Source organism: Schistocerca gregaria, chromosome 3, assembly GCF_023897955.1.
Source record: "Schistocerca gregaria isolate iqSchGreg1 chromosome 3, iqSchGreg1.2, whole genome shotgun sequence".
Taxonomy (NCBI): domain Eukaryota; kingdom Metazoa; phylum Arthropoda; class Insecta; order Orthoptera; family Acrididae; genus Schistocerca; species Schistocerca gregaria.
In genome coordinates this window covers 145,791,507-146,079,864 of record NC_064922.1, presented here as the reverse complement: position 1 = coordinate 146,079,864, position 288,358 = coordinate 145,791,507, and the positions used below count along the sequence as shown (strand labels likewise).

Here is a 288,358-nt window from a genome sequence, read left to right as displayed (position 1 = left end):
CACTGCACGACGTTTTCAACAAACAGATAGCGCCATAGAGTAGCTCAAGTGGAAAGGAACATTTCCTATTTAAATTTCTGCATCCTACGCTGTTGGCAGTTCTGTGTTGCTGGCAGTTACGTGATTTTATTTTGGTGATTACAAAATAGAGTCGAATATATGCACTGGGTAGCAGAGGCAGCAATTCATGGCGTTCGGTCAACCAAGTAAATGGATTTACTGAACATGCTGCAAATTGATAAAGGGAGCCTGTGTGTCAGATTTCTCAGCCAGTGGTTCATAAATCTATGTTCTGGGTTCGATTCCAACTTCGGTAAGCGATTTTAGATAGGGAGAGACAGATTCCGTTCTCTTCTGGGTACACCAAGTGAAGAAGATATAATGGCATTGTGGTCTGAAACTCACATTAAAAATGATATACCTTCTCTGCCAAGTAGACATTAGGTTGAGCCACAATAAAGTCTGGAGTTAATTATTTCTAGTGACGAAACAAACGTATGTAGGCTCACAGGACATTTATTCCATCTTTTATCTGAGCTTCTGTATGTCAATAAAACTGGTTCTGAACTGGAAATGCAACTCAGACAGCCCTTAAATGGGGAATTTGTTCCCTTCGTCACAATACAAACAGCTCGACTACAAAACTGCAGATTCCTCAACATCTCCACATATTGCGCGTGAATGGGTTCGAATCCTGGCGCGGCACTATAGATTTCATTATGTATTATCAAGCTCTAGCATGAGAACATCTATCTGCTGGTGGATAATAATTTCGATTTTTAATGTATTTTCATTCGTTGTCAACACTAACGATATTTGACGTTTTTGACTCCCAGTGAGACACAGAACTATTTGCGAGATCACTGTAAGTTCAAGATGTTATTCCAGTGGAGAAAAATGCGGTAGCTAACGTCTCTTTGCGTGTCGACAACAACGATATCCGTGGGGCTCTTTTCCAAGTCAGCACTGAACTCTTCGTCATATTATTTCTAGTTAAAACATACTCACATATCATTGCTGGTGGAAGGAACCCATATTTAACGTTCGTTTTCTCTAGAATATAACAGCGATAGGTCCAGGGCTGGAGTCCTGGGAAGGAAAAAATTAATGTTTCGTCCCGTCATTTCAGTTAAAACATCTAGCTACTGCCGAGAATATGCGATATGTCACAGTTGATTGTGCTTCGGTATCTATCTTATTAGGTTCTGGGTTCGAATCCCTGTCCAACACAAAGCCTTACTTCACGGCCTTTTTTAGTAAGTAACTTGTTAAGAAGCAATATTTAACATCTCTCGTAGTTCGTTAACAAGGACAATAGGTGCTGGGTAGGAATTCGCGTCCGTTAAAATTGTTTGCGCTATGTAATTTAAAGTTGGTATTTGGTAATTGATACTGTCTAAAATTAAGGTATATCACTGTCTGTATACCTAATCAGAATTGACTGTTAGTTTCCGTCGCTCACGAAATCTTTGCTTAGTCTGCATGACCTGGGTTTGAATCCATATGCAGAACGAGACGGTTCGTCGTGTCATTTGAAGTTCATACATATTCTCAACTAGCCGCTCGTGAATAACTCATTTTGTGTTAAATAATAAGTACGGTATGTTACTTTGAAGAGGAAATCATGAATACGACGAACTTACTACGTGCATTACCTATCTGACGTAATAATGAGAGTGGTAACATTTCAGGTGCGTTATTTATTGTAATAAATGTGAGCTTACAAGCCTTAAGGACTGTCTTACCTGTGATAAGGTGTTCCCTGATATTTGTAGTATCGTAGTATTACTTTGCATCTAAAGTTATTGCGATACAGAGTAGTGTTTTCTAGTGGTGACTTGTTGGATCCATTTTCAAGAGTCAAACGACTACCAAGGAGCGATTAGAGGACCTGCTAGACATCTGCGTTATGTGGGTTTCATGCGAATCAGGCGAAATGCAATTCAGGTCGTTCGGATACTTTTGAGTAGGACTGTACCTCCGGTTTCTGTAGCTAATTATCTTTTTGCGACCATTATTTTTATGTCGTATTACATGGCTACAAATACTACACTATTCTTTGTAGACTTTTTGAACAATAGTAGTAGCAGTTTTATTCATCCGTATGTCATATTTACAGTTTGGTATTACAATCTCAGAGGAACAAAAACGACATAATTCGTGTACAGAGGCATCTACATTCTTGCAAAACTAGTTTTGCAAGAATGAAATAGGTATTTGGCGTGACCTTATAATAGAAAGCATTCAGCCATTTTGCTGAAGTAATTCAGAGGAACTCTGGAAAACCTAAATCAGCAAGGCCGGATGAAGACTGAAGCCTGCACCCTCCCGAATACAAGGCCAGTCTTTCCAAAGCTTCATTGAGTTTGTCTAGTTCCACAATGCAGTTACTTAATAATGTAAGCGCCTAGTGCTACACTCTTCTTTCATTTCTCACTCACAGTGATTTGCTCACTCCTCAAATACTACACACTCATTGTTACAGAGAAACGCTATTATCTGACATCAGCGCCATTTTGTGTACGGCAGCTTCCCATTTGCTAGTCTGAAAAACTGAGTTAGCATCCATTAATGAGTGCGATGAGTTTAGAAAGAGGAGACGGTGTTACTGTTACTAGTTGCATAGCTTTGGTGGTAGATTTTTCCAGAGAAGGACAAAAGGAAAAAAATACATAGTGTGAAAGGATTATGTGAAATCGTAATTGTTTTATTACCGTTATTATTATTGGTATTCTATATTTTACGCAATTCCACTCTTTGTTATCTAAGTAACCCTTCACTGTATAGAATGTGCTTAAGAGATACTTTTAGCTGGGTTTTTAAATAAGTTATTAAGTTAGTTAGTAATCTCCTTCATCTCTCTAATCTCCTTAATTTATGATTCAGTTTTTTCCTTGGCAGAAAATGTTGTTCTGACTTTTATGTTCATTCTTTGTTAGTACATTCAGTCTAGATCTTTTTTCATGGTCACGGATGGTTTGTCGCGTAACTGCAAATATTATTTTTGACGTGTAAACCTTACAACCGATTGGTAAATGTACCGACATGGCGTAATCAAAATACCAATTTTTTTAAACGCATCTTTACAATGGTTTCCTTTTCGCATTTAGTGCATTTTTCCCCTGAAAAGAATTCCGTAGCTAACACACGGTCCAGTCACATTAATGTGACCACCGCTTATGTTCGCATCAACTTGAAATAACGACTCACAGACGGCAGACAGCAGCACAAGCAATGGAGAATGGGGGCTGTATAGAGGGTATCGGGGCAAGCAGAAAACAGCGTAGTCTTTGTCGTAATGTGGAAGCGGAGCGATTCGTCTGACGTCCAAAGGGGCATGATGGTTGGTTTTTTGGCCAAGGGTGGAAGCAATTCCGAAACAGGTACGTTTGTAAACTGTTCACGTGCCGCCGTGGTTAAAGTGTGCCGTGCCTGGCAAAATGGTGCTACGCAGAACTGACGCTGAGGCGGTGTGGCGCACCGCGAGCTATAAATGGCAGGGGGGAACGACGGCTGCGAAGATATATGGGCGGGCAGACGCGCAACTGTTGAGCAGCTGACCGCCCAGATGAGCCAAGGATCTCCTCAACAACTGTTCGGCGAACGTTGCTACTTACGGGCCTTAGCAGCAGGCACCTGGTTCGTGGAACTGTACTCACTGCTGCTAGTCGGCGACGAGGGCTGAAATCTGCGCGCCAGTACCGCCACTGAACGTGCACCGAGTCGCGGCTGGTGGTCTTTTCAGATGACTCGCATTTTATGCCCAGTCGGACAGATGGCCGTTGGTGTGCACGGCGTGACACGTCTGGAAGCGAAAGCCCTGCAACAATCGACAAAAGGGGCCAGGCCAGAGGAGGGAGTGCTATCTGTGATGTTTTCGTGGCATTTCCTGGATAATCTCGTCATTCTGAAAGGTACAATGGATCAACACAAGATGCATCTATCCTTGGGACCATGTCCACCCCTACGTAATTTTCCTCGGTGCGATGGCGTATAGCAGGGCGACCACACAACGAGTCACTCAGCTCGGAATATACGTGCACAGCTCAAAGAGCACGAGTATGATTTTACGACACCCCTCCCCCCTCTCTCTCCCCTCTAACCCCCCCCCCCCCCCCTCCCCTGCACACCAAACTTCCCAGATGTTAACCCAATCGAGAATCTGTGGGACTACCTCGATCACAGTCATGGACTGGTCCCGGCGGATGTTCCAGTCCTCCCTCGGGCATGGGAGTGTCTGTTTGTCCTTAGGATAATTTAGGATAAGTAGTGTGTGAGCTTAGGGGCTGATGACCTTAGCAGTTAAGTCCCATAAGATTTCACACACACACTACCTTGATCGAGCTGCTTGTGACATGAATCCTCAACCGAGAAAGCTACTGCAAGTGGCCACAGCAATGGAGTCGGAATGGCTCCACATCCCTGTCGGTACAGCGCAGAACCTGACTGATCTGCAAATGCTGCTAAAGATGGTTATTCAGACCTTTGACATCCATGTGACTCGACGGTGTATCTGAGCGTCCATATGAATAGTATGCCACGAATACCCTGCACTGATACTCGACAAAGATGGTAGCTTGCTGCACAGTATGATCGCTGGCACGTCAAAACACGGTAGCTCCTTTGTGCCACTCGTTCACTTCTCTACGTCGACACGTGTTACGTCTAATTCCTCACAGCCGACTGACACATAGACGACGAGCCACTACTGTGAGTTACGTTAGCGGTCAAGAGTCAGGTGATTGCCTGGTACCAGTTTGCGGGCTTTCAGGTATAAATGAATGGATGGAATGATGTGGCCGTCAACTAAGTACCCTCTGACTCAGTTGAAATATTAAAAGTTTTGGTTGGTTTCGTTGTCTAGGGGCTGGGATACGTAGTTGCCGCATTACAAGCCAAATATTGGTGAGTCTACAGTATACAATATGAATAGACACTTGAATCGAGTGGTCGAAGGTTCATATCACTCGGCAATTGCGAATTTTGAACGTAATATAGACATTTATAAATGAAAGATTGGAATTAAATAAAACTGCAGGTTCTATCTTTACGACTTTAAATGATGACTACAATAGTAGAAGTACGTTTGTGAATGCGGTATATTTCTGCCGAACACTTATTGGTGTCGATGGTCCATCAATTAAATACAGTCCTGGAAATGGAAAAAAGAACACATTGACACCAGTGTGTCAGACCCACCGTACTTGCTCCGGACACTGCGGGAGGGCTGTACAAGCAATGATCACACGCACGGCACAGCGGACACACCAGGAACCGCGGTGTTGGCCGTCGAATGGCGCTAGCTGCGCAGCATTTGTGCACCGCCGCCGTCAGTGTCAGCCAGTTTGCCGTGGCATACGGAGCTCCATCGCAGTCTTTAACACTTTTAGCATGCCGCGGCAGCGTGGGCGTGAACCGTATGTGCAGTTGACGGACTTTGAGCGACGGCGTATAGTGGGCATGCGGGAGGCGGGGTGGACGTACCGCCGAATTGCTCAACACTTGGGGCGTGAGGTCTCCACAGTACATCGATGTTGTCGCCAGTGTTCGGCGGAAGGTGCACGTGCCCGTCGACCTGGGACCGGACCGCAGCGACGCACGGATGCACGCCAAGACCGTAGGATCCTACGCAGTGCCGTAGGGGACCGCACCGCCACTTCCCAGCAAATTAGGGACACTGTTGCTCCTGGGGTATCGGCGAGCACCATTCGCAACCGTCTCCATGAAGCTGGGCTACAGTCCCGCACACCGTTAGGCCGTCTTCCGCTCACGCCCCAACATCGTGCAGCCCGCCTCCAGTGGTGTCGCGACAGGCGTGAATGGAGGGACGAATGGAGACGTGTCGTCTTCAGCGATGAGAGTCGCTTCTGCCTTGGTGCCAATGATGGTCGTATGCGTGTTTGGCGCCGTGCAGGTGAGCGCCGCAATCAGGACTGCATACGACCGAGGCACACAGGGCCAACACCCGGCATCATGGTGTGGGGAGCGATCTCCTACACTGGCCGTACACCTCTGGTGATCGTCGAGGGGACACTGAATAGTGCACGGTACATCCAAACCGTCATCGAACCCATCGTTCCACCATTCCTAGACCGGCAAGGGAAATTGCTGTTCCAACAGGACAATGCACGTCCGCATGTATCCCGTGCCACCCAACGTGCTCTAGAAGGTGTAAGTCAACTACCCTGGCCAGCAAGATCTCCGGATCTGTCCCCCATTGAGCATGTTTGGGACTGGATGGAGCGTCGTCTCACGCGGTCTGAACGTCCAGCACGAACGCTGGTCCAACTGAGGCGCCAGGTGGAAATGGCATGGCAAGCCGTTCCACAGGACTACATCCAGCATCTCTACCATCGTCTCCATGGGAGAATAGCAGCCTGCATTGCTGCGAAAGGTGGATATACACTGTACTAGTGCCGACATTGTGCATGCTCTGTTGCCTGTGTCTATGTGCCTGTGGTTCTGTCAGTGTGATCATGTGATGTATCTGACCCCAGGAATGTGTCAATAAAGTTTCCCCTTCCTAGGACAATGAATTCACGGTGTTCTTATTTCAATTTCCAGGAGTGTAAAATATAAATTAAATAACAAGGAAACAAGAGATACCTACTGCACGTAATTAGTTATGAACGACAACATAGCTCGCGAGATATTCACTTCTAAATGCACACTACGTCTCCACTGTAGAAGCCAGTGAAATCTCACAAGTGCAGAAGTCGGCACTCGGAAGTATTTCTATCCTCCGTGACCACGCGCAAACTGCTCCACTGTCCAAGTCTTTCCGCCGACTGCGCGCCATGTCGTGTGCCGTACTCCTCATGTCTTCTCTCGGAACGATGCTCTTCTCCCACTTCCATCCAGTCTCCCCATTCACGAACACAATGATTGTCTAGAGCGCTCCCTCCCCGTCTTCAAGCCAACGCACCCATACGAACATAATGAAACACAGTCTAAATGCTGGATTTACATTTAAATAACTTGAAATTAAACAAATATTCCTACGGCTGGACCATAAACACTCTTTAACACACATTATTAGATACATAAACAAATTAAATAAACATATATCAAAGGAATAGCAACGAAAGCTAGGCCGGTAGCCTAATGTCTCTGTGATTTCTAAAACACAGTAAATATTTAACCAATTTCTTCATGAATAGTATATATTGGATATAAACAAAGACACAGATGAATAAATATATTTATAAGCACGCTGCTACCGTTTTTTCGTGAAACTGTGGAGTACTAATGGCCTGACGCGATCGATAGTAATCGGCCCCTTTGACGTCCAATAACTCATGTACTATTCAAGTTGGATGCCTGTAATTTATACTAATTTAGGTTTACACTAATAGCTTTCTAAAGACACGTCGGTCGACGAAATCGGATGAAGCATTTAAATTTTGGAAATTCGTTGCTGGGTGTTACTTGTATAATTTACCGTCAGATACTAAACTTTAAACTAATAGAGATATTGAAAATCTGATTACACCATCAGAATCGTAGAGCAAATATAGTAAGGTACATGTTTCTTTTTGAGGTATCATGATTGATCTGGCTACTATTAATTTCCATACGAACTGTGAAATGTCTGCCATTATTAGAGGTCTGCGCAGATGCGGATATCCGCGGATATATCCGCGGATATCCGCGGTATTTGTTACTTGGCGGATAAAATCGCGACCGGCGCGGATATCCGCGGGTCATCTGCGGATAATGAGCAAGGCATCTGCCCAGTATGTATGTTGCAATGTTAGTTCAAAACTTCAAGTCTCTTGACATTCTTGGAATCTTGCAAGGCCAGGATGGAGCGGATATCTGTTGTCCTTAGCCCCTGGCTACGACCGACGTTGCTGTACCCAAGAGACCTACGCCTAATCCGTTTCCGCGACCGTGTCTTTTGTGTGGCCTGTGAAGCGCTCTCTGGGTGCAAACCTGCCCATTGTCTACCAGACAGGTGCGTGTTGCAATTTTCCGCTGACTTCAGTTAGCGCTTTGTAGTGACCGAGTGACAACGTGCATCGTAGCAAATATCAGTGAGAGTTCTTTCTTCAAATGAACACCATATCGATGGATACAATTTCGTGTAAGGTGAAAAAGATGATTTTACATTAGTGAAGGAAAACAAACCGAAATCGCCAATTTGGAAAAAATTCGCATACGTATTTGATGGCAACTAAAAGGTAAAAGATATAGTGGCTCGTTTTGCATGCAAAACAGTATATTCCTACACTGGACACAAAAGTGTTACTTCAAATTTGCTAAAACATTTGTGTGAGGCTCGACAATGTAGCATAATTACTTATTTAAATACCAAGAGAGACGTGAAAGTTCCTAAAGTTCCGCCAAATTTGAAGACAGCCGCTACAGAAAAACTTATCAATCTTGTCAGCAAAGAAATTTTACCATTCGAAGTTGCGTGTGGATCTGAGTTTCTCGAGACGACACAGTTTCTTATTCATGTGGGGGCCAAGTACGGTGCAGTGAGTGCTAAGGAACCGCTACCTCATCCAACCACTCCTAATTTCTATAACCACTGATTTTGTTGTCACTCTTCGGAAGACGAGTTATTTCTTCCAGACAACGTCAATTATTGCTGGCAGTTTAACTTTTTCACAGGTGCGCCAGCGTTTTGCGGTGAAGGCCTAATACTGTAAATATTTTCACCTGGAAATGACGAGGACTGAACTGGTAAGCTATAATATAATCATCAGCTGACATGAATGGCTTCAAAATTTGATACATCCAAGCAGTGAGTACAAAAAAAAAAAACTGTCGGTAAATGATGCAATGTGCTAGTACCAGTTTAAAACCATCGTCATTTTCAGCTGCCTTGGCACAAGAGCAGCGAAAAATAATTGTTTCTATACACGTATTTTCATCACTTAATACTAATACATTGTATTTTTTTTTAAATAGCGTTTCCAATTACACGAGATCCGAGCCGCTAATGTGTGTGCTCCGGAGCGCCAATGCTTTCCTGTTTGGAATGGTCTGCTTTAGAGCAGGTATAGAGCATTTCCTGTGATTTAAGAAGTCAAAAGTAGTTAAGTTGTCGCAGAAATGGCACCCTAAAAGTAACTATGTCATTACATACCATAACTCTAAGTACTGCTGTCTGTTACTATTAATTACTCCTTCAAAACTTAAATATATGCGGATGCGGATTAGGAACTTGCGGTTGCGGTGCGGCTTGCACTTTTCTTATCCGCGCAGACCTCTAGCCATTATGGTTTCACAAAGTCCGCCATAGACATCTCCTTCATCGACACAAAGCGCCGTCCTCGTCACAGCGGAATTCCCAGCCACACGGCTGGACCCTGCGCTGCCCCCCCCCCCCCCCCCCCCCCCACTCGTCCCGCTAACTTTCGGCACCACGTGTTTGCTGCCGGGCCACGGCTTTGACGAGCGTCCTGTGCGGCCGCCCCAACTCAGAACATATAACATTTCCAGGACGCCACAACTTGCCCGTTACCGTCACTAGTTCCACAACATTTAGAGTGCCCCAAAGTGACCATTGTGCTGTTTCGAGCGGGTGGCCAATATTTTGTTCAGTAGGCTTAGCTTATTACTTTAATAACTGGCGTAAGAGCTTTCCTGGTTAGTGACTTCTGCTCGTGGCAAGATGTGCGTGGTCAGATCGTTAATGCACAAAAGGTCAGAGACAGGTTGATCTTTTCTTTTAAATCTACTCAACACTGTCTCTACTTTACAATATTATGTGTATATCTTTTACGAAAAGCTCGGCGTAAATGACATATTTTTTTATGGATATGAGCGCTTTCCGCCGAAAGATGTGAGCAGCAACACCACTAGTGCCGATCGTTAAAATTGTGTACCTACTACACCCAACATCCCAATGGTTTGTTTTACATATTCTGGTCTCTACCTGAGTCTACACATTTTCACTTAGCTCATTCCTGACTAAGCTGTTCTTTCTAAGGGTGAGGATAGTCCAAAGACTTCTTTCTCTTTTTACACTGGTCGGTCAGAGCATTACGACTATCGAACTACATCGACAGCAGCGCCACCTGGCGAGGAATGACGGCTCGTCCGGCATAGGCACGGTGCACACGGTATCAGTGAGCGCGCTGTCCTTGTTAGACTGGGAGGCGCGCGATCTATCTGAGGCTGACCGACGGCAGATCGTGATGGCCCAGAGGCTCGGCACGAGTGTTTCGGAAACTGCACGGCTTGTCGGGTGTTCGAGGAGTGCTGTGGTGAGTGTCTCGAACGCGTGGCGAAATCAAGGTGAAACCACGCCAAGTCGTGGTGTGGTTGGACCGTCACGCCTCATTACAGATGTCGGCACTGGTAAAACAGAACAGGCGGCGAACTGTGGCGGAACTAACACCAGACTGTAATGCTGTGCAGAGTGCAAGTGTGTCTGAACACCCCTAACGATGGACCTCCACAGCCGACGTGCCATGCATGTGCCAGTGTTAACACCACGACATCGGGACTACGACTGAGATGGGCACGTGACCATCGGTTCTGGAGCGTCGTATGGTCTGATGAACCCCCATACCTTCTTCATCATGCTCTTGGGGTTGTTGGGCAAGGGGAGGGAGGGGGGGCACGAATCCGTGGTCTTCCAATGGAACAGCTTCTTGACACCTGCACTGTGGGATGGAGACAAGCTGGTGGCGGCTCCATTACGCTCTGGGGAACATTCAGGTGGGCATCCATGCGTAGAATGGAGCTCTTACAAGGCACCATGACGCCCAAAGTGTATCGTATACTGGTTGTAGACCACGTATGCCCCTTCGTGACTATCTTTTTTCCCGACAGCAGTGGCATTTTTCAGCAAGATAATGCGCCAGAGCACAAGGTCAGTAGTGTGATGGAGTGGTTTGAGGAGCGCAATGGCGAGTTCCAATTGATGTGCTGCCCCCCTTCTCAACTCTCTAGACCTGAACCCAATCGAACACATGTAGGATGTGGTGGAACGTGGCGTCAGAGCTTATCGCCCCTCGCCGGTATTACCGGGAATCATGTGACTTGCGTGTGCAGATGTGGTGCCAACTCCCTTCAGCAACCTGCCAAGGCCTCACTGCTTAAATGTTACGACGCGTCGCCACTGCTATCCGTGCCAAAGGCTGACGTACTGACTATTATGTAGGTGGTCATAGTATTATGGCTGATCAGTGTATTCTGTCTCTTAATTTCACATATTTCACTACCACATAATACCTAACATCCTCCTACAGCACCACATTTGGAAGCGCTCAGTTTCTTCTTCTCTAGTTCTCTATGTTCAACTCTTAGTAGTTATGTGAGAAAAATCGATGTACATGTAAATGCAGCAATGAGGACAATAACAGTTTGCATCTGACGTACTTCTCTTACCACCTCTAAGCCACAATGCACCATCAGATCTTCGAAGACAGAATGCCTTCTCAATAAATACAAAATATTAATTAAAATTCCCCGGCTCCCAGTCCACTCTGCTTGTCTGCACTAAGAATGAACCAACTAAAAACAGTCACCAGTCATATTGCCGACCCGCTGCAAGCTGTGGATTTCAACATCAGCAGGAAGTGGTCAGAAATGGGGAGTAGCATTGCCCGTGAGGAATATGAGACCCTTGTAAGACCCGGTACAAGACAGGCGGCGTGGAAATACCACGAAATCTTTGGAACACAATTAATAGGATTCCTACAGGCCATGGCATATGTGCAGAAAGTCTCCTGCGATGGGGAAGGCTTCTTTTTCTCAATGCAGCTGCGCCAATGAACGTTAGACCGTCAAACACCTTGCAACAAGCTGTAGCAGACGAGCTTACCCCGGAAATCTAGCCGTACTCTTTGACGTGACAAAGACAGCCCTTGGACGGATTGAAAACCTAGATGTTAATTACTAGATTTAGTGTTGCAGCTCTTTTAGTTTTGTAAAACTACACACTTAATGAGCGTTAACTGCACTTCAGTTTATATTGGCACATGCTAAATAAATAAATAACTCTTCTCCACCAATAACTGCTGTGTTCCAGATGCACAATTTTAGGAACTGATTGAACATTTGATACCAGTAAATGCTAGTTAAACAACAAAATTTGCCACTTCCTGAAAAAGTGTACCCTGTACTAGGCGGGGCAAATGCTAGGAAAAGGAAAGAGAGAATGGAAGGGAAATAAAGTCAAACTACTGAAGAAAACTCCTTTTGCCTGCAGTACCTGCCTCTGTTTTTTCTGTTCTGTTTAGTAATTTTATCACACACCAGAATTCGCTCATTTTTAATCTTCTCCCGATTTAAAATGTAATGAGCCAGATTTTTTCCTGTACTCTTCGTTCTTTTCGTATTCTGTCCTAGGTAGAAAGTCCATTTAATTCATAATGTCTTCTAGTTCAACGCTTCTTTCTATCAGATGGGCTGCGTAGTCTTCAAAATATCTATGTCCCTTTATCTTTCACTTATTTTCTGAAATTAGTTGTTGTTCCTTTATTACGTCTTCAATATTCAGCTCAAATAACAGCGGCACAAGTCGCTCTCCTACTTTACTTCCTTCACAGCGAAAGTGTTTTCTATCTTGTGAAACCTCCTGGCATTAAAACTGTGTGCTGGGCCAGAATTAGAATTTGGAACCTTGCTTCTCGCGAGCAAATGCTCTTAACCAACCGAGATAACTAGGCACGGCTCGCGATACACCCTCATAGCTGCATTTTTACCGTCTGAGTTGTGCCTGGAAGAGTTCAGGCAAGATCCACTGTTCGAGCCCCTATCTGATACATAGATTCAATCTATCTGCTCATTTCAGAACAGTGTATCCCCTTTTGTAGATTCATTCTTAACTGTCTTCATTTCCTAAGTGTGCTATTGCCTTTCTTTTTGTAACTGTCGTAGGTTACCATTGAGCCTCTGTTGACTGCCCCATTTTTTCTGAAGTTTTTGGACATCACATATGCATGCTTTTCTAGATTCATAGATGCAACTGAGGAACCCGGTTTTATTAATTTCGTTTTCTATTCTTCTCTCTGCTACTAAACATAAGGATGGATTAGGTGAAACTGATTTACATTCATTACCTACACAGTTTTTCTTCATATGCTTCTTATGTAATTTCAGTCAGTAATTCACGTACGTGAGATACCATTCTGATTGTCCAAATCAAATGTATCATATTTGTTTTTTTCTTTTCTGCGTCAGTACAGGAATGATACGCGTTTTTTTTTTTTTTTTTTTTTTTTTTTTGTGACACTGTAGCTCCTGTTTCATAGATTTGGCCCAACAGATAAAATAAATATCTGGTGTCTATAACTGCCACTGATTTTACCTCTGCAATGGTATACAAGTCTGCAGCTCGAGAGGACTTGGTGTTGTCTTGTTGTCTTCATCAGCATCATTCATCCCCATTACGGTCGGAGGAAGGCAATGGCAAACCACCTCCGCTACGACCTTGCCTAGTCGGTGGTGCGGGTCTCCTGCATCGTTCCCTATGCTCCCCGGAGTATGGGACCTCATCATCAATGGTATACCATCAGCTCTTGTGAGCTGAGAGCATGAGGTGCTTTGCCCACCTTCAAGTTAAATTATGCTTGTCAGCTTTGTCCGTTACAACGTATCACCTGTCCCTTTCAGACAAACCTCTTCCTCTTTATCACTGTGTGACCCCTCGCCCCTCCCACCCTATTTGTGATACGGACTTTTATACCAGGTGGTTATAATTAAACTTACCCTATTTAACACGTTATAACTCGGAAACTAATTACCATACGAGTACCAAAGTTGGTAGCATTAGTGCCCAGAGAATGGTATGCAAGATTTCCACGCGTCAGAGCGCCACCGTCCAGTTGCAACTATGGCCATCGGGTGCCGAGATTCATAGTCTCACACACCTGACCAGTCACAGTGCACTTGTTGACGTGCCAACATGAGTTTGGACAAAAGGAGAAGGGCACTGTTGGTGATGCTCTTTTATTAGAACAACAGTAACGCTGCAGGTGCACTTCGAGAATGTCGCCGTCTGAAAGGATTACGGAAGGTCTTCTTTCTCCATCTGCTGTGCAGAGTATGATGAAGAAGTTGGAATCAACTGGAGAACAGGGCGTCGCTGTGGGAAGAGGCCGACGACGCCCCTTTGCACCACAGGTGGCTGATGAAATCGCTGTTGCTATGGCAGACAACGCTGCCCGCAATTCCCAATCGTCAGGCAGTGCGTGGGCTTAGTCATGACAGTTGAACATTCTGTGATTCATTGTACAGAAGGTGCTTCGAACCATTCTCAAGTGGTATCTGTACAAGATCCATATCGTACAGCAGCTTGCACCACAGGACGCACATCTACGAGTTGACTTCGCTTTCCACTTTCTCGCAAGGATTGAAGTTGACGATGAAGTTGACGAGAGCTGGCCGTAGACCATCCTATGGACAGACGAAGCTCACATTTCTCTGACGGGTAAGGTGAACACACAGAATTGCCGATTGGAGAGGGGTGGGAGTGGTCTTCATCTCCAGTCACTGTGCATTAAGCTCCTCTGTATGGTGAAGATGTCACTGTATGGTGTGGCTTCACGGCTACGTTCATAATTGGCCCATTCGTTTTGGAAGAGATTAAAAACGTGCAGTGTGACTGCCCAGCGTTACTGCGATATGTTTCATCAGCACGTCATATCCGGCCTACAGAAGAGAGACGCATTAAACTCAACAGTTTTCGTGGAAGATGGCGCCCCACCGCACATCGCTCATGAAGTTGGCCTGCTTCTGTGAAACACAATTGGGAACGATCTAATTACCAGCCGATCTTTCAGAATGCTTGGCCGACACGATCACGGGATCTCACTCCCTATGACTGCTGGCCGTGGGGCTTCCTTCAGGTCAGGGCTTACCAGAGCAACATTCACACAAGTGCTGATCTGAAGCGCAGCATATCTTGGGTGGTACCCAGCATACCTACGGACATGGTTATCCATATAAAATTAATTGTCGGTAAAGCAGATGCCAGACAGAGATTCGTTGGAAGAATCCTAAGGAAATGCAGTCCGTAAACGAAGTAGGTTACAGTACACTTGTTCGCCCACTGCTTGAATACTGCTCACTGGTGTGGGATCCGTACCAGATAGGACTGATAGAAGAGATAGAGAAAATCCAACGGAGAGCAGCGCATTTCGTTACAGGATCATTTAGTACTCGCGAAAGCGTTACGGAAATGATAGATAAACTCCAGTGGAAGACTGTGCAAGAGAGACGCTGAGTCGCTCGGTACGGGCTTTTGTTGAAGTTTCGAGAACATACCTTCACCGAGGAGTCAAGGAGTAAATTGCTCCGTCCTACGTATATCTCGCGAAGAGACCATGAGGATGAAATCAGAGATTAGTGCCCACTCAAGAGTCCTACCGACAATCTTTCTTTCTACGAACAATACGAGACTGAAATAGAAGGGAGAAATGATAGAGGTACTCAAGGTATCCTCCGCCACACACCGTCAGGTGGATTGCGGAGTATGAATGTAGATGTAGATGCTTTGTTCTGCTGTGCAGAATGCAATCGTGCGCTTTCGGACTTTCCTGGATACTGATGGGCGCCGTATTCAGCCCGTTTTGTAGCAGTAATGGAACCGGTATGTAATTGTATTGTGTACTGTCGCAGCATATTAACCCTTTCGGTCATGACGTCCTCATATAAGGACAAACTAAATAAATGCTTATTATATTACAATTCGATGAATTTTACCATTTGTGATTGTTATTGTCACAAGCAGAGAGTTTATTTGAGAGTAGTGTTGACACCTCTTGTTAATCTGTGGTACCACAAAACAAAACTGAATGTGCACAGTCACATGGGTGCTTCCCAGTAATCTTTGTACCTCTCCTCAGCCCGTTAATATCTGCTGAGTTTAGGTAAAAAAAAAAATATTTATGTCTAGAAAGATGCATTCTTGAAGGTGAAAACTCAAGGTGTCTTTCAGAAAGAAAGGTAAATGACATAACTTTATACATGTCTCCAAATGAGGACATGTGATTGAAAGGTTGTAATGGCATAGAAATTTAGGACGTTATTTCGCTAATTTTTTAGTCATCTAATGGTGATTTCACAGTGGCCGGAGTCCAAGATAGACGAAGGTCACTTACAGGAAAAGAAGTTATAGAGCTTCTTAATTCAGCTGAAATTGACGATCTGTCCGATGATCCTGGCAATAATTTCGAACAAGAGGACAACGATGGAGGTAATGTTAGACTTTCATACTATACGGTATACTGTAAGCTGAGTAGCCTAGACGGAAAGCCCGCTAACTGCCTGATAAGTAACACTGAGATAGTCACGAAACACTCGTTTCATCGAAACGACAATGCATTGGCAGCGAGAATGTTATAGTTGCGTACGATTTTGTTACAGCGCTGCCAACCTAAAGCTGAATAAGAAAAATATCCATTCTAAACTTGACAGACTGAAAAGTAGCTTCGAATGTCCAGATTGGTAAGTCTGATGTCTGTTTGGGTCCGGACATGGCAGGGCGACAGCCACGCCTATTGGGCATATAGCAGACTTAGCGATTTTCCACAGCCATTTAGTAATAAAATGAATTTAGCGGCTTTTTCATCTGTGCTACCCAGATGTACGTTTTTTATGAGTTTTATTTTCGTAATAGCATTTTTTATTATAGGTTCTGGAGAAATATGTTGAAATCGACCAGCCAGAAGTTATTCAAGTTTACAATCAACATATGGGAGGGGGTCGACAAGATGGATTTTCTGATCACAATTTATCGCACATTCATCATATCGCGAAAGTGGACGCTTCGCATGTTTGCTCATGTTTCAGCTAAATTGATTCTGCATTATTTCTATTCCCCACGTCATTGACAGTAATGCTACCAAGTTTGGTACTCAAACGATAATTATTTTCCGTGTTATAATGCATTAAATAGGGAAATTTTAATTATAGCCACCCGGTATATTCCTGTTGTATATCAACTCTTTCCTCTCAACACAGTTTTATCATCTGCGTCTCCTAAGCTAACGTGTTTACACTCTGCTTTCCTGAAATTACGTTTAATCTTTGTCAATGTACATTTTTTTCCCATGAGCATTTCTAACTTCTTTCTTAACTTTTCTCTTTTATCCATTCTGTTTCCGAATTTTGCTATCTTGAATTTCCTGTTTCCATCAATTATCTGTTCATGAGTTACATATGTTTTCTTCATCTCTCCTTTGTTGAACCTGTGCTCTATATGGCATTCTTTCATTCTTTGCTACATTTAACCCTTTTCTACTTCTCCAACAACCAGCCTTTCACAGAGTCCTTTATCCACTGCATCGGCACAACTTCCATCTCCTTCCATCGTACATCAAACACTCTAGTTTCTAATTATTTCAAATTTCAGCCTACAGCTTATAATGGGACATCCTCCTCCAGCATCACTTTTCCTCAACAATAGTTGTCGATACCAGTATAATTTTGGACAAGTCAGTTAATTTTCTGAAAACTTTCATATAATTTTACACACAGTATAATATATTTAAAGCTTAAGTTTGTGAAAAGGAATTACTTTATAAAATATTTTAGTTTCGATGTTACAATCGATAAGTACTAGTTCTCAATGAACAGTTCAAATTACAATTCTTAGAAACATTTGAAATTACGAATAATTTGCACACTTCAAACTTCTATTATCGATTATGCAAACCTGTACTGTTTACTATGTTTATTTCTGGATTCATTTATGAAATAATAATCGAAATTAATAATTTAATGAAAATTAGTAGGAATAAATTTGTTAAGAAACACTGTAAACCCTTTGGAATACAGTTATTTCCATAGAGTTTGGGATTAGTAAGCTTGCCTCTGATGTGATCGGATGAATTTTTGTATAATAGGTGCAAACAATGTAATTTCGGCTATGTTAATTTGAAAAATCAAAATACTGTGTGATATGCAAAGAATGTGAGAAAATCAGCGGAAAAATATTTACATAAGAAGTTCTGCAACAACAGTCTTCCAGTTTAATTAGTTCAAACTAACCATGAGGACCTGATGTTAGATTTTCAGCTTCAAGAATCCGACCTCTAGACAAGAAGAATTGGGGTCATCTCGACACAATAAGCTAAGTAAACTTGAAAGTTTATTGTAATCTTCGCTCCTCCCAAATCTTCATAAATGACTTTGCTTGGACTGAGCACTGTTTAATGTGGAAAACATATGGAAGAAGGAAGGTCAAAAAATGGTCAAATGGATCTAAGCACTATGGGACTTAACATCTGAGGTCATCAGTCCTCGAGACTTACAATTACTTAAACCTAACTAACGGAAGGACATCACACACATCCATGCCCAAGGCAGGATTCGAACCTGCGACCGTAGCAGCAGCGCGGTTTTAGGACCGAAGCGCCTAGAACCGTATGGCCACCGCGGTCGGCGAAGGAGGAAGGAGGAGGGAGATTACAAGCTCATCATTTCTGCGCTACACTCGAAATTAATATCTGAACTTGAGTAACTTTGGCAATGTAGTACCTTCCTCCTAAAAGTTTGCATAGGTGTGTTGCAGTCAAGTTGATACCTGGTAGCTTTTTTCAGCCTTTCTAAGTACCCCTACTGCAGAAGGCTATAAACTTTTCTATTTCTAGGCCAATATTCTTTCAGTAGTCTGTAGTTGGGTATCTTGTGCAGTTCAGCATTTTCTTTACCGAATCTTTGAGTAATTTCGTTGGATTTGAGCTGTCACTCTTAATGTCTCTCAGTGTTCCAGATGTACTTTCCTCGCAGCGCTATGAGATACAGAGAGAGCTACGTTCTCCATACGCATTGGTGGCCACATTCATGTTGGATGCTAGCATCATTGTGACTTAATGTTTCAGTGGGTTCTTCACAGAGTTAAGAATATGTTAGGTATTCTGTGGTGGTGAGAAGACGGTTTTTACGAGGTGCATTCAAGTTCTAAGGCCTCCGATTTTTTTCTCCGGACTGGAAAGAGATAGAAACATGCGCATTGTTTTAAAATGAGGCCGCGTTCATTGTCAATACGTCCCAGAGATGGCAGCACCATACGGCAGATGAAATTTTAACGCCAGCGGCGAGAATGAGAACTGTTTTAAATACTTAAAATGGCGACGTTTTCCTTACTTGAACAGCGTGCAATCATTCGTTATCTGATTCTGTGTGGTGTGAAACCAATTGAAATTCATCGACAGTTAGAGACATGTGGTGATGGAGTTATGGATGGGTCGAAAGTGCGTTCGTGGGTGCGACAGTTTAATGAAGGCAGAACATCATGTGACAACAAACAGAAACAACCTCGGGCTCGCACAAGCCGGTCTGACGACATGATCGAGAAAGTGGAGATAATTGTTTTGGGGGATGGCCGAATGACTGTTGAACAGATCGCCTCCAGAGTTGGCATTTCTGTGGGTTCTGTGCACATCCAGGTGGGTGCCACGAATGCTGACGGACGACCACATGGCTGCCTGTGTGGCATGTTGCCAAGCAATGTTGAAGCGCAACAACAGCATGAATGGGACTTTCTTTTCGTCGGTTGTGACAATGGATGAGACGTGGATGCCATTTTTCAATCCAGAACCAAAGTGCCAGGCAGCTCAATGGAAACACACAGATTCACCACCACCAAAAAAATTTCGGGTAACCGCCAGTGCTGAAAAAATGGTGTCCATGTTCTGGGACAGCGAGGGCGTAATCCTTACTCATTGCGTTCCAAAGGGCACTATGGTAACAGGTGTATCCTAGGAAAATGTTTTGAAGAACAAATTCCTTCCTGCACTGCAACAAAAACGTCCGGGAAGGGCTGTGCATGTGCTGTTCCACGAAGACAACGCACCCGCAGATCGAGCTAACGTTACGCAACAGTTTCTTCGTGATAACAACTTTGAAGTGATTCCTCATGCTCCCTACTCACCTGACCTGGCTCCTAGTGACTTTCGGCTTTTTCCAACAATGAAAGACACTCTCCGTGAGCGCACATTCACCAGCCGTGCTGCTATTGCCTCAGCAATTTTCCAGTGGTCAAAACAGACTCCTAAAGAAGCCTTCGCCGCTGCCATGGAATCATGGCGTCAGCGTTGTGAAAAATGTGTACGGCTGCAGGGCGATTACATCGAGAAGTAACGCCAGTTTCATCGATTTCGGGTGAATAGTTAATTAGAAAAAAAATCGGAGGCCTTAGAACTTGAATGCACCTCGTATGTTGCATTCTCCTAGCAGCTCATCGATATTGCGTGAGAGTGGCCAAACATAATCCACTCTCTTGTTGTGGATCCATTTTGGGCAGTATCTCCTTCAGGTGTTGTAGCTCGGCTGGAAAGCTCTCCCCCTCACAGATAACGCACTCGTCCATCCTATAAGCAGAATGACATACCATACCATCATCGGTCTTCCTTATTACGATACCCATGAAATGAAGATATCCATTCTCTTCTAGTTTCATCATGGATGTTATGTTTTGTTGTGTGCCATTTAAGTGATCCAGAAACTGATTCAGAGCCTTTCTGCCGTGTTCCCACACCACCAATGTCTCTTCGACGAAGCGGAAGAAGTGGTTGAGTTTGAAGTGGAGAATCTGAAGCACCACCTGCTCACAGTGTTCCAGAGATTTGCTGTCCCAGCGGGCCATGGATACGGCATCTACTTGTTCATGAAACTCTCGATTGTAGTTGAAGTAGGTGGTTGACGAGTGCTTGTTCAAAGAGTTTTACTGTTTACGATTCGATGTGATGCTCCAGAAATTCTTCTAGAAACCCCTTGTGGGACTCTGGAGTCACCGCATCAAGAACTCGGCCGATTTCGTGACGATAGATAAGAGCATCACAACTACAGAAGGACAGCCTGCTTGTAAACTTCGTGGCAACATTTTGCTTCCCGAAAGTGTCTCTACAGAAATCCCTATCAGTCCTGGCGGTAGTTTATACTGATCCACTAGCACTATTTTAGTGCCAGTGGGTAATAACAAAGAAATAAGAAATAAATCAAAGAAGTGGTGCTTGCTTTGTCACATCAACGCATTTAACGAAGAATGTTACGCACTACCGGCACTTACTTAACACAGATTCTGAAAAAATGGAGTTGTTCTCGAAAGGAGATTGCTTACAAATGACTTGGTCTCACTTCAGCCTATAGGTCAAGTGTGAGGGACTCGCACCAAGCAGGAAGGACATGGGTACTGACTTGTCTGCATGTAGCACCATTATCCTCTTTTGGCTTACAATTTTATCCACTAGCTCATATATATAAATACGGTAAAGACTAAATGCCGCACCTGGGGATTAGCATGTGATTCCTCATCCCAAAGTACGACAAAAGTGCATGTAGCAAAACTTAGTCTCACCAATAGGTCTAAAAAAATTCATTTAAAAAAAACCCTGTAATTGTGTGCAGCGTGGCCATGATCATGTAGCACGATCTCTGCTCTCTGCTGGAGATGTTTCATTAGCTCGGTGAAAGGAAGCAATGCCGTGGGGAACAGATATGCAGACTCGCTGATATTTGAGTCACGTTTGCGCCAAACTCTTTTTTTTTTTTAGTCAAAACGTCGCATTTTATCCAATTTACACTCCCATAATGTGTATTTACGAGGGTTGGAACTTAAATAGTGGAAACTATTTATTCACAACCAATACAAAAGATTTACATGTTTACACCTGATACTGTCCTTCAGAGTAGTCACCAGCGTTGTGTAGAACCCGTTGCCAGCGATGTGGAAGGCGTAGTATACCGTTAGCAGAGCTGTTGATGGTGCGAATGGAGCGGTCCAAAGTTGTGGTGATTCTCGTGTACGACTGTGATGGTGTTATCCTAACGCATTATGTTCCTCCATGGCAGACCGTCAATGCACAGTATTACTGTTAGTTTTTGGAGCATCACCCGAGATCAGGTTTGCGAAAGAAGCGGCGACACTCTCTGCTCAACCCACCCATCATTTTGCACGACAATGCGAGTGCGCATCCAGCGCAAGCTGTGGCTGCTCTGTTTGGTCGGTGGGACTGGAAAACACTGCACCATCCACCACACTCCCCAGATTTAAATCCTTGTGACTTTGATTTGATTCTGAGGGAACCACTTCGTGGCATTCGCTTCAGAACTGTTCCAGAGATTCGACAGGCAGTAAACCGCTCCATTCGCACCATCAACAGAACAGGGTCTGCTAACGGTATACGAGGGCTATTCAGAAAGTAGTGAACGTTTTGGCATTAAAAAAACTAATTACAAGACATACATTTTATTATATACATCTGAAAGAGCGACTGACATCTACTTTTCCACATAATCACCAAACACATTGAGGCACTTACATAGCGGTGGACAAGCTTTGAAAGAAATGGCTCTGAGCACTATGGGACTTAACATCTATGGTCATCAGTCCCCTAGAACTTAGAACTACTTAAACCTAACTAACCTAAGGACATCACACAACACCCAGCCATCACGAGGCAGAGAAAATCACTGACCCCGCCGGGAATCGAACCCGGGAACCCGGGCGTGGGAAGCGAGAACGCTACCGCACGACCACGAGATGCGGGCCTTTGAAAGACCTTCGTCGTAAAATTCTGCCGCCTGAGACTTCAGCCAGTGAGTCACGCCCGCCTGGAGTTCCGCGTCGTTATCAAATCACTGCGATGCACGCCAGTTCTTCGTCTTGGGAAACAAGTGCAAGTCACTTGGTGCAAGATCGGGGCTGTAGGGCGCATGAGGGAAAATTTCGCATTTCAATGAATTAAGGAGTGCTTTAGTGAGGTTTGCCGTGTAATGTCGGGCACTGTCGTGCAAAATCAAAATTCGTAGTAATCTAGCCTTTGAGTGACAATTTCAAACAACAAAGTCCGTGAAACTTGTGGAAAAGAAAGCGAAAGCTCCGTTATCGTGAAGCGACGGTTTTTACGAATCGTTTCATCAACTTTAGCGGCAAGACCGTCAGTCACAATGCTCGGGCGTCCACTCTTCATCATCAACGTTGGTTCGGCCATTTTTAAACCGAATGGACCATTTCTGGACGGAATATTCACTCATTACGTTTTTTCCGTACTCTTCGCAGAGTTCACGATAGATTTCTGTAGGTTCTAGGTTTCTTGCCAACAAAGCCGTATCACAGACCGCACCTCACAACTGGTGGGATTTTCGATTGCAGCACACATTTCAAATTCGAATATCGAAAAAACCAGACGCGCAGAGACGTTACCACAGTTACGGATGCATTGCTGATGGAGCTGCCGAGCACGCAAATACCAGAATACACGCAGTTGCCGCGAGCCTAGCGGCGACAGACGGAAACGTTCCCTACTTTCTGAATAACCCTCGTACTACGCCTTCCACATCGCTGGCAACGGGTTCTACACAACGCTGGTGACTACTTTGAAGGACAGTAACAGGTGCAATCATGTAACTCTTTTGTGTCGGTTGTGAATAAATAGTTCCGACCCTCGTATTTCTGTTACTATTGCTTTTGTTTAAACATTAAAACATAACATGAACTTCTTACAGACGTTTACGGCCACTTTGTTTCGTCCTTGACCCAAATAAAGTCTAGAGAGGGTAATAGTAGATGCAGTGACATCACCTGTATTCAGTGAGGTACAAAAAACATATTAGGTAGGCTAGACTTGATTGCACATTATGCTAATCACAGTAATTCCGTTCTGTACATTTGACATCTTAACTTTTCTTCATAGAGACAGTACATACAAACACTTACGAGCAATGTTCGCTTTAGAGATGTTCAAAGCGACCTCCTATCATTTGCAAATATTTCGCTGTTCACTGGATTATACTTTGTTGGACCCTACGCAATACACGTACATCCATCATTGCCGAAGTGACATGTAGACGAGATATTATGCTGAGTACATCCATGGGTGGAATACTATAGACTTGTTCCGTTAAATGACAAGTAAAAGTCTTGTCGGATAAGGTCGGGAAACTTGGAGGCCAGAACATTAGACCTCTATGACCAATCATTTCCCTGGAAATGATTCATTGAAATAGTTACTCATACTCATTCCAAAGTATGGTGCTGCACCATCATGCTGAGACAATAGCTGTCACAGCAACTGGAATGTTTTTGATGCGTCAGGCAAAGTATACGAAAGAGGGACGCATTCAATTTGTCTGGCAATAGGTAAGGGCGCAAAAGCACTCCTCTTACGATTACAGTCCACAGGTTTATGCCAAAGCCTGCTTGAAACCCACGTTCATGGTTGACATATGGGTTATGTTCCCACCAGTAATGGCTGTTGTGGAGGCTGAAAATACCATCATCAGAAAAGCTACATTCGTCAGTCCACATCACGTTATTTCCCAAGTGTTCGTTATCTTCCACTTTATGCAAAAGCCATTAACAAAACTGAACTCGTCTAATGTGGTCGTCTGGATGCTGGTGCTGAATTAACGCGTAATGGTACTGATGCAGTTCTTCATCGCGTAACACTTCAAAAAACCAGTCTTTGAGATATCTGGATCTGCCTTGCAATATCACAGGTACTTCGTCGAGGTGACTGGTAATGATTTCAAGAATAGCGTCCTCTGTTTGTGGAGTACGTCTAGTCCTTGGACGACCTCTGTTCATTACTTGCGGATGAAGAATACGGTTTCCCGAAGACGTTTCTCCAGGCGACGAAAAACATTCTAATCGGGATGGCACCTTTGAGGGTACTGTGCAGCATACCCAGCAGCAGATTGGCAATGATGCAATTGTATCCCATTTACACCTCCATAATGTGTATATTGATCGTCTGTGTACTCCCTGAGGAAGCTGCGCTACAAGAACTTGACAAGGACCAGTTATGGTTGTGTACTGTGTGGTTAGTAGACACATGCACCAAGTTTACTGGACCCTGCTGTCATGTGATAGGCTATTGTCATGTGACGAAATCACGTCCTGCTTGTAAACGACGAGAATGAGGGAACGGACGTCTAAAAAATAAAAAAGGAACCTGACGAGAATTCGAACTATGACTCCATGGAGGAAGTGAGTTTGATGTCCCAGAGTCTACTCATTAAGCTACAATGGCTGGTACGGTAATGCACGGTGATACACGTTCCTCTGTACATTTTGATGTCATGCACGGCGTGGTGACGTTGGCAACTACTCGTTTTCTTACAGGTGTTTTCTAAATTCATTCGATATCATTTTGCTACATAAGCTTTTGTCTTGAATCTGGATGAGGACTCGCATGCGCCGACGTCCGAGTGCGGCATATATACTATTCTCCAGGATGGCCAAAGTTTCTTTTCCGTCTAAAAAGTTATCCATTATGAATCACGTATTGTGTATACTATTTGCTAGAAACTCTCCAGTCTTTTCACGACGATGGTCTGATATTCTGTACACTTGTATTTTGTTCACTAGGTGACTGTGTGGAACTGTGACGAAAGCCTTCCGGATGTCAGGAGCACAGCACCAATTAGACTGTCGGTATCCATTGCACTCTTGGTTCACGTACCGCTTGTATCTGTAAAGTACAATGACTCCAGATTTCTGTAGAAGGCCACAGATAATAATTTTACTCCTTCAGTCCTTGCTTTAGTTCCCTTTCCGAGTTGATATTTGAAAAAAGAAAACAGCAACCAGCCACTGCTATTTATTTACAAAAACAACGCCGTTACCGGTTTGGAATCGACAGATCCATCTTCTGGTGGTTATTCATGTTTGGATTGCATATGTTATTGTATATATTGTTTGTCGGCTGCTTTATCCCCCTTGTGGTGAAAGTTCCTTAGGGTGCTGGTGACCTACAGCACAAAAGGATGTGAGAAACGACTTATTGAACTCTGACTGTACCTAACAACGAATGAAAGTAATTTAAACTAATCCCTAAGGCTGAATTTTTTTAGTGTTAGTTCCCGCCTCACTGTGTTACACCGTTGACTGCTTGTGTTGACGAAACAATGTAAAATAGACTGCTGGAAAAAAATTAGTACTCCCTTTTAAAGGTTCCATTTCACTCAAGATTTTTTTGTTGCATCAGTGTATATGGAATACATGAAATGATTACGTTTACAGATCAGTACCACAAGGTACCAGGTGTTGACCCATGGTGAAACACCCTTATTAGTACGTGGTTTAGTCCCCATGGGCGTTAATGCAGGCGTTGACTCTCAGTCGATGGTACAGACGGGGAATACTGCCCTGGCACATGCTGCGCCACGCCTGATCGACCTATTCCAATATTCCTCAAGAGTTGTCGGTTGACAAGTCAGACGAGTCACTTTTCGTCTTATCATATACAACACATGTCCGATTGGAGACAACTCCAGGGATGGTGCTGCCCAGGGAATTTGCTGCGCGTCTTGCAGAGTACGTTGACGCTCACGGGCAGTGTGTGGGCGAGCATTATCCTACTGAGACAACACACCACTTCCCTGTTGCAAGAACGGCAAAAGAACAGGTCTAACAACATTACACATGTAGCAAGCGCTGGTTAGCGTCCCGTCCAGAAACACCAAAGGTCTACGAGAGTTATAACTCATCGTACCACAGACAATCATATCTGGAGGGGGTGGGGGGACAATAAGTCTTGGACGAGTACACTCGACATAACAGAGCTGAGCAGGTCTACGTTCTATGCGCAAACGATCGTGACTTGCGTGCAGGCAGAATCTGCTTTCATCGCTGAAGACCACGGCCATCATTCCATCTCCCACTTGATTCCCTGTCGGCGCCACTTGAACCGCGCATGTACAATCGTGCTCAAAAGTATCCGAACGACCTGAATTACATTTCGCCTGATTCACATACAACCCTCACAACGCAGCTGTCTAGCAGGTCCTCTAATCGCTCCTCGGTACAGTCGTTTGACTATTGAAAATGGTTCCAACAAATCACCACTAGAAAACACTGCTCTTTATCGCAATAACACAAAATATAAGTACTACCACGATACTACAAATATCAGGGAAAACCTTACCACAGATAAGACTGTCCTTAAGGCTTGTAAACTCACATTTATTACAATACATGACATACCTGAAATGTTACCACTCTCATTATTACGTCAGATAGGTAATGAACGTAGTAATTTCGTCGTATTCATGATTTCCTCTTCAAAGTAAAATACCATACTTATTATTTAACAAAGAATAACATTAAAAATTTAAGTTTTTCGTGAGCTGCTAGTTGATAATATGTATGAACTTCAAATGACACGACGAACCGTCTCGTTCTGCATATGGATTCAAATCCAGGTCATGCAGACCAAGCAAAGATTTCGTGACTGACGGAAACTAACAGTCATTCCTGACTAGGCATGCAGAGAGTGATATACCTCGATTTTAGACAGTATCACTTAGGAAACATCAACTTTAAATTACATAACGTAAACATTTTTAACGGACGCGAATTCCTACCCAGCACCTATTGTCCCTGTTAACGAACTACGAGAGTTGTTAAATATTGCTTCTTCACAAGTAACTTACTTGAAATGTCGTAAGGTAAATCTTTGTGTTGGGCAGGGATTCGATCCCAGAACCTAATCGGATTGTTATCAACTGTAACATATCGGATTTTCTCGGCAGTAGCAAGATGTTTTAACTGAAATGACGAGACGAAACATTATTTTTTCCTTTCCAGGACTACAACCCGGCACCTATCGCTGTTACGTTCTAGAGAAAACAAACGTTAATAATTGCTTTGTTACACCAGAAGCGACATGTGAGCATGTTTGAACTAGAAATAATATGACGAAAAGTTCAGTGCTGACTGGTAATCGAACCCCACACATATCGTTCTTGACTACACCCAAAGAGACGTCAGCTATCGAATTTTTCTCCACCAGCAGCTAGGAATAACATCCTTGAACTTACAGTGATATCGCAAATAGTTCTGTGTCTCACTGGGAGTCAAAAACGTCAGATATCGTTAATGTTGACAACGAATGAAAATACATTAAAAATCAAAATTATTATCCACCAGCAGATAGGTGTTCACATGCTACAGCTTGATAATACATATAGAAAACTTAAGTGCCGAGCCAGATTTCGAACCCATTCCAACGCAATATGTGGAGATGTTGAGGAATCTGCAGTTTTGAACAAACAACAAATTGTAGTCGAGCTGTATTGTCACGAAGGGATCAAATTCTGCGTTAAGGGCGGTCTGAGTTGCATTCCCAGTTCAGAACCAATTTTATCGACATACAGAAGCTCAAATAAAAGATGGCATAAGTGTCCTGTGGCCCTACATAGCGTTTGTTTCGTCACTAGTAATAAATAACTAGTATAAGGAAGATTACTGGTGATAGAGTTTCTAAATGTCGCCACTCCTGACCTTATTGTGGTTCAACCTAATGTCTACTTGGTAAAGAAGGAATATCATGTTTAATGTGAATTTCAGACCACAATGCCATTATACCTTCTTCACTTGGCGTAACGAGAATAGAATAGGATCTGCCTCTCCCTATCAAAAATCATCAGCAGAAGTTGGAATCGTTCCCAGACCATGAGTATACACATCTATCAGCACTGCAACGGACCACCAGATCGTCTCATTTTTCTATTGCAACGCCGTTGCGCCACACTGTATGAGAATTCTGACACACAGGCTCCGTGTAGTGGTTTGCAGCATGTTCAGTACATTCATTTACTTGGTAGTCCCCCGCGGTAGCTGAGTGGTCAGCGCGACAGATTGTCAATTAAAAGGGCCTGGGTTCGATTCCCGGCTGGGTCGGAGATTTTCTCCACTCAGGGACTGCGTGTTGTGTTGTCCTAATCATCATCATATCATCCCCATCGACGCGCAAGTCGCCGAAGTGGCATCAAATCGAAAGACTTGCACCAGGCGAACGGTCTACCCGACGAGAGGCCCTCGTCACACGACATTTCATTTACTTGGTTGACCGAACCGCCATGAATTGCTGCCCCGGCTACCCAGTGCATACATTCGACTCTATTTTGTAATCATTAAAAAAAATCACGTAACTGTCACCTACACAGAACTGCCAACAGTGTAGGATGTAGAAATTTAAATAGGAAGTGTTCCTTTCCACTTGAGCTATCCTATTGTGCTATCTGTTTGTTGAAAACGTCGTGCAGTTCAAAAGAAAAGCTGTAACTGTCTGTCGCTCAGAAGTCTACATCCGGCCATATTCATTATCTCACAACAATGTGGAATGCGGAAGCTCTAGAGGACTTGTCGTTGACTTCTGTAGGTGCTGTAGCTAGAGTAGTGTAATGGTAAGTGTAATTCACCATAGGCAAAACACCGCGAGTTCAAATAGATTCACCGCTACATTTTTTAAAACGCAATTCTGCTGTCTGCTTAAGTTATCAACTAATGGAACTTTGAACATAATTCCCTTCACTTCTCAACCCAAGATAGTCGCATGTGGAAAAATGGCCAACTACTGCGAAATTTTGTTCTTTTCAAGTTTAATATACTGCCAGGCAGCAGACGCAGCTCGCAACTTTTGCATTATGTATGGGGAGAGCGCATCGTCCCAAAATACGCCAGATAAATATTTTCTGCATTAGCTGTCTTGTGTTAGTGGAATCTTTTTCCTTCTTCAAACCTTGTTTGAAAGCTTTATCTCAGAACAAGTTTTCTACAGGCATATAACCAATTAACTGCATGTCCATTGTCAGGCTGTTATAGGTACCATCAGAGAATTTGCATATATCGTTGGTGATTGATTTCTGTCTCATGTTTGCTATTGTTTAAACAACACTGTATTACAAGAAATGAAATAAAACTATCCACGAAAACCTTACGAGGAAAGTCTGTTTTAATAAAGCTGAGTGTCTGTACCGAAGCGTGCCTCTATCGAACCGAATTAGGAAAATACTACTCACTTAGATATGGATTGGGTCTGTGTTTAATTGATAAGCTGTGTCATACTCAAGAGGTATGCAAATGTAGCATTTCATAAATAAAGTTATGTATTCATAGAAACCCAAAATTTGCTTGTCAGCCACTGAAAGAGTCATTACCTGTTGTGCAGCATAGTTTTTCACCATTACACTATGAGCCGAAAGTAGTTTTTGCGTGTTCCTTACCGATGTTTGATCTGACTGCTTGTAGCTCTTTCACAGAAGGGATAAAAACGTCACAGTCAGCTAGGCTGGAACCGCGAACCAGATCAGACGCTTTTCTACAGGTCAGCATGTTCCCACATAGCTAACGAAGAGACATGTGTCTAGCGTTCCTATTACGAGGCCAACAGTAGCTAGAACTCGTAAATGGCTACTTAAAAGACAAGATTAGTTGCGATTGCCATGTGCAACGTCTTTCCTGGACTGAAAACCGTGAATTTACAATCTTTTGTTATACCTCAAGCGATCATAGCTCAGATTATTCGATGGAAATGACAGGAAAAGTCAAGTGAACTTTAGATCCCGGCATATTGTATACAGTTGTGGAAGAGAGAGCACCTCTAAATTCTACAATCCGTATGCATTGCATACACACAGAAATTACTGTTACAGTGTACTTATGGAGCCCAATGGGTTAATTGCGTATTTGCCAGTGAGAAAGAGCATTGTCAAAGTCTTCCCTAGATTGGGTTACTTAAACTGGTATCACTCTGACCTAGAATTTATTGTCAGCGACTAAATGTAAGGTCAATGGGTCGAATGAGGGTTTTGCAACTTTATCACATTACAGAAGCGAATATTAAATTTGAACTGATATTGCGAAGATTTTGAACTTGGATAGCTTAGAATGCAAAGTTTTCTGTTTATTGAAAAGGAAAGCAATTGATTTTCTAAAGCATTCTCTGTCATGCAAAACTTGAAACAGGTCACGTCGACGAAATCATATGGAGGAACTGACAGCGACGTATATCGGAAGGCAATAAAATCCCTTGGCTTTTGGTTTGGCAGTATTCGACAGCCATTTCTCGGCGCAAGTAAATGAAGAAAGACAGCGCGTTTTTGTTATCAAGTGACGTCTTCATCAATTACTTTAGTTTTAATGTAATCTACGAGTAATTGCTGATATTTGATATTAACTACTTCTATAATGGCCAAAAGGCATTAAATGATGTTCAAGCACATGTGTTCCAGGAGCGGTATGAAGAAAATGATAGTAATAATGACGGTAATAATCGAATTATCCGGTAACTTCACACTTCACAGTGGACTTTCACGAACTAAGAAATTTGCTGAATTAGTGAAAATTTCAAAATGGCTTCACATCGAGGCTATTATGCCTAGAAGACTCTTTACATCCTGCTGACATGAGAATAGCATAATCTCCGCGTCAGAAGCTTGCTTCTACTTAATCATTTAATAGACTCGCATGTTTTTCACTGTGATTAATTTTGTAAGCTAAGCATATGATCCGTTACAGCACACTCCTGGGGCTGGGAAATGTGGCCACAATAGTCTGGTGCATGGAACTATCAAAGGTGCAATGCGTAGGTTCAGGCATTTACTTTTAAGAGGCACAAACAGATTTATTTTACCTCTGGTAACCTCAAGAGAAAGACGTTATAATTCAGAATCCGCATTAAACATCACGTTCCTTCATTACCAACTGTGCAGAGTCGGTTTACGTCGGAAATTGACATAGGCGAAAGGTATGGTAAACAGAAATAATGTCGCCAATAAACTTACTTACATTAGAAAATTTTATTTTATTTGATGAACCGATAGTCATTTAAAGGAACAGGGCTCTTATTTTACTTGTACTTAATTGAACTACAGACGTTGAAAAATTTGGTGCTGGCCTGTGGTTTGAATTCGTATCTCCTCCCTTGAGGATCTGAATCTGTCGGAACAGTATAGTTCAGTCATTACGTTCCTTTTCCCAAGACTGCAAACTTCTCTAGGTCTCCTCCAAACGTAAGTATGTGGGTCTGAATACTGATCCAGTACAGATATATTCATAATTTCATTTAATGCCCTATCACGTGCACATCGGTCTGGTAGTGAAAAGTAACATGCATTATTAATGTCTGTTCACGTGTTGCCAACATTCGCAATAGGTGGCGTTATTTCTGGTCAAACACGCACGCACCTTATTGTTGGTGAGTAACCAACTGATACTTCAGCTATATTCGTGGATGATAAAGAAGGACGGTAGGTGTGCGGTTCGATTGTCGCTCACGCACAAAAATATCTATCCTTATTTTAGATTCAAACACCTAGCAGCTGGTAAGAAAAACCGATACATAACATTCGATTTTACTTAGTTAACAATCCGATTACGTGTTGGGTCCGTATATCCGCCACAGAACTTCGCAACACGCGCTTCATCTTTACATGCATGCACACTTTGTTACTTCTGAATTGAGGTATATCAGACATCTTTCGTGGTTAGTCAAAAAGAGACGTAAGGGTCTTGATAGAAGTCCCGGTTTATTACAAAAAAATGCGGTCTTCTATTTTCAAGTTCAGATTTGGATACTGATAATGACGAACATTTCGGAAATCATGACTCTTCATAGCTAGTCAGCAATATGATTAGATTACATTGATTAGATTCGAATAAAATTTGTTCCATTGATCAACAATACGACATTTCGTAATGATGTGGAATGTGTCATTTTAATGAAAGATTTCTTTACATACCATGATGCAGTTCCTTTACAACAATTATTTCCTCTCTCTCTCATTCCTTTTTATATTTCTCTCTCTCTCTCTCTCTCTCTCTCTCTCTCTCTCTCTCTCTCTCACACACACACACACACACACACACACAAACAAACATTGATTTTTATTTTTATTTGTTTGTTTGTCGGACAGGCACCAAAACGTCCTGGAATGAGTTTCTTAGTTTTGAGTACACTTACGAAAGAAATATAAAAACAACTATGAGAGATGCTTAGTTTACAGTCAGTTCGAAGTATAATTAGTAACTACGCTCCAGTCCCTAAATCTAGTAACAGAAGTGCGAATCAGTCGCATTACGTATTCCAGGCCGTAGCAGCTGTGACTTGGAGGCACCAGCTATGGTCACTTCCCAGCCCACTGTAGGGTCACATCGGTTCGCCTTCTTCCTCCTGGTACTGTAGCTGAGATTTGGCAACAGGGCAAGGTATGTTGGCAACTCTGTGATCGACGAGTTACTTCCTGGTGTGCACGAAATTAAGCCTGAAAGTTCACTTGACTTTTCCTGTCATTTCCATTGAATAATCTGAGTTATGATCGCTTGAGGTATAACAAAAGATCGTAAATTTACGGTTTTCAGTCCAGGAAAGACGCTGCACATGGCAATCGCAACTAATCTTGTCCTTTAAATAGCTATTTACGAGTTCTAGTCACTGTTGGCCTCGTAATATGAACGCTAGACACATGTCTCTCCGCTAGCTATGTGGGAACATGCTGACCTGTAGAAAAGCGTCTGATCTGGTTCGCGGTTCCAGCCTAGCTGACTGTGACGTTTTTATCCCTTCTGTGAAAGAGCTACAAGCAGTCAGATCAAACATCGGTAAGGAACACGCAAAAACTACTTTCGGCTCATAGTGTAATGGTGAAAAACTATGCTGCACAACAGGTAATGACTCTTTCAGTGGCTGACAAGCAAATTTTGGGTTTCTATGAATACATAACTTTATTTATGAAATGCTACATTTGCATACCTCTTGAGTATGACACAGCTTATCAATTAAACACAGACCCAATCCATATCTAAGTGAGTAGTATTTTCCTAATTCGGTTCGATAGAGGCACGCTTCGGTACAGACACTCAGATTTATTAAAACAGACTTTCATCGTAAGGTTATCGTGGGTAGTTTTATTTCATTTCTTGTAATACAGTGTACAATTATCGTAGGATTTCTTTTAATGTTGTTTAAACAATAGTAAACATGAGAGAAAAATTAATCACCAACGATATATGCAAATTTTCTGATGGTAGCTCTAACAGTCTAACAATGGACATGCAGTTAATTGATTACATGCCTGTAGAAAACTTGTTCTGAGATAAAGGTTTCAACAAGGTTTGAAGAAGGAAAAAGATGCCACTACCACAAGACAGCTAATGCAGAAAATATTTATCTGGCGTATTTTGGGACGATGCGCTCTCTCCATACATAATACAAAAGTTGCGAGCTGCATCTGCTGCCTGGCAGTATATTAAACTTGAAAAGAACAAAATGTCGCAGTAGGTGGCCATTTTTCCACAAGCGACTATTTTGGGTTGAGAAGTGAAGGGAATTATGTTCAAAGTTCCATTAGTTGATAACTTAAGCAGACACCAGAATTGCGTTTTAAAAAATGTAACAGTGAATCTATTTGAACTCGCGGTGTTTTGCCTATGGTGAATTACACTTACCATTACACTACTCTAGCTACAGCACCTACAGAAGTCAACGACAAGTCCTCTAGAGCTTCCTCATTCCACAGTGTTGTGAGATAATGAATATGGCCGGATGTAGACTTCTGAGAGACAGACAGTTACAGCTTTTCTTTTGAACTGCATGACGTTTTCAACAAACAGATAGCACAATAGTTTGCTCCAGTGGAAAGGAACACTTCCTATTTAAATTTCTACATCCTACACTGTTGGCAGTTCTGTGTAGGTGACATTTACGTGATTTTATTTTAATGATTACAAAACAGAGTCGAATGTATGCACTGGGTAGCCGGGGCAGCAATTCATGGCGGTTCGGTCAACCAAGTAAATGAATGTACTGAACATGCTGCAAACCACTACACGGAGCCTGTGTGTCAGAATTCTCATACAGTGTGGCGCAACGGCGTTGCAATAGAAAAATGAGACGATCTGGTGGTCCGTTGCAGTGCTGATAGATGTGTATACTCATGGTCTGGGATCGATTCCAACTTGTGCTGATGACTTTTGATAGGGAGAGACAGATCCTATTCTCTTCTCGTTACGCCAAGTGAAGAAGGTATAATGGCATTGTGGTCTGAAATTCACATTAAACATGATATTCCTTCTTTACCAAGTAGACATTAGTTTGAACCACAATAAGGTCAGGAGTGGCGACATTTAGAAACTCTATCACCAGTAATCTTCCTTATACTAGTTGTTTATTACTAGTGCGAAACAAACGCTATGTAGGGCCACAGGACACTTATGCCATCTTTTATTTGAGCTTCTGTATGTCGATAAAATTGGTTCTGAACTGGGAATGCAACTCAGACCGCCCTTAACGCAGAATTTGATCCCTTCGTGACAATACAGCTCTACTACAATTTGTTGTTTGTTCAAAACTGCAGATTCCTCAACATCTCCACATATTGCGTTGGAATGGGTTCGAAATCTGGCTCGGCACTTAAGTTTTCCATATGTATTATCAAGCTGTAGCATGTGAACACCTATCTGCTGGTGGATAATAATTTTGATTTTTAATGCATTTTCATTCGTTGTCAACATTAGCGATATCTGACGTTTTTGACTCCCAGTGAGACACAGAACTATTTGCGAGATCACTGTAAGTTCAAAGATGTTATTCCTAGCTGCTGGTGGAGAAAAATTCGGTAGCTGACGTCTCTTTGCGTGTAGTCAGCAACGATATGTGTGGGGTTCGATTACCAGTTAGCACTGAGCTCTTCGTCATATTGTTTCTAGTTCAAACATGCTCACATGTCGCTCCTGGTGTAACAAACCTACATTTAATGTTCGTTTTCTCTAGAATGTAACAGCGATAGGTGCCGGGTTGTAGTCCTGGAAAGGAAAAAATTAATGTTTCGTCTCGTCATTTCAGTTAAAACATCTGTCGAGAAAATCCGATATGTCACAGTTGATTGTGCTTCGATAACAATCATATTAGGTTCTGGGTTCAAATCCCTGTCCCACACAAAGCTTTACCTCTCTACATTTCAAGTAAGTTACTTGTGAAGAAGCCATATTTAACAACTCTCGTGGTTTGTTAACAGGGACAATAGATGCTGGGTAGGAATTCGCGTCCGTTAAAAATGTTTACGTTATGTAATTTAAAGTTGATGTTTCCTAAGTGATAGTGTCTAAAATCGAGGTATATCACTCTCTGCATGCCTAGTCAGGAATGACTGTTAGTTTCCGTCAGTCACGAAATCTTTGCTTGGTCTGCATGACCTGGATTTGAATCCATATGCAGAACGAGACGGTTCGTCGTATCATTTGAAGTTCATACATATTCTCAACTAGCAGCTCATGAAAAACTTAAATTTTTAATGTTATTCTTTGTTAAATAATAAGTACAGTATGTTACTTTGAAGAGGAAATCATGAATAGGACGAACTTACTACGTGCATTACCTATCTGACGTAATAATGAGAGTGGTAATATTTCAGGTACGTCATTTATTGTAATAAATGTGAGGTTACAAGCCTTAAGGACTGTCTTACCTGTGATAAGGTGTTCCCTGGTATTTGTAGTATCGTGGTATTATTTATATTTTGAGTTATTGCGATACAAAGCAGTGTTTTCTAGTGGTGATTTGTTGGAACCATTTTCAATAGTCAAACGGCTGTACCGAGGAGCGATTAGAGGACCTGCTAGACAGCTGCGTTATGAGGGTTGTATGCGAATCAGCGAAATGCAATTCAGGTCGTTCGGATACTTTTGAGCACGACTGTACATCCTCTGGTTTGAGTGGAAGGTGAGCGTGACCGTACTCCCACTGCTAATGACCGGTTCGCAACAGTTCGTGTTGACACTTTCGGGCTCACAAGTCCTACTATCTGTGCAGTGGTGGCTGTACGATGTGCTGCTGCTGCCCTTACAATACGACTACCTTGGCGGGCGTCTCTGCTGCGTGGACGTCCAGAACCTCATCTACGGCTGCGAGAATGTTCACGTGATCATCGTTGCATGACTGACGGAGCACGTCTAGCTTGTGTGGCAGTTCCCCGAGAAGACCATCCCACCACTCGGAAGGCCACTATTTGACCCCTTTCAGACTCGCTCAGTTGGCTGTAGGAAGCACAAGTGCGATTCCAGGGCATGATTGCCTGATCGCTTACACGTCTGCACCACACTGAGAATTCCGGCTGTGAGCATTCCCAACTAAAGGGTAGACACAACTGGCGCTTTGGTTGCTACAGCGTTACGTTATCTGTTGGCAGAAGACGTTGAAACCATTATGAGCACATCGACTATCTCCCAGGTGGCCTATGCCGTCATCAGATCAAAATCGACGTAGCACTGATAACATTATTTCACCCATGAGCTAAAGCCATGTATAGTCTAGAGCACCGAATAGTTTTAGGCATACGTAAGACTGTGTACAAAGATGGCAGTACTACATTGCTGGCCATTAAAATTGCTACACCAAGAAGAATTGCAGATAAACAGGTATTCATTGGACAAATATATTATTGTAGAACTGACATGTGATTACATTTTCACGCAATTTGGGTGCATAGATCCTGAGAAATCAGTACCCAGAACAACCACTTCTGGCCGTAATAACGGCCTTGATAGGCCTAGGGCATTGAGTCAAACAGAGCTTGGATGGCGTGTACGATGCCCACACACCTTCAACACGATACCACAGTTCATCAAGAGTGGTGACTGGCGTCTTGTGACGAGCCGGTTGCTCGGCCACCATTGATCAGACGTTTTCAATTGGTGAGAGATCTGGAGAATGTGCTGGCCAGGGCAGCAGTCGAATATTTTCTGTATCCAGAAAGGACCGCAAAGGACCTGCAACATGCGGTCGTGCATAATCCTGCTGAAATGTAGGGTTCGCACGGATCGAATGAAGGGTAGAGCCAAGGGTCGTAACACGTCTGAAATGTAACGTCCACTGTTCAAAGTGGCGTCGATGCGAACAAGAAGTGACCGAGACGTGTAACCAACGGCACCCCATACCATCACGCCGGGTGATACGCCACTATGGCGATGACGAATTACACGCTCCCAATGTGCGTTCACCGCGATGTCGCCAAACACGGATGCGATCATCACGATTCTGTAAACAGAACCTGGATTCATCCGAAAAAATGACGTTTTGGCATTCGTGCACCCAGGTTCGTCGTTGAGTACACCATCACAGGCGCTCCTGTCTGTGATGCAGCGTCAAGGGTAACCGAGCTGATAGTCCATGCTGCTACGAACGTCGTCGAACTGTTCGTGCAGATGGTTGTTGTCTTGCAAACGCCCCAATCTGTTGCCTCAGGGATCGAGTCGTGGCTGCACGATCCGTTACAGCTTTGCAGATAAGATGCCTGCTAGTGATACGAGGCCGTTGGGATCCAGAACGGCGTTCCGTATTACCCTCCTGAACCCACCAATTCCATATTCTACTAACAGTCATTGGATCTCGACTAACGCGAGCAGTAATGTCGCGATATGATAAACCGCAGTCGCGATAGGCTACACTCCTACCTTTTATGAAAGTCGGAACGTGATGATATGCATTTCTCCTCGTTACACGAGGCATCATAACAACGTTTCACCAGGCAACGCCGGTCAACTGCTGCTTGTGTATGAGAAATCGGTTGGAAGCTTTCCTCATGTCAGCACCTCGTAGGTGGCGCCACCGGCGACAACCTTGTGTGAATGCTCTGAAAAGCTAAACATTTGGGTATCACAACATCTTCTTCCTGTCTGTTAAATTTCGCGTCTGTAGCACGTCATCTTCGTGGTGTAGCAATTTTAATGGCCAGTAGTGTACAAACAAGACAGTTCTAACCTAGAGATTTGTTTACATTGTTTTCGTTCGTTCTTAGGTGTAATTGCGGTAAAATAGGCCGTTTCTCACGCCTTTTTTTGCTGTATGGCACCGCCATCATAAGGAATGTTCTACACAAGCGGGAAAACAGTCGATGACTAATGTAAACAACATAAATTGTAATCTAAATGTGAACCACCGTCTGGAAATGAACCTGTCTGTTCGTAGCCTGTAGTGACGCTCTTCGTATAAACAATTATTGTAAATACCGTTATTAATACTGGCCTGTTGCTGTTTTCTTTCCAAGTACCAACTCGTATTTTATATACAGCCACGGTGTTAAAACGTAAGTTTCCGACAAAACAGCATTACTTCCCGTTTCTCGTGAGTGCCCGTCTGATGTAGATGATGAACACGCTAAGTCTCCTCTGGCTTCCTTTACTTCCTGGAGCGACCGGCCTGGCTCCGGCAAGTGTTGCCTATGGCCGAGATCAAGATTTTGAGGGTCCGTGACGACTCAGCGGTTGCTTATGTAACACCCCCCACACCCTGACCAGTTACGTCACAACGGCCGTGTGATACTAGACGTGCCAGTTCAGAAAATGGCAATCGGTTCCGTTACAGTCGAAGCGGGATGCGGATATGTGTATCTAGCCGAGAATGACAGTCTCTTCTCCTATTCAGCTTCGGGTAAGACAGTGCGTGTTAATTTCGATTAAATGTAGTGCAAATCGCTATGAGTCTGACGTGGCAGATTGGCTCTCTGTTTTGCCAGAGACGCAAAGAACAACAATATTTACTACGAAACAAAACGGTCTCTGGACCACTGTGGATAATTCCACCTTACAGCTAGTCACCCAAAATGTGTGTGTGTATGGCTTTGTGTGTGTGTGTGTGTGTGTGGTGTTTAATTTAGAAGTACACTTTTACTTATTATTACTTGAATATGTCACGTGTACTAGGCATAAATTCTCCCGCCTGGTTAAAAAATAAGCAACTGTGTCCTAAAGAAAGACCCCGCAAATTTTGGACAGAAAAGTTACTACTATAATCCACAGCCAGTTGTCGCCACGTCAAACTGCTGTCCGCGAGCCGCTTGCAGCCCGAATCAAACACTTGGACGGTCCGCAACTCTCACCCGTATTATATAATTATATTCCGCTAACAACTAAGAGCTGAATCCAAAAACGTCATCTAACGTTAACAGCTCCATAGGGGTGTAACTTTCTGGCTCAGGAACAAACAAAAATATTTGCAGAGACAGTGGTACTTTAAGATACGTTTAATTTTGATCGACATTTATTAATTGGGCCTTGAACTAACTAAAGTTGGCCGCTTACATCCGGGTCAGAGAGGTAAGTAGCGCGACTGCTGTGGCATTAAAGAATGTGAGAGGAGGGATATTTTATCGTTCGTCTTCCAGCACAGACAACTCACGAGCATGCGCGACTCGTACCAATCGGATGCAATGGTATAAATTTTGGCACGGAAGTAACACGAATTCTTGAATTGCATTACACAGATGGCCCTCTTCAAACGCGTTACAAAATTTTACCTATAAGTATGAAATTAAATTTACGCTGTTGTAATAAAGCGTGATGAGTAGAAGAAAAATGACATTCAAAACATTAAATAAACATTAGTGACCGCATAATGTATTTAAACATTGTGGTCAAAGTAAATGTTGCATATTGCTTTATTGTCAATATTAGGTATAACAAAGAACAAAGCTGATTTTGTTCTCTCAGTCAAAATCACAAGAAAACAAAAATAAAGAAAAGAAACACATTTCTACTTATAAACAAGAAAAAAAACTTACAAAAGATTCCAATGTAAACACTACAGTTTCCTATCATCGTTACTTTGCGTAACACATTATTATTGACCATGATTGAAACTTACAACCGCTGGAGGGTTGCACGAGATGTGCAGCACAATGACGTCATTGTGATACTGTCATCGTAAGATGTAAAACCATTACCCCGCCACCAAGACAGTTGGACCGCTCTAAACCAGCGACCCTGTACCGCAACCCATCACGAAATATCAGAATGAGATTTTCACTCTGCAGCGGAGTGTGCATTGATATGATACTTCCTGGCAGGTTAAAATTGTGTGCCGGGCCGAGACGAGCACTTGCCCGCGAAAGGCAAAGGTCCTGAGTTCGAGTCTCGGTCCGGCACACAGTTTTAATCTACCAGGAAGTTTCACCACAAAATATCTTGATTGAAGACATTTTTGAATAGCTAAACTGTCTTGGTAACCCTGTCCCATTCTTCCACAGCAGTCTTTTCGGTGCTCTGATAGATGTCTGGTGGGACAGGACGGTTCCATACCACTCATTTTAACATGGCCCAAAGATTCTCAATACAGCTGAGATCTAGAGAATATGAAGACCATTCCATCCGACTGATTCTATGCACCTTCAGGGAGGTGTTCACGAGACTCTGATGAGGGGGCCTTACACTGTAGTCCATCAGCTTGAACCCACTCCATTAGGTTCACTAAATGGAGCGACAGTGCATACAAGGATATTGTCTCAATACTTGAGACCAGTCCCCGTCGCTTGTGTTGGCACAAGCGGTGTACTGCAGCCATAGATGATTTAACCCCAAAAATGGGATTGATTTTGTTATGTCACTTAATGTGATGCAATTGAATTTACAAGCGTTGTGGGCTGTTTCATCTCCAATGACTCGTTTCCTAGTATTTGCAACAATGTGGTTTTGATTTATATTTGGACTGATGACCTTAAAGATCAGTGTTCTCTAGTGACATGGCCTCTTGCGTTAAGGTAAGGTGGGGCAAGTGCACCTTAGGGGCAAGTTCGTCTCCTACCCAAACAAGATTTTGATGTGGCGATGTTGACAGTTTTCGTGAATCAAGCTGTGGCAACTCTGCAAACTTATGCACACGCAAACAATTAAATTCTGAGTCGCACGGTAACAATCGGCAGTAGACAGTTCTCATCATACTGTGGCTACGAGTGCATCACTTTTTTTTTTCGTTGATCATTACAGCTGTACTTTTGTGGATACTTACTGTGGACACATGTGCTAGGTAAATATAAAGCATTATTACATCATAAATATACGTCATTTTAAGATACGTACGTATGATTTTTGTTTACTAATGGGGTCGGTCTTGCCGCTCAGATATACATTAAGGTGCAAGAGCGCCTACAATGAGTGGCGCATGAGCATGGGAATAATACACTTGCCCCACTATTGCTCAGTGTTTAATATTTGTGCTTAAAACTTTATTAATTAATGTATTTCTGCCTGAAGAACCTTATAATTTAAGGTGCCTCAATATTGTCTGCAATTACTTCAGAAAAAACGATCGAGCTAAATCTTACACTCAAGAAACATTACAATAAGGTGTCGTTCAGATAAAAGCTGGAACTCTGACAATAAAAACAGCAAGTAGAAAGTACAACATTCCTTTGAGACTCTCAAAGTACATTTGAAAATGAGAACACCAGACATATCTTCCGAATTTTAAACAAGTACTGCCAATACACTTTGTACACTGGAGAAAGTTTATTATTTATTAATACACATTTTTTACCCTGAACTCCAAAACAGTTACCAAAAACTACTTTAAACAACACCAAATTTTACCAATTTGTCAGTAGAGGACACCAACTCTCCTTTTGTGAAGTCATAGTCCATTCCCCCAACCCCCCCCCCCCCCCAACAACCACCACCCCCATTAGCCTCCTCATTTGACCGACTTCTAGAATCTCCCCTGAAAGAAGGTACTGGATCCTTTCATAATTTATGATTATTTCACCCTTCTCGAATCTACTCATACCAACTTAGAACTTCTTGATAAACCAGACAAGGTATTCAATTTAGATAAATCTAGCTTTTGCTCAGACCCTTCAAAAACAAAAGTAGTAGGAAGAATTGGCAAACCATTTACAAGGACAGTAAGTGGACCAGGTCGAGAAAAACCACCGTATTAATGGCTTGTAGTGCTTCTGGGAAAGAGCTTCCCCCTTTAATTGTCTTCAAGGGTAAGAGTATATGGAATGAATGGATAGCACCGGAGGGAACTGGTTATCCAAGTACAGCATATGCTGCCACCAGAAATGGGTGGATGGAAACTGATGTTTTCACCAAGCATAAAAAAAACTTTCATACCAAATATAGAGGGTAAAAGACCACTTCTTCTAATTTATGATGGGCATTAAACCGACATTACCATAGAGGTCGCTTAGCAAATGAAGAGCAGATGACAAGTTTAAAGCTACCTCCACACAAATCTCATGTGCTACAACCGCTTGACTAATCTGTATTTCGGTCTCTTAAAAGTGCTTGAGACACCAAATTAGTCAAATGGCAGAGGGAGCATGCAGGAATGAAAATTCCTAAAAATATGTTTTCCGGTTTAATCGGACAGGTGCGGTAAGAAACCAGTGCAGACATATTCAAAAGTGGCTACATGAAAGCTAGCATAATGCCTTTCAACATTAAAGTAATTTCCGAGGAACATTACACCCAGCTGCCTTGCAAAGATGGAAAAATATATCAGAGGTTGAATTCATAGATCACCCAATCAAGAAGAATGTAAGTTTGGAGTCGGTGGGCTTGAAATATTCTGAACAACTATCCATTGGCCCCCATAAGGCACCTGTAGATGCAGAAGCTGAAATCTGCAATCCGAATCCACCTTCAAGTAGGTCAAAAGCAGTGGAACAAATTTCATTTGAATCCATTATTTTGAAAAATATTAAGAAAAAATCAATTGTACGTCAGACCATTAAAAAGTTCGACGACAAACTATGTGTTGGGGCAGAAATTATTACCAGCAAAGCAATGATCCAGCATCTGAAAGAAAAGTTTGAAAAAAGAGCAGTAAAAAAGAAAAAATGTCAAGTTGAATTAGATTCAACATCTGATGAAGATGAAGATGATGTCAACTACGAAGATGGAGAAGACGTTATCTGCAATGTTTTAGAGGAATTTGAAAATGAAGAAGATATTATTGATCATCTTACCAAACAAGTGAAAGATGTGGATGTCAATGGTTGGGTGTAAATGAAATTCTGCACAAAAGAAAGCCTAGGTCAAGTTTGTGGTATTTCTAATGAGGAAATTTCCGTGAGGTTCACCAGAAAGAGCTCATTCCTGAAAAAGAAATTAATTATATTGCCACCTGTTGAAGATCTGTCTGTTGTTCTCCAAAGTAAAATTGTATCTGCTTTACCTATCCCAAACATCGTAGAGGTGAAATAAGTTTCAATGTGTCTTTCCGATAATTACAATATCCAATAAGAAATAAGTCTATGTATTTATTTGTACGTTTGTATTAACTTATTTTGTCATTTTGAAACATTGCTTGAGTTAAATAACATGCATTGGTCGTTTGTTAACAAAAATGTACACCTGATCTGCATTATCCATATTTCTGTCAAATCAAAACCAAAGACCAAAGAAAGGTTGTAGTAAGACGGCCTTGCCCTTTCCTGTCTCACATGGATGTTATACATCAACTACCACACACAATAAGTTACTAAAAGAGATTAAGGAAATTGCATAAATACACTTATTTAAAAAGGCAGCTAAAAAGTACCTGTTATGCAATACATTTTATACATTGAAGGACTACTTAGATAAAACAGAGTAGGAGTTTGATAAAAAAAATGTTATAAAAAGAAATAATAATAAGGATTATAAAACATCCAACATTCCACATAACACTTTCAGCTTATGTTTTTCCCCTTCTTTTTTTTCCTTTTGAGAAATACTTACTCCCAAGCTATGCATAGCACAATATTAACACCTCTTCCTATTTCTGAGCTAAACAGCTCACTCATTATGGACGGATGCTGACTCAGTTTTTTAGGATAGCAAATGGGAAGTTGTGGTACAGAAAATGGCCCAGAGATCACTAGTGTATCTGTATGTGTGTATGTGTGTGTGTAGTGAGTGAAGTGTTATGAAACAATGTCTGTATTGTGTGTGCAGTGACTGATAGTGAGATGTGAGCGAACAGTGTGGCATTATAATATTTAATAAGCTATTTGAAACAAATTATTGTAAACCAGGAGTAAATCTAATGATTGTGTCTAATTAGAAGTCTGGAAATATATGTGCATACAAATTAGCTTATTTTAGAGTGATGTAAATTTGTAAATACTTTGACATGTCCTGTATCATTGTAAAAATAGATCTATGGATGAATAAAGCTACTACTACTACTACTAGATCTACTTTCCCCTCTATGGGGGGCAAGTGTGTTTTGAGTGGCGACCATCTTTTAAAAAATACAGAAAATTTTATCATCAGTTACTTCACCTATATCCACAAAATCTAATTCAACATGTTTCAAAGGGTGTGAAAAAATTATTACATTCTTTGAAATTTCTAAATTAAACACTTATAAATGTGCTTATACTCTACTTATTCATTTTGGGGGTGCACTTGCTCCACCTATTTTATACAGCCAAATGAATGCTCAGCAAGGAGATTAGAGGAGCTGCGAGACAGATATGTTATGTGCACTGCATGAAAATCAGGCAAAACACAATTCAGGTCGTTCAGATACTTTTGGGTATGATAGCACAAATTGGACGTTTGCATGCACGGAATTATTGTGAGTCTGCTGAGATTAGGCATTTGGAGGTATGGTAACCTGTGGCTGATGAATGTGCTGATGGGGTGACTATCTTCTGCCCATGTCCAATGCACAAAATTGCATTGTGGCCAATTATAGGTTCATAAATTTAGCCAATAATAAAAGTAAAGCTACATGAGCTCTAGTGAAACAAGAAACAGGAACTGCGGAGCAGGGAGGTACAAACACACAAATCAGAAACAAGGAAAACTTAGAAAGAAACTCGAAAGAATTAGCAAAGTATGTGAATACCTACTTTAGCAGCATTGCAACGAACTTACAGAAAAAAAGTACTAATCAACCAATACAGAAGTATACAGCAAACTCATTGGTAATTGCTTCCAACTACTGATGAGGAAGTACACAATGTTGTAAGACTATTAAAGAACAAAAACTGGGTAGGTTTAGATGAAATTCCAATGTGTGTGTTGAAAAAATGCATAAACGGTATTAAAGCTCCACTAATAGAAATCATAAATGAATCCTTCAAAACTGGTTGCTTCCCTGACTATCTAAAGCATGCAAAAATTTTACCAGTTCACAGGAAAGGTGGCGTAGAAAACATTGAGAACTACAGACCAATAGCCCTATTGTCATGTTTTCCCAAAGTGATAGAAATAATAATGAAAAACAAGTTTTTGAGCTATCTAAGTAAATTCAACATCCTCTACAATGACCAGCATGGTTTCAGGAGTGGTAGAGGTACAGAATCTGCAATAGCACAGTTTACAAAAACAGTTTTAGAAGCACTAGATGAGAACAGCTGTGTAGCTCGCCTTTTCCTAGACCCATATAAGGCATTTGATATAGTTTACCAACAGAAGCTGTGGCGTAAATTAGAGCCATTAGGAGTAAGGGGAGTGGTTCTCAAATGGTTTCGTTCATATCTAGAAAACAGAGTACAGTCAGTAGAGATCACACATGTCTAAAGTGGATCAAAGTACGTTGAGAAACATACATCTGATCCACAATATACCAATATTTGGGTCCCTCAAGGAAGTGTACTAGGCCCTGTATTGTTTCTGGTGTATATAAATGATTTCCCTCAACATATCAGCCATGGAGAGAAGATGTTGTTTGCGGATGACAGCAACATAGTAATCACCAACAAGACACGAACACAAATGTTGGAAAATTCTACGGACGTGCTGAGGGATGTTCACAAATGGTCTCAGGAAAACAAAGTAACTCTCAACGTAAAGAAAACAAATACAATATGCTTTAGAATGAACAGAAAACAGAGTCTCTTAAATTTAAAACTAGAGAACATCTCCATAGATGATGTACCTACAACAAAATTCTTAGGGTTGCACATTGACAGCCAAATGAAGTGGAATGAACATTCTATGAAACTCTCGAAAAAGATAACATGTTATGCACTTAGTCCTTGTATCCGCATGCAGTAATGAATGTTTGAGAACTGTATCAGTTATGGTATTATTTTCTGGGGACGCAGTGCTCGGGATTTACAAACAGTATTTAAAATGCAAAAGAGAGCAGTAAGAATCATAACTAAAAGCAGAAAGAGGGCCCACTGCAGAGAACTTTTCAAAATGTTAGAAATTATAACTGTTCCTTGTGAATTTATATTCCAAACCATAGTGTACATCAAGAAAAATAGAGAAAATTATAGCACAAATAGCAGATTTCATAACTACAGGGTGTTAGAGAAAGGTACGGCCAAACTTTCAGGAAACATTCCTCACACACAAATAAAGAAAAGATGTTATGTGGACATGTATCCGCAAACGCTTAATTTCCATGTCAAAGCTCAATTTAGTTTCGTTCTTCCACCTACGCTCAATGGAGCACATTATCATGATTTCATACAGGATACTCTACCTATGCTGCTAGAACATGTGCCTTTACAAGTACGACACAACATGTGGTTCATGCACGATGGAGCTCCTGCACATTTCAGTGGAAATGTAGGCTTCTCAACAACAGATTCGGTGAGCGATGGATTGGTAGAGGTGGACCAATTCCATGGCCTCCACGCTCTCCTAACCTCAACCCTCTTGACTTTCATTTATGGGGGCATTTGTAAGCTCTTGTCTACGCAACCCCGGTACCAAATGTAGAGACTCTTTGTGCTCGTATTGTGGACGGCTGTGACACAATACGCCATTCTCTAGGGCTGCATCAGTGCATCAGGGATTCCATGCGACGGAGGGTGGATGCATGTATCCTCGCTAACGGAGGACATTTTGAACATTTCCTGTAACAAAGGGTTTGAAGTCACGCTGGTACGTTATGTTGCTGTGTGTTTCCATTCCATGATAAATGTGATTTGAAGAGAAGTAATAAAATGAGCTCTAACATGGAAAGTAAGCGTTTTCGGACACATGTCCACATAACACATTTTCTTTCTTTGTGTGTGACGAATGTTTCCTGAAAGTTTGGCCGTGCCGTTTTGTAACACCCTGTATAGTACAAGAAGAAGTCATTGTCTTCACCTAGACAGGAAGAATAAACATAAGACTCAAAATAGCCTCTTGTATGAAGGTGTAAAACTGTATAATAAACTGCCACAGAAAATAAAAGTAGCAAATAATATGTAACGCTTTAGGAAAAATCTTAAATAGTTTTTGCAGGGACGCTGCTTTTACACTATAAGTGAATTTCTTAGTACAAAATGATTGTAAATAGCTTTTGTTTCACAATATTTTGATAAGGAGCAAAAATGATTGTAAATAACTTATATGTCACAATGTTTAACTACATGTAACAACAAATTGTATAAATATATGAATGTACGCAACTGACAACATCCATACATTTTTAAAAGTCCACAGATGGCTAAATAAATTCAGTAAATAAAAATAAAAGTATCCACATATCTGTGGCAAGAATCCTTCAGCTGGAACAGGTACTGAAATCTTATAGATACGATACTGCAATACCGTGTGGAATAATGGATTCTATTAACTGGTGCCTCACAATATTTTAAATGTGTTGTATAATATTATTTAATGGCGCTGAGTGTAAATTGTGGTTGTGTTAACTACCGGAATAAACTCAACATAAACGTTAAAACGTGCTTAACATGTAAAAAATTTGATGTATATCGTGATGATGTGTGTATCGCGTGTTTTGTTGTTAAAAGGCCCAAAATTGCGAAACTGAAATCGCACATGGAGCTAGTACCTCGTCTGACGAATCGCGAGAGCAATACTGCAAATTGCTCGCCGTGAAGGGCCTAACGTGCATAAGCTGTAAAACTTTATACCACTTCGCATGTGTAAAGGCAGATCCAAGACGAAAACTATGGTGTTGCAGAAGGTGTAATGAATATAGCCTAGACAAAGTACTACAGAAGAGCGACTGCAAAGTCGAAATTATTGCTATGCTGTTAAAAGAGGAACACGCCCTGAAATGCAAATATACCAATAACAATCTATGTGAGTATAAAACAGACAGTGATCTTGAAATTGATAATGATATTAGAACCAGCGGTAACAACTGTAAAAAAATGCGGGAAAACCGTTAAAAGTGGTATAGTATGAGTAAAATGTGAAACAAAATTCCACTTTCGATGCGCAAAGGTGGACAGCTCATTGAAAGTAAACGAGAAGTTTACAAAAACGTGGAAGTGTAATACATGTAGCCTACCGATATATTAAGCAAGGCCGCAAATATCCCGCTAACATACAGATTTGAAGTGCTCTATGTAGACAGTAACGATGATGCTCTTGAAGTTCATACAGAACATTCTCAATCATCGGATGCCGCAGTAACTCTTCCTGGAAGCACTACCGTTTCTGAACTTCAACCAGGAGATCTCCAAGTTCCGTGTGATGCTGCTGTTCCTCTCCCGAAAACCACCTGTCAACATAAATCGCATTATAGTATTCCTAGGAAGTTTGTGATTCTTTCCGATAGTCACGGTCGAGAGATTGCTTCTCGTATAAATGAAACTGCTGAAACTGTGAAGGCAACAGGATTCGTCAAGCCTGGAGCATCTCTCTCTCAAACATGTGCGTATATACATTCAGAAGAAATCGGTAAGTTGTCATCCAAGGATTTCATTGTACTACTCGGCGGCTCTAATGACGTGTACCGCAATGAAACATCAGTAGCCTGCCAAGAACTAAAGAAGTGCTTGTGTTATCAAGGACACACAAATGTAATATATGTTAACATTCCACATACGTACGACTTACATCAGTCGTCTTGTGTGAACAGAGAGATCAAACTTGCAAATGAACAGCTCTCAAACGTATGTAAACAGTTTAAAAATGTAGATTTTCTAGATGTAAGTGGTGTTGGTCGAGGATTCCATACATCACATGGGCTTCATTTGAACAGTCTTGAAATAAGCACAGGCAACAGTTTTACTACAAATTCAACAGTAATGACAAAATTTGTTTCATCGCTAACCACAGAAAAGAATAATAGTGATTTTTTTTCACAGAAACACATTCCAGTAATAGTCAACACTCAAATAAGATCATTTTTAGGCTAAAAAACAGAAGAGAACACAGTGTAAACGTTGTACCGTTTGATAATTTAACTTGTGTAAGAACTAACATTATGGAGACAGTTAAAAATACAATTGATAAACTCTATTTTGTTAAAAATATTTCATCAGAATATAAGAAGTCTTTTGAATAAAAAAGAAGAGCTGATGTTTTCACTGCAAGAAACAGCTGACACAGACGAAATTATTCCTGATGTGCTCTGCCTAACTAAACATCACTTGGAAGCCACAGAAATTAATCAGCCACATTTAAATAGTTATAAAATTGATTGTTCCCACTGTCAGAGCAATTTAAGACAAGGCGGTGTGGCAATTTACACACACAATACTATTAATTCACAAGTTATAGATGTATCTAAATATTGTATTGAACAGCACTTTGAATGTTGTGCAGTCAAATTAGAGCTTGAAACACAGTTCCTGACCATAGTAACAGTTTACAGGTCACATACGGGAGACATTCAAAAATTTCTCTTTCAGCTAGAAACAGTTCTTACTAAACTTTACAGAAACAATAGTAATGTGATCGTATGTGGTGACTTTAACATAAACTTACTCACAAAAAATAACAACCAGAAACTATTAGAATCACTACTGTTAACCTTCAATCTGCTCCCAATGATCTCATTCCCAACAAGAGTATATGGGCACAGCAAGACCCTGATTGGTAATCTGTTCCTAGATCCCACAAGTTACAATGAAGTGACGACACGGGCAGTAACAAATGGTCTGTCTAACCACAACGGTCAAGTGACAACCCTAAAACTTGCAAGCAGAAAAACAACACATGGGCATTGTAACCAAGTTAAACATGTTAGATCAATAAATGCTGAATCTACTTGCTTGTTCAGAAATAGTTTATGCCATGAACAATGGGAGGAAGTATACCAGGCTGACACAGTGAATGAGAAGTTCAACTCATTCCTGAACTTATTCCTTAAACATTTGGAAGCTTCTTTCCCCAAAAGACAGATTAAAATCAATCCAATGTGTAGTAAAAGGAAAGAGTGGCTAACTACAGGCATAAAAATATCATGTAACAAAAAGAGAGATCTGTATGTACAACAGAGGACTAGTACAGACCCAGCAGTAAAGTTACATTACAAGAAATACCATAAAATTCTAACAAGTGTAATCAAGAAGACCAAACAGTTGCACTATGCACAAAAATTAGCAATTCAAACAATAAAATAAAAACCATATGGCACATCATAAAAAGTGAGACAAATAGGAACATAAAACCTGACAATAATCAACACAAAGCTGCAGCCTCAGATTTCAACAATTTTTCTCTCTCTGTAGCTGAAAAAACAGTGAACCATAATATGCAGGCTCCCACAGAAGCTATTGAACTACTTAACCACATGCAAATAACATCTAAAGTAGCACTTCATTTCAGAAGTACAAACCCTAAAGAAATTGAAAAAACCATAAAATTACTCAAAAACTCAGGTTCCTGTGGATACGATAGCATATCAAGTAGGATTCTAAAATCATGCGCAGACTTGATCAGTTATATATTGTGCTATTTGTGTAACCAATCTATGGAAACTGGTGTGTTCCCAGATAGATTAAAACATGCAGTAGTGATGCCAATCCACAAAAGTGGAGCAAGGGATGAAATATTCAACTATCGGCATCTCCCTGTTGCCAGTATTCTCAAAGGTATTTGAAAGAATAGTGTATGATAGGATTTATAGTCACACTATACAAAATGGCTTACTAGCTCCTACACAGTTCGGCTTTCGTAAGGGCTCCTCCACAGACAGAGCTATATTTAACCTAACACATGAAATTTTGGGTGAACTAAATTACAAAAGGTATCCAGTGAGGATATTTTTGCCAAGGTATCTGATTGTGTAGATCACAACACACTCTTAAAAAAGCTTCCACATTATGGCATTAAAGAGAAATCTTTGACTTGGGTTAGAATCATACTTACAGAACAGGAAGCAAAGGGTTGTCTTAAGGGGGACAGGAGCAGCATTAACATCAGACTGGGGAAATTTAAAGTATGGAATCCCACAGGGCTCAATTCTTGGGTCATTAATTTTCCTGATCTACATTAATGATCTACCAATCACAATTAACAACTGATCAAAAATAGTAATGTTTGCCAACAATACAAGTATCCTCATAAAAGGACCCAACTCAACAATGCAGGATACAGCCATGACAGTCTTTACTCAAGTACATAAATGGTTCACTGCGAATAGCCTAACCTTAAATATTTCAAAAACCAATATGATATAGTTTCTGACAAAAAATAAAAAAATTAAAGCTCCTGAAATACATGTTAACAATTACAAAATTAATGAAACCACACATACAAAATTCCTAGGTATCCAGATAGACAGTCACCTAAGATGGGAGGAACAAATTGATCAGCTGGTCAAGAAACTTAGTTCATCGTGCTTTGCACTAAGAGCTCTCCATCAGACAGAGAAGTAATGTTGTTGTCATACTTTGAATATTTCCATTCTGTTCTCTCCTATGGCATAATCTACTGGGGAGATGCTGTGGGTGTTGAAAAAGTCTTCAGAATACAAAACCGAGCAGTGAGGCTAATATATGGGTCCCTAAAGGGACATCTTGCAGAGGTCTCTTCAAATATCTCAGGATACTTACCATCACAGGTCCGTATATATACTCACTGATGTTATTTGTAGCCAACAACAGGGAACTGTTTCAAAAAAATTGTGACATCCACAACCATGACACAAGACAGGTGAAAAATTTCATGAAGTCTCTGCATCTCTTACTAAAGTACATAGGGGAGTTACTGAGTCAGGTATAAAGGTCTTCAATGCTCCCCAGCAGTATAAAAAGGGAAATAAATAATCTACAGGTTTTCAAAAGGAAACTAAAATTATTTCTCATCGAACAAACTTTGTATAAAATGAATGAATACTTAGAGTTATGATGTACAAGAGTGGGGGAAACTGCCTAAGAAAAGCACTCCCTTAAAGATAAATTGTGGTGCTGTTACTTGTAGTTTAACTGAAATTGTGGTGATAAAATGTAAATTTATCTGTTTCATTATGAGAAAATGTGAACTCCCATCTATCCCACTCTCTTGAGCATTCACTTAAACCTCTTCTTAAGGAATGCAGTTAAAACTTGTATTCATTCAAACCATAACCATGAAGAAAATTTACTTCCTTATATATGTCTGTAGCATAAAAATGTGCACTGTCACTTATTCTACTATTTTAAACAATCACGTAAACTGTTTTTGGCATAATGCAGGCTTTACTACTGCATGCAAGTAATTGTTCTTGTAAAATAAACCAATGTTTGTGCAATGTGATATATAAATGTTAATGTACTACTGTAATTGCATCAATTGACTTGTCCTGTATTACTTTTACACTAGCTGTATAATATGTAATCAACATGACCAAGTAAATAAAATAAAAAAATATGTACTTTCAATATAATAGAATAATTTTATTGTCATTATGACATTATGGCAATAGACAGTCAGACATATAATGCAATATAACTCATGTTGCAACAGAACAGTAGATTTGTTATTAAAGTGTAATAATACAATTGATGAAATCCTACAAAGTCTTACTTTTAACACAAGATAATTCCTGTTGCAAAAGAGTGATAGATTTGTTATTACAATGTAATATTACAATACATATAATACAATATAATTCATGTTGTAAAAGGCCAATAGGTTTGTTATTACAGTGTAGTATTACGGTTGGTGAAATCCCTCAAAGTCACACTTATGTTGTTGTTGTTGTGGTCTTAAGTCTTGAGACCGGTTTGATGCAGCTCTCCATGCTACTCTATCATACAGTTAAGCTGCATGCCCTCGGGAAAAATTATGGCTGTAGTTTCCCCTTGCTTTCAGCCGTTCGCAGTACCAGAACAACAAGACTATTTTGGTTAGTGTTACAAGGCCAGATCAGTCAATCATCCAGACTGCAACTACTGAAAAGGCTGCTGCCCCTCTTCAGGAACCACATTTTTGTCTGGCCTCTCAACAGATACCCCTCTGTTGTGGTTGCACCTACGGTATGGCTATCTGTATAGTTGAGGCACACAAGCCTCCCCACCAACGGCAATAATATATAGTGATATATAATATATATAATATACATTATAATTATAATTTATATAATATATAATTCCTGTTGCAAAAGAGAAATCAGTTTGTTATTACAGTATAATATTACAATTGATGAAATCTTTTATGTCATAGAGTGTGTGGGCAACTAACGAGTCATATAGTGCTTGTTTGAATGTTTGCTCTGGTATGAGTGTATGTTCTAAATGGACAGCTGTCTTGCTGGAGATTATTTGCCATGAATATCTTGAGAGGCTGTATTAGTAATTAGTTACATAAAGAAAGCTTTAAAAAAATTTGACATTTATTTTCCAACATGAGTATGTCAATAAATTGTGTTGATCATTGATTATGTTCATATGTATTTACAACATTTTGATGTTTGCTCTGTGTCATGAGGCTGTCAATAAGCTGTTTTAGTAATTGGTTATGGTTATGATAAATCACAATATATGATGGTCATGTGGCGCCGATGAGATCGACACCAGTATAGATCTGAGCATCATCTTTGAACTAAGCAAATCATTATCTTTGTGTAGTTCCACCATTCAGTTCTTTGTAAGCCTTACCTGTGTAAAGAGGTGAATAAATGAACTCCTGATTATAAGGTGTTGTTTGGTGTATCTCACCCAAGCATCCACCTCACTGGTGACCCCGAGTTGTAACGTCTTCCATTTTCGATGTTTTATTGTGCCCGCAGCCTCCGTGTCGGTTATTTTGGCGTGTATTACATCAACACAACATTCGAACAATGGCTTCGGTCCAATGCCTAACGCCGGATTCTGTGAGCGACATGCATCGTGTTGTGGGCGATTTACACCCACCAGGACTGCAACACGATGCCTCTCACTCCTCGATTACGCCGATTTCTCTGGACGTTTTGGTGCATGCAACAATAAGTGAAGTTAGGAGTGTGCATGACTCCGGCTATCAGATGCCTTTGTTCCCGCCACATTTGCCCTCCCTCATCGACGGTGCAGTTACCTCTTACGGAACTCTGTGCAGTGTGGGATCATTGCCGATTTCTGCAAATGCTTTCTTGAATAACCTACAACCGCCAGGACAACTGTTTGCCACCCTGCAATCTGTGCAATATCACGCGAATTCCTGCCATGTGGCCGGAACTGCTTTGTTCACAGGTCAACCTCCTCAGCATCCGACCATGCCCACCCCTGCCTCGGCTCATGCCTTCCCGCTTCGATACCTCGGCCTGCTACAGAAACAATGGCTTGTTATCTGTGCCTGACCTCCATCTCTGTCCTACTGCTATGGTCAGTGAACATTCACACATTCCGCCCAATGTTTGACATCATTTTCCTCACTGTGCTTCTAGACAGCCTGCACCTCCGCAGCCTCCCTGCAACACAGGTGGCTCCAACTCTGATCGGACATCGAGTTTTCTACTGACCGGCACACGTTTTCAAACTGTGAACTTTTTCTCAACTGTCGGCCCCACCCCAGCTCCAGTCGAGCTTCCACTCCCGTTCTCGGCACATCTCGGTGCCTCATCCGCGTCGGTCTTCCGCAACACGTCAATCCGAACACAGCCACAACGTGTCGAACTTCTGCAACCGCAATTGACACAATACAGTGTCTCACTTGCGTCAGCCTTCCGCGTCGCGACGGATCGTGCTCAACCACAATGCGTCACTTTCACTCTGCCACCCAACCAGCCGTCGTCACCACATATCCTGGAGACACACTCTCCTGGAATACTGCTGCAACAGCAGCTTGTTTCAGGCAGTGCCCCGATGAATTCAACTCACCCTGTTCTTCCGAACATTCTACAACACTTACCGACGCTGCCGCCGTTCAATCCCGACAGGGCGACAACCTGGTTCAAAATTGTGGACGAAGTGTTCGACCATTTCAAACTCGATGAATCGACCAGATTTAGGTGCCTCATCACCCACCTTCACGACCAGGACGACTTGATTGCTGACCTGATCGACACCCCGGACTCAGCTACCCAGTACACTCTAGCCAAAAAGACAGTTCTACGTCGGCTTGCGCGCTCAACTGAGACAGCAATACGGCAAGTGCTCCATGTCGAGCAACTAGGCAACGACAAACATCACAACTTTGGAGATGGCTACGGGCCCTGGTCAGCGACGATCTATTCTCTGACACAGCTCTCCTCGCCATGTGGACGGAAACTACCTCCCCACATCCACTTTGCTCTGGCACAGAGGTCTCCCGAACCTGTCAAGCAACGAATGACAATTGCTGACAAACTACATGATGCTTCACTGTTCTATTTAGCCAGCCACTGCCTACCTGGCAAGTCTCAAGTTCAGGCTCCTCGTCCCGCAGCCAAACGCGGCTGGGGCCGCACTGCACCGACCTTTCCGCTCACCCCGGGACGCAGTATATTAACAGCTGCGATGTCACCGGCTCCACCCTCGGTCACGCCCCCTCCTGCAACCGAACTGGCTGTGGCCACCAAACCTCTGCCACTGCTTCTGCCAACGAACTTCCCGCAGGAAATGCAGCCGCACTACCCATAGTGATACTTCCACGCACGGTTTGGTGAGGCGGCACGGAACTGCAGACCACCCTGATGCTTCCCAAACGTAAATCGCAGGTAGGCCCAGGTGTCGCCTCCTGAGCACAACATGACAAGCAGCCCCCCAGTGCTCCATTCTGTCCGGGAATAATCGAATAATTATGGACGACTTTATATTAAAAACATTTCATCGGGATACTTTTTCCTAGTGGACACAGGCGCCGATGTTTCGCTGCTGCCTACATCCTTAGTGTCGTCGAACATCTGCCCTCATCATACTTCACTGCAAGCTGTCAATTCTACTAAACTACAATGCTGGGGTTCAACCTCCCACGTCGTCTCACTCTCCGCAAACTGCAAACTCGAGTGGACTTTTTTAGTGAGCAATAGTGAGGAACCTATACTAGGCATTGACTTCTTGCGACACCACAAACTTTCACCGGACCTAATGCGAAATACCACGTTTCATCATCCATCCAAGACTCACTTCCCCTGTGCTCTGTCAAGCAAACACCCCCCCCCCCCCCCCCCCGTGACATGTCGATCTGGTCTCATCTCATCCGTGCATGCTCGGCTCTGTCGACGATGTTACAAGAAACAACGCACAAGTGGCTTGTTGAGCTTGAAAACGTTGCTCGCCTAGGCAAGGAAAATTTCGAGCTCTCCCTCTGGCTCCACGAAACTCAGCTACAGCTATCCGACGCAGCAAAGGAATTACAGACCCTGCAGAAAGGACAAAGCAAGGTCAGTAAGTGTGCCGAATCTGCTTGTAGTCCCACCAATCGAGCCTCCGTGTGCTCACCTCCCGCTAACCCTCGCAACTGTGCTATCAAGTCTACTGACAGTTCCACAGCATTTGACACAAGTGCGCATGCGCGACGAGCATCACGTGTTCCCATACTGACAGCTCCTACCCCTCCCCTTGCAGACAGCACCTCAACGATGCAACTTCGGCTCCTGCGCACCGCCATGCAACCGCCACTGAGAACACAAACAGTGCACTCGTACCTAGCGCTTCGCCTGCGACCGTGCTGCCACAGGCCGTGCCCTCTAACAATGGACTCACTAATGCTTCACGAGCTCTACCGAGCTCACCCGACCACGGTGCCACTGCTTTGAGCCAGCGGCCATTTTGTCACATTGATTCCTGGGACACTTCCAGGCTGCTTGTCTTGTTCCAGAGGTTGGCCCTCAGTTTGCAAGATCTGGGCAATTGCACAGGGTGGGGTTACTGGTAGTTGGGAGCTCCAACGTCAGGTGTGTAGTGGGGCCCCTTAGGGATATGGCAGCAAGAGAGGGGAAGAAAACCAATGTGCACTCCGTGTGCATACCGGGGGGAGTCATTCCAGATGTGGAAAGGGTCCTTCTGGATGCCATGAAGGGTACAGGTTGCACCCATCTGAAGGTGGTCGCTCATGTTGGCACCAATGATGTGTGTCGCTATGGATCGGAGGAAATCCTCTCTGGCTTCCGGCGGCTATCTGATTTGGTGAAGACTGCCAGTCTCGCTAGCGGGATGAAAGCAGAGCTCACCATCTGCAGCATCGTCGACAGGACTGACTATGGACCTTTGGTACAGAGCCGAGTGGAGGGTCTGAATCAAAGGCTGAGACGGTTCTGCGACCGTATGGGCTGCAGATTCCTCGACTTGCGCCATAGGGTGGTGGGGTTTCGGGTTCCGCTGGATAGGTCAGGAGTCCACTACACGCAGCAAGCGGCTACACGGGTAGCAGGGGCTGTGTGGCGTAGACTGGGCGGTTTTTTAGGTTAGATGGCCTCGGGCAAGTACAGAAAGGGCAGCAGCCTCAAAGAGTACAGGGCAAAGTCAGGGCATGCGGGGACCAAGCAGCAATCGGTATTGTAATTGTGAACTGTCGAAGCTGCATCGGTAAAGTACCGGAACTTCAAGTACTGATAGAAAGCACAGAAGCTGAAATCGTTACAGGTACAGAAAGATGGCTGAAGCCAGAGATAAATTCTGCCGAAATTTTTACAAAGGCACAGACGGTGTTTAGAAAGGATAGACTGCATGCAACTGGTGGTGGCATGTTTGTCGCTGTTGGTAGTAGATTATCCTGTAGTGAAGTAGAAGTGGATACTTCCTGTGAAATATTATAGGTGGGGGTTACACTCAACAACCGAGCTAGGTTAATAATTGGCTCCTTTTACCGACCTCCCGACTCAGCAGCATTAGTGGCAGAACAGCTGCGAGAAAATTTGGAATACATTTCACATAAATTTTCTCAACATATTATAGTCTTAGGTGGAGATTTAAATTTACCAGATATAGACTGGGACACTCAGATGTTTAGGAAGGGTGGTAGGGACAGAGTATTGAGTGACATTATACTGAGTGTACTATCCGAAAATTACCTCGAGCAATTAAATAGAGAACCGACTCGTGAAGATAAAATCTTGGACCTACTGATAACAAACAGACCTGAACTTTTCGACTCTGTAAGGGCAGAACAGGGAATCAGTGATCATAAGGCCATTGCAGCATCCCTGAATATGGAAGTTAATAGGAATATAAAAAAAGGGAGGAAGGGTTACTGTTTAGCAAGAGTAATAGAAAGCAGATTTCAGAGTACCTAACAGATCAAAACGAAAATTTCTGTTCCGGCACTGACAATGTTGAGTGTTTATGGAAAAAGTTTAAGGCAATTGTAAAATGCGTTTTAGACAGGTACGTGCCGAGTAAAACTGTGAGGGACGGGAAAAACCCACCGTGGTTCAACAACAAAGTTAGGAGACTACAGCGGAAGCAAAGAGAGCTTCACTCCAAGTTTAAAAGCAGCCACAACCTCTCAAACAGAACCTAAACGATGTCAAAGAAAGCGTAAGGAGGGCTATGCGTGAAGCGTTCAGTAAATTCGAAAGTACAATTCTATGTACCGACTTGACAGAAAATCCTAGGAATTTCTGGTCTTATGTTAAATCAGTAAGTGGCTCGAAACAGCATATCCAGACACTCCGGGATGATGATGGCATTGAAACAGAGGATGACACACGTAAAGCTGAAATACTAAACACCTTTTTCCAAAGCTGTTTCACAGAGGAAAACCGCACTGCAATTCCTTCTCTAAATCCTCGCACAAACGAAAAAATGGCTGACATCGAAATAAGTGTTCAAGGAATAGAAAAGCAACTGAAATCACTCAACAGAAGAAAGTCCACTGGACCTGACGGAATACCAATTCGATTCTATACAGAGTACGCGAAAGAACTTGCCACCCTTCTAACAGCCGTGTACCGCAAGTCTCTAGAGGAACGGAAGGTTCCAAATGATTGGAAAAGAGCACAGGTAGTCCCAGTCTTCAAGAAGGGTCGTCGAGTAGATGCGCAAAACTATAGACCTATATCTCTGACGTCGATCTGTTGTAGAATTTTAGAACATGTTTTTTGCTCGAGTATCATGTCGTTTTTGGAAACCCAGAATCTACTCTGTAGGAATCAACATGGATTACGGAAACAGCGATCGTGTGAAACCCAACTCGCTTTATTTGTTCATGAGACCCAGAAAATATTAGATACAGGCTCCCAGGTAGATGCTAGTTTCCTTGACTTCCGGAAGGCGTTCGATACAGTTCCGCACTGTCGACTGATAAACAAAGTAGGAGCCTACGGAATATCAGACCAGCTGTGTGGATGGATTGAAGAGTTTTTAGCAAACAGAACATAGCATGTTGTTATCAATGGTGAGACGTCTACAGACGTTAAAGTAACCTCTGGCGTGCCACAGGGGAGTGTTATGGGACCATTGCTTTTCACAATATATACAAATGACCTAGTAGATAGTGTCGGAAGTTCCATGCGGCTTTTCGCGGATGATGCTGTAGTATACAGAGAAGTTGCAGCATTAGAAAATTGTAGCGAAATGCAGGAAGATCTGCAGCGGATAGGCATTTGGTGCAGGGAGTGGCAACTGACCCTTAACATAGACAAATGTAATGTATTGCGAATACATAGAAAGAAGGAGCCTTTATTGTATGATTATATGATAACGGAACAAACACTGGTAGCAGTTTCTTCTGTAAAATACCTGGGAGTATGCGTGTGGAACGATTTGAAGTGGAATGATCATATAAAATTAATTGTTGGTAAGGCGGGTACCAGGTTGAGATTCATTGGGAGAGTCCTTAGGAAATGTAGACCATCAACAAAGGAGGTGGCTTACAAAACACTCGTTCGACCTATACTTGAGTATTGTTCATCAGTGTGGGATCCGTACCAGATCGGGTTGATGGAGGAGATAGAAAAGATCCAAAGAAGAGCGGCGCGCTTCGTCACAGGGTAATTTGGTAACCGTGATAGCGTTACGGAGATGTTTAGCAAACTCAAGTGGCAGACTCTGCAAGAGAGGCGCTCTGCATCGCGGTGTAGCTTGCTCGCCAGGTTTCGAGAGGGTGCATTTCTGGATGAGGTATCGAATATACTGCTTCCCCCTACTTATACCTCCCGAGGAGACCACGATTGTAAAATTAGAGAGATTAGAGCGTGCACGGAGGCTTTCCGGCAGTTCGGCAGTCGTTCTTCCTGTGAACCATACGCGACTGGAACAGAAAAGGGAGGTAATGACAGTGGCACGTAAAGTGCCCTCCGCCACACACCGTTGGGTGGCTTGCGGAGTATAAATGTAGATGTAGATGACAGCGAGTTACTCGCGGCCTACGAAGCGATCAAGCATTTTAAGACCGATGCTGAGGGACGCCCTTTCTATGTTTTAACAGACCACAAGCCCCTGGCTGAGGCCATTTCAAACCCGCCAGCTGGTGTGACAACAGTTCGTCGCGTGCCAACACTGCAAAGTACTGAAACACACTTAACCCCCCTCCCCCTCCCCACGGCGCCTTTTCGATCGCTCCTGGGCGTTTCCAGCATTTTCACATTGATATTGTCGGCCCTATCCCCACCCCCTCCTCTAACGGCTTTCGTTACGTTCTCTCGTCTATCAACTGAGCAACTCGCTGGGTCAAGTGTGTATCCCTCCCCAATATCACGGCAGACACTGTTGCTCGAGCTTTTGTCGAGTCACGGGTATTGTGTTTCGGATGTCCATCTATCATCACGACTGACCAGGGTAGACAATTTGAGTCAGCCCTGTTCAACGAGATTTGTAACTTTTGCGGCATCCGGCACATCCTTACCACGGCATATCACCCGCAAAGTAACGGGCTAGTTGAGTGCTGACACCGCACTTTCAAGGCAGCTCTTCGATGCCACGACTCTCTTTGGATGGAGGCCCTTTCCATTATGCTACTCGGCATTTGTGCGATCTATAAGGAAGACCTCAAAGGTACAATAGCCAAGTTCGTATACGGCCAGAACATTGTTCTCCCTGGCGAACGTGTGAGCCCTTCAGCTTCTCTCCCTCAGTCTGACTTATCTTTCTTCATGGACGGCGTCAGACGCCACTTCGTCAAACTCCGCACCCCTCTGCCCGCCAGCCATTCCCGCCCTAAGGTTCATGTCCCGAAATCTCTGAACAATTGCGAGTACATCATGCTCCAAGTTGACACTGTTTGTGCTCCTCTCCAACCCCCATATACCGGCCCGTACCGAGTCTCCGGCGCTCAGCCAACACCTATGACATCCACATAAAAGATTCAGCTGTTACAGTCTCTCTCAACATACTTAAGCCTGCTCATGTCGAATCCGCTTCTACCCCACTTCAGGCCACGACCACGCCACTCACTGTCACGATGCTCCGGCCACTCCCTCCACATCGGACTTACTCACTCAGTCGAGCGACTTCCAGCTCCGTCGAGCTCTTCTCCGACGCCGCCCTCTACTCCGGTCTCAAGCACTCCGTCAAGTGATCACACGCTTCCCACGTCGAGCTTACCTACGGTAATGCCCTCGCCCCTGTGCCCTTCTCCAGTCCCTCCCACACAGCTGTCGAGCTGTCTGTGGTCCGGCTCCCGCGGACAACCCCTGCCGACACCATATTCACCCCCCCCCCCTCCCTTGCCTCTCAGGAATACTCCGTACTGCAGGGGGGCGGGGGGGGGGTGTCTATGGGGCGCCGATCAGATCGACACCAGTATCGAACTCAGCATCGTCTTTGAACTAAGCAAAACATTATCTTTGGGTAGTTCTACAATCCAGTTCTTTGTAAGCCTTACCTGTGTAAAGAGGTGAATAAATGAACTCCAGATTATAAGGTGTTGTTTGGTGTATCTCATCCGAGCATCCACCTCACTCATATGTAAGCTTATGGAGCTCGCATTGGGATAATGTTTTCAGCTACAGTAATCTCGTTACATTTTCCTTGTTATGAGTAATGCGACCATTTATGTGGTGGCTGCACCAGCGGTAGCTTTTATTACTTAGAGAAGCCACAGTTCTGTCCATTGTTAAGAATAAGCTGTTCCATGTTAGCTGTTGTGGATTTCTTGTGCCTTCTACTTAATGGTGGACTGAGGTTTCCTTGTGGGGATCTATGTGACAGCAATGTTGTGATTGGAAATGTCCAAGTTCCTGGCAATGGAAGATTCATTTCTAATTATTGTCTTTACTATAATTGTTACTTTACTGTTTGTAATTGGTTGATAGCACACAAAGCGAATGTTGATGCTTTTCACTCTGTCATGTCCATGCTTGCTGCACCAGTTTTTGTCCTATGTTATCTAACTGAAATGGTGCTAAAGTTTAAGTAAACATTTTCTTAAGTGTGTATTATCTTTGATTTTGTAACATGAACTAACTACTCGCTGCATTGTTAGTTGTTGTATCTTATGCTACTAGACATGTGGGTAAATATTAAATTAAATATTTTCTTATGGTTGTTGTTATCATGTTTGGGGCTAATGTATTCATGAAATTAAGGAGTGTAACTTAGTGATGTGATCAAATTATCATAGTAGTGTATCATTAAATATACAGGGTGGTCCACTGATCGTAACCGGGCCAAATATCTCACGAAATAAGTGTCAAACGAAAAAACTACAAAGAACAAAACTTCCTTAGCTTGAAGGGAGAAACCAGATGGAGCTATGGTTGGCCCGCTAGATGCCGCTGCCGTAGGTCAAACGGATATAAACGGCTTTTTTTAAAAATAGGAACCCCCCTTTTTTGTTACATATTTGTGTAGTATGTAAAGAAATATGGATGTTTTTGTTGGGCCACTTTTTTCGCTTTGTGATAGATGGCGCTGTAATAGTAACAAACATATGGCTCACAATTTTAAATGAACAGTTGGTTCAAATGGTTCAAATGGCTTTGAGCACTATGCGACTTAAATTCTGAGGTCATCAGTTGCCTAGAACTTAGAACTAATTAAACCTAACTAACCTAAGGACATCACACACATCCATGCCCGAGGCAGGATTCGAACCTGCGACCGTAGCGGTCACGCGGTTCCAGACTGAAGCGCCTAGAACTGCACGGCCACACCAGCCGGCGAACAGTTGGCAACAGGTAGGTTTTTTAAATTAAAATACAGAACTATGTTTGAACATTTTATTTTGGTTGTTCCAATATGATACATGTGCCTTTGTGAACTTATCATTACTGAGAACGTATGCTGTTACAGCGTGATTACCTGTAAATACCACATTAATGTAATAAATACTCAAAATTATGTCCGTCAACCACAACGTATTTGGCAATACATGTAACGACATTCCTCTCAACAGTGAGTAGTTCGCCTTCCGTAATGTTCGCACATGCATTGACAATGTGCTGATGCATGTTGTCAGGCGTAGTCGATGAATCATGATAGCAAATATCCTTCAACTTTGCCAATAGAAAGAAATCCGGGGACGTCAGATCCGGTGAACGTGTGGGACATGGTATGATGCTTCGACTACCAGTCCACCTGTCATGAAAATGCTATTCAATACCGCTTAAACTGCATGCAAGATGTGTGCCAGACGCCCATCATGTTGGAAGTACATCGCCATTCTGTTACGCAGTGAAACATCTTGTAGGAACATTACATAAGAAATCAGCATACATTTCACTATTTAGATTGCCCTTGATAAAATGGCGGCCAATTATCCTCCCTCCCATCATGCCACACCATACGTTAATCCAGCAAGGTCGCTGATGTTCCACTTGTTGCAGCCATAGTGGATTTTCCGTTGCAAAATAGTGCATATTATGCCAGTATACGTTACTGCTATTGGTGAATGATATTTTGTTTCTAAATAGAACGTGCAAAAAATCTGTCATCATCCTGTAGTTTCTCTTGTGCCCAGTCACAGAACTGTACATGATGTTCAAAGTTGTCATCATGCAATTCCTGGTGCATAGAAATATGATTGATGTAGCATTCTCAACACCTACATTTTTGTGATTCCAGATTCTCGTGCAGTTTGTCTGTTACTGATGTGCGGATTAGCTCTGACAGCAGCTAAAACACCTACTTGGGCATCATCATTTGTTGCAGGTCGTGGTTGATGTTCCACATGTGGCTGAACACTCCCTGTTTCCTTAAATAATGTAACTATCCGGCAAACGGTCCGGACACTTGGATGATGTCCTCCAGGATACCAAGCAGCATACATAGCACATGTCCGTTGGGCATTTTGAACACAATAGCCATACATCAACACAATATTGACCTTTTTCACAATTGGTAAACGATCCATTTTTACACGGGTAATGTATCACGAAGCAAATACCGTCCGCACTGGCGGAATGTTACGTGATACCACGTGCTTATACGTTTGTGACTATTACAGTGCCATCTATCACAAAGCAAAGAAAGTGGTCCAACTAAAACATTCATATTTCTTTACATACTACATGACTATGTAATTTATTTATTCGTGTCAGAAGCATTTACAATATATAAAATAATGTACAATATTTACATGTTGTTTGTAGATACATTTACAAGATAATTATTTACACTTTTGCCGCCCAGAAGTAAGGCATTTGGCGTTGCATGTAGCAGGTCTTCTGTTGTGCATGTTGCTGGACATTGGGTACACTGGAGCAGGTGGAAGGTCGTCTGCGACTATGTAATAAAAAATGGGGGTTTCTATTTGGAAAAACGCAGTTGATATCTGTTTGACCTATGGCAGCCATCTAGCGGGCCAACCATAGCGCCATCTGGTTTTCCCCTTCAAGCTAGACGAGTTTCGTTCTTTGTAGTTTTTTCATTTGATGCTTATTTCCTGAGATATTTGGCCTGGTCATTATCAATAGACCAACCTGTATAATTATTGTATTGTTAATGCAACCAATTGATTTCACCCTCTTTTTCCTGGTAAGGGTCTTCCCACTTGCTACAATCTAAGTCCAAAAAAGTGCTTCTTTGCTGCCCAAGAAATAAAAATCTTGGAGCACCTAGTGAATGGTGATGAATTCTGTCCCAATTCAAGGAAAACAGTAACACTCACAGATTTTCCAATTCCTGACCACATTCATGGCAGGGGAGGCTTTTTGGAATGTGCTCATACTACTGATAATTCATAAAGGATATCTATGCTAAGGCACATCTCTTGTGAGAACTACTGTTGGGAGATGCAAAATTTTCCTGGAACAAAGCACAAAGATCTTTTCTTGTCCTTAAGGATAGTCTAACATCTTCTCCAGTCCCATCATTGTATAATGAGAATGCTGAGACAGAACTATACACCCATACTAGAGATTAAAAGTTAGATACTGCTCTAGAGCAAATACGGGAAGATCCTGAAAAGGTGATAACTTATGCTTTCAGAATACTCTCCAAGAGGAACTACTCTACAGATGAGAAAGTGTGCCATGCAGGTGTTTGGGCCAGCAATGAATTACAACCATATTTACTTGGTAAACCTTTCACCATAGGTACAGTCCACCATTTCCAATGCTGGCTGACTAACCTGAAGGATCCGTTGGACTGACTGGTGAGGTGTGCACTGAAGCTTCAGGAATACAGTGTCTCAGTGGTATACAAAAACAGATGCAAAAGCAAGGATGCCAACTGTCTTTCAAGGAATCCTGTGGTGGGACACAGCAGTGTGGATGACGATGTTGCCAAGCAGATGGAAGATCAAACATTACTGAAAACCATGGAAGCATCAAAGAATGAGAACTGAGCAAAGGAGAATTCCAATTAATAAACAGAATACTGAATAACAGAAACTATGATCTGATATGGAGGAAATGGTTTCTTTTCATCCCATCTCACTTACGGCCAGCTATTCTGAAGTTTTTCCACAACGCTCCAACATCTGTTCACCTGGTGTTTGTGAGATAGAATAAGACAACAGTATATTGGCCAACTGGCCAGGTGTCTGGCAATACATTAGGCACTATGTGAGCCACTATAAAAATGCCAATGACAGAAGTGCATGCCACAATTACCTGCAGGGCATCTGGTACTTTTTCCACCTGCAGCAGCACCATTCTGTTGAACTGGAATCAAACTCTAGAGAAGGCCCCTGAAAGAGAAATGGTATATGACACATAACAGGATGTAATGACAACTGCAACTTCTATGCTGTCATCAGAACTGTGTTGACTGCTGAAGCTCTGGAAGTTGCAAGGTTCCTTGTAGGGGGCTTAACTTTAAAGCATGGAGCACCCGGTGTAATAAATCTCTAATCATGTAAATGTTTTTCACTTGAGATTATTATTATTAGAGGTGATTTCATGTTGTGACATCATCCACAAGATGACAAATGTCTGCCACCCACAGATGAACGGACTCACAGAAAGCTTTAATAAGACACTGGCAGTCGATCAATTGGGATGCAATACTGCCTGTCATGACATTCATATAGAATGCAATGGCGCAACAAACTACAGGCTTCTTCCTTACACTGTCAAGAGGCTGAAGCAATGATAAATATACTGTTCTTATTTCAACCAGATGATACTAAGGATCACTATGTGAAATATCTCACCACCAGGACTGAAGAAGCAAGACATATGGACCCAGGCCAGCCAGGTGAGTGAGATATGGCTCAGGAGGCTTAGTGTGGATTTTTATGTCTGTGAGGAAAGTGGGCTTTCAAAAAATTTACTAAAGCACCATTTTCATCAGATGTCACATATGAAGTCAAGGATTATAACCCTTCACCAAGATGACAAAAGCCCTAGCATAGCGCTGAGATGCAGTTTCACATGGCAGCTTCTTATTCAGGGAAACTGGAGACAATCAGGAAGCTTTGATTGGGTGTGTGGGGGGGGGGATATCTTTGATGCCAGTCATACTGAAGAGGATGTGATGACACAGCCAGAACAAGAGGCACTGCCTGTGGTGTCATACAGAGGACCATTGACAAGGACTACGTCCAAGGTTCTGTAGTTGGTCCCATAGTGAACTTCTGAAACACCCACTGTTTCTCCAGGATAGCCAGCAATGCCATGAGCTGTGATGCAGGGGTTAGTGTCACTGGCTGGCATGCTGTGGGTCACCAATCCAAATCAGACCACTTTAGAGTTTTGTGATTTTGTATTTATCAATTCTAGAAGATTTTCAAAATTTCTCATATTTGTATATTCTAGAATCTTCAGCATTTGAATTGCTCTCATCCAGGAGTTCAGTTCTTTTCTGACTGTATAATGGTGTTCAAACTAAATGTGCTTTCATTACTATCTGTTGTACTTTACTGATGATTTTGCTTTTAGATTTGGACTTGACTTTTGTTACAATGTAACTGTGGTGTCACCGCCAGACACCACACTTGCTAGGTGGTAGCCTTTAAATCGGCCGTGGTCCGGTAGTATACGTCGGACCCGTGTGTCACCACTATCAGTGATTGCCGACCGAGCGCCTCCACACGGCAGGTCTAGAGAGACTTCCTAGCACTCGCCCAGTTGTACAATCGACTTTGCTAGCGATGGTTCACTGACAAAATACACTCTCATTTGCCAAGACGATAGTTTAGCATAGCCTTCCGCTACGTCAGTTGCTACGACCTAGCAAGGCGCCATATTCAGTTACTATTGATCTTGTGAATCATATACCGTCCAGACCGACGTTCGTCATTAATGGATTAAAGTTAAGCATTCCACCAGCTACGTCCGTTGTTTCTAAATTCTAATTTCCTTGTCTTGTTCCAGACCTCACGCCAGCCTACGTGAGCTAAAACTTGTGCCTTTCGGCCTCCTCTAGTAACACGGCATTGGCTCTCCTGACAACCACAACATTGGCGACGAGGCAAAACCGCGTTCTTTTCTAAATTGCCCTGATTTACTTGTACAATGGCTTCGCCACAATCTCCAGATGTACTGTCCGAATTTTATCGCTTACAGAATCAGCAGACGTAGGCCTTACTGGATGCCCGTGGACAGCTCGTCCAGGGTCAACGTGCAATGCAAAACGATGCAGCAGCCGCCGCTCCGCTGCTAACGCAACCACAACACGCTGTTGCACCAACTTTTCGACCTTTTGATGCTGCACTGGAAAGCTGGACGGAGTGGTCACGCCAATTTGGATTCCATCTCGCCGCCTACAGAATTCAAGGTAGCGAGCGGCAACCTTTTTTGTTGTCTTCGGTCGGAATGAATACGTACCGTGTGATAGTCAAATCATTTCCCCGATGCGACGTAGAAAATCTGTACAACGAAGAAATTTTGTCTGCATTAGATGCATATTTCAAAGAATCAGTCAATGTAGTTGCGAATAGGTATACCTTCTTTCGTACAAAACGTACGGCAGTGTGTTGCAACCTTGCAAGGCCTTACTAGGGATTGTGCTGTTGAGTGTCAATGTGGACTCCCTTATTCAGATACTATGGTAAGTGATGCAATTGCACAGAACGTTTCTGATGTTCGTATAAGGGAACAGATTTTGATACTAGTAAACCCTTCTCTTTAACAAGTGATGGACACATTGGATCGCCAGGATACACTTGACTTTGCTCAGGAATCATTTGAAACTTCGCCAGCAGTGTGTCAGGTTAACCGGCCTTTACTACTTTAGGTGTCTCATTTCCTAATCTAATTCCCTCAGCATCACCCGATTTAATTTGACTGCATTCCATTATCCTCGTTTTGCTTTTGTTGATGTTTATCTTATATCCTCCTTTCAAGACACTGTCCATTCCGTTCAACTGCTCTTCCAAATCCTTTGCCGTCTCTGACAGAATTACAATGTCATCGGCGAACCTCAAAGTTTTTACTTCTTCTCCATGAATTTTAATACCTACTCCAAATTTTTCTTTTGTTTCCTTTACTGCTTGCTCAATATACAGATTGAATAACATCGGGGAGAGGCTATAACCCTGTCTCACTTCTTTCCCAACCACTGCTTCCCTTTCATGCCCTTCGACTCTTATGACTGCCATCTGGTTTCTGTACAAATTGTAAATAGCCTTTCGCTCCCTGTATTTTACCCCTGCCACCTTCAGAATTTGAAAGAGAGTATTTCAGTCAACATTGTCAAAAGCTTTCTCTAAGTCTAGAAATGCTAGAAACGTAGGTTTGCCTTTTCTTAATCTTTCTTCTAAGATAAGTCGTAAGGTCAGTATCGCCTCACGTGTTCCAACATTTCTACAGAATCCAAACTGATCCTCTCCGAGGTCCGCATCTACCAGTTTTTCCATTCGTCTGTAAAGAATTCGCGTTAGTATTTTGCACCTGTGACTTTTTAAACTGATTGTTCGGTAATTTTCATATCTGTCAGCACCTGCTTTCTTTGGGATTGGAGTTATTATATTCTTCTTGAAGTCTGAGGGTATTTCGCCTATCTCATACATTTTGCTCACCAGCTGGTTGAGTTTTGTCATGACTGGCTCTCCCGAGGCCGTCAGTAGTTCTAATGGAATGTTGTCTACTCCGGGGGCCTTGTTTCGACTCAGGTCTTTCAGTGTTCTGTCAAACTCTTCACGCAGTATCTTATCTCCCATTTTGTCTTCATCTACATCCTCTTCCAGTTCCGTAATATTGTCCTCAAGTACATCGCCCTTGTATAAACCTTCTATATACTCTTTCCACCTTTCTGCCTTCCCTTCTTTGCTTAGAACTGGGTTGCCATCTGAGCTCTTGATATTCATACAAGTGTTTCTCTTCTCTCCAAAGGTCTCTTTAATTTTACTGTAGGCAGTATCTATGTTACCCCTAGTGAGATAAGCTTCTACATCCTTACATTTGTCCTCTAGCCATCCCTGCTTAGCCATTTTGCACTTCCTGTCGATCTCATTTTTGAGACGTTTGTATTCCTTTTTGCCTGCTTCATTTACTGCATTTTTATATTTTCTCCTTTCATCGATTAAATTCAATATTTCTTCTGTTACCCAAGGATTTCTAGCAGCCCTCGTCTTTTTACCTACTTTATCCTCTGCTGCCTTCACGACTTCATCCCTTAGAGCTACCCATTCTTCTTCTACTGTGTTTCTTTCCCCCATTCCTGTCAATTGTTCCCTTATGCTCTCCTTTAAACTCTGTACAACCTCTGGTTCTTTCAGCTTATCCAGATCCCATGTCCTTAAATTCCCACCTTTTTGAAGTTTCTTCAGTTTTAACCTACAGTTCATAAACAATAGATTGTGGTCAGAGTCCACATCTGCCCCTGGAAATGTCTTACAATTTAAAACCTGATTCCTAAGTCTCTGCCTTACCATTATATAATCTATTTGATACCTTTTCGTATCTCCAGGATTCTTCCATGTATACAACCTTCTTTTATGATTCTTGAACCAAGTGTTAGCTATGATTAAGTTATGCTCTGTGCAAAATTCTACCAGACGGCTTCCTCTTTCATTTCTTAGCCCCAATCCATAATCACCTACTATGTTTCCTTCTCTCCCTTTTCCTACTCTCGAATTCCAGTCACCCATGACTATTAAATTTTCGTCTCCCTTCACTGCCTGAATAATTTCTTTTATCTCATCATACATTTCATCAATTTCTTCATCATATGCAGAGCTAGTTGGCATATAAACTTGTACTACTGTAGTAGGCATGGGCTTTGTGTCTATCTTGGCCACAATAATGCGTTCACTATGCTGTTTGTAGTAGCTTACCTGCACTCCTATTTTTTTATTCATTATTAAACCTACTCCTGCATTACACTTATTTGATTTTGTATTTATAACCCTGTATTCACCTGACCAAAAGTCTTGTTCCTCCTGCCACCGAACTTCACTAATTCTCACTATATCTAACTTTAACCTATCCACTTCCCTTTTTAAATTTTCTAACCTACCTGCTCGATTAAGGGATCTGACATTCCACGCTCCGATCCGTAGAACGCCAGTTTTCTTTCTACTGATAACGACGTCCTCCTGAGTAGTCCCCGCCCGGAGATCCGAATGGAGGACTATTTTACCTCCGGAATATTTTACCCAAGAGGACGCCATCATCATTTAATCATACAGTAAAGCTGCATGTCCTCGGGAAAAATTACGGCTGTAGTTTCCCCTTGCTTTCAGCCGTTCGCAGTACCAGCACAGCAAGCCCGTTTTGGTTAATGTTGCAAGGCCATATCAGTCAATCATCCAGACTGTTGCTCCTGCAACTACTGAAAAGGCTGCTGCCCCTCTTCAGGAACCACATGTTTGTCTGGCCTCTCAACAGATACCCCTCTGTTGTGGTTGCACCTACAGTACGGCCATCTGTATCGCTGAGGCACACAAGCCTCCCCACCAACGGCAAGGTCCATGGTTCATGGGGGGAAGGTTGCTGAAGATAGGGCATTCGATTCCTCCGAACTTGCTTGCATGTTCATTGGTGCGGAAACCGATGACGTGGTCGAATCGTTTCCGATTGATTTTCGTCGCATAGCTACAGCCACAGCTGCCGACCCTGTCCTTGCTATCGTTCTGCGTTTTGTTGCTACGTAATGGCCCTTGTCAAAGTCACTAATCGGGGACCCGTTGGTTCGCCGATTTTTTGCTCACAAGGGGAGACTTTTTGTACGACGTGGTGTTTTGCTGTTGCGTTCTGATAATGATCAGTACAGGGTCGTGGTACCACGTTCGTTACAGTCCTCTGTCTTACAGCTTCTCCACCAAGGACATTGGGGTATAGTGAGAACGAAACAACTTGCTCATCAGCCCTGTACTTGGTTCGGAATCGATGCCGCGATTACGAATATGTGCTCTTCTTGCATGGTGTATGCTGAACAACAATCAGCACCACGCGGAAATTCTTTGCATGGCCAAAAGCCACTTCCCCTTGGCAACGCTTACACATCGATTTTGCTGGTCCATTCTGGAATGCTCGATGGTTGGTTGTGGCAGATTCATTCAGTAATTTTCCTTTTGTTGTCCGGATGTCTTCCACGACGTCGTCTGCCACCATCCAAGCGTTATCCGCTATCTTTTGCATTGAAGGTCTTCGACAGACTATTGTTTCCGACAATGGCCCAAATCCGCAGAATTTCAGTCATTCTGCAAGCCCATGGTATTCAACATCTGACGTCCGCGTCGTTTTCACCACAGTTAAACGGTGCCGCTGAACGATTGGTCAGAACTTTCAAGTCACAGACGTTGAAGTTGAAAGAGTCTCATTTTCGGGATGACGCGTTATTGCTCTTTTTGTCCTCGTATCGCTCTCAGCCCCGAGATGGTCGCTCGCCGGCTGAGTTGCTCCACGGTCGTCATCATTGAACCTTGATGTCTTTGCTACATCCGCCGCATCAGGTTCCTGTGCAGTGGCACACACATGCTTTTGCTCCAGGCGACGTTGTCTACTATCGCCACTTTCGAGGTTCACGGCGTTGGCTCTAAGGGCGCATTCTTCGCTGCCTCGGCAGCGCTATGTATCTGGTTTTGGGGGCCTCTGGTGAGGTGTGTCGGCATCTCAATCAGCTGCACCTCTGTCGTTGCACGGGATCTGCCGCTCGCCGTCTGCTTTCAGTGATGGTGCCGTCAGGTCAGCGCCCAGGGGACCCATCTACTGGCTCGCCTCAGCCCCAGGTGTTACCGACGCTGCCTTCCATTTTGCCCCATGGCGACGCGCCGCTGCCACCGCCGCCGCCTGCTGTTCTCCCGCCGGCGACGCCCGCAGTGGATGCGTCACTGCAACCGCCGGGCGCCTCCCTGAGTCACGCACCGCCGATCGCTTCCCGTGACCAGTTGTCTTCTGACATGGAACTCTTGCCCACTCCGGACCATATGTCGTCTTCGCCCGTCGGGTGCCCCGGCCTGATGGAGGTCGACCCTTCGGCCCCTCCTGTCTCTCTACGGGCGCATACACCGCATGTTGGCGTGCACCCTGGAGCAAGTTTTCAGGCGTTTCCTAGCTCCCCGCGGTCCGAATGCCAGGGTGCGGGTGGCACAGCCTCGCCTGTTGTTAGGCTCCCCACCTCGTCGCATACGTCAACATGAGGTCCTCCTCACAGCGGGCGGAAGCCTTATGCCACAACCGTATGCCGATTTGTGGGGGAGGAATGTGGTGTCACCGCCAGACTCGTTCTCACTATACCCCAATGTGACTTTAAATCGGCCGCGGTCCGGTAGTATACGTCGCACCCGCATGTCGCCACTATCAGTGATTGCAGACCGAGCGCCTCCACACGGCAGGTCTAGAGAGACTTCCTAGCACTCGCCCAGTTGTACAATCGACTTTGCTAGCGATGGTTCACTGACAAAATACACTCTCATTTGCCAAGACGATAGTTTAGCATAGCCTTCCGCCACGTCAGTTGCTACAGCCTAGCAAGGTGCCATATTCAGTTACTACTGATCTTGTGAATCATGTACCGTCCAGACCGACGTTCGTCATTAATGGATTAAAGTTAAGTTTTCCACCAGCTACGTCCGTTGTTTCTAAATTCTAACTTCCTTGTCCTGTTCCAGACCTCACGCCAGCCTGCGTGAGCTAAAACTCGTGCCTTTCGGCCTCCTCTAGTAACACGGTGTTGGCTCTCCTGCCAACCACAACAGTAACAATATGTAGTGATCAGTCTCGTTTGGTACGATAACTGTATACAGATTAGGAGTTATGTAGTGTTGTCATAATCAAAGTTACTGAAATGGTTTTGTTCAGTACAAACAGTTTTATCTTGTTATGAGATACAGTTTTAGCTGTTAAGGTGTATGGTGTATGTAGACGTTATGTACTAAATAAGAGGTACATAACAAATACCACTAAAGGTCACCACCATATGGGCACAACCACTCGCCGTGTGCCTCTCAGATCCAAGCACCAGCCTCCATATGGTGCTCACAAACTTGGATAACTTTCTGCCTCCAAGCCACGTGCTTCTGTGTGTTGTATACATCTATCAATGGTGGAGAGAACCGCCAAATACAGCACTGTGAACTGTGGACTACATTGGTTCTTCCTTGTACCAGCACATAAATCATTTCGCTGACAGTCAGAAACGATGAGGCACCGCAGAGGCACACACAGTTCCAAACCAGCAGGTAGTTCAGTTTAGCACTTGCAGCCAGCTCAGTAAAGTTCTCTGAAGACTACATTCTGAGTTATCAGTCACTATTTGTGCAGTAACAGGATAATCAAGAATGTCTCCATGATTACATTTTTATAGTGACAATATTATAGACCACCGAGAGATAGCAATGTTAAATGCTGTATTATGCATCAAAGGCTATTGCATAAACATGTTGATCAGTCTAAGCAATATCAAAAACATGCTTCATTACTTGTGATTGCGCAACTGTTGAGGGAGATATGTAGTGTCACTAAATTCCAAACACTAGCAGTCATACTCCTGCTATTGGTACAGTCACAGGTAATGTATACTGTAGTGACACTTTGTTTTATTGGACTATTGTTTAATATATTTAATTTTTTCTTTCTCAGGGATGTGGTCCTGTTTGTTGTCATTTTTTCCTTAATGTGAGGGGAGTGGACACCATGAATGAGAGGGGTCCATCCACTGCATATTGTAGACTGGCTGTTGTTGCATCTGGCACACTGGCCAAAGATGGTGAGAGAATGAGGTCCACTACACTATATCAATGGTCAATGCTGCTATTTTTTAATAATAATCATCATTAATTGTTTTTCTGAATTGATTGCAGGAAGTTGTCAAGGAAAAGAATAAGGCATGTTATTTAGCTCCTTTGAGCAAAATGTAACATCAATTTTATTAAAATATATTATACATTAGCATAAATAAATTAACTACTTTTACACAGTAGTAATGAAGAAGAAATCTCAATTAAATCTTGTTCTGAGTTATCTCCATTACTCAGAAAAGATTAAACATGCTAATGAGAAAAAGTTAGAGAAAGAGAACTGCTATAAACCAGCCTTCAACAGTCATATTCAATGCTTTATCCACACATTAAAAACCCATATCTGCAAGGAAATAATGTCAAACACAGAATCTAACATTCTCTGTAGCTATCTAGCAACCTACAGGGCCACACCAATTGGCCGGGTCTATAATCAAGAGGTCAGTTGTTTATCTCTACTTTTATAAATAAGTGTTACTACAACATAATTCAATCTTTCAAAGATAACTGAAGGGGGATACTATCAAGCTAGCAAAAAATTTATTACTTTGGTAAATACTATCATAACCAGAAGAGATGCTGGATTTTCAAGTGCCCTAATGATTTTTATTTCCTCTTTCCCAGCTGGTTTGGCAAAATGTGTGTGGTGCTTGAGTACGGTCTACTTGTCTGAGTAAATCTAATGTATTTGCATCAATGGTCCAATTTTCTCTTTTAGCACCCAATGATATTAATTTCACACCATCTGATTCACTCTATTGTTATCGGAGAATTTAGGAAGAGATGGCTGGAACTGCAGATTATCAGCAAAAAACAATAAAGCCTTTGGTGTAATAAGCATGAAGGCTCACATGCCAAGTAAAGAAAGTAGTTTCACAGTAATTGTTACCAATTTATTTCCATTAATCATTTTGCTCCAGTAACAAGAAGCAGAAGGTTCTCTGTAAATGGCCAACATATGGCAATAGCTTATTATTAAGCTATAACATCATCTCTTCATAATATATTTTGTGTGATATTAATAGACCTTTATTGTATTATATGTCATGAAAATGTTGATCCCACCCAAAAAAGTAACAAGAAGACAATATTTGATGCTCAACTCTTTGAATCATAAGATGTACTACTGCCCCTTTTCCATTTGAGAATCTGAAAAATAAAGCAGCTTTAGTTTGACTGGAAAGACTACTTGAATTTGGCATTGTTCTTACTTATCTCTGTCACAACAAAATTTGATTGCATTACAGTTCACAGTTTCACCATCCCACAATCAACCATGATTTCATATTTATAGGGTTTGATGTTGGCTCTCAAACTCCATTTATATCCTGTAAAGACACAATCATTATCATCATGAGAGAAATGAGAATTACTTGTTCCATAAGGTATAATTTTGAAATTAGTTGATTTGTCATATAGGAAACATGAAATATAATTTAAAAATGAGAGACAAATCCTCTACATGTATTTTTGCAATATCAATTAAATCCATGACATTAAGTTACAAGAAGAAATCAAATACAAAATTAATCACTGTCTTGTATGTTATACAGCAATATAATTTAATTTACAGATAAATGTCCATTTCGTTGCTCAAACTGTACAACTGCCCTTTCTGAACTCTTTGTTTAATTGATGTATATCTAGTTATTTCATTAATCGAAGATCTGTGTTACATATTCCCTTAGCTTTTAGTTTGCTGTAAACTTTTAACACCATGTTGCCCAATCATAAAAGTTTAAATTGTATGGTGGAATTTAGGATTTTTCTCTGTGATGAATAATGAATTGTGTTTGAAATGAAAATTTTCAGTTGTATTTATTGTATAACAAACAATAGTTTCAAAAATGTACACATAAGTAACAGACATGTTTTTTCTTAAATTATGGTCAGGATGAATCTCTTTACTTGCAACCATACAAGTTTTTGAAGATATTTTTCTACAGTATTAGAAGCCTTGTAGTTGGATGAACTTCTCTAAAAAATTATGCTACACCAAAAACCGCAATTGTCATGTACTACCTTTCTAAAGTCGGTATGATTATCAATTGATAAAATACACATTACAAAAATTAGGCTGTTTAAACTCTTTCATAAACAATCCCTTGCCATTCCATTTTTGTCAAGATTTCTATTTAAAAACTTCCCATTACTTATATATGTATGGTTTCCGTTCTTTTGGACATGTCTGAATGAACAGACATCATGGTGGATCGTGACAGCCATGAAGACTGAAATTTCAATGAATTACAAACATTAGCTGTGTATGGGACATTGATAGAGTCAACGGGGAAAGCTGAAAATGTGTGCCTAACCAGGATTCGAATCGGGGATCTCCTACTTACTAGGCAGGTGCTCTAACCCCTAAGCCACCGAGGACACAGGAATTAGTGCAGCTGCATGGACTTATACCACGCATGTTGCCCAGCAGACTCACATTCTCAACTTAACTCCATACCCTACGAAAAAGCAACAGACTTGTGCCGCTCATCTGTGGATCATTGCAGCCTTGTCTACTAGATGAGTAGCAGATGTAATCTACAAAACTACCATCTGATATCTTTGACATTCATTACATGACATTAGTACATATTCTGAGGTCAAATATAATGTAGTATCTAGAACAATGACATCCTCCATGCCATCTGTATGGATTCTGAAAACATCTCTATCTTAAACCCACCTGTACCTCTGTCATGTTACTTCTTGAAGGCCACAGATCAAGAGAATAATACTACAAAAAGGAAAGTTGCCACTCACCATACAGCAAAGATCTGAGTTACAGGTATGCACAAAAAGACTGTCCCAAATAAAGCTTTTGGCCAGTAAGGCCTTTGTAAAAATAGATGATGGAGAGACACACACACTCTCATGAAAATGCAACTCACACACAAAGGACTGCATTCTCAGGCAACTGAAGCCACACTCTCTGCTGTATAGTGAGTGGCAACTTTCTTTTTCATAATATTGTTACATTCCATCCTGGATTTTCTATTGTTTGATCAAGAGAATAAGGTAGATGCACTATCTACTGAGTTCTGAAAAGGATTTGCATTAGTACCACACATGCACATATGATCAAAAGTAGATTTTAGGAGGTATCAGGTGGAATCCATGACAATATTGAGGATTTCTTGGGAGGCAGGACAAAGCATGTTATCTCGAATGGAGAGTCATTGATAAATATAGAGGTAACTTCTGGTGTGTCCAAGGGTAGTATATTGGGACCCTTGCTGTTCATTTTGTATGTTAATGAACTTGCAAGCAGTATTAATAGTAACCTCGCGATTTTCACAGATTATACACTTCTCTGCAGTGAAGTATTGTCTGAAAAAAATCTGCACATATATTCAGTCAATCTGAAGATCTCAGACTGGTGCAAAGATTGGTAACTTGGTTTCTGTGTTAAGAAATGTAAAACTGTGCAAGTTAGAAAACAAAATAATTTACAACACAGTTTGAACCAGTCAGCTTATAAAAATTTGTGGGTGTAACAATTTGTAGAAATGAAAGTATCACATACACTGATCCGCCACAACATGATGACCACCTACCTAATAGCTGGTATATCCACCTTTCACATGAATAACAGCTGTGTCATGTCATAACATGAAAGCAATGAGGCCTCGATAGGTCGTCGCAGGGAATTGCCACCACATCTGTACATACAAGTCACTTAATTCCCATAAATTCTGAGAAGAAGGTGTTGAGCTTTGATACCATGTTCAGTCACATCCCAAATCCATTCAATTGGGTTCAGATCTGGCAAGTCGGGGGAGGGGTGGGGTGGGGGGGCAACACATTAAATGTAATTCACCACCACTTTCTTCCTCAAATCGCTCCATCTCACTTCTGGCCTTGTGACATGACGCATTATCTTATTAAGAATATGCAATACTCCTTGGCTGCCATGATGCCTCGTGTGAGCTCCACTGAACTCATGGATGTCCACGTGAATGCTCCCAAAGCATAATGGAGCTGCCACCAGCTTGTCTCCAGCCCTGTGTGTGTGTCAAGGAGCTGTTTCCCTGGAAGATGGAAGATGATGAATTAGCGTCCCCCCCCCCCCCCCCCCCCCATTAGCACGATGAAGAAGGTATTTGGATTCATCAAAACATGCAACACTCTGCCACCATGCCGGCATCCAGTGCTGACTGTGATGTGCTCATTTCAGTCAAATTTGCTGATGTGATGTTAACATTTCGATGTCGTGGTGTTAACAATGGCACATGCATGGGTCGTCGGATGTAGAGGCTCATCATTCAGAGGGTTTGGTTCACTGTATGTTCAAACACACTTGTTCTCTGCCCAGCCTTAAAGTTTAATGTTAGTTCCACCACTGTTGACCACCTGTCCTGTTTTACCAGTCTGTCCAGCCTATGATGTCTAATATCAGTGATGAGGGTACCCATCCAACTCTACGATGTCTTGACATGGTTTCACCATGTTTTGAAGAAACTCACCACATCACTCTTCAAACACTCAACAAATCGTGCAGTTTTCCAAATGCTCGTTCTGAGGCTCTGGGCAATCATAATCTGTCTCAGTGAAACTCACATAGATCACGCGCCTCCCACATTCTACACACAGCAGGCTTCCTGATACTACCATGTGCCATGCATGCATCTGGCTAGCAGTCATTCCTCACCAAATGATGCTACTATCATCTGGATGGGTTTATATCAATAGTAGTTCAGTGGTCATAATGTTCTGGATGATCAGTGTATACTCAGTTATACATAAAGCAGGTGGCAGGCTTTGGGTCTCTGGTTGAATACAAAGGAAATGTTTCTGAAGTGTGTGGAACCCATACCAAATAGGAATAACCCAAAATTGAATGTATACAAAGAAGGGTAGCAGAAATGATCATATTATTGTTTGACCAATGGGAAAGCATCATGTTGATGCTGAACAAGTTGAGATGATAAATGCTTAAAGATAGATGCAAATTATCCTATGGGAGCCTATTAAGTAAGTTTCGAAAACCAACTTTAAGTGATGAATTTGGGAACATACTACAAATTGCTCCCTTAGGAACTACAAAGACAAGATTAGACTAATTACAGCATGCTCAAAGTCATTCAAGTAATTGTTATTTCCATGTGCCATATGTGAATGGAATGTCAGAAAGCTCTAATGACTGGTTCAATGGGAAGTACTCACTGGTTTGCAAAGTACAGATGCAGATGCAGAGAGAAAGTCAGCACCTGGATGAGACAGCACTTGATGGCCTACTAAAACATCCTCCTTAATAATTTAGGAAGTTGGGCAAACATTCCCAACAATTTGAAAAGTCTTATAACATTCGTCACACCATTTGATAAAAAGGAGGGCTTATTATCTTGTAAACTAGCCTTTGCCCTCTTGTCTAAATATATATGAACAGTGTAGGAAAATATAGATTGCTACTTACTATAAAGATGACACATTAAGTAGCAGACAGCACAATTAAAAGACATTTACACATAAGCATTCGAGCACAGCCTGTTGGGACAACAGGTGTGGCATCAGGAGGTTGTGGGGCAGGGAGATGGGAAGAATGGGGTGAAACCGGAGAGGAGCAGGGACAGATGAGTGGGTGCACTCACTGAGAGTGGCAAACAAAGAGGGTAGGAGACAAGAATGGGGAGGAGGTGGTAGGACAAAGGGGGCTTAATTGTCAGAGGGTATGGAGACAGTATATTACCTGAGGTTGCGGCCGGGATAATTATAAGAGTGGAGAAGGTGTTGTAACAATAACTCCCTTCTGTGCAGTTCAGAAAATCTGGTGGTGGAGGGGAGGATCCAGATGGCTCAGGTAGTGAAGCATCCATTGAAATCAAGTGTGTTATGTTTGGCTGCATGTTGTGCCACAGAGTGGTGTACTTTGCTCTTGGGTACAGTTTGGCAATGGCTGTTCATCCTGATTGACAGCTTGTTGGTAGTCATACTAACATAAAAAGCTGTGCATTGATTGCAGCAGAGCTGGTAAATTGTATGGTTGCTTTCGCAGGTGGCCTGGCCCCTAACGGACAGGATAAACCTGTGATAGGACTGGTATAGGAAGTGCTGGGTGGATGGATTGTGTAGGACTTGCATCTGTGTCTTTCACAGGGATATGAACTTGTGGCAAGGAGTTGGGATTGGGAGTGGCATAGGGATGGACCAGGATGCTGTGCATGTTGAGTGGCTGACAGACCAGAACTTTAGGCTAAGATAACATGCTCGGTTACAATAGCTGCTTCACTACCCCACCCATCTCGACCTTTCCCCTCCACCACCAGATTTTCTGAACTGTGCAGATGGGGATTGATAGATGCCCACACTACATTATGTGCACTGATTCGCCCACAAAAGGGGAACAGCCAGGTGAGCTGTATATAAGGTCTCTGAGAGCCTCTTGAACTAAATATTTATTGGAGTGTAGGTAGAGGGGCCACAGCTTCACCCTACATGGCATATACACTGTTTCTGTGCTGCTTGCAAGTTAATGTTGAGTAGGAGATGCAAGTAGTGTTATTCATCACTGAACAACATAGCCACACCATCTCCATAGCCCTCTCCCCTATGATTATGTCTTTATGGTAGAGGCTGTATTGTCTTGACACATGGGTATCAGTATCAGACCTTCTCTGTGCTATTAGTTTCAGCTCCTCATGATGTCTTGAATGCATTCAGGTATACTGTAGTATTTGAGTAATTTTATTTGTTATTTTTTTCTAGTCTGCTTTTGTATCTTGCTGCCATGACTGTAGGACTGGATGGTTCCTTCCATCAGACTTCATATTCCATTACTTCCACAGACAGGTCATCTTTGGGCTTAAATGTTTGAACAAGTGTGGAATAATCTGATTATTTCTGACTTACTCTCTTCCATTTCTATTTATTCATATGGCATTTCCCATTCAATGGAAGTGTGTTTCATTTTGGGAAAGGATACCATAAATGGCTGGCTACATCAATTTGGATAATTTTTGCCATCAGTGTGAGGCACTCTTTCCTGCACCTTCTTTTCCTCCTGAAATATCTAACATTCCAATTCCATGCAGTGTGATCATTGAAGCTATTAGTGGAGAATTCAGGAAGTGAGCATATTCCTCTCACTCTATGAACTCTATTGGCCTGAGTTGCCTGTGCATTACATGCAAGTGTGGTGTGACTATATTGCTGTCACTGAAAACACTTTCAAATTGAGGAAGTATGTATCAATGTTGCGTGATGTACAGGGTGCCTAACCAGTTTGAGATGTCAGGTGTAATTTATTGAGACCTTAAATTTTTCTTTCATTCATTTTGCTGCAACTGAGCTATAGGCTTGGAACATAGCAAGAGTTCTTGTGGTGTCTACTGCCCACCAATCAGCCTGTCCCTTTAGAAAAGAAGTGGTTCTTTCTGGTAAAAGATGCTAACAGAGTAGATTTTCAGCCATCTGCTAATACAGTAAAGGTGCCCACACCACCACTCATCCAATGGGAGGCACAAGAAAGGGGTCACATGTATGCTACTAGTCACATCATTGGGAGCAGAAAGCAGTCACTTTGCTCTCTAGCGATTCAGCTCCCATACAGCACAGACACTCCTGATTGTCTTTCTTGCTTGGAGGCAGATCAGGTGGCCTCACACCACCTGCCTCCATCCCTGCTTGGTATTGCAGCTGGAATGTTGAAATTTCATGATGATATAGTCTTTAATTTGTGCTACAGAGAGTTATTTTGTTTCCACATGCAGCTCTAGTGAAAGAAGCCTGAACTATGAAACAAACATTGTGCACGTTACCATCATCAACTTATGAAGACCAGTGACGTGTTTCAATATTTGTGGGCCAAAGGGCAGAAACTGAGTGAACTTCACAGGGACCTGTGTGGCTTGTATGGAGATGACTGTACGGACTGTAGCAATGTCTCCAGGTGGTATGCATTCTTCAAAGAGCGTCATGTGAATCTTAGTGACTTGCCACACTCCAGGCAGCCAGTAATAGCTGAAAACCTGCAGAATGTCAGAGCAATCGCAGCAATTTGGAACAACCGGCATGTGCAACTGTAAACCTTGTTGCAGCTTCAACATTTGCTATAATTCAGTGTATGATATAGTTCGTGAAATGTTGAAATTCCATTTAAGTTAGTGCTCCCTGAATGCCTAAGAACCTGACAGACCTGACAGAGGGTCAGTGAATGATGACAAGCTTGGATCATTTAAAACACTATGCTGCAGAAGGGCATGACTTTCTAAAGGAATCATCACTGGTGATGAGTTGTGGGGTACAATTAGATGCCTGAAACCAAGCAGATCTCTATGGAGTGGAAACATGCTGAATCTCAGTGTGAAAATACATTCAAAGTGACTCACTCTGCTAGGAAAGTGTTTGTGATAGTTCTCTGGGATATGTGTGGCGTGTTATTGGTGAACTTTGATGGACAGGGGACCAGTGTGAATGCTGTCTACATTAAGAAAGTGGCTAAGTTATATCATGCCCTTTGTGATGTACACCACAACATTAATGCTGATGGTGTCAAACTTCATGCCCACATGTGACTGCTCCTGTTCATAAGAAACCTGTCACATTTGGGTGGGAGTTGCTCGAGCATCCAACATACAGTCCAGAACCTGTGCCATCAGACTTTCATCTGTTTGTTCCCATGAAGAAATTCCAGGCCAGCCAGCACTTTGCAACGGATGTGATAGTGAATTCAGCAGTCTGCAGATAGCCATACTCCAACCAAACGGATTTCTACGAACAGGACACACTGAAACTGATACCATGGCGGAAGGAATGTGTTGAGAATGTTGCCGACTAAATAGAAAAGTAGGTAACATAAGTTAATTTGTGTTTTGTTTTGTTTTGTTACCTATTGAACTTTTTGGTAATATAATTATTGTGCATTGTTTTCCAATCACTAATATAATTATTGTCTGTTATTTTTCTGTCTTCCCTCATAGAAGCACTCAGATTGGTAGACGCCCTACAGTCCAGCCCCGATGAATCCACAAGAACTCTAAGTTTCACAGTATTCCATTACTTTCCTTTAATCCTCTGTTTTTGTTTCAAAGCAGCCTCCCTTGTGGCAGTCACAATCGATCCCTCTCTAATCCTTGACAAATGCCGCTCCCCCATAATGTGCGGTCTGTACATATTGGTATCTGATTCGTGATTAAGCTGACAATTAGGACCAAAGGGTGAGAGTATCTTTTGGTTCAAATTTGTTATTGTGCAGCTGATGGGAGAGAGCTGTTTTTGAACACTACTGTGAGCCTGGTTGCCACACCACAACAGCCTCACCAACAGTGAAGTGCTGCGTCCACACATACCACAGCATGGTGCAAAGTCTACTGTGTCATTTGCTGTCTTGTCACTTCACTGTCTGCCACAGCCAGGGCCAAGTCTCAACAAGTGCGCCAAGCCATGCCGTGCAAAGTACCTGTGTGCTGCATGTTCGGCAGACCCATTTGACAGTCACATCCTGTGCTGCTTTCCAGTCACCAAATGCTAACCTTGAACTGGGCAGTGGGACTTGAAAAACATGTGACAAGTCTGTGCTATTTGTGTGGCATTGTCACCTCTTGCTTGGGATGAGCCAAGCACATGGGCGCTGTGTACGATTGGCGTGACTCCCCTGCTGCTGACACCATCCAAAGATGGGCCACCGACCTGTTGCTTGCCAACCACTTGCATCACCCACTGTCACCGCACATCTGTCGAGTGCAGCCTTGCTGACTGAACTGCCTTGCTGCCTGCCAGAGTGTCTACATCGTGCCATATCCTGGCAAGGCAGTGAATGATGCAGTACACTTTGCCCCTTGCACTGGTACGTGTGGACGCAGTACGTCATTTGTGGTGAGGCTGGTGTGACATGGCAGGCAGGTTCAAAGCAAGAGTACAGCAACAGCCCTCTCTCGTAGTGAGCACTGTCTCCAAGCCGCAAGCAGAATGCCCACCTGCCACTGCACTGCCCAGAGGTGATGCCCTGTGTTCGCTGTTTGGGTTCTGTTGTCAACACCAGGGCACCTACCTTTGTCATTGAGCAACCAGCCGCCCATGTTGCTGCCACACGGGCATTATGTGTGTACGGCCTTTGGCTGCTTGGACCTGCAAACACCTCACAGATCACCTCACAGATCACCTCACAGATCACCCAACCGTCGCCACTGCCACATTCCACGTGTTGTTAAGTGACGAATGTATTGTTCATGTTTCTTTGTACTACGGTACTGCAGCCATTTGTTCAGTGGAGAAGGTCAAGAGCAAATGGGGACTCTGAGATCAGGAAATTATATTTTAAATGGACAAGTCCTGTGTTGATGATCACATACCATTATATTGACCCTTATTGCCTGTAATATAAAAAATGTCATGAGTTAAAAACTATTTTTCTAGAAGGTCATCGCATAGCTCATGACAGACTCAGATTTGTTTAGAGAGAGAGATTTATCCTGAATGTTGTGGTATGAGGCTGTGGTTTTATGCCTTATCAGTGTTATTGGTTGTATGGCTCTCCCCTTCCGAATATTCAGACGACATTGTATATTGTATAAAAGTTAAATTTTGTATGTTCTCTAGTTATTGCCTTTTGACTGGGGATGTCATTGCTGAGTAGGGAAATTTGAATTTTTGTGTGTATAATTAAAACCCGTATAATTTAGATGAATGCCTTCACTGGAACTGAGTACTGCAGAGGATTCCTTATCCTGATTTTAAGCTACACTGTCATTGAAGTATTCCATGCTTGATTGTTAGGTGATGACGAGAAGTTTTGGTAGGTATATTTTTGAATGTTGTGCATTAAGATGGCCCCAGGATAGTGTTTTTAGTTAATCTCCAGGGATTTGCAGCTTGCAGCATACACAGAGTGCCCGAGTGATTTGTGACATTTTCTCAGTTTCAGATGCAGTGTCACCATCCTTCCAGAGCTCTTTCATTTCTCCTATCAGCACATTTCTGGCCCCCAGATAAAAGCAGATTACTGCTCCAACAGATGTGAGGAACAAGTTTAGCACTGTTACAGCAAACTATTAAGAGAAATTGTTTCGCTTCATCAAAATTCATTCCATTATTTTACTGCAGTCATTATTATACAGTTCTGACTAGAATGATTTCAATTGCTTTCATCAATCTGATTTACTAACAATACTTCCTTCTTGCAAAAAATATGAACATCTAATATTTTACTATTTACTTGTGTGGTGAAACCTGACACACTTTACATGAAAGTCTCCTTCCACTTACAATAAATAAAAACAATTGGAATAGATCACACCATAGCATTAAGCCCCCATAAGGGTCTCTCCCCCACTACCGTAGGCCCTACAGAAGGGGGGAGGACTATACAGGGTGCCTAGCCAGTTAGAGTTATCACATGTAATTTACTGACAATTCATCGAGATTTTACGTTTTTCTTCCATACATGTAGCTGCAACTGAGCTACAGGCTTGGAACATAGCATGAGTTCGTGCAGTGTCCACATGACCAACTGACCTGTCCCTTCAGAACAAAAGTGGTTCTTTCTGGTAAAAGCTACTGACAGTATACGCTTTTAGCCCTGCACTGAATACACTAAAAGTGCTGATACCACAACTCAGCCAATGGGAAACACATGAGAAAGGAGTCACTTTGTTGGTAATGGCTGTGTCCTTGGGAGCAGAAATTGGTCGCTTTGCTCTCCTGTGATCCAGCTTTGAGACAGAGCAGATACTCTTGATTTTGCTTTCACTTGCAAGCAAAGCAGACAGTCTCACATCCAGACTAGTGGATTAGCCCAGATGGGCCATCAAGTACTCTGTAAGTTTCTGAATACACAATTAGTTTCTTTTAATGCCCTGTTTTCATTTCAAACTGGCCATCCCTCTAGTGCTCACATGTTCCTCTCCCATCCTTGACATAGGCTGCCTGCCCACCAACTGCAATCTGCACATTGGTAAATTTGGAGAGTTGAAAGTTATGATAATTGCAGCTGCCACTTGGAGATCTCCATTGAGCTACTTTATAGCATTTAGGGTGTTTGTTATACCTTATTACACCATTTCTTGAACAACTCTTTTGTATCAATGTTCATAATATCATAGCAGAAGATGGATGACACACTTGCTTTAGCTATAGATAATTCTTTTCTATTACAGCAAAATATTCCTCTATCCTTTTACATTTAAACAGTCAGCTTGTTTAGCTGTTTGGTCATTTCAATAAGAAGTGCACTAATAATAAGATGTTTTACAAATTTTAGGGTTCCAGATATGTCTTCTAATGCTTTCTGGCTACTGAATGTTGCTGCTATATCAAATGTCCATTTTGACCTCTTAATAATCATATATTCAGTTGTTGGGTTCAAATTAATGATGATGTAAAAAAAATAGAAAGAAACTTCCACATGGGAAAAATATATTAAAAACAAAGATTCCAAGACTTACCAAGTGGGAAAGCGCCGGCAGACAGGCACAATGAACAAAACACACAAACACACACACAGAATTACTAGCTTTCGCAACCGCGCACTCGCGCACACACCCACACCCATCTGCACATACACAAACACAATCAGATGTCTGCTTGTGTTTGTGTATGTGTGTGTGTGTGTGTGTGTGTGTGTGTGTGTGTGTGTGTGTGCGTGCGAGCGCACACCTGTCCTTTTTTTCCCCCTAAGGGAAGTCTTTCCGCTCCCGGGATTGGAATGACTCCTTACCCTCTCCCTTAAAACCCACATCCTTTCGTCTTTCCCTCTCCTTCCTGAAGAAGCAACCACCAGTTGCGAAAGCTAGTAATTCTGTGTGTGTGTTTGTGTGTTTTGTTCATTGTGCCTGTCTGCCGGCGCTTTCCCGCTTGGTAAGTCTTGGAATCTTTGTTTTTAATCATAAATACATTTTGATATAGATGTACACATTTAATATCTAAATTTTTGCTGTGAAATGATAATTGCTCTACAGCCTGTCAAGCTCTCCTACTTGCCTGCTGTTGGCCAACCAGTGTTCCACTTCACTCACTGTTTAGCATTCGTCAACCACTGGAGGATTTTAGATTTGGACAGTCATGAAAAATTTGGTCCCATGGGCAGTTACAGAACAGACGATACAACCTTGCAGAACCCCACTTGGATGGGTAAGCATCTCAGGAATGGTAGGTCCCACAGACTTTGCCTGCCATCAACCCATCTGCTCTCAGTACACCTAGTGACACACTAAGTTTCACCTTTACACTGCACAGTTTCACTGAAGCATGTACACAGCTTATGGTTATTGAGGACTGGAGACACTCATCAGTCCTCAGTTATGGATCTCTTAGTTCATTGAACCCATACTGAGCCAACAAAGATTGAACTTCCTGGGTTGCTTACTATTTGGCATGTCTTATAGAGGCACTCACATTAAGCTTTCAGCTACAGTGTTCATCAGCAAAAGAGAAACAAACACCATTCACACACATAAGCAAGCACACATCTTGAGCGTTCTGACCCAAGTTGTTTGAGCTGGCAGTCATTTGTGCATGAGGTGTGCTTGCTTGTGTGTACGAATAATGTGCGTTTCTATTTTGCTGATGAAGGCTGTGACTGAAAGCTTTATGTAACTGTCTTAATAGAGCCTGTCTGCAACTTAACATGTCTTCTGCAGTAAGTAGCAATCTGTCTTTTCCTACATAGTTGATATTCCTACCTGAAGTTTCCATTGTTTAATTGTCTTTTATAGAATTGTTATTGAATGTGACAAAGGATGCAAGTAATAAACTTCCCCCATTCTTCAACACTCTCTACATTAATAAAGAAAGCACTGAAACCAGTCAACATTTTTGCAGATGAGAAACTACTGCTAAATTAGGTCTGTCAGAAAATATTCCATGAGTCTGACTGACAACAAAGCTTTTCAAATGTGTGGTCCTACCAAGACACCAAAAGTTTTATTACTCTGCAAGAAACACATCGAAGGAGTTACTGCTTTGAAATTTCAAAATGATTTTTGTCATTTCTTTAGAGGTTCTCTTCTTCGAACTCATGCCTGTGGAGATATAAACACATCTGAAGTTGGTTGCTTATCAGAAGGGTAACACCTGAGTAAATATGGTATTTTGGGACATGATTTGATGTGTCATCATTTCAGCCAGAGCTATTATTTTCAGAGTCAACTGCGTTCATCTCCAGGACTATCATTTTGTTTGGACCCTTAAAGAACACACAATGCAAAGACTAAAGATAACTACTGTTTGTATCTTCCCAAAATTTCATCCTCCCACTATACATTTGTCATCTCCCCAGTGTCCATAAGATTTCAAGTTTCAGACTCCTTTCTGTCAGTTGTTTGTATGTAAACTTACGAGAATCACTCTTCTGTCTGTATATTATTATCGGTGGGTCGACAATGATGTCTTTGAGATACTCCTGGACTTCAGCGAGCCATTGTACATTTGTTCTTCCGGTCTTGTTTACCGTGTGAAAGATTTCTTAGTTTTAGTTGCAGCTGGGTCCACAACTGAAACAAATTTTTTGAATGACTATAATCTGCGATGGAATATGGTACACACATTATGTAACAGTTAACAATTGGGGGAGGGACAAGGGGTGTTAAAAGAATAAGAGAAAGGCTACATAGTCACAACTGCGCAATAGGGATAAAGACAAATTATATTGTAATCCAAATTACAGTAGCTGCTGCAACAGTTTATTGTTATTCGAAAACAGTTTTCGTTATTCGCGAGTTGTTCATTTTAGTGGTATGTCAATGAATTTTTCATCTATCCCTCAACCCTGCAATTATTTAATTTTACCTTTGTTTCCTTTAGTGGGAAACAGGACCCAAAAGTCCTGTACGAATATTTTTAAGAAAGCATTGAATATTTTATCTGCACTGGCTGCTTTTTGAATCAGTTCTCAGTGCTCCTGAAAGTTCTGTCTACACACTGGACTGACTGTTGCTTCAGTTATAAAGTATTTCTCTTTTATGATCTGAATCGAGTTGGTCAACATGTTGTACTTTCAACAATGGCCATCATGATCCAAATAACCATTCATTATCACTGTTATTTCTAAATCTTTGAATGCATTCAGGGCTAAAAACAAGTTGTGATTGCATGTTGGAATATGAATGGCAGTCACTGTTGTGAACCCCACTACTGTGAGAACTAGTCAATAGGTGTCAGTCAGTTATTCTATGGACCCTGTCACTACAGACAAAGAGAAAATTAGTGCTCAAATCTTCACAAATAATAAGACCTACTTAGGTCTGCATACCCATATTATAATTTTGATGAAATTTGCTATGTTCCCTGGTGATTGCCTGAAAACAATCAGAAGAACCAACTTGTGTGTTTCCATATTCACTGTTGTGTCATAAAATTCAAAGAGCTGTTTAACAATGTTCAGTAACCTGTAGGCCTATGTCTTAAACAGTGTTTCAGGCTGTAAAGCCACTTCAGTGGAAAGAGGAATAAAGGTGGCAGAGCCATCACAACTTGTCTGTCTCCTGCAAAATCAAATTGCAGGTAAGTTGTGTGATCCAAGATTTGAACTTCAGTGACTAGTTCCTATAAGGATTGACCTTGCAATATGAAAACTGTGTGAAAGTATAATACTGAAATGGAAATCAGTAAATTTACTGGACACTGTGCTGCTGACTGCCTATAATTTAACATGTTGAGAGTGAGCAAAAAGTGTAAAATAACATTACAAGTGACCTACTGTGTCACTGATGCACCCATTCCAGATCTCTCACAAAGACTGGTTGTCCCCCTAAATGACCGAGTGCCACACAGTCGACAACTGTCGTGCAACTCTGTGGTGGGTCGAATGAAAACTAACTGCAGAGCAGCTCAGCAACCTGGGTGTGTAAGGGCTAGGGGCAAGAGTGAACTGCTGATGAGCTATTATGTAAGAGCACATTCATTTGTTTTGTTGACCATTCTGCCCTTGTCTTAACGAACTGATTTTGTGACTTTAAAACATAGCAAAGTGAATTTAATCCATCTGCCAACTATTCTATTCCTTTTAAACACCTACATTTTCTTTATTTTTCCATCTGATTCTATTAAAAGCAGATGTATATACGGTGTGCACTCTAAATTCTTATTTAGGTAACTTTTTTATGTAACTTTACTACTTACATCACAATATTCAATCTGCTGATAGAAATATCGTTGTTAAGATCCCATAAAACATTTTTTCTTTGAGTTGAATTAGTGAGTAAAGTTTTCTCATTAGCAGTGTCAATGCCCATATGAAAGCCCTGATTTCATTCTTTCTAGTATCTAGTTTCATTTTTCTAAAAAATGAATAAACTTATATGATATTCATAATTAAAGTTTGGCCACATTCAAAATTACTTTTTACATTTGAGCTGTTATGCTTGAATGATTCCAGGATTTAACATTATATTTTTGTTGCCCTCATCATTCTAAAATCAATAGAGCCTTTGGTTATCAAATTAAGCAACAAATTCAGAATTTAACTCAATTTGAAAAATTATGAAATGGAAACTTTACACAAAAGTCAGTAGTTCACTGTGTGGCTATAAATGTATTATTCAAATAGTACAATATAATTAAGAATCATGAAACAAGGATGTATACTTGGAAGAGACCTGGAGACATGAATATGTAATGGTAAGGCAGAGGTTTAGGAACCGGGTTTTAAATTGTAAGACATTTCCAGGGGCAGATGTGGACTCTGACAACTTATTCATTATGAACCGTAGACTAAAAGTGAAGAAACTACATAAAGGTAGGAATTTAAGATGGGAACTGGATAAACTGAAAGAACTTGAGGTTGTAGAGAGTATCAGAGGGACCATTAGGGAACAATTGACAAGAATAGGGGAAAGGAATACAGTAGAAGAAGAATGGGTCGCTTTGAGAGACGAAATAGTGAAGGAAGTAAAGAATCAAGTAGATAAAAAGATGAGGGCTAGTAGATATCCCTGGGTAACACAAGACATATTGAATTTAATTGACGAAAGGAGAAAATATAAAAATGCAGCAAATGAAGCAGCCAAAAAGGAATACAAATGTCTCAAAAATGAGATCGACAGGAAGTGCAAAATGGGTAGAAGACAAATGTAAGGATGTAGAAGCATGTGTCACTATGGGTAAAATAGATGCCACCTTCAGAAAAATTAAAGACAACTTTGGAGGAAAGAGAACCACCAGTATGTATATTAAGAGCTCAGATGGAAAACCAGTGCTAAGCGAACAAGGGAAAGCCAACAGGTGTGAAGTGTAAGGAGTATATAGAGGGTCTATACAAGGGTGATGTACTTGAGAGCAATACTATAGAAATGGAAGAGGGCGTTATGAAGATGAGATGTGAGACATTATATTGCGTGAAGAATTTGACAGAGCACTGAAAGATCTAAGTAGAAACAAGGCCCCAGGAGTAGACAACATTCCGTTAAAATTACTGATATCTTTGGGAGACCCAGCGTGACCAAATTCTTGTACCCTCAGACTTCTAAAAGAATATAATACTACTAATTCCAAAGAAAGCATGTGCCATTAGGTGTGAAAATTACCAAACTATCAGTTTTATAAGTCACAGTTGCAAAATAGTAGCACAAATTCTTTACAGACAAATGAAAAAACGTGTAGAAGCCAACGTTGGGGAAGATCAGTTTGGATTCCATAGAAATGTTGGAACATGAGGCAATACTCACCCAACGACTTATCTTAAAAGATAGATTAAAGAAAGGCAAACCGACATTTCTAGAATTAGAGAAAGCTTTTGACAATGTTAACTGGGATAATCTCTTTCAAATTCTGAAAGGGGCAGGGGTCAAATGCAGGGAGCAATAAGCTTTTTACAATTTGTACAGAAACCAGATGGCAGTTATAAGAGGCAAGGGACACAAGAGAATCAGTAGTTGAGAAAGGAGTGAGACGGGGTTGTAGCGTATCCCCGAAGTTGTATATTGAGTAAGCAGTAAAGGAAACAAAAGAAAAAAATTGGAGTAGGAATTAAAATCCATGGAGAGGATTAAAAGCTTTGAGGTTTGCTGATGACATTGTAATCCTGTCAGAGACAGCAAAGGACCTGTAAGAGCAGTTGAATGGAATGGACAGTGTCTTGAAAGGAGGATATAAGATGAACATCAACAAAAGCAAAATAAGGATAATGGGATGTAGTCAAATTAAATCAGGTGATACTGAGGGAATTAGATTAGGAAATGAGACACTTAAAGTAGTAAAGAAGTTTTGGTATTTGGGGAGCAAAATAACTGATGATGGTCCAAGTAGAGAGGATATAAAATGTAGACTGGCAATGGCAAGGAAAGCATTTCTGAAGAAGAGAAATTTGTTAACATTGAGTATAGATTTATTTGTCAGGAAGTCATTTCTGAAAGTTTTTGTATGAAGTGTAGCCATATATGGAAGTGAAACATGGACAATAAATAGTTTAAACAAGAAGAGAATAGAAGCTTTCGAAATGTGGTGCTACGGAAGAATGCTGTCGATTAACGGTTAGATCGTGTAACTAATGAGGAGGTACTGAATACAATTTGGGAGAAGATAAATTTGTGACACAGCTTGGCTATAAGAAGCGATTGGTTGGTAGGACACATCCTGATGCATCAAGGGATCACCAATTTGGTACTGGAGGGAAGAGTGAAGGGTAAAAATTGTAGAGGGAGATGAACTCACTAAGCAGCTTCAGAAGGATGTAGGTTGCAGTAAGTACTGGGAGATGAAGTAGCTTGCTGTGAGCTCCTGACAGACCTCAAAAACATCTTGACTCTTTTGGTCACTGGGCAAGGGGCTTGTCTGGTACACTCTTTATGGAACTTTGGGTTGTTTGTGATGAGCATTTGATAGTTCCCATAATTTATGCGGACCTTTTCTGTAATTTCAGATACACTTAACAGGTGATTGTCCTCATGAGTGCCTCAAATTGCATGAATGTTTTCATTCATAACAATGGTCCAAGGACGGTGACTGTATTTCTGATTTTCCGCTCTTTTCATCCTTTCTTGAACCATTTACGGCACACAAACACCCAAGTTTTCGACAATGTTTGGATCCAGAACTGTGCAGGTAATCACCAAAAAATTTACATGGCTCTAACCCGTTCACGAACAAGACATTTTATAACTAAGTGTTGCAAAATGGAGAGGTCTTACCTGTTGCTCAGACATCATGAGTGGTACTGATGAATTGGTTGGGAGTGTAGATTGCTCCTTCCAAGCATACTAGAAGCACAGACCCATTCCTACCAACCATAGATCTTCAGGAACAAAAATTCCATTTATATTTTATTTACCCTCTTGCATTCATTATTCATTACTTTCAGCTTATCACAATTGATTATCACATCTACATACAAACTTACAGTCTTGTTAGTCTCTTTTTTTTCCCAAAGTATGGTAATTTGCTTTGGTACTAGAGGTTTGAAATGCAATTATATATACTCTGCAGCTATATTTAACTCGGACCAGATAATGCTGGCAATTAGCAGTACAGGGAGTTCCCTACCATAACCATTCAGGTGCAGGAATTACTATGAGTGATGTCACCACCAAGCAAGAGATGGATTAATCACACTTTTGTGTGAAGGCACAGACATCCTGAATAACTTCCAAACACTGCATTAACATGGTGCACAGAATGTGCAATTCAAAACCTCCCAAATTTCACACCAGTTTGAGAATTTTTCTTAGCATTTTGCATGTATATCTTTCTAAATCGCATAATTGATGTTGCAGTTCAAATTGTTGCCAGCAACCCACCTGTAATTACACAACTGAATTTCCAGGATCTATCACCACAAATCCTAAATTACAGGTGAAATGACAATGTACAAAAATACATTTAAATGATATATTTATTCATTTCTAGGTGGACCCATGTTGCATCACAGGTGACATTCTGGGGGGGGGGGGGGGGGGGGGGGTAAGCTTCACCTTTTGGAAACCCTGCTATACACCTCTGATATACCACCCTTCCTTCTCTATGTACCTTGTCTTTAATCTTTCCTTTGTCAACATAGCTTGCAGTTTATGTCCTTTACTGTCAAACAGCTTTTCAGTTTATCGATTTGAACTAATCCTTTTGTACATGGTCACCAAAGCAGTATGAACTAGCACGTTTGTACCATCTCATTCTTTTTGTTAATTGATTTGCCAGGCTAAATCAGTATTCAGCCTTCTCTGTGATGATTTCATATGGTGTTGTAAACTGCAGCACATAATTATACTAACTCTTCCTGGTCAATCAGCTTTAAATTGAACAATTACTTCACCTCTACTCCAGTAGACTGTGTATTGATACTGGAGAAAGTTACTAGAACCAATCTATAAGAAGTTTTTGGCACAAGAAGCTAGAATATATTGCCATTTTGACACAAACTGAATAATGTAATTTAAATTCTGGCTTAATTAATTTATGGAATCATTTAATTGTTTGGAATATAATAAAATCATCTAGAAAAATAATTGAAAAGATATATAAGGGTCGTTTGTTTATATTAAATTACTCAATTTTGGAAGGTTATTCAACAAATGGTAGTGTTTACTGCTACCTAGAGAGAGACTTTGTTAGTTCACAACCACCACACACTCTCAAAATCTAGTTATTAATTTTATTTAGATTATTCAATTAATTATTTTGTTGGAAGCTGAAGTGACACTGAATTTGACATTTCAGAAACACACTATTATGTAGAGCTACAATGCTGTGGTGGACTTTCTTAGTAAAGCTGCAGTGTGGCAACAATAGTTATAATATTAACATTGTTTTCTTTCAAATACTTAGAAGCCTTTTATCAAAGCACTCAGTATGACAAAAGAATGCACAGCACTTCAATAAAGAAGTCATTTCTTTGAGGTGTGTGTGTGTGTGTGTGTGTGTGTGTGTGAGAGAGAGAGAGAGAGAGAGAGAGAGAGAGAGAGAGAGAGAGAGAGAGAGAGAGGGGGGGGGGGGGGTGTAACCAGTAGTCCAACTCTCTAATGCTTCAAAAAGCTACTTTTGCAATTTTTTATGGAAGAAAGAGCAAGAAACATATCCTCTTCCTGTAAAAATATATTTACTTGAATTCAAACCCATATGAAAGAGTGAACTTGGAAATTTCAATTGCTAACCTTTGCTGAAATGCTAAAAACAAAAGAAGGGAATTCAGAATATTTTAGTATTAAAACTGACACCATTTATGCAATGAAAATGATATTTACAGCTTTCATTCCTGTGCAATGTTGACATAAAAAGACAGTTTTTTTACACATCTGTTTGCACATTTGTTACATGGAGAACATACAAATTTATGATCAGAACACATATACCTCTCAACAGCAATACATACAATACACTTAGTGGATCACATTATATGAAGACTAACTATTTTCGATGGTCTTCTTCATCAGTAACAAACATCATGACATAAAAATAGATAATACAGAATATCTTAATACTATTTAACAACAGTTCTCTAAACATACACATTTACTTAAGCATTTGTTTTGAATATGTAGTTTTAGTGATATACAATCTGGTATTAGCCCAGAGAAAATACGAGAGTGATTGCACTTATTAACAAGTACTATATTGGTCATTTGAGTATTGTTTGCATGAGGTTATTAATACAATGCAACAATGGAAGCAAAGATTCACGGTTTTATTCCCACATGAATACCACGTACTTTTTTATATTACAAAACGAAACAATTAGATTTCCAGGAAAGAGACAGCTATGTCTTCCCTCTCAGTATTAATGTCAACTAAAGGATGCAAGCAATTGGAGGCTCTGATCTTCAGTTCACTACTTACTGAGTGTGCACTTTATCTTTGTGGCTGGATTCCTTAGCTCTAAATCATTAGAATTTTGAAGACTTCAGGGTGGAAGCATTTTGTGTCCAGTTCCTACCATTGTTGTGTGTCATACAATACTGTATTCTGTAACAATATAGCAGCAATTACTGATGCTGTTTCATTTCAATGGTAATAATCTAGGGCAATACATGTTGCTTAATCGTGTTTTTCCTTGATGTCCAGTTTGAAAAACAAAGTGAAGATATGGTGCCTTCTCTGGAAGAGAGGGAGGACACATTTCCTACTCTCTACTCCCCCCCCCCCCCCCAAAAAAAATCCTCCTAAATTAGCAAAGTTAAAGTGCACACATAGTACCTAACATTTATATGAGAGTATAAAATGTATTTTTGAAAAAGTAAAGAAAAAATACAATCAATGTTGACAGGACGTCACAGTCTTTCTACATTTTGAGAACACCTTCAGGAGATTATTATTTATGGGTGTCTATATACTGTTATTAATTAAAGAACAAAACTGAGTCCCTGCTCCATGAATCATCTCCCACAATACACGCATGAGGGGGGATAGAAGGAGGGAGGGAGGGAGGGAGGGGAGAGGTTAAAATATTATAGTAGAAAAACTGAGTAAGACATACAGAATATTAATTTCCATAGTGTGAGACAAACGGATTATTTTTAAAAAAGTATAAGTTAATTTTTTCATTGTCACAGATGGCTATTTTTTGAGGTCATGTACTTAATAAAACATTATAAGATATAAGCAGTTGCAGTTAGGCACTAGATCAACCAGGTATATTTGGGTTATAATGAATATTTCAATAATTTACAGGCATTTACATTCTGACTACATTTTACTGGGCAAGCAACACTGTAGGAACTCCAAATTTATATATACACGTATATGGATAGATAATGCATGGGTACAGTGTTGTTCAAAATGGAATATAAACCTACTTCCTAATTATTGCAAAACCCAGTTTAGGCTTTTCACACTTTATTTCTTTGAAGTGTCTCCACTTTATAGTGATACTACTTCAGTATACATGACATCATCACCAAATTACTTAATGTTAATTATGTGACTTGTTTTACAATTGTTACTTTACCGACTCGCAAAACATACTTCACTTGTTGTCACTGCACAATCAACATTTCGTACACCAAAGACAAGAATGAGTGAAACGAGTTAATAAGTGTACTATACTGTCAAGAGAGTAAATTCTATGTCTCAAGTTATATCTGCTGTGTCATATGTAATTCAAAATTTTAAATATTCATGAAATTTTGGGCGGAGTATCAAAACTTTTTTCATTTGTATTCTTAGCATCACACACTTTGGAAAGGTAACACCAATTCTTTATGTCCAAAAGTAGAAATGAAAATAGTACGAAGTGCATAAGAAACAATGATTTTCATGAGAGTTCTCTGATCTTTTCACTATGTAGCTGCAGAGAATTTTATATTCAAGATTTAACAATGTATTTCAAACAATATGTTTTGTTATGTTACATACTTTGTATCAGATTCATAAACTTAACTGAAATATTGCGCTTTTTATGGTAACCAGTGGTTGAGCTTTTGGAAATTAGCATAATTTACTAAAATTCTGAAGTAATATTACATCACCATTACTATACTATACATAGTATGTGAAGATTTAATTATGTGCATTATTTACACCAAATGTGGTTGAATCTACTTGCTAATGGCTGCAAGAATCCTCTGAGACCTACTCAGAACATTAATAATGCCTACATGTGATACTTTCCACACAACAAATGAATTTACTTTACAGACTGCTGTAGTCTGGAAACATATTGATATAAACTTTTTTTTTTTTTTTGTAATCTGGATCTCACGTAACACATGGCAGAGACTTTTTAATCGGAACAGAGAAACATACAACATAAGATTTACAAGAAACACTGCATTCCACTGAATATGAATTACTTTACTCATTATACTTTACTGATTATACAAGTAGAACCAACTTCCAGACTTTTTTAACAGAGAGTATGATCAAACACATTGTCTCTTCTACAAAAAAAAACTTGCAATTTCAAATACCACAGTTACTTCTCCCCAACCTTCCAACACTTAACTTTCTCAACAAATTCCACAAAATTTAAGAAACTTCATTCTCACAGGAAACCAGTACCCCCCCCCCCCCCCCACACACATACGCACGCGTCCACCCACACACACACACACACACACACACACACACACACACACACACACACAAGTTCCAGGCCAGTGATCACACCATATTACTACAGACCCAAGAACAAACCTCACTTTTACTTTCCATGAATATTGTGGTAAATAAATTTTGTTATTCATTATATTGCAACAATATTTGGCAAGGGATCAACATACTTATAAACTTTAGTTGCTGCTTCTGAAACCACAAAAATTGAAGAACTGGCAACCTCATGAAAACAGCACATACTATAAACACATGAAGCACTCCAGTTAATGTAATTGATGGCATCAGAGACAACTTAATGAGATAGACATGAATGCACAAATTTGAGTGTTCATTAGTGTGGACCATCTCATTCAGAAATATAAATAACTGTCACTGTGTCATTTAAGTCTCAGAAAAACCAAGCATACTGCAAATTTTACTTTCATCTTACTCAGATGAGGTTTATAAAAACAGAGCATTGCATCACCAAAGTGAGATTACAACAGGATTAGTTAAGGTTACCGAACAAGAACCAACTAATTTACTTATTGGGACATTTATGCTCTAAATCATCTGGCATCAGTGTCTGACAAACTAAATTGACACTGCCTGTGTTCAGTTTTAAAAATGAGACATGCAGATGTTGAATCAGAAAACTGTAGTTCCAAAACAAACAAAAATACACTCATCTCCTGGTAAATTCTAGATAATTTAAATATATAGAAAAACTACAATAGTGCAGCACAAACCATGGCTAAAGGTTAAAAAAGGGCTACTATTGCAATATTTGATTTTACTCCTTTCCTTTGTGCATATGTTATATTTAAACAAAGCAAGATCTCGTCTCCAACTAAATGAATTTCTTAATGTACAGGGGACGAAATCTTTTAGCACATACTAATAAAAGCAAAGCTGAGTTAAACACCATTTTAGCAGAAAATAAAATTTTATATAAATCTGTATCAATCCCAACACATACCTCATCAGGATGGAAATTATGTTCCTTGCACATTTTCATTGCGCTTCTGATACTGTGGAAATGTGGGTATAGCATTATTACCTCAGTAGTACTGTGATTACACAGTTTTGTTTGTATATTATAAGAGAAAAAAATGGCTCCTGGAAGACATTAAATTATAGTACCCTTTCCATTTCACCAGAAATTCTCTCACACAAACAAACTTCATACACAATGCAGTAAAGCCACAGAGTCTTAAGTACATATAGAACTGGCCCTCTCATATGTAGCATGCCGCAGGGCTGTTTATCAAGCAGTATATAGAAATATGACGACTGAATAAATCTGGTAAGAAACAAGAACAATCCACTGAGTGAGTACTAGTACCAATAACAGAAACAGGTAGTTGTTCACTATAAAGATGTCAAACAATTTGGAATTACTTTGTGGTATTCTGGTAACCAATGGACATTACAACAATTATTCTTACCATAAATTTAAATGTAATCTTATAATTTGCAAGAGTGGTTCATCCACATGTGTATTCCTGAGGGGGAGGGCGGGGGCAGTAGGGGGAGGGGAAAGAGAATTTCGTGTACTAGTGATTGGATTTAACTTATCATGTTCTCTCTCTTGAGAACACCTCACTATAAAAGATTTAGTTAAAACTGAATGAAATAAAAGACATGGAAGGAAGGAAGGAAGGAAGACACAAAGGGTTAACAACTGTCAAGCAGACATCTGCATTCAAGGCTGGATGTCAAAATGCAACCCATTTCATATGTATTTGGCTTTGTGTAAACGATGGGTGAAAAGAAGGAGATGGTGAATTACACACTTCCTCAGTTCAGCAAAAACATTTATGCTAGAAAAATATCTCTGCAAATGACTTTTTTCCTTAAAAGAAAACTGTGTTTACAATTAAACAGCACTGCTGTAAGACAAGCACTGCAGCAATGACATGCAAGTTGCTGTATAAACTAGTATTTATTTTGTGTGTACTTAACATTTGTGAATTACCAATGACACAATAACTGCTTGTCTGTTGTGGTATCTTTCTCAAGACCAATCTACAGTGGCATTCAGCAGGCAGGGACGGGAAGCAGGTCAAATACAATTCATGAATTGTATTCAAAATTTGTATATATACTAACAATTTTATTTATGCTTTTTAAAGAACACTTACCTCTGTGTGTGTGTGTGTGTGTGTGTGTGTGTGTGTGTGTGTGGGTGGGTGGGTGTGTGTTTGCGAGAGACAGACAGAGAGAGAGAGAGAGAGAGAGAGAGAGAGAGAGAGAGAGAGAGAGAGAGAGAGAGAATGCACCATGTAGTATTAACTAACGTTTGTGAATTCAAGGTAAAGCAAATAATTATTTTAATAATTAAATTCTGTACTTTCGTAAAGTAACTTAAATAAGCAGTATTTGTACTTACAAGTATATTTTACAATTCAGTAACAAGTTTAGTTATATGGAGGCTCCTCATAGCTGTATTTAGGTGAGACATTTTACTGTTGCCCACAATATTTTACAAGCTTGAACAACATAATTAACAAGGAAGTAGGTTTGCATTGTACACAAAATGACATGTACAGCATTTCACACTCAAATGCAGCCTACTTCCCAATTCTCAAACTAAAAACAAGTAACAAATCAACTTTCTACCTGGTTGCTTTGCAGTAACAATGAAATATGTTTAATATGTCTTACAATCTATGCATAATATCACATATTACACTGCAGCTAAATAATACTATTTTTTGCTGCAGCTACCATTCATTCTTTACAAACATATGTTACTACATCCAAATGTAGTTGTGTTTTCATTAACAAACAATCAACCAACAATTTATGTTACATTTTACTTTCAAACCATGTTTGTACAAATTCTTTAACATAACTTTGAATTTTAAGAAAGCAACTAATTTTAATGAAAAACGTATCACAGAGAGAAAACAATATTCATGCACCTCCTCATGGTTTCATCATTCTTGCTATTGGGATAAAAAAAATCACCTCAGTCAGCTCAACACCACTCACAGACTAAGTCATAATATAGGTATGCACAATCTAATACAGACTCAACCTGTTATAATATTTATATACATGACTTGAATTAAGTGTACAGTTTCAATATATACAGGATTAACACTTACCTACTTTTTCTTTTTAAAGAAGACCTATTCATTAAGTGCATCTCAAATAACACCAGAACTTTTTAAATACTGCACATCTCACGTAACCAAGTACCTAATGCTCATAAATGAAGCACCCAATACAACATTGAGGGTACAAAAAGATATATGATAACGACAGTCTAACAGAACAACATAAAGTGTTTCCCTCAATGGCACTTCACATTATTTATATATACACAGCTAAAGTCTTACAACAATACACAGTACTCAGACAGTGCTTCATTAAACAATATGTTATGGTATGCAACTTCAAATAAAAAAATATAGTGCACATCCTTTCATTATAACAAAACTTAAAGAGCATTTAATTGAAACTAATCACACTTGCAAGTAACTGTTTCAATATTATCACTTTAATAGTACTGTCCATGTTTCCATAATACCATACATACAGTAAATTGACAATAAATTACATGATCAGGAAGAAGGCACAATACACACATGCACTCATTGAGAAATAGTATGCCAGTCGATTACACATATTATTTGTAATAAGATATATCCAAAAGCACAGAAATCAACACAAGCATAAGGAATCATATGTAACCATGCAAATGTATTGTACAATTCTCTTATTCTATATCCAACACTACCAACAGATTTAATGTTCTAACACCTGATAAAAATTTTCACATCATCTCACAGCACTTTTTTTGGTTTTGCTTTGTCTCCTCGACTAAGTGCAAGAGCATATTCCAAATCAGCTTGCTCCTGCTCTATTCTTTTTCGGCGTTCATTCTCCAACTTCAGACTTTCTGCAGCTGCCCAAGCCAACTGCTGGTCCTCAGGAGGAACACTTGCAAGCTTTGGCCCGTGAATATTATCTACTGCACAGTTACTGCCATTCACAGTACTCAATGTGCTACCTGCATCTTTCACAAATAATGCATCTGCTTCTAGTCCAAAAGGATCGAGCTTTTTCTCCGATACTGAAGGCATTCCATTTGGTGTACTGTCTTCAAAAGGGTCTGAAATATTGAAGGGATCTTCGTATCTGTAATTCCTGAATGGATCTTCCGTGAATTCCAAAGCAGCATAACGGTTCTGTGACGATGATGATGATGTAGAATCTTTGGTTGTACTGGACTCCTTCTTTGACACCTTCCCCACACCCTTAACGGAATGAACTGGAGTACCTTCTGCTGCACCAAGAAACTGAAGAGGGAGGAGCAGAAGGTTTTTAAGGCTGAAAAACATATGAAAAAGACAACTGTGGAAATTCCAGGCTACTCAGGACAGCTGACACGAAATTCTGAAATTGAATGGAAACTTCAACAAATCAATGTTTATGGTTTACCCACAGCTGGGCAGCAGGCAGAAGGAAGACATGCATGTGCTGGTACCAAACTAAGCACGGAGTACCTAGAATATAAATTCAAAATAAAACTTTTGCTAATTTTTTAAAAAAGGAAAAAAAGCATTTGAATTATCAAGCAGGAAATTGGAGGCAGAGCTAGATGAACCACACTAAAGCTACATGGCCACTAACAAACTTCAAATTTGAGAAATACATTCAAAATAATAAAAATGTACAAAAATAAATTATTCTAGAATACAGCAATTACAAGTAAGCATCAATTCCAGTTTTCCCCAATTTTATCCTTTGTTCAAAATTTTTAGTAGAGATACCAACGCTTTTTTAATTTTTTTTTAAAAAAAAAATTGTCTTTTACATGAACTATACTACTATGTACACCACATGAGTGCCCCTAAACATCAAATTTAACAAATAAATATAGCATCTCATCCAATTGTTGAATAGGAAAGCCTAGTAATCTGCTTTGATCTCCACACTTTCTCCTTTTAAATACATGGCATATGCCACCGTAATAAATCTTCTCTGTCTGCAATCAAAATTAATCCATTTAGCGTTGTTTGCTTTTGCATTCAATTGGCAGCTCTCTTGAATGATATTATCTACTGACACTTCAGTTTCATTTGTAATTCAAGATGCAGAAGAGGGCCGACATAGCCAGTCTGTATCATCTTTTGCTTAACTTAACACTTAAACATAGGCAGACACTACTGCGTGCGATTATACTAATTTTACGAATATTCATGAGGCAACAAAACAGTTTAATGAAAGTTGAGCCACATGGTAAATCTGGATTCACCCACATTAGTCCTTTATGATGTAATAAGTTACTGTACATTGAACATGCAGTGCAGCAACACATTTTATTGTACTTGTCTTTCAAAAAATAACTTAAAAGTTGGTATTAAATTAAAAAGGAAAGAAGCAATAAGAACTGGAGAGAAGGATATGAAAAAAATGTAGACAGTGGTGTATCCTTGATTCCATGCATTATTTTCACCATTACAAGCTCCATGAATGCTTCTTACTGTAGATATCTGCAATTTTCACACTTAACAAAACTCATACATAGACACGAACACACAGATATCTGCTAGGTGAATTGTTTTGATTTTACAACCAGTTTCAGTCTTTCAGAGCATCTTCAGATAAAAAAACATGAGTTTCAAACATCTTTTATCACATCAGTCTTTGTCAAAAGTTCTTGTAACATTTCATTTGAGCAAAACCAATGATGATGATGATTGGTTTGTGGGGTGCTCAACTGCGCAGTTATCAGCATCTGTACAAATTCTCAACCTTTGCTCAGTCCACTCTGGCACTTTCATTAATGATGATGAAGAAATGATGAGGACAACACAAACACCCAGTCATCTTGAGGCAGGTGAAAATCCCTGACCCCACCGGGAATTGAATCCGGGACCCCTTGTTGAACAAAAACCTCAGAGTACAATCTATAATGGGTAACAAACTACTCTTATACATCTGATAATAACCTTGGATGGGTTTCCTTACTGTTGAGTTTCTTGAATAATCATCTCCTCATCTGTCCAATTAGTACTTCCACTAGGCTACAAAATTATAGGAGTATCTCCTCCAAGTGGCTACTGAGTTGCTTACATGCGACTATTAATAATTTTTGAAGATGAGAATTTTACTGTGACACAGTGAGTCACATAAAGAGTATCACAACACTCAGTATGAAAGTACATTTTTATTTGCACTTTTGTTTACTGATATCCACTTGCAGTGCATTATTTGATAACTATGGATACACTGGCCAGCTCTACTCTGGTCTGGTTACTCTAGCGGGGCTCTAATTGCACATCCACTCCCATGGTAGTACCAGAGATAGCAAGAAGAAGCACATTACTCAGAAACTCTGAATCAATGACTATTTAACTAGCTTTCCGCAGCCTGGTGACAGTCATTTCATGACAGTCTCTTAAAAGAAGGTAATTAGATACTGAGATAAGTAGAGCACAAATATCATCATCTAGTGTATTGATAAGTAAGATAATGTGATGGTAGGTTGGACATAAAAATACAAGAAAGGGATTATAAAGTCTTGCCATGTACTGTAAGCAGCAACTGTTTGAAGAAAATAATGTGGAACAAGTTTCAGAAGTAAAGATAAAAAATCGAGAAGAATGAACAGTTCCAAGAACTGTAACTTGCACAAAGGAAAATCTGTACTGCTGAATATTCGATAAAAGTACAGGGAATTCCATAACCCTTAATTTCTTTAGTGATTACCTACTTACCAACATGCTTTGTATTCCAATGGGCTGTACACTGCTAATTCCCTAAATGTCTTCTGTAAACTAAGATGGGGAGTCAACATTGACAGCAACAGTGTCATACAAATGTGAGGATCGATGAGCAATGGAAATGACACTGGCAGCAATGTTGGTATGACTGTTGTTTGATGGTCTTTCACATCAAAGGCGTGAGGGTCAATATAGATATGCCAACCACACATTGGTGCCAACATTGTTTTTTTTATATCATTTCAAAACAAGAGTTAGTTTGTTGCTTATACTTCCAGGTTGAATTTTTGAAATCACAATGTCTTCTTTACTGGCAAGATACACATTTGTGGAATCCTGCTATGAAGAAAAACAAAAATCGCAATGCCACTGAGGATGTATGGTATCGCAGCCAGCAAAAATTCAGTATGGGCTACACCATAGCTAAAAACAAAGTCTTTAATGTCAAATTATTGCCCTCACTATAAGGGAACAAAAAGACTTAGTTCAGGACATCAACTGATGAAGTATTTTGAAACATGGTTTTGCCTACGATTTTGTACATTATTTCAAACTAACCTATTTCCAAAGAATCCATGACCTCCTTTCTACATCTACATCCATACTCCGCAAGCCACCTGACAGTATGTGGCGGAGGGTACCCTGAGTACCTCTATCGGTTCTCCCTTCTATTCCAGTCTCGTATTGTACGTGGAAAGAAGGATTGTCGGTATGCTTCTGTGTGAGCTCTAATCTCTCTGATTTTATCCTCATGGTCTCTTCGCGAGATATACGTAGGAGGGAGCAATATACTGCTTGACTCTTCGGTGAAGGTATGTTCTCGGAGCTTTAACAAAAGCCCGTACTGAGCTACTGAGTGTCTCTCCTGCAGAGTCTTCCACTGGAGTTTATCTATCATCTCCGTAACGCTTTTGCGATTACTAAATGATCCTGTAACGAAGCGCGCTGCTCTCCGTTGGATCTTCTCTCTCTCTTCTATCAACCCTATCTGGTGCGGATCCCACACTGCTGAGCAGTATTCAAGCAGTGGGCGAACAAGCGTACTGTAACCTACTTCCTTTGTTGTCTGATTGCATTTCCTTAGGATTCTTCCAATGAATCTCAGTCTGGCATCTGCTTTACCGACAATCAACTTTATATGATCATTCCATTTTAAATCACTCCTAATGCGTACTCCCAGATAATTTATGGAATTAACTGCTTCCAGTTGCTGACCTGCTATTTTGTAGCTAAATGATAAGGGACCTATCTTTCTATGTATTCGCATCACATTACACTTGTCTACATTGAGATTCAATTGCCATTCCGTGCACCATGCGTCAATTCGCTGCAGATCCTCCTGCATTTCAGTACAATTTTCCATTGTTGCAACCTCTCGATACACCACAGCATCATCTGCAAAAAGCCTCAGTGAACTTCCGATGTCATCCACCAGGTCATTTATGTTTTCTTATTTATTTTGCAATGACAATATATAATTATTCATACCCAAACCTGCAATTGCACAGGCAACAATCTGTGTATCAGAAATATTTATGCTGATTCTAAAGGGCGACTTTTTCCACCATGCACAAACTTTAGGGCTTGATTGAAGGGGGGGGGAAAACTTATGTTCGGAAATGCATGGTTTCCACGGTATAGATCAATTATTCAGTCATACTTCGTTACAGAGACTGTGGTCTAATATATGCTGTACCATGCAGCCACAGTCACAGTATGCACGGTTTCCTCCTAGAGGGTGGTAATTTCCTCATACATCATGCCCTAGTGTCCCCCTCCTGCGACAATAAAATTGGTAATATTGTATCTCTTGCTGACTCACCTTGTCATGGGTGCATACACAACAGTTTCGTACTTGAACTGAGAGCTTGTAGACATGAGGTTTACTTACAGAAAGGCAAATGGCAACAGGCAGCAAGGTTGTATCAGGAGACCTATCCGTACAGACAACAAACACAGCATTCAATGTTTGCAATAGTGTTTCACTGTTTGTCTGCGACAGGGTCATTTAAGAAAGCAGGAAATCATGAAGGGTGTATCCAAAATGTTTGGACATCAGGCAGTTTGCCTACATCTACATCTACATCATACTCCCATGCCACCTAATGGTGTGTGGCAGAGGGTTCTTTCAGTACCACTATCTGATCTCTCCAACCCTGTTTAACTCATGAATAGTGCGTGAGAAGAGTAATTCTCAGTAAGCCTCTGTACTGGCTCTAATTACTCGAATTTTCTCCTTGTGGTCAATATGTGAGATGTATGTGGGAGAAAGTAATAGGTTGTCCAACTCCTCCTGAAACGTGCTGTCCCGAATATTCAATAGTAAATTTTTCTATGATGCACAAAACCTCTCTTGTAACATCTGCCAGTGGAGTCTGTTTAGCACCTCTGTAATGTTCTCTCGCCTGTTAAATGATCCTGTGACAAAACACGCTGCCCTTTGTTGGATCTTCTTTATCTCCTCTCTCTGTCCTACCTGATAGGGACCCCAGAAGGATGAACAAGTGGATGACTTACATTTCCTTAAGATTTTTCTTTTGAATCCGAGTCTGGTATCTATTTTTCGCACTGTCTGTTTTATGTGGTCATTCCACTTAAAGTCGCTCTGGATAGTTATGCCTAGATATTTTATGGCAGATATTGTCTCCAGCTGTTTGTCATCAATAGTGTAGCTGTACAGTAGTGGACTTCTTTTTTATGTTCCCTTTATTTATGTACAGGATCAACTGCCAGAGCCTCCGTCATTCATCAATTCTCTGCAGGTCATTCTGCAAATTCTTACTATCTTCTGGTGTTGCCACTTTGGTATAGACAATTGCATCATCTGTGAATAGCTTTAAAGAGCACCCGACACTTTCTACTAGATCATTTATATGTATTGCAAACAGCAATGGTCCTATCACACTTCTCTGTGGTACTCCAGGTATTACCTTTACATCTGTCAATTTTGTTCCATTGAGAGTGACATGTTGAGTTCTATCTGCAAGAAAGTCTGGAATCCAATTGCAAGTCTGCTCAGATACTCTGTAAACTCTTATTTGTTACATTAAATGGGAATGTGAGATGGTGTCAAATGCCTTACTGAAATCAAGGAACACAGCATCACTCTGATTGCCATTGTCCACAGTGCTATCGATCTCATGGAGGAACAGGGTGGGCTAAGTTTTGCAGGATCCCTGTTTGCGAAATCCATGGTGATATTTTTATAGAGGAGATGTTCATTTTCCAAAAATGTCATAATTTTTTAGCATAAAACATGTTCCATAATTCTACAACAGATTGACATCAACGATATATGTCTATAATTGTGTGGATCTGTCTTACGACCTTTCTTAAAAAATGGGGATGACCTGCCTTTTTTCCTGTCGTTAAGGTATCTTTTGTTGCTCAAGCAATCTACGTTAAATTAATGATAGAATGGGAGCAAGTTATTTCACATAATCTTTATAGAATCTTGTAAGTACCTCATCTGGTCCCGATGCCTTTCCACTACGAAGCTATTGTAGCTGCTATTTAATTCCGCAATCGGCTATCTCAATATCTGCTATTTCGATGTTTGCACGACGACTGAAAGGAGGGACAGTGTTACAATGCCTACCAGTACAGAGTAAGCCAGATGACCGTGCAGAACATTCTTCACGACAATTGTTACTTACCCTTATCACTTACAGCAAGTGCAGGGCATACTAGTGACGGCCTTTCTACACTGTGAGCAGTTTTTCACCTGGCAACTATGATACTGGGATCTGTATCGTCCATTCTATTCACAGATGAGACCACCTTTACGTGGAATGGTATCTTCAACTTCCATAACAGTTATCTGTGGGATAGTACACAGAACCCCCACGGTATGATGACAGCGAATAATCAACATTGGTGCAGCCAGAATGTGAGGGCCGGGTAAATGGCGACCGCATTTTGGAACCAGTCTTCCTTCCACATTGCGTAATGGGCTGGACCTATCGGCATTTCTTGTGACTGACTTTGCCTCCCCTGCTATTGATGATTTGAAGCGTTATGTGACTGCTTCATGATGGTGCTCCAGCCCACTTTGCCATTAACATCTGGACGCACCTCAGTCATGTCTTTCCCTGGGTGATCGATCAAACGTAGGGATCCTTTTGCATTGTGTACTCAGTCACCGGATCTCAACCCATGCAATTTCTGGTTATGGGGCCACTCAAAAGTATTGTGGATGCAGAGCCCATTCCAGATGTGGAGACACTGGAGCAGTGTATTCATGCTGCCTTTGACACTATTCAGATGCAGCCTGCCCAAACAATGACAGATCATGTTACAGCACATAAATGCATGCATTGAGGCACATGGAAACTATGTTCAAAACATACTGGAACTGTGGCTGCATGGTACACAGCATATTAGACCACAGTCTCTGTAACAATGTGTGATTGCAAAAATGGAAACAATGCATTTCCAGACAAAAGTTCATTACATTTGTTTTGGTCCACATCCTCTCATTGATCAATCCCCAGAGTTTGTACATGGTGGAAAAAAAAAAAAAAAAAAAAATCACCTGGTATAAGAGTCCAACTGAATGTTGCCTTGAATGTGTGGGCACTTTTCTATAAATATTGGTCAATGTTGGCACCAACAATGGCAACAATGAGTGGATGAAGGTTAACACTTAGGAGCAGACACCCATAAAAATACGGGTGTGCCTGACCAGCCCGAAAATCTGACGCCTGTAATTTTATGGCCACATGTGCTCGATCTTCCCCTTCCTTCCTTCACATGTTTGTAGTAGGAGGCAAGGCAGAGGCTATATTTGAAGTATTTGATGCTAGATGGTGCGGGTCTGCTGGACAAGGGAGAACCACTTTTTTTTGTGAGGCTCTGCTAGTGGGAATATTCTGCTACACATGCTCAGTTGCGTCGTCATGGCGAAGCATTGTTTGACGGATGATGATTTGCTTGATTCTGATGGTTATACAGACTATACTCAAGAAGATTCTGAGTCTTCAGGTAAGGAATGCAGTTAACAAAATACTCAATATTTTTATTCAGATTTCAATTGAAAGAGCTTCTAATATGTAACTACTGTAGTAAGTGATTTTATTTGCAAGTACTACTTTTATGGTAGATTCAGACGAGGAGTGCGAGCGTCCAAGTTCTTCAGAAGGATGTATTGCCATTGTTCCTGCTGATACCACACCTGAAGCGCGTGGGTGACCGAGGGTGAGTGAGAGACCGAGAACTTCGCGCCATACCGATTCTGAGGAAGGCTGGACGACTATTGACCATGTAACAAATATCTATCCATTATCAGGACACTCTGGAAAGTGCAACCTTACCAGTTTAGACCAAAACAGCACACCTTTAGACTTGTTTTTGTGTTTACTTACAGACAGTCTGGTGAATCGTATAAAGTACCGAACTAATCTGTATGCACAACAAAGAATAAGGAAATTATTATTGTTGTTGTTGTTGTTGTGGTCTTCAGTCCTGAGACTGGTTTGATGCACCTCTCCATGCTACTCTATCCTGTGCAAGCTTCTTCACCTCCGAGTACCTACTGCAGCCTACATCCTTCTTAATCTGCTTAGTGTACTCATCTCTTGGTCTCCCTCTATGATTTTTACCCTCCAGGCTGCCCTTCAGCACTAAATTGGTGATCCCTTGATGCCTCAGAACATGTCCTACCAACCTATCCCTTCTTCTAGTCAAGTTGTGCCACAAACTCCTCTTCTCCCCAATTCTATTCAATATCTCCTTATTAGTTATGTGATCTACCCATCTAATCTTCAGCACTCTTCTGTAGCACCACATTTCGAAAACTTCTATTCTCTTCTTGTCTACACTATTTATCATCCACGTTTCATTTCCATACATGGCTACACTCCATATGAACACTTTCAGAAACGACTTCCTGACACTTAAATCCATATTCACCTACTATGTTTCCTTCTCTTCCTTTTCCTACTGTCGAATTCCAGTCACCCATGGCTCTTAAATTTTCGTCTTCCTTCACTACCTGAATAATTTCTTTTATCTCATCATACACTTCATCAATTTCTTCATCATCTGCAGAGCTAGTTGGCATATAAACTTTTACTACTGTAGTAGGCGTGGGCTTCGTGTCTATCTTGGCCACAATAGTGTGTTCACTATGTTGATGGTAGTAGCTTGCCCGAACTCCTTTTTTTTAAATTCATTATTAAACCAACCCCTGCATTACCTCTACTTGATTTTCTATTTATAATCGTGTATTCACCTGACCAAGTCTTGTTCCTCCTGCCACCGAACTTCGCTAATTCCCACTATATCTAACTTTAACCTATCCATTTCCCTTTTTAAATTTTCTAACCTACCTGCCCGATTAAGGGATCTGACATTCCACGCTCCGATCCGTATAACAGAAGTTTTCTTTCTCATGATAACGTCGTCCTCCTGAGTAGTCCCTGCCCGGAGATCCGAATGGGGACTATTTTACCTCCGGAATATTTTACCCAAGAGGACGCCATCATCATTTAATCATACAGTAAAGCTGCATGCCCTCAGGAAAAATTATGACTGCAGTTTCGCCTTGCTTTCAGCCGTTCGCAGTAACCAAAACAGCCTTGCTGTGCTGGTAATGTTACAAGGCCAGATCAGTCAATCATCCAGACTGTTGCCCCTGCAACTACTGAAAAGGTTGCTGCCCCTCTTCAGGAACCACACGTTTGTCTAGCCTCTCAACAGATACCCTCCGTTGTGGTTGCACCTACGGTACGGATATCTGTGTCGTTGAGGCACGCAAGCCTCCCCACCAACGGCAAGGTCCATGGTTCATGGGTTGGATAAGGAAATTCCCTTTCCCCCATCTGCTCACTATCAAAGTTGAAAGGAGTTACTCTCATAGAAATAATAAAGTTTCTGGCAATTGTAGTCCATGTGTGTGTAAGTGTGAGACCCCGTATACGAGAGCAGTGGTCCAAGAATCCTGTCGTGTCATGTAATTTCTGTCCAAACATCCTGAGCCGTGACAGGTTTCATTCTATTTTGAGAAACTTTCACGTAAGTGACAATTCTGTTGCTAAGAAAAAAGGAGAAGCTGACTATGACCCACTGCACAAGGTGAGACCCGTACTGGATATGGTGTCTGCTAATTTCCAGCAAGCATACACACCCTCTCAAAACATTACAACTGATTAAGGCATGTGCAAATTTCGTGGCTGTGTGTATTTCAAGCAGTACATGCCACAGAAGCAAAATATAGTATAAAACTGTACATGTCAGAGGCAGAGACAGGTTATGTTTGGAATTCTTCTGTTTATGTAGGTGAGATGTCTGACACAGTGACACTCATAAAGACATTGCTTGGGAATCTGTCAGAAAAAAATTACACTATGTTTACAGACAGATTCTACACCAGTCTAATTCTTGCTTAAGAACTGGAAGCTGCAAAAACTGCTCTTGAGGGAACTACAAGAAAATCTAGGCAGGGATTACCTTCTGCTATAAAAGATTCAAAACTTCAGCAAAGTGAACTAATTTTTATGCGTAAAGGAAATATCTTGGCATTCTGTTGGAAGGACAAAAGAAATGTGCACATGATAAGTACAAGGCACACTGCTGAGATTGTGATGTATACAGATGAGAGAGGCAAGAGAAGTCACAACCCGACTATAATAAAAACAAGTTGGGTGTTGACTTATTAGACCAACAATTATCATATGGGGCTTTTGAGCATCGAACTGTGAAGTGGTGGAGAAAGTTGTCATTCCACATAATACTAATGGTGATAGTAAATTCAAGTATATTGTACAAGGTAACTGTAAAATGCCTCCCAACAACACAATTTATGAGAACTATCTGTGCAGGTCTTGCAGGCAGCAGATATCTCAAACCACAACCTGGTGCATCGGAACTCTCCAGACTATCAACTGGAAACCATTTTCTGGAAAAGCTTGAGACAGAAATTAGCAAGAAACAGAAAAAAATGTGTACCATGTTCTCTGAGAGGCAAAAAGCTTACTGAGAAAGTGTGGCACAAGACACAAGCTACCAGTGTAGTGAATGCAAAGTGGCGTTGTGCAAACTACCATTTTCAAAATTTATCATACAAAGACCAAAATTGCATCTCAAAATAAAGCCAAAGGAGGTTCCTGTATATAAAGCAAGCAGTACAAATAATTATTAAAAATAATGTAATTTTCCTTCTGACCATTAAGTCCATATAGCCTTGACCAACTTTTCCTCTTTTTAAAAACAATGCTATAATTGAAAGTTCCATGAAAGCAAATATTAATTAAAAGAACCAAGTATTATACATAGCCTCAAATTAGAAAGTTCACGCTTTTCAATAAGGGTGACATCATTACTATAACAAAAAACATTTAAGAGTTACAGTAAATTAAAATATGCTAAAAACAGCTAGGCCACGTGGTAGAGCAACATGCGCTATGGCTCAGTGCCCAAAGTGTGAAGAAAGGAAGTTTGTTGTATAGCACCATCCACCCATCATCAATTTTGGAACAATATCTCCTGAACCCACTCTAAAAGTAACTAGTGAGATAAGATGATAGTTGAACTCAGATCCAAGATTTTCCAAGTAGTTAGTGAGGGCAATGACACAGTAGCTATCCACAACAAGTAAAGTTCTTCCCACATTTGAAGACAATAATTTAAATAGCTTTTTTGCACGAGCTGTGAAATTGTCGTCTGTCTCATACTACAGAGGAAGTCTATAAGAATGTGATCTCACAATACATGTGAGCTAAACATTACAAAAAGGGCTACAGGTTCTTTAGCTCCCAACATGTTATTCAACAACAACTAGCTATTCACCACCTTTTGAAATTTAAGCAGTTGTTCTGCTTGTATGGCTGTAACTATTTCTATATTCTGCACTTCACTACAGAATCAACTGGCAAATTTTTAAATTTGTACTGACTGAGTCTAAGACTATGGATGTAGAAAAGTAATACCATCTCTAAAGTCCTTTCTCCTCTTTTCAACACAATGTACACATTTTAGAAGGGATTAATATTGTTACTGTCAACATTTTCTTTTTAAGTTGTTCATTGGTCTTCAAGAGCAGCCTGTCAAGCTCTCTTGGCTGTTTGGGAGTTAATATCAACCACTGGTCCAGCCATGTCATTGACATATCAGAGAGAGGTTTGAGCTATTTACATAGATACGAGGGGTAGCTGGGTGTAGAAAGCTCAATCCACATAGAACCCCAACTTATCTGGATCAGACTGATACAACTGGTGTGCAGCTGTTGGCACTGTGGTTGTCAACTAACAAAAATTGTGTGTCAATAGCCTTCCACCTCATTGCTGCACATGCACCTTTAAGTTGATATTTTTTTAAAATTTACCATCACGATTCATGCAATCCAATCAGGATCCCTGCTTTCAAAGACACACAAAGGGTGGTCACTGAAACATGAACAAAGCCTGCAATTCTATCTCCCAAGTAGAACACTGACAGTGAAAATGACAGGCATATAAGTAAGAAATTGATCAGGGCACTCACACACTGGAAGAAATTTACTGCTAATTAAACAAGTGGGTAAAAACCTGACTACAAGTAATTCAGTGGAGGATTGCTACAATCAGAAGATCTAAGATTCAACTCAAATACAGTTCAGCACCTAATAAATTTTACGCATATGAGAGTGAACTGTGAGAGACATATACAAAACAACAAAACTTGTTCATTTGAAATCAGCTGCCAATTTTGATTGACACTTAACTATTTAGCACTTTTTAATAGCAAGTGTGAGAAAAAATCCGGTGAACATAATAGGGCTATATCTTAGGCCCATTTGCAAATGTAAACATTCTCCTCATTTACTTATTCAAACACTGACTTTTTAATGTATTAAACTTGAACAGGTTACTCAAATTAGGCTTCCATTATAAACAGATTTATACAAACAGTGATGAATATTTAAATGACTAGGTTACATGCAACAGTTTAGCTTAATGCAGTGATAAGATTGCACAAAGCATCTAGAAAATTGCTTCAAGCAAAGGACTAAAAACAACAAAAAATGTAAATTAGAAAATATATGTGCACATAAAACAAGTAACACACAACAAAAGAAAAGGGGAAAAAATTATCTAATAAAGATACTAGGCAGTGTTGAACAGCCAAAATTTACAAAATTATTGTAATTTGCATTACCACAATTACTATGATAGTATGAGGATCTCTCAGACATCAAGGGAAAAAAAAATGTAAAATATGAACATCTGGGTCTCATGCTAGATTATTGTTATTGAAGTTTCCAGTTAGAAACATGTAAGGAAGCAGAAGTTTTCTGATACTAATTTTCGTGTTGTGAAATTGGCTTTTTCTCCTTACAATTCATCACTGTTAAAAAATCAAACATTTGAGTAGTACAATTGCAACAAAGATTTACGTGATATTCCTATAACATTAAAACAAATTATTCAAATGGTTGTGAATTAAACATGAAATATAAAACAAAAACTAGCATTTAATGAAAAATCATGTGCAAGGGTTGTAAAAAGAAAGCTGCAACCCCACCCTCCTCCCACCCAGAATTGTAAGAAAAGTGTTACTTAACATTATGCTTCTATGTTCAGATATCAGAAATATAAAGTTCATATCAAAAGTAATGTCTGAATAACACAACTGACTCGACTGCACGTGCTCAGTATATTCAAGGGGCTTATTAACCATGTAATTTTTCTTTCATCTACAGCTCAATGTAGCTTGCTTTTGTGTGACAATGTATTACAATAATGAAACATGTAACTATACTGCCTTGTTCAAAAATCAACTGTGATCAAACTTTATAACATATTGGGTAAATAGTTTCATGATATTAACAAATAACTGAGTGAGGCATACGGTTCCCTGCAATCAGAAGAAAAGAATGATAGTGGTATCAAGAGTTTACGACAGATCATACTCAAAGCATAAGGAGAGATGCAGTACAGTACACAGCACAAAAGAAAGCTTACAAGAGATGAGCAAGGATAAGGAGTAACAGCCCTTTCCCTCTCTCCATTCAGCCTTGTGGGTGCCAATGATCAGTGGAATTGGCCATCTGAAAAGAGGTTGCCCTACCGGTACAGTGAAGTATTTTTCACTGTTCAGAGGGTAGTCTCTCTGGTTATCTTTCACGAGTGTGTTGTATTTTATGATTATTTATATATGTGTGATGTTTTGGTATTCTGTTTTGTCCTTGTTTGTCATGTGCAAATAAGAGTTTAACAAGGGACAGACAATTCATTAGAGGGCAGGAAAATAGAAAGGAATATTATAAAATCAGGTAATAAGGAAAACAGGGCAGTAAAGTTCAAATATGGTGTGAAACCAAGTAGTCTTTGAGCTGCCAACTATTCTAGCACGTCAGTGAGAACTATTTAAAATTTCACTATGATAATTTTAAGAAGAATATAATACAAGATACTGTAAGATATTAGTACCTCATGCAGATGACTGTTCCTACTGTATCCAAGCTTTTTACAGCAATCAGGAAAATAATTGAATTTCCATGGTCTGTTGGAGCATTACTGACACGAATGCATGCAATGGGATTCAAATGGAAAATATGTCCAACCAATAGGAAATTTCTGACTGAAAAGCAAATTTTGTCGTTTGACAAGCAAAATAATTAATGAGTACCAGAACCTTCAATTCACAGGACAGAAACACTGTTTATTAACAGGAATCTTGAGTAGACAATAATCTTACACTTTGAAAATGCTAGCAAAGCAAAAATGCTATGGGCCTCATTACAAATACCAGGTCATCAAATAGTATTATCCTTGTTAACACAGGTTAAATGAGCAAATTAGTCAATGGAGCAGAACTGATTTCTAGAACTGGAAAAGCAAGTGGAGACTATCACCAGCAAAGAAATGCTACCAATTTTCACAAGTGGGTACAGAGAAATTTGCTCCTCAGACTACCCAAAGGTAGTATTATAATTGTTGATGACACTCCTTATCATAATATGCAAAGAATACCACACATTCTTTACAGCTGTGAACAGTAGGCATAACTTTCAGAAGAACTACCTAACCAATCATGAGAATGCGAAAGAAACAGTGAATATACTCACATGATGATCAGTGATTTACATTAATATCAAGTGGCATTTTGTAAAGAACCATGGGCAACATAATGAATTAATATGAGCTGAGCACACTACAGATACTAATTCACAAAGTGCTCTCTTTCAGTCAAAGGAATGAATGAATGAAAAATACAACGAAGAATAGATTTTAAGATCATGTGTTCCATGCTATCAAAAACATTTCCCAATGAACTGATGACTTAGTTGAAAAATGATACAAGGATACACATTCTTCACTTACACTTTCTTCAGTGACAATGACCATTAACTCTTACTTTTAAAATGTGCACCATACTCAGCAGAAGCCTATCAGAAATTTTAGCAACTTTACCCTAATTCTGTGTTTTTTAAATTAAAATCTATCCTATGAGGCTGAGAGAACGTACAGCTATTGATATGCTCAGAAAAAAACCCTAGATAAATATTTATTGAATAAATATAGCAAAAAAGCAGAACACTTAAAAAAAACTTCTGCTACCTTGATTAAGAATTATATATTCAATTTATAACTGTCATTAATAAATATATGTAACAGCTACCGCTCTCAACACTCACCTTAGCATCAAAGTCTGCAAAATTTGCAAATGATCCAGAAGATGAGTTTGGTACAGCAAATGGGTCAGGTGAAGAGAAAGGGTCACGACCAGGGTCAGGGCTGGGGGTGGGGGGAACAGGTGCTGCGCGGCCACCTGGCTGTTGCAGCGGTCGTGGTGGTGCTGGCCGAGGAGGAGGCTGTTTACTCTTCTTTGGAGGAAGCGCAGGACTCGGGCTTTCAGGGCGAGGTGGTGGCCCACTCGGAGACGGCTGCAGTGCAAATGGATCGCAACCAAATGGATCCTTGCCCGACATCTGGACAGTTAACATCTTTTCAATTTGATGAATAACAGTAAGAACTACTACATATTTTACAAAACAACTTATAAATTTCCATAACAAATACATATTCCTCTCAATTCAAAATATGAATCACTTCTTGTAAACTTACAAAAATGTCTACAGCTGAAATGGAGAAGAAATCAAATTCTGCACTAAATATGCTATGCAAGACAGACAACATAAAATATTAAGATACGCAAATAACCTTGTCTGCACAGAAGTTACCAGTTTTTTGGACTACAAAAATGCCACATTAAAGAAAATGAACAAAGGGCAGGATGAAATTTCACTATGGTGGGCAACACATTACAAATCACAAGTTGCTACTGGGAAACTTTATACACTGTTGTTCATTAAAATGGAAATACCGTGAAAACAACATGCAACAAACATCATACTGGCATGAAGTTTAACACATCCTTGGATCTGCATATAAACTGCATGTATTTCAACACAACTGCACAAAGTACATAGCAGTAACAATATCAACATTCTTATATAAAGAGAGTTAGGCAGCACGTATTGCATCCAGAAATGTTTGTTGTTTGTGAGAAGATGGTGTTATACCTCGTGCATTTAGGAGAAATGGCTACCAGCACATATTGGAATTTGACAATAGCAGGATCACGGCCTATCGAGACTACAGTTCATTGTTCCACTACATTGCTGTTCACAGTGGTCAGCATTCAATGACTGTCATACAAATATGGAAAGATGGGTTCAGAATCACCATGCTAAATGTCATGCAGGCTTTCAATGGGTCCATGAGACTAGTGCCCAAAAATACGTACCTACCATTTGTTTTGCTGCATAGGATCAAAAAGGCACATCACATAGCTTTAAAGATGTAATAGGCTTCTTCGCAACAATTCAAGTACCTGCACAGCCAGTGTGACAATGTCCTTAGTACCACTGACTGTCACTAAAATGACCTTCATTGAAGGTTCCCTTAACATACCAGCAGAGACAGACACACTGACAGATGTGAACCGAACAATTCTGAATCCATGAGTGGCATCACATTTCCTCGTACAAGTCCAGGTTCTGTGTACTACTGATGTATTTGTGTGTGTGGAGGGTCCAAGGAGAATGAACAGGGTGTATACATGGACAAGGAAAAAAAAATTCCTGGATTTTTCCTGGGTGAAAATACACTTTTCCCATGTTAAGTGACAGTATATCTTTCCTTGGCAATGTAAAACTTAACACTCCTCAGAATGTTTATGGTTCTCTACACCAATGCAGACTTTCCCAGCACTTTAGAAAACGAAACTCAAGGGGAAAAACATGTTTTGGAAATATCTTTGATGTGCAGCAACATGTACGCAGCATTTTTTCGTGTTACGAAGTTATAAATTCGAATTCCACCAAACATCACATGTTACTTTCCAAAGCATTGAAATAGAGATTGCAACATGCTTTTGTAAGCCAGTCATAGCTCATGTCACGTGATCTCGCCAGCTGATGACACCATAGGACACATGATGTAGTCAAGCAATAGCAAGATCACTCTTAAGTACCACGAACACACAGATAAGAAAAGTTAATGGTTTAAATTAATATACACAGTGTTGCAACAAGAAAAACAAACTTTCAAATATAATATTGGTCTCCAAGATTAATAAGGTGCAAGAAGCTAAGCTTCCACATATAATGTTGATCTTTTTGCGCATGTTGCACTTTAAGATACAATAAATTTTTTAATAATGATGTAAATGTCAGATCTTCTGGGCTCTAAATTCTTCTAGATGGTCATCCTCAAAGAGCTGATTTTCAAATGACAGTCAAACACTCAGTGATTTAAGAAATTCATCGTACATTCTCGCATACAGTTCATCTTTCGTAAAAGGAAATTTACTTTGAAAGTAACGCTTTTCAAATCACCATTTGCAATATTTTCCCATGACCTGTTAGAAATTGGTTCGGTTCAGCAGTTGCCAGACAGCACCAGATAACAGGTGTCACTGCGCTTGCGCAGCTATGACGACACCGTATGTTCGAATGTGTAAAACATTAAAAGATCTTGCATTATGTCATAAAAGAAACAAGACATTAGAGGATACGTCAAGAGCATCGGAATTTCATGAACCATACAAATATGCATAATTCAGCTTAAAGTGCACATTCATTTGTCCATATTTGGATGCAAATTTTCTTGAGTGCCAGTACTGTATTACCTCAGTGCACAACAATAATAAAAGCCAAATCTCTTTAGCAAACCGACAAAAATAACTTCATTGTTCTGCAAGTCGATTAATGCTCAACTGTCAAAGGTGGAAATAAAACCTGAAACTAACAACATATTTTAGCTTCCCGTAATTATGCGAACGTAGTTTAATTCATTTGGTAGCTCCTGGCCACAGAAATCCGTTTTGTTTTCATTTAATGTGAAAGCAATTAATGAAGAGGAAACAGCAAAATCACTAAACGTAAACAAAGGTCATGTGGAGACTACCCACCTCCCTACTACAACTCTGACTGCTCTGTGTGTCAGCCCCGGATCTACGACATTTCTGAACTGGGGCAATATTAGATAGTGACGTCCAGCCACACATCTGTAGCCAGAAGCAGGAGAAGGTACTGCTCATTCGCGACTCAACTGCGCATGCGCAAGAGCCTGCCCGCAACTGCTCAAACGAATCTAATGTAAATAGCTGTCACATCACGCTCATCGGGGGCAATTTGTTGTTAGGAAGCTCAAAATGGCTCTGAACACTATGGGATTTAACATATGAGGTCATCAGTCCCCTAGAGCTTAGAATTACTTAAACCTAACTAACCTTAGAACATCACACACATCCATGCCCGAGGCAGGATTCGAACCTGCAACCGTAGTGGTCGCGCGGTTCCAGACCGAAGTGCCTAGAACCACCTGGCCACACAGGCCTGTTAGGAAGCATTGCATATTCTTCTTAAAGTCTTTGACACACTTTGCTGTTGGCAGACACTTGTATGAGCACTGTGTTTTGTTGTATATGGCGCATTTCCTTTGCGACTTAAGTTTTTTTTTTTTCCTTTTTGTCTCTCGTCCGTGCTTTGTTGCTGCAGTATTATTCTGCAAAAGTGGGATACAGTAATATCCTTTGTTACAGTATTGGTTCTTACCAGTCAAAATCACAAAATTTAACTGATAACTAAAACAATGAAAATTTCCGAGAATTCAAAAAATTCCTGGGTTCTCCCAAGTTTCCCCCCGGACGAAAAAATTCCCGGGATTTTCCCGGATCTCCTGGGTCGTCTACACCCCGACGAATGTTGTCATCTTGCATCAATACTGATCATTCTGCCCCAGCACTGATGTGATGGAGTGAGGTGTGCCTCTGGGTACACAATGCAATCAGCTCTGGTACACCAGCTCATAATTTGTATGGAAGCAGTAACATTTGTTATATGTTACGGCCAGATCATCACAGAGATCTCCATAATCTTTACACTCACAAATCATGAGCCAACAGAAGAGTTTTGTGTGTAACATTGGATAGAATTGGGTCCAGCGCTGTGACGCTGTCACAAGAAATGATTTCCGGAGGTCAGTGAAATGGTATTATCAGTTAATGAATATGAAGAACAGTACAGGTGATAGGAGATTGACAGGAGCTGGATAATAGCTGTGGTAGATTAGATATATTCTGCAACTCATTTTCATTCTGCCACCTGCAATAACATTATCAGTGGAAAACTATCTAAAATAAGGAAAAGGCAACCACTCACCTATAACGCACTCATGTGTGATACACGGAAACAAGTAACAAAGCAGTATTCACATGAGCATTTGAGCTCTTGCACTTTCTCTAGTAAAAGTAAACATATTCACAAACAACCCTACATACACTCAAATGCACATACCTATGGTTGCAATAGGACTGATTATTGGCTATCGGTGATTGAGAACAATTACCTGGGCAGACGGGAGTGGGGAGGGGTAGGGAAAGACACATGAACCAAGGTGGGACTAGCAGGATACTTTGAGGTAGGTCTTTATACAGATGACTCGGTGGCAGCACAACAAGACAAAATGAGTTCAGAGGCTAGAGCATATAACAAAAAAAGAGAGATATGGAGAAAGAGAGGGAAGGGGGGTGAAGAGAGAGAGAAATAGAAAGAGAGATGCTATCATGACAATACAAACCATTGTGCTTCAATAGTTGGAACAGCATTCCCAGCACCATATGAGAAAGCTGTTCCAGCCACTCCAGTGTTATGCCTCCACGAGATTACCTACAGCCAAGAATGAGCCTGCTGTTCTGATCAAACCACTACATCAATCCCTCACAGCACTTGATCATGCCTTCCTGACTTACTCCACCTTCCGTATCCACAAAAACTTCCTCAACCCTCCACGATACATATTGCTTCTGAGCACCCATCCAACAACACTGTTGTCAACCTTTCTCCCAAAACTCTGACCTATCAGTACTCTCTAAAGGCCTCACCTTTAGCATCAAACCTAAGTTCAACCATGCTGCACTTGAAACAGACCTCCTCTCCTTTACTCATTTCCTGTAGTGAAAACATTTCTTTGCTACATACTCCAATGACTATAGCCAACCAAACCCCCCACAAAGAACCTTGTTTGAAACAGTTCCCATCTCCCTACAGCTGAGATCCTTATCCTTTTTCACCCAGTCATCCCCAGGCTATCTTTCAGAAGTTCCTCACTTTTAAATTGACCTCACTTTCCTTTCCTATATCCCTCCGCAGTGAGTTCAACATCACTCCTACGGAACATGCAGCTATCTGTAACCTCAAAACCAATCCAGACCTTATCATCCTTCCAGCAGACAAAAGCTACTCCACAGTGGTCATGAACTGTAGTAACTACATGGCTGAGGATCTCCGCCAACTTTCCAAAACCTCTGCATACTAACCTTACGACCACGATCTGAATCCCAGAAGTGGAATAGGACCTCCATAAGCTCCTTAAGGCCTTAGGTTCATCCCAAAACCTGATATTTAAATCCTCCTCCCTCCTCACACCAGCAACCCCTTACATTTCCCCAGTTCTACTAAACCAACCCCCACATGTCACACCATTGTAGCTGGGTATGATGCTCTTACAGAACAAATCTCTACCTTTGTTGAACAACGTCTTCAAACTATTGTCCATAACCCCTCTCCCCCCCAACACTACAGTCAAGACACTGCTCACTTCCTTCAATGTCTTTCCACAGTTCGTGTCCCATTGCCACGAGACTCCTTGTCGATCACTGTGCATGAGTCATCCCTAAACACCAACATCTCCTGTGCCCTTGGCCTTGTGGACATGAAATATTACTTTTTCCAATGTCGTCCTGATACCAAAGCCACCACCTCTTTCCTAATTCACTATCTCTTTGCTAAAAACCCCTAGCCAATCATATCCTGACCCACAATTATCTCATTTTCGAAGTCAAAATCTACACACAAATCAGTGGTGCTGCCATGGGTACTCGCATGGTATCATCCTATGTCAATTTATTTATGAGCTACCTGGAGGAATCCTTCCTATTCAGTCAAAAACTAAAACACATTCTCTGGTTGAATCATTGCTGATATTTCCATGATCTGGACACATGGCAGGGACAATTTTAGCTCTTTTCTCAATATTTACTTTCACATCCACTTCATACGGTATATCTCAATTCAACAAGCCACCTTCTAAATGAGAATCTCCACCTCCCACAAGGAGTAATCACCAACTTAACCTCATATTTTACACAGAAAAAGGCAAACTTGCATGTTAACAGCTCTAGCAATCGACCCCTTGCAAAATTTGGGCCATAATTCTGACAGTATCCAGTTATGACCTTTTAAAACTTTTGTGTGCACTGACTGTCAGCTGCTCCACTCCACTGCAGTTGCCCCATGTCGAGTGTGAAGTACGGTACAGTAGAGTGAGCAAGCTGTTCGTGAAATAGCATTTTTACATTGCTGACATGCTTTATTCCTCATGTGAAAGTGCACAGTTTTTAATCTGTAGCTGGTACCACAGGTATCTTTGCTCTAAACATTTTTATGTTGCAATTCACAAACGCAGTGTGAATGGATTAGTATGTCATTAAAGAAGTAGTGTAGCACTATTTGACTATTAACATTATTGTTTTGTGTTATTTTCTTTGTATACTTAAGCCAGAACTGTTAAAGTGAAGTAAATTTCCGTGGATGCACTGTTCAACATGTCTGGCATGATTAAATTGTAAATTGAAAGTCATTAACTTCGTTACATAATAATTCTTCAGTTGCTCAGGTTTATTCATTTTGATGTCCGCTCCCGGTAGCTGACTAGTCAGAGTGACGGATTGTCAATCCTCTGGGCCCGGGTTCGATTTCCGGCTGGGTCGGGGAATTTTCTCTGCCCAGTGACTGGGTGTTGTGTTGTCATCATCATCATCATCATCATCATCATCGACTGCAGGTTGCCGAAGTGGCGTCAAATTGAAAGACCAACACTCGGCGGTCTGCCCAACGGGGGGGGCCTAGCCATACGATTCACTAAATAAATTCATTTTGATTTTGAGATGTACATACAGCTGCAGGATATCAGTTTGAGAATACTGTTAAAATAAAAACTGATTGTACAAGTTTGTAAGGTTGACATACATGGAGGTGATGGAAGTCACAGGACAGAGAAATGATAGACGGTGGTAGTGTCATGTACATAAGGTATAAAACAGAAGTGCATCAGCGACGCTGCCACTTGTATTATCATGATTCATGTGAAAAGATGTCCGACATGATTATGGCAGCACGACGGGAATGAACAGACTTTGAACACAGAACAGTAGTTGGGGCTCGATGCATGGGACATTCCATTTCGGAAATCATTAGGAAATTCGATATTCCAAGATCTACAGTTTCACAAGTGTGCTCAGAATACCACATTTCAGGCATTACCTATCACTACGGACTATGCTGTGACTGACGGCCTTCACTTAACAACTGAGAGCAGCAGTGTTTGCATAGAGTTATCAGTGCCAACAGATGAGCAACACTGCATGAAGTAACTACAGAAATCAATGTAGAATGTACAACAAACGTATCCGTCAGGACTGTGCGGTGAAATTTGGCATTAATGGGCAATGCTAATAGCATAGCACGACATCACCTGCAGCACCTCTCCAGGGCTTGTGACCAAACTGGTTGGACCCTACACAAATGGAAAACCGTGGCCTGGTCAAATGAGTCCCCATTTCACCTGGTAAGAGCTGATGGTAGGGTTTGAGTGCAGTGCACATCTCACGAAGCTGTGGACCTAAGTTTTCAACAAGCTGCTGTGTAAGCTGGTGGTGGCTCCGTAATGGTTGGGCTGTGTGTACTTGGAATTGATTGGGTCCTCTGATCCAACTGAACCAATCATTGACTGGAAATTGTCATATTCGGCTACTTAGATACCATTTGCAGCCACTCACAGACCTCACATTCCCAAACAACGATGGAATTTTTGTGGTGACAATGTACCATGTCATTGGGCCACAATTGTTTCTGATTGGTTTCACAAACATTCTGGACAACTCTAGTGAATGAGACAGTCAGCCAAGTCACCTGACAAGAATTCCACCAAACATTTATGGGACATAATCAAGATGTCAGGTATGTCCACCTCCTGCCTTCTCTCTCTGCCTTCAACATCCCATGAATATGAGGGCTCTGTCAGTCTGCTGTACAGTAGTTTACACTTGGGCATTAGGCGGCTGCAATGAGGGCAGAGTGAGTGACAACAACTGATGTGCACAAAAGGTGTACTTTAAGGTGGTCATAATTGCCTACTATCAGAACTATGGCCCAAATTTTTGCGCAGGATCAAAAGGGGCTGATATCCTACTGCTTTTTCCTTTTTAAAATGCGAGGTCAAGTTGGTTACGGCCTCAAAAATACATTTGTTCATCACACCAACCACCACAGCACCTCCACTCTGACAGCTGTTACCTGTCCCACACACAAAAGTCACCTCCTCATAGCCTCACCATTTGTGGATAATGTTCTGCAGTGAAAAACAGGAGTCGCCGAATAATCAGCTCATCTATAAACAGATATTTGATGTCATTTCCTCCTCTGACACCAGTAAACCTGTTAAATGGCCACTGAACAGCACTCCTCCATCAGCCAGTATCACATTGGCCTTGAAAAAGGCAACTGCATCATTACCACGGCTTTGACTACCTCTCATTGTGCCTCCAGATGAGTGATACCCTGCCCCTAAGTCCTATCATCACTCAAAGTACTGTTCTGCCGGCACACCAGCATTCAGATTATCCTTGTACATCCCTAACCCAATCCTGCAACAGAAGGGTCGTTTTCTAGTGCCTGCTGCAGGTGCAAGATTTGTCCCATACACCCACCGACCATTTCCTGCCACAGTCCAGTCACAGGCCTGGCTGCATGTGAAAGCACCCCCATTGTACATCAGCTGTGCTGTAATTACTGTACAGCATTCTAAGTGAGCCTGGCAAGTAAACAACTGTCGACTCACATGAATAGATACTGCTAATATATGGTAAACTGCCAATTTGACCATCCAGTTGCTGAACATGCTGCACATCGCAACACAAATGATTTCAGTAGCTGCTTCACTAGAAGGGCCATTTGGATACTCACTCCCTGCAAAAGTTTCTCTGAGGTAAGCAGATGTGAACTGTGTCTCCATCATAGGCTGCACTCTTGTTATCTGCCTGACCTAAACCTTCGCTAATTTGTTTCTCATTCCTTCTCCCTACACTCTTCAGTCCACATCCTTTCTTCACCATACAGATGATGTACTGCCTTCTCCCATCACTTCCCATCCCCCCTCCCCACAGAGGTGGTGAGCAGGTAGTCTGGCGGTAATGGAACAGAAACTGTGGAAGGGAGGTGAGTAGTGTCATGAATGTATGATTGGAGGTTACAGACAATAGTCTGCAGGGGTTGGTCAATCAAGGCAGAGGTTCATTCTGTAGGAGCACTGTGTGTGTGTAGCAGGGGGGGGGGGGGGGGGGGGGGGAGAGTTGACTTGCTGTTGTCAGTGGGGTGTGTGGTGAAGAAATGTTTAATAAAAAATAAAAAATAAAAACAAGGGGGGGGGAGGTTTTTGTGTTTCGGGGGGGGGGGGGGGGGGCGGAGAAATTTTTTGTGGACATGATGGAAGAAGGTGGAGTAGGTCACACAGGCATGGTCACGGAGCTGAGGAATTGATGGAGTGGTTGCATACATACATTAATCCTCGTTCCATAGATCACGAATACGACATTTCGTAATGATGCGGAATGTGTCACTTTCATACAAGTTTTCTTTACACAAAATAATTATTTTTTTTTACAGTTACTACATATCTAACAATTCATCTATTGAGTAGAAGGAGTTGAAATTCAGAAATTCTTTTCATTTGCTTTTACATGTTGGTTGGCTATCTGTCAGACTTTTAACACTATTTGGCAAATGACCATAAATTTTTGTGGCAGCATAGCTCATCCCTTTCTGTGTCAAAGTGAGATTTTATCCAGAATACTGAAGATCATCCTTTCTTCTAGTGTTGTAGCTATGCACTTCGCTGTTATTTTTCAATTGGGATGGGTTATTAATGACAAATTTCATAGGTGAATATACGTATTACAAAGATTCTGTGAATATCTAGAGTTCCTGAAATAAATGTCTGCTAGGTGATCTTGGGTGGGCTCCAGCTATTTTTCTGATTACGTGCTCTTGTGCAACGAATACTTTCTCTCTTAATGACAAATTGTCCCAAAATATGATGCCATATGAAAGCAATGAATGAAAATAGGCACAATAGGCTAATTTACTGGTATGTTTATCACCGAAATTTGCAATAACCCTAATAGCATAAGTAACTGAACCTAACCGTTTCAGCAGATCATCTTTGTGTCTCTTCCAATTCAATTTCTCATCAATGCACACACACACACACACACACACACACACACACACAAATTTTGAGTATTCTGCCTCAGCAACAGACTTCTGTTCATAGTCTATATTTATCAATGGTGTTATTACTGTACAGAATTGTAAAACTGTGTTTCCTCAAAACTTAGTGTGAGTCCATTTGCAGAGAACCACTTAATAATTTGCTGAAAGACATTATTTGCAATTTCCTCAGCTGATTCCTGCTTGTTGGATGTGATTACTATACTTGTATCATCAGCAAAGAGAACTAGCTTCGCATTTTCATGAATATAGAGTGGCAAGTCATTAATATATACCAAGAACAATAAGGGGCCCAAGACTGAACCCTGTTGGACACCATTCTTGATACCTCCCTAGTTAAGAGGACTCTGGTGGTTTTTGCAGACTATCTGTATTGTTTGTTTCAACCTTCTGCATTCTTTCAGTTAAGTATGAATTAAAAGATTTGTGCGCTGTTCCACTCAATACCACAATACTTCAGCTTATCTAGAAGAATTTCATGATTCACACAATCAAAAGCCTTTGAGAGATCACAAAATAACCCAATGGGTTGCGATCGATTATTCAATAGATTTAATATTCGCTCAGTGAAAGCATATATAGCATTTTCTGTTGAAAAGCCTTTCTGAAAACCAAATTGACATTTTGTTAGTACTTCATTTTTACAAACGTGTGATGCTGCTCATGAATACATTACTGTTTCATGAATTTTGGACAAGTTGTCAGAAGTGAGATAGGGTGGTAGTTGTTATCATCAGATCTATCCCCTTTTTTATGCAATAGTTTAACAATAGCGTATTTCAGTCTATCTGGAAACATGCTCTATTTCAGTGAGCTATTACATATGTGGCTGAGAATCATACTATTTGTTGGTAACAAGCTTTTAGTACTCTGTTGGAAATGCCATCAATTCCATGTGAGCTTTTACTTTTGAGTGAATTTATATTTTCCTAATTTCAGTAGGAGAGGTGGGTTGAGTTTCAGTGTTATCAAATTGCATAGGTACTGCCTTTTCCATATAATGCCTTGCATTTTCTAATGAATAGCTGGATCCTATTTTCTCTACAACACTTAAAAAAGATTATTAAAAATGTTTTCTGCTTCTGGCTTCTTGTTAACAAAACTTTTCATTGTGTTTTACAGAAATACAGTCTTCCTGTGCTCTCGGTTGCCCTGTTTCCTTTTTAACAATATTCCAAATTGTTTTAATTTTATTATCAGATGTGCTGATCTTAGACATAATATACATACTTCTGGACTTTTAATAACTTTTCTTAATACAATGCAGTAGTTTTTATAATGTTTCACTGTTTTGGAATTATTACTCTTCCTAGTTGTAAGATACATTTCCCTTTTCTGTTTACAAGATATTTTTATCCCTTTAGTAAACCATGGCTTTTTACATGGTTTTTTACATTTATATTTCACTGTTTTCTTAGGGAATCTTAGGGAAATGGTTTTCAAATATACTCACAAAGGTATCATGAAATAGGTTAAATTTTAAATTAACATCATGTTCCCTGTACACCTGATCCCAGTCTGTTGCATATTCTTCCTAAAATATTGAATTGTTAAATCGTTAATTGAACGCACTAATTTGGATGACTGTTTTGCAATACTGTATGGAGATACATCAGATACTGTAACTAGCTGTGCATCATGATCAGACAGACCATTCTTAACAGGAAAAGTTTTTGATTAAATTTATCTTGGGCAATGAAAACATTATCTATCACTGTGCTGCTTTCCTGTACCACCTGAGCAGGAAAATCAATAACTGATGTCAAATAGAAAGAACCAAGTTATACTTCAAGGTCAAGCTTTCTATCAAGCTCTTTCAGAAACTCTACATTGAAATCTCGCAAACAATAATTTGCTTTCCTCTGTCTGACAGATAGCACAACAAAGAATCCAAGTTTTTCAAAAACAGTTGAAAATTTCCCAATGGGGACCTATACACAGCTACAATTATAAAAGTGCCATTATTTAGTTTAAGCTCACATGCACATGCTTCTAAATGTTGCTCAACCATTTTTTTTAATTTTCCAAATTTTTCATACTATGGCAAATTTTAACATATACGATAACTACTCCTCTCTCCATAGTGTCTTTACTTACATGTGCTGAAAGCTTATATCCACCTACATTTACCATTTCCATATCTGTGACAATATAATGTTCAGACAGGCATAGTACATCTGTTCCACCCTCAGTTTCTGAATCTTCTAAGCAAACAAGAAGCTCATCTAGTTTGTTTTTTAATCCCCTGATATTCTGATGCAATACATTAACATTATTTCTCACTGTGCTGTTATGTGAATCTTGTGACATACTAACATTATGTTTCACTGTACTGTTATGAGAATCTTGTGATATTTTCACATCTCTAGTACCAGCCTGTCTGAACTTCTCATTAAGCCTAATTTCAATTAATGTGGGATGATTGGACACTGATCTTAGCCAAAAAAACTACTTCCATGAGTTTTAGTGACTCCCTCCCCCAAAGATCTTGCTACAATTCCAGGTAGTTTACCACTCCCTTTCCTATTGAGCTGCAGGCCATGTCTTGTGAAGTTCCACCTACCAATACCATCAACAGGAACCAAATCTATGCCTGACAAAGTAGCCGCCCGAAGCAGCTGATCTAACCCCATATCGACCCTCCTGACAGAGCTGTTCAATTGGGGCTGATCATTACCGCATGAAAGCAGGAACCAAGCCAACATTTGTATGATTTGTTGCAGATGCTATTTTTACCAGGTCATACTCAATATTGTAGCCCTGATCTCTATCAATACTGTTTCCCACTCCACTCACTACCACAATATGAACCTACTTTGTAAAACCCTAGTATAATGATCATACATCCTCTATCACTTGGTTAAGACATGCACTGGGCTTGAAAATACTTGTTACCTGGTACCTGTCACCTAATTTTTCTTGCAAGATCTGGCGCACACCTCTTCCATGGCTGCTATCAAACAACAGCACTTTCCTCCTACTTTCTACTTTTTTTGCAACAGCTGGTTCCCCAGTGGAAGTCTGTTGAGTGGTGATTACACTTACATCTACTTGAGCCTCTTCCTTAGCTGACTGAGGTAGCAAGGCAAATCTATTGTTTGTGCCAATGATGAAACTGTCAGTGTTCTCTTTCTGTGGCTCTGTTCCTTGCTACCACTTTCCACCTGTCTTCACCCTCCTCCCCCCTTAACCTCATCAATTCCTCCCTAGCACTATCCAGTTCAGCCTGAAGGGCTACAATCTTCCCTTCCTGTTCTGCTATTTTCCTATTCCTTGAAAATAATCTGCAATACCATGGAAGAGACCCATTTACTTCCCCAATTCCCATGCCACTACATTCACCCCAATGTAACCATCTGCACAACAGCTGCACAGAACCCCAGAACTGACTATCCTATGGCAGCCCAAACACTTCTCGCTCATGGTTGTTTACAATATTTTTACAAAATTTATCAAGGCAATAACAGTAATATTCTATTAACTACAGATGACATGAGTGAATGAAGTTATGTGGTACACTAATATACGTGTATACTATTAATATAATAACATAATGCAGTTAAACTAATGTTAAAAATCAGAACTTGTATCCCTGAAAAATTAGGCCTAACATAGTGTATGTGCGATACGAACTTTATGTGTATTAAAAGGAAATAAATGATAGAACTTAAAACTTAATTCCGCGAGTGGATAAGGCACAACTAAATATATGTGTAATGAAAACAACCTTAATTCTTCACTTAATACTTAAAAAATGTCTTAAATTTTTATGTAAACCTATGTTTAAATAATGCGGAAACCGACCCTTAAGTAATGTATTTGTTTTTTTCAAGAAATACTTTGAAACAAGTGAAACCTTTAATATATAATATAAAACAAATTCTAATTAACTTTGTTACAGTATAATATTAACTTAATTGATGGTTATTCTAGAATTAATTACTTATCTTCACGAGCTTAATATTCAATTGTGTGTGGTCTGCACCAGTGCTGCCAAAGAGAGTGGTAGGCTCTTTCTTGTCTATAGGTAATCTCATGCAGGCATAACGCTGGAGTAGCTGGAACAGCTCTCTCAGATGGTGCCAGGAATGCCGTTCCAACCACTGTAGGACAACACTTTGTACCGCAATGACAGCATATACCTACCTACCTACCTACCCACCTACCTCTCTCTCTCTCTCTCTCTCTCTCTCTCTCTCTCTCTCTCTCTCTCTCCCCCCCCCCCTCCACCCGCCTGCTTTCCCCACCCATCACACCCGCCATTTTCCTTTCTCTCTCCCCCCTTTTCATCTCTATCTTCCTCTGATTTACTCCCCTCTCTTCTTATCCTTCTTTGTTATATTCTCTATCCTCTGAACTTATTTTGTCTTGCTATGTTGCCACTGAGTCATCTGCCAGAAGACCTACCTTGCTGCTTGAATGATTTGGGAGAGGGGAACAAACAGCAAGGTCATTGGTCCCATTGGATTAGGGAAGGATGGAGAAAGAAGTCAGCTATGCCGTTTCAAAAGGAACCATCCCGGCATTTGCCTAAACCTATGTCAGGATGGCTGGAAGCAAGTTTGAACTGTCACCCTCCTGAGCACGAGTCCAGCGTCCCACCTTGCTACGCACGTCCTACATGTCCCGGCGATTGTTCTCAATAACCGAAACCAAATAAGCAGTCTCCCCACAACCACAGGAGAGAGAGTTTGACTGTACATTTTGTTGTTTGTCAATATGTGCACTTTTATTACAGAAAGTGAAAGAGCTCAAATGCTAATGTGAATACTGCCTTCTGCTATGTGTTTCTGCGCACCACACACAAAAGCATTATAGGCAAGAGGTTGCCCTTCATCTAATTTACATATTTTTCCATCCAGGTATATTCATTGTTGTTAGATATTAACTGTGAGTATCATAAAAAGAAAAAGTCATTCAATGTATTGCAGTTAGTAAGGACGATTTACAGAGATTGAAGTATGGGGAGATACAATTTAGGATTGATGTCAATACTTGGGTGAAGATGAGAAATGAAAATAATAATCACCATGTACATTAGTTTTGCAAGAGTTGCAATGTTAAATAATGGCAGCAAGTTCACTATCGACAGACACATAGATATTTTAATAAATATTATTCCCCGTGTATTTGATATCTGATTTCGTTGTTGGTAGTAATTACTTTGTGTCATCAGAGTTTTTTGCAGTGGCACATCTGACTCAAATCTTCCAAGTTTTTAAGCTGCCCCAGTTTGAATAAAATACTCGAGCTTTCAATCGCTATCTCCACCACTGTAGTAAATTGTAAAAACCACTGACTGCCAGGGCTGGCACGGTTTTCTGCTTATATAGGCTCGATTGCAGCATCTGGCAACAAACAGAGCACGAAAACAATGCGTGTGGAAGGTGAGCTGGGCAGCTCATAGCAGCTCTGACCTGCAGTGGGCCCAGGTGACTTAAATCGTGTGAGGAGTCGGTGCCATGTCGGAAAGGCCACTCCTGCCTCCCTACGAGTGTCACATATTCTCCTTTTGATATCCAAAGCTTGTCCCCACACATTACTGTTAAAATTGTTGCTGTTTATTCTGATCTAAGCCGTTTCCTTTATAATGGAATGCCAATATGCTGATACACGACTCGAGACTCTCGTCTTTTCAAACTGTATTTTGTGTCAGTTTTCCAGGCAACGCTTAGCTATAGCTGACATCAAGCTCAATATTTACCTCAGTAACTGCCTTAATTATTTTTCAATGAGGTATACTGCTTTTACTGTTTTATAGAGTTTGCAAGAATGATTAATGAGAAGCATTCCCAATGGATCGAATTTTCAATGACTGGATGGGAGTGTAGCCTGATTCTTACTATTTCGTGGACCAATATTTTAGCTGAGACACATCCATGCAACTTCAGGATTTAGTATTATCCTAACTTATCTGTACCTTGTGACATGTTCATTCGATAAAACTGACAGGTGGCAACTTAATCAACTCAAGTGACAAACTGCATTTTTGCAATGCTGAAATCCACTTCTATCCTAATTTAACTGCAACAAAAGATCGTATTCTTAGTAGTTGTCTTATGTCTGCCACCTGTCTGACAACAGAACTGGCTTAAGCATTACAGTTGTTTTGCTTGCCAACAGAGTGACACCCTGTTTATAAACTGGTGCAAAAATTTTGCTGTATCCACAGCTCTTGTAGAATTTTTAATTTTTTGATCTGAAAACTTTTCCTCAATAGTTCTGGTCACAGGAAATCACTATGTACAGCCACTTAACTAAAGTAGGTAACAGTAAACCTGAAATTCACAGTGCAGGTCTATAGAGCATTCCGTGTTGGCTATTGTGAACAAGGCAATGTGGCTTGTGTGTACTGCTCACTTTATCATTTGGCCTTGAAGTGTCATTTCAAGCTTAGACTGTGTGCAAATTGTCACTTTGTGGTCAGAAGGATTGTCAGCATGGAAAGTTGCCCATCAACTGTGTGTACACCACAGTAAACATTTGATTGACTGCGTGAGACAAAGCATTGAATACGAGCCTTGTAGTGTTCACCCATGGTCAATACCACCAGCTGACGACAGCTACCTACAATTTTTATAAATCGTACATACTGAGAAGCAGGCAAAAAGGAATACAAACGTCTCAAAAATGAGACTGACAGGAAGTGCAAAATGGCTAAGCAGGCATGGCTAAAGGGCAAATGTAAGGATGTAGAGGCTTATCTCACTAGGGCAAGATAGATACTGCCTACAGAAAAATTAAAGAGACCTTTGGAGAAAAGAGAACCACTTGTATGAATATCAAGGGCTCAGGTGGAAACCCAGTTCTAAGCAAAGAAGGGACAGCAGAAAGGTGGAAGGAGTATATAGAGGGACAATACAAGGGTCATGTTCTTGAGGATAATATTATGGAAATGGAAGAGGATGTAGATGAAGATGAAATGGGAGATACGATACTGTGTGAAGAGTTTGACAGAGCACTGAAAGACCTGAGTCGAAACAAGGCCCCGGTAGTAGACAATATTCCATTAGAACTACTAACAGGCTTGGGAGAGCCAGTCCTGACAAAACTCTACCATCTGGTGAGCAAAATGTACGAGACAGGCGAAATACCCCTCAGACTTCAAGAAGAATATAATAATTCCAATCCCAAAGATAGCAGGCGTTGACAGATGTGAAAATTACCAAACTGTCAGTTTAATAAGTCACGGCTGCAAAATACTAACGTGAATTTTGTACAGACGAATGGAAAAACTGGTAAAAGCCAACCTCGGGGAAGATCAGTTTGGATTCCATAGAAATGTTGGAACATGTGAGGCAATACTGACCCTACGACTTATCTTAGAAGCTAGATTAAGAAAAGGCAAACCTATGTTTCTAGCATTTGTAGACTTAGAGAAAGCTTTTGACAATGTTGACTGGAATAATCTCTTTCAAATTCTGAAGGTGGCAGAGGTAAAATACAGGGAGCGAAAAGATATTTACAATTTGTACAGAAACCAGATGGCAGTTGTGTGAGTCGAGGGACATGAAAGGGAAGCAGTGGTTGGAAAGGGAGTGAGACAGGGTTGTAGCCTCTCCCCGATGTTATTCAATCTGTATATTGAGCAAGCAGTAAAGGAAACAAAAGAAAAATTTGGAGTAGGTATTAAAATCCATGGAGAAGAAATAAAAACTTTTGAGATTCGCCGATGACATTGTAATTCTGTCAGAGACAGCAAAGGACTTGGAAGAGCAGTTGAACGGAATGGACAATGTCTTGAAGGGAGGATATAAGATGAATATCAACAAAAGCAAAACGAGGATAATGGAATGTAGTCGAATTAAGTCGGGTGATGCTGAGGGTATTAGATTAGGAAATGAGACACTTAAAGTAGTAAAGGAGTTTTGCTATCTGGGGAGCAAAATAACTGATGATGGTCGAAGTAGAGAGGATATAAAATGTAGACTGGCAATGGCAAGGAAAGCGTTTCTGAAGAAGAGAAATTTGTTAACATCGAGTCTAGATTTAAATGTCAGGAAGTCGTTTCTGAAAGTATTTGTATGGAGTGTAGGATGTATGGAAGTGAAACATGGACGATAACTAGTTTGGACAAGAAGAGAATAGAAGCTTACGAAATGTGGTGCTACAGAAGAATGCTGAAGATTAGACGGGTAAATCACATAACTAATGAGGAAGTATTGAATAGGATTGGGGAGAAGAGGAGTTTGTGGCACAACTTGACCAGAAGAAGGTGTCAGTTGGTAGGACATGTTCTGAGGCATCAAGGGATCACCGATTTAGTATTAGAGGGCAGCGTGGAGGGTAAAAATCATAGAGGGAGACCAAGAGATGAATACACTAAGCAGATTCAGAAGGATGTAGGCTGCAGTAGGTACTGGGAGATGAAGAAGCTTGCACAGGATAGAGTAGCATGGAGAGCTGCATCAAACCAGTCTCAGGACTGAAGACCACAACAACAACAACAACAACAACAACATACTGAGAGGAGAATGCAACAACTGCGCACTGCTTTCTTTGAGGCAACTGGGACAGTTACATAAACAAAACAGTATGCAACTGTCTACACATGATCAATTTGGCCTCCAGGCACACATTATGAAATGAAGTTCAAAGCCCCTACCAATGTGGAGAATGAAAAAGGTAGGTAACATGCTTTAGACACAAGCAGCCAGATATCAGTGAATGCAACAGAATGCAGGAGAAAGAAGTGAAGCTGTGAGGCAAAAGGGCTGCCTGTGGAAAAGAACATGATACGAATCACCATCGAGGTAAACACGGTTAACTGGCGGTGGACAAGACACAGCAGGACAAGCCCAAAGCAACCTATGCAACAATGAGGTGCAAAGTGAAAACTTTTACCATGATGATAACAGGCCAAGAACAAAGAGAGAGAGAATCTGAAATGTGATCAGAAAGAAGAACCGGGTGGCAAATTTGGTTATTATAAAATATTCCATAGTACAGTGGAGATAAACTGATGCTATCAGACATGAGAAGACAATGACTGTTCGCAAGGTGGCCGTATTTATACTGGCCACGAGGAACATTAATGGCTGGTGTATTTACATGGTGAGGTGGGTGTGCACTCATCATACGAGAGCACCTCAGTGGCGATACAATGACCTGTAATGGTCATCTAGGTCAATTTCCTCAGGCATGCATGAGCTTCTGTGGAGCCTGGTAACAGATCACCCACCCTCCCTGAAACAGACATGTACAGACAGAAACGCTCTGGACAGTGTTGTGGAGGGTGGAGTGGAGGTATGGGCAGAGACCCTGTCTCTTTGGCTAGGAAGGTGTCTGGCAGCATCCACTGGGACTTGCTGGTGATGGACTTACCAGAGGCTTCCACAAGTCATTGGCAGCCACCAGGGCATTGGCCACAGTGACCCACTGTCACCAGAAGACTGGAGGAGATGGTGGGTGGATGCAACACCTGTGCTCAAGGCCACAGCTGGCTGTGGTTGCGGCACTCAAGCTCCTTTGCTGTTTGTACCAACATTAACTCACTGCCTGTGGATCTCCACTACCATCAACAGCATCCAGCCTCAGTACCCCCCATAGGAATAGGGCTACAGAGTAGTGCTGGGTGAGTAACAGTGGGAAGGACACGAGTGAGGCTTGAAAGGGGGTTGTGTTAGGAGATGAAGCAAGGTCTGTGCTTGCCCCAATGGAGTAGTTCAGTGAAGCTAAGATTGCTAATTGGCAAGGTTCAGTAAGTGCTCAAATACAGGGTGAGAGCTAATGTAGTGGCACTGGATTTAACAGCTTTTTTCATTTGTGGTTTAAAAGTCCGAAAGAGGCATTCCATTTCACCAGCTGAGGAAGGATGGAACAGAGGGCTGCAGAAGTGTTTCATGCCATTACCCTCACAGAAATATTTGGAGGCAGACTCTGCAAGTTGCAGTCCATTACCCAAGAATGAGCGAGGCAACACTTTTATGGCCAGTACCTGTGTCAAGGCAATGAGTGTGGTGTTGGTCATGGTGCAGCCACAATGCAACATATGGGCACTTCCAATAAGTATCCACACTGAGCAACCTCTGTGATCTAGATGACCTCCTGTTGGTCAAAATCAGGGTTGGGTCAGTGGGTAGACATGAAACACATTGGCACTGGAATACTATGGCATGGGTTTCCACTGGATGGTATGACTTTATGCACTCAGGAACAGTATCCACTGCTGGAGGTGTTGGGCTGTCTAATGATGCTGGCTGAGGCATGGCCCAAATAATGCCACCAATGGCTTATGATCAGTAAGTAGAAAGAACTGCATCCCAAAAAAGATGAACATGAAACTTTTTAATGGCAAAAACCACTGGCAATGCCTCCTTTTCGATTTAGGAATAGTTTCGCTAGGCAGGAGTGAATGTCTTGGATGTGTACTTCATATGCTGTTCCCAGCGCCATCCCCATTTGTCTGTGCCAAGACAGCCATAATCCATAGACAGATGCATGAGTCACCAAAATCAGTGATGATCAGGAGAGAATGGCATGAGGCACGAGGCAGATTTCAGTATGGTTTTCAATTGGGTAAAAACACGTTTGCAGTAGAGTTCCAGTCATATGGCACACACTTTTTATGCAACCAACTGAGGGGCAGCACAATGTGGTGCAAATGCTGCAAGAACTTGGGATAGTGTAATATTACTTCCAAAAACACCACTAATTCAGGTAAGTTCATTGGGCAAGTTAAGCAAGTTATTGCAGCAAAATTTTGAGCAGTTTGCCCAATTCCCTCTTTAGTGTGAAAAAAAACTGCAGCTCTCCAAATGACAATGCAGTCCTCTGTCCCATTGGATCATAAAAAGGCTGTATAGGTTTTACAAATGCTTCTGGTGGGAGGTCATGTAAGAATGAGATCATTCAAGTAACACATGCAAACCACAATATGCTGCGTCAACCGTTCCACAGTTTCACTAAAGTTTCTGGAAGAGGAGAACAGTGTTCTGGGACTTTTTATCTAACGGTAAGTAGAGATAAGCATCAGCAAAGTCAATCCTGGAATAGTGTTTGTCTTCAGGAAGTTTGGTGAGGATGTCTTCTGTTGGGGGCAGAAAGGATATGTTTTGCACCTGCAACTGGATATTGTAGTACCCTTAAAATCCCCACACAATCTGAGAGAACCACTGGGCTTTCTGATGACTACTGCTGTGGTCCATCTACTAGATTTCTCTGGCTTGATAGCCCCAGCAGCCTGGAAACTATCTTCCACCTGCTTCAGAGCAGCACTGGAACTGACCTGGTCGGTAAAACCGAGGTGCGGCGTCCGGCCAATGGGAGAAGTGCATGTGAAAGGCTGAGACAAACTGCAAATCAAGATGAAATATAAATACAAATGCAGCACATAAATCTTCCAGTTCCTGGAAATGGATTATAGTTGATCCGACCATGGCTTCATCAGCGATAGCAAATCCAAACAACCTAAGGTGTCACGGCCAAAATTGCTGGTAGCACACAGGTGGTCAACAACAAATAACTTAAAGAACCACGTAACACATCTGCAGCCCACAGTGATTGACAAGGGCCTACGAAGAGGTATAGAATCACCCCTGTAGGCCACCAAATACCATGAGACTGGGGAAAACTTTATTCAGCTCATTTGTGCATAAGTTACCTGATTTGCCAAAGAAATGGTGGCCTCTGTGCCCACCTGGAAACACATGTCATGGTAAAAATGTGAAGTGTGTGTAACAATTTCCGCATGAAGGGGTCGCCCAAACAGACTACCTACTGCAATGCATGTATGGTTTTCAGAAGCACTCTTGGGGTGGGATGGGAGCAGGTTGTGCGGTTTCAACACACTTAGCAGAAATGCCCTTCTTTATCGCAGGACACACAGAATCCCAGTGATATGGGCAGTCACCTCTAAAGTGAGAGGAAAAACACTGTGCACACAAAGGTAACAGCATTTAGGGGTGACCAGAGTCTCTGAGACCAAAGGGACGTCACACAATGACGAATTACAACACAGCTGCACCTTGGGGGTCATCCGACCTTATGATGTGAGGGTAGAAAGTGTGGTGGCCCATTACATGCCCCACCTTGGTGCCTCGCCACGAGTCATTTGTTAGCCTTAGCAATTTTGATGAGTGTGCAATGCACAAGATGTCCTCCAAAGACAGGTTATCCAGTTTCAATGGTTATCTGTGGAATTCCAGACTGGATGCCAGTTGAATCATGACTTCACAAATCATAGAGGTTGCATATGAAGCCTTGCAGCCATGACTGGCCCAAGTGAAATTACATTTGCAGCATAAATGTTGCAAGCCAGTGAAACAGGAAAGGTGTGATTATCCAGGATATTTATGGTATTGGTGAAACTTGAGCATGCAGGCAACCACATGATATCTCTGGGAATAATAATTAGTCAACAGAATACATATATCCTGAAAGGAGAGCGCAAGTGTGTTAGACACCGGCGTTAATTTTCGCACGAGAAAACCTAACCAACCTAAACTCCATACATCTAAACATCAAATTCACTACGGAGACTGAAGCAGAAGGAAGATTACCATTCCTGGACGTCATGGTCAAGAGAAGAGCTGATGGTACCCTGAGCCATGGTGTCTACAGGAAGAAAACGCACACTGACCTGTACCTGCATGCAGACAGCTGTCACCACCTTTCTCAGAGGCATGGAGTACAAAAAACACTAGTACACAGGGCGTGCAGCATCTCAGATGCTGAGATCTGCCCCAGGAATTGGAACACCTCAAAACCGTGTTCCAAAAAAAAAAAACAGGTACTCGGAATGGCAGATTAGACACACTCTCCGTCCCACCACCACAGCACAACTTGTGGAGACAGATGAAGTCACGGAAGAAGAGGTAGCCACTGCCTTTATTCCGCACAATGGCGCAGTATCGGGGAAAATCGGCCGTATATTAAAGAAACACAGAGTTAAAACCATCTTTTGCCCTCCCAATAAAACACGGGCATTACTGGGAAGTGTGAAAGATGACCTAGGTTTGAGGAAGGCTGGCATATACCAAATTCCCTGTGAGTGTGGGAAGACTTATATCGGACAAACAGTAAGCACCATTGAAAATCATTGCCAAGAACATCAAAGGCACACTTGGCTGAAATATCCAAATAAGTCAGTGGTAACAGAGCACTGTTTGACAAAGAAACACAAGATGGATTATGAGTGTACCAAAATCCTGGCTCAGACCTCTAAATATTGGGACAGCTTTAGAAGGGAGGCTATCGAAATTTGCACCAGGGAAGATCTCATCAACCGAGATTGTGACTACAATCTCAACAAGGCTTGGGACCCGGCATTGAATGTAATTAAGAAGACTCTCAGCAAGAAGAACGAACTGGCGACCAGGGTGGACGTAGCAAGCACATCGACGCTACGACAGATTCCGATGCCCACGTCTTCGTGACCGCCTGTGGGCGGGCGCAGACGGCGAAGAGAGCGGCCCATGGGGAGCGGGGATTTAAATCAGCCGCCAGCCTTCAGGAGCTTAGCTCGTCAGCGCACCTGATGATGGCGACATGTCTGATTGCCGAAATATTGTGCCTGTTGGACACTATGAACCGGCAGTATACCAGTGGACTGTTCGAGCAACAAATATGCCGGGAGAAACTGAGGAATCACAAGAACAAAGAGACTCACAATCCGAAACCTGACCAGATAGTAGAACCAAGTGCCAAGTGAGGTTGTTACTGAACAGTTTGTAGTACAATGATTATAGTAATCGACAATATCAGACGCGAGTACAGAACAAAACGATCATTTGCTGGGTCGCCATTTATACCGGCCAAGAGGAACGTTGTTGTCCAGCAAATGCACATGTCAAGACTGGTGACATGCTTGCTAAGCGAGTGCAGCAACATCGCGATACTATGCCCTATAATGGCCAGGAAAGTCCGCAGGTATTCTCAACTTCTGTGGAGTCTGATACCAGACAATGGTTCATTTTCTCTTCACTCACATGTGCAGGATCTGTCTGATGTTTGACAATGCTTGTAGAAAATTCAAAGGCTCAGAGTACTGTTAAATATGAACCATTTCCAACATTTTAACAGAGTCACAGATAATCAAGTGTGTAGCATACAAGTACTGTCATTGCCACATCACTTATTAAATTCTTTCTAGCAGCAATTTTTTAAAAATGTTCTGTTTGGAAATGTTAATAACAATGAAAGATCCAGGATGGAATGAAACAAAATTATGAGAAAGGAAGTTGCAGACAGGTACAAGAACAAGACACTCACAATTAAAGCTTTCGGTTACTAGTTTCACGAAAGGTTTAAGAGTGAGAGTGTTTTTGTTGTGCCTATCTCCGACTCAGTACCTCCGCTATATGGTGAGTAGCGACTTTCCTTCTCATAATTTTGGTAATAAATAACAACTTTTTTAAAAACTGATAATCACATAAAAATAATTAAAATGTGAGACAGAAGTACAAGTTACCTTATTGTCAAATGAAAAAATTATTATGTATTACTGCTCAATCAATAAAAATGAATTTTATTTTCTATTATATGTTACGTATTTCTGTACCTAATTTAAATTTCTTGTAAATACTTACATTTTCATGGGTTAGCATTTAAAAATAAAAAAGATGTTACTTTCATTAGAAAATTCTGTATTTGTTAATATTTCCATTTGATGATAGAGATAGTTTTTTTTTTTTACTTATGTGATATAATACTGTGTTTCAATTATGTTATTTCTGAAGGCACATCTATTCCCACAAGTGCTGCTGTGCTGGCGAGTGTGGTGTCCCAGTGGTTATCATAATTAAAATCCCTGTTCCCTCTTTTCCATACTTCACAAGTTGTCTCATTGCGCTGTATTCTCCAATTGGCATGGTGATGATATGAGGTTTTCTCTTGTTTTATTGGGATGAGGCACTACAGTTCAATGATGTCAATACAAACTGCATCATCTTTACTAATTACATAATGCGTGCTGTGAAGCTGCATATGTTTTCCCATATATGCTACACTCCATTTCAAATAGAGGAGAGACACCCTATTGTTCATCATAATAAGTGCTCCTGCTCCCTCCTTCCCATATTCTACGATCACTAGTTTTGTTATTCACTGTGAAACTCAGTGGTCTGTTAATGCATTATTTGAATTATTTTTAATAATGTCTGTTGTTAAATGGTTTGTTAGATAAGTTGTATAAAATTGCATTGTATGTTTTCCAGAATACAGTTTTTATACTACCAACATTTATCAGTTGCTGAGCTGTATATGGCAGAGGTACGCTGTAATTTCAGTAATATCCTTCTTCCTCAATCATCACTTTTTAAGGCTGTTAACTTTTTTGTAATTTGCTTGACCACATATTAGAGCTTTCAATATTAGTTTTAAACAAAGTAAAATACAAATTAAAAAATATTGGACCAAGTCACTGTGAAGGGTTCGTCCTATATCAGAATCCAAACAGCACCAAAGTGCTCCTGCAGGCATTCAACCCAATACCAGACAATGGGAACATCTTGAATGGAATCTACAGTAAATATAGATCCTGTGAGAGTTTTTATATAATTGAAAGTTAAGTAGTAATACATGTATAGTAGAGTATTCATTATCCAAACTAACTGGGTGACATGGGTGTTTGGAAAATCTGTTGCAGATTCACCAATTCACATTTCTCTAATCTTTTATCAAACTCATATTAAGCTCTCATAGAAAATCTATAACTGACAAAGTCATTGTACAAGCCTGTGATCATTATCACACATCAATATAATTGTCCATCTTGATCACTATTACATCTTTATTTTGATAACAATAAACCTTAACATGTTTCAACCACAGCCATCATCAGAATCAAATAAAAATAAAATAAACAGAAAAAATTTTTATAAAAAAGCTGAAACCTTAATACACACACACACACACACACACACACACACACACACACACACACACACACACCAGTCTTGGTACAAGTGCATGTGTGAACTGATGAGATACAGTACATTTGAGAGTTTTTTTCTACTGAAAGCTGTAGTTTTAACACACAAAAAATGTATAACAGCAATCAAGACCGACAATTACATTGTCTCACACAAAGGACAACACATTTATGTTTAGGTATTTTGCACTGCTTAGACGTCAAAGCTGACAAGTGTTCATAACAGAGTGCAAACATGAGTTTCAACTTTAGCACAATTCCCTGTGCGGATTGAAGTCATGAGTTTCACACCTACCCTTTCCCTTTACCTTTATTTAATATAAGCATTGAAATATCGCAGACGTGTGTAATGTCAGAGGAATTTTAATACTGTTACCAACACTGCCTAGCACCAGAACTTGTTTACCATATAACTGAGGCAGTTTCAGCAATGAATGACGTTGCATTGCAGTAACTCATAAGTGACTACATATTGTGTATTGATGTTAAAGGCACGTTACTAAATTCACTGCTTCATTGTAATGTACATTTCTCAATTTCATCTTACACTGTATTTTTGTGCTACATATTTGACGGTGGGAAACACAAAACACATTGTGAGAAGTTAAAAATAAACAAAAAAGTTTAAGCAAGGTAAAGTGCAGGTTGTAATATCAACAATAATGAAAACGATACTGCTCTGGTAGTATGGGCAGAGTGGTCGGATAAAGGGGTCCCGCGTGCATGAAATGCGAACATATCTCTCTCTCTCTCTCTCTCTCTCTCTCTCTCTCTCTCTCTCTCTTGTGTGTGTGTGTGTGTGTGTGTGTGTGTGTGTGTGTGTGTGTGTGTTTGTTTCCCTTTCTTTTCTGAAAGCTTTGGCTGAAAGCCCATTGTGGAACAGCAGTTTTGCAGTTGTGGCTGTGTGCAACTCAAATGTGTCAACTTTATGGTGAGTAGTAATCTATCCTTTTCAGAAAAGGACTTTTGGTGAGCAACACAAGTGTATAGTCATTAGATACAAGTAAAAGTTGAAGTAGAAAAGAAAAGTTGCTACAAGTGAGAATTAGGAAGTGATTTTGTGGTTACAAGACTTACAGTCTATGCAACCTGTTACCAGCAGCTCTCATCAAATGCTCAAACTGTTTCATGCTTAGCAATGCTCAGAAATCTTCAGACACAATTTTTTTGAGTTTATTGAATAGTGAGCTGGACAGCTTTAGGAAACTGATGTACAGTCACTGACCTTCAAATCCTATTTGTTGAAGAAATAGGAAGATGCCCAATCTGTATAGTCCCACAGTGAGACAGGGGCCACCAGTAACTCATCATATGCTGTAGTCCAAAGGATTCATTCTGTAAGATTTGAAACTGTCAGTAGTAAAATCACTGATGAATATAGTCTAATCACTGGGACCAGTAGCTAATAACCATTCTCATTTTACAGCAGAAATTGAATATCTAATTCTTCTGACAAGAACATAAAGACATCTTGCACCCCCACCAATCTAAGAAGAACAACCCTTGAGTATCTGTGACTGCAACTCACCCAGTTATGCAGGACCACACTAGTAAGATGAAAATGCTTGCTGAATAGTACTAAAACTTTTGGCAAAAGAGCAGTACGTACACTGTATCTTGGGATGCAGAGAGATACACAATACATTCAAAAGATGTATGCCTGACTCTGCAGACAGCATTGCAACAGATCACTATTACGAATCCACTAAGTAAACAAACAGAAAGAAGGAAGATTAGGGTTTAGAGCCCAGTCAACAATGAGCTCCTTGAAGACAGAATACAAGGTAAAGACCATCTTAATTCGTGAAAACCTAAATCTGGATGACCAAATGAGGATTTCAGACCCTCTGCCCGTGAATGCGAGTCCAGTGATTTTAACAACTGCACCACCTCACTTGGTGAAAAAATTAAGTTGCTCATAATACACCTCCTGCAATTTGGAAATCTTTGTCTGGCTCCAGGTGATGATGACAGTTGCCGTGTGTGTGTGTGTGTGTGTGTGTGTGTGTGTGTGTGTGTGTGTGTCTCAGGGGGACTTTGTCCAAAAGCTTAATATTTGCCAGCCTTTTTCATTGTGCCTGCCTGTAACTCAACACATTCTCTTTCCAGTGAGTACCAATCTATCCTTTGCATATTGTTGTTACTCCAGTCAGGGCTTTTCATTGTCTAAATAAACAATATTACGTGTGGCAGTTGAAAAGTTTCTAGCCTGAGATAGTTACCGTAATATGTCTCACAAACACCACCACCGACTTTTATGATGACCCTTTGTGGGTATGCGAGTCAAATTTCGCAGCTCCAGCTTCATTAGTTTTTGTATACTGTAGTATAAGAAAAATGGTGAATATCAAGAGAATCAAGAACCATGGTGTGACTTAATATCTTCATTTGAAGGGAATGATACCCAATGAAATTGCAGAGGACATGCGGAATATACTTAAGGACCTATGCATCCTCCTGCGCCATTTGATAAAAAAAGCACAGAAAATTGGTACGCGGAGTTCTTTTGTATCAGGAAAATCCACCGGTGCATAAAACTCTTGCAACACTGGAAACTCTGCAGGACTGCGGGTTTGAATTTTTTACATCATCCACCATATTCTCTGTATTTGACTCCAGATGTTTTTCTTTTCCCAAATCTAAAACAAAAAATACCTCAAAGGACAATGATGGTGCAGTGAATTGATGCTGTGAACGTTTGGTTGAACTCGAAATTGAAGACCTTTTATTTGAATGGTTTGCAGAAGTTATCTGAGTGTGCATGCGAGTGTATTAGTGTACACGTATATACAGAAAAATAAACTGGTATTGTGAAATTTCTATTATTCTTTACTTTTTGGGCTAGAACCTTTTCAACCTCCCACACCCTAATACTCTCTAATCTTAACTTCCTCATAAGAACTATTTTCCATATGATCAAGTAAACAAATCGAACAGCAAAGAATTACTTGACTGTCAGGTCATAGCTGGAACAGCTTGATAGCTTAGAGGCAAATGATCAGACGATTGCCATTCTTCCCATTTCAGTTAGTGCAACATTCAGTATATTATTAAGCATGCCAGTAATAGGTAGTACATTTATACCAAACACAGTTGATCCCAAATAATTTTCAGCCAGCAAATAAATTTTGAATTATTTCATACAGCTGTGGATTGTCAGTAATGTCTGTCCTTTCACATATGCAAGGAAAATATTACCAAATTCTTCATCTGATATGGGGCACGAGGGAAATAGGCTAAGAGAAAGTAGAATCAAAACTCAAAGAAGATTTTAAAAAGGCAGGTAATAACAGAGTATAACATCCACTTCAGACTTTTAACTTTGCACAGTGGAATAACATAATACAATAGCATGCATACACACATATGAGCAAGGCAAGAAGAGGATGAGGAGGAGAGAGGGAGGGTGGGGTAAAGGGGGGGGGGGGTGTTTGAAAGATTGATTAATGTAATACATACATCCACAGGTGACTTGCTTGAATTTCGGTTTGTCCCATCCCCGAATGGATCAAATGGATCATTCTTGGCTGGAAAAAATGCACAAGCACTAAATAAACTGAAAGACTTGACGCATATTTAAAAAAATGTCAAGTAATACAAGAATGGATTCATACCACTTGTAGCTGGCGTTCCAAAGGAGGTAAATGGATCTGTTACTGATATATCCTGTAACCATGAATAAAAATGGTCAGTATACAGTCGATATTAAACACAGTAACAAGTCTGTATGTTTACTTACTGCTGGTTTTGAAGGGAAGGCAGAACTAAACGGATCACTTGAGCTGAAAGGATCAACTGCAGGAACTGGCTTTGTGCTCTTGAATGGATCTGAAATATTAACAGCAGGTACAAATTGAGAAACGAAAAATTTTCTTCTTTACTACTATGAAACAACTTGTTTAGTATCTCTGAATCCGATTAGAGAACACAATATGGAACACACAGAGTATTTTTCAAAGGAATAAAGATGAATAAAAGCTTATTTTTAATTGAAAATACCTAACAGACTACCATGTGAAAAAACATAATTCCCAACTTTTAGAATATTGAATCCCCTCATGCAGATCTACTGTGAAGATACGAAAGAAGACTGCATAGCAGCATTCTGCAATGATTTATTTATTTATTTACTTTTTTTTTACTTGTTTTGTTCTAGAACCGTTTTTGTAGTGCATTGTTTGTTGAGATGATACAGGACAGCGGTAAACATAATTTATGGTTACAGCAGTCATTGTGACTACATGGTCAACACAGTGAAAGTGCATAACAATATAAAATGACATACTAAACTGCTGCTACGATTGATAGTAGAGATTAGTAAGTGATGCTACACAAAGTAAATGATAGTATGAAATGACATAGCACATAATAAACAATATTTGGTAAATGAGTTTTACTCATTATGATGTTCCAGAAGTTCAGAGTCACAGCAGAAGCAGTGGTCAAGCAAGAATTGTTTCACCTATATCTTAAACGTACTTAATGTTGGTATGTTAGAGTAAATATGGTTATATAACCTAACTCCAGTATGATACATTCCTCTTTTGCATTAGTTTGTGCTTACTGTGCTTATGTGTAGGTTCAGCTTCTGCCTAGTGTCATACGTATGTAAATCACAGTTATGTTGCAGGATGGTCTAGTAAGGAGACTAAAAGCTAAAGGGAAAATGTGGCATATCAGAAACAAAATGGTACAACCAAGAAAAACGTTACCAGGGGGGTTGCTTAAAACACTGTAAAATACACAAGACACCTTTTGTTGTGTTATAAAAAACCACCAGTAATTCCGTGCATGTACAACAAAAAACCACTAGAAAACTACATGTTACAGAAGTGTGACAAATGTCCAGATGTGTAGGAATGTGGTTTCTTCTTCACTGCAGATGAAGATACCATTGGGTGTTCTAGATTATCTCACAATTTATGACTTCACACCCTGCTCCCATTTTTCTCACTGGGTCAGGACTAACTCATCTGTGCAGTGACCAAGTCCAATGTTTGACTTCCCCAAGCATCTTTCGTCACTTTATCGGCTACTTAATTTCACTGGAGTTTTGAGTGGATAGATATCCCGGAAGAATTCCACTACTACTACTTCCTGATGTATCTCATAGGACGTGCAAGTTTATTAGAAGACTGATGGAGCAAGTAAACTTTACATAGACAGTTCTGCCTATGCAATACTTAAAAATCACCATTCCCTCTCATTATCTAGTTACTTAAGAAACAGGCAAAGGTAATGAGATGCAGTTGCAAGAGTGGAGAATTAACAGAAAATTAAAAGCTCATTCCCTCCACATATGAATAAAACAATCCCTCCACATATGAATAAAACAATCTAAGAAAGTTCTTTTCTGACTCTGTATCTCAAATGAAACCAGTAAGAAGGGATCACAATTACATGAGGGGAAACTAGCAGAATACCCAATCATACAGCTCGAAAGACATGTACACACAAGTAGTGCCAAGTGGCTTCCTGATGTCAAAAAATACATTGTTTGATGTCTAACAAGAATCACTTCCAACCGACGAAGGCTACCCGCAATAAATTATACCTTCTGAATATATACTGAAAAGTCTCTAAATGTGTTATGGTTGCAGGATTAGTTTGCTTGATGTTGAAGTTATTAGTGCCCTTAATAGAATACTGTAAAATGCACACGATTAAAATACACAATTCCTAACTGAAATCTGATGCACTGAACTAATTCATACAGAAGCCTAGCCTACAACACAGTTCTATATTAATTTCATAAAATCCATGTACAATATAAAAGCAGTAGATAAAATTCTTTTAACAAAGGACAGTCTGGCTGACTGGGGGGAGGCAAGGAGTGTGTGGGAGTGTGGAAGTGTGGGAGTGTGTGTGTGTGTGTGTGAGAGAGAGAGAGAGAGAGAGAGAGAGAGAGAGAGAGAGAGAGAGAGAGAGAGGGGGGGGGGAGGGAGAAGGAGGGATGGGCAGATGAGCTACACGCCTTATAATCACTTGAAAACCACCTGAATAACAACTTATGAAGATATGAGGCAGTACAGATATGCTGGTGAACAAATTATTGCTTTAGTCCAAGACACTACAGCATGACATACACAAATACATATTCCCTGGATTCTGTGATGCCCTGTTACCAAGCAAAATTACATCACCCTTTCTTCAAGTGGAGGTAGAGAAGGGGATGCCAGATAGTCTGGACTTCCTCTGCTGGATACATACAGTGCATACACAGACAGGCACTAAGGCAATCTGACCATATAAGGCATGTAGTGGAACAGTTAAAATGATCTGCACCACAGCCCTCAAACACATACAATGTAATTTAGCATTAAATATAGTGATAACATCAGATAAACAAATCTCTAGGGTTTATTCAGAGAACAAATCAAAGCTGACAATGTCACCCTTACTTCGGGGGGGGGGGGGGGGGGGGGGGGGGGGGGGGGAAGCCTACCAGTGACAACGTAGGTTTATCTCATTTCTTGTCACCAAATTTTACTGCTAGGAAGAATTAATAGGTCTTAGTTCTTAAAATTGTCATTTGAGTGTGATTTCTTGTGAATCTAGTTACTTGATTCCTTATTTTGATGTACACAATAAAAATATACAAGGGAACCTATGGCCCAAGAAGTGCAGATCTACACACTGGGCTTGACAGCATGACACACATCAAGAACAACACTGGCTTGCTTAATAATATTTTTACTTCTGTGAAGCAAACACATTTGCACATATTTGTGTGTGCACATGTGTTCATGTTTCCACGCACGTGCACATTTCCGTATCTGAAGCAGGACTTTGCCCGACAGCTTGTATCATCATCTTGATAGAGGGCACCAAAGTCAAATATTTATCAAAAGAATGCAGTATTTTTTCTACTTAGAGTGTTAATTATTTAATCTTTCTTTCTTTTCACAATCAGTTTTGGCTTATGAAGCATGGGAAAGCATATTATGTTACCAAACCGTAAAGCACACACCATGGTGTGAAGGTAAATTACTGGAAAAATAGTTGTCTTTAAATTTGCTAAACGTCTAAATTGGTGGCTTCTTCCAAATCTCTGACTCCATTTGTATTTGTTTGCAAAATACAGCTTAATTGATGTCTTGGCATTTTATATTTGTGCGCATCAGGTGGGAAATATGCAGATCTCTTATTTTTCTTGACCAAAGAATGGAAGAGTGGGCATCTAGTAAGCTCAGTCTGTACTTAGAGAAAGGAACAAATGAAATAAAATAATCAAAAAGTGTTAGAAAAAGAAAAGTTAGAAAACGGCAAGTTTGAAACTTAAAATTTTGCTTACAAGGAGGCCATCCGGCAATCGAACTTCTGTAATTTTTTTTAAATTTATGATTGTGAAGTTCAAAACTCAAATATCAATGCCTCAAAGCAACCCAATGCTACTATCAAAAAGACTCAAGAAAATCAATTTTCCACAGAACCTGAGGTCCTTTACTCCCTTAAATGAAGGCTATTTTCATGACAGGCAGTGTGGCTCACTTGGTACTCCTGGAGAATGGTAACGAGGTAATCAATGGACTGCTTGTTCAAATGCCACTATAGATTTTTTTCATTTTTAAAATTTTTGGTCAATTTGAATATCTTCATTTAAATATAAAATTCATCAAACTTATGCAGATTAACATATATCAAATCATTATATTTCCGACAAATGCACAATTTCTTGTTTCTAATTACACATCACATCCAAAATTCCAGTTTTCATTGCAATTATACGAGGTGCGATAATAAAGTAATGAGACATATTTTCTTTGCAAGGTGTGGCAACCCTGCAGGCTTGTGAAGGCACAATATCTTTGACATTGGTCTATAAGCTGTTCCTAGTCCAAGCGGCACATTGATGCAACTCAGTCGTGAGTTGTGATGTAGTAAGTTAACACGGAAATGGAACCGCATAATATTGCGCAAGGGTATGCCATTTCTTTATGCGTTAAATTGGGTGAAAACGCAACGTCAACTTATGGTAAGCTTCAGAAGGCTTTTGGAGAGGAGGTTATGTCATGAGCTCAAGTTTTTTGTTGGCATAACATGTTTAGTGAAGGCAGAACGAATGTTGAAGATGAAGACCGCAGTGGACGACCATCAACTTCACAGATGGATGTCAACTTGGCCACGGTGCTTGAACTCGTACGATCTGATCGAAGATTATCCGTGAAAATGATTGCAGATGAAATGAACATCAATCGAGAAACAGTTCATCTAATAATAACTGAAGGTCTTGGTATGAGAAAGATTTGTGCAAAAATGGTCCCCAAACATCTAACACCACAACAGTGAGAAACACAGAAAAATGTGGCAGTCGATCTGTACCAGCAAATGAAATCAATCCAGGATTGTTAAGGTGTTATCACTGGTGATCAAAGTTGGTTTTCTCAGAATGATCCAGAGCCAAAACGCCAAAGTTCGCAATGGTGCTCAAAGGGATCACCCAGACCAAAAAAAGCTCGCATGTTAAAGTCAAATGTGAAATGCATGCTTGCGTGCTTCTTTGATTCCAAGGGAATTGTTCATGGAGAGTGGGTGCTTCCTGGACAAACAGTTAACCAACATTACTACAGAGAAATTTTAGGAAGACTTCGTAAATGAGTTCTTTGTGTCCATGGCAACATTGTTGATAATTGGATTCTGAATCAGGATAATGCGCCATCCCATACTGCTCTGTCAGTACAGCAATTTTTAACCTCAAAACAAATTTCAGTACTACAACAGCTACCTTATTCACCAGATATTGCTCCGTGTGACGTTTTCTATTTCCAAGTGTCCGAACGGCAGTCGAGGGACACCAATTTCGAACAACACAAGGGGTCCAAAAAGCTGTGACGAGGGTCTTGGAAGTGTACGTGTGTGTGTGCTTGAGGTTTACGGGCGCTAAACAGTGTGGTCATCAGTGCCCAAACGCATGAAAACAGGAACACATGCAGTGAAGGGACTAAGACGAACAGCGTACAAGGGGAACAGCTAAAAGACACAGACCTGACGCAGTTCCAAATCCTCGCATATGGAGGCAAAACAAGAGGAGAGGGAACGCACTAAAAAAGGAAAGGAAACACAAGGAAAAGAGAACAGAAATCGAAGGGAAACAAGGAGGTAATCGTTACTGGCGGACCTCTTACCTAAAACCTGGGTGAGCCAGTCACCAAGGAGCACATTAAAACGCTCTCCCTAAAAATCCGAGGGCACAAATTGGACAGGACACAAAACCACAGTCGTTGCGTCGTCTTGCAAAATAGAGGGCAAATCCGGTGGCAAAGAAACCACTGCCCTCTGGTCAGAGAATAAAAGACAGTCAAGTAAAATGTGGCGGACAGTAATCTGGACTCCACAGATTGGGGGGGGGGGGGGGGGGGGGGGTCCTTGGGCCGGAGTAAAAAACCATGCGTTAAGGGACTGTGCCCAATGCGGAGGTGAGTCAGGAGAACCTCATCCTGCCTGCATGACTGGTAGGACGTATGCCATGACCGCGTGTTGGCCTTGACCAGACGCAGCTATTTTCACTGACTGCCAGCCACTCCTCTTCCCATTGATGCATAACACGAAAACGCAGGAGGGTGGTAACAGCATGGAGGGGGACGGCACATTAGACAACGTGAGGGAGGGAACATGATGCATCTTTGGCAGCCACATTCGCCAGTTCGTTTCCCCTAATACCCACGTGCCCCGGCACCCAGCAGAAACAAACCTCCTTCCCCTGCCGCCGTTGCAGGTGGAGTAGGGCATCATGGATGTTCTGGACGACCGTATCCGCTGGGTACAAGTGTTGCATGGTCTGAAGGGAGTCAGAACAGATGAGGAACATCAGACTGGGAACACATCTAATCCGCTCCAATGCCCACAAAATCGCAAACAATTTGGCATCAAAGATGGTAAATGCCGCAGGAAGCCGTAACTTGACGACTCGATCAGGGAAAACAACAGCGCAACCAACAGACTTCCCCTGTTTAGAGCCATCCGTAAATACTGGTACACGGTCGGGATGCTGGTGTAAAATATTGGAAAATAAGGAGGTAAAAACAAACGCAGGAGTGCAGCTCCTCCGGTACTCTGACAAGTCTAAAAGGACGCTGGGCCTTTGGAGCAATCAGGGAGGCAGGTGGGTAAAACCTTGTCTTTGTGGGGCTACACGCTCCACACCAAGGGACTCAAGCAAATGCTTGGCACGAATCCCAAATGGTCTCGTTGCCCTGGGACGACTGGAAGAGAGACGTTCCATAGGCAGTCGGGCAATGGTAGGGTACGCAGGGGAGGTACAACAGGCAAGGAATTGACACACCCGTCGCACCATGAGGAGTTTCGGCGGGATGGCGAGTGGCAGTTCCCCTGCCTCAGCGCACAGGCTGGGGATGGGACTGGTACGGAAGGCACCAGTGGCCAGCCTGATACCCTCATGGTTTACTGCGTCAAGAATCTTCAGATAAGGCGGCCTTGCTGACCCATAAACGGTGCAACCGTAGTCAAGACGCTATCAGACGAAAGCCCTATAAAACTGCAGCAGACGCGCCCGATCTGCTCCCCAGGACCGATGGCTCAGACTCTTCAAAATATTCAGTGCCTTCAGGGCCCGCACCTTGAGGTCTTTAAGGTGAGGCAACCACGACAACTTGGAATCAAAAGTGAGGCCCAGGAACCTCACAGAGTCTCTAAAAGGAAGAACGGTGTCCCTCAGACGCAATTCAGGGGAGGTAAAAAGAGGCCGAGAACGATTAAAATGAACACACACACACACACATTTGTCTGCAGATAAGGTAAAACCCGTCTTCGCAGTCTATGCCTCTAATCGCTTTATCGTAAGCTGCAACTGCCGACTAGCAGTGACAAGACTGGAGGGAGAACAGAAAACAGCAAAATCGTCCACAAACAAGGAGCATTGGGCAGGACTCCGGATAGTGGACGTGATACTGTTAATGGCGACGGCAAAGAGGGTGACACTTAAAACGCTTCCCTGAGGAACACCATTCTCCTGCACGTACAAATCAGATAGCACATTACCAACCCGATATCGAAAGAGGCAGTGGGAAAGAAAGGACCAAATGAAGATGGGGAGACGGCCACAAAAGCCCCACTCATGGAGTTGATTGAGGATAAAGTGGCGCCAAGTAGTGTCATACGCCTTATTAATATCAAAGAATACACTTAGACATTGCTGGTTACGTAGGAAGGCCTGTTGGATGGCCGCCTCAAGCAAGGTCAAGTTGTCGATAGTTGAACGACATCTCTGAAAGGCACACTGAGAGGGACTAAGGAGCTACCTGGTCTCGAGCTGCCAAACCAGGCGACGGTTGACCATGCGTTCCAACGTCTTCCCGACACAGCTCGTCAAAGCAATACTTCGATAACTACTGGGAGGTGTTCGGTCCTTTCCCGGTTTGAGGAGGGGAATCAAAATCGCCTCCCTCCACGAGGCAGGGTATGTGCCGGATAACCGTATCATATTAAAACAATTCAGGAGGACTTCCTTGGATGGCAGCAACAAGTGCCGCAGCATGCTGTACCGGATTTGATCATGACCAGGTGCAGTATCATGAACCACAGACAGCGCCAAATCCAGTTCCCACATTGCAAAGGGGCAGTTGTAGGGTTCAGAATTTGGAGACCTGAAGTCCAAGTAACCCCTCTCGATGGCAGTGCGGTAGTGGCAGAAATCTGGATCACAGTTAATAGTGACGGTAGATTCCGCAAAAGATTCTGGGCAATGTGTCTCGGCACCGTGAGGAGACATCCCTGATGCAGCAATACCGTGACAGGTAGTTGGCTGAGTTTCCCGGAAATCCTCCTGATGGCTTCCCATACTTTCGTAGAACTGGTGGAGTGGGAGATGGAGTTCAAGAACAATTGCCATGACCGTCGTTTGCTCTCTTTATCACACGCCGCGCTTTGGCCCTTGCCACCCGAAAGGCCGCAAGATTGTCAGCTGAGGGACGGCACTTTAAGCAGCGCAGAGCTGTACGGCGGGCTCGCATGGCTGAGCGGCACTCAGTGGTCCACCAAGGGACAGGACGCCTCTTGAGATGACTGGATGACCGTGGGATTGACAATTCAGCAGCATGGGAGATCACTGCTGTAACATGGTCTACCCATTCGTGGACGCGGTGTTCCAAAACAGCCAGTTGGCTGAAAAGTGTCCAGTCAGCTCTGCAGAGGTGCCACCGGGGCTGCACTGGTAATGCTATAGCCTCATCGACGAGGCGAATCCAAAAGGGGAAGTGGTCACTAGAATGGACGTCAGCAGCAACCTCACACAACGCAGAATCCGCGAACGCTGGAGAGCAAAAGGAAAGGTCAATAGCTGATGACGACCCTGAAGCAGTACAGAAATGAGTGGGAGCACCAGAGTTAAGGATGCACAGTTCTTCAGACATCATGAGGATTTCCAGAATGCGAACCCTGGGGCAAGTAGTCGGAGAGCCCCATAAGACATCATGAGCATTGAAGTCCCCCAGAAGAAGAAATGGGCGGGGGAGTTGGCTAATAAGGTCTGTGAGAGCCTCAGAGTCTATTGCATCCTGAGGCGGTAAATAAACTGAACAGACTGTGAGCCTCCGACCCACAAGAATGTCAACTGCAACTGCAAGTCTGTAACGAGAGGGAGCTCAGATGAGGGGTGCATGTCACGGGCAAAAACCACAACACCACCCTTTGCCCTTTCCCCCGTCAGATCATCTTTTCGATATACGGTATAGCCCCGTAAAGGAGGTGCATCAGTGGCCCGAAAATGTGTCTCTTGGAGACATAAACACAAAGGGCGCTCTCATACAAGAAGTTGTAATTCGGCCACATGCGTCCTGAACCCATTCAGGTTCCACTGTAATATAGGAGCCAGTGATCAGGGTGCTTGAATTTTCACCCTGCCTCTGAGCTTTGGAGGAGAGCCCGTACTGGCCGGAGATTTATTCCTGGGGCGAGAAGATCACCCCCGGTCGACATCAATGTCCATAAGCTCCGATGACGACCCACGGGAGATGTCAGACAGTATGATGGCCTTGTCATCGGACCGACCCTGACTAGTCTCCTCAGGTGGCAAAACCTTCACCTTCGGCGTCTTCGTCTGGGGGCTTAGAATGCAGAACCTTGTCATCAGTTGGAGCTTTACTCGCCTGGGCAGAAGGTGCCATATGGGGAGGGGCAAAAGGACCCCTATGTCAGCAACCACTGCCTTGTCCGACGTTGCGGGGAGAGCCGCAGGTTGCAAAACAACCGCAGCAGCACAAGTGCACTGGCAAACGCAGGTATTAGTGCTAACACTAGCAACCTCCGTTTGCGTAGCAACAGCGGCTATTTGTACCTGTTTTTTCAGAGCGGAAGCGAAAGATGTTGAAAACACAGGAGGTTGCATGGCCTTAAAGAGCTTCTTGGCCTTACCATAGGGGATGTGCTTAGATGTTTTAATTTCCTGTATCTTCCGTTCTTCGAGATAGATGGGGCAGACCTGGCTCCAGACAGGGTGACTCCCAGAGCAATTCACGCACTTCACAGGCGATGAACAATTGGCTCCGTCATGGGCAGGCTGACCACATTTACCACAAGTGGCTATCCCATTGCACCCCAACGTAGTATGCCCAAAGCACTGACATTTAAAACAGCACATTGGGTTGGGGAAATATGGCCGTACTGGCAAACTTAAGAACCCCACTTTAACATGCTCTGGGAGTCTCGGACAACTGACGAGGTCCCACCGACTAGTTTCATAATATGCTGCATGTCAACAATACCTTCGTCAGCCAACTCGGATTTTAACTCGTCTATGGGGATATCCACCAAGTCCCTATACGTCACAACACCCTTACTATAATTCAAAGTGCAGTGGAGCTCGGTCTCAATAGCATACTCTCCTAGACAGGTTGCTTTCTGAAGGGAAGCGACTTGATGGGAACTAGAAGGCTCAACTAACAGAGTCCCATTGCGCAGTCGCTTCACAGATTTCAGTGTTCCTGCAATTCCCTCAAGACCCTTGTGGATGTAAAAGGGAGAAACCCTCTCAAAGCTTCCCTCCTTCCGTTTAATAATCAAAAACACATTCTGATTATCAGCATGTGCTCCGTTACGACAGTCTGTTAAATCTCTAGCAACATCAGGCGCTAGAGGACTCGCAGCGCGTAGCCGCTTTTTCGATGGGGTGTGTTTTCCTACCAGTGGCCCACCCAAGCCACTGGTAGGAGGAAATATAGAGATTGAAGGGTCCATTGCGATCCCACGAGTAGCTAGAGAACTAAAGGTCTGCATGCCTGAGTAAGCCTTATACAACTGGGATGCGGCAGGTGCCCCACAGGTTGCCCGCTTGCGACTGTTCCACCCCAACAGCCATGCATCTTATAGGCGCGGAGCACACCGTAAGAAGATTGCGTTTTCTTTTTTTTTTTTTTTTTTGTTTTTGTTGAGGTTGTGTCAGTGTGTGTGCAGATGGATGTGTGTGTGTGTGTGTGTGTGTGTGTGTGTGTGTGTGTGTGTGTGTGTGTGTGTGTGTGTGCGCGCGCGCGCACGTGCGAGTGTAAATTTGCCAGCAACTCCTCTTGCATTATGAGAATGAAGGTTAAGCCTTTCTCCATTCAATTGTGACAGGAGAAAAAATGTGGGAACACCATTACAGCTATGGAATACTGACACACTCAGCTGGAAAAATCATGGCCACAGTGTTCTGGGACACAGATGATGTTATCCATGTTGATTTCCTTGATCGTGGAACAACAATAAATTCAGAGCGTTACATCACAACACTGCAAACTCTGAAATGACAGCTAACAAGGGTTCGAAAGGAAAAGGGAAATGTTTTCCTGCAGCATGACAATGCCAAACCACACACTTCATGTGCCACCACAGCAAAACTTCAGAAACTGAATCTCACCACCGTACGACGTCCTTCATACAGTCCAGATTTAGCACCGCCTGACTTCCATCTGTTCCCAATAACAAAAGACTATCTGTGGGGACATCATTATGCTTCTGATGAAGACGTTGAGAGAACTGTGAGACTGTGGTTGCAGAAAAAGAGTGTCAACTTCTTCCATGATGGCTTCCGAAAACTTTTTCATCATTGGCAGAAATATATCGAATTGGCTAGTGATTTTGTGGAAAAGTGAATAGTGATAATTAAAGATCACATTCTAAGGATTATTTCTGCATTTGGTTTATTAAAATATTCCTATTCAAATCGAATTAATGAAGATGGAGGCATTACTTTTCACTCAACCATTGTACGTTAGACAATATTATCAATTTCAAAGCAGTTTTTGAAATTTTGTTCTAGGTTGAAAGTTGTGGCGCTCCATGAAGGCCTTTCTTTGCTGATGTGTAGTGTCCTCTCGAACAAGTATCTTAAAAAAAAAATTATTGCAGTCTTAAGGATGTACAATAAAGGTCTAAAGTCAGTTATGCAATTTTTCTGGTTTATTTAAAAAATTAACAATAGTAATAAACAAAAATATTTCAGTTCCAAAGTAGCGCGTCACCCTTGTCTACCACCATAAACTTCTTTTAATTATCAAAGCAGAAGAGCTGTTCAATGACAGTGAGTTGTCACTTTGAAATTGTCTTCATAAGCTCTGTTTTCGACATGAAAACTTTGTGTCACTTCTCATGATGATGACTGTCTGAGACAAAGTGACCCGAGAAGGGCAATTTCTGAATGCATTCAAAGACATCATGCAGCTAGAAACGTCACACACTGAAAAAGATGTGGATGGACAACACAGCACAAGAAACGACGAACACACTATTAGGCCAGGGAAGCAGCATAATCACCCTTCTTCACAATGGCTCTGCTCACAGCTCCGTTCTAAACTGTTTATTGTTGTCTATCCCAAGAAGCAAGACAATTCTCATGAGAAAATGAATGCCAAAGTTTTCAGAAAGTGATCTTCTAATGTTCTGCTTCAAAATATTCCTTGGAATTCAACAACAGTAATGGACTATCCACCGCATCACTCTGTTGTGAGGCATAAAAAAAAATGGAAATGATCGTATGGCATTGTTGGCTAGGAGTCCCCATTCGAGGATGTTTGGCTGCCATATTGCAAGTCCTTTTTTTCTTAGTTGACCCCACTTCGGCGACTTGCGGGTCAATGATGATAAAAATGATAATGAAGGGCACACAACACCCAGTCCCCTGCTGGGAATCGAACCTGGGCTCCCAACATGTTAGGGGGTAATGCTACCGCTACGCTACGCTACGCTACGAAGGCGAACTGTGAGGTATAAATCCCCAACAATGCAATGGAGGAAAGTGGATATTTTACTCTGGGTGCAAAACATATTCCACCAGATAAAGTTGAATCTGAGATGAATAATGCAGAGTTAACAGAACTTGTAATGCTGTACAAGCCAAGAATGCCAAGCTACCATGTCAATGAATTGACTTATGCTATAGGACATAGATTAATCAGGCTTCCTCCATATCATGCTCATTTAAATCCATTTGAGAATATATGGGCATATATGAGTGGAACAAAGAATACAGATTACAGCAATTACAAGTTGCTTGCACAGGTTATGCCGAGAGACGGTACAGGATAACAAGTAAAAAAAAAAAAAAAAAATAATTGTCTAAGACATGGTTATGGGTATTACGTTAAGATGCACTTGTTAGTAATGTCAATCAAACAAGGGAAGGAGGAAGGGTGCCAGCAACTGCACAGAAAATAGAAGCTGGAATGCAAACAAGTTTATGGAGATGCAATGGTATGGCACACAAACTGTCTGGAGAATGCTTTGACAGCAAGCATCAGTGTTGCCTCTCATAAGCAAGCATTAATGGCTTTGGTAAGGGAGGAAGGAAAAAGAAGGGAGCACTCATTATGAAGATAACCATGTATGTAAACAGCATCTGTCTGATGGATAAGGCATAAGTGCAGTACTTGCAAAGGTAGGAAGCTGTAATGTGACAATCAGTAACACTGCTGAAGTATTCTGCAAAAGAGACAAAAAGTAAATAGACTCACCTGGCTAATCATTGATTTTTTAAGTTTCTTTTCTGTACATGTTGAGTTACCACGAGTTTGAGATTGGAAAACGTGGAAATTAGTGTAGGGTGAAATGTCAGCACGTTGCTCCTTATGGGAAAAAAAACCTTCTTCCTTTTCCGCTTCAATAAATTCAAGAACCTTATATTGTTATAGACAATGACTTGATAGCAGAAAAAAGTATTTTGAGTAGAAGTAACAAAATAACGATGAAGCCAGATTAAAAAAAAAATAATAATAATAATAAAAGAAAACTTTCAAGAAGGGGGTCATCCATAAACGCCTCCCCCCCCCCCCCCCCCCCCCAATATTAAACAATTTCTGGGTTAGATAAAAACCTGCTAGCAAGCTGAACCAACAATTTTAAAAGAGCAATGAAAATATTACAAGACATAACTTTTCTTCCTGAAAACTGAATTAGATGATGCCACTTATTTAACATGAAAATGAACACTGTTAAGTACTATTGTTAAACAAAATAGCTATCAGCTGAAACAACTGATACAGTAAATGTAATCAGACACTTCCTTTTTATTTTTGCAATGAAGGAAGAAAATGAAGTTTGGTCTTATAACACCATAAGTTAACTAATGATAATCATTTAATGAAACTTGTAGATTATAGGAGGATTGTAATAAGTAATGTAATCCGAGTTTCATGACATCTTTTATGTAAGTGAAAGAATCTGTAGTGCAACATGAAAATTCTTCAGCGTAACATATTCCACTATTATCCTCTTCGGCCAACAAAAGATGTTTGTTAGAGTGGAAAATGTATTTTAGATAGTTGTCAAGTGGAGACAATTCCTCTGTGTGCACCCCCGCTTTATGTTTGTGCAGATGAACTGTGGGAATGTCAGCTTCAGACACTGGCAAAGCATGATGGAGAATAAAATGCTCCACCAGTCGTGGTGAAGCACTGCTTCTTTGGGATGTTGTAGCTTGGCAGTGCCTTGGAGGACAAGGAGCAAAAAGAAGTGCACAAGTGTGTCAATGAAGAAGAAAACAAATAATGAACAGTTACTAGAACCATCTCTCAATTCTGGCTAATGTCAGAGCAATAAGTGTGTATTTTAAAAATATCTGAGACCTGTCCACCAGGATTTGTCATTGAAGTTGTATGTAGAGAAAAAGAGAACATAAAACACAGAAGAGTTAACAATACACCGTTTACATAATTACATAAATAATTGGCAGAAACCTGAGCACTCTTACAGTCCTTGACCCTCTGCAGACAGAGACGAAGTCATGGGGGCAGAAATAGTGGCACTGCACAGCAGGTCCACAGTACCAAGAAAGCTACAAGAAGGTGACCACCAAGTTCAAATAGGCAAAGCTGACCATGTGAAGTATGAGGTTGACAGAGCAGTTGAGAACTGGGGGCTTAGTTATGACTTGTAAACAGAGAGCCTTTTATTTCATGTCAATGTACAGTATTATTATTATTATTATTATTATTATTATTATTATTATTATTATAAGTTTCCTATTATCCAGTTATGAATAACTTACAGGTTATCTGTTAATTTTTCGATCCATTTTAATACAAAAGGGGAAGTTCTCCAAGACTATTTTTATTTTCCACAACACTCAAAATGTATTTCAGTTAAAGGAGTCATGCCATAATCTCTTTTTAAAATTTTATTAAATAAAAAAAAAGAGACATGTACAATGGACTTTGCCATCGGTTGGGTGGCTTGCATGTCTAAGTGGCACAGATAGCCACACTGTAGGTGCAACCACAACAGAGTGTTATATGTTTAGGGGGGCAGACAAATGTATGGCTCATGAAGAGGGGCAGCAGCCTTCTCAGTAGTTGCAGGTGCAACAGTCTGGATTATCGACCGATCTAGCCTTGTAACATCAAGCACAGCAGCCCTGCTGTGCTGGTACTGTGAACAGCTGAAGGCAAGTGAAACTACAGCTGCAATTTTTCCTAAGGGCATGCTGCATTACTGTATTTTTAAATGATGATGTCATTGTCCTCGGTAAAATATTTCAGAGGTAAAATAGTTCCTTATTCGGATCCCTGGGCGAGGCCTACTGCAGAGGATGTCATCACAAGGAAAAAACTTGGCATTCTACTGAATGGAGATTCATTCATTGGGCACATTTCGTTTAAGATTCATGAAAGAAGGTTGTATATGTGGAAGAGGCCTGGAGGCACTGTGATGTTTCAGACTGATTACATAATGGCAAATGAGATACTTGTAGTAATAGTTCAGTTTTGCTATTTGGTCAACAAATTATGCAAGTGAAACACAGATGATAAATAGTTTAGGCAAGAAGAGAATAGAAGCTTTTGAAATGTGGTAGTACAGAGGAATGCTGAAGATTAGATGGGTAGATCTTGTAACTAATGATATGGCACTGAACAGAATTGGGCAGACAAGAAATTCGGGGCACAACTTGATTACAAAAAGGGATTGGTTGTTAGGACACATTCTGAAACATCAAGGGATCATCAATTTAGCACTGAAGAGAAATGTTGAGGGAAGTGGTGGCAGGGCAGGGTGGGGTGGGGGGGGGGGGGTGGAGATTGTAGAGGGAGACCAAGAGATGGATATATGGATATAATAAGCAGATTCAGAAGGATGTATGTTACAGTAGTTGTTTGGAGATGAAGATGTTTGCACAGGAAAGAATAGCATGGGCAGATGTGGGAAACCAGTCTTCGGACTAAAGGCCGCAACAACAGAACATTTAAAAAGATAGAGTGTTAGTTTCCTTGGAACTGCACTGAGCAGCTAGGACAGTACAAACTGACTGGATATTTCTGCATATCTGGGCAACCATAGCACAACTGAAGGGTTTATAATGCCTCAGTTCTGATTAATCCTGGGATATGAGTTCACAATTTTACCGTTAAGCCACTACATTATGATTACACATATTGTAACTATAGCTACAATTAAAAAGCATCCTCGACCTGAGGCAGCTGGCAGTGAGCTGGTGCTGTTTTCAGTACAGTTTACCTTGTGCTCTATCTGGAGTCTGTACTCCACATCCACATTCTCAATTCTTTATGTCAAGTACTGCTGCTGTCATTGTTGCACTCTCAGTATCTGCACTGTCGATTCCCAGGTTTTGCTGAATTTGTGCCCAGTGTCACAAATCATGAGGTTTTCTGCCACCTTTATTGCTATTGATTCTCTTTTAACTCTATCCCAGTATCTGGGGGTTTGTGCCAGAACCCTCATTTTTTCATAGTTAATGGAATGATTAAGTTCCAGACAGTGCTCACCAATGGCTGATTTAAGTTACCTGTTCCAGCCGAGTGTGCCTTTGAGGTTTTTGGCAGCTGATGCCAACTGTTCTAGTTGGTTTTCATAAATCCAGGACATCCTTCATGTTTCCCAGTAGTCCTTTTATTTTAGTATGTGGGCAGAACACAGTGCTATGTTTCTTGAGAATCCTGCTGATCTTAGCAGAAATAGATCCCACATAAAACGGATGAGCCACAGTCTTCGCTTCATCTTGCTCTTCTTTTCTGTCATGTGACAAAGTGGCTGGTTGAAAAGCCTTCTGAATCAGACTGTGTATCCACTTCTGATGAAGACTGAGTGCAGATGCTCTATTTCTGATGTCAAACTATCTTGGTCTGATGAAGCGTGTGCCTTGTCCATCAATGTCTTTACAACTTCTCTCTTCTGTGCTGGGTGGTAACAGTTGCTACCTCAAAGGCATAGTAAAGAACACATTGGTTTGTGACACACACTGTAATCAAATGACCCATCTGCTCTTCTTTTCACAAGTACATCCAGAAATGGCAGCTGACTATTCTCTTCCAGCTCAATGGTGAACTTTATATTTGGGTTGCATGAGTTACGACATTCCAGGACCTCACTGAGCCTCCCCCTGTCATGAGGCCAAATCATAAAAGTATCATCCATACCTAAAGAAGCATGTGGGTTTGTATCTAACAATCTCTAATGCTTTTTCCTAAAATTTCTCAATAAACAGATTGGTATGCCTGAACAAGTCTGTCAAAGCATTGTCAAATTTTTTTGCAATTGTGCCTGTGAGTCTTTCAGTGGTATCTAACTACACAGGGAGACAGCATTGCATCAGATTCCATGACAGGTACTTGCCTGAGACATTGCAAGAACTTCAAGTTGTAGACGTGATGAATACAATTCTCCCACATATGAGCACAGCAATTTCTTCAAATTCTTAGTTGCTGGGTATGCAGTTGCACCAGTGTTGCTGACATCAGACATAATGGCATATCTTCTGTATGTATCTATAACAATCCACACAGTCTTTGTGGAATTGGTACCACCTAAATACAAAGTTCACTACGGAACTGGAGAACAACGGTCAGCTGCCATTCTGGACGTACTCTCAAAAGGAGAGCAGACGGATTGTTTGGCTGCAGTGTGTATTGCAAACAATGATTTATACAGGCTAGCAACAGTCATAACCCAGCACCGAAGAATAGGCACATGTAACTTCTCAACGCAATATAGTTTGACATCAGAAATAGAGCATCTATGAGCAATCTTCATCAAAACTGAACACACAGTCGAACACTGAAATTCCTTTCAACCAGCCACTCTGCCACATAATAGAGAAGAAGAGCAAGATAAAGCAAAGGCTGTGGCTTACCTGCCCTATGTAGGATCTATTTGTGCCATGATCAGCAGGATTCTCATGAAACATAACATCAATTGTGCGTTCATGAAACATAACAAGTGCGCATTTTGCCCACCTACTAAAATAAGAGAACTACAGGGAAATGTGAAAGATGACCTGAGTTTATGAAAACCAAATGATTAGAATGGGGGGCATCAGCTGCCAAGAACATTGGAGCCACATTTGGATGGAAGAAGCAACTTGAATCAGCCATCAGTGAGCACTGTCTGGATCTTAATCATTCAATTACTATGAAAAAATGACAGATCTAGTAGAGACCTCCAGATATTGGGACAGCGTTAAAGAGAGTCAGTAGAAATAAAGATGACAGAAAACTTAAATTGTGACACCGGGTTCCAAGCCAGTCAAGTCTAGGATCCTCCAGTGTAGTTGCTAACAATGCAACTGTGCCAGCAGCAGAGCTCAACAAGAATCCCAGATCACTGTCAAGCACAATGAACCAAAAGCTGAATGCCAGCTTGCACCCAGGTGCATGTCTCAGGACATTTCTAGAGGAAACAGAACACAGACGATTTGCCCAAAACCAACCGTATTTGTGAAAACGTTTCTCCAAAAACCATTCACGGCAGGAAAATACTAGTTAACATGGAATTTCAGCAATGTCCTAACAAGCATTATGGAAACTTTGAAAGTGTTCAAGCTTGAGATTGGCTCTGCCAATTACAACTTCTGTATGGATGCAGACAAATAATGTATTGAGCAAACAGTGTGGCAGATGACAGAAGCTGCCAAACGTTATTGTTGTGGTCTTCAGTCCTGAGACTGGTTTGATGCAGCTCTCCATGCTACTCTATCCTGTGCAAGCTTCTTCACCTCCCAGTACCTACTGCAGCCTACATCCTTCTGAATCTGCTTAGTGTATTCATCTCTTGGTCTCCCTCTTCGATTCTTACCATCCACGCTGCCCTCCAATACTAAATTGGTGATCCCTCGATGTCTCAGAACATGTCCTACCAACCGATCCCTTCTTCTTGTCAAGTTGTGCCACAAACTCCTCTTCTCCCCAATTCTATTCAATACCTCATCATTAGTTATGTGATCTACCCATCTAATCTTCAGCATTCTTCTGTAGCACCACATTTCGAAAGCTTCTATTCTCTTCTTGGGCAAACTATTTATCATCCACATTTCACTTCCATACATGGCTACACTCTGTACAAATACTTTCAGAAACGACTTCCTGACATTTAAATCTATACTCAATGTTAACAAATTTTTCTTCTTCAGAGATGCTTTCCTTGCCATTGCCTGTCTACATTTTATATCCTCCCTACATCAACGATTATCAGTTTTTTGCTCCCCAAATAGCAAAACTCCTTTACTACTTTAAGTGTCACATTTCCTAATCTAATTCCCTCAGCATCAACCGACTTAATTCAACCACATTCCACTATCCCCATTTTGCTTTTGTTGCTGTTCATCTTATACCCTCCTTTCAAGACACCGTCCATTCCATTCAACTGCTCTTCCAAGTCCTTTCCTGTCTCTGACAGAATTACAATGTCATCGGCGAACCTCAAAGTTTTTATTTCTTCTCCGTGGATTTTGATACCTACTCCGAACTTTTCTTTTTTTTCTTTACTTCTTGCTCAATATACAGACTGAATAGCATTGGGGAGAGGCTACAACCCTGTCTCACTCCCTTCCCAGCCACTGCCCCTCGACTCTTATAACTGCCATCTGGTTTCTGTACAAATTGTAAATAGCCTTTCGCTCCCTGTATTTTACCCCTGCCGCCTTCAGAATTCGAAAGAGAGTATTCCAATCAACATTATCAAACGCTTTCTCTAAGTTTACAAATGCCAGAAACGTAGGTTTGCCTTTTCTTAATCTTTCTTGTAAGATAAGTCGTAGGGTCAGTATTACCTCACGTGTTCCAACATTTCTACGGAATCCAAACTGATCTTCCTCAAGGTAGGCTTCTATAAGTTTTTCCATTCGTCTGTAAAGAATTCGCATTAGTATTTTGCAGCTGTGACTTATTAAACTGATAGTTCGGTAATTTTCACATCTGTCAACACCTGCTTTCTTTGGGATTGGAATTATTATATTCTTCTTGAAGTCTTAGGGAATTTTCCCTGTCTCATACATCTTGCTCACCAGATGGTAGAGTTTTGTCAGGACTGGCTCTCCCAAAGCCGTCAGTAGTTCTAATGGAATGTTGTTTACTCCCGGGGCCTTTTTTTGACTCAGGTCTTTCAGTGCTCTGCCAAACTCTTCACGCAGTATCATATCTCCAATTTGATCTTCATCTACATCCTCTTCCATTTCCATAATATTGTCCTTAAGTACATTGCCCTTGTATAGACCCTCTATATACTCCTTCCACCTTTCTGCTTTCCCTTCTTTGCTCAGACCTGGGTTTCCATCAAAGCTCTTGATATTCATACAAGTGGTTCTCCTTTCTCCAAAGGTCTCTCTAATTTTCCTGCAGGCAATATCTATCTTACCCCTAGTGAGATAAACCTCTATATCCTTACATTTGTCCTCTAGCCATCCCTGCTTATCCATTTTACACTTCCTGTAGATATCGTTTTTGAGATGTCTGTATTCCTTTTTGCCTGCTTCATTTACTGCATTTTTATATTTTCTCCTTTCATCAATTAAATTCAATATTTCTTCTGTTACCCAAGGGTCTCTACTAGCCCTCGTCTTTTACCTATTTGATCCTCTGCTTCCTTCACTATTTCATCCCTCAAAGCTACCCATTCTTCTTCTACTGTATTTATTTCCCCCATTCCTGTCAATTGTTCCCTTATGCTCTCCCTGAAACTCTGTACAACCTCCGATTCTTTCAGTTTATCCAGGTCCCATTTCCTTAAATTCCCACATTTTTGCAGTTTCTTCAGTTTTAATCTACAGTTCATAACCAATAGATTGTGACCAGAGTCCACATCTGCCCCTGGAAATGTCTTACAATTTAAAACCTGGTTCCTAAATCTCTGTCTTACCATTATATAATCTATCTGATACCTTTTCGTATCTCCAGGGTTCTTCCATGTATACAACCTTCTTTCACGATTTTTGAACCAAGTGTTAGCTATGATTAAGTTATACTCTGAGCAAAATTCTACCAGAAGCCTTCCTCTTGCATTTCTTAGCCCCAATCCATATTCACCTACTATGTTTCCTTCTCTTCCTTTTCCTACTCTCGAATTCCAGTCACCCATGACAATTAAATTTTCATCTCCCTTCACTACCTGAGTAATTTCTTTTATCTCATCATACATTCCATCAATTTCTTCATCATCTGCAGAGCTAGTTGGCATATAAACTTGTACTACTGCAGTAGGCGTGGGCTTCGTGTCTATCTTGGCCACAATAATGCGTTCACTATGCTGTTTGTAGTAGCTTACCCATACTCCTATTTTTTTTATTATTCATTATTAAGCCTACTCCAGCATTACCCCTATTTGACTTTGTACGTATAACCCTGTATTCACCTGACCAGAACTCTTGTTCCTCCTGCCACCCAACTTCACCAATTCCCTCTATATCTAACTTTAACCTATCCATTTCCCTTTTTAAACTTTTTAACCTACCTGCCCGATTAAGGGACCTGACATTCCACGCTCCGATCCGTAGAACGCCAGTTTTCTTTCTCCTGATAACGACAACGTCTTGAGTAGTCCCCGCCCGGAGATCCGAATGGGGGACAATTTTACCTCCGGAATATTTTACCCAAAAGGCCGCCATCATCATTTAATCATACAGTAAAGCTGCATGTCCTCGGGAAAAATTACGGTCGTAGTTTCCCCTTGTTTTCAGCCGTTCGCAGTACCAACACAGCAAGGCTGTTTTGGTTAATGTTACAAGGCCAGATCCATCAATCATCCAGACTGTTGCCCCTGCAACTACTGAAAAGGCTGCTGCCCCTCTTCAGAAACCACATGTTTGTCTGGCCCCTCAACAGATACCCCTCTGTTGTGGTTGCACCTACGGTACGGCCATCTGTATCGCTGAGGCACACAAGCCTCCCCACCAACGGCAAGGTCCATGATTCATGAGGGGGGGGGGGGGGGGGAGCTGCCAAATAAGCCTGCAAAAACAACCATGGCCATATAAAAGGTGGAGGAGGACCTCCTTTCGAATCCAGAAGAAATACTGTATGGGCCATGGATTGCTGATTACAGAAGGCGAAGTTAAATATAAATACTTAACCTAAAATTTTAAACACACTTTCCTCGGAACCATGTTTTCCAAATTGGTGGGAAACGAAAATGGTACATATAATTTTCATCTGAATCTGATGCTAACATTCTCAATTAAACTCTGTCGGCGTTCATGTCATTTTGCAATATCTTCAAAAGGCTATTTTTGGTACACGCTTCTGTCTCAGTTTTGAAGAAAATAACATTTGTTTCAACATGTCACTATTTTGTTAGAACTCAATATCCAATGTATGCTGATAGAAAATGTCTTGTACAAAATTATAATAATATTGTTGCTTTGCTCTCCAGTCCAAAGAGTAGTTTAATGCACACTAGTCTACCTTGTGCAAGCTTCACCATCTCTGGATAAATACTTCAACATAGGTCCATCTGAACCTACTTACTGTATTCAGCCCTTGCTCTCCCTCTACTGTTTACAATCCCACATTATACTTTGCTGCAATATAAAACAAATCTATTCTTTCAGTCAAATTGTGCTATACATGTATTTTCTCCCAATTCAATTCAGTACCACCTCATTAGTTACGTGGCCTACAGCTAATGCACAGCATTCTTCTATAGCATCCCATTTGAAGTGCTTCTGTTCTCTTCTTGTCTAAACTTCTTATCATCCACTTTTCACTTCTGTACAAGGTTACACTCCACAGACTTCCTAGCATTTAAATTTGCATTAGATGTTAACCCAGTCATAATTTTCAGAAATATGTTTTCTGGTATTGCTAGCCTGCCTTTTTATGTCCCTACTTCTGACGTTACCATTTTACTGCTCAAATAGCAAAACTCGTCTACTTTTAGTGTCTTATTCCTAATTCAATCTGAAGTAATTCACCTACATTCCATTACTCCAGGTTTACTTTTGTTGATACTAATCTTGTAACCTCTTTTCAAGACACTATTCATTCTGTTCAACAGCTGTTCCAAGTCTTTTGCTGTCTCTGACAGAATTAAAATGACATCGGCAAAGCACAACATTTTTTATTGTCTCTCTCTAAGCTTTAATGCCTTCTCCGAATTTTTCTTTTCTTTCCTTAACTGCTTGCTCAATGGGCATATTGAATAACATTGAGAATAGGCTAAGACCCTTTCTCGCTCCCTTCTCAACCACTGCTTCCCTTTTATGCCCCTTTACTTTTACAACTGCTGTTTGGTTTCAGTGCAAGCCATGTATAACCTTTTCCTTACTATCTTCAGAATTTCGAAGCATGTGTTTCAGTCAAAAGTGTCAAAAACTTTCTCTAAGTCTATAAATGTTATAAATACAGGTTTGTTTACCTTCAGTATAACTTCTAAGATAAATAGTAGAATGAGTATAACCTCATGCAGTCTTCTTTTTTTTCCATGGATCCCAAACTGACCTTCCCTGAGACTGGTTTCTACCATTTTTTCCATTCTTCTGTAAGTAATCTGTGTCAGTATTTTGAAACCATGACTTATTAAACTGATGGTTCTGTAATATTCACATGTTTCAGCCCTGCTTTATTTGGAATTGAAATTATAACATTTGTCTTGAACTCTGGAACTTTTTTCCTCATCTCATATCTTTCACACCAGGTGGAATAGTTTTAACATTTCTGGCACTCCCAAGGATGTCAATAATTCTGAGGGATCTGTCAAGTACTTCTCGCAATGTATCATCTTCACCTACGTCCTCTTCCCCGTCTATGATATTATCTTCCAAGTTCAATTTGTATGTGCAGCCCGTCTACATATTTCTTCACCTTTCAGGTTTATCTTCTTTGCTTAGTGCTGGCTTGCCCATATGAGCTCTTAATATTCATGCAGTGCGCAGCTGCCCCTCCCCTGCCCCCACACCCCCATTCCCCTTTCTTTTCAAAGTGATTGCTACAAAAATAGCTCTTTAAATTCCTTATCTGTACTCACTCTTCCAGCTATAACAGGCTTTTCATCAACAGGATGTTTAAATAATATTTATTTTGATTTAATAATTACTACCATTAAGTTAGGAACATAGCTGTTCAGTACTAGGTGGCTATAATGAAAGTGCAGATAATCTTGAAGGTCCAGTGTGGGCTGTAATTACCACATGGTAGTGAAACTCGATAGATATACAAATGTGTTAATGCAGAACCAACTTATGCTGGAAAACAATTTGTTCCAATTCTGGCCACCAGGTGCAAACCTGGCACTGTACAGCATCTCATCGACATCTCTGGTGCTCATACTCAACGAACTGTGTAAGGGACAATTAATAATAATGTTGACATTATGCCTTTCTCACTTGTTTGACCATTTCTGCCCATGTACCATGTCTAATTCATAACATATGGAAACATTTCTACACATCCTTCTTGTAGTCACAGTACCAGGTTTGCACCTGTTGGCCAAAATTCAAATCCATTTTTTTCCTAGTGTAAATCAGCTCTGCATTAACATTTTAGAATATCAACAAAGTTTCACTGCCATGTAATAATTGGAGCCCACACTGGACCTCTGCGAGCAGCTGCACTTTAATCATAACCATCTGGTACAGTGAATTTAAATAACTTACTCTTATCATATGAGACTAAATGCTAGAGTAACAGATTATTACATTTGCATTTATACTTGTCTTGCTTGTTTTACACTAGATACAACTGCAATTTAAGGTTTTACATACATACCATTGCTGAAAAGATCTTCTCCATCAAATCCTCCAATATTTTCAGAATGTTCATTCATCCCACCAAAAGGATCATTGTTATTTGTTAATGCCTTATTCTGCAAAAATGTTAGAAATTTTCTTACTATTACTAGTTCAATTTACTTACACAAATAACACAAAGTAGTTCACACAAAATATTATATCTTTCAATAAAAACAGATAATTTTAGTCCAGAAACACTACATCCTATTCAAACTGATGTTTTGTTATGATTTTACTTTGCAATATTAAAACCCTAATAAATACAGTTTCATGGTTACAAGAAGCAAAATACACACATAAACACAATTTGTAATGAGTTATTGTGAACACTTATGGTTTTAGAAAATGAAAACTTTAAACCTCAAGGCTTCATAAGACAAGGTAAGTCCAAATGAGTACTGTTTTTGTTACTGTCATTATAGTCATCAGTCTAAAGACTCGTTTTATGCGTCTCTCCACACTAAGCATTGCTGGTGTAGAGAAACAACTGAAAGACTTGAAAGCATATAAATCACCAGGTCCAGATGGAATTCCTGTTCAATTTTACAAATTACTGTGCATCTCTTGCCCAGCACAAAGTCCCAAGCAACTGGGAAAAGGTACAGTTGACTCCAGTATACAAGAAGGGTAAAAGAATGGATCCACAAAATTACAGACCAATATCCCTGACATCTGTTGCTGAAGAATCTTTGAACGTATTCTCAGTTCAAATATAATAAACGTTCTTGAGACCGAGAAGCTTATGTGCACAAATCAACATGGTTTTAGAAGGTATTGCTCGTGTGAAACTCAGTTTGCCCTTTTCTCACATGATACACTGTTACGGATGAAGGGCAACAGACAGATTCCACATTTCTAAATTTCATGAAAGCATTTGATATGGTGCCCTAGTGCAGGCTGTTAATGAAGGTACGAGCATATGGAATAAGTTCACAGCTATGCGAGTGGCTCCAAGACTTCTTAAATAACAGAACCCAGTATGTTGTCCTCGACAGAGTGTGTTCATCAGAGACAAGGGTATCATCAGGAGTGCCCCAGCGGACTATGATTGGACTGCTGCTGTTCTCTATATATAAATGATTTGGCAGATGGGGTGGGCAGCAACCTGCGGCTGTTTGCTCGTGACAGTGTGGTGTACAGTTAAGGTATTGAAGTTGAGTGACTGTAGGAAGATAGAAGACAATGTTGACAAAATTTCCAGTTGGTGTGATGAAGGGTAGCTAGCCATAAATGTGGAAAAGTGTACGTTAATGCAGTTCAGTATCTGGGCGTAATGTTGCAAAGTGGTACGAGATGGAACAAGCACATGAGAACGGTGGTAGGGAAGACAGATGGTCATCTTCAGTTTATTGGGATAATTTTAGGAAAGAGTGGTTCACCTGTAAAGGACTGGTCAGATTGAAGGAAGACATAGAAGCAATTCGGAGACGGGCTGATAGATTTGTTACCAGCAGGTTTGAACACCACGTAAGTGTTACAGAGACTCTTTGGGAACACAAACGGGAATCCCTAAAAGTAGGACAATGTTCTTTTCGAGAAATACTGTTGAGCAAATTTAGAGAACTGGCATTTGAAGCTGACTGCTGAACAATTCCACTGCTCGGAACATACATAGTGCATAATGACCACGAAGATAAGATATGAGAAATTAGTGTCCCTACTGAGGTATTTAGACAGTCGTTTTTCCCTTGCTCTATTTGTGAGTGGAACAGGAAACCACTTAGTAGTGGTACAGGGTACTCTCCTACACACACCATACTGGGGTTTGTGGAGTATCGATGTAGATCTTGTGCACGCTTAACATTATTAAGATAACTTCCGCACTCTACACCCATTAGACCCTACTAAGTCAGAGTCTACACACACACACACACACACACACACACACACACACACACACACACACACACACACACACAGAGAGAGAGAGAGAGAGAGAGAGAGAGAGAGAGAGAGAGAGAGAGAGAGAGAGAGAGACCGACCTATCAAACTCTCCATTCGTTTAGTCAAGTCAGGCCAGAAAGCAAATAACTACAGGAAAGTGTAGCAAGTGTTGCCTTTAACCCACATATGCCCAGACCTTTTTTTCTCTCTCTCTCTCTCTCTCTCTCTCTCTCTCTCTCTCTCTCTCTCTCCATGGAGTTGTACAATTTTCACATGTAAAAACAGATAACAACTGTAGCAATAATTTGTAGTTGCTGTTCGCAATGAGGTTTTCACAGTGGAACAACAATGACCCCATGGGGACCTGTTGGGCTTATATAGGTTGCATTCAACTTTGTACAGATCACAAAATGGTGAACATTATTCATGGGTAGTTTTATATCAGTCCATGTGAACAGGGAGAAGGTAATTCAGTTCCTAGACTATTCACTAAAACATACCAGACCCAATCAATTTTTTTTTTAATTTCTGTATGTTGTTAAGAATATGCACATTTTCTTAGCTTCTACCTGAATCATGGTCTCAGTTTATATACAGATCGCCTCACAGAAGGAAACAGTTTGTATCACAGTGTGCCTTCAAAAGCGCAAAAATTCTGTGAGCACACAGAAATTTTCAATGTTTGTCAAAATATGACACCTGGTGCAAGTCAGATAAAACAGCAATGTAGGACATTTTGAATGTAAAAAGTAGCTTGGGAGCATGTTACTGTGGATGTGTGTGTCTCTCCAAAGTGACAATGCAGAATGTCTACATCAAAGGTTCATCCAAACTACAAGTTCATAAATGAAGATTCTAAACAACCGAAGATGTCTAAGGTTACTGTTTACAAGACACTCTGACTTTTTTGTCTTTTGACAACATGAACTGAGTAGCTCATGAACTACTCTGCATTTGCAAACACAGTGAAGTTATGGGCTTTTCCCCTTCACTGTAACACTGCAGTTAAATATTCTTAAACTGACAGAGGTGTAACATGACATATCAGCTGCTGTGAAACTTCCTGGCAGATTAAAACTGTGCGCCGGACCGAGAGTCGAACTCGGGACCTTTGCCTTTCGTGCAGGAGAGATTCTGTGAAGTTTGGAAGGTAGGAGACGAGGTAACGGCGGAATTAAAGCTGTGAGGACGGGGTGAGAGTGATGCTTGGGTAGCTCAGTCGGTAGAGCGCTTGCCCACGAAAGGCAAAGGTCCCGAGTTCAAGTCTCGGTCCGGCACACAGTTTTAATCTGCCAGGAAGTTTCATATCACCGCACACTCCACTGTAGAGTGAAAATTTCATTCTAGAAATATCATCTGCTATTTTACTACGAATATAAACACAGTATTACGCCAGCTTGCTAAGAATTTTGAAGGTGATGCAGAAATGTTGTTGGCTTCCACTACTGAAATATGTTTGACCATGGCGTGGGATGTTATATATGCCAGAGATGTCATCATCCCAGTAGAGGTTTACATTTTGTAACTTCTGCAGAGCTATAGAGGAATTACCCTGTAATAACGATGTCATAAGATATTACAAAAGATTACAGTGAAGAGGCTATAAATAATGATAAAACACCAGTTTCAGGAAGAACAACTGACCTCGTTTTTACAATTAGGCAACTAATGGAAAAGGAAAAAATCTGATTGTAATGTAACAAATTATTCAGGGATAAAGGAGACGACTCACCTAAAGGCAGAAGTGCTACGTTATCGCACCTAACCAACTACATCCTAACCCATAACTACTTCACTTTTGAAGGGAAGATACACAAACAAATTCGTGGCACAGCCACTGGAACCCGCATGGCACCCTCCTCCTATGCCAACCTCTTCATAATCCAGGTAGAGGAAACATTTCAAGCTACTTAAAACCCCAAATCCCTGGTCTGGTTCAGGTTTATTGATGGCATCTTTATAAACTGGACCCCACGGCCAGAACACCTTATCCTCACCCCTACACAATCTCAACACATTCTCTCCCATCCATTTCACTTGGTGCCCCTCTGTCCATCGTGCCACCTTTCTAGATGTTGATCTCCTCCTCTCAGATGGCTCCATCCACACCTCAGTTCACATCAAACCCACCAGTCACCAACAGTACCTGCACTTTGACTGCTACCACCCCTTTCACATCAAATTCCTCCCATCCACCCTGGCCACCCTTGGCAGACGGATCTGTAGTGATGATAACTCCCTTGCCCAATATGCTGAAGGCCTCACAAGGACCTTTGCAGACAGGCAATACACCCCCCCCCCCCCCAGAACTAATACACAAACAGATCTGTGCCATATCCCCACACGTACCTGATCCTCACATCAATCCCAAGAACCGACCACAAAGAAGCACGCCCCCTTGTCACCCAATACTACCTGGGACTGGAATGACTGAACCACATCCTTCATCAGGGCTTTGATTATTTATCATCATGCCCTGAAAACAGGGACATCCTACTCAAGATACTTCCATCCCCTCACAAAGTGGTGTTTCGCCCCCCACCCAACCTCCACAACATCCTAGTCTAGCCCTATGCCTCTCCTACACCAAATCCCCTGCCACAGGGTCATGCACTTACGGAATATCCAGATGCAAGACCTGGCCTACCCACACACCCAGCACCTCCACCTACTCCAGTCCCGTCACCGACTTATCCTATACCATCAGAGGTTGGGCCAACTGTGAAAGCAGCCATCTTATGCACCAGCTCTGCTGCAGCCACTGCCACAGCATTTTACATTGGTATGACAACCAACCAGCTGTCAATCACAATACATGGCCTTCATCAAACTGTTGCTAACAACAAGGTGGACCACACAGTGGTACAACATGCAGCGGAGCACAACATGCGAGATTTCAATGGCTGCTTCACAACCCGTGCCATCTGGATTCTCCCCAAGGCCACCAGCTTTCCTGAGCTGCGCAGATGGGAGCCATCCTTACAGCTCATCCTTCACTCCCGTAACTTCCCTGACATAAACCTAAGGTAACTCACTGTCAGACCCACCAAAGAGAGAGAGAGAGAGAGAGAGAGAGAGAGAGAGTGTGAGTGTGTGTGTGTGTGTGTGTGTGTGTGTGTGTGTGTGTGTGTGTGTGTGTGTGTGTCCATGACATAAGTCTTGAGGTGAGCCGTCTCCTTTACTCTTAAATAATTTGTTATTCTTAACCAGAACTTTCCATACAATATGATTATAGCATTTTTAGACATAGAAAAAGCCTTTGATAATGTTCCAATGAGCAACATGTTGCAGTGGCTGCATAATATAGATGTTCAAAGCTCTCCAAGTTGAGAGCCAATTGCTGATAAAAACTGTGACAGCAGTACAAAGTAAGAAATGGCGAATCAGATATATTCCAAACAAACAGAGGCATATGAGGTAGTTCACTATCTGTACTACTTTTCATTGCACTATTGGATATAATTGTCAAAGCAATTAAAGCTGTAGATTCTGGAGATCTCAATGCATTTTTCTTTGCAGGTGATGTTGCCATCTGAGGGGAGAGAGGGAGGGAAAAATGGGGGCAGAGAGAGAGAGAGAGAGAGAGAGAGAGAGAGAGAGAGAGAGAGAGAGAGAGAGAGAGAAATGAGAATTGTATTGATGTACTAACAAATTTCATGATTACAAGCAAGAACAAAATAGTAGCAATGAAACTGAGCACCGACTAATGTACGGTCAAACTTCGTGAAGATAAGATTGAAAGTGTAGGAAGCATCAGCTATCTTGGAAGTTTTGTATCAAACCATGGGAATTCTAAGTTAGAAGTTCAAAACAGAGCGTTAAAAGGCTGCATGTTGTTCTAGGAATAAAGCAGTTCTCGTAGAAGCCAAACCGAACATGTTCAAATAACACCTTCTGCCAGTCACAACAAACAGCTTGGAGATCTGTGTGTTAACAGAACAAGACATCAGCAAACTACAAGCTCATCAAATGAAATTCTTATGATCTACTGTACAAAAGACAATATTAGGTCTGTTCAGAAAATTCCACAACATTTATAATCACCCGTCAATGGTCCATGGGAGCAGAAGGCGGTTGGCATCCCTGCACACGCTTGTGTTTAATGTGTAACTGCTCTAAGTCTCATTTCTGTATGTCTTTTAGTTATTGTTCAATGATGTGTTGAGTAGAACATTGCATCACACAATTTGTGAATTTCGAGATGGCAGAGTTAAGAGGAGCAATGCACCTGCATTAAATTCTATGAGAAACACAAGAGAACCTTTACACAGCCACACCAAATTATGCAGGAAGCCTGTGGCGATGACTGCTTAAGCCATACTCTGTGTTATAAATTGTTCATATTGTTTAAAAATGGCTGGATGGAAGTTAAAGATGACTCTCGTTCCAGACGTCCTTCTACATTTACCAAGAACCATCATGTCAGAAACATCAACGAAGCTGTGCTTGCCAGTTGAAGACTGACTGACTGACTGATTAGATTAGATTAATACTTGTTCCATAGATCATGAATACGACACTTCGTAATGATGTGGAACGTGTCAGGTTAATGAAAGATGTCTGTACAAGATATTACATTACACAAAATATTGCATGACACTAAAGCTTAAGTTAGTTTTTTCCCTCTCTTAATTTATATCTAAAAATTCAGCCAATGAGTAGAAGGAGTTGTCATCTAGAAATTCTTTTAATTTTTTTTGTGCTATCGGAAAGTGTTGTGATTGCCTGTGAGAAAATGTGAAAAGGAACCAGGCCGTAATATGGTGAGGCAATTCATGGCATTACATCACGATAATGCACCTGCACATTCATCCCTTTTGGTGTGTGACTATTCCTCAGAAAAGTAAATCAGTGTGCTACTTCAACCTCCACCCTCTCTAGACCTAGTGCCTGCAGACTTTTTTTCTATTTCCAAAGTTGAAAATCCCGTTGAAAGGATGAAAATTTGCAACAACAGATGAGATAAAAGAAAATTTGCAGATGGCAATTTACGCAATCCACAAGAGGCATACTAAGACTGTTTCTGGAAGGGGAAACAGCATTGGGAGTGGTGTATCAATTGGGAGAAGAGTATTTCAAAGGAGACCATGCACAATAAGTAAAAGGTAAGTATAGAAAAACTTTGTGGACCGAGTTCCAGAATTTTTTGAGCAGATCACATATGAGAACAAATTAGAAACAAGTGATTATGAATGATATGCTAGTGCCTGCACTATGGGGGCGGGGATTACACACTGCACAATTGAAAAAGGTTTGGGCCTATACAAAGGATGCAAGGCATTAGAACCCCTAGACATTGCTTGGAAATGACACTACAAGGAAGGGGACCTATTGGATGTCCCAGAAGAAGATGGTAAGACCAAATAAATGAAGACAAGAATAGCATTGCAAGATGTAAAAAGAGAGGGAGCATATAATGACAGGAAGTGATAGAGGCATGATGTCCATAAAAGTCCTACCTAGCTCACTGGAAATATACCCAGATGATGATGACATTAAATCTCGTCCAAAAATTACCATACAATCAAAACTGCAACTTCTGCAATTAAAATTAAACTTACTGTTTGACATACTGTATGTTAGATTGAAATGATTTAAAGAAAAAAAGAAAGTCAAAAAGGTTTAATCCTCATTAAGGAATAAGAGTGGCAGGACATTTATACTGCCAATAACACAGATAACAAATATAATGCTGTGCTTAAGGCATTTCTCATGCTCTTTGAGTACAAGGCAACCTGAGTGGCTGACTAGTAGTATGAGGGCATCATGTAGAACAAAGCGTATGTAACGATAACTGATCATTTTATGTCACATAATTCACATAATTTTCAATCAATATACAGTTCGGATCTAGAACTTGTTTAACAACTGAAAATGTTATATTCTCTTTTCTTTGTGGAGTACTGGATGGATCAAACAAAAGGTTTTGAATGCTCGGCGTTTGATTGTGCTGATCACAAAATATTGCTCCAGAAGTTGGACTATTACGGAATACAGGGAGTAGCTCACAATTGGTTCACCTCTTACTTTAACAACAGACAGCAACAGGTCACTATTTATAGCGTTGAGAATGGCTGTGACGTTGGGTCTAAGTGGGGTACGGTCAAATGGGCAGGGGGGGGGGGGGGGGGGATGTCTCAGGGATCAATTTTGGGCCCCCTCTGGTATTACAGGTGATTCCAAAATATTTCTGTTTGCTGATGACACTAGCTTGTTAGTAAAGGCTGTTGTGTGAAACATTGGCTCTGTTTCAAATAGCGCAGTTCATAACGTATGTTTATGGCTCATAGAAAATAGACTAATGCTAAATCACAGTAAGACTCAGTTTTTATAGTTTCTAACATACAATTCAACAAAACATGACATTTTAATTTCACGAAATGGGCATACAATTAGTGAAACTGAACAGTTCAAATTTCTACGTGTTCAGATAGATAGGAAACTGTCATGAAAAGCCCACAATCAGGCTCTCATTCAAAGACTTAATGCTGTCATTTTTACTATTTGAACAGTATCTGAAGTGATTATTTGAAACAAAAATTAGTCCACTTTGCTTACTTTCATTCGCTAATGTCGTATGGTATCGTAATTTGGAGTAACTCTTCCCATTCTCAAAGGATATTTTTGCCTCGGAAACGGGCAGTTCAGGCAATAAGTGGTACAAGTTCGCGAAACTCTGGTCGACCCCTGTTCTTTAGTCTTGATATTTGGACATTGCCCTCAATATACATATTTACTTTACTGTTGTTTCTTCTTTGCAATATCAGCTTATTCCCAAGAATTAGCAGCTTTAACTCAGTTAATACTTGACAGAAATCCAATCTGCATTTGGATTGCACTTCCTTATCCCTTGTACAGAAAGGTGTGCAGTATGCTGCTGCATCCACTTTCAATAAGCTATCACAAGAACTCAAAAATCTCAGCAGTAATCCATGCGCTTTCAAATTGAAACTGAAGAGTTTCCTCATGGGTCAATCCTTCTATTCTGTTGAGGAGTTTCTTGAAAAATTAAGCTAATTCATATGTTATATTGTTGATTGAGTGTATTTAAACTTATGACTTGATTTTGTTTGGATTCACAAACATTTTGTCTGTCGTTATTTTTATGCTGTAATTTCATGTAGTGATGCATTCCATGCTCTTTAAGATTTTCTCCTCAATTAGGTCCTATCGAACTAGATGTGTAAATAAATACATTTACAATATTCCAGTTTGAAATCCAATAGCCACAGCATCGTGCACTTAGACTTCGACACACTGAAGTTCACATGGGTTAAAGACTTCAAGCTTTAACCCGACTATACAGCGAGAATAGATGATAAGAAATGGATCATAATGTAAAGAATTATTGAATACGTTGAACACATTACAGACTGCTATGACAAAGAACTGTAAAATCTCTCTAGGATTTTGAATTCTGGTATGATCAGCGATACCTTACAGGAATTGGCAGAAACATATGTGAAACTAATAACCTAATATGCATACAAATATAATGGTTACTGTATGGATCTTGAGACTAAATTATCAGGAAATGTGTGAATCATTTAAGCTAAAGGCTTCAATAACAAAATGAGGCTGGGGAGCTGCTGCTTGAAAGTTTGAACACCTGAACTACTATCAGGAACACAATTTAAATTTAACTTCAGCTCATAAATTAATATAATAATGATCCACACCTGTTCAACAGGACTGTTGTCATTTCCACCACAAATTCTTAAGTACTCAGGATCTCTGAACTCAGGTTTAATATTCAGTGAAGTGTCCACAACAGTAGAAGTATCTCCTGCTGTTATAGCTGTATCATACATCGCAATTGCATCGTTCATTTGTCGATGCTGCTCTTGGAGATGCGTAATCTTTGCTTTTACCTGAAAATTTACAAACAATATTTATATCATACAATTTTGCACAGGACCAATGTAGAAACAGAATTTTATTTTATAACAATGGAAGTTTGTCACATCAGTGTGTACAAAGTTTTGAATTTTATACTCATTCAAGTAACAAACATTTTTACATTTATTTATTTACTTACTTGAGTGAGAAGCTGTATAAAACTATACTGTACAATATTTAGCTGCATACTGCACTGTTATTTAGAATCTTGTTCATTTACACACAAAGGTCACCTAAAAATTTGAGAAACTACTGCAAATACCTCATTTTCTTATAGCTTACTCTCCATTTCTTACAACTTATGCTCCTTGAAGCTATATGCACTGATGTATCCTTAGTAACCACGTAGTGATGGTCCTATGGGCTTCATGGTAAAGTTGAACACTTCACAAGCAAACATAATTGCTTCTGGGGACTCAAAGCAATGCCCATGGATGGGTGAAAACAAAGTTTAAAGAGGCATATCTGCTCTTTAAGGTGAATGTAGCCAACTTCAGCAAATACTAGTGTTTTAAGCAACCTTAGCAAAGCATACTCTAACATACCGATCTTTGGTTCTTGCCCTACCTTCTTCAAGTGTTGCAGTGACAAAATTCCTACCCTGAAGTAAAGAAAGTGTGCATCAATCTGTTGCCCACACTCCTTGACTTCTTAAGGGGGGTAGGACGTGAAATGGGCCGACTTCGAGAAGGAGAGGCACCACAGGACATTTTAAATTGCACTGTCTATACTTTTACAAATAATTCATAAAACTTTGTCAGAATGACCAGGAAGGAGTCAGGATTCACACTCATAGCAGTGAAAGTTCAAAAACCCAAAAAATAATATTTTTTAAATGTGAAATTTAATGATTTTTTTTCACTTACTGTTAGCTGCATTTGTTGCTATAGGTACACTTTTCTTCATAAGTAAGAGAGATTCTTCGATGAATTTTGCACATATTACAAAGCATACTTGCAGGTGATTGAAACTCTAGAACTTATTTAATCTATAGAAAAATGAATAGGCCGTTACGTTTTAAACTTTGTGTCTAGAGAAAACTCGAATTTTATAGTTAATTATCTCAATTTTTACCACAGTTTTTAACAGATTTGGGAAATTCTAGAGTTTCATACATCTGTAAGTATGGTTTGTATGCTGTGCAAAATTCATTGAAGAATCTCTCTTACTTATGAAGAAAAGTGTACCTACAGCAACAAATGCAGCTAATACCAAGTGAAAAAATGATGAAACTTCACATGTAAAAAAAATTGTTTTGTTATGTTTTTGAACTTCCTCTGCTATGAGTGTGAATCCTGAATCCTTCCTGGTCATGCTAACAAAGTTTTATGAATTTATTTGTAAAAGTATAGACTGTGTAAATTAAAATGTCCTGTGCTGCCTCTCCTGCTCCAAGTCCGCTAGTTTCACGTCCTACCCCCCTTAATGTCCCTTAACCACATATTTATAATTATTATAAATTGTTCCACAGTGAGCTCACCATGAAGAATAGTTGCCTTATTTGCTGCGAGTGGCACACTCTTTCTGTGTATCGGTACTCCCAGCATTATAACAGAAAAATTTACTATGACTTGCATTGCTCATTTGTCACTGAACATCAATTTGTGTGATTACATCTTTGCTAAACATTGATGGCGCACTCCACTGTTTCACATGAACAATCATCCATCCGAGTTTCATGGGGGACATCAACAGTCTACTTCCATCCCCCATTCATGTTTCTTATGTCCAAACAGAGCCATCTGATACATATTTCAGAAAACAAACAATAAACTAAGCCCCAAAGTGTGTCTTATTTTTTAAAATTCCTCTGTGCAGTTTGGTAATACATTCTGACACGATAATTTGGTTTCTTGATTTGTAAACTATGGACTATTTTCAATAATGTCCACACACACACACACACACACACACACACACACACACACACACACACACACACACACACACACAGTGGTGGTGATGGTGGTGGTTAGTGTTTAACGTCCCGTCGACAACGAGGTCATTAGAGACGGAGCGTAAGCTCGGGTTAGGGAAGGATTGGGAAGGAAATTGGCCGTGCCCTTTCAAAGGAACCATCCCGGCATTTGCCTGAAGCGATTTAGGGAAATCATGGAAAACCTAAATCAGGATGGCCGGAGACGGGATTGAACCGTCGTCCTCCCGAATGCGAGTCCAGTGTGCTAACCACTGCGCACACACACAGTGATACAAACATAATATATTTACAAGAATAATGCAAGAAGATTGAAAAGCAAAAGGGTGGATATACCTGGCTAATTTGTAGTTGTGTATCTTGCAAATTTTTTGTCAGATTGTCAAGCTGATTCCTAGAATCCTTTTGTTGCTGCTCTAATCTTGCTTCTTCCTGTTTGAGACCTTCCAGTTCCTGCTTCTTTGAATTCAGTTCTTCTTCTTGAGCTTTGAGGCTCATTTCCTGCTCATCTGCTTGACGTCTCAAGTTATCAACCTGTAGGACAATATAATTATGTTATGTCATTACAGAGATATAGATTGCTCTATTAAATGTGAAGAAAAAAATATACAATAGAATAAGAGTGAGACTTGTGATACTAGACTGATAATTGAGACTGTTTTGCATAAACTAAGAAATAAAAATTTAGCTGTGTACATAACCTTTCATTTTAAGCAATCCTTAATCCTTAAGCAGTCCTTACAGATCAAAATACATTAAGTAAGTTCCAGGAATAAATTTTCTTCTTAATATATTTTTACTTCTTGGCTGCTACTACTTAGAACACCTTTTACAACCCAAGAGTCCAACTCAGTAGAGTATTCTGTTATGAGGACATTAACAATCTTTGTGCATGCCCGTCACGATATGGTACAGCATAAAACAATGAGTCACTGGTCTGATACATGTATATACGAGTTAGGAAAATCTGCTTTCAACTATTCGTTTGACACATTTCAATAATCATCATTGTTGATGCAAATGATGATGATTATAATTTCATCATTGTCATGTACTGCCAATAAGCTGCGTCGGATGTTTTCAAATGATTTGCTTCAATCTGCTTGCCTTGGTTGATTTCTTCCCTCACCATAGCATATCTCCCCTTTCTTTTGAGGTCTTCATTAATTTGGCCCAGGCACCCCATTTCTTGGATGAAACATGCCTTTCCAAATACTGACAGGGAAATAGCTTAAACAGTATCTGTTCTCCTGGACCAAAACACTTCACTCTCACTGTACTCAGCCTTATCTTTCACACTCATTTCCACTTGCAGGTTCCCCTGATGTGCTCATTTCTGCTCTTGTCTTTTGTAGAGCAGATCTAAGTAATTTCATTTGATAAGTTAATAACTGATTATGTGCCTTTTGGTTATGATGCACTTCTCCAAACTGTAAGACATGATGGGCAGAACATAGTGTACTTAGAGTACTGTCCATATTCAGGACAAGTCTTCCTTTGCACTAAATGGAAGAGTTCGGATACTTGACTATCATTTCAAAACCTTAAAATTAGCACTCTTATCACTTGCCTCAATACTACCAAGATATGTGAAATTATTCACATTCCAAAAATTGGTTATACAGAGTGAGAGTTCTATTCATCTGCATTACAACTGTCTTGTCTTTGCTAACAGTTAAGCTGAGTTCTTTGAAGTTTTGGCTAGCACTATGCAATGCATAGGTTTGCTTATGCTCATAAAAACATGTCTCACCATTAATAGTACGAGATACAAATTCCTTGTAGGTATATGCAACTATCTTTTGCTCATAACTCTGTGAGAAATAGGGAAATCAGTATCACAATTTTTTTTCCTGCATCTCCTAGATATTATGCATTTTAATAATCATCTTCAGATTTTTTTTACACAAAGAAAGACATAAATCAGCCATGTACTTCACCACTTATTTGGGACCAACATTTTCATTTTTTCTGAAAAATACAAAGATCTGCTGAAAAAAAAGGCATCATACATTTATATACATTTTGTTTGCTGTGTTTTGTTACCTATTACATCATTAATTAGCAGCTCATGTGTTCCCCCCAAAAATAATTGACATGTCTAGCTACAGCATTTCATCTGCCACCACACACGCTTTTTATGACATGTTAACATTTCATAGAAACTTCTACAAGCAGAATTATATCACATTCTTGGCACATACTGTGGGAGAATTAAAGTAACTTACATTAGCACTTTTCTTTCCAACATTTAGCAAATTAGTTGAAACAGCAGAGTGCAGATTCTCTTATCAACTTAAATGTATTTGGAAATTTGGGTCAATTGCAGAAATTATAGAACCAACTTAAAGCCTACTTTTAAAGATGATATCTGAAATTTAGTTAATATCACTGGTCAGCATACACTATCTTCTACTGGATACGCGATACGGAGTTAAATATAGGCATTACTTCTGCCAATACACATTCCTGAGAATAATTTGGCACTAACAACATATGAAGCTCTGTTGAAAACTATGCATTTTAGAGTTTGCAGATGCAGCAATGATTTTGTCAGCAGAGACAATGCTAAAAATCTGAACATCTTTCATGATAGTGTCTCTTTTTTACACATAATATGCTGTATATGAAAATTAAAAATCTGATAACATTACAGTATATAATGCTGTAACATATAAGAAGAATAAATTTCAAAAAAGGAATAGTTTTGAACGTAAATAACTAGAAAAATTCAACAAATGTTAGTACTATGATTAAAAGACAAAACTGACAACGCCACAGTAGTGGTATATCATCAAAACAAGTTTTTATACATTAACAACTGTTAGAGTGGAAATTATGTTAGTAACATTTATTTTTACAAATTAATGTTGTTATATCTCCATCCATGCTCTGCAAACAGCTGTGACACGTATAGCAGATGGCATAACCTATTGGTCAACATTTTAGGGTTTCTTACTGTTCCATTCACATATTTAGTGGAAGAGGAATACCTGCTTAAATGCCACAGTGTGCACAGTAATTAGTGTAATCTACTCTTTGCCACCCTAAGACAGTGATAAGTTGGAGGCTACAATATATTCCCAGATTCTGCACAACTGGTTCTTTGAATTTTTTTAACAAAGTCTTCACAGGATAGTTAGCACCTGTCTCCCAGTGTCTGCAGTTCTAGTTTTTCAGCATTTCTGTCCCTCTCCTGTGCGCTACAGCTATGACAATTTCTGCTGCCATATGTAACAGTCAATTTGATTTTGAGCCCATGAAATTCTCAAACTGGGGATAACCAATAAACATTTACAAACAAACAATGGACATTGCGCAAACACTGGTGAGCAATTCCGCTCTTATTTTGGTAAGTTGCTTGTGAACAACCTAAAATGAAATTCTGGTTCAACAATGCTCTGTTTTTAAGAAAACTATCGCTAAAGATCATGCTGTACAACTGCCTCAGAATTGATGGGACTGATAGATAATTGGAAATTGAGCATTTACATCAGCACGTTTGGGGTCTGCAAAGACATTTTTGTTCTAGAAATCAGGGAAAGAAACTTTTTCTACTGCAGATTTTGTCACCATAAGATATCTGCTGTTAAACAAAACCATCACTGATATAGTGACCAAGCCGTCTGGGTGTGGAGCGGAGAATTCCAGAATCTTCCGAAAGAAAGATGTAGTTACACGAAGATTCCATTCACTAGATGTTCTTGATACTGCAAGTATATTTGCTTTGAATGTTTATATTGTATGTAATTGAGCACATGGAACAGAGTGAGCAAAAGAGAGATTGTAAATCGACCAGGATTACATTTTTAATTCTTTACTGATCCATATTGTTTGGAAAATTTACTCGCCTACCTTATTATTCCCTATTCGTTCACTTATCTTATTAACCCTCCTATACCTACCACTTTTGAAATGGAAAATATACAACACTCCACACCTAGACCTGTTGATCACTACATCAGGAGCAGTTTCATTTAACTGCGCATACCTTGTGGGTACTTAAGCTGCCGTCAAGAAAGTTTATTTCCTTGATTTCCAGGAAAATAGGTGTTTGTATACTCATACGTATTAATTAAAAATGCTCAATTTTCAGCTATCTATCGATCCTGCCAATTCTGAGTCTTCTGTGCATCATGAACTTTAGGTGTAGTTTCTCAAAAACCAGGGGTTGTGCAGCAAAATATCTAACGGTCTTTCATTTTATGATGTGCACCAGTGACCTGCTGAATAATGGTACATGAATTGGTTGGCTTTCCCTGAGGCCTCTCCCTTGTGAGTATACAAAACTTGTACAAAGTTTAATTTCTTGATCAAAAACTCTGGTTGCAAGAACGCTTTGTATTATGTTCCTCAAACTCCCTCCCCTTACATATCTACAGCAATCACAAAACTCTTCTGAACACTTTCACAAATCAATTTTATCACTTTACTGTGTAAGTACTGAAGAAACACAGTATAACAAATCTGATGGAAATTTTTTGCTACTGTTTCAGTACTAAATTTGTAGTTTTGTTGATGACAAAGTAACAGCGTTCCAATTTTTTCCTTTCACTCTCTGTAAAGTATGTAATGAAATTATGACTGTGGCTCACTGAACAAAAATTCTGAATATTTAAAAATGCTACCTTATGCCCACCCCCAACCCCACCTTCTCTCTTTCTATTATTATTCAACAATAATGACACAAAGTAAACTACTGTGTGTATCTACAATTACTTTAAGCTACAACTACATCTGCCACAGCATTTAAAAAATAAAAATCTATTACCTGGGCTTGCTCTTCTTCCAATGCCTGCTTGATGTCATTAAGTTCTTTCTCTACAGATGTTTTCTAAGCAAAATTAAAATAAAAGCAAACATAATATGAATATAAAATACCATGCTTGGCCAAGTCAATATAACAACACATTACAAGAAATAAAAATACTGCAAAATTGTATATATGGTTTGCAAATTAGGAAACATTATGCATATTATTTACAGAAATCAAAGTGCAAACAAACAAAATGAATTCAAGCTGCCATTTTGCAATTAAGTCTAACAGGCACAGTGCATTACATGTATCTGAAAAAAAAGTGTCTACAATAACAGCAATGGCCCAAATAATAGGTTCAATAAAGTTTTTTTTAGCTAAAATAATGCTGTAAACAAATTTCAAGAAGCAAAAATTCAAGTAGTCTTCTACTAAGGACAATGCATTACAGTTTCAAACCATTTGTCCAATATCATATTCATGCACTACAGCTCAATCAAATTTATTGTAATCTTTAAGTTGAAACAGATTTCTCAAGAGATAAGGCATTGGGTACATAAGAATGTTAGAAATTTGTGTGTTCAGTCTGTGTAAAATACAGAAGACTGTCACAAGAAAACACTTTTGTTTTTGATCTGCCACACAAAATCACATCAAAAGTACAATTATTGAGTGAGTTTCAGGCACTCTACAGGTGTAATTTTTGATTTTTCAACTTTTTACAATAAAAATAAAAACATTTATAAAAAAATAGAAGTAAAGGATTGAGTATGACCATAGATAAAATAAAATCCAACTAAATCTTCTGATCAGTATGTTTAATTAATCTTCATGGAGACCTGGTAATCAACTGTGATTAGATTTACAGGAAATGTTTCTACTTATGCTTCAAGGATGGATCAAGAACAATAGTTCGGTGCAACTTTTTTTCACATAATTATGTATAAAATGCACATTCATAAGGAATGTGACTGCAGGAGAATTGGCCTGTAGTATTGGACTGATCTGTAGCATAGCCTGACATGTAGGTAACATGGAAATATAAGCAGCAAACATTTGATGACTTTTTCAGTGGGGTGAGGACTTTTACCCATGCCACAATACCAAAGTAATTATAAAATATAAATCAATAAAAAAAATTGCCATCATCAGCAAAGAGGACTGAGCAACAATACATAAAGCAGATACGTAAGTTGACCTTGGGAAAAGAAATCATGTATGAAATCACAAAATGAGGATGATCTAAGAATTAATGCCATTACAGGAGTCTTTGTGCTCACTATGACAAACTGAAATATTGAGATATTTTCATTTTATGTGATACACAGAAAAACCGTATGAGTACAACTTTTCATTTTTTATTCAAATATATGATGGATGAAAACTTTGTACATTCATATGGAGTATAAGACTAGGGTGATATTTGTTACAAAACATTTTAGTGAATCCACAAACTGCAACATTACTGTTTCATGTACTTCCCTTCCCCAAACAGAACTTAATGCAATTGCAGGTTGTTTCAAGACTGGCTGGATCATAAACACTAACTAAAATCCTTTTTGACAACTGTCACCTTCAGATTTTATTTAAATGGGCATGATGGGCACATTCGAAGTTATGCTCATGGTGGGGCAACATAAGGAGCCAATTAAAACCCAGCTCATGCTTTGAAATAACTGCTGTATTTGTGTACATCTAGATTTTTTTGAATTTGGTCTACATATTGTCTGTGTTTACCTTTCTTCTACAAACTGTAGGTGTACTGGAGTAAATTTCAGAATGTGTAGCTACACTGTTATTCTTTCCTGTCAATCCACAATTGTCACAAAATCTCCTTTTTAGATTCAATTCTTGGCTGCCACCAAAATCTATCCCACTAAGAAAAGTTTTCTTTGTAACCACAGTGAAATCCTCATCAGTTCTATAGAAATGTTAAAAGTTTTCCACGAGTTCCTTACATCCTGTCTTGCTTCCCCATAATTACTTCAATATTCACAGAATGCACTCTTTTTAACCCGTCAAATTATGTACCACCTACTATCTCACAAGTGATTATTTTAGTGTTCTTTTTCTAGCAGCACCGAACTCCTTTACATCTGTAGCTAAATCATCATCATTAAAAATGTGTCAACATAGCAGTACATCTGCCAGTCTGACACAAAAGGGATTACTGAAAACATTTGATTCTTCTAAACGCTTGTACAACCACAAAAGTTGTTGTTTTTAGGGTCTTAACTTCTGTTGCCAAGTTTTTGGAATGATTGACATACAGCCTCATAATCTGTATCATGTCTCTCGAGTCTGTACAACCCATCTCTGAGGTTTGAAGGCTCCTTAACAACGATTACAATTCCCTGAAAGGATAACTGGTGGAAAAAAAGGTTTCTTTTTTAAATTATTATTATTGATGTCCAGGACTTTGGTTCAGTAAAATATGTTTAAACTACCAAAAGTTGAGTAAAGTAATCCTAGTTTTCACAAAAGTCTTGTCTCAAGTAGGTTGGAAGACAGACAGATTTTTCTAGAGGGGGGGGAAGTTAAAATGATGATACACAGAGAAATCTCTTAAGAATAAGTGCTGAACTTACAACCTTGTGATTGCTGTTCCTATAATAGTAACATAGTGTACAACCTGTCTGCTACTAATCAGATCAGCAATAATGGGCACAATATACTTTCCTCATCACTCTCGTAAAATTTTCACTAGTTACTTTGGTTCAGTTATTTGGATGACACTTAGAGGGCCGCAACATTTTCTTCAAATTTTCTTTATCTGTTTAAATACTTTTACTATTAATAAATTTGCACTTGCCTTTCTTCAAAAAGCATACTACCTTTCTGAACATGTACGTTGAGCAAAGTAACAGTCACTTCTGCAATATTACACAGAATTAACCTATCAACAAGTATCTTAATTATTGCAGATGCCATCCCTTCAACAATAGGCATTTTCTTCTCTGTATCGTTTAACTTCATGACAGAAAAAAATTGTTCTCATTCGAGTTCTTTAACTGTGCAAAGAAGTTAATTAACGCTTTTGCTTCCTAAAACTACCAAGATGAACTTACATGTAAGCAAATTTCTATGGCAATCTTTAGTCAACCTAAAAAGTAAATGATCACTCATTCACATCTGAGAAGAACATTTACATTATTACAAAATACTGTACCACAATGGATAGAATCTGCTCAGTAGGTGATAAGAGAGAGGTAACAGATGAAGAAAAAAAAAAGTCCAGCTGAATTAGAAATGCTTCCCTCACCTGTTAGAACAGCCTCCTGTTGTACAACTAATATCTGTAATATGGTCAACAGGTCTACAAGAGTCATTCCGCTAGGTTTTGCCTTTGTGGACACCTATGTCATGAACTCTGTTCTACATAATCTAATGAAACTACATGTTTATCCATATCATTTCCAAAACACTTATATAATCTTGACAAGGAAAGCATATATAAATAAGACAGTCCATTTAGTGTTGGTGGCTCTTCTGCTGTGTGGTGCTGTTGGCAATTGGTTCTCGTTGGTCGTAGGCAATCAAGCGATAGTATATAGTAGCCAATGTGAATTGCTGAATTTAATTACTTGTTTCAGCAGAATATGCGAATTGATTACTTTTGTTTTCTATATGGACAGTGGGAGACTGATGATTATTGATCTGGCTATTATGGATTATAAAGTTATTACTGGTTTTAGCATGTATGTCTTGTATTATCTTAATTCTCAGAATATGACAATATTTCATGGGATATTATTTGGTATTTCAATGTTATAGATTGGTTGTGAGTTGATTAAGCCAATCAATGTGACTGCAGGAGAATTGGGCTGTAGTATTGGACTGATCTGTGGCATAGCCTGAGGTGTAGGTTACAAGGAAGAGTATGTTAGCGTGTGGTTGCGAGTTGGTGAAGCCAACAAATGTGACTGGAGGAAAACTGGGTGAGATGGCTGACTGATTGCAGTGTATCACAAAGGTTGTTTCAAAAACTTTGTGGGGTATTTTCAAAATGTCCCAATTTCCGAGGTTATGCTTACACAGGAACCTAAAGAGTATAGTTTAAACTTTACAGACTATTCTGTCCTTTATGTTTCCATGTAATTTGACACCCTCCTCCACGCCATGACGACATTTATCAAACACTATTTTCTCATTGGTTCTGCTATCTAGTCTGATCATCCAACTCTTAACTAACTCACTGTGTTCACTTCCCACCATTCCCACGCAAATACATACCAATGCAAACTGCAACACAAAAGCTGCATACACCATAAGTGGGATTTAATAAGTGTGCCCTCAATTGTCTGGCAATTTTTGTTCAGCCCCCCCCCCCCCTCCCCACAAACTATACCTCACCCCCACAAGAATAGGATCTGACAGTTCCTAAAGGTAGAATATTTTTTTAACTGTATGTGTCTGCTAACAGTATGCATAATTTCACCACAAATTACATACACACAAAATTCAAGCTTTCGCAACCAATGGCTGCTTCTTCAGGAAAGAGGGAAGGAGAGGGAAACAAGAAAGGAAGTGGGTTTTAAGGGATAGGGTAAGGAGTCATTCCAATCCCGGGAGCGGAAAGACTTTCCTTACAGGGAAAAAAGGACAGGTATATACTCGTGCGCACACACGCTCGCACGCACGCACGCACGCACGCACGCACGCACACGCACACGCACAAGCAGACATTTGTAACACACACACACACACACACACACACACACACACACACACACACAAGCAGACATTTGTAAAGGCCTTACAAATGTCTGCTTGTGTCTGTGTATGTGCGGATGGGTGTGTGTGTGTGTGTGTGTGTGTGTGTGTGTGTGTGTGTGTGTGTGGGCGCCCGCGAGCGAGTGTATACGTGTCCTTTTTCCCCCTTAAGGTAAGTCTTTCCGCTCCCATGATTGGAATGACTCCTTACCCTCTCCCTTAAAACCCACATCCTTTCGTCTTTCCCTCACCTTCCCTCTTTCCTGAAGAAGCAACCGTTGATTGCGAAAGCTTGAATTTTGTGTGTATGTTTGTGTATCTATTGACCTGCCAGCGCTTTTGTTTGGTAAGTCACATCAACTTTGTTTTTAGATATATTTTTCCCATGTCGAATGTTTCCCTACATTTGAGCCTCACTTGACATTATTTCTGTCTTGTGATCCTCTTTAAAACTTCAGAGCAACATTTCACTCTGTATGCCCACTGTCTACTCGTACCTCCACTCTTTATTTACTTCTTTACATGACTGATGGAAGTGCCGAAAACTTCCAGAGAACTGAAGCGACAGCAGTCCATGTCCCAATCTGTATGGCTAACTATCCCAGTCCAATTGACTCTGTTTTGGGATTTGATCATTCTTAACTGAATGCTCATGTTACTGTCCACAGAGTTTTCTTTCTAGTATTAGATATAAGAGTGCATCTCTTATGTAAACAGTTTACTTTTTATACAGGTACAGATTAAAACCAAAGAAGCATCACAATCATTAGGTTTTTTTAATTAAAATTATAAAGAGAAAAGAAAACATTTTTTCCTCGTCTGTCACGAACAAAACAATCCAAATCATAAAAGCATTTCAAGAAGCACTTACAAGCTGAGCATGCATTCTGAAAAAACAATGCGGACTACAAATAAAAAATATGTTTTACCTGGCTCTTTAAATCATTAAGCCTCTTTTGTGCTTCACCTTTCTGGTTTTCCAACTGTTTTAATGTGGCAGCTAAAGTATCCAGCTCACTCTGTAACAAGGAGAAAATTATAAGATACTGTAACTATTTTACAGACATCTGTAAAAATGTTGTAGCTTCACTTAAAGAATCCACAAGAGTTGAAATTTTTCAGACGTTCAAGAAGTTTGATGCGGCTTGTTTACTACTTCTCCTGCTTCTTTATTTGTCAGATTCTGTGGAACCATGCAAGACAAATGAGACCATAAATAGTTTATAGAATGACAATTACAAAATTTTTAACCAAAGACTTTAACTATTAATAAAAAGCACTAAACAGAGAGTATACAAACAAATGACTATCACAGAGAAAAGTTCTCAACTACTGCGAAGAAGTCTTCTGCAGAGTAGAATGAGTGCACTAGGAGGGAAACTTCCAACTTAGATTTGAATAGTTTGCGTTCATCACTCAGTAGCTTTTGTTCTGCTGGAATACTATTGAAAATGAAACATGCCTTATGCTGCAGACCTTTCTGTACAATGCTCGAGGAAGTGTTATCCAAGTACACACATCTTTTCAGGCCAGTCAATTCGATGCAGATTAATTCAGTACATGCCTTGACGCAATTTATGAGCACTTTTCTAGATGCATTGAATACACGCATCTTGGTTTCCAGACACTATGCAGTTTGTGGCACTGATTTGCTTAATTTAATGTCAGGCTAGGACACTTGAGCAGCAATTAGAAACTCAAACTATCACATATTATCTTCATCACGGATGTAAAGTTTATTGAATCAGCTGATGTCATAATAAGAATAACCAGCTAATTCAGAGACAATTCAAGGTCTATGGGAAACAGCACAGTGGCCTGCTGATGTGCACAGCAGAGAAGGACAATGTTCCACCAACAGCATCACGTCCACCGGTACCTACACCAGCACTGTCAGAATCTACATTTCTGGTATTCGACAATTTCTAAGGAACTTGGAACACATATCTCCAATGGTTTCCGAAGCTAGTAACATTCCAGGTACTCTTCTTCTGTCTGTTTTATTACTGTCTTCTAGTCACATTTAATGAGTTGGCTCACTAATTTCAACTACTTGTAGAACTTAGGAGGTTGTCTTTCTATGTCTTACATAATTCGCTGGCTACACATTTCAAGATACAAACACAAGTAACAGCTGCTCTAACCAGTGTCATTGTGTAGTGGACCACCACATATGTTTGTTTATTTAAAAAAAATGTTTTTGTATTCTGGTTAATTCATCATGTGATGCTAGAAACGTTAAAGTACAATGTTTTTTGCACAATGAACACTGACATTCGGAAGAAAAATAAATTATTTCTAGAACACTAAAGATAATGATATTGAACCTTCTCTATTTTATCTGTGTTGGTCAATGAAAAAGACCAGAGGCATTGTATCACGTTACACTCTCTCGTCTTCGATTCTTGTATGGATGATAGACGCCATTGTATGCTGGATATAATTGTGTGCAAGTTCTGTAAAACTATTCAGAATATAAATGATACTTCCAAGTAATAACATTTACTTTTTGTACAGCTCGCACCTCTCATATTAGTGAATCAATATTTTGTGTAAATTTGTTGTTTTATCGTGTGCTCCTGAGGGGACCACCATTTCTCTTGCAGCATAGGTCGGCCATTACGCCACCAAAACAATTATTCTTAATAAATCATTCATTAACGTAAATGTAACTGCAGAAGAGTTCTCCGTTTTTCTGATTAAATATTCTAAAGACAGTTAAATTAAATTAAAGCTTCAATCGTTAATATTTTTGTTGTATTGAGTTCAGTAAATTTTCGATTGGCTGCTTAATGGCAGATGGCTTAAATCTCCTTAGCTTTGCCTTGCTAATGAAAAATAATCGAAGAAATTTATTACTTTTCACGAAAACAGAAATATCTCAAGTATTAATTGTGATTTTAAAATTAGCACACAATTAAACCACTTGCCATCAGGATCGAAGAACTAATTTTTATTACAACATTCTGAATAATATATGCAGAATTTTATTAATAATTGCAGTCACTTACGAAAACTTAACTGTAGAAGGCCGTAAGTCACACCATAGAAAATCCAAGGTCTATGTAAACGCTTGTGGTGGTACCGAGTTTGTTTAACAGCCTCATACTAACTAAAATCAGAACCCAATGCTAATGATGACTATTTCTTTTTAAATCAAGTACCACAACAGAAATAGGAAATTACGGTTTTACATAATATGGGGGTTGGAACTTGAATAGTGTCAACTATTTATTCACAACTGATACAAAAGAGTTAAATGTTTGCACCTGTTACTGTCCTTCAAAGTAGTCACCAGCATTGTGTAGAACCCGTTCTGTTGATGGCGCAAATGGAGCGGTCTACTGCCTGATGAATCTCTGGAACAGTTCTGAAGCGAATGCCTTGAAGTGGTTCCTTCATCTTCGAAATCAAATTAAAGTCACAAGTACTTCAGTATGGGGAGTATGGTGGGTGGTACAGTACTTCCCAGTCCCATCGACCGAACACAGCTTGCGCTGTATGCAGCTGCGCATTTTTGTGCAAAATGACAGATTGGTTGTGCAGAAAGTGTCGCCACTTTTTTCACAAAGCTGGTCAGAGGTGATGCTCCAAAAATGAACAGTAATATGACTTAAGTCCTTGTGACTTTGATTTGATTCCGAAGATTAAGTAACCTCTTTGTGGCATTCTCTTCAGAACTGTTCCAGAGATTCAACAGGCAGTAGACTGCTCCATTCGCACCATCAACAGAACACGCTCTGCTAACGGTATACTATGCCTTCCACATCGCTGGCAATGGCTTCTACACAATGCTGATGACTACTTTGAAGGACAGTAACAGGTGCAAACATGTAACTCTTTTGTATCGGTTGTGAATAAATAGTTGCCACTATTTAAGTTCCAACCCTCGTATTATCACAGACCAAATAAAACTATTATTTTTTTATATACCACCACATCTGGGGCCCAGAACTTAGGGGCCCGAATTTATGTACTAATTTACCTATATAATTATTGAGTACATAATACCAACCTGAAGTATATCTGACTTTCAAAGAAATTTTTTTCAAAGCATATTTATGAAATATATTTTATGTATGTAATAATGAGTATGGTGCATCAGTTAATTATGTACATGTAACGTTGTTTCATGTAACGTACCACCATTCATTGTACCTGAGAGAGAGTCAAACCTGATAGACAAGACTGCTGCAGTGGAGAGTTTGGGTCTGCAGCTTTATGACAGTATAGCAGGTGTCTCAACTGAGACAAACAGCAGCATTCAAAAACCAATTACAAAAGGTAAGGGTGCAACTATATTTCCCTCTGAGCTGGCAACCAAGAGAAGGAAAGGTATCTGGGGGCCATGCAATGTGCTGACTGTGTTGTCTAAAATTACAGTGTTGTGCTTAAAGTGAATATAGTAGTATTGTCGCAAGTATTTTTCGAAAGATTCATTTACTTCAACTTCACTGACTGCGTGTAACATAGCTTATGGATTTTGAGTCAAATAGGTCACACAATCTGATGTGTGGCAATTAGGTAAAGTAAAGCTTGATTACATGGGAGACTCATACATGTGTAGTAAAGTTTAAATAATCAGTTATGCAATGTTAAGCTTATCAACAGTAAACTGCAGGAGTGTTGCTAAAGGTGTACTGTGAAAAGTCATTTACTGGTGTAGGATACACATTTATCTTGACATTTATCAGAGTTTCTTTTAGGATATGTTCAATATTTTTCTGTGTGTTTTGGGTAATTTAAGCGTTTCTTGGGAGTGCTATTTTTGTGCGTCATATTTTTCTGTGTGTCTTTCATGACACAGTGAAATTGATTCTGAGTAACGATAGTTAAGACACACAAGGATAAGTGAGTACAGGACAAGAATATGTCCTAATTGGAAGCAGGTGATGATGTGCAAGAGTTTGCATTAAACGAACAAGGCAAATTGTCAACCTCTCGAATTCCCAAAGTGGAAAATGAGTGACACTGCATAGATAATGTATCTTTCAATTCTAGTGAACACACTCAAATGAGTAGAAACATTCACATGGCTGATAGAATAGAGAAATGTCATGCAACAACATTGACAGCTGATGTGTTGCCAACATCACCACTTTTACTATACTTCCTTGCAGTGCTTTTAGCACAGCTTGACTTGGGGAGACGAACATCGTGATGAAAAGGAGAGATTACAGCACAATGAACTTGAAGACAGGGAAAGACTAGAATGGATTGCTCGCGAAAAAAAGAGTGCAAGAGCAAGATGCTCAATTTTTAACAAAGTTCAATGAGCTTCTCGACCAACACGAAAAGACAATTGTTTCGTATCTGTCACAAGAAATTGATGTTGTTAAAGATCAAGTTGCAGAACTTGTAGTGCAGGACAGAGACATCCTGCAACAAGTTTCAAATTTAGATGATAAAGTAGACCAGCCTGACAAGGCACATAACGTCTTGGAGAGCCAAGTGAAAATCATCAGCAAAACTATTGGTGATATTACACAAGGTTTGGAACAATGAACTGATGAGCGTGTGTCAGAAGTTGTGGGTTGATTTGATGTTGGCGTACAATTTTAGTAGTGCGTGGAAGAGCCACTGCATGTGACCCCACAGACCACCAAGAAAAGAGCAGTATGGAAATCCTGTGAAATTATCATGACAAATGTGCCTGATGATGAATGGTTGAAGCCTCTGCTGTGAATCCCAAGGACAATATCAAGAGAGCAGAGGTTACAACAAGCTTTGCTGTCACTGCAACACCATTCTAAAGTCAGGAAAGCGAAGTTTGAAAGAAATCTGAATCGAATATATACCTACAAAATAGGAGATTTGGCTATGTTGAAAATCCACCTCAAGGCTTCTAGTATCAAAAGAATAAATAAAAAGTGGCAAATTTTATATACCAGGCCACACCTAATAATGTACCGCATGATGGGTGCTACCTGTTGGCACACCCAGAGACACAGAAGGTGCAAGGGTTGTACCCACATAAGGACTTAATGCCATTCATATCTCTGAACAAAGAAACTGATATTTAACTGAGTAAAAAAACTCTACTGAATTGTAAATAGTTAGTAGTTTATAAGTTATAGTTTAAGTGCACTTATGATTTGATTTTCACTTCATATGCATTTGCATTTCATTTGTATGCATTTAAATATATGTAGTAGTACATAAGTGTGTATACATGTAAGCTATTAGTTTGAATGGGATGTATGTATCCGAAGGTACGCATCTGGACAAGGTTACAGTTAATGAATCAGATTTATGGCTCATGGCACATAATTTTACTACGCATTGTGCGTGGTTGCCTGGAGCCTGTTCAAATCGTGATTTGCTGAGGAAGAAATCTACTAAGATGATAGAACTTGTCATTTTAAAGATGATGAAAAAAACGAATGTTAGGGCAGATGATTAAATTCTGCACTAATACCAGCCTAGAAATGCTTGCAGTCGTACCATCACATACAAGGCAACTGCAAGCGCAACAGTTGAATGAATTTGAATCAATGTTGAATGTTTACTGACATCAGATGTAGAAATTTACTGAACTCTCAAGCCTAGGAAGACAAATTGGTCAGACTTTCTAAATAAGAGGTGCTGGCTTTTACAAACAGTGTCTGAATAATTTTAACCACAAAAGGTACTGATTTATGTTACATGTGGAATGAGAAACTGTGATTAAAGATGCACACTTCAAGATACAAACACATGTAGCACTTGTTAGGCTAAGCTCCAAGCAGTGTCATAGAAAGTGAACAAGTTGTATAAATCCTAGTCAGTCAACTCACAAAGTCTTAATCTACAGTGTAACACGTCTCACAATAAATCTTTAATTTGAATTCTGTGTCTAGTTCCAGCAAGGAAGTTTGGGCTAATGCTCTAGAAAGTGTGATCTTTATTTAAGCAAAGTTCTTCACATAGCTCAGTCATCTGGAAGTGCATTACCAGCACAACATGCACCTGCTGTGAACAAAGGCATGACAAAAGTGCATCCTAAACGCATGTCATTACTGCAGTCAACTGACAAACATAGCAAGGTGGAAGAGCTCTCCTTACTTTGATATCGCTCCAACCTTCAGAAGATACAGTATTACCATTTTCCATGCAGCAGCAGCAGAACACACATAAGTTTCTAATGTTTTCAAATCTCATCTGGTGCAGTTCCCAACAATCAGTCTTTCCTTATCATCCTGTCAACTAAGTCTCCCCTGACCTCGGGTTCTGGGCAAATTTTCTGAACTATATCCTTTTTCCTAAACCTCACCAGTCCTTTACCTTCAATTCTCCTGCTTCACCTTCAACCTTTCTGCTAGGAGCAGGATCCACTGGCACAATGAGCAGTCAAATAATATCATGATAACTCTCTAAGACTGTCACCATATTACTGCTCTAAGACTGTCGCCATATTACTAAAACAGTGTGATGTTAGAGATGTCACTGGGCATGAGGTTGTAGCTGTAAGGTGGATGGGTGGTGACCTCCCATTCTAACTGAGGCAACTGATTCAGTGTGCTGTGAGCATATGGGATCATACACTGTCATTCAAAAAGAATAATTTTTCTATTCAGCACTTCATGTCTCATGTTGTGGATCACCCTTCACAGACTTCTCAATGCCAAACTTTGGCACCATTACATGTGTGTTCTCCTGCTGCCACTTGGCAAGAAGATTTTTTATCTGACCAATTAAATTACATTTTAAACAACTGATTATTTTTGTCGAATTATTACCAATTCGTAATCCTAAAGTTTCCGTACCTAAAGATATATACTGGCAAAACGTGTTAGTGAAATACAATTTTGTTGGGCATCACTAGACAAAGCACAGGGAAAGGGGTTGGTTAAAAAGTCGCTCATGGAAGTGGAACTCTATATCAAAGTAACTACAAAGATAATAGTGAAGAAAACTTAGAATTACTGTAGTAATATGACACCTGATCCAACTATGACCTAGATTAACCAATGTTGTTTTACGGTTTTTAGTAGTATGAACATTCTTGTTCCGACAAATTTTACAGCTGAACAGAATCTCACTTGGGCAACTATATTTCTGCTCCCACTTCATTTTCACTTGTCACTGAATGATGAAGAACAAGAAGACATCTGAAAGTGATCAACATAGTTAGCTGATGATGTCTTTAAAGGAAGATGCCACTGTGAACACTCTGAAATTTTGTTACATAATATTAATAAATTATTCTGAGACACTAAAAAGGGTGAGTTAACGCAAAAATTCTAACTTGTCTACTTTAATGTGTGTAAACATTGTAACCTCATTCCACAAGCTTCAGTAATATTCAGTGCACAATGCACTGATCCACCATTTACGGTATCTATCTCTTGCAATTAAACTAAGATTGGTATCTAAACAGGGAAGCTTATGGAAATACAGAAGTAATAGCCAATCAGAACTCTAGTGGAGACACAATACTTAATTCATCAGTAATCATATACATTACATTTTATATTATATCTTCCTTCGAGCTCTGGCTGGCTATTCCTGTAACATTCAGCCAACATGCCCTTGCCATGTCAGTAATGTAAACAGCTGAAACCAAGAGAAAACTACAGCTATTTCTCCTGACAACATACAGCTCTACTACGTGGCTTGATGATTTTGTTATCCTCTTGTGTAAAATATTCTAGAGGTATAATAGCCCCCATTTGGATCTCCGATAACATCAGGGGGGAAAAAAAAGATACTGGCATTCTGTGGGTTGCAGCCTGGGACATTACACTACTTAATTGGGTAGATGAGTAAGAAAATTTAGGAAGGGAAATGGGTAAGCTGAAGATAGATATAGTGGGAACTAGTAAAGTGTGGTAGCAGGAAGAACACGACTTCTGATCTGCTTAGTACACAGGTCTATACAAAAAACAGATAGAAGTAACGCAGGAGTAGGTCTAATAATGAATAAGGAAATGGAATATGGGTAAGTATGAACAACATAGTGAACACAATATTGTACTCAAGATAGACATGAAGCCAACAATCACCACAGTAGTACAAGTTTATATACCAATTACCTCTGCCAATGAGATTCAAAGAATGTATGATGAGATAAAAGGAATTATTCTGATATTTAAGAGAGAGAAAAATTTAAATACGATGGGAGAATGAATTTCAACGGCTGCGAAAGGAGAAGGAAAATTAGTAGAAGAATGTGAACTGGGGGAGGAAAGGAATGAAAAAGAGGAACCCAAATAGTAGAAATTTGCACAGAGCATAATTTAATCATTGACAACACTTGCTTTAAGAATCATGTAAGATGGTTGTACATGTGGCAGTGACTTGGAGACATTGTAAGGTTTGAAATACATTACAGAATGGGAAGAAAGCATTGGTCAACAATTGGCTGACACTAGGTAAAGAAATGTAATAAAAGACAAATTGATAGCTTTGTGACATGAAGTAGAAAAGGCAGCAGAGGATCAAATATGTAAAACAACGAGGCCCAGTAAAAATCCTTGTGCAACACACGAAATATTGAATTTATGCGACAAATGAAAAAAATATGAAACTAACAAATTGAGCAGGTGCACGCATGCTCAAATGCCAAAAAAGATACTTTTTATTTGACACAATTAAAATTTAACATGTTTCCGATTTTTTACTTCACTTGTACAGTGAAACCCTGCTTCCTGCTGAATTCCATGATTTTAGGCCATCAGAAAGTATCCTACAGGTTTTGATGAGCGAGTCTGCGAGTTTCAAAATATGTGAAATAAATGGTCAAATCTTTTCATTGCATTGACTTAGAAACTTAATTTTTTTTTCTCCACCAAGGGATCGTAGACCTTAATATGAGACGTAAATCTGAAATTGATATGCCACCCAGTTCCAGAGAAAAATGGGTCTTAATAGACAGACAGATAAAAATGGCAACAAATATTTTTTCATGTGATAAATTACAAACTAACAATTTTCGGAATTTTTCCTTTACTTGTTGTGTGAAATGTTGCTTCTTGCCAAATTTCATGATTCTAGGTCAACTGGAAGCACCCTATAGGCTCTGATGAGTGAGTTATCAAATACAAAATATGTGACATAAATGCCCACATCTTTTGATTGAACTGACTTAGAAAATTAAATTTAAGCTTGATTCGTCTACCTGTTCATGAGAAAACGGGTTCTTAACCGTAGGACAGACAGACGGACAACTAAGTTATTTTGTAAGGGTTCAGTTTTTAAGATTGAGGCACATAATCCTAAAACTGAGTGACACAATAAATAAACAGCTAAGCAGATATGGCTAGAGAATAAATGTCAGGTTTTACAGGCATGCAAAACTAGGTAGTAGATAAATACGTGCCACCTATTGGGGGGGAGGGGGGGGGGAGAGGGAGGGAAAGAGATCTTTGAGAAAGGAGAGGCAGCTGTATGAATATCAAGAACTCACATGGCAAGCCAGTACTGAGCAAAGAAAGGAAATTTGAAAGATGGAAGAAATATATACAAGGGCAGTACAAGGGAATTTACTAGAAGGCTCTGGTATCACCCACTGTTACACACACCATGCCAGGCAACATATGCCGAGATTCAACAGTTGGCAGTAGCAATTGTCTGTGCAGATCACCAGAGGCTGGCCAAGCGGTTTGTACTAGTTCCCAATGGAGAGCCACGAACAGGGCAACGCTTCCAGGAAGTAGGTGCAGTGCCAGGTGTTTGGAAGGGGTCATGTATTTGCTCTTGAGTTGGCTTTCACAAGTTCATACAGGACTTCATTGAAATATTTCCAGTAAATAACTGTGACCTGGACTTCGGCTGCTCCTACGATTTACTGATTTGACTTGTATGAGGTACAAGCCATATCACCAGAGCTAACATATTCACAGATCTTGTTGCCTTTTTGTCTCCATAATAATGCTCTTTGTGTTCCTGTAACCTACTTAAAGGTATCTCCCTCTCATAGCAGCTCAACTCCGGACACCGAAGTTGGCAACGGGGTACTTTTCATCAGCACAATGTTCCCGGTTGGTTCCCACCACCACATGGTCAGACAATGAACAGCAATAGCTGGTGTTTCCAGGGGCTTAACTGACATTGTCAATATGTCTATTATGTGCTACACATTCTACTAAGGGACTGTGGCTAGTTTCTGTTTCAGTAACTGTCTGGTTCTAGGTTGCTGGCAGGTACAGCAGCATTTCTCTTCATGTGCGGCTGTAGTCACTAGTCTTCATCGCTAATCCAATGTTGGAACTATCGCTAACTCAGGTTTCACAGTTACAAGGGCAGCAGACAACAGTGCTCAAATGCATTACTCGGTTTCTTCAGCTTCAATGTACAGCAGCAGCAGCACCACAAGCAACATCCATGTTGGAACCCGAATTCAGAGACTTTGATGGCCAGTGGGATGACTAGGCTGAGTACTGTGCACAACTGGAAGCACACTTTGCTGCACATATAATTACAGTTATGGTCTAATGCATGCACCACTGAAGTCCTACATTATTCTGCAGTGCACAAAGTTCAGGCCCAGGGGAAAGTGTTCTATCAGGTGTTCATTATTGGGAACAGGTGCTTTGGGCCTTTTATGTCTTGAGGGGATCGTCTGGAGTGCATTAGCAGCATTAGAATCAGTTGCACTTCTCTTCACTGTGTTATACTGCTGCAGATGTTTGTTCACAGGTGCTGAACCTCACACGATTCTGCAGTACCAGCCATCCCTATCTTCCCCATGCCCAGTGCAGTCTTCCCCTTGGGGTGAGTCACCCGCAGAGATCAACACAGGGCCTCTGCTGCTGCCACCAGTACCACAGCTCCTGCCACAGCAGTCTGCAATGCTCAAACCTGCTGCCTTTCTGGATACCTCACCATTATCAGTTGCAGATATTTAATCAGCAACTTCACAGTTCTTGGGTGCAACCATGCACAATGTGTGTGGTTTTCGGCTGATGTTTCTGAACACTTGCCAGGAGCATGGAAGCGTGAGGAAGGGGATCTGCGATCCGCCGTCACCACAACTCTTGTCTTTTCACCTGCATCTGAATCCAGATCTCCCACCCTACTACTTGTACTTGCCATCACAGTACACAATGATGGTGCAAAGGGGGGGGGGGATTGAGGGGGGGGGGGTAGGGGCAGCGAGGAATGTGGTGTCAATCACTGTTACACACTGTGCCAGGCAACTGCCCATACAGATCATCAGAGGCCACCTAAGTGGTGCACACTGGGCTCCACCTCAGGAAGTGTGCAAAGTGGTATCTCCATGCCAATATTTACATACAGTGTCGAGAGCCTAGATTCAATCCTGCATTAGCCTCCAAGCCCGCTACCCCAAGTTTATGCATCACTTCAGTTACCGTGTTTCTAGTACAAAACAATCACCCAGGACTTTAGTGATGTACAAATTGTGTAACCAGGGCTAGCATATTCACATATCTTGTCATAGTATTGGACTTGTGAGGTACAAACTGTGTCCATGGGGCAAGCATAGTTACACATCTTGTCGCTGTTTTGTCACCGAGTTAAGTATATATCCATAATAAAGCTGTCTGTGTTTCATAACTGGTGTCCTGTCTGGCTGAAGGTACTTCTACCACAGCAAAGAACCATAAACACAAAAGAGACAATATTTCACAGAGGGAAGAGCCAGTACTTAAAAAGTCAAGAAGGGAGATATGATACTGGGAGAACACTTTGGCAGGGAACAGAAAGATCCAATTCAAAACAAGAAGCCTAGAGCATATGACATTCCCTCAGAATTATTGAGACTTTTGAGAGAGCCAGCCACAACAAAACTATTCTATATGGTGTGCAAAATATATGAGACAAGCAAACTCCAATTTCAAAAATGGGCAGGTGCTCACAGGTGTGAATATTACTGATCTATCAGTTTTTAACAAGTCCTGGTCACAAACTACTGATACAAATTAATTACAGAAAAATGGAAAAACTGGTAGAATCCATCCTTGGGAAAGATCAGTTTGGGTTCCAGAGAAGTATTGGAAAATGGGTGGCAATTCAACCCTATGATTATACTGAAGGAAGTCTTACACCAACTTTTTCCATTGTTGACTGGAATACACTCTTTGAAATTCTGAAAGAAGCACAGATAAAAAAAACAGAGCAGAAGTTTATTTATAACATGTGTAGAAACCATACTTCAATTGGGAGAGTAAAAAGACATGAAAGGGAAGCAGTAATTGTGAAGGAAGAGAGACAGGGTTGCACTGTATCCTCGATGTTATTCAGTGTGTACACTGAGCAAGTTGTGAAGGAAGCCATGGAGAAATTACAAAAAGGAATTAAAATTCTGCAAGAAGAAATAAAAACTGAGATTTGCTGACAACACTGCAATTTTATCTGAGACACAAATGGACTTGAAGAAGCAAGATGAATGTAAACAAAAGTGACATCAGGGTAACAGAACGTAGTCAAATTAAATCAGGCCATGCTGAACGAGTTATATTAGGAAATGTGTCACTAAAAATAGGAGATAAATTTTTGATATTTGAGCAGCAAAATAAGTGATGGCCAAAGCAGAGAGGGCATGGAATGCAAACTGGCGATAACACGAAAAAAATAGTTCTGAAAAACAGACATTTGTTAACATCAGATATAAAATTAAATGTAAAGAAGTCTTTACTGAATGTATTTTTGTCTGGAGCATAAACTTCAACAGAACTGAAAAGTGGAACATAAACATTTCAGACAAGAAGAGAATGGGATTTTTTGAAATGTGGTGCTGTAGAAGAATGATGAAGATTAGATGGGCAGAGCAAATGAAAAGGTGCAGAACTGAATAGAGGAAAAAAATGCAACTTAGCAAACCTGATTGAAAGAAGGGATCAGTTTTCAGAACACATCCTGTGGACCAAGAAAGTGCCATTTTGGTAATGGAGGGAAATGTAAGAAGTAGAAATTGTAGAGGGAAACCAAGGTTAGTTTGCAGTAAGCTTGTTCAAATGGATGTAGACATTAAGGATAACAGCTTTTAATTTTTCTGTGATCTACATTTCAAGCTCAGTTTTCCATTTTTAATCGTGCTCACCTTTGTTTAAATTCTCTCAACCAAAAATAGCTAAACTTTTATTCAAACATAGTCCACATGTAACTTACCAAATTCTGTTTTTGATATGTATAGCTGTCAATTTGTTACTAAATATCAGTGATTAGGATAATTTATCAATGAACAAATTAAATAAGGGGGCTGTTGAATAAACAGGTTACTCTAATGATCCTGTCACTTCCTTCTAGAATATGCACACTTAATGAACAAAGAAAGATAACCTACCTGAAGACTTTTAATTTCACCATTTTTAATTTTAATATCTGCTTCCTTTTGTGCTATATCAGTCTCGAGGATATGTTTTTCTTTGGCGAGTTCCTCTATATCTTTGGTTATCATGTCAAGTTCAGGATTTGAATAAGGCGCATTATTATTCTCCTGAAAGAGGAAAACAAAATAAATTGAAAATATGTGTTTAACAGTTTTCTTCTTACAAACAACCAATTCCTTTTATTAAAACAAAAGATTTTATATTTCAAAATTTTGCCATTAAACACAAATGCACGCTTGTACATGCATAAGTGCCCCCCCCCCCCAATTTTAGAAGATTTATGAAAGCATAATAATTCCCTGCCATTTTTCTTACAAAAAAAGTAAATCTTCATTTGTTCAAAATCTTAAATGTCCGAATGTCCTTCACAGATTGCTTTGAAATTTTGACACAATGTTGCATTCAAATACATATGCGATCTTGTACACCTAACGAGACACTTAAAATACACACCAAACACTGTTACCAAAAATGTTGAAAAGTTCTTGCCCGATATACTACAAATTTTTACATAATACTCAAATGAACATTCGGACAGATGTAGGTGATTTATATATAAGTCACCACTTTTCTGTTAAAACTTATTGTGAGAAAGAAAATGCTGCATTGTGCTCTGCTGTGAAAATGTGCTGCCATGGTTTATTTACTTATGATTACAACACTACAGAATCTGAAGTTGTAATAACAATAAATAAGGCTCAAGGTCAGAGAGAGGGGGTGGAGGAGATGGACTGAGGAATGGGGCAGGAAGTGACAGGCAGAGGGAGGGGGGAAGGAGGAGAAGATGGACAAAGAGAGGGGGGGAGGAGGAGATTATGACGTATATCCACTTCCCGTACATATTTAACACTCATGACATATTGCCATGTTCAGCAGTAAATCAATAAAAACCCAAAACCTGAAACAACAAAATTCCATCTTTCTTCTTACATGCACAGAATACACTACTTAAATTCTATAAATAAATAAAGCCCCACACCGGGGGGATGTGTGCTGAAGAATTTTCATTATAAATATTTAGAAATGATGTAGAGCTTGAACTAATCTGCTCGCATTTCGGTTCAATTAAGTACAAAAACACAGAAAATTTACTGATCCATAGCCCCATAATATTTTTAGTGACAATTTTTCAAGAGTCTTCAGTTAACATATTACCAACATGTTAAATCTGTGATTTGACTCTAACGTACAATGATTATTTCATGTTAAGAACTGTGGGATAACTAGTCCGGGCTCAGCACTCGCTGGTGGTACACCGTGTCCTATACTCTCCATTGCAGCACTTAGGGTCTCAACAAAAAATTATCGTGCCTGATAATGGGCATATAAGAGCCTGAAATAAGTCATGGAAAATTAAAAAATCTTACAACTGAATTGATATTTTCAATCTCTACTATAATGCTCAGTTGTGAATGTTCCTTTGGAAAGATTGATTGTTGTATAGTAGTTTCCATTTTATAATTAATAATCTGGTGGCGTTACAAAGTAAACCTTTGACACAAATAACCAACTATGTGGTATCTGTTTTAGAAATAAAACTTCATTTACAAGCTTGTATGAAGCATAATATACTTGTGAAACTAATGTGTGAATGGAATCATCTTAACTAAAAAAGCAACAAAACCTGTCACTCATTTTAAGATAATGGCACATCTTAAAAAAAGTTCATCTTCTTACAACTCAATTCTTTGGCAACATATGAGTTTAGGAGATTCTCTAACTAAATTTGACACAGTGAAAGTGAAATATTACAATTAACATGAACACTCAGAGATGCCAATATCTAATTTTAAAATAATCTATATAATGAAAGTACACAACATATACAATTAATTTGTGTGTAATAAGAGCATTCTGACATTAAGAAATCAAACTTTTACATGAACTTCTCCAGAGAAACTACCAGAAATATGTTGTGTTAGTAACTGCAGTAAGTTGCACAGAATATGAAGAAGAACAACAGAAGGAGGAAACATAGGAAACAAATGACACATAATATAAGTAACCTACTGAAACTCCATTGGTAACCAAATAAAAACAATTGCAATCTAAGGGCATGGAAGACGTGCTGCGAATGAAATGTTTGACTGAACACACTGTTATATTTATTGAGGTTTGCCTGTGAACTCCCCAGGTATCCATCAATGAGCACAAAATACTTTGCTGCATCAATGTACTTCCTTTTGTACATTTTGCACCATCATTCAGTATCTACTTCCAACAATTTTCTGAAGACGTTAAGAGTAAATATTGCAAATACTAATACTGACAGAGCTTATACGGAAATGGAGTATCTTGGTAAAGATTCCCAGAAGATTACCTTAATCAAGAATTCATGGCAAAAATATTATGAGTGTTTAAATAATTTTTCCCAGAACATTAAGACTGGAAAGTCAGTTATCCCAGAAGCATTAATGGTTTTTGAAGGAACACAAACCAGGTAATATGGACTCATCATCACAGACATTAATCTCAGTATTTTCTTAAGCTTTGATCAAAACAAGAAAACAGGAAACAGGATACCCGAATGTCCTGATATGCAAATTATGTGATCATCTGTAATCATTTGCTCGTGTTGTTCAAATACGACAGTGAATTTTTATTTTTACATATGCATCTTGACATTACAGCTTGTATGGGCAAGTGCATCTTTAAGGGCTAAATTCATATAGGCCCTAACTCCAGTCTGTCCACTGCAAGATTCTTCATCTCTGCATAACTGCAGCATCCTGTATCCATTTCAACCTGCTTAGTGCTGACTTTTTGCTTGTATCCCTGCTCATAGAATGCACAGTGCCAGATAACCTCCTTCTTCTTCTCTCTTTTGCCAAGGTTAAACTGCAGTGTGTGCACAGCACCAAATGAAATGGAAACAAATGATGTTACTTGGTACTACAGAGAACTTTCTTCTCAAGTTATGTCACTCATCGAGGAAAAAGAATACATTATCATTTCAGAAGGAGGAAAGAGTTTGTACATAAATGCCCTTGGGAAGGAAATCTCTGGACAATATATCTGTAAACACAGGAACAGGATTTACAATGTTTACTTCCTTGAAGTTGCGGATACTTCTGAACCTACACTAGTTGTAAGTACCTAATAGATCAATCCATTACATTTGTTTAATATGTTCATAATATTTTAATCTATTCAGCTGAAGTTCTTTAGAGGAACAACAAGATAATCCAATAGGATAATGTAAATTACATGATGTATTCTTCTCCGGAAACTTTGATTAAAATGCCATCATTGTTAGCTGGCAACTCAAAAATCAATTCAACTTTTCTTATAGATACTGATTCTAACTCAACATTTGACTGTCTCAACAAACTTATCTGCATTCTTGTTGTAGTTTAGTGTCAGTAAAGATAGCACTAAGTTTATGGCACAAACAACTGAGTTAATCAAGATTTACTTACAGTACAATTCTTACATCTTTCTATACATTTTGCTGGAAACTATAAAAAACTAGGACTAGACACTGATCTGAACCTCTTTTCCCCCTTGTCGGTAGTCCAATGTCAACACCAAACTGATATCTACTGCTGCCTGAGCAGTTTTAAGGGAAAGAATTTAGGCACTATGAATACAAAGTTTCACCACTTTTCGCCAATCAATTTACCATTAACAAACACTTACATTAAATCACTTGGTGGCAGTAGTCTTGCATACTACAAGTGTACCCTATCTACTGAGGGAAGGAGGGATTGGTAGCTCTCTGTGAGACAGTCATTTGTTGGGCACTGTACAACTGACAATGTTTTACAATTTGAGCACACATGTGTTTTCCAGGGGTCAGTCTGAGTTGAGTGATAAGTGGATTGTATTACGAGTGGAGACTAGGAGAATTTTAAGAAACAGGTTATGTCGAATATTATTGGAAGTTAAAGGTGAAATAAATATCAATGATAAGTAATCACTAGAAATGGAATGCGGGGAAGAATTTTATCTAGAAAATTCACTGGAAAAGGAATTTGTCTTCCTATTTTAAACGGCTCGAGTGTTTCAAAGTGTGGGAATGATATCAAACAGTAAGTGTCCCACAAAACATTTCATTCAAGCTTCAGTAATTTTCATGGGGAAATTTCCAGCCTACAACTAACCAAAGTGGAAACAGTGTTGTAAAAGTAGTGCCAAATGTGAGTGCAAACTGAACCTTACTAGATTTGAATGTTATGTCTAGTACACAGTGACTAAAAGGACGTGTCATGCATGTGAGTTCAATATAAACAACGTGCATACCAGTAATAAAATGTCAACAGAGAAATGGGACTGGTACTAGGCACATGGTCACAGCTCTTTAGCCTCCCCTATTCACCCGTGTGTTAGTTCAACCATTAGCAAATCATATCTGGTTGTTTCAAATTAAATCTGCAACCATTAATAAGCATTCATATATAGCAGTGACAGAGTGGAAACAATACATTTCTTAAGTGTTTCTCCTTCATCAAGATTCATGACATCAAGTAGTCCTGAAGCCCGCCAACCAGTATATTGCCCTGAACGTAATTCTCTCTTCCAGTGTGTTGTCTGCTACTGAAGTGATATCCAATGCCACAAAAGCCTGAAAGCACGATCTAGTCACGGCCAAATGAAGAACAGCTGTAGAAAGCTCTACTATCGCACATCCTGAGTTATATTGTTTTTTTATTTTGACAGAAACTTAAAATCCCAAGTATACTCAGACAGCTTAAGAACAAACATTGAAAAAATAAAACCCTTCTTGTATCCTTTCCAGTGCTGATAGTTAAGTATTCAGCCACCAGAGAGCATTAAGTCCTAAATTTATAGTCCAGCTACCATATTTTGTTCAACATGCCAGAAAATACTGACTTTACTGTGTGCAGCTCTGGATACTCAACAACAAAATTTGCACTTTCAGCCTCTGTTCTGTGTTATTGTTTAGGCTGTGACACCAAAAACCAATGACTATAGTGATTCTGACTTTGACATTAAATTTAGCCGTTCAGCAAGAGAAGAATAGTTCACTGCAGACAAACTGATGATAATTCACCAAACGAGACAGATATAATTACTGCGCTCCGGCCAACTTTTTCCAAGATTTCTGTTCACAAGAAACCTTGAAATACATGTAATGAACAACTGTACAAATGATGTCATGTGTTATGTGGAGCAAGTCATGGATGATTATTTGATAAAAAGGGTTGTCACAGAGGCAAACAAGTATGCTAAACTACAACTTATTTCTCAGTGGAAAGACATTACCTGTGATGAAATGCTAGCATTTATCGCTGTTGTATTGCTTCAAACACTGTGATGAAGCCCCACTACAAAATGTATCCGACATAACACCCTATGTTAGCTACACTGATTTTGACAGGTATTGATTCTTTCTCTCAATTTCTGATGCTGAAAAAGTGCTCCGTTTTCCTGACAATTCTTTGTACAATCCTGTGAACCTTTCACAACTGAAGCTCAATACAATCTGTCAATACTTGAACACCTCAACAACAAATTCATAAGTTTGTGCTGGCCAGACACGAGATATACAACTGATGACTGTTTGACGTTCTATAAAGGGAAATACATATGGGCACAGTATCCATCAAGCACTCCAGAAATGACAAGCTTTGATCACTTTGTGATAAGAAACTGTGGTGAAGAATGTGGTAGGAGAAGGAAAGAGATGTGTCTATCTCGCTAACAATTCACAATGCTGAAAGAAAAGTTGTGTAGATAAGACTCGGAACTGTTGAAGCCAGTATCTGTCGCAGTATACAATGGCATGATGAGCAAAGTAGACAAGGTGGACCAGCAATTGATTTAACAAACTGACTACTCATAAAAGAGGAAAGAAATATAACAAGAAAATCTTTTCCATGTCACAGAACTAGCTCTGTGGAATGCACATGCTTTGTTCAGAAAAAAAGGTGGTCAGAGAAATCCCAAAGGGTTCTGTATTGCTATTATTTAGAACATCATTTCAAAATATTAAAAAGAGGAATTTGCATGAATAGTAGCAGGTCCTCCATTTTCAACCACCAACCTTATGTGACTGACTGATAAAACATTTTCTGTCAATAATTCCATCCACTGCAAAGAATCATCACCCAACAAGCACTTGGGAAATTTACGGCTATGTTCGGGATGCAGAGAGAAGAAAGATTAAAAGGGTATCAAGGTACAGTTGTGAAGATTGCTGTCATTCTGTGCATTGTTTCCTGCTTTCACACTTATCACACGACTATAAACATTCAAAGTTATTACGAAATTCATGTTTTAACTTCATATCCACACAGATTTCAGTTAAAGTGCAGTGCACGAGGATAGTCAGGATTTTATTTGCAGCAATCTTCAAAAATTTGTAACTTCTTACGAGTTTTAACAGCTACTTTTATATGTCTATATGTAAAGTTATTCATTAAATGACTTTTTCATCACTAAAAAACTACTATTTTTGAATCATAATTTGTAATTAAATCAGTATGTTTCATTATACAAAAAAGCAGTTTGGATATTCTTTGTGTGTGTGTGTGTGTGTGTGTGTGTGTGTGTGTGTGTGTGTGTGTGTGTGTGTGTGTGTGGTACGCCTGCACGTGCCCCAGACATGTCAAATCTTCATAGACAAATTTATGAGGTTTATGAAGTGCATGGTAGCACCAGTGTCTCTGCAAGAACAAGGTGGAAACACACAATTTCTCATTATGGCAGGTGGGGTTCAAATGAGAGCAACCTAAGTTTACGTGGTCTGGCAAGCACCATATTTGCGTGAATACAGGCTGCCCATAAATATAGGATGCACTAAACTTTTGGTATTAAATTATAGTAAAAAGTTAATTCTTACTATAGACCACACTAAAACTTATGAGAAAGTTCAATTAGAAAGTACTTTGATGTTCACCTCTGTCCTCTTTCTTCTTCAGCTCTCGCATAACTACTATGTAACTATTAAATTGGCAGAATATATTTGCTTTGTTAAAATTGCAGCTTCACCTGCTCTGCTATTACGTGGCCGACAATCTCCACCTATTCATACACTTGTGTTGTGAAAAAACCAGATTTATTAGGAGATACGGTAACATGACTAATCAAGGGACAAAGTAAGGAAGTTGGGGGCAAGAGACAAGTTGATTTTCGGTTTGTAGGCAATGATAGGAAAGAAGCACGCTAGTTACACAGTGAAATTTAAACTTCAATTTAGCAGCCATGCAAAGGAACACAGAAAACAGAAAGCCTGACACAGATTTGACATTGATGAAAAAAAAAATGAAAAAAAAAAGAAAATGTCTGATTTGTAAGTGAAGAGAGACTCCTAAACAGTTCGGAAAGTCAGTGTGCATTTCAAGGTCAGAAAGTTCAAAGAACTAAATGTGGAAAAAAACTTGCTTGGCTTTGTAATTCAAAATAGGATGTGTGTATATGCCGTTAATGATGGAAATAATTCAAACTGAAGGCTGCAATATAGCAGACAGAAGAAACATTTCGCCAGTAGTATTTAAAGTTTCGTACGGGTGGGTTCAGCAATCAATGCAAAAAACAATCTGTTCACTACCTAACTACAATTGCGCAAAAACTGCCTCAGGCTTATGGTAACAGTCTGATATATTTTCAGTGTTACGTAATCTGATTTAGACACAAAAATTGTTATTTCCTTTTCCAAACAGGGAATGCAGACAAAGTGTGGGTCCATTTTGATAGGCCGAGCAGCACTGCAGTAAATAACATAGGGGAACACAGTGTCACATGTGTGTATGTGGTTCTGAAAAGCAGTAATGCACAGTGATATTTAGCATTATGGCTGATGGATGAAAACTGCCATTGTATGTGCTATTTAATCAGAAAACCCTCCCCAATGGAGAAGGCTTCCCACCTGGCTTCACTGTAGGAGCTCATGATGGTGGGTGGATAATAAAGGTAGTGGACCTAGACTGGATTTCAGCAGTCTGGAATAAGCAGCTAGGAGCTCTTCTATGCCCAGAATCAGTGGTCATGTCTGACAGTTTTTGTGGTCACAATGGTAAACAAATGAAACAAAATCTGAAAGAAGGAAACTATGACCTAGTTATTATTTCTGGCAGCATGATAAGTGTGTTTCAGCCTTTATAGAGATTACACAATGAACAAAGGAACTTTGACACCAGGACACTGTTTGCAACATGCTTCTGTGTGAGAAGTGCGCTGCTGGAATTTGGCTGCTTGGCAGTCGATATCAGAAGAACCTGTTGTATAAAGTTTTTAAAAAACAGAATTTCCTGCTATCCTGATGGGACTGAAGATGACCTCCTTTGTGATAGTGACTGAGTAGCAACCTGGATTGTCTAATGAGAGTCAGAAATCAGATACTGGAGATGCTGAGAAGTAATTGTGCTTGATTTGGGTGAAACTGATAGCCTGGAGTAAATTAGTCCCACTGTGTAATGTTTCAACGAGTTCAGATTTATTGTACCTTTACTTAAATATTTTCGCAAAAGTAACAAAAAATTATTGTTAATGTTATGTGAATTTTACCTACATCTTTCAAAACTAGATTTGATTACAATTCAAACAACAGAAAATCCTTTTCATAATATTGTTTGATTCCAATACATCATCTGTGTGGCCACAGTGTTCATAAACACTTTACACTTGCTAAGGGTATTGAAAACGCTAGAAATATGGAAGCAGATGACATTACCACAAATGCTACAAATGACATTGCTTTCAACAGATAAAATGAATTGCGTAAAGTAAAATATATGCATCTTTCGAAGTAACAAAATGGCTATCAAATATCTTTAATAATAAATTTGATACATGCAGTAAGTGCTATGTATATTGTCGCAAATTTAAACCATACCAAATTTAAATGATTTTGAGCTCCATGTGTTACATACATCTGCTTCACATAGATATGTTGGAAACACTGTCATCTACTAATTATGGTTGGCTATGTTGGCTGCACAGAAACAGCTGTCAGTACTGATCACAGTCTAACATAACAGTCTTCACACTCCATCTCATTTTTGTCACCCACTGCGATAGCATGTGCCAAGCAACCACCAAGCTACACATACAAATATGATATCAGATGAGTACGAATGGTATCATCTATATTCATCTGTAACACAGTTTTAACAATAGGGAGCATACGCAGCGATATAAAAATTGACGATTACTAAAAATTGGCACAACATTTGTCATTCTTTAGTTTCCTAAGAACCTGGAAGGTATGAAACAGTACATTACAGGAAGCTTTGTTTATGAGTCTCTTATAACATACAGATATTTACTGAAGAATGTAGTTTTCCTTTGACAACAATAAGTTGCCAGTAAACAGAAGAAGACTTGACCCTTTGCAGGAAGACATTCAGTCTCCCCAACAATGCGAAGTTTCGTTCGCTACACATCCAGCCATATCAGTGAGTGCAGAACGTAGGAAACCTGTATGGAATGTAATATCTACAGTATTTAAAAAGTATCAAATAAGGCAACATAACTGCATCTGGAGAGAAAACAAAACAGATGCAATGATAAAATGTCAAAAGCAATAGAACTGTTTCCTTGCACAGGAGAAAAAATTCACAACTGTTGCTACATCTGAGAAGTCAATGACAACAATCTTCAATGAATTCACTTTTGAGACAACAGAAATTACATTTACAAAAATATTTGTGCATTAGAAAATTAAGTGAACTGTAGGAACAGGCAAGCCTTTTGACTCCAAAAAAATTTTTTACATGTCAATCAAAGTGCCTATTGTAATAAGAATAGACAACAGAAATATATGCTTTCAATGCATGAAATGTGTGTGTTTATTCTTTTGCTGTCAGTGGAGGAAATGCAGTTATACACATATTCTAAAGCATTTCTTCCTGAATAAGTTGTAGGTTAAATTACCGAATCAGTGACATTAAGCTGCTTTTATACTTATTTCACAATAATCCATGTTTCTTGGTAATTTCCATATGCATGCAACACAAAAGTGTAACATTTATTTCATTAATTTGGTACAAAAACAATGAACAACAAACAGTAACCTTATGATGAATGTGACAGTCTGCTTTTACTGCTCAGAACGCTAACGTCACCCCAGCTGTGAAACTGTAACAGCTTTCAGATTACACAGTGTCGTGACTTTATGTATTAGACTGTGGTACCAATTGTATAACTGGTGTGCCTCCCTCCACAGCTATGGTAGCCATTAATGCACTGCCAGCCATCTGGAAACCAGAGAGCTTTTCATCAATAGCATATGCTATAAGAGTCTCCATTCACTTCAACATAGGTTGTCAGCACTTCTGAAGGTAAATCTTTTATCTGAATTTACAAAACTGGATGACAATACATCTATTGCTTCCTGATTGTGCTTTTCCAAAATCAACAAATAAACACACAACCTGAGTCTTTGGAAAACTGATGGTATGCTTCTTCATTACACTATGCCCAGCAACAGAATATCCTTTTATCACATATGTCTAAAGCTTTGCTATATGTCTTGTAGAACACTGGAATGCACCACGTGTGTCCAAACCAACACTAGATTTGTCAGTCTCACACACGCAAAGTAGTAATTTGTTTTTGCCCTTTCTACGAGTAGGTTTTATTTTTGTAGTTCATCAGAAGATGAGTTTGCTGTTTCTCAGCCAAAGCACAACTAGCACTTCTGTTCTTTTGCTTAAGTTTTGTAGCTCTGTTAGAGCACCCTGAGCACCTGCTTAATAACTTAAAGCACATCACTGTTGGAAGATAGAGTTATTATTTGCTGCTCCATTCATAGGTCCATCATTCTAGACAGCCCTCAATCTGAGCATTGCAATTCTCATAACAGAGTGTTGCTTCCTGTATGGTAATAGGTAATTGCTACAAGACGGAGTTTCCTGTGTCACACATGTGCTAGGAGTGTTTTTAGTTTTCTCAGTAAGTGCCTCCCATTTATTGACATCAACATATGGTCAAGACTTAACAATTTTCTTTTTCTAGGTGAAACCTGAATCTGCTCCTAATGGCCTGCACAGTCTTCCCGAGAAGCAATTAGAGGGCTCCATAAGACTGTTCACGAAATGGGGCCTTTGGTCAGACTGTAGTCAGTGCGAAAAGGTTGGGACTCAAGTAAAGTTTGGTATATGCACAATTATGTTACAGCACAGCATAGATGATGTCGCAACAAACCAGCACAATGAAAAGCGTGGAATATCACCATTATCATCATTGGTATCTTTGTTAAAATTATTTAATAATGGTGTTCCATGCAGGTCACACTTGCTTGGAGGAAGCACAGATGCAATTTCAATAATTCAGAACAGGTCCTCCGAGATTATGACCAGATACTGCAAGGTACATACTTTGATTTTACTGAAGTGTAACATTAACTATACTAAAACTTCATACTTTTTCTACACGTTGCAGGTCCAGTGCCTGTCATCAGTTACAACAAATGGAAAAGATAACAAAACTATCAAAGAGAAAATATCAGAAGGCTTCCTAACTCTTCAGCGTAAAATATCTTCTGGTACTATCACCTGGCAAACCATTTATGCATCGACTTCTTCACATGTAGTCATCCTGAAGTGTCCAGGGTAAGGTTTGTTTTACGTTTTAGTGATTACATTTTTCTGCAATGAAAACTGTCTACTCCAATTTTATTCATAGTAGATGTGTTGAGAAATAGTTTTTCATCAAAGCAATTTTGTCCACATATTCCACACATGTTTGAAGGTTTTGGCACAATACATGATTTCACTGCACAAGACATGTCAAAAGTTAGGTAGAGAGATCTGTAGAAACCACCAAATGCATAAACCAAATACAGCTGCAGCATAACTTGAAATGCATTCTTACTGATTATGAATCTACCTTCATTTTGGTCCAGCACTCCTGAATTTCTCCATCAACCCAAGATGTGTCACATCAAAACGTGTTACGGCTGTGAGCAGGTTTGCTTTCATTCTTTGTAGGACCTTTGACGCAAGGTTTCCCAAAAACTTTTAGGATCAAAATTACACATTTGGTGATGATGATGATGATGAGTCCCATACTCCGTTTACCGAGCGTAGGGGAGCGACGCGGGAGACCCGCGCCGCCATACTAGGCAAGGTCCTAGTGGAGGTGGTTTGCCATTGCCTTCCTCCGACCGTAATGGGGATGATTGATGATGATGATGAAGACGACACAAACACCCAGTCATCACGAGGCAGGTGAAAAATCCCTGACCCCGCCGGGAATCGAACCCGGGACCCCGTGCTCGGGAAGCGAGAACGCTACCGCGAGACCACGAGCTGCGGACACACATTTGGTAGAAAATCCTAAACAGAATACTTTGAGGCAAGGAGCAAATGTCCAGAAATAAATATATGATTCACTACGATGACAAAGAAAAATTTGGAGTAGGTATTAAAATTCATGGAGACGAAGTAAAAACTTTGAGGTTCGCCGATGACATTGTAATTCTGTCAGAGACGGCAAAGGACTTGGAATAGCAGTTGAACGGAATGGACAGTGTCTTGAAAGGAGGATATAAGATGAACATTAACAAAAGCAAAACGAGGATAATGGAATGCAGTCAAATTAAATCGGGTGATGCTGAGGGAATTAGATTAGGAAATGAGACACTTAAAGTAGTAAAGGAGTTTTGCTATTTAGGAAGTAAAATAACTGATGATGGTCGAAGTAGAGAGGATATAAAATGTAGACTGGCAATGGCAAGGAAATCGTTTCTGAAGAAGAGAAATTTGTTAACATCGAATATAGATTTATGTATCAGGAAGTCGTTTCTGAAAGTATTTGTTTGGAGTGTAGCCATGTATGGAAGTGAAACATGGACGATAACTAGTTTGGACAAGAAGAGAATAGAAGCTTTCGAAATGTGGTGCTACAGAAGAATACTGAAGATAAGGTGGATAGATCACGTAACTAATGAGGAGGTATTGAATAGGATTGGGGAGAAGAGAAGTTTGTGGCACAACTTGACTAGAAGAAGGGATCGGTTGGTAGGACATGTTTTGAGGCATCAAGGGATCACAAATTTAGCATTGGAGGGCAGCGTGGAGGGTAAAAATCATAGAGGGAGACTGAGAGATGAGTACACTAAGCAGATTCAGAAGGATGTAGGTTGCAGTAGGTACTGGGAGATGAAGCAGCTTGCACAGGATAGAGTAGCATGGAGAGCTGCATCAAACCAGTCTCAGGACTGAAGACAACAACAACAACAACAACAACAACGATGACAAATTAACATGTCAGGAGTATTTATGTACCAGTGGCACACAAAACTTATAGAAATTACATGGCAAAGGACAGAAACAAAAGATGCTAAGCATGACTGATAATACTGGACACAAAAAGTGGTGTTTATACCAGTGTATTCATATTATGATTCTCAATCACTCTACACTTATCATGTGACTAATAACTGAAAGTTTATACAGAAACTTCCTGCAGTGTAAGGAGACCAAAAACTTTTAAACTAAGGATGTTTCCATAAAATGCATTGCTTTCTCTAGGAGGGAGAGTGGAACACTGCATCGAATGTCAACTCGGAGGACTACATTTTATTTGTTCACAGTTGTAAAGCAATCTGGCTACTTTGCAATATTGTTGAGACATGGATTATATGCCACATTTGCTGTGATTATACATAATATATTATAGCGAACATAATTTCACGGACAATTCTCGCTTCCCTGGAAGAGAGATAAATTGTATGTTAAACAAGCATAGTTCCTGAGACTGCTATCTTGTAGTATCTTTCAGCTCAAAATCAATTGTTTGATGTGACTGACGTAGCCTATACAGAATGGCTGTTTTGCAGAGACCAGTTACAGTCGAAGATAGGAAGTGCAGTGTTAAAAATGCGAATCACACAGGCTACGAAAATGTTTGTTACTAATTAGAATGTTGTGGCTCTAAGAATGCACTTAACTATTTTTCAAATGCTTGTTGTCATAAATTATGAATGTGGCAACAGTCTCAGTTGCTCTAGAAGATAATTTCCCTGAAGAGGAATGGAAATCCATTACTGATATTTAAACAACTAGTACATTTCAGGCTTGTTTCTTATCGTAGTATCCTGACTTTCACACACGAAGTGGATGTCTGGGAGCTCTGTGTTGATCTTGTGAAGAAGTATGTTGATGATTTTGATGATGATGGGTTTGTGGGGCACTCAACTGCGTGGTTATCAGCAGCCATACAATTTCGCAATCTTTGTTCAGTCCAATCTCACCACTTTCAGGAATGAGGATGAAAGGATGAGGACAACACAAACACCCAGTCATCTCGAGGCACGTGAAAATCCCCAACCCCGCCGGTGCCGAGAATCGAACCTGGGACCCCGTGCTCGGGAAGCACGAATGCAGCCACCAGGCCACAAGATGTGGACAAGTATGTTAAAATACAGTACTGTAATGGTGGTGGTGAAGGTAATGAACAAGAAGTGGATTTACTTCCAGCAAATTCTGCTGTAACTATATAAGGACTTGACACCATTGACATATTTTTCTTCAGTTGTTAGTTCTTAGATCCTGGCAGCCCAAACCAGCTGGAGCGACAAATCTGCTCTGCACTTATGCTAGAAGGAAGGAGCAAACTCTACTCACACTGACTTTAAAAAAATCAATGACAATATTAAAAATTTTCCTTACACTTACTTATTATGTTCATCTTATGGCATAGCTAAATATAAGGGTACCCTATCCCACATAGTGATAATTACGTAAAACAACTTTTCAATGAAAGTTTCATTTTCTACTGAATGTTTCTTTTAAATCAAGAGACCAGTTGGTGATCATATATAAGACAAAGGGAAAATTTGATGAAGTGAAATAATGTGTTTTATTTTCCATCAAGTGATGAGCATGTAAGAGCACTTATATGAACTACACAATGGTCAAATTCTCTTTTTGTGCCATTCCTTAAGTGGAAATAACCTGAACTGCCAAAAATGTAAAGGATACACTCTAAGCCTCCAAAAATTCACTAAAAATCAGTGTTGCTCTAACTCCATTAAAAATTAAAAATAACACATGCCATTAAAAATATTTTAGCATACAACCACTAATATTAGGAATGTAATCGTTTGCTTGGGAATCAAGCATCTGCACTTCAGAAGCACATAAGGTAAAAAAATTATATGGACATGAAGTCCTCATCTTACTTTAAAAAAAGGCAACACCACATCTCCTGCTTCATTTGTCCGTGGTATCACACATCTGCCAAGGCACTGCTTCTGTAAGGTAGTAAACTATGGTCTCATTACCTGCCCCTGGTACAATGGTTCTGATACACTGCACTGAGCCATCAGCACTTCCATAACATTCCAAAGTTCTTACTAAGGACATGGAGAGACACCATACCAATGATTATCTGTACAAAACTGTTCACATTTATCATACTAAGGTTTTTTAAGCACATCATCAAACTTAACCCAGTGGAGTGTTATTTCAAGTTCCTCAAGCAGGTTGAGCTTTCTTACCTATGGGTATCATCTTTAAGTCTTCTCCCATGCCTTTCAGTTTAAAGCAGAAAGTTGTCAACAGGGTAAGCAAATTTGAACATGCAGACATTTATAAAATACAGTGTACACCGTGTGAAGCAAAATATATAGGACAAACAGATAGGAAATTTTCAGCAAGATATAGAGAGCATCAGACACTTTTATACTGGGTAACTAAAGTAGATCGGTGGTTGACAAAGATATATTTCAGGCAGGTCACAGCCTGAAAGACATAAAAGAGGACTTAGAGGTGATACATGTAGGTAAGAAAGGAAAAACTCAGCCTGACTGAGGAGCTTGAAATAGCAATCCACTGGGTTGTGTTTGAAAACACATTTAATATACAAACTGGTGAGAATGATAATGCCTTCTTCCATGGTTTTCTCGATCTTTTTTAAGGTTAGTTTAGTCAAATAAGTGTGAATGATTTTGCACAAATAACCATTGGTGTGGTGTCTTTCCATACCCTTTGTAACATCTTTGGAATATTATGGATCAGCTAATGGCTCAGTGCAGTGTATCAGTGCTGTAAACATTTTTACAAACTAGCAGCGCACAGAGAGGCAGCTAATGTGACTGCTGTTACCTGCTTTACAGAAGGAATGCTTTGGTGGATCTGCAGTTACATGGCTAAACAGAGCAGAGAATCTTGTGTTTCCATCTTTTAAAAGTACGATAGGACTTAATTTCCAAATAATTTTAATTGTTTTTACATTCTGGCTTTGTGTGTTTTTGAAGTGCTCATTTATGTACGATTAACTTGACAGCCAGATAATGGTTGCTTGACTCCTGAAATACATTGCAGAGGATTATGTTCCCAATATCAGAGGTTGTGTGCTAAAATATAACAATTATCTTAACAAACCATCTCCGGCCCTTAAGATGGACAATGTTGGAAAACACATTGCACTTAAACCATTCTTTTCGGTTTTTTTTTTAAGGTATCTCAATGCTGATGCTCCTGTCATTTGGCGTATTGGACTAAAGCGGATTTATCCCAGTTTAATTAAGAACCAAACCCATGGGAGAATTGAGGTTGATGTGAAGAATAATATAGTAATAAGAAATCCACATTATTCCGATTCAAAAACTTACAGGTGTGTACGATGGTGGTGATATTACTCCTACATTAAATATAAAAATAAAATTTTGCTGTAACTCACGTTACAACAAAAATAACATATTACTTTGGTCAATATTAGCCAAATTGAAAACAAAATATACCTCTTTTTCTGTTAAGTTTGGTTATTTGGGTTTAGGACAAAACACTGATTGATGTGGAGCCCTCAAAGAATAAGTCAGCTATTATTTATTAATGGAAATTAATTGATATTTTCATGCTCAGGCATCGATGAGTGCCCTATCCCATTGAGTACATGATAAACGTCAATGTTCACGAAATAAAGAAAGATACTGAAGTACGTAGTCAGTAAAAGTACAGTGTTAAGAGAAGCGAGTTGGTGCTTGCATACTGAAGACTTGTAGAGAACACAATTTAAATGTTCAATTATCAATAGCATAATGTAAATGGATAGCACACACACACACACACACACACACACACACACACACACACACACACACACACACACGAAAGGATTCAACGTTTACAAGCTTTCGTAGGCAGTGGCTCCACCTCCTAGCAGAAGAATTGAAGGGGAACATAGAAGGGTGAAGGAAAAGGACTGGAAAGGTTGAGAGAAAGGGGTACAGTTCAGAAAATTCACCCAGAACCCTGGGTCAGCAAAGACTTACTGGACGAGATGAGAAGCAAAGACCGATTGTTGGGTAATAGGCAAGACAGAGATTACTACTAAAACATCGTGCACGAGTTAAAAAGCGTGAAAAGCTAAGTACATTGTATGTAACAGAGGTGGGAGGAGGGACCGTGAAAGGTAGGCCAGTCAGAAAATGAAAGATTTAGTAAACTAAAATGGAGTACAGAAAGTAGTTACTGTGAAGAACTGCTGAGACAGAAGAAATTAATATAAATTAAGGCCAAGTGTGTGGCAAGAATTAAGGACATGTTGTAATGCTAGTTTCTACACACAGAATCCTGAGGAACTGGTGTCTGGGGAGAATCCAGATTGCGTGTGTGGTGAAACAGGCACCAAGGTCATCACTGTCATGTTGTACAGCGTGCTCTGCAACAGGATATTGTGTGTTGCCTGTACACATCCTCTGTCTATACCCATTAATCCTGCCTGATAACTGGATGGTAGTCATGCTGATGTAAAATGCCGAACAGCGTTTACATAAAAGCTGGTATACAACATGTTGTTTCACAGGTGGCTCTTGCTTTGATAGCATATGTTTTGCCAGTTACAGGGCTGGAATATGCGGTGGTAGGAGGGTGCACAGGGCAAGTCTTGTAGTGGGGACAGTCACAGGGGGTGGAGCCATAAGGTAGGGAGATGCTTGCAGAAGGAGCATAGGATCTGACAAGGATATTGCAGAGATTGGGAGGCCGAGGAAAAGCTATTCTAGGTGTGACAAACAAAACCTCAGACAGGATGGATCTCATTTCATCATTTCAGGGCATGATTTTAGGCAGTCATGGCCTTGCTGAAACAGCTGATTGATACATTCAAGACCAGGATAATACTGGGTGACAAGTGGTGTGCTCCAAAGCTGTTTCATGAGGGATCAGCAGTACCAGGATGGCCTGGATCATCTGCTTTTGAACTAGGCTGGATAATTACATCCAATGAAGGCTGAAGTGACAGCCTTGTTGTAAAGAGTATTGTTGTGAAGAGTCTGCATCTGAACAAATATGCTTGCCTCGAATGCCAATGCTGAATGAGAGAGAAGATTTGACATGGAAAGAATGGCAATTGTAAAAATGTAATTACTGCTGTTTGTTAGTAGGTTTTATGTGGAAGGAAGAGTATAGCTGGCCATCGGTGAGGATGAGATCAGCATCAAGGAAACTGGCACGGGATTTGGAATAGGATCATGTGAAATTTAATTGGGAGAAGGTATTTAGACATTCCAGAAATTTTAACAGGTCAGCCTTAGCATGAGTCCATACAGCAAAGATGTCATCAATGTATCTGAACCAAACCAGGGGCTGAAGGCTTACCAATCCCAGGAAAGCCCCCTCCCAAGTGACACATGAAGAGGTTGGCATAGGAAGGTGCCATCCTGGTTCGCACGGCCATACCAGTGATCTGTTTGTATGTCTGTCCCTCAAAGGTGAAGTAATTGTTTCAAGTATAAAGTTGATTAAGGTGAGCAAAAAGATGCCATAGGCTTGGAAGGAGGTGGGCACTGACTGAGGAAAAGTTCACCAGCTGGCAGACCATGTACGTGGGGGATGTTGGTATAGAGGCAGATCACCTCAATGGTGTCAAGCAAGATGTGTGGTGGGAGAAGAATGGGTACAGACTTCAGACAATCTAGGAAATGGTATCTTTAATATAGGAGGGAATTCTTTATACTACATGTTGCAAGTATTGATCAACTAAGGCAGATATATGTCTGGAGGGTGCTTTGAAGCCAGTAACTATAGGACTGCCATGATGATTGGGTTTGTGGCTCTGAGGAAGTAGGTAAAAGGTGGCGGTGCGTAGTTTGGGTGGGGCAGAAGTTCTGTGGATTGAGGTGCAAGTTCTTGTGAGGGCCTGAGGATGGGATCTTGATGGCAGATGCTTGTTTGTAGAGATGTTAGACAGCTGGCATAAACCTTCACTAACATACTCCCGTCTGTCCAGCACCACAGTGGTAGATCCTTTGTCTGCCGGGAGGATAATGATGGAGTCATCAGCTTTTACGGAACGTGAGCCTGGAGTTCTGCAGATGACAGATTAGGGTTGTGTTGTAGGGACCTGACAAAAGGTTGTGAAGCAACAGGAATTCTTGGAGGACTTGTAAGGAAGGATACTGAGGTAGTGGTGGGGGATCAAGTTGGGATCATGGTCACAGCTGTTCAAGGCAGGGTTCAATGTCAGATTTCCTATTGGAAAGATTTTGCGACTGATCCTTCACCAAAGCATAATGGTTGAATGCAGTTTTAGGGCTGAAGGTGAGACCCTTGTTAGATAATACAGATAATTCGGGGGAGAGGGGGGGGGGGGGAGGGGAGAGGGGGGAGTGCTTTGGACAAGAGGTTGAGAACACTGTACTGTTGTGACTGGTTCTTGTGATTATGAGTTATTACAGGTCTGGGAGGCAGTGGTGAAGGCTGTGGGATGTTAAGGAGGTTGGCCAAGCTCGTTTTGTAGGAGAGGAGTTGTGGTTAATGGTGTAGCTGTTTGGGAAGCTGCAGAAGGACGGGGAGGGGGGGGGGGGACATCACTGTTAAGGTAGTTTAGGAGAAGGTGGGATAATTTTTTGAGGTCAAGTCTGGCATATCGTTGCAGTCTGATGTTGGCTTGCAGATGATACCATCCAAGGAAACATGATGGGCAGATAACTACAAAATTTTGTAGGAGGAGAGAAGTCTGGTGGTGTGGAAACTGCCAGATGAGGCATCTAAGTCACAGATAAGTCCGGTAAGCGCAATTAATTGCTGTATTTAAAACTGTAAAAGAGGCTGGTGTAGAGTAGGATTACATCAAAAAGACCTTTGGGGTAACACCAAGAGATGAGCACGTTTCAAGAAACAGAATGTGGGACCTTAATTTTGATAGTGCAAAAACATGTTTTTTAAAAGAAGGATGTAATATGTGATAGGATTCATTATGGCAAGAGAGGACAGTTTTGAGTATTAAAAATAGTGGGAGTGGCCAAAATGAGAGGCAGAGGGTGGTAAAATATAGAAAAACAGAAAAAGAGCACATGTGTCATCTGGATTCTTCCCCAAACACCAGTTTCTCAGAACTCTGCAGGTGGGAACTAGCACTACAACATGTCCTTGGTTCTCTCCACCGACCTGGCATTAGTTTATTTTAATTACTTCCATCTCAGCATTTATTCATAGTAACGACTCAATTCTTTACTCAATTTTTGTTTTCTACATCTTTCATTTTCTGACTTGTCTAGTTTTTGCCGTTCCCCTTCCCACCTCTGTTACATACAGTGCAGTTAGGATTTTACTCTTAATAACTCATGCACATTGTTTTAGAAGTAATCTCTGTCTTGCATATTACCTTGTGTTCCACCTTTAAGCTCTCAGGTTTTCAAGTTTCATCCAGTGCAGAGCCCAACAATTCTTTCCTTCTGTTCCCCTCCAGTAAGTCTCCTCTGACTCAAGGTTCTGGCTCCTCCTCTTCCAAAGAGGAGCCACTGGCTCCGAAAGCTTGTAAACGTTAAATCCTTTTGTGTCTGCGCGCGAGCGTGTGTGTGTGTGTGTGTGTGTGTGTGTGTGTGTGTGTGTGTGTGTGTTTCCCACTGTCACCACTTGGTTAGTAGATTTTTTTTATCTATCAATTTACATTGATTTAAATGTTCAGTTGCGCTGAAGGTCTTTTATTTTAAATGAGGGAGGAATATAAAATGCAGATGTCATTTAGTCTGGTGATTTAGATAACATTTCAAGTGAGTTAATATTTTGCACTTATATACAGAGTAAAGTAATGTTGTAAACTCTGTTGAAACTCATAGTATTTTAACTAATGGTTTTGTAAGAAAAATAAGTTGCAGTTAACAAAATTCATAAAATTTTTCCAAATAGCAATAATTTTTTGTTGTCTTTTATTATCACACTGTACAACAGCTGATATATATATAATAGAAAGAAACTTCCACATGCTGTGTATGTGCGGATGGATATGTGTGTGTGTGTGTGTGTGTGTGTGTGTGTGTGTGTGTGTGTGTGTGTGTGTGCGCGCGCGAGTGCGAGTGTACACCTGTCCTTTTTTTCCCCCTAAGGGAAGTCTTTCCGCTCCCAGAATTGGAATGACTCCTTACCCTCTCCCTTAAAACTCACACCCTTTCGTCTTTCCCTCTTTCCTGAAGAAGCAACCATCGGTTGCGAAAGCTAGTAATTTTGTGTGTGTGTTTGTGTGTTTTGTTCATTGTGCCTGTCTGCTGGCGCTTTCCTGGTTGGTATAAACAAAGATGATGGGACTTACCAAACAAAAGCGCTGGCAGGTCGATAGACACACAAACAATTGTGTGTCTATCGACCTGCCAGCGCTTTTGTTTGGTAAGTCCCATCATCTTTGTTTTTAGATATGTTTTTTCCACGTGGAATGTTTCCCTCTACTATAATATGGTGAACTTTCAAAATGGGTGAATTACATTATATTTACTCCAGAGGCAAATTTCTATACTTTTGTTTATAAAATGTCATAAGTATTTCCAGTATGTTGTCCAGTACATGTACCAATCTGTGATTTTTCATGAAGCAGTTACACCTCCCATCAGTCACTACCTAAGGGAAGGCAAATGTCTATCTACTTGTCCTAACGAAATCACACACTAAGTTATTTATTTAATTTTCTCTAACTTTAAAACCTTGTGTAGCATTGGTATTTTTAAATTAGTGCTAACACTTCTTCAACTTTTACAGCTGTTGGCGTGCTAACAGACTTTCTGGAAGAATACGACTAATGATAAACAAGCCAATGGCATTCACTATCAACCATCATACAGTACTCCTTGGTCTGACTGCAATTTTTGGAACTTTTATCTTTGTGTTTTATAGAGCTACAAGAAGGAGACCCACTGCATTGGATTAAAGTGACTACCTACTCATTATGCAGTAGCATGGAGCCCTACAACATACATGTGACTCTTCCTCAAGGAAGCATGCAGACCTGTTGTCAGTCTTTGGAGTCCTCATCTCAGAGTTAATTTCTTCTTTTTTTATGAACAAAACATTTTACGTACTTCTTTAAAAAATGTAATTAGTGGTTTCAACTGAATTAAATCATCTCATATATAAAATGTAGGGAAACAGTAGCTACTTATCACCTGATGTGCATTATATTACAAGTCTCTGCCTGCCCCCCCCCCCCCCCCCCACACACACACACACTTTGCACACCCATGCAAAATAACGAGTCACAATGAAACTGACACAGGTAGATGTCATGTATTTTTATTTATGATGTACAGGTGTTTATCAGCAACCAGCAACTGCAAATGTGATATAGCAGGAACAGAAAATATCATTACAGTAAGCAGCAATAGCAAGAAACTGATAACGTATACATTTTGGCAAGAAACTGATAATGTATACATTTTAAGTGAACAAGAAACTGAGCAGTAGCTTTAGTGAGTGTTATAATTAGGAAAGCTGCAGGCTGATAGTAAATGGTGATGCAAAAATGACATTATTACAGGGTGACTTTTAATCTCAAAACTGAGTATCAAATATCCAGAAAAATACCTGTCTTGAAGTGGCTTCAAATGTTACTATAAGCTTGACAAGTGTGGATGTGCAAGTATTTGGCACAAGCATGCTCAAGTCATTATCATCCCCACACAGCAAAAACTTGCTTGTGCAATTTGTGTTATTGATACAGTATGATGAGCTCAGACCACAATGTGACCACTTTATGCACATTTGCATTTGTGACTGGCAAGGAAAAATAAGAGGAAATGTGGTATGTGATCTAAATACTGATTCAAAAAACTGTTTTCCTTATTGATTAGGTAGTAAACTCAAGATATACCATAGATATTGGCATAATTATCTAACAATGCATGAAGAGACATTTGAACCTTCTGTCACTCCCGAGTCCCTTCACTGAGGGACAAGATGTAGGTACGAGGGAAATTATAACAACACACAAAAGATTGACAGCGATGGTACCACAAGCATTCAGGTACATATTTCCTGAAAACTGCCATGCTATCTACTAAGTGAAGAAAAATAATAGCACAGTGTGGATTTATACATTTGATCTATCCCATTCCCTAACTCAATTTTTTTTCCTCTCCTAAAATTTGTTGGGAAGGAATTGATTTTCTTGATGACTGTGTCTTTGTTAGAAGCCAAACTGATTGCTTGGTATTTTCGAGTGTATTATATACAGTATGTCACACACACACTTTCATTATAACCAATGCTTAAATAAAATCCTGAAGCATATACCAATTTTCCTAAGATCGCTTGACACACTGGAAAAACACTAACCTAATCTTAGCTTGCGCCAACCTGGTACATACGCTTATGCGCACACACTTGTGCAAGCTTGCATAATAACAAATCATTCAAGCCTCAAGTTACTTGAATAGTTAAAATAGTTGTACAAAGTAATTTGTATGGCCACTTTCACATGCCGAGTCTCTTTACTCCTTCTAAGTTGAAAGACAAACCACTGAAGTTAAAAGTAACCACTCATCATAAGAGGATCTGACAGTGTTTATGGTCTCATAAGCACTAATGTCCTTAGGGTCCAAACAATGATTCATTTCACTACTCGCCATATGGTGTTACAGAATGAACTAGCTTGGCAGTCACTGTATTATGACTTACGTCAGAAAATCTTGAAAATGATCTTATAAGAGACCACCACAAAATTTAATGAAATTTTCAGTGAAACATTTGGAAGCCTCACATGAAAGATGGGATAAGATTCATTATATGATGTAGTACAGTGCCCACTACAAGTGAACACAGTAAAATCCAAGACCTTCTGTCAAATTCTTAAGATGAACAGAGATTATAAATTCGACAGAAGACAGCTGCTTGGTTGCAACAGATGTAAAACATACTGAACTAGAAGCTAATCTGTGGAACAACTGTCGAATGTAAAAAGAAGATGGAGAAAAAACTGGAGAACTCACAGTGTAACCTCTCATTCATTACTCAAGGGCAACCAAAACCGTGAATGGCACCGCAATACTGTTATCTAGGAGGTAGGACGTAGATGATGGTTCTTATCAGCACCATACTCCAGCGAGTTTAAAAATAAAATGAAGACAAAGGAAGCTTTAGACTGCTACCTATTGACACAGGTTTTATAAAATTATATTTGGAATTTACACTTATTATTCAACATTTAATCAGTACTACATTTACAAGTTTAGAACTCACTACTAATCCGTCAACAGGCTGTTTTGTCCGAAAACATGGTGGTATCATTTCTGGAGTGAGAGTTGCTGGTGGGCTTATCCCTTGTAGTTTCTGATTGATCAGCCACATGGCCAAAGCAAACTGTTCACTGTTCAACTTGCCACACTGCTTTATATCACAAAGTGACCTGAAACAAATCAATTTTAATACAAATTTAACATGAGATATGAATAAAATGTTATATGTTAAAACAAAGTGAAGCAAATGCAGTGGGAAAGTTTAGACTGTGCACATCCTTTTACTCCCAAATTCAAAGATTGATCATATCTTCAAAAAGAATTTCCCTCAGCTTGAAAAATTTAGTTTTAAGTTACTAAATGCGTAACAAACTGCTAACATGTGCCTTACACTCTGTGTGACAAATAAATTAATAGCAATACATCTGTTACAGTACAGCTGAAATGAAAATTTAGAACTTATACAGGTTTTTTAAAATCACAAATGCAGATCCTCACTACATACAACTTTAATTATCCTGAATTTCAATTAATTTACAGAAGTAAATTTCTACATCTACATGATTAGTCTGCAATTCACATTTAAGTGCTTGGCAGAGGGTTCATCGAACCACAATCATACTATCTCTCTACCATTCCATTCCCAACCAGTGCGCGGGAAAAACAAACACCTAAACATTTCTGTTCGAGCTCTGATTTCTCTTATTTTATTTTGATGATCATTCCTACCTATGTAGGTTGGGCTCAACAAAATATTTTCGCATTCGGAAGAGAAAGTTGGTGACTGAAATTTCGTAAATAGATCTCGCCGTGACGAAAAACGTCTTTGCTTTAATGACTCCCATCCCAACTCGTGTATCATATCTGACACACACTCTCTCCCCTATTACGTGATAATACAAAACGAGCTGCCCTTTTTTGCACCCTTTCGATGTCCTCCGCCAATCCCACCTGGTAAGGATCCCACACTGCGCAGCAATATTCTAACAGAGGACGAACGAGTGTAGTGAAAGCTGTCTCTTTAGTGGACTTGTTGCATCTTCTAAGTGTCCTGCCAATGAAACGCAACCTTTGGCTCGCCTTCCCCACGATATTTTCTATGTGGTCTTTCCAACTGAAATTGTTCGTAATTTTAACACCCAGGTACTTAGTTGAATTGACAGCCTTGAGAATTGTACTATTTATCGAGTTATCGAATTACAATGGATTTCTTTTGGAACTCATGTGAATCACCTCACACTTTTCGTTATTTAGCGTCAACTACCACCTGCCACACCATACAGCAATCTTTTCTAAATCACTTTGCAACTGATACTGGTCTTCGGATGACCTTACTAGACAGTAAATTACAGCATCAACTGTGAAAAACCTAAGAGAACTGCTCAGATTGTCACCCAGGTCATTTATATAGATCAGGAACAGCAGAGGTCCCAGGACGCTTCCCTAGGGAACACCTGATATCACTTCAGTTTTACTCAATGATTTGCCGTCTATTACTACGAACTGCGACCTTCCTGACAGGAAATCATGAATCCAGTTGCACAACTGACACGATACCCCGTAGGCCCCCAGCTTGATTAAAAGTCGCTTGTGAGGAACGGTGTCAAATCTTTCCGGAAATCTAGAAATACGGAATCAACTTGAGATCCTCTGTCGATAGCGGCCATTACTTCGTGCGAATAAAGAGCTAGCTGCGTTGCACAAGAATGATGTTTTCTGAAACCATGCTGATTACATATCAATAGATTGTTCCCTTCAAGGTGATTCATAATGTTTGACTACAGTATATGCTCCAAAACCCTACTGCAAACCGACGTCAATGATATAGGTCTGTAGTTTGATGGATTACTCCTACTACCCTTCTTAAACACTGGTGCGACCTGTGCAATTTTCCAATCTGTAGGTACAGATATATCGGTGAGCGAGCGGTTGTATACAATTGATAAGTAGGATGCTACTGTATCAGCGTAATCTGAAAGGAACCTAATCGGTATACAATCTGGACCTGAAGACTTGCCCGTACCAAGCGATTTGAGTTGCTTCGCAACCCCTAAGGTATCTACTTCTACGAAACTGTTCGTGTTTCAAATTCTGGAATATTCCATTCGTCTTCCCTGGTGAAGGAATTTCGGAAAACTGCGTTCAATAACTGTGCTTTATTGTGCTTAGTATTATACATTTCTAATTATTTTCCTTCTTATGCACAGTAAACCATTACAATAATTTTCGAATCTGTAGCCGGATCCATCGACATTCTGTGACGATATTTCAGCCCAGAGATGTCCAACCCTCTTCAGGTGAGTAGCCAACTATAGAACAGCCCAGGTGCATTCACAGTATTTAAGTTGAATCTCACGCATGCAAAATGTGCTGGCATCTTTCGGTGCATCCACGATGACATGCACGGGACAGCCGAGTTGTGTGTGCTGCTCTCACAGTGGTGGAAGTGAAAGATGATGTAATTATTGAGTATCGAATGACCCCATCAATTCCGTTGTGACTGGATAATTTTAACTATAGGATTTAAATTTTTATCCAGTTGAAAGCCGTTGTCACAATTTAGATGATTAATTGCAAGACATATTTCCACAATTCTTTGATTACTGAATTCCAAAAACTGTAAATTGGAGCTGAACAAGCAGATGGCTTCATCATGGAGAGCCCTTTGTCCCCTGTGGTGGACAATCTTTTTATGGAGAAATTTGATGAGAAAGCACTTGTGTCTGCTGTTTTGAAGCCCACTGTTTTCTAGCATTATGTAGATGATACTATTGTTGTATGGCCTCATGGCAGACAAGAACTGGAAAAATTCCTTTGTCACAAATTCATTACATGAGAACATTAAGTTTATAATGGCGATTTAGTAAGACAGGATTTTACCGTTCCTAGACATGTTAGTACAATATAAGAATGATGTGTCATCGAGACATTCTGTGAACAGAGAACCCACACACACATCTATATCTCCAGGCATCTAGCTGCCATCCTCCTGCAAAAACCGCCGATGTTTTTAGTACCTTAATACACTGGGTGTACAGACAAAGAAAACCTCCACACAGAATTAGAACACTTTGAGAGGGTTTTTAAGGAGAATGGCTACACTTCATGCCAAATAAAGAAGGCTATGAAAAGCTTTAATAACAAGAAGCAACATACTGTGGACAATGACTATAAATCAACTGCGTTCCTTCCATATGCCGGGACAGTGTCTTCTAAAACATGCAGGTTACCTAGGAAAATAAAATCAAAGTTATCTTCTGTCCACCAGCAAAGTGCCTGGCCCTGGTTGGATATGTTAAAGGTGACATACAACTAAAAAAAAAAGCAAGCATTTACAAAATTCTCAGTGAGTGTGGTGCTGCGTTTATAGGCCAGACCACATGAACTGCCCAGGAGCGTTGCACAGAACATGAAAATACACCCTTCTTCGACAACCGTTAAAATCTGTAGTAGCACAACTCTGTCCCTTGGAAATACAGTAAATGGAATACAATACAATAATTTTAGCCTCAGTTTCCAGTTTTTGGGATTCAGTAATCAGAGAATTGGTGGAAATATATCTTCTTGCTAATCTTATAAACTGTGACAATGGCTTTCAACTGGATAAAAATTGGAATCCTATAATTAAAATCATCCAGTCACAATGGAATCGACAGGGTCATTCAATACTCAATAATTAGATAATCTCTCACTTCCACCACTGAGGGCAGCACACACAACTTGCCTCTCCAGTGCATATCATCACTTGATGCATGCGTCGAAAGATGCCAGCTATTTTGCATGGGCAAGATTCGGCATAAATACTATGAATGCACCTGGGCTTTTCAGTAGTTGTCTGCTCACCTGAAGATAACTGGCCATCACTGGGCCGATGGCTCGATATATCGTGGCAAAATGTCGACAGGATCCAGCTGCACACTCCAAAATTATTAGGAGAAGATATACGATGGGAAAATTTCAGAAGTTACATCAGTACATCATTGCTTTAATGTATTAAGAAAACATATCTTAGCAAATAAACTCAAGTCTCCAACTGATACAGTACATATATTATCTTTTCAAGTTACAGCAAATTAAGTGTTTTAAATTTCTCTCTTCTTGCTGAACTCCAAGTGCAATTTTTCTCAGGAAATACTTAAATTCAATGTAAGGATTCAGGAAAGATTTGTAGTTTGGCAGTGGCCACTTGTGCAGATGGACAGATTAAAACTGTGTGCCCACAAAGATTCAAACCTGGCAACTCTGCCTTTACCAGGCAAACTCACTATCAGTCACGATTCATATCCTGCTGTCACTGCTTTACTTCTCCATATCCTTTCTTCCAAGAGGAGAACTTCTGAGTAGTTTGGAGGTAGTAGAGGTACTGTTGGAAATAATGCTGTGCGGGTGGCTACAATCAATAGAGTGTTTGCCCACGCAAGGCAAAGTTTCAGAGTTTATGTTCTGGTCTGGTATAATTCTAATTGACTGAAGTTTCAAACCACCACACACGCTACTGTAGTGTTGTTGTCATATCCTACATACAATGCTGTGCAATAGTTGCAGCACAAATGGTATGCTTTCACAGGTGGTCTCCATCTTCTACAGGATAGGACATACTTACAGCTGGATTGCAATAGGAGGAGAAGGAGGAGGAGGAGGTGGTGGTGGTGGTGGTGGAATAGAAAAGGTTCTGCATTGGGTTGTCCAAAGAACAATGATCCATATGTTGCAAGACTAGAAACAAGGTTGCTATTAGCACTAGGATATTTCATAGGATGAGTGGTTGAGTAAGATATTTCTCATCTCGATGCATGGAAAAATGTAGCTGAACTCTTGATGAAGGATGCTGTTGAAATTCTCAAGACCTGACAGCAATAATCAACGATGCCACTGTCTCGGTGATGCTACTGCCATGCTTTATGTAACAATGAACATACATACATATTATTGACGTAATGAAATTCCTGCATGTGTAAGTAATTTCTCCGTTTTTGTTATATCGACTGTGGTTACTGATGTCTATAATTGTCAGTTAGGTCAACAATACATCTCCAGTAATTAAAATACTTGAACCTTTACATTACAGTCTGTCCTATATTTATTTTCCATGGAAGTGATAATATAGCCTTATGAAATTGTCAAATAATATATAATTACTTTGTGTAACCTTCATGATAAGTATATGGAAGTATTTGGAGTTGTACAAGAATAGTATTCTGCCATTAAGAGATTGTTCACAAAAATATAATTTATTGTTTTTCTGTCCAGTTTAAGCTGCTTTAGTGAAAAGCCATAACTTATTACACCACATTATTTCTACAAACACACTAACATTAAAAGCGGTTAATGAAGCTTTCTCCAGACAATTTTTTCAAGGATACAAGTAAGGATTAATATGTTTGCAATTAATATTTACCAAATATGCGCCAGAACAGGCTGAGGTACACCCGACTGTAGGAAGACGTCTTTTATTTCCAACCCGGACACAAAACCATCCTTATCAATATCGGTTTGCTCGAACAAGGTATCATATTTAGTTTTCTCTTCTACAGTGACAACCCAAGGTACTGAAGGAGCCCCTGGAAGAATACTCTGAAAAAATTTGAACTTTTTGAGCACAATTCCAGCAATGTGATGCAAGTAATGAGTATCAAAAAGACTCCAAAATCAGATAAAAATGTTTGTTTTTCAATCAAGGATGTGTGTCAAAGTGAATCAGAAGCTTATAATAGTATAGTATGCAAATTAAAAGTTTATAACACTAATACATTACGATCTTTTGATGGGCAGCATCAAGAAAAATTTTCCATCAATGGTTCAACCTTCACTAAATTTAGGGAACTTAGCAAATCTTTTACAACCTCTCACGCAAAGAACAGTAATACGAAAGACAGCTTCAGTTACCATTTTGCTACTTCCTGGAATATAAGTGCTTTGGAACATTTGTTTTTGCACATTTTACAACAAGTAAAGCACACAGTCTCATTAGATACTTTTCTGCACAACAGGCAAGCAGAGAATTCATGGCTCAGAAATAACCTAATAAATTCATTAAGAAATTACCAAACCTCTGAACAGATGGGAGGGTGCAAGTATGTAATAGACTACACCTAAGGCCAGAATAAATATTGACAACACCCTATTATGTAAAGGGTTTACTTGTTCAACAGTCTTTTTGTTGTGCCTATCTGCAACTTAGTATCTCCACCATATGGTAAGTAGCAATGTATCCCTTTCAAAAACCACACTAAGGTTCATTAGTTGGTTTGGGGAGAGGGGATTAAACAGCGAGGTCATCGGTCCCATAGGATTAGGGAAGGAAGTCAGCCGTGCCCTTTCAAAGGAACCATCCTGGCATTTGCCTGAAGTGATTCAGGGAAGTCCTGGAAAACAGGATGAACGGACACGGGTTTGAACCATTGTTCACATTAAGGTACACATCCCACTTGGCAACAGGGCACTGTTTTACTGGAATGAAATGGTGTCTCCAACACATGCACCTCGGTCTCTCATTGGCAAACACAAGAGCCTCGTAGCCTATTATCAAATCACGTGCATACATTCATTTGCTTGCAATAACCTTTAGTAAATATGCACATTCATGAAGATAATGAAGCTCCCTTTTCACTACAAAACTGTCAGAAAAGTTTAAATAACACTCCAGGAGTATGAAGGTGCTTGTGTGGAACTCCATGTATGTTACCTGATCTCAAACCTACTGACCACATTTGTGACACTATAAAATTGGATTCGGCTGCAACGGATTTAGCTCTAATCACTCTCATCAAGTCGGTGGTAGCAGTTAAGTGACAATGGATCAAATAACTGACAATGGATCAAAATAACTCTCAGTGTTTGTGGTGCCTTATTTAGTGCTTGCCACAATCAGCACTGTCAACAGAGAAAAAGGGATGTTCCAGACCACAAAATTGTTAACTCCAATCTAAATGTTATTTAGCATATTCATAGAAGGCATTAATGAACATTATCATTCCCTTTCTTAAATTGAGAAAGATAAGAGATTTTTGACACAGCAGCATATCTCATTAAGTATAAAGAGAGCTATTCTGTTCTAGAGGAATCTAAAACTGTATGAAGTGTGCTACAGAATATGTACTATAACACACTTATGATGAGATATCACACCAAGTTGCTCTGCATCTTTTAATGTGTTTCACAGCCTGTTACACTGTAGTCAGCTTCATGTTTTCTACAACAACAATTTCAAGCATAACTGTTGTTTCAAGGCGTTTTGTGTTCAGGCTGTAAACATAACAAGTAGCTGCCTGATAAGCTACACTGTCAAACCAGCAAACATATGACGCAAAGTGCAAACATTCCAAGGTTCACAAATCATGATGTACAACTCAAACTGCAAATGCTACAACTTGAATGTCAAGGTTTCTATGTGACAGATAATTAAATTGGACAGACGAAATATCTACTCACCATGCGCCGGCAGAACACACACATAAAAGAAGGTAGTAATTACACACACTTTAAGAGCCAGTGACTCCTCCTTCAGGCAGAAGGGTCAACGTAGATTTTGGGAAAGTCACCCAGAACCACGCGTCAGGGGTGGCTTACCACAAGTGATGAGAAGAAAAGACTGATTGTTGGGGACTGCATCGGACAAGATTTGAAAACTTGAGGGCAAAATTTCATACAGAGTGGATCTCATTTCAGGCCAAGATAAAATCATGCCCACCACACCTAGAATAGCTTTTCGTTGCCTCCTAATCTCTACAATACTCTTACCAGAGCCTATGGTCCTTCTGGACCCATCTCCCTACCCTATCCCTCCTACCCCTGTGCCTGTGCCCACTGCAAGACTTTTCCTATGCACGGTGCTACCACCACTTATAGCAGCCCTGTAACTGGCAAAACATATACTATCAAAGGGAGAGCCAACTGTGAAACAACAAGTCATACGACCGCTGTTACATAAGCACTGTTTGGGCTTCTACATCGGCGTGACTACCACCAAATTATCCATTAGAATGAATGGAAATAGGCAGAGTGTGCAATATCCTGTTGCAGAGCATGCTCTACAACATGACAATCATGACCTTGGTGCCTGTTTCACCACACACACTATCTGGATTTTCCCCCCAGACATCAGCTTCTCAGAACTCCACAGGTGAGAACTAGCACTACAACATGTCCTTGTTTCTCACCAGCCACCTGGACTTAATGTATGTTAATTTCTTCAGTCTCAGCATTTATTCACAGTAAGCACTCTTCTTCACTCTGTTTTCATTTTCTACTTCTTTCACTGGCTCACTAACCTATTTTTCATTGTCCCCTTCCCACCTCCGTTACATACAATGCACTTAGCTTTTCACTCTTATTACCTTATGCATGATGTTTAAGCAGTAACCTCAGTCCTACATATTACCCTGTCTTCCATCTTTAAGCTCTCAGTTTCACAAATCTCATCTGATGCAGTGCCCAACAACCAGTCTTTCTTTCCTTCTTATCACATGCGGTAAGTCTCCCCTGACCTCTGGTTCTTTGTGACTTTCCCGAAATCACCCCTTTTCCTAGATCTCTCTAGTTCTTTTCCTCCACCCCTCTTCCTTTCCCTTTGACCCTTCTGCCTGGAGAAGGAGCCACTGGCTACAAAAGCTTGTTTAATTGCAACCTTCTTTTAGGTGTGTGTTCTGCCACGGCTTAGCGAGTAGATTTTTTTTATCTATCCAATTTAATTATTCTGTCAAAAACTGAAAGTTTCTGTATGGTATGAAATGCCTAGTTTAAAATTATTATGGCACACATACTGATTAGGAGCACATGCTGAAATGTTTGTTTAAAAATATTACTGTGGATGTGTCTGGCCACAAACATTATTTTAAGTATTAGTTTCTCCAGCCATGCACAAAGAATTGTTTTAATTTTCAAGAAACTACAGATAAGATTTTCTTCATTTACATTTGGTTGCATTTATAATGTTTCCAGATTCCACTAGAAAAAGTTTTCAATATAAAAGACAAAATCAGTCATGGAGAAAAGTAAAGAACTTTAGCAATAGGTGTAGTTATTTATCAAATCAATTGCTGTAAGATTAAATTATCACTTAAACCACACAAATTAGTATACACTGTAACTACTTCAAAGGTTTGAAGTTGGTCAAGAAATTTTTAGACAGGCACTCACCATAAAAATACTGTTCAAAGTCTTACTTTTAATAACTACCTTCGAATCTCCTCCCGTTCCAAGATTAGGCACATTAGACATACTGACAGCTGGCATCATATCTTTCCGTTTCGATGGTGGCATTAGTTCTGGTGGTAAGGAGCTTGGAATTGTATACTTTTCTAATGCCTTGTATACTAAATGCATTGCCTGGAAAAATAGAATGTGAAATTGTTAGCTGCAATAGTTAAATTGCCAAGTGCACACAGATAAAAAAATTAACAATTTCAATGCTGTGTGTAACAAGTGCAAATACTTGCATACTGACAGTCTCCTCTAACTTTACATTCATATACTGACACTATCTCAACACACTGATTTTCCAAATGTATACTGAGAAGCCTACCGAAAAATCTGAATACTTTAAGAACTAACCACTGAATGAGTGAGAAGTCAAATAATTAGCTCACCAGATGCTGACAGATTGATCTGTTCTGGACACTGTGCTTATTATTAGGTATACTTACAGAATGCCAAGTAATGGTTCTAGTAGACTAGGGAAAAAAAACTATTGTATCTATCAACAAATCAGCTGGTCAATGTGCTACATTCGATGTGGCAAAGGATAGCAGCATTTGGATGTGGACTATGATACCAAGTTAATGAGGCACAACAAAAAGACTCACTCCCACACTTGTAGCATTTCATTCCCTCAGTCAGTCAAGTCAGTCAGTGACTGCCATCCATCAGTTAAATCATTTTCATCGACCATTCACAGACCATGCTGTTTATACATTCCTTTTTTGTGCTTCATCCCTTATTTTGTAGTAATTTCCGAAGGTAAACAAGCCAACATAACATTTATTACGAAGGTAGGAAAGGACCAACAGCTACACTTTCTAGATGTTCTGCTTATGAGGTATGGTGAGAACCTGGTCTGCAGCATGAACAGAAACGTGACACATAGACCAATACTTGCATAAATTGTCAAATCATTGCCCAAAACAGAAAAATAGAAATGATTAACATGCTTGTAAGACACTAGAATCAAATATGTGAGCCACAGCACCTCGGACATGAAATGCAACACCTGGAATTTGTTCTGAGCACTAGTAAGTGCTCCACTGGTTGCATAAGAAGTGTCACATAACATAACATTCAATAAAGTGGCACATTGGAAGAAGAAGTGTCTAATAGTGTCTTTCTGTCCTCTATTCCCAGGGTGATGTACAGAATAGGCCATATACTGAGTAAACATGGTGTAAAGTCTACTCACAATCCAATAAAAAAAAAATGTCTCAGACTAGCTAAGAGCAAGAGAGACCCACTCGCAATGTCAGGAATATATTGCACACTGTGTACATGTGGAAAAGTATATTTTGAAATAAGTTGACAATCCACCAATAAAAGGATCACCAAACTTAAGTGGTACTGCAAGTTAGGAGACGTGGATATACTGACCAGGCCAAAGTACATGCTGTGTGAGACCGACTACATAGCAAAATTTGCTGACACAGATGTACTCACTGAAGAGAAGAGCCACCATGCCCTCTTGTTTAGGGAAGGCATGGAAATTCACAAACTTGACAACAGTTTCACAAGAAATAAGAACTCATCAAGGTAAACAAATCCTAGATTCCCGCACTGCGATGAACAACTGTTGCAAGGGGATAACCACAGTACTAATTACCAGGGCAAAGGCCTCAGATGCTGGAATGACAGGTACATATACATGGAAAAGCCCTCAGACATTGGTACGACAGGTACATACAGGGCATCCCACAAGGAATGGTCAATATTCAAGGATATGACTGGAATTATCATAGAAGGAAAACTACCTAGCAAATGTGGGCATTAAAATGCGCACCTTAAGAGCTATGAGCATTTGTTTATCTTCACTTCTGTGAAACATCTCTTCCACTGAACAAATGTTCATAGATCTTAAGTTGTGCAGTTTAGAGATCAAGTTAACTGGATAATTTTTTGTTGTTTTGGATCGCACTACCTCCTCGCAAAATATGGAAAACAAAGAACTTGCAGCAGAAGAGATTTATTTAAAAAAAAAAAGGGGGGGGGGGGGGGGCTCGTACCTCATAAGGTATGCATTCTAACACCTACGTTTACTCGACTTTCTAACTTCAAATGATTGTCCCTGTCTTATCCCTGAACAGTTACCATTTCTCCTGGGACACCCTCTATTATCTCCAGTTGTAGGCTCAACTCCAGTCAGATATCAGCAATGGAGGCAGATCATTTGACAATTTTAGCAACTCATGCAGGCAAAACATTAGGGAAATGATTAAAGACATAGGACAAAGCTCTCATGCCAGAAACCAACAGGAAATACACCAATAATTCCAAATATTTCCAAAAGAAAAAAAGAATTCATCATATTACTTCGAATAGTTTGGAGAGAGAAGTTGAACTGTGCTACAATAAATAATGAGTATTTAAATTTGTCTTCTGAATCCTCAACAATGACACAGATGAAGACAAAAGTTCTCTCTGTACGAGTGTGACTGTGTCTCACGTTGGTTTTGGAGGGGTATCACAAAAAACAGTGTTCCTATGATTGACACATGCTACGTAAAAATAAAGTCCGTCACCTAAGATGTACAAGAAAACAAACCCGATGCCACTTTATATGAACCTATTTCGTTGCCTGCAAACAAATACGAGACAGGATATGAATTATGTAACTATACATTAAACCCCCCAAATTTCCTGGAATGCACGTAAGAAATAATAAAATCGGTATGTTTTCAGTTTGACATTTAATACATGTTCACATTTCTGTTACTAAATTTGATTACAAATAATGCAAATTCTGTTATTTACACCTATACCACGCAATATACTATTATACTAAAGCGACAGATATATGTTAGTGAAACATGGTGAAAAAAGGTAAAAGTATGATAAAAGAGAATGAAAGCACTTTACGATTAAAGGAGACCACTCCCCGAAAAGCGTAAGTGTTGGGTTGTCGATACGCAAACGTTGATGAGCTAGGACAGAATAAATATATATACACACACACACACACACACACACACACACACACACACACACACACACACACACACGTAAACACAAAGAGGTTGGGCAGAGATGTCAGTCAAGGCGGAAGTACAGAGGCAAAGATGTTGTTGAATGACAGGTGAGGTACGAGGGGAGGCAACTTGAAATTAGCAGAGGTTGAGGCCTGATGGGTAATGGGAAGAGAGAATATTTTAAAGGGCAAGTTCCCGTCTGCGGAGTTCTGATAGGTTGGTGTCAGTGGGAAGTATTCAGATACCCTGAACGGTGTAAGACTGTGCTGTGCTGTGCACCAAGGCATGTTTAGCCACAGGGTGATCCTCATTACCAACAAACTCTGTCTGCCTGTGTCCATCCTTGCAAATGGACACTGTTACTGGTCATTCCCACATAGAAGGCTTCACAGTGTAGGCATGTCAGTTGGTAAATCACGTGGGTGCTTTCACATGTGGCTCTGCCTTTGATCGTGTACACCTTCCAAGTTACAGGACTAGAGTAGGTGGTGGTGGTGGTGGTGGTGGTGAAGAGGGTGCATGAGAGAGGCTTTGCACCAGGGCTGGTTACAAGGGTAGGAGCCAGAGGGTAGGGAAGGTGGTTTGGGGATTTCATAGGGATGAACCAAAAGGTTACGAAGGTTAGGTGGAGTGGGGAGGATTTCATGAAGGATGGATCTCATTTCAGGGCAGGATTTGAGGAAGTCATATCCTTGCTGGAGAGCCACATTCAGAGTCTGATCCAGTCCCAGAAAGTATCCTGTCACAAGTGGGGCACTTCTGGGGTTCTTCTGTGAGAGGTTCTGGGTTTGAGGGGATGAGGAAGTGGCTCTAGCTATTTGCTTCTGTACCAGGTCGGGAAGGTAGTTGCGAGATGCGAAAGCTGTTTTCAGGTTGTTGGTGTAATGGTTCAGGGATTCAGGACTGGAGCAGATTCGTTCGCCATGAAGACCTAAGCTGTAGGGAAGGGACTGTTTGATATGGAATGGGTGGCAGCTGTCATAATGGAGGTACTATTGCTTGTGGTGGTGGGAGGGTGCATGGGACAAGTTTTACACCGGGGGCGGTTACAAGGGTAGGAGCCAGAGGGTAGGAGGCGGCGATTAGTGTTTAACGTCCCGTCGACAACGAGGTCATTAAAGACGGAGCGCAAGTTCGGGTGAGGGAAGGATGGGGAAAGATATCGGTCGTGCCCTTTCAAAGGAACCATCCCGGCATTTGCCTGAAGCGTTTTAGGGAAATCACAGAAAACCTAAATCAGGATGGCCGGAGACGGGATTGAACCGTCGTCGTCCTGAATGCGAGTCCAGTGTGCTAACCCCTGCGCCACCTCGCTCGGTCGCCAGAGGGTAGGGAAGGGAGGGGAAGGTGGTTTGTCCCATTACCCACCAGGTCTCAACCTCTGCTTATTTCAAGTTGCCGTCCCTCGTACCTCACCTGTCATTCAACAACGCCCCTGCCTCTGTACTTCTGCCTCGACTGACATCTCTGCCCAACCTCTTTGTGTCTGTATATGTGTGGTTGAATGAACACACAATTGCATGATATTATTTCCAGGTGGGTACTACACAAGATACTATTATTTTGGAAGCTTCAGACTTCCAGCAAATTGTCAACAGCTAAAAACTGCAATTTTCACAATTACATTTCCACTGCCAGCAAATGAGCAAAGCTACTTTCAAAATGCTACAATTTTATCATTAATTTCACCACATAGCAGTTGCCATATCACTATTTTTTCAGTTGCTGCTCAGTATATAACCACTAACTTCTCAATGTCTTCTTAGCTGCTTTGCCTTCCTGCCAAGCTTGGATGAGCCAAAGCTTACCAACACTGATCCATGCACTATTGCCTGTGTCATTCATGTGGAGCCAAGCCAATTATTTTACTCTTTTTACAAAGTCAGCTTTTTGCCAACTTAAAATAAAATAACAGTTTTGTAAAATGGAAATGTAAACTGTTTGATAATTTAGAAAACAAAGGATGGATATATGTTAGAGGTGGCACGCTGATGTTGCCACAACAGTAAAATCTTTGATAAAGGTGGTTCCTATATAGTGAAAACCACTGGGACTTTATCCAATTGCATCCAACAACAGTCTCGATAACAATATGTGCACCCTCAAGTATGACCAGAACTATCAGAAGTATAGGGGGATCAACAAAATCCTAGATAAAGATTTATTACCCGAGGTGTTTATCCCTTTGCATATAAGATGTTTAGCAAACACTATCATTTCTTTCACTATTCACTCTAAGCACATGTTTAATAAGCTATTATTGCCTATAGGTAACTGAATATACTATTTCACTTACCACCATAAACTCATGCCTGTCCAGCATTCCATCTTTATCCATATCTGCAAGATCCCATATTTTTCCCAGTGTTTCCAGTGGCAACTTTGAATCCATTAAAACACCTTTAACCTATCAATTTTGAATACTTGTTAGGAAATATTCTTCAAAGAATAGAAAAAGATCTTTAGAAAGATTAAGATATGTAAATATTTACAGCACTTTGAAAATTTTTAATATTTTTTGTGTAATACACAATATGTGTTTACCTTATTTCCAGGGATCATTCCATTTAGAGGTTGTAATGAATCAAATAATTTATCATATTTTGCCTTCTCCGCTGGTTTTACTGCCCAGTCACTAAGTGATACAGAGCTGTTCATGACCGGTGGTGACATAAGGTTATTGTGAATTGTACTTGCAGGTAGAATATCCCCCTGAAAAAAGGAAGAATTCTGTCAGTGCATGGCTACTGCCCCCTTCAAGAATACAGTTGTCTAATTATTGCATAGAAAAACAGAAAATATCTTGTATGGAAAAACAATTTCCAGCAAACTGCTAGCTAATAGCAAATTGAGTTTCCCCTCCGTCTCTCTTTTTTTTGTTTTTACTTCTAACATTGGGTCTCAATTACAGTCAATACTTACCTTCTCAAGGCGAAATGTATATTACAGCCAATAAACTCACGTAGAAGTAAAAGTGACATACTATCTTTCAGAACCAGTAATTCCGTTACCAGGGAGGGGAGGGAAATGGGTTGGGGAAGCTTTACAAGGAAGGGCAGCTCACTCAGATCCCAGGATAAATGGGACACCCCACCTGTAGTCATGATGAGGTAGTCTAATCCTTACTACAGGTGGATCTCCATCATAGATAAGAATTGTTATCTCCTTCAGAAACTGTGGTTAGTTTACTTCACAATCATTACACAGTCAAGGTAAATTGTAATAATTTTTCCATTAGATTATGTGCAACTAATAACTTTGTGAACAATGAAGTGACTAAAATATAGTAATTGTATAAATACATTCAAAACTTGTAAAGAAATAAAAAAATAAAAGCACTTCCTAATTGGGTGAGGATTTTGCAAATATTGCTATAGCTGCAAATGAACTATAACTAATCTGTAAACAGTACTGTCTGAACTATTAATCCTGCTAATCCAAGCAGCATCTGAATAATGAGTTGATAATAAATGTGGAATATTCTTTTTCTTTCAATTGATACCCAAAGCATTTGAACTTTATCAATGATTTAGTCTTTGAATCAGATCAGGCAATTAAGAGCATATTCTCTTTTGTATCATTTATGACTCCAATAACTTCAGTATTGCATGACGGTCGGTGGAAATTACTCTAGAAATAATTCATAATTTCTACATTTTCTATTCTGACTGCAACTATGCAAGTGGGCAAAAACATTTTTTTTGGCAAGGTCCTTACAGCATTTTTGTGGAGCATCTATAAGCTGTAGCAACTTCTTTATCATTCTCTCTCATATTTGTATTCTTGACTTTTATCAAATCATAAGGGGGGGGGGGGGGGGGTGACAGAATTTTCTCTAAACAAAGAGCCCAGAACTTACCTGTTTCCAAAGACCTACATGATGAGAAAAAAAATGTTATGCTTTTCAGTCTTTGACATACAGTACCACATATGGATAAGGTGTTGTACATCACTAACAAGTCTGTGTCATGCAATAATCGAATATTTATTCCAAGCTGAAAACCTGTGCTGTATCTTTAAAGAATTTCTTCTTCTTCTTGTGCCAACACCACTCCAATTCTACTGTGTTTGATGTAAGCTGCTTGCAGTATCGCTAACAATCTAAGTTACTGGTAAATATTTATAGACTAAAAATCTGCTTCAGCTGCTAGTAATTTTCTTAATTTATTCCACAGCCAGTTTCAAAAATCAAAGCTTCATCTTCAAGTACCAACAAGTATTTATGAAAACATGGACATGTGGTGGTCAGGCCAGTCAGTCATTGGGGATCACACCCATGTCAAACTTCCATGTCGTTCTGTCCTGGTGGGTGCTGCAGTTGCTGTTCCTATGCTTGCACAAGTTTGTTTGACATGAGTCCAATCCCCAATGACTCATGAGCCCAACTGCCACAATCACATTTTCAGAATTGTTTGGTGCTACCAGAAGTTGAAGCTTTAACCTTCAAAACTGGTCATGGAATAAATTAAGGAAATTACTAGCAACTAAAGTGGATTCTTATTCTACAACTATGTTCCTCAGTTGCAGATGTTCACCTGATCAATAATTTTTTATTGGTAAATTCATTTTTCACACCATTGCAACTCTAAGTGTATTTTATACTTTTTTCCTTTCCTCAGTTCTTTCTAGGATATTTTGCCCATTGGGTGAAACTTCATTCTGAACATTCCCCTGCAGTCCAACCACCAATTTTAGTAATATCATATAAATTAGACTGCTTTGTAGTCCGCATTCCTCTTGTATATGCTCAGTTTTCCTTACTTTCTTTCACGTTATTATTTCTTCATCACACAATTGTTAGCCTCATTATCATAACCTGCCAGTACATAACCACTCCTTTGAATACATTTACACACATATTCTTCGAGATTTTATTCGAAATTTTTTACGAATTTTATTTTTTCGCAAATTACTTTTTTCGAAAAAAAATTTTTTTTTTTGAAATTTTCTTAAATTTCCCCACCCTTTAACGTGATCTGGAGACAACATAACTACCCAACCTTTGCACCCATTGTTGTTCACCAACCTAAGTTCAGCACATGATCAACATAGCTCATCTCAAACCAACACTTTTTCGACTTTTTTCACACCTTTATCTCTCCCTATATAAATCTCTCTTTACTTTCACTTTAACCTCATATTACCCTTTCCACCTACCAATACCATGTCAACCTCACAACATCCCTACAACGACCCCATTAAATTTTATTTACATTCCCTCCGCAAACATGCCTTCACCCTAGCCAGATTACGCTCCCATATTTTATTTACTCAGGCTTGTCTGACATTTGGCATTACTCCCAAAGGCCTCACACTTAAAGTTCCCATCTCTGGCTGCAATCCTTCTTTCCATCAGTCCTTATACCAGTTCCAAACAGCACAATCCATAGCCCTCACCCGCCTAATCCTTCACCTATACATCGACTCGGCCAATGAACACACCCGTCAACTCCTATCCCAAATCAAAGTCCTCAATCTTTCCTCTCCCACATCCACACCGGCTGTACATAGCATCCTCCTACAGGCCAATCGCAAATTAGAACAACATGCCACCCTCCACCTCAAAAAACTATCCAATCTCCTGGTTTCCCACCTCCGGAAAGGCAACTCACTCACCCTCCACAACCTTTCCAAAAAACCTCAACCTCCTCTCATTGCACACAGACCCAGTCTCTCCCATCTACTTAATTTCCCACTTCCAGCTCCACTCCCCCCAACACCTCAAAATTCTAGTCAACACAATCTGGAACCACAACACCCCAATTCAGTAGTTAACCTTTCCTCCAAACCCCTCTCCCAATCCGAAACCTCTGTCCTATCCAAAGGCCTCACCTTCAGCCCCACTCCCAGGTTCAACCAAACTGCCCTTGTCAAGGATTTACTGTCCTACACTCGTAGTCTCTGCTGGAAATATCACTTTGCCACGAAGAAAAACAATCCTGATCCCACTCCTAATGATCCAACTCCCCAAGACACTATCCAAATTGAACCCTGCCTGCAACAGTTCCGTCCTCCATCACAGCGGGACCCACCTCCTCTTCCTCAAAATCACCCTCTCCAAACCTTCCAGGAATTTCTCACTTCCAGCCTTGCCTCTCAATCTTTCTTGAAAAACCTTAATCCTACTTCCAACATCACCACAGCCAAATCCCAGGCTATCCGTGATCTGAAAGCTGACCGATCCATCATCATTCTTCCGGCTGACAAGGGTTCCACGACCGTGGTACTTGATCGTCGGGAGTATGTGGCTGAGGGACTGCGTCAGCTTTCAGACAACTCTACATACAAAGTTTGCCGAGGTAATCCCATTCCTGATGTCCAAGCGGAGCTTCAAGGAATCCTCAGAACCTTAGGCCCCCTAAAAACCTTTCACCTGACTCCATCAAACTCCTCACCCCACCGACACCTCGCACTCCTACCTTCTACCTACTTCCTAAAATTCACAAACCCAAACATCCTGGCCGCCCCATTGTAGCTGGTTACCAAGCCCCCACAGAACGTATCTCTGCCTACGTAGATCAACACCTTCAACCCATTACATGCAGTCTCCCATCCTTCATCAAAGACACCAACCACTTTCTCGAACGCCTGGAATCCGTACCCAGTCTGTTACCCCCGGAAACCATCCTTGTAACCATTGATGCCACTTCCCTATACACGAATATCCCGCACGTCCAGGGCCTCGCTGCAATGGAGTACTTCCTTTCACGCCGATCACCTGCCACACTACCTAAAACCTCTTTCCTCGTCACCTTAGCCTGCTTCATCCTGACCCACAACTTCTTCACTTTTGAAGGCCAGACATACCAACAATTAAAGGGAACAGCCATGGGTAACAGGATGGCCCCCTCGTATGCCAACCTATTTATGGGTCGCTTAGAGGAAGCCTTCTTGGTTACCCAAGCCTGCCAACCCAAAGTTTGGTACAGATTTATTGATGACATCTTCATGATCTGGACTCACAGTGAAGAACAACTCCAGAATTTCCTCTCCAACCTCAACTCCTTTGGTTCCATCAGATTCACCTGGTCCTACTCCAAATCCCATGCCACTTTCCTAGACGTTGACCTCCATCTGTCCAATGGCCAGCTGCACACATCCGTCCACATCAAACCCACCAACAAGCAACAGTACCTCCATTATGACAGCTGCCACCCATTCCATATCAAACGGTCCCTTCCCTACAGCCTAGGCCTTCGTGGCAAACGAATCTGCTCCAGTCCTGAATCCCTCGACCATTACACCAACAACCTGAAAACAGCTTTCGCATCCCGCAACTACCCTCCCAACCTGGTACAGAAGCAAATAACCAGAGCCACTTCCTCATCCCCTCAAACCCAGAACCTCTCACAGAAGAACCGCAGAAGTGCCCCACTTGTGACAATACTTCCCGGGACTAGATCAGACCTTGAATGTGGCTCTCCAGCAAGGATATGACTTCCTCAAATCCTGCCCTGAAATGAGATCCATCCTTCATGAAATCCTCCCCACTCCACCTAACCTTCGTAACCTCTTGGTTCATCCCTATGAAATCCCCAAACCACCTTCCCTACCCTCTGGCTCCTACCCTTGCAACCGCCCCCGGTGTAAAACCTGTCCTATGCACCCTCCCACCACCACCTACTCCAGTCCTGTAACCCGGAAGGTGCACACGATCAAAGGGAGAGCCACATGTGAAAGCACCCACGTGATTTACCAACTGACCTGCCTCCACTGTGACGCTTTCTATGTGGGAATGACCAGCAACAAACTGTCCATTCGCATGAATGGACACAGGCAGACAGTGTTTGTTGGTAATGAGGATCACCCTGTGGCTAAACATGCCTTGATGCACGGCCAGCACATCTTGGCACAGTGTTACACCGTCCGAGTTATCTGGATACTTCCCACCAACACCAACCTATCCGAACTCCGGAGATGGGAACTCGCCCTTCAGTATATCCTCTCTTCTCGATATCCGCCAGGCCTCAACCTCCGCTAATTTCAAGTTGCCGCCGCTCATACCTCACCTGTCTTTCAACAACTTCTTTGCCTCTGTACTTCCGCCTCGACTGACATCTCTGCCCTTACTCTTTGCCTTTAAATATGTCTGCTTGTGTCTGTGTATGTGCGAATGGATAAGTGTGTGTGTGTGTGTGTGTGTGTGTGTGTGTGTGTGTGTGTGTGTGTGTTGCAGCAAATTGGGCATAACTTGTGCAAGAGCAGCATAGATTCAGTTTTTCAGGTCACTAAGCTTTTTGGTAGGTGAGGATCATACACACAGTCTTTAAATAAACCCCAGAGAAATAAATACAGTGGTGACTAGACTGTGATGCCAGGTTGCCACGCGACTGGCCCTTCACGACCGATCCGGGAAGTGATTATCGATGAAACCTCAAACTTCCGTAAGGAAATGAGGTGGTGCACTGTTTTGCTGAATGTAAACCGTGCCACCTCAGTCATCTTCACTGATCTGTGGAATTAAAAAGTTTCAAGCATATCCAGATACACAACACTGGTGACAGTTTTCTTGAAGAAGAAAGGGCTGCACACTTTCAATTTGCCAAGGGTGCAAAACACACTAATTCTGGGGCTGTCATGAATGTGTTCCAGTGTTGCATGTGGATTTTTACTGCCTGATATTCTGAGGTTGTGGGTGTTCACCATGCCACTGATATGAAATGCTGACTCATTGCTGAAGATTATTGTGTTCAGAAATGTATCATTGTTCTCCACCTGTTGCACCATTTCCACACATTAGTCTCTATCTGGTGCAACATTTCCACACAGAATTAATCACGAGCAACCTTATCTGCATCACTGATGTGGTGTGCCACTGTGAATCTATATGGTTTGAAGTGTAAACATCTACACAGTACTCGCCAAACTGTATTTTGTGGAATACCAGTCTTGTGAGGCACATGTCACATTGATTTTTGGGGACTGTGTGCAAAGCTCTTCCCAACCTGTTCAACATAATCAACACGCAGGCTACCTGGTGATTTATCATGTCGCAATGATCAATCCGTCTCAACAAAATTCTTGAGTCAAGAGTAATTGTAGGCCTGTTTGGACGTTCTTTAGTGTATTCAGTGCGAAATTTAGGCTGAACAGCTGTTGCAGAGTTCATTTCATGAAGCTAAAACACACAGCAAGCAAGCTCTGGACCAGTGAAAGCAGCCATAACTGTTTACTTGCTGACATACATGGTGGTGCAATGGGGCACTGATTCACTACATGAATCAAACTTGAGGTTGTTCCCTACATGACACATCTAATCCTTCAGTAAGCTCTCATTAAATTTCTATATAATTCCATAGTTGTAAAGTCCTTTTTGACTCGGCCTCTATAAGTAATTTAATGAAATACAGTACTTGCAAAGTGGTCTCCCATATGGTAAGTAAGTTCTATCCTGTGACATGTGATTAACAGAGACAGAACTGTGAAGCTACATGTCTTATATTGCCAGTTATTTCATTTACAGTATTTTCCACAAAGAAAATAAGGTCCTTAAACATTTGAAGTTTCCCATATTATTTTCTGTAATTTGGAATTTCAAGTGAAGTGTCGCAAGCTTTCCACTCATTGCCAAACAAACTACTGTTGTTCCACTGGTAGTCAATTTCATTCTCTGAAATTCTGCTTGTCCAAATTCAACTCTACTTTTTTCTCTCCTTACAGCTCCATCTTACTTATTACACTATCAGCAAATACTAAGGACCCTTTCTCATATTGTTTAAACAAGTGCTTGTAGGGCTACAATTTCAAACAAACTTTATGTCTTTCCCTGGCACTGGGTGCAGCTCTCAATTTCTTACAAATACATGTGACATCATTTGCTACTTCCTTATGCCATAGATAGTGGCACAAGAAATATCATGCACAATATCTATGCTGATGTGCTAGTTGGCAATATCATGTTTACACTCAGAGTAACCCCCGCAAAAGCTGCCAAGTTATATTGTACATACAATGCACAGGAACAATGCTAATAGTTTGTAGAAATTACAGTCAATCTTCTCTCTGTCTGTGAATGAAACAGAGGATCTAATGGCATGTTCACCTGAACTATTCAATCAATATTCGGAGTAAACAGCAACATTACAACAGTCCGCAGATTCGCTCAATGTGTACAAACGTATTAATCTAACTTAACAGTCAATGAGCTAGTGCTTTCTTACCATTTTAGGTGGTGGTGTATCCATTGTAATGTTCACCATATTTACGTCAATTCCAGATTGAGCCAATGCAACAAGTTTCAGTGCAACAAAGAAACCATCTTTGTTGAGAAATCCTTTTCCAGCTGGATCAGCAAGACTCCAGACTCTGCTTAAAACAACATCTGATAAACCAGACTTTTTCAAGAATTTTGCAGCTTGTAAGGCTCCTATGGTTCCATCACTGGAGTGTTCAACCTGTAACAAAATCAATAACAGGCTCTGAATAATAAGTGATGAAATGGTTCTATATTACTTTGCTCTAGCACAGCCAATACTATAAAGAACAGAATTCATACAGTAATCATCAGTATTATTGGGTTGAAATAGACATACCCTTGCCACATTTTAAGTGTTCAGTTACACAGCAAAGTAGCTGCTATACCAAAAACATTGAGACTAGAAGACTTCCCCACAGTTAATGTTATTTCTTTAATGCAGTGACACAAACAAATAACAAAAAAGTCTTGAACAGGTGTGGAAAATAGTCTACCTCAAGCAGAAGTTGACTAATATCCCCTGGTTGTGGTTGGAAAAAACGTAAAATTTGTTTGTCGCTAATGTATCACTCCATGTATAAAAATAATTAGCTATTGACATATGCAACACTACTGCTAAAACTTAGGATCCTAAATGTTTCTTTGTGTAATACTGCCACTAAATTCCCAAAAGACAGAATCATCTTGTTGTATGTAACGAGTCAAAACCAAGAAATATAATTGATATCATTTATGCAAGATTGTAGACTGCAGCTAATGCACAATTTAGAACATGTGTCAATGTTATTCCAGTTATTAAGGAAATAACCAAAAGTAAGTACAGAAGGAATAAAGGGCTCTGTATATCCCCTCTCCTGAAATACAAAAGCTGTTGAATAAAAGTTGATTTATTTGCCAACATGCAGTTCCTGAGTTTGGGCAGGAGAAGAAGTCTTCCTTTGGACAAACACGAACTTAAATACACTGTTTGGTCACATTTATTTTTGTGTTGCTTGTTTTTCTTATAGAATGATGTCTCATTTTCCATATTTTACATTTCTGCAAGTCTTGAAATGTGTGTGCTTGTGTTTCCTGAAAAGTTTGTATGGTTTTTATACAGTTTTAAGAAATTGTAATTAATTTACTGTTAATCTATATCTACATTTATACTCCGCAAGCCACCCAACGGTGTGTGGCGGAGGGCACTTTACGTGCCCCTGTCATTACCTCCCTTTCCTGTTCCAGTCGTGCACGGTTCGTGGGAAGAACGACTGCCAGAAAACCTCTGTGGGCGCTCGAATGTGTTTATTTGGTATTTTACAGTTCAATTTAGCTATATAGGTGAATACGATTTATCAGAATCAGATTTAGGTCTCCTTTTGCAAATTATTTGAAGTTTGTGGGATGCTGTCAGTACTTGTTTGGTGGAGATCACGGAGTTGACTTTATCGTGAAGATATTGATACCAGCTGTATGTTAAAATTGGCTTGTTATTTCACTTTTCTGCAGCTACTGGCACTTCATAGTTGGTGGTTATCTTGAAGTTCAGTTTAACTGTATACATAAAATGAAGAAAACTATGCTACTTTAAGTTGCAATTTAGAGCTGTCAAAAAGTGATGTATAGTACTGAACAGTTTCATATTTTTGGTGAGTGCATTAAATAAATTATGGTAAACAACATCAGCAGTGAAACAGGCCAGTGAAAATACCATCTCATCTATTCCCTATTTCACAAATACATTTAACAATGGTGTATCTAAATAACACGTGATTAATACCCTCATGTAGTCAGGATTACACATTTCTATTAGACATCACTTATGAGAAACCCAATCCAGAGCATTCTAATTTATCATCACCACACTAGGTTTCATTTTGCAGACAAATTACTTTCTTAATTTTAAAGGAGTGCTCGTTGTTCAAACTTATCCTTCGAAACTAAAAGTTCTACACCAGCCTTTTCTGAACAACACATGGTGATTGATGAGAAACAGGTTTCACAGTATTTGTGCTGCACTCCTACATACCATCTACACAGATCACCTACTCATATAAGGAAACAAGAAGACAGTTTATCTACGCAGATGGCATGACTATAACTGAACAGGGAAGTGGTCTACAGGATGGCAATATTGTACATGGTCTGACCAATTACTGCTTAGGAATTTCCTGGATATCTATGAAATAATCAACTATGTGCATTATGTGCAGCTGGGTTGTTCTATGCCTCATGTGTGGACCCAGATGCAACAGTTGGAAGGAGACAATGCCATTCTCTGGAATAGAACAGGGGGGAAGTGTAAAATTTTGGGGGTGATAGGGACACCCACTCCAGGAGTCGCCACCTTCTCCACCTTATGCTGTGCAACATATCACAAAATGTAATCAAAAGTTATGAATTCTGCAACCTAGATGGAACAATAGTGTGTCAAATTGGGTAGATTAGCATCTTCTTAGCTCAGCCCTAAGCTATTAAGAGCCAGCTCTAACTGCCAATTTGAGTGTGGATTTGAACAGTTTTCCACATTCATCTAATGAAATGAAATATTGTAGGAGGCATGAAATTTATTTAAGTTTTTGTTTTACATTTGTTTCCCCACTTTGAACAATATTAATAAACTCAATTTCTTACCAGCTATTTTTGTGGATATCCTGCAGGATTTCTATGCCAACTTTTTCTCCTTCCAGGTTTTTAATTTTTGATATCAACCTATCATTATCAGTACCGCTGTATGAAAAACAATACTGCTTGTGGATATTTTCTTGCTTTAGTCCCTAGATCATTAAATATGCTCTGTTTAATTACATGAGAATATAATTTCAAATTATTAATTCAATAGACGGAATCTGCAATCATATTATATAAAAAGATGCGTGCTTACTCAGTATGTTCTAATAAAATATGCATAACTTTCAGCTATCAAAGTAGTTTGCCTTCAAAAATACATTGAAAAGTTAACTAATAATTGCTTATGATGCAACAAGTTTTGTGTATTGTCATATTTAGTTCTTGGGGCATAATACACCTCCAAATACATCGACTCAGTTACACAGGGATTGCCAATTTCAGTTTGTTGACCCCCTCTTGGATCAATTTCTGTTGTTACCCATGAATGATAATCTAATAATTCTATAATACTAACATGACTTTTAGACATCTAGTTGATTCCATATAAATTAATTAGTTTCCAGAGACAGTGGCCATGTGTGCATGAATTGTTGCACGAATGTGTGAGAATTCTACTTCTGAGAAGACTTTGGCCGAAAGTTTGAATATTTCTAGTGTTCCTTTCCTTGTGCCTGCCTGTGGCTCAATGCCTCCTTTATGCAACGAACAGCAATCTATCCTTTTTGTACTGTTGGTTCATACTGGACTTTGCATGGTTTGAATTTATTCTCTGACAACAATACATGGATAGCTGATATGCACAGATGCGTAACAAAACTGCCATCTGAATATGTACACTATCAACATACAGCTCATGGTACCCATTAAAAATTATTCCCACAACAGTTAATTAGAAAGAAAAAATTAAGATAGATTCTTCTCCACTACTGAATACAGTTTCTGTGGATATGCATAATTAACACCAAAACAGACTGTTGTTTCCCTTATATGAAGAACATTAATAGGGACCTTACACCATCACAAGTCATGACCTTAAACCTAACTGACATCACTATCTTTGTGACAGAAATAATGGGAAAAAGCACTAAACAAAACAACAATATCCAAGGTACAACTGGAATTATGATCAGTCAACCACACCCAAATTTATTCCTCTGTTTTTTTGAATCTTTATAGAATACAGATGATAAAAGAACTGAAAAATGGAAGGCTAAGACTGCCTTATTGTTCCACCATGCGTCGACTGCATTCGCATATAGACGGATGAAAACTGACTTGAAACGTTGCCTCAAAATGCAAAAGAAACTTCAATGTTATGAAATGAGCTATAGATGACAGAATATGTTGTCTCAGTTTTGGGGTTGTGTAACACGAATATGGAGGGAAATCAAGCAACCTGAAAAAAAATCTTCATCAGATATAATTGTCAAAAGACATTAACATTTTGCTACCTTGTGTCCACTTCCTTGCTACTTCAGTTATTGACAAGAAGTCTGTCAGCATACCATATCTTATGTACCTTTGCTGCTTTGTCCTTCTTTCCCTTCATTGAAAAAATATCAAACACATCAAATACTCCAAATTAATCTTCCACTCGCAATGGAGTGTGTGTTATTTTCAAACTCCTTGGCAAATTAAAACTGTGTGCGAAAAATTTTATGGTGCTTTGCAAGAATGTTCCTAGAAATCAACAGAAGTTGGTAATAAGAGAACATAACATTAATAAATCATACTCACCTGACTGAAGTATGCCTCGTAAACTGAGTTATGATTACCAGCCACCTAAAAGAGATGGAAAAAAATAATGTTAAACTCTCCTTACTATATCAACAACACAAACTTTTCCTATTCTTTGGTACAAATTTCTGAAAATAATTCACAAGATTGTCAGATACATAGGTGTTTTCCCCTGATATTCTAGTTTGACGATCCTGTGACAATTATTGCCCTTATAAAAAAGTTGTCAAAGTGGAACACTAGGTTAGTGGGCTTGACACAGTATCGGCAAGGACATCACAGTAAAACACATTCCTCAAAGGAAATGTCAACTACTGAGAAGTAGCCCAATTAATCTATGGCACTAATGCTTTCTTCTACTTATGTACTTACTCTGCAAACAACTGTGGAGCCCATAGGAGAGGGTACTTAGCACGGTATCATGTTATGTTTTTGGAAGCAGATGAATATTCAATATGGCTCAGCCTTTCACCAGTGACATAGGAAAAATGCAGTAAATGCCGTAAACAACATGGTGACTATAGCATAATACTAGCAGCAATTTTTTCAAACAGGCTCATCTACAGATAAGTGTGTACCCACATCCACAGATGTTGGCTCCACCAATGCACAACCAAACTGTCACCTTCCAACGCAATCTAGCCTTGAGCTAAAGCTACAATTCAGTCTGACACCACATTCAGTCTTATTGTTTCCTTTCCTATGGGAGCAATATGTAGCAGGATGAATAATATCTACATATTTTTTGCTTAATAATGATCCTTTAAATTTTGTAAGTAGGCTTTTGCGTGTCTTCAAAAGTCTGCCAATTCAAGTTTTCCAGCATCTCCATGACACACTCTCATGAGCCAAACAAACCTGACCATTGCCAGTATCTCAATAATGAATGAAAGTCTGCGACAGACCTTATCTATGACTGAGCCTAAGGAATCTGTCCATAATGCCACTACAAACTGCTACACCCATATATTTGCACAAACTGGTTCATTATAATTATGAATCACTGATATCGTAGTTATAGAACAGTAATGTTTTTTCCCCATTTCCTGATTTTTTTTTTCTTTTAGTGAAGTGCAAAATTTTACGTTTCCATACATTTAAAGGAAGTGGCCAAACTTTGTACAACTTTCAAATCTTACCATGCTCTGGGTCAATACTGTATAGCTTTAATTAAATAGTATTTCATTTCAGATAAGTGAATCGTATGGGAAAATTCCAGATGTTTTTGAAACTATTTGCCTAATCATTAGTACACAGCATGAACAGAAATGCCCTCGAAACACATCAATGGGGTAAGTCAAAGGCTACTACTTCTTCTGCTGCTGACTCTCCAGCCAAGATAATATTCTGTGTCCTGCCTACCAAGACCCATCAACTCAGTAACAAATTTTGTTTGTTACCCCATACAACCAAACTTTTATTCATAAATTTTAGTGTGGTAATGAATAAAATACTTTTCAAATGCTAAGAAATACAACCACTCGATTTCCTTGAGTCTTTACTTTGAAGATGTCATGGGAAAAAACCACAAGCTGGTTTCATGTGATCAATGTTGTCAGAATCAACGGTGGTTGGGATGGAGAAAATAAGCCTGTTCAAGATATCTCACTATGTTTGATCTCAGATTACATTACTAGGCTTCGACAACAGATGGCTGTTAAATCAGATCTGAAAGCAGTTTTGCAGGTTACTTCTGTTACCATTCTTGTGTTCTTCCATTCAATGGGGACAGTTTTTTGTTCAAGGGCTGTACAGTGTATTATGGTCAGGACTAGTTTAAGGCCCAAACGTCACATTCTATCACTTTGGGCACCACAACTTTAAGATTTCTACATATGATGTATCACAATTATTGGCTTTCGCATGCGGTGTCAAGTCAAGGGCCTCCAAGTGCAAGATTTGTATACAGAGCTGCGTAATCCATGTTGAAGCAAAAACTGACATGGGTGAAAGAAAATGAGGGAAAGGGGGAGTGTGATGCCAAATGATACGTCACTTGTAAGTAAAAATGTTCTTGATCTAGCCTAGATTAAAACGGGAATCAAATCTGCCACAAATTCTGTATAAATCAGACAGAGATCCCATGAGGGCCTGCAACTTTGCTCAGTTATTACAACTTTAACTGTTCCTCGATGCAAAAGACACTAGTATCTATATCATTTATCTTTGCAGTGGTGGGAGAACTAAAGTGGGGCAGTAACTTACATCTGTATCTTTCTTGGTCATAAAATATTTTAAAATAGATTTCAATATTTCTGCTTTTGCTTTGCTATGCTACCTTTGATTCTATTTCCTGCGTCGTCTTGCGCCTCGATAATAAATTTTGATGCCAATGACGGCCTTTACTTACAATCAGAGTTTCAGTTTGTTTCATGAGACTTTTCGTAAGATTCTACTACAGTAGTCACCGAAGTTTTATTGTTTCCATCTTGACAACCAAATGAGTTTCATTCAGCATCCCTTCTCTAACTATGCCCGTATGCTTTGTTTTACACCTACTATGCAGAAGGCACAATTTCTTTCAAAGAGGGTGCCATTTTCCTTTTATGTCAATCTTACTACACGGACAAGGGACTCCCGCTGATGATACATATCAGAAAAAGTACCACCACAGCTGTATCTTGAGAAAGTCTATTCTATCACGACTAGTTTCAGCGGCATATTACCGCCATCCTCAGGCACCACCACTGCCAAAAGAATATTTGATTTCCTTGACGCATTTACTGTGGGACCCTGGATACTAGCACACTTGGGTTAGCTTACATCAAGAGTCTAGACTCAACACAGTGTTTCTTTTGCAGTCACCGTAGATCATGGATGGTCCCTTCCAGCATTAATTGTTCTACTAGACACAGTTCTTAGAAGAACTTTGAGGCAGCCATTACTTACAGCATATTTTAAGTACACACAGCATTACACAAATAACGTGAAACAGTCAACAAACTAGTGATTTAGGCTACTTGTCATAGTGCTATTGCCAACAGTATGCCCTTGCTTCTCTCTGACGAAACACTGGTCTACTTTATATATAACCATCTGAGACTAACAAGTTTCAGCCTATTTTACAACTTTCAAGAATAGTGTTAGCCTTCAAAAACTCTGCTCTTCTGAAAATGACTAATATAAATATGGGTTAAACAATTAATAACAAGCAATTTAAACAAATATTCAAAGACATAATTAAGTAAGTAATAGCCTCTTGCTATCAAATGGATCAATCCTGTCCCAAAAGGATAATTTAGGCATGTGAATTTTGCACTGTCACAAATGGACTCATTCCTGACATGAACTATAATGACTGGGAACAGCTGACAATACAACAACTTTTCTTATATGCAGACATCAGTGGTTTTGATCACAATACAAAAGAGCAACCAACTGAAGAAGAAATACCCTATTCTCCCCTTCAAGTAATAGCATTCCTTCTAATTTAGTACATTATATTTCATTCCACATCCCTCAATGTAGTTCTGGGTGGGATCTACAAACATGTTGAATGAATAGATAATTGTTATATTTGATAACTTGGTTTGGGATATCCTCATAATTTAATTATAAGTGATGTGGCTTCCACAGTAATATATTTCAGCAGTGAACCATTAAAAACAGAAGTTATTTGTGAATAGTTGCGGGCAGAGCTCCAATAACTTGCAGAATGCTGTAGGTAAACAGTCTAATAAAGTCAATTCAAATATTACAGTGGTGCGAGAGCTTGCACCAAGAATTTTCATATGCAATTTGATTATGATGCTGACATAGTTGTCTATGCCTGTTTGCCACTTTAAGTACATATAGTTTTTAAGAGTTTACATAGTACGCAATGAAAGACAAAGATTGATCACAAAAATTACTTCATCTAATGTCCTTACAGCAGAATTCAAGAAATTAACAGTCTGCCTCCCACGTTTATATCATATGACTATTACATTCAGAGAAAACAGTACTCTCAACTGCAACTCAGCTGTGAGGCTGCGACTAACTGTAGTATCAATAGCAAAGGATTATACGCGATTTTCATTATTTGGTTACCTGATCCCCACATAAAATCAGCGAAAGGGTTCTTTTACTACCTATTACTATTACACAAATCCTCAACCGAAAACTTAGCTTCATTCACGCCGGTGACAGTTCACGATTTAAGTCTTAAAATGCCTTTCCACAAATATAATGCTTTATTGGTAGTTTACGCTATAGTAGACGTTCAGAACGTAAATTCAACAAGTCTGCTGCAAAAAAAAGCAACAAGATTACGTTATCTTGCAATACGATACCAGTCCCGTTTTGTGTTACATTACTAAAACAACATGAACTCGCGTGGTCCAATGAACCCTTTAGCGATTACAAACACACAAAAATTTTCAAAAATGACGACTTTACAATTAAATTGTTTATCCACGATTCTAAGCTCTGAACTGAAATTTGTGTCATTCAACACACACACATTCGTGGGCTCGCGTCCGATTCATGCACGCAAATTCTCTCACGCTAAAAAAGAAACATCAAAACTATGAACATGCAAATCTCTGTTACCTCATAGGGATGAAGATTCATCACTAAAACTTACAGTAGAACAAAAATTCCGCACAACCTTTTGGTTAGGGGTGTGCCTGTCAACATTCATTCTCCGAAGTAAATATTAAATGACAGATAAATACTGCAGCTTCCTGGCCAACGTTAGTGTGTCTTACTTGTTCGAAACAGCAGTCAGCATTGACCAGAGTACTTTTCTTCTGAACAAAACTTAAATCTACCCCATCACATAGGCAAAATATAGCTGCACCTACTCGTTTAGCACCCCAATTCGCAATCAGACCTATATAATATTTGAGATATTCATTCAGAAGTCTAAATACCGATGAAAAAACGTTCAGAAACTCCGCGAGGATAACATGAATATAATTTAACGTCGTTACGTTAAGAACAGCTCCAACTCTACCTGTGTTGGAGACGGCAACGACGCCATCTTCTTGAATACTACTGAAGTAACGTGATTGGTTGTAGTATACAGCATTCACCAATCGGAAGGACAATCAATAAAACGTCATTTTTGCAACTCCGGCGCAGTATTGAATACCAAATAATGCGCTCAAATTTAAACTTGTATTAGTTGTGGAATAATAGCACAGCCAAAAATATTGATTGTCCTAGTTCTGTGAGCTAGGCTGAAAGTGTCCAATGAACAGTCTCACTAGAGACCTTTAACATTATCGAGATCAATTACTCTATTGGTTTGGAGTGACACCTGCGTAAAGGAATGGATTTTTGTGTACTGTCAATTCCCCAAGTTAACAATCTCCCTATTTCACATAGGTGAGCCAATATAAAGTCAAAATGTTCCGTATTTCAGAGGAAAATTGTGCTCAAAAGTTGGAATTCTTACTTCGATTTTCTACATAACGTGGAGCGCGCTTCCCACCATCCGTGACGAAAGCGCCCACACGAGGCTATTTTTACTATTACATTTACCGTAGAGAATTGCATTCAATGTTACTCGTTCTATTTATAGCACAAACATCCTCAGACAAGAAACGATTGGAAAAAACGCTGTCTACTAAAGCGAAACGGCATGCGGCTTTATTGCGTCCAATCTATTTTTGTGTATAGGATTTTGTTTCATCCACTCCAGTTATCGAATACGTGCATGCTATTCTACCAACCACCATAAATATTTACTTTCGTGTAATTAATAAATGGCTAAACTTTAAAGTGAACTGTATTTTTAAGTAGTTTGTTTGATGAAAACATTTGGGCTTCGTGTAACTTTTAGAAACAGCTTAAATTGTGTGTCTTTTGTGTAGAAGCTAAGAGGAAAGACAAGCTCTGATGTGCTGTACATCACTGCACTAAATTGCTACTCGGCCTTGTTGCCATCATGACAAGTTTCAAATTCTTAACTTTCCTTGACGTATTCGTCGATGACCTACCGAATAGATCTACGACATGTACCCACACTGACAGTACGTACCGTTTAACGAGAGACCCTACCAATTTTTCATATTTCCCGCCTCAATGTCTTACCTTACGATTTTCACAAACATTGTGGTTGTCAACCGTAACGAAAATTGAAGATACACTTTAAAAATGAATCATAAACTATTTTATTACTCTCCCTAACCGTAATCTGTTACTAGGATACCAGTAATTTGTGCCACTCTAAAATCGTATCTTTCGATACCAAGAATCGATTTGTACAGTTGTGCGCCGTCACACTCGTAATCGGAGTTTCAGCTGATAGGGTCGAACTTTTCTTTATATACAGGAAAAAGCCAAAACACACTCTAGACTGTGGTCAAACGCTAACAGCTGCGCAAAAAGAAGGAAGAGTGATTTCAGGTGTGCCGCAGGGGAGTGTCATAGGAGCGTTGCTATTCACAATATACATAAATGACCTGGTGGATGACATCGGAAGTTCACTGAGGCTTTTTGCAGATGATGGTGTGGTGTATCGAGAGGTTGCAACAATGAAAAATTGTACTGAAATGCAGGAGGATCTGCAGCGAATTGACGCATGGTGCACGGAATGGCAATTGAATCTCAATGTAGACAAGTGTAATGTGCTGCGAATACGTAGAAAGATAGATCCCTTATCATTTAGCTGCAAAATAGCAGGTCAGCAACTGGAAGCAGTTAATTCCATAAATTATCTGGGAGTACGCATTAGGAGTGATTTAAAATGGAATAATCATATTAAGTTGATCGTCGGTAAAGCAGATGCCAGACTGAGGAGATTCATTGGAAGAATCCTAAGGAAATGCAATCCGAAAACAAAGGAAGTAGGTTACAGTACGCTTGTTCGCCCACTGCTTGAATACTGCTCAACAGTGTGGGATCCGTACCAGATAGGGTTGATAGAAGAGAGAGAGAAGATCCAACGGAGAGCAGCGCGCTTCGTTACAGGATCATTTAGTAATCGCGAAAGCGTTACGGAGATGATAGATAAACTCCAGTGGAAGACTCTGCAGGAGAGACACTCAGTAGCTCGTTCGGGCTTTTGTTAAAGTTTCGAGAACATACCTTCACCGAAGAGTCAAGCAGTATATTTCTCCCTCCTACGTATATCTCGCGAAGAGACCGTGAGGATAAAATCAGAGAGATTAGAGCCCACACAGAAGCATACCGACAATCCTTCTTTCAACGAACAATACGAGACTGGAATAGAAGGGAGAACCGATAGAGATACACCAGGGTACCCTCCGCCACACACCGTCAGGTGGCTTGCGGAGTATGGCTGTAGATGTATCTGTAGATATAGTCGCCTCTAACAGAGAAGATGTGCTTATGTCATGTTTTTTATGTTTTAAGTGCGATAAATGTAGGCAACAGCGACTTCTTATTTGTTGAGGTCTCTTTGATAGAGGCGTGATTGATATTCGGGTGTGTGTAGGCGGACTGAGAAATTTATTTTTATGTATAGCACTAAGACGATCAGCCCTCTCGTATTCGTCAGATGATATGAGCGATGATCTGGACTGCACCAGACAAGGTTTAATAAAAAAAAATCTACAAATAACTCTGTGGCTTGGCTCTAAAAGGGACAATGTCAGTATTTGTCAAAACTGGTTTTATTGGTGTACGCCATATAGTTCCACATGCTCTTCATAATGTTAAAACGGCCACTGTCTAAGCCACATAGGATGAGAGATACTGGGTTTTTAAGTTGTAAGCCCCAAAGTGTTTTATCATGTTTCCAATCGGCATTTTTAGTTGACAGATGGTTTCAACAATTGAAACAGTGCTGTTACATTGGACTTAAATCTGGCGGGAACACACAATAATAAGAGTTGTTCCTTTAACAATTCCCCTTAGCATTCGGCGCATTGTTAGTGAGGATTCTAGACAGTCTTGGTGGGCACAAATATGTTTCACAGAGGCGATTAGGAAGAGCTTGAGGAACCAACTGCACCTGAAATATCATCGCTAAAGTCATCATTTTGCCTTGAAGGTAAGTTTACTAAAATAAACTGGTATCAGGAACATTTATCCCTAATTTTTCCAGCAGAAGGCCATAAATTGACTGGTAACTCTACTTAATGCCAATCTAAAATATTACCAACTGCTTTCTAAATTTATTTCATTTTTATTTTCCTTAAGGCCATCCCAGTACCAGAACAGAAGAAAATGCACGTTCGTCATTATCGGCAGATGTGATTTCAAGTTTGATGAAGATGTATTTGCAGATTCTGATGAATATGTTCCAAGTGGCAGTGGAAGTAGTGATGAAAGCAATGATGGGGGGAATGTAGCTGTACGAAAGACATTTAAGAAATCTTCAAGGATTGAAGGAATTGATCTAATTCAACAACAGCCTGGCAATGAAATAACGAAGTTCAGTGGAAGGGGGAGGAAGAAATGTGATCCACAGGATTCATCCAGAAAAAGAAAGCCAAACGAAAAATTATGGGAGAAAAATTGGAAGAAAGAATTGAAAACTGCAGGAAAGAAGTATGTGACGTTGAAAGGAAAAGTTATACCTGCTAAAGTTCTGAAATCATCGTGCAAATGCAGGAAAAATTGTGGAGGGAAAGTAAATGACCATGAGAGAGAGAAAATGTTCATAGAATATTACAAATTGTCCCCAGAAGCTCAAAATCTGTTCATAGCTAATCATGTGTCTGAAGAAAAGAAACATGTGGAGCGTTTAAGGAAAAAACCTGAAGGAACTGCAAGCAGGCGAAAATATTCCAGGAAGTACTTTCTGTATAGTCTTTCTATGCAGACTAAGGTAGAAGTATGTCAGAATATGTTCCTTAATACATTTTCTTTAACACAAAAGAAGGTAAGAATAATTGTGGGGAAAAGATGGGGCTCTGAAGGAGGACTGTGTTCTGAAGATGGATGTGGTAAATATTCTTATCATCCTAAGTTCCATCTGACGATATTGATTTAATAAAGGAACACATTAACACGTTTCCTTCCCACGAAAGCCAATATTATCGATCTCATTATTCTAAAAAATATTTATCTCCAGAACTGAGTATTTCAGCAATGTACTGGCTCTATCAAGAATTTTGAGAAACCAAATGTATGAAGCCAAGAAGTGAAGCATGTTATCGAAGAGTTTTTGTGACCTGTTTCAATCTTAGCTTTCACAAACCGATGACTGACACTTGTGCAAAATGTGACAAATACGTCATCATGCTCAAGAGTTGTACTGATTATGCTGAACGTTGTAAGGTTGAGGTGGAACGACAGCAACATTTGGATTTAGCCCAGGCTGCTTACGATCAGAAAGACAGTGATAAAAAGAAAGCTGAGCAGAATTCCAATGTAGTAACTCTGGCCTTTGATTTGCAGAAATATCTACCCACTCCTTTTCTACGCTGTGGTGTAGCATTTTACAAAAGACAACTTTGGACCTTCAACTTGGTCATCTATGTAAAGAGATATAAAGAATGTTCTTCAGTATGTTCCATTTGAAGTGAAACAGTGGCAGGTAGAGGTGGCCAAGAAATAGCTTCTTGTCTATATGATAATTTGATGAAACTGGCCAACGAAATTGTTGAGGTACACCTGTACAGTGATTCGTGTACCGGAGAAAACGGAAATATTTTTATTGCCATTATGTTTCTGAGAGTAGTGGGAGAATTCATGATTCAGGGAAGACGTTTGGAAATCAACCATAAGTTTCTTGAAGTTGGACATACTCTCATGGAAGCTGACTCAATTCATGCAGCCATTGAGAAGACAAAGAAAACAACAACTGTTGAAGTAGAACTGCCAAGAGACTGGGCCAAATTAATATGCATAGTTCCCCAAAAGCCACCCATAACTGCAATAGAGATGTGACAAAAGGACTTCTACAACCTTAAAGACCTGATGAATGTCATTATCTGCATAAGAAAATTAACAGAGAAGGGAATCCTATTGTTTGGAACAAGATAAAATGGATGAAGTATCACTCAGGTATTCCAGGAATTGTCTCCTACAAACACAGATACTCCTCAGAAGATCCATTCAAGGTGATAGATCTGAACAGAAAAAAAAATCTCGATGCTTGTCTATGCCACAACTTGTACCTATTTCTGATTCCATCATACCTATTTCAGAAAAGAAATTAAAGGACTTAAGGGATCTCCTTCCGTACATCAATGTAAGCAGTCGTCAATTCTACATGCAGTTCATCAATCACCTAAGAGCCAATACACAGTCAGGTGAAAGAGATAAACAGATATCTTACGAAGGGGAGGATGAGAATCTTGACAATGACTGAAACGAGTAATATATATTTTTCTTCCCTTTTACAGTATTAACCATAGTGTATGCAAATTATTTGTATTATATTAAGAATTGTGAATAAAGTTTCCCCCATGATTATGAGACCAAAAAGTGTTTTCATGATTTACAGAGATATAATGTGAGTTTTGGAACACATAACAGTTGCTATCAGTTACTAAATTCTAGAGGAATGAATAGTGATCTAATTAATGAGTACAAGGACATATTTATCTTAAAATTACCTGTTTCTGGTTATTCAGTGCACCTGACCCTGATGTTCAAATGGCCAATTTCAAATGATTTTAAAAAGGGCCAATGTCCTCTTAATAGAAATTTATTATTTAAAAAAAAAAGCTTTAGTTAAGATGATTTACTAGAATGATAGTAACAAATAGCCCAAAATATACTGTTAACAGTTGTCAGAAAATGACAGAAAATATTCAGAAGCTTATAACTTAAAACTAAGATTCTTGACATTGGCCCTTTTGCAACCAAGCCACAGAATTTTATCCTAGCAATTGTGCTATTATGGTATGCTATCAGTTTCACTACCATTGCTAATTAGTACTACTACTACTATTACTACCTCTACTACAAGTTTATTCACAACATCCTGACCATGCAATGTTTTCAGGCAGTAAAAATACAGAGTACCTTCACAAGTGCTGGACAGACGGACGTAGAACAGTGTACTATCATGAAACAGGAACAGGCTAGAAACCAACTGAACACTGCATTCAGAACAGCGCACTACCATGGAGCTAAATCACTCTAGGAGACAAGCTGAACACTGCTGTCTGGAATCAAGTGTTGCTACCACATCTATTGGATCCTATCGTTGGCTGTGTTGTAAGAATGGAAAGGATGGAGGCGCTACAGTTAATTAGGGCAGTTGATTTGGTGTCTGTGAATAATTAATTCCTCATCACTCAACATTGGCGAAACTCTCTGTATTTTGCTGTGAGGAGCAGTGACAACTTACTGGCCAAAATGCAATAAAAGACGAAGCATTTTTGTCATGTCGTAAACATAACAACCCCTCTGTAGCTGAATGGCAATGTTCACGATTTTGACCTAGAGAACCTGGGCTCGATTACTGGTGTCTGCACCAACTGAAAGTGACACGCTCGTCACTGAAATGGTGTCAGATGAGAATATTTGCACCAAGCTGAGAACCACACAAGATTTGTTATTTATTTATCTGTAAACATTGTGATAAAAATGTACATGGTGAACAGAAAAAACTGGCACATGTGAAAGTATGCGACAGCAGAAACAAAAACCATTAAATCGGAATCCAACTGCGAATGTATGGCTAATAGCCATCACTAAGTTTAGTATGAAATATTATCCTAGTTACAACAAATGAATTTGAAATATAAACTTTTCGGTTTATCGACATTTTAATGCTTTCAATTTTGGGCCTGGCCTAGGACTTAGTCGTCAGCAGAAATATTTTCAAGAGCGGACAAGATTCAAAACGTGCCAGTTTTGATATGACTGATTCGGTGAGCATTGTGCCACAAGAGTTAAATTTGAAAAAACGTACAAAAAACTTACTGTATCTCAAAATATTTATAGTTCTCTACGTTCTGTTTTTATGGCAGATTGCTTTGATAACTAAACAGTAGGCATATTTCAATATTATAAGCAAAGTACATCTATTTATGTTATTGATACGATTATAGATTTTGATTCAACGACCTAAAATAACTTCCACATGTGATTAAATCCAGGGTATCCACTCTGATTATGAAACTTCACATCTGTTCACATTAAAGAATATATTGCATTACTTTCAAGATCTCTATTTTTTTTAGTGTCGACTACCATAAAAAATGTGTTTTGAAAGCTACTTTTGTAGGTTGGTTAGGTAAAGTGCAGCCCAGGATTACTACGAAGTAGATGAACATGTGACGCCTCCAAAAACACTCTCAAATCGGCCGATGGCACCAGCTATCGGTAGACTAGGGTTACACCAAAATAATCTGCGTCTCTTCAGTTTGACATGTTATTGTGCAACATGCCAACAAGAATACAGGATTCGTGACTCCATATACGCACTTGGCATTGTGTAGCGCTCATAGACTTTTACAGTGACAGTTTGATAAGTCTGGTAAATTTCGATGAAAGAACAGATTTTCGTTGCGTCTTCATGGTTTATGCTTGATTATTCCAAGTACCATACAAAGAATTTCAACAATGTGCAGCGTGCAGTTCACTGTTGACAGCCATCTGAATTGGTCATTGTTTTAGCTACGTTTGAAAATCGACAAAATCTAGTTTCATGTTGTTATTAAACATTATTATTTGAAGGGTTGGACTGCTTCACATATCAAAACAGAAGCGGATGAAGTTCGTGCGAACTCTGCACTGTCGCAAAAAACTATTTACTTTTGTATCAATGAATTTAAACGTTGTTGGACAATTGCCGAAGACGAAGCGCGCTCCTGCCTTCCAATTAAGGTCACCGTAAGGGACACCATTGACAAAATCCGTGATACGGAAATGAAAGACCCCTAATAAAAATTCGCGAGATAGCTGAGACTGTAGCCATCTCAACTGAGCATGGGCGTAACATCCTGCACGAACTGGCTACGAAGAAGCTGTGTGAGGCATGGGTGGCGCGGTTGCTTAGTCGACCAAAAGCACATCTGGCACAACATTTCAGCATAAGATGTGTAACACCCCACTCATCACTTATCTGGTTTTGGCGTGTGTTCACCCCAGCTAATTGCCTAACAGATCAACAGAGAATGCAAAACTGTCGCAATATCGGATAACACAAAGAAAGTAATAAGGCCCTGTGACTCCTGATCGAACTGCGATGGCAGTGTTGACATTAACTGATTCAGAATTGATCCCTTTTAATTAAAAATGGATGCGCATTGATGTTATATTCAGCTATTGAATACCAGATGCAAATGATGAACATTAAATTAATTTAGAAAGTGACTTGGGATTTCAACTACTTGATTGAAAACAGATGCAGTCGATTAGCACAAATTTATTTTAACTCATGACCTTCAATCATCACATTACATGACTCTCCTAACAGGCAGTGGGAATAAAATGCGTTTACGTGGAGTAAAACGCGATAAATCAAAATTAATTCCTATCGACTGACCCAGGCGTAATGCAAAGTGCGAGAAGAATTCTACAATACACGTTCCATGAAACCCTTGTGGAAACTTTGCCGGCGTGATACAACAAATTAATCAGGCCTAACTCGAGCTGGAGTCTGCGCGACATCACCGAATTCAGCGTGGCAGGGAGGCGTCCTTGTGCGGACGTCAGCCGGCCTCATGGTGCTGCAAAGATGCACTCGTCTATTCACTCCCAGCTATCTTCCTCAGTACATAGCTGAACGAAAACTTTCTGTCTCCAAGCTCAATTGTTCCGTTTGCTAAGCCTTATACTGTATAGAAGCTCACTCTCTCTCAGGGAAGCTGAGTAAAGAGCGCCACGTCCGCACTCTAGACAAAGCTGAGAACGAAGGACTTCTACCGAGACTTCTGCCAGTCCGCTCTTCGCCTCAGTCCCCCCCCCCCCCCCATCAAAATCACTTACACCAATTGCAGCGCAAGTCACGTTAATTATGCGTCGCTTCCCACCGCCGACCAATGCCTGCTCTGGGAAGTGAACAAATTCCCACAAAATTTCCCTTCCCCTCAACTCCTGCTATTTAGCTCCTCTCAGGCCACCCATCAAGGTTAGCATCTGCATAAAACACCAATTTTTCCGAAATTCTGACACCCAGGAGAGTACTTCAAATTCCTTTGTCCTACGTTCCCATCAGAGGCCGGCGTATTTCATTCTGTCGCTTTTCGCCTGATTTACTTCAGACTCTACGGACCGTGAATATAGCGTGAAGTTGCTATAGTCACGGACACGCATATTTCGGCCTCTGTTGACCGCTCCACCATAGTTTTGCGCGGCTTTCTGGCATGTTTAACTGAAAATGGGGCGACGGACATTTATCAACAGGTGTACAAGATCTCTGTCTGCTTCCCGGTGCACCAGCATCGGGTCAACCGCCCACTCACTGTCACTCATCTTAAGGCAGCTGAAGGCCGCGCCCTGTTACCGCTTTCTCAGAGTTTGAGCCGTCCAAAGCTGCCTATTGTTGCTTCCCATCGCCGCTCCCCACCGGCCAAGGTCAACTCGAATGCTTCCCTGGGATAAACTAGCCTCCAGTAAATCGACGCGTCTCCACAAAGTTTTCATGTCGTGTGAATTACTTTAAAACCATCACCCGACATTAATTATTCCAATACGTTCGTACTATACCCTCTACAAGATGCATTGTGCCTTGTCAATCATTTTTGTTCAGCCCGTTTGCTCAACGTGAGTTCGGTTATCTTTAATGACTCCACGTAAAGGGCATAGTTCTTGCCATCTTACAGATGTTTTGCGCCAATTTGTGATTTTTGATGAAACCTGGATCCATGATTATATACCAGGGTCAAAACGGCAATCAGAACGATGGACAGAAGCTGATGACAATGCACCGAAGAAGACAAAGACCTTTTTGTTAGTTTGTAAGGTGATGGCCACGTTTTATTTTTTTTTATTCCCAAGGGAAATCCACATAGATTCATTGTCGGATAGTCTGAAACTTGTGTCGGGTGTAAAAAAAAGTGCCCTTTCACCAGGATAATGCACCATTCCTCCCATCAGCGACAATAATGGCGAAAGTGCATCATTTGGGCTTTAAACTGGTTCCATATCCACTTACATCTACATCTACGTGATTACTCTGCTATTCACAATAAAGTGCCTGGCAGGGGGTTCAATGAACCACCTTCAAGATGTCTCTCTACCGTTCCAGTCTCGAATGGTATGTGGGAAAAACGAGCACCTAAATTTTTCTGTGTGAGCCCTGATTTCTCTTATTTTATCATGATGATCATTTCTCCCTATGTAGGTAGGTGGCAACAGAATGTTTTCGCAATCGGAGGAGAAAACTGGTGATCGAAATTTCATCAGAAGATCCCGTCGTAACGAAAAACGCGTTTGTTTTAATGATTGCCACTCCAATTCACGTATCATGTCTGTGACACTATCTCCCCTATTTCGCGAGAATACTTTTTCGATGTCATCCGTCAGTCCCTCCTGATGCGGATCTCACACCGCACAGAAATTCTCCAGAACAGGACTGACAAGCGTGGTGTAAGCAGTCTCTTTAGTAGACCTGTTGCACCTTCTAAGTGTTGTGCCAATGAACAGCAGTCTTTGGTTTGCTCTACCCACAATATTATCTATGTGCTCGTTCCAATTTTGGTTATTTGTCATTGTAATCCCTAAGTACACTCCGGGAAATGGAAAAAAGAACACATTGACACCGGTGTGTCAGACCCACCATACTTGCTCCGGACACTGCGAGAGGGCTGTACAAGCAATGATCACACGCACGGCACAGCGGACACACCAGGAACCGCGGTGTTGGCCGTCGAATGGCGCTAGCTGCGCACTATTTGTGCACCGCCGCCGTCAGTGTCAGCCAGTTTGCCGCGGCGTACGGAGCTCCATCGCAGTCTTTAACACTGGTAGCATGCCGCGACAGCGTGGAAGTGAACCGTATGTGCAGTTGACGGACTTTGAGCGAGGGCGTATAGTGGGCATGCGGGAGGCCGGGTGGACGTACCGCCGAAGTGCTCAACACGTGGGGCGTGAGGTCTCCACAGTACATCGATGTTGTCGCCAGTGGTCGGCGGAAGGTGCACGTGCCCGTCGACCTGGGACCGGACCGCAGCGATGCACGGATGCACGCCAAGACCGTAGGATCCTACGCAGTGCCGCAGGGGACCGCACCGCCACTTCCCAGCAAATTAGGGACACTGTTGCTCCTGGGGTATCGGCGAGGACCATTCGCAACCGTCTCCATGAAGCTGGGCTACGGTCCCGCACACCGTTAGGCCGTCTTCCGTTCACGCCCCAACATCGTGCAGCCCGCCTCCAGTAGTGTCGCGACAGGCCTGAATGGAGGGACGAATGGAGACATGTCGTCTTCAGCGATGAGAGTCGCTTCTGCCTTGGTGCCAATGATGGTCGTATGCGTGTTAGGCGCCGTGCAGGTGAGCGCCACAATCAGGACTGCATACGACCGAGGCACACAGGGCCAACACCCGGCATCATGGTGTGGGGAGCGATCTCCTACACTGGCCGTACACCTCTGGTGATCGTCGAGGGGACACTGAATAGTGCACGGTACATCCAAACCGTCATCGAACCCATCGTTCTACCATTCCTAGACCGGCAAGGGAACTTGCTGTTCCAACAGGACAATGCACGTCCGCATGTATCCCGTGCCACCCAACGTGCTCTAGAAGGTGTAAGTCAACTACCCTGGCCAGCAAGATATCCGGATCTGTCCCCCATTGAGCATGTTTGGGACTGGATGAAGCGTCGTCTCACGCGGTCTGCACGTCCAGCACGAACGCTGGTCCAACTGAGGCGCCAGGTGGAAATGGCATGGCAAGCCGTTCCACAGGACTACATCCAGCATCTCTACGATCGTCTCCATTGGAGAATAGCAGCCTGCATTGCTGCTAAAGGTGGATATACACTGTACTAGTGCCGACATTGTGCATGCTCTGTTGCCTGTGTCTATGTGCCTGTGGTCCTGTCAGTGTGATCATGTGATGTATCTGACCCCAGGAATGTGTCAATAAAGTTTCCCCTTCCTGGGACAATGAATTCATGGTGTTCTTATTTCAATTTCCAGGAGTGTATTTAGCTGAATTTGCAGCCTTCATATTTCTGTGACTTATCGCGTAATCAAAATTTAACCGTTTACTTTTAGTACTCATATGAATAACTTCACGCTTTTCTTTATTCAGGGTCAACTGCCACTTTTCGCACCATACAGATATCTTATCTAAATCATTTTGCAAGTCGTTTTGATCATCTGATGACTTTACAAGACGGTAAATGACAGCATCATCTGCACACAATCTAAGACGGCTACTCAGATTGTTTCCTATCTCGTTCATATAGATCAGGAACAATGGAGGGCCTATAACACTTCCTTGAGAAACGCCGGATATTACTTCTTTTTTACTCGATGACTTTCCGTCTGTTACTACGAACTGTGACGTTTCTCACAGGAAATCACGAATCCAGTCGCACAACTTAGGCGATACTCCGTAGGCACACAGTTTGGTAAGGAGACGCTTGTGAGGAATGGTGTCGAAAGCCTTCTGGAAATCTAAAAATATGGAATCAATTTGACATCGCCTGTCGAAAGCACTTATTACTTCATGAGTATAACGAGCTAGTTGTGTTTCACAAGAACGACATATTATGAATCCGTGCTGACTATGTGTTAATAAATCGTTTTCTTCGAGGTACTTCGTAATGTTCGAATATAGTATATGTTCCAGAACCCTACTGCAAATCGACGTTAGTGATATAGGCCTGTAATTCAGCGGATTACTCCTACTTCCCTTTTTGGGTATTGGTGTGACTTGAGCAATTTTCCAGTCTTTAGGTACGGATCTTTCTGTGAGCGAGTGGTTGTATATAATTGCTAAATATGGAGCTATTTCATCAGCATACTTTGAGAGGAACCTGAGTAGTATACAATCTGGACGGAGGCCTTGCCTTTACTAAGTGATTTAAGCACCGAGGATATCTACTTCTATGTTTCTCATCTTGGCAGTTGTTCTTGATTTGAATTCAGAAATATTTACTTCGTCTTCTTTGGTGAAGGAGTTTCGGAAAACCGTGTTTAATAACTCTGCTTTAGTGCCACTGTAATCAGTGAGTTCACCGTTGTTATCGCGCAGCGAAGGTATTGATTGCGTCTTGCCACTGGTGTGCTTTATGTATGACCAGAATCTCTTTGGGTTTTCTGCCAGATTTCGAGACAGAATTTCGTTGTGGAAATTATTAAAAGCATCTCGCATTGCAGTACGCGCTATATTTCGAACTTCTGTAAAACTTTACCAATCTTGGGGATTTGGCGTTCTTTTAAATTTGGCATGCTTATTTAGTTGCTTCTGCAACAACGATCTGACACGTTTTGTGTACCATGGGGGATCAGTACCATCACTTATTAATTTATGTGGTAGTATCAACTGCTGTCGATACTATCGCTTTGAAATCAATCCACAACTTTTGTACACTTACATGATCAGATCGGAAGGAGTGAAGACTGTCTCTCGAAAAGGCGTTAAGAGCATTTTTATCAGCTTTTTTAAAAATAGATATACTTTGCATTTCTTTTTGAAGGTTGTAGGTGTTACAGCATTCAGCCTAGCAACAGCTGCCTTGTAGTCGTTAATCCCTGTATTCGTCGCAACACTCACTATTTGTCCAGGATTATTTGTTGCTAAAAGGTCAAGTATGCTTTCGCAACCATTTACGCTTCGAGTGTGGTACTTGTTCAAAGTAATTTTCTGAGAAGGCATTCAGTACAATTTCGGATGACGTTTTATATCTGCCGCCGGCTTTAAACGCATAATTTTTCAGCATATCGAGGGTAGATTGAAATCACCACCGACTATAATTGTATGAGCGGGGTACATGCTTGAAATGAGACTCAAGTTTTCCTTGAACTGTTCAGCAACTATATCTTCTGAGTAGTTAGTCGGTAAAACGCTCCAATTAATAGTTTAGTCCGATTTTTAGGTATAACCTCTACCCATACTATTTCACCCGAACTATTACTTCAATTTCGCTACAAGGCAAACTACCTCTGACAGCAATAAATACTCCACCACCAACTGTATTTAATCTATCCTTTCTGAACACTGTTAGATCACCTGAAAAATTTTCGGCTGAACTTATTTCCAGCTTTACCCAGCTCTCTGCATCGACAATTATTTGAGCTTCGGTGCTTTCTGTTAGGGCTTGGAGCTCTGGTTCTTTCCCAACACAGCTACGACAATTTACAAGTACAATACCAATCGTTTCTACAACTACCTGACTGTGTTTTACCTGCCCACTTTCAGACGGACGCCACTTCTATGGTTCCCTCAGACCCTCTAACCTAAAAAAACGCCCAGTCTCTTCCACATAACCCCTACTACTCGTGTAGCCGAATCCTGTGTGTAGTCTAATCCTGATCTATGAAGTGGAACCCGTAAACTCACCACCCGATGACGCAAGTCAAGGAATCTACAGCCTACACAGTCACAGAGACGCTTGAGCCTCTGTTTCAGATCCTCCACTCGGCTCTTCACCAAAGGACCACAGTCGGTTCTATCGACGATGCTGCAGACGGTGAGCTCCGCCTTAATCTCGGAAGCAAGACTGGCAGCCTTTACCATTTCTACTAGCTGCCTGAGACCAGACAGAATCTGCTCCAATCCAAAGCGACACACGTCATTGGTACCGACATGAGCCATCACCTGCAGTTGGCTGCACCCTGTACTCTTCATGGCATCGGGAAGCACCGTTTCCACATCTGGAATGACTCCCCCCAGAATGCACACGGAGTGCACACTGGCTTCTTACCCCTCGTTAGCAGTCATGTTAAGGGCTCCCATCACACACCTAACTTAGAGCTCTCAACTACCAGCAAACCCACCCTCTGTGAATGCCCAGACTTCGCAGGCTGAGACGCTTCCTCTGGAACAGGGTGGACGACTGCTTCCAGCTCAGCGGCATCATCAGCCACAGATAACTCTTGAAACCTGTTCGTAAAAAGAATCGGGGAGGCCGTACGATCGGCCTCTCGGAAAGGTTTTCACTGCCTGGCAGACTTTGGAATGATCTACCACTCGACCATGGGTGAGGGGTAAACCTCAGTGCAGGCAGTAGCTGTGGCAGTCACAGCAGTGGAGCGACTGGGCGACACGCGGGACGTGCTCGAAGTCCCTCGCATCCCCGCATCCGGACCCCCACAGTGACGCCCCTTGGCACCAGCCTCAAGCTGTGTGATGGAAGCCAACGCAGCCTGGAGCTGTGAGCGAAGGGTCACCAACTCAGCTCGCATCTGTACACAACAATCGCAGTTCCTATCCATTATTGCAGTTGATCCTGTTTGAAGCTTGTAAAAATATGCAGCAAACGAATGGTGTACTCGCCTTATTAGAAGCAGGAAATCGAAGTGCTCTCTCACTGACCGTCTAACCGACACTGAGCTGTTCTAACCAAATCAACAAAAGCCTGTACGATATGGGCGTCGACAAAACGGTCGATAGCAACGGCGGTACTGTACACTACACTGTTATTGAAATGGAAGGTAGTGCTTAGTAAGCTCTCGAACACGCAAGAAATTACAAAAATAAACTAGTAACTACACAGATAACTGAAAATAAGTCGCTCCTGTTTGAAGCTCTTAAAAATATGTAACAAGCGAACGGTGTACTCGCCTTTTTAGTAGCAGGAACTCGCGGTGTGCTATCGCTGACGATCTAACCGACACTTACCTACAAGTGACTTCTTCCTGTTCTCTAAGCTGAAACTTTGGCTTGATGGGAAGAAATTTTCATCAAAAGAGGAAGCGATGGTTGCAGTCAACGAGTACTTTGCAGTGTTTGACAGTGCATGTTTTCCTATGGGGTGAAAAGGCAAAGCATCGCTAAACCAAGTTTATATCTATCAGTGGAGATTATGTCGAGGAGTAATGTGAGTTGTTTAGGAAACAAACATTTTTTCTTGCTCTTTTACCAGTCTTATCCAACCACCTTTGTAGAAAGCCCAAATCCTGCAGATCATATCGACCTTGAAATTACACACTTTTCTCCCTCTCGTCTGGTGCAGAAAATGGCTTTTTCGACTGGTGTGCTTGGGATGAAGTATAGATTTACACACCGACAGTATAATATGGTTATGGTCTTCTGAGTGGTACTTCAATGACTGTTCCAAGGAAAACAGAATGTAGAATCAGCTAGTCATTCTGTTTCTTCTTTCAAATACAAATGGTAAACTACTATCTTGACTCCGTTGTGCATCAAAGGGAGGGATCATTCTTGACGGACTTGGACACATATACTACTGCAATGTTTATGTGTTAAGAATCAGTGCGTTAGAGCGTTAGACTGAGTCCTTTCTACAGTCCGGTAACGGCTGGACGAGGAAGCGACGGAAAAAGGATGATTTCGGCACGTTTCTGTAAAGGTTCTTGCCGGCCGCGGTGGTCTCGCGGTTCTAGGCGCTCAGTCCGGAACCGCGCGACTGCTATGGTTGCAGGTTCGAATCCTGCCTCGGGCATGGATGTGTGTGATGTCCTTAGTTTAGTAAGGTTTAATTAGTTCTAAGTTCTAGGCGACTGATGACCACAGATGTTAAGTCGCATAGTGCTCAGAGCCATTTGAACTTTTTTTTTTTTTTTTTTTTTTGTAAAGGTTCTTATTCATCTTGATTGCAGATCAGCGCTGATACCGCAGCCAAGTCAAGCAATCAGCGTAATTTCTAGTGAAGAGAGTGAAAGCTAAAAAGAAAAACCGTACACATACTCTGATCAGCCAGAACATCATAACCACCTTCCTGATAGCTAGTATGTCCACCTTTGGCATGGATAACAGCGGCGACGCGTCATGGCATGGAAGCGATGAGGCTTTGGTAGGTCGCTGGAGGGAGTCAGCAGCACTTTTGCACACACAAGTCACCTAAGTCTCTTAAATTTTGGGGAGGGTGGGGCGACGATCTGTTACGCCACATTCAATGAGATCTAAGATATTTTCGATCAGGTTCAGGTATGGTAAGTTGTAGGGGCCAGCACATCAACTAGAACTAGCCACTGAGTTCCTCGAACCACTCCATAACACTCGTGGACTTGTGAGATGGCGCATTATCTTGTTCAAAAATGCCACTGCCATCAGGAAACATGATAATCATGAAGGGCTGTACGTGGTCTGCAACCAGTGTACGAACGCTTTGGTCCTACATGAACCCAACTGGACCGATAGATGTCCACAGGAATGTTCCCCAAAGCACAATGGGACTGCCGCCAGCTTGTCTCCATCCTGCAGTACAAGTGTCAAGGAGCCGTCCCCCATTGAAAGCGACGAATTCGCACCCTGCCATTGGCATGTCGAAGAAGGTATCGGAATTCATCAGAATATGCCATGTTCTGCCACTGCGCCAACGTCTAGTGCCGATAGTCACGTGCGCATTTCAGTTGTAGTTTCTAATGTCGTGGTGTTAATGTTGGCACATGCACGGATCACCAGCTGCGGAGGCCCATCATCAGGAGTGTTCAGACACACTTGTACTCTACCCAGCATTAACGTCTGGTGTTACTTCCGCCACAGTTCACTGCCTGTCTTGTTTTACCTATCTGTCCAGCCTACGACGTCCGACGTCTGTAATGATGGGGGCCACCCAAACCCAAGACGTCAGGATGTGGTTTCACCTTGGTTTCCCCATGTGTTGAAGACACTCACCACAGCACTCCTCGAACAATCGACAAGTTTCTAAGATACTCGTGCCGAGTCCTATGGGCCATCACAATTTTCCCTCGATCAGACTCAGATAGAACGCGCGCCTTCCCCATTATACACACAGAAAGCATGCTCACTGATATGTACATGCACCATGTGTGTGTCTGGCTAGCAGTCATTCATCGAGAGGTGACGCTGCTATCACCTGAACGGCTTTATATAGATAGCAGGTTGGTGGTCATAATGTTCTGGCTGATCAGAGCATAGTGACTGCTGTGGTAGCGCCTAGATATCGCACTACCATGACACAGTAGCCAACTCAAAACGATAGCATAGGCATTAGCGAGGACTCGCTGCAATCCACAACTACAGATGACAATGCAGCACCGTCGTGCTGAGCTCATTATGGTGTCTTTTGCGTCGTCTCGTTGTCACTGTAGGCTTGTACCATGCGAAACAAGGAGAGGACGTTGTTTGGTGGCCAGTTTCCTCTTTCTATAAGACAACTGCACGCATCTATTAACAGGGTTCGTTATTAACGTAAACAGAGACCTACTTAAGATATTCCAGGTGTTGTGATACAAGCTCTTCCACAATAGACCACGTTAGTCTCGCTGCTGGTGAAGTACAAGCCCGCTACGTACATTACACTGGTCGCTAGGTATTGACTGACTCTGAGCTAGAGGCTGAGCTAACTGCGACTGCGACTCCCACTGGGCTGTGACTGAAGACTCAACTCGTTGACTCACTGGATAATTGACTGGGCCTCCAGTCTGCAGCGCGATCTAAGTACTGGCGGCTGAGAGGGCGCTGGCGGCGCGTTTCCTGCAAGTTTGTCTTTGACCTCTCTCCTGATAGGCTCACTTGCTCTGGTGGCTATTATCGATTTTTCCGTAGCCTCTTTGCCAATCGGAGTGCTGGTGACAGCTTATGGCAGCACATTCCTCCCCTCCACCGAAATGCCACACCATCGTCGTGTAGTGAGGCTGTGAAGGACAGTGGGAAGTTAGGCAGGATGCTGGACGTAGAACTGAGCTGGGAGGATTAGCTGTGGAGGATGGTGTACTCCCAACCATACCCAGTCATCTGGCTTGCGAGGCAACAGGAATATCCTCTGGAAAACCGCTGCCAGGGCACACGTCCAGGCCTGAGTGTGTGTGCTGGGGCGATGATGGCGATGGCGATGGCGGCGGCGATGGTGAGTCCAGGTCCATGGATTCGGCAAGCAGTGACAGTGGGGGCGAGTGCGCATCGTCCATCCCCTCCTCTGGTGGTGTCTTGGTGGCACCAGTGGGCAGCTGCAAAGGCTGCACTATCCCATGAAGCCGTGAATCTGTGGGAAGAAAAGCAGCAGACTCACAGGGAAAATGACATGCACAGATTTAGTTCTGTTGGCGGTGCTGCAAACCATGGGGATCTGCAATTAAATATACCGGGTGATCAAAAAGTCAGTATAAATTTGAAAACGTAATAAACCGCAGAATAATGTAGATAGAGAGGTAAAAATTGACACACATGCTTGGAATGACATGGGGTTTTATTAGAATAAAAAAAAACAATGTTCACAAAATGTCCGACAGGTGGCGCTGGACAGCAAAACGTCAGTGACTGCGCATGACAATCGTGTATAAAAGGAGCTGTAATGAGAGAGAGAATCAGATGCGCCAGCAGTCGCAGTATGTTGACGTTACCTGAAAAAACGCTTTTAGTGAAGCTGTATTATCAGAATGGGGAATATGCTAGTTCAGCGTTACGATCCTATCGCCATAGGAAGGGGATTCGAATGGGTAAAGGTCCGTTGACAAATGCAGCTGTGGCGAGAATGATTTCGAAATTCGAAGCTACGGGTTGTTTAGACGATGGACCCCACAGTGGCCGACCGAGCACAAGGCGTAATGCTGCTGAGACAGTTCAGGAAGAAACGGAGACTGTAGCGGGTTCATCTATGCAAGGGGAAGTCAGAGCTCATGCAGTCGCACGTCGCATCGGCATTCCATACACTACTGTTTGGTTGGCACTTAGGCGTACCGTCCGATGCTATCCGTACAAAATCCATCAGCATCATGAACTGTTACCTGGCGATTTAGAGAAGCGGAGGGCATTTGCGGTGTGGGCGTTTCGAAAGATGGCGGAATATGACGATTGGTTGAGTAACATGTTGTGGAGGGTCTGTCAACGCCCACAACTGCAGAATTTGGGCTACCGAAAATCCTAGAACTGTCGTGGGAACTCCATTGCACGACGAGAAAGTCGCAGTATGGGTTGGATTTACCACATCTACCGTTATTGGGCCTTTTTTCTTCGAGGAAATGCGTGATTCTGGTTTTGTAGCTGCTACCATGATGGGCGAGAGGTACGCCGATATGTTACAGAATCGAATCATCCCCAGCCTGGCTGATAAACACCTGCTGGAACGTACGATGTTTATGCAGGATGGCGCTCCACCTCATATTGCTGGACGCGTGAAAGAACTCTTGCGCCCGTCGTTTGGTGATGATCGTGTGCTCAGCCGCCACTTTCGTCATGCTTGGCCTCCCAGGTCCTCAGACCTCAGAACGTGTGATTATTGGCTTCGGTGTTACCTGAAGTCGCAAGTGCATCATGATCGACCAATATCTCTAGGGATGCTGAAAGACAACATCCGACGCCAATGCCTCACTGTAACCCCAGAAATGCTTTACAATGCTGTTCACAACATTATTCCTCGACTACAGCTATTGTTGAGGAATGATGGTGGACATATTGAGCATTTCCTGTAAAGAACATCATCTTTGCTTTGTCTTAGTTTGTTATGCTAATCAATGATATTCTGCTCAGATTAAGTGCCATCTGTCGGACATTTTTTGAACTTTTGCATTATTATCTTTTTTTTGGTTCTATAAAACCCCATGTCATTCCAAGCACATACGTCAATTTTACCTCTCTATTTACATTATTCCGTGACTTATTCAGTTTTCAAATTTATACTGACTTTATGATCACGCAGTATATAAGAGACAATGCATTCCTGGAACACGCCTCTTTCTCAGTGCCCACTGTTGCCATAAACCCTCAAAAGAACAAGATCGCACGAGGCAAAGTGATAGTTACGGACCACTGGTGGCGCTGGATGCTGTGATGCGTGTAGCCACTGTAGCAGCGTCCAGTGGCAGTGGCCATGCAGAAGTTCCGCTGGTGATGGTCCGTCTCGTGGCCAGGAGCGACAGGAGACGAGAAAGACTTGCAGCGCCTGTTCTCGTGTGTGGGTGGTTCAAAGCTTGTCGATCTGTTGCTTGAAAGTGCGTACGAAGCGTTCTGCTTCGCTGTTGGATTGGGGGTGAAACGGAGCACTCATTAGATGACGAATTCCACTGTGTTTACAAAACCATTCAACATCACGTGAAATGAACTGTGGTCGGTTGTCTGACACAAGTACTTCTGGCAAACCTTCGATGCAAAATATGGAGGACATTGCTTCAATGGTGCTACTCCATGTGGTAGAAGCCATAGGCATCGCTAATGGGATCTTGCTGAAAGAGTTTACCACTATCAGCCACCGAGTGTTCCAAAATGATCCTCAAAGTCAATGTACACTCGTTGCCACAGCGAAGATCCTTAGGCCGAGCTGAGTGTGACGGAGAGGATTGGTTCTCCGCGCATGCGTGATACTGTGCTGCCATCTGTTCAATGTGGGCGTCCACGTCCTGCCACGAGCTGAGTGTGGTGGAGAGGATCGGTTCTCCGCGAATGCGTGATACTGTGCTGCCATCTGTTCAATGTGGGCGTCCACGTCCTGCCACGAGCTGAGTGTGGCGGAGAGGATCGGTTCTCCGCGCATGCGCGATACTGTGCTGCCATCTGTTCAATGTGGGCGTCCACGTCCTGCCACGAGCTGAGTGTGGCGGAGAGGATTGGTTCTCCACGCATGCGCGATACTGTGCTGCCATCTGTTCAATGTGGGCGTCCACGTCCTGCCAAGTACAGTGCCGCCGCGCTGTTAAGTGCGAACAGTTCCCCAAAGTCTTTGGTGGAGCAATCGCAACACATCCTTTTGCAACATTTTGGGAATAAGCACACGGGGTTATCCACTGTCATTTTGAACTAGAATCACACCCTGTTAAACTGAAAGGCTATGCCGATGTGTGAAATGTCGGCACACAACTGAGTTCTGGGTACTGTTCAATGAACGAGGCCAAGACGTGTGGATGTAATACAACAATATCTTGAGACCTTGGTCTGCTTCCGTGGCCTGTGCAATTATTCTGTCGTGCAAGGGAAAAGATTCGAGCAATTCACAGTCCTGAGCATCGATTTGGCAAAAAGATGAGGTAGATGCATCAAAGTCAGAGTCTGTTCCCACCAGAAGGAGAGATAGTACGTCTGCATTGCCATGCTTTGCCATAGGTATGTACACAATTTCATACCGGTGCCGCGAAAGCAACAAAGCCCGACGTAATTTTTGAGCAGTGCGTGTAGGAACCGGCTTTGACGGATGAAACAAGGACTACAAAGGCTTGTGATCTGTCACAAAATAAAACTTGCGACCATACAAATAGTGATGGAATTTGGTCACACCATACACAATGGAAGAGCTTATTTTTCTATTTGAAATTAATTACACTGAGTTCGCGTTAACAACTTCGTGGAAAAAGCAACAGGTCTGTCTTGGGCACGAATTCTGTGCAAAAGCACAGCGCCGGTTGTTCCGTAGGCTGTAGCGCCTACTTGCAGAACTACTGGCTTGGCAGGGTCAAAATGCATTAATCATCAGCCACTTAGCAATGCATTTTTGAGTTTCTGAAATGCGTCTTGACAGTATTTGCTCCACACAAAAGGTACATTTTTGCGGCGCAACGATGCAATGGAGCCGCGATCTGGGCGGTATTCGGTATGAACCGAATGTAATTATGTCATCTTGCCTAGCACTGACTGCAGTTCAGGCACATTGCGAGGGACAGGCAGGTCACGGATTGCATGCAAATGAGACTGGAGGGGGTGCTCAGGCTGACTGTTTATTACATGACCTGAATACTGTGGCTGAGTTTGAAAAAAGTCGCACTTTTCGAGACGACACTTTAGTCCTGCTTCTGACAACACTCGAAAACGAGTATGCAAACTGGCAATGTGTTCCTCTGGTGTACGACCTGACACGGCAATACCGTCAAGGTAGTTTGAACAAAATGGCACTTTTGCAGTCAGATGTTTCAAGTAACATTGAAAAATGGCGGGTGCAGAAGCACTGCCGAAGGGGCAAACGCAAATACTTGTACATTTCTAAGTGTGTATTTACAGCAAACACTTTCTGTGATTCTTCATTCAATGGAATTTGCAGATAGGCATCACGCAGATCTGTCTTAGAAAAGTAACGTCCTGCAGTAAGCCGATCAATGAGTTCCTCAGGGCGATGTAAGGGATAAGTGTCAACTACTGCCTGTGAGTTGACTGTAGACATGAAGTGAATCCAAATGCGAATGCGACCAGAAGGCTTAGACAACAAAACGAGAGGTCCTGCCCATTGACTAGCTTTAATGAGAGCAACTACACCATTATCTTGCAATTCTTCCAATTCACTGGCTACTTTATCTCTTAAAGCAATTGGAATGGGGCCAGTCCGGAAAAACTTAGGCTGTGTATTGTGTTTCGATGTAAAATGTGCTACGAAGTTATTTGCTTTTCCCATTCCGTCTGAAAATAGTTCAGTTAAGTCTTTAAACAAGCTAGCGACACTGCTTTTGGTGCGAAAGCTGATATGGAAAGTACGTTCTCATGGATGCTAAGTCCAAACAAATCAAAGACATCTAAACCGAATATGTTATTACTGTCTCTTGATTTCAACACAGTAAAATTCACTGTCCTAGTATGAGATTTGTTTGTGGCAGGCAAACTACACCGCCCAAGCACTGGGATTTCCTGTCCGTTGTAATCAATGAGGTACTTGCTAGATTTAGAAAGACGTGGTGAGCCTAAGTGTACGCGGTACTATTAGGCACAGTTACTGAGGCATTCGGGAGGCCCTCTTAGTTTAGCTTTTCCGTGATTTCCCTAAATCGATCCAGGCAAAGGCCGGGATGGTTCCTTTGAAAGGGCGCGGCCGACTTCCTTCCCCGTCCTTCCCTAATCCGATGAGACCAAGACCTCGCTGTCTGGTCTCCTTCCCCAAACAACCCAACCCCAACCTTAATCTTGCTTTTGTCAAAACCTGTTGTAGGTTTGGCAAGCACAACGTTTACTGCATATGCAAGAGCCTGTTTTTTCTGGGAGCTGGCAAAATTGGCGTTTTTGTGCCGCTGCAAACGAACTGCTTGGACATGGTCTTTTTTCCACACGTGCAACACGTTGTGTTACGTGGTGGACAATCCCGTCTTTTATGGTGAGCAAAACATCTCGGGCAAGACTTCGCTAAATTGACAGGCCTGTTTACATGTCTACGTTGTTGTCCGGGCGCTCGTTATTGTAGCTTCTTGGAGCGTTCGCGAGCAAGGGGCGACTCGAACCGATAAATCGGGGCCTGGTCAAACTTATCGTCCGCTATGGCACCCGAATCATATTGCTCTAAGATTTGGAATACTTGGAGAAGTGATGGATCAGAGTGCCTTAAGATCT

At 40.5% G+C, this 288,358-nt stretch overlaps 1 protein-coding gene across 13 annotated transcripts; it reads right to left on the bottom strand.

Moving 5' to 3' along the window:
• Positions 1-75,806: 75,806 nt before the first annotated feature.
• On the bottom strand, positions 75,807-264,367 carry LOC126354419 (epidermal growth factor receptor substrate 15-like 1). Of its 13 annotated transcripts, none has more exons than XR_007565323.1 (20): positions 264,163-264,367; positions 259,227-259,271; positions 254,845-255,078; positions 247,229-247,396; positions 246,981-247,091; positions 241,692-241,841; positions 237,913-238,088; positions 232,519-232,684; positions 208,114-208,266; positions 194,816-194,905; positions 189,189-189,251; positions 184,754-184,951; positions 182,262-182,453; positions 172,676-172,772; positions 148,006-148,094; positions 147,881-147,932; positions 147,726-147,793; positions 118,178-118,471; positions 89,204-89,358; positions 75,807-76,263 (listed from the first exon to the last, which is right to left on the bottom strand). XR_007565323.1 is itself a non-coding variant. In XM_050004048.1 (20 exons), exons 1-19 carry the CDS (start codon positions 264,235-264,237, stop codon positions 103,324-103,326), a joined length of 2,436 nt encoding a protein of 811 aa, XP_049860005.1. In that variant the 5' UTR covers positions 264,238-264,367; the 3' UTR covers positions 103,103-103,162; positions 103,278-103,323. The 13 variants fall into 13 exon arrangements, 9 of the variants coding, with proteins under 9 accessions (XP_049860002.1, XP_049860003.1, XP_049860006.1 ...); XR_007565324.1 differs by lacking the exon at positions 264,163-264,367 and adding an exon at positions 263,791-263,894; XM_050004048.1 differs by lacking the exons at positions 75,807-76,263; positions 89,204-89,358 and adding exons at positions 103,103-103,162; positions 103,278-103,338.
• Between the last annotated feature and the right edge of the window lie 23,991 nt (positions 264,368-288,358).

What these genes read in the sequence shown, in the direction of transcription:
- LOC126354419 (XM_050004041.1), bottom strand. Translation starts at nt 264,237, where the DNA reads ATGCTGTATACTACAACCAATCACGTTACTTCAGTAGTATTCAAGAAG. An exon ending in ATACACCACCACCTAAAATG is followed by an intron (nt 247,397 to 254,844) that starts GTAAGAAAGCAC and finishes TCCTTTTTTCAG; the next exon opens with GGGGATATTCTACCTGCAAG. An exon ending in TTGCAGACTTTGATGCTAAG is followed by an intron (nt 103,132 to 118,177) that starts GTGAGTGTTGAG and finishes CTCCCTCTTCAG; the next exon opens with TTTCTTGGTGCAGCAGAAGG.